This window comes from Eptesicus fuscus, chromosome 6 (genome assembly GCF_027574615.1).
Source record: "Eptesicus fuscus isolate TK198812 chromosome 6, DD_ASM_mEF_20220401, whole genome shotgun sequence".
In the NCBI taxonomy this organism is placed as follows: domain Eukaryota; kingdom Metazoa; phylum Chordata; class Mammalia; order Chiroptera; family Vespertilionidae; genus Eptesicus; species Eptesicus fuscus.
The window spans coordinates 82,045,087-82,333,444 of record NC_072478.1 but is presented as its reverse complement, the minus strand read 5'-3'; the positions used below and the strand labels follow the sequence as shown (position 1 = coordinate 82,333,444).

The 288,358-nt window shown below is 41.2% G+C and overlaps 2 protein-coding genes, 2 long non-coding RNA genes and 1 pseudogene across 8 annotated transcripts in view; 3 read left to right on the top strand and 2 right to left on the bottom strand.

Moving 5' to 3' along the window:
* The window catches only part of LOC129149346 (uncharacterized), a 34,084-nt gene extending 438 nt beyond the window's left edge, over positions 1–33,646 (bottom strand). The window contains exons 1-2 of the long non-coding RNA XR_008556263.1: positions 33,594–33,646; positions 6,944–7,038 (exon numbers count right to left, since the gene is read on the bottom strand). This is a non-coding gene — a long non-coding RNA (uncharacterized LOC129149346). The remainder of the gene's footprint in view (positions 1–6,943; positions 7,039–33,593) is intronic.
* Positions 33,647–34,316: 670 nt separating this feature from the next.
* LOC114231388 (serine/threonine-protein kinase MARK2-like) lies at positions 34,317–36,159 on the top strand. 2 transcript variants are annotated; one of them, XM_054717020.1, is made up of 2 exons: positions 34,317–35,782; positions 35,883–36,159. In XM_054717020.1, the coding sequence occupies exon 1, from the start codon at positions 34,529–34,531 to the stop codon at positions 35,663–35,665; it is 1,137 nt and encodes a 378-aa protein (XP_054572995.1). In that variant the 5' UTR covers positions 34,317–34,528; the 3' UTR covers positions 35,666–35,782; positions 35,883–36,159. The 2 variants fall into 2 exon arrangements, with proteins under 2 accessions (XP_054572995.1, XP_054572996.1); XM_054717021.1 differs by having other exon boundaries at positions 35,868–36,159.
* Positions 36,160–39,066: 2,907 nt separating this feature from the next.
* Positions 39,067–99,179, top strand: LOC129149345 (uncharacterized). The gene is made up of 3 exons (XR_008556262.1): positions 39,067–39,164; positions 73,192–73,384; positions 99,025–99,179. It is a non-coding gene; the product is annotated as an uncharacterized LOC129149345 (long non-coding RNA).
* LOC129149344 (nuclear prelamin A recognition factor-like) lies at positions 44,884–46,189 on the bottom strand (annotated as a pseudogene).
* A 64,391-nt stretch (positions 99,180–163,570) lies between the features above and the next one.
* NR3C1 (nuclear receptor subfamily 3 group C member 1) lies at positions 163,571–287,956 on the top strand. 4 transcript variants are annotated; one of them, XM_054718000.1, is made up of 9 exons: positions 163,571–163,681; positions 171,820–173,019; positions 245,391–245,554; positions 254,009–254,125; positions 257,717–257,995; positions 259,433–259,577; positions 263,563–263,693; positions 272,526–272,683; positions 273,259–274,577. In XM_054718000.1, the coding sequence occupies exons 2-9, from the start codon at positions 171,833–171,835 to the stop codon at positions 273,409–273,411; spliced, it is 2,334 nt and encodes a 777-aa protein (XP_054573975.1). In that variant the 5' UTR covers positions 163,571–163,681; positions 171,820–171,832; the 3' UTR covers positions 273,412–274,577. The 4 variants fall into 4 exon arrangements, with proteins under 4 accessions (XP_054573975.1, XP_054573977.1, XP_054573978.1 ...); XM_054718002.1 differs by lacking the exon at positions 163,571–163,681 and adding an exon at positions 167,508–167,574; XM_054718003.1 differs by lacking the exons at positions 163,571–163,681; positions 273,259–274,577 and adding exons at positions 169,003–169,505; positions 287,475–287,956.
* Positions 287,957–288,358: the final 402 nt, after the last annotated feature.

Below are 288,358 nucleotides of genomic sequence, written 5' to 3'. Positions count from 1 at the left end.
CTTATGGAACGAGGAGGAGACAAGGAGTTCATCTCCAAGTACAGGGTCCTCTCAGGGCTCAACTGAACCTGGAATGCGTGTGCTGGCCCTGTCCCAGGTTTGCTGCGAGCAGCAGCTCAGAGCTCTGATTGGTGCAGTAGCCTCTGCTGAACCAAAGGGTCTGGCTGAGGCAGCAGTTCTCCCCTCATCAGGCATTCATCCTGATTTTCAGGCTCTGCTCCCCTCTTTCTTCTCTTTCTAATAAGAGTAAGAGGGCTGACTATTGAATGAATTCAAATCCTTCATGTTTTGAAGGATGTGTGTGTTCAGCAGTCTGCAAAGTTGAAATAAACATACACAACTCACTGCTGACTTCGTTGATGAAACTTTTCTCACCCACAGCTCCACATTTGTCAATTTAGTTAGTGCCTGTCACCCTGTGGAGAACTCTAGCTCCTTCCTTATTGTGGGGATGGCGGGATAGCCCCTATTAATTGGAATATCTTATTTTGAAATAAAACCCACATAGCTTCAGAGGTATGTTTCTATCCCTATAAAAAATACAAAGGTAAAAGGATTGAACACTTTATTATTAACTTGGCTTCTTCTTTAACTATTTTACTCTTATCGACCTATTTCTATTTTCCCTTTTTATTTCTTTTTCTGTGTTTTTTTTTTTTGTTTGTTTGTATTATAGTCTCATTTTACATCATCTCTATTAGGGTTCCTTGGTTATGTTTCACTTCACTTTTTTTATAACCTGCTTAGGTTTATATGATCTGTTTTCTTAAACAGAGTTAGCACGCATGCTAATATGTTTCCTGGCATGCTGCCTCTGCCCTGTCACCCAGCTCTCTGGATTTAAGGCTTGTTTTTCAGGAATGTGCAGAACTGCTCCAAATAAAAATAAAGAATTCAAAACACTTCTTTTAAGAAAGGCATGCAGACTAATTTTTCATACCCCTACTGTAAAGAAATTGAGTAAAGCATTTCCTTTGAGCAGTAAGACTATTAAAATGAAATAATACTCAGCCAGATTTCTCTACCCCACCCTGGAGTATGGGTCAGTGGGACTTCCACTGTGTGTCAACCCATAGACTTTTCCTCCACAAAGCCTTTGTTTTATGGGTCTGGGAACTGAACCAAGTAAAAAGACACCTAGATTTCTCCCGTATTGTGAAAGATCTCTAGGTCATCTCTACAAGCTACATGGTCAAAACACACTCAGTCTCAGTGTTTACTCAGAAAACGTCATGCATTTCCATTTATATGCCTTCCAAAGTACAAGGTTCTGGCAGAAAAGAAACAGAATTCCACTCATAGGTTTCATAAAGAGATTTTAATAAAGGAATTATTTATAGAGTAAACGGAGCCAACAAAGGATGTTATGGCTTCAGGGACCAGCAATAGTAAGACTTTTCCACCCCTAGAGCTAAAAAGAAAGAGGAGGAAAGGGTATTGTGGGAACCCAGTGGATGTAAGAGCTGGGGGGACAGGGCACCCATTCACATATGCATATATACATATATGTGTGTGTATGAACATGAAGCTCAGGGGGGTAAGACTTGAGGTATAAGTAAAGTCATGAGAAAAGGAGGTTATCTATAGAGTGAGTGTATCTATTTAAAAAACAACAACACTGAGCCCTAGAACACACTAATAATATTTATTAAATCATTATGCTAATGCTTATTCAGCACTAAGTATGTGTTAAGCATGGTGCCAGCAACTCACATACATTATTTTATTTAATTCTCATAATCCTGTGAGAAATTCACTGGTATCCCCATTTTACAGATAACAAAACTGAGGCTCTGAGCAATTAACCATGCTGCCACAGCCACACAGCCAGCATGCGGCACTGGAAGTCAAACCCAGACAGTCTGACTCCGGATGAAGCAGCCAGCCCAAGCTTCCTAGCATTTGTGGCAGAAAATGTCTGATAAGCTTCTCTCCATGCTCTGCTGCTCTGATGATTAAGTTCTTTCACTTTCACGTGGAATTACTCAGAGTGCAGAATCACACCTGAACAGACCAGCATCCAGACACCAAGCACACACCCATGCCCAGCCCCCGTTTATACATTTGATCTCCTCTCTTCCTCCGAAGTTATGAGGTGCTCAACTGTAGAGGCCAAGGTTCTGAATCACGCATCTTTTGTGTGTGTGTCTGTGCTCAGCATAGGACCTTGCCCACAGAGCTGCTGTGTGTTTATGCCGACTGACTCCAAGTTCACTGTTACTCCACTAGCCTGTCTCAATGGTGAGACAGAGTGAGAAGGGAATTGTTGTCCTCCTGGCTGAGGTTGTAAATAAGGGCCAGGAAGAAACCCACTTTGGGGAAGGCACATGTGACAGAGGACTCCCTAGTTACTGTGATACAATGACTTGTCTAGAATTCATTATGACTGAGGACATAAACTGGAAGGTGGTCAGCCTCCCAATCGACCTGGGGCGTGGCTGTGCCTGTCCCTGTCAGGGCTTCCCTCAGAGAATGGTGTTTTGCAGTGTTTTGCACCCAAGCAGGCAGCACAGATAGCATCACTTTGGCTTTCCACCACTAGGTTTCAGGGGTGTGGTGGAACCGGAATTGATCTTTCTAACAGCTTTTTGGATAAACAGACTGTCAGTTCTCAGTGATACATAAACTGCTATCAGCCATCTGAAAAAGACAAAATGACAGCAATGTACCAAAATACAAAGGGACGCACACCTCAAAACTCCAAGCTATTCAAAACTTGCTGTGGAATCCGTAACTTCTACTAACTCCATTTCCCAAATTGATCAGGATCGTGGTATAAGGAAAATAGTCCAGGCTTTGGAGCCTGGCAGGTCTGGGTCTAAATCTAGCTCTGATGTTCTCCAGTGGTGACCTAGGGCTAGGCTTTTAATTTCTTAGTGCCTCGTCATCCTCATTCATAAAGTGGGGAGAGAGGGGGAATATTTCCTAGTCCATAGGGTTGCTGTGAGAATATAAACAGACTAGATATGCAAAGCACCAATATGCTATTTGGTAAATGATAGTGCTAGGAAAGATGACGCTGATGGTGGTAGTTGTGGTGATAATGATGATGGTGATGGTTATGATGGTGAAGGCAATGATATTGATGGTGATAATGGTGGTGGTGATGATGATGTTCATGGTAGCAGTTAAGGTGTTGACGATGGTGATGATGATGACATTATCATGTTGATGACAACAATGGCATTTGAGGACCTGGTTTGGACCCAGACTCTGCAAGTTTATACACAGGAAGTCTGAAAGAGAATTGCTGCTTTAAAAAGGAATGTTTAGTGAGATTAGACTAAAATGCGTGAAAAACTAACTATGCAACTGTTTTATTATTAACAATGAGGATATTTAATTAACATTTATTCAGTGTTCACTCTATGAACATTGATGCCAGGCATGATATCAAGTAGCTTATGTGAATTTCAGTTAATCCTCACAATACCCATTTGAAAAACAAAGTAGAATTAGCTCCATGTCAGATTAGAAACCCCAGGCTCTGAAAGGTTAAATGTCTTATCTGAGGTCACCCAGTAGGAAAGAGCTAAAGCAGGAATTTAAGCCCACAACTGTCGGGGATTCCAGAGCCCAAGCTCATGACCCCCACACCATATTGCCTGCATCCTGATAGTAGCTGTTCTAAGGGAAGAGGCCAGGGTGCTCTGAGATAGTAAGGGTTACGAAGGGCTCGTGTTGATGGTTCATAGGAGAAAATTCTCACAAATAGATAAGTGTATTTGAGACATATAGGAGATTGCAAACTAGCAAATCAGAGAGATACCTTGTTGACCCCAAATAGCATTTCTACATTTAAGATCAGATTTCACTTTTAAAATCCAGATTTCTTGCTTTTAACCCTTTGCACTCGCTTGCTTTTTTCTCGATTCCTTTATTCTAATGCTAACCGTGTCGAATCACACTCGACATCCGAGTGCAAAAGGTTAAAAAGTTAGATGTTCTAGAAAAACTAGACTGTATTCTAGAATGGTTTCATTTAACTGGAGCAGCTGCTACCTTTACCTTAGGTGTATGTTCTTGAGTTCACTCAGTGTCCAGAACTCCCTGTTTTCTTTTCCTGCAAATTTCACTTGTTTGTACAACTAGCCTGACACTATAGATATTTGAAGAGTGCCCCACTATTGAGACTCGCACATGGACCAGGGCACAGGTCAGGTTGCAGTTAATGTTACAGAATAGGAAGAGTTCGTGCACCTGGCACTGGCAGAAACAACCCGAAGACACCAATAATTGCAGTGGAGAAGTATTGGCTATTTTACTGATGAATGGAGCCACCCAGGAGAATGGGAAGCTAATGTTCAAAAGCCTAAACTCGCCCTAGCTGGTTTGGCTCAGTGGACAGAGCGTCAGCCTGTAGACTGAAGAGTCTCAGGTTCAACTCTAGTCAAGGGCACATGCCCGGGTTGCAGGCTCGATCCCCAGCAGGGGGTCATGCAGGAGGCAGCTGATCAATGATTCTCTTATCACTGATGTTTCTATCTCTCTCTTTCTCCCTTCCTCTTTGAAATCATGATACACACACACACACACACACACACACACACACACACACACATATATACACACACACCTATATATACGCACACATACACACACACACTAGGTGTAACAGTTAATCAGATTTTTTTCAATAGATGGAGTTACACATATGTTGATATATATGTGATTTGATATGTATGCTATTTTGTTGTATTGACAACAAGCTTCAAAACCTCATATGTTAAATTTGCTGAAGGTTTTAACATCATAGATATTTTAAGCTTAAAAATGTCATATTTCGTGCCAAAAAAAAAAGAGCATTTGCAGGAAGTTTTAATTCACTATTTTATTTTGAAGAAAAGTGCTGCTAAATACTTTGGGAAGCTTATGATGCACATGCTCCATCTCAAGATACTTATGAACACTGGTTTAAATGCTTTAAAAGTGATGATTTTGATGTGAAAAACAAAGAATGTCCAGGTCAACTGAAAAAGTTTGAAGACAAACAATTACAAGCATTATTAGATGAAGATGCGTGTCAAACTAAAAAAAAAAAACTTTCAGAAAGATTAAATGTTGCTCAGCAAACAATTTCTGATCCTTTACAAGCAATGGGAAAGATTTTAAAGGAAGGAAAATGGGTGCCACATCAACTGAATGAAAGACAAATGGAAAACAGAAAAGTCATTCATAAAATATTGCTTCAATGGCATGAAAGAAAGCCTTTTTTTGCATCGAATTGTAATTGGTGATATAAAGTGGATTTATTTTGAGAATCCCAAATGCACAAAATCATGGGTTGATCCAGGTCAACCATCAACATTGACTGCAAGGCCAATTGCTTCAGAAAGAAGACAATGATCTGCGTTTGGTGGGATCAGGAAGGTGTGGTGTATTATGAGCTTCTAAAACTAGTTGAAACCATTAATACTAATCGCCACTGACAACAAATAATCAATTTGAACCATGCTTTGATCATGAAACAACCAGAATGTTCCAGAAGACACGGCAAAGTAATTTTGCTTCATGATGACACACCATCACACACTTCAAAACCAGTTAAAGACATATTAAAAGATCTTGCCTGGAAAGTGTTAACCCACCCGCTGTATTCACCAGACCTTGCTCCTTCAGATTACTACTTGTTCTGATGGATGACACATGCACTTTCTGAGCAGCACTTCAAAATGTACAAAGAAGTGGAAAATTGGGTCTCTGAATGGTTTGCCTCAAAACAAGAAAAGTTCTATTGGGACAATATCCACAAATTACCTGAAAGATGGGGAAATGTGTAGCTAGTGATGGACATTACTTTGAATAAAGCATTTTTGATGTTTCTCTTGAAATTATCGTGTTTTCTTTGATTACAAACTCCACTATTATTCACAGGTACACCTAGTATACTAGAGGCTTGATGCATGAAATTTGTGCAAGGGGCTCGGCCCTTGCAGCCCCAGCTTCATCCGGGAGGATGTCCAGAAGGACATCTGGAAGGATGTCCAGAAGGACTTCTGGAAGGCCATTCGACTGTCTGGTCAAAGTAGCATATTACGCTTTTAATATTGTGTATATATATAGATGATAATAAAAGCGTAATATGCTACTTAGACCAGACTTCATTCCAGAAGCCCTTCCTTCTGGACAAAACCATGGCGGGCAGGGGCCAAGGCAGAGGCCAACAGCCGCCATGGCAATGAGGGGCCGAGCCCCTTCCATGAATTTTGTGCATTAGGCCTCTAGTGTGTGAGTGTGTGTGTGTGTGTGTGTGTGTGTGTGTGTGTGTGTGTATACTAATAATAGACAAATATGTAAATTGACCATACCTCTGTGACACCCACAGCCAGTCAGGAGTGAGTATGCAAATTAACCTAAGATGGTGGGCCTGTGGACAGTGCGCACACGTGCAGTCGCCAAGCAGCCCCAGGGGCAGGGCTGGGCGGGATGCTGGTGTCATCGCCCAGGCAACGAGGTCCGATGGTTTGCCCGCTGTATCTGCCTCCCAGGGGCATGCCTGCACCGGCAGCTTCTATGTGCGGTTCCAACCACTGAGGAGCAGTCAGACCCCAGGGCCACTGTTTCTGCCGAGAACCAGGAGGCCACTTCCCCAAGGCCCAGGTGAAAGCATGGCTCTGCCACCTGCTTTTCAGACCCTCTAGGACACAGGAGCAGAGCCTGACCTCTCTGGAAGCAGCCTCCCAGGGCAGGTGAGTGGGCTGGAGATCATGCCTCGGGCTACACATCTTCCGGCAGGTGGGGAAGAGGCAGCTCGGCTCCTCTTCCTCCCTAATCCCCTTCCTTTCTATCCAGGGGCCTCACTGGGAACTTAACTTTCTTTGTTAAACAAGGGAATTCTGGACAATAATTGTCCAACATCTGCAAACCCAGCAGGAGAACATGTCCAGGGCTGGGGTGCCCCCGCTGGCCCAGGACCGGGCAGTGACTGTGCCCAAGCACACACCTTTCTTCCTGCGGAAGATGGATGGCTGCTCAGAGAACTCTGTGGAACAGCAGGGATCCGCTGAGCCGTTCCCGGGCATCTGGTGACCAGTCCGCCTGCGAAGAGGTTACAGGAGAAGAGTGTCTCTCTGTCGCAGGCGCTCCCAACCAACCCCTCTGACACTCCCAACAGCGAGGTTTCCCACAGAAACCGCAATGCAGAGCCAGACCTGCATTTCCTCACCACCGAGCTCTCTGAGACACTAAGAAAGAGGCTTCCAAAGCTGTGACTGTGAGCACTTCATGCAAACCCACACGACCGCCTCCCCAGCCAGCACCTGGCACCTGCTATCACCCACGGGTCTTCCATTTTCCATTCACCCAAACCTATGACAGCACATCTCCATCACTGTGAGCTTAGGGGACCGTGATGGAAGAAGGCACCATGACTGCTCCGGGGACGCAACAGTGGGGAGACTCAGGGTGCAGAGAACTGGCCGCATTCCCAATGCCCGGATCTGGTTACTGCGCAGGATCAAGGCTTCGACTCCCCAGGCCGTCCCTTCCCCGTAAGCTACACACAGCCTCGACGGGCACCACACTGCTGAGCAGCACAGAGCAGATGCATGAAACCCCCCAGCCCAGGAACGAGCCAGTCTCAGGCAGCTGGTCATGAACTGGCCACTGCAGAGATGGCCCTGCCGGCCGTCCCCGCACTCAATTGCCTGCCGAGGTCCTGACACTATGGTTTGGTTCACTCCTCTTCCTCCCCAGCCCCCTTTGGAGACTCGAACTTGTATTTATATAATCATCTGAAGAAAGAATGATTCAAAAATTTCCAAATTTAGTAAAATATAGTAGAAAATATAAACCCACAGATCAAAGAAGCTCAGTAAATAGCAAGCACAGGACATAAAGAAAACTACATCAAGACACATAAAAATCACATTGCTCAACACCAATGATGAAAAGAAAAATCTTTTAAGTAGTCAGAAGAAAAGAGACACACTATACACAGGAATAAACATAAGGATTACAAAAGATTTCTCATCAGAAATAGTGTAAGAAAGATTGTAAAGCAAAATCATTAAAGTACTCACAAGGGGGGGTGAAAATCCTCTCAATTTATAATTCTAGACTGAGTGAAAATATTCTTTTAAATAGTTAAAATATATTTTTCATATATAAAAGATTGAATTTTTTATCGCCAGCAGATTTGTAGTGTAAGAAATGTTAAAAGAAGTCCTGCAAGCAGAAATAAAATTTTGCCAGATACAAATAATGATCTATGCCAAGAAATGGAAAACACTAAAGACAGTAAATGCATAGGAAAAAATATAATAGACGTTTCTTATTATTTAAATATATTTAAAGATAATTAACTATTTAAACAAATAATAATGTAATGTCAGTTTTATAACATCTGTGAAAGTAAAATACATGACAACAATAGCACAAAGATTGCCCTGGAAAAATGAAATTTTGTTACAGTGAAGTTTCTATACAAGATGTGAAGTGGTATAATACCCACTTGAAGATAGACTTTGACAAGTTAAAATCCTATATAATAAAGAGCTAATATGCAAATAGTCATCACGCCCTCATGCCATCACGCTGTAACAGCTCACACACTCAACACTGGGGAGAGAGGAATGGGGACCAGCGAGGCTGCGGCCTGAGAGAGGGACAAGCCACCCACTACAGGGTCCTGGGTGCCAGCAGCTTCACCTGTGCCTCTGGCCCAGGAGAGGGACAAGCTGCCTACCCTGCTGTCCTTGGGCATCAGCAGCTGGGGCTGCAGCCCAGGAGAGGGACAAGCTGCCCAGCCTGCAGTCCTGGGGGCCAGCAGCTGTGCTGCACCTGCGGCCCAGGTGAGGGACAAGCCGCACGCCCTGTGTTCCCGGGTGCCTGCAGCTGCAGCCTAGGAAAAGCTGCCCACCCACGGTCCCTTGTGGCTATGGCCAGCCTGGGTGAAGCTGGTCCAGGTCCTGGGTGCCTGTGGCTGGCCAAAAGGAGGGAAGCCTGGGTCCCAGGTGCGGGGCGAGGAAGAGGCAGCTAGGGGCAATCAGGCCAGCAGGGAAGAAGTTACAGGCAATCAGGCCAGTAGGGGAGCAGTTAGGGGCGATCAGGCAGGCAGGCAGAGGCAGTTAGGAGTGATTAGGCAGGCAGGCTGGTGAGCAGTTAGGAGCCAGTGGTCCCAGATTGCGAGAGGGATGTCATGTAGGGATTGGGCCTAAACCAGCAGTTGGACATCCCTGAAGGGGTCCCTGATTGTAGAGGGTGCAGGCTGGGCTGAGGGAACCCCACATCCGTATACGAATTTCGTGCACCAGGCCACTAGCATCCTATCTAATAAAGCGGGAAATGCTACTTGACTGCCCCATCCTCAAAGATGGCAGTGCCCACAGCCAATAAGGAAGGAATATGCTAATTGACTGCCATGCCCTCAAAGATGGCAGCACCCACAGCCACAAGATGGCAGTGGCCAGTCCCCTCAGCTCCACCAGGGCGCCTGCCTCTGGATCCCCCAGTCCCCTCAACTCCCCAGCTGCCCAGGGCTGGCCCGAGGCACAGGCAAGCTTCAGATGGCAGCTGCCCAGCCTCCCAGGGCCTCCCAAGGCTGAGGTAACCAGGATCAGCCGAGGTTTAAGCCGCTGGCAGTGGCAGCAATAGAGGTGTGATGGGGCATCATCTTCCCCTGATCGCCCAGTCGCCTCTCTCCCCTGAGGACTCCCAGACTGTGAGAGGGACCAGGCTGGGCTGAGGGACCCCCCTCCAGTGCATGAATTTTTCATGCACTGAGCCTCTAGTATATATGTATGTATGTGTGTGTGTGTGTGTGTGTGTGTGTGTGTATGTATAAATATATATATATATTTTTTTCTTTTTAAATGAACTCCCCTGGGTAGAAGTTAGTTACAGATTGTATAGGGCAAATCACAAAACACCGTGGATTAGGGGGCTTGGGATTGTACTGGGAGCTGATTGGTTGGAGGTGAGGAGATGAATAATTTCTTCAGGTCTTGCAGACAATTCTGAGGTCTGCTCAGTGTCCCTCCAGTGTGGTTTCATGGGAAAGTAGCCAGGACCATTCCACCATAGGGCTCAGGTACTGAAACATAATTTAGGTCAAGATTCAATATGTTATCTTTAGTTGACCAGAGGTCCCAATTGCATGATCATTATCTAGGCTACTGTCTTCTGCTGCCTCAGGGGTTGCTGATTATGCAGGGGAAAGGCTAGGTTTCTGAGGGGTGGAGGGAGGGAGAGAGAGAGCTGATTTCTAGAGCTAGGATGCAAAGCTAAATTTAATCAAGGTCATAAGAACTCTTGGTCTCATTAGCAGAGCAGACAGATAACTTAAGAAAGTGAGGAGGACCTAGACATCTGTGTACCAGGCCACCTCCACCCAGGAAAGATCAATCTGTTGCTCTTGCATGGGAATTCTCTGTGATCAGTTCTACCATCAACCAAGGCCTACTAATTACCCATTGCCTGCTCTTCCTCGCTCCTTGCTGGCTGCTGAACATCAGCTTCTTTTTCTCCTCACAGCAATATTTTTGTTCACCTTTCTTGCTACTCATTTTGTTCACCTTTCTTACTGTGGCTTCCTCCTAAAGGTGTTTAGAATGTTTTTTGTTTTTTTTTTCTCATTTGAAATACCTTGTTTTAATTTTCCACCATTAGTTCCCCAAGTTCATGAAAAAGCAGGCCCTTAGGAAGCCAACAAAATAATATAATGCCTCCTTCTATACCTTTTGAGAGAAAGAGGTGGGTGTAAATAAAAAACAGACATAAGAAAACATCTTGTTTATATCACACGTCACAATTTTCAAGGAATAGTCACATCTACTTTGTTTGATCCTAAAACAACCCAGTGAGGTGAACAGAGTGGGAGTAAAGTGTTCATTTTCCAACATTACAGCTCAGAAGTGAATCACTATCAAAGGTTCAGTGGTCAGTAGGTAAGAAGATGTGGATTAGTGCCCAGGCCTGGACTGGAATGAATCAACCCAGACAACTCAGCTCTTGCCTCACCGTAGTTGGTTTACTACTTTATCATGGACCTTTGCTCAGAGAGAACTGAAAATGAAACCTGAAGACTAAGGATCTGTTCAGGGAAGACTGCCTGTCTTCCCTTCTTCCCTTCTTCCCACAAATGTGCTAGGCATGGTGCTAACCACGGCCACACAAAGGATTCCGTGTGCATAATGCCAAGAGAAGATGGCTCAAATACTACAGGAATGCCACCATGTAGTTGTATGGCTTTTTATGATTTTCAAAGCCATTTTGCAGGAACCCTATGTGCTGAGTATGTACCCATTTTACAGATGGAATTCAGGCTCTGAAAAAACTACGCGACATATAGCTAGTAAGCTGTAAAGCTGAAATTCAATCCCAGGTCTTCATACTTTGGGCTCAATGCTCTTTTCACTACTGATAATGCTTGAACCTAATAGTGCCTGGCATACAATAGGTGCTTCAGAAATTATTGCAAAGCATAAGTTAACATCACATTGCCTCTCAAAATAACTAAAAACAGCTAGCATGAACATTTCTCTTTCAAGGCCAAGAAAACAAGGCCTCTCAAGAATCTTGCAAATCTATAGCTCAATAAAAGCCAACAGTGCCTGAAATTATCATATTACTTTCACCTAAAACAACATATAAAGCAAGAGAGATAGAAAAACAAACACCTTGGCTGAGGCAGTAACTGCAGATGTTTGTTGACATTCTTCTTTGCCCAAGGACAGTCAGCTAAGAAGAAAATAAGTTTCCCTATCTATTTCAAACCACATTTCAAACTCAAAATCCAACATTGGATAGTAAGTAGTAGAGCAAATTGTTTACCCTTCTCAGGGGCTTTTTCCTGAGGTGAGTTTCCAAGTCTACCATAGAGAGGGCCCCAAGGGCCTCCTCCTTGGTTTTTGGTTTCTGTGTGTTGTTTTTTGTTTGTTTTGTTTTGTTTTTGTAATTTGCTGGGAGATGCATGGGGAGTAGCTGGATAGGAAAACGTTGGCTTGGCTCACAGATCAGTACAGAAATATGGGTAAGTGATTCAAGAACCAAATCTGTGGTCTGCCCTTCCCTGTTGGAGGTCTGGCTGTGCAGACCCCTCACCTTGGAATGGCCCAAGAGGCTCTGTTGACACTCCTTTCTAATCTGGTTCAGCTCTCCCTGAAGAAGGCCAGGCCACAGTTAGTTCTCCCTCTGGAAAGGATGCTGGTGGGTGACTGAGTTGCTGTATAATTTACCAAGTTCACAGCCTCCTGTCCCCTCTCTGCTGGTGACCCTCCTTGCCCTTATGCTTGCTATTCAAGCACCTCTCTCTGCCCTCCCAGAATTAATAGGCACATTGGTCTGGTGGTAGAAGTAATAGACAGCAAGAGTGTGGACCATGAAAAACAAAGGCTATGGAGCTGTAAGGGAATAAAACTTTTATATTTAATCCTCATGCCCAGTGTCTTTTCCATTCTTATTTCCTTGTCTCACTGTTTAAATCAGCCAGTGCTTTCCAAAGTGTAACCACTGGACCAGCAGCATCAATACCACCTGTGAATTTGTCAGAAACACGGATTTTCAGGTCCGGGCCCAGGCCCAGTGAGTCTTCCCAGCTGGGCCCAGCAATTTGTGTTTTAGCCAGCCCTCCAGGTGACTCTGATGCACACTCAAGTCTGAGAACTACTGGTCCCAGTAATTTATTCCTCCCACTGGGTATCATTCCCCTGCTCCCCTCACAGCTTTCTAGCTTCTAATATTTATATAAATAGACAAAGATTTTATTATCACACTAAATGATAGTCTTCAAACCATAAACTTTGAGACAAGGTTAGAATAAATCTCAACTTCTGAACAGTCAGCTGAAAGATGTCAGTAAGGTGTGGTGCAGAGAGCATGGACTCTTAAAGCAGACCGCTCTGGGTGCAAGTCAACCACTTCCTGGCTGTGGGGTTTTAGGCTAGTTATTCACACCTTCTGTACATTGTCCATGAAATGTGGATATAAGACCCAACTTATGGGGTTATTACGAAGGAGATGGCACATGTGAAGTGACCATTACCCACATCAGTCACCCAGGACACATTTCTTTCTTCCTCTTCACCTCCATCTCCAATAAAATCACAATAAAGACACATACCCCTGACCTTGCCATTCCTCCTTGCCTCTCCCAAGGCTTTATCAAGGAGCTCAAGCTATCTCCTGAGGTCAGTCAAAAGACCAAAGTATCTCTCAGTCCATTGTCTAATCAAGATGCCCAGCCTCTATTCTCAGGGTTGGAATGTGACCAATATAAATAGGTTATAATGTAGTCCTTTCATGGTCTAATAATAAGACCATGGTCTAATATTTTGGTGACTGTCATTGGAAGTGGGTAGAAGTGAGCATGAAATGGAGATTCAGTGTGAGAATTTGTCAGTATTTATTTGTCCAAAACTATCCAACAGAGAGAAAGTGACAGGTACTTCATCAGAGGAACCCTAATGATTTTGGCCCTAAAGAGGAGGAGGAGGGACAATTCAAATTTTTCCATAGTTTGGGCAGAACAGTCTTTAAAAATATTCTATTCCCTTTGTGCTGAGTCTGTACCCATAATTCCTCATTTATTGACTTCTCACGATGTGCCTGAAACTAAACTGTTACATGATGCATATGCATTAGTATGTTGAATCTGCAGAAATATATATTATTGCCCTCCCCTCCTCCAGCCCTCAATATGCAGATGAGAAAACAGAGATTTAGAAATGAAAGCTTCCTTGCCTGAGAGCACCAAGACCTGGATGTGAACCTGGGATTCCACTCCAGGACCACTAAATTTTGAATTCCTAATTCAGTTTTCCAGGTAGCTCAATACAAGGAAGAGAATCTCCTGAGTAGTAGAATCTAGTCCTCTAGCCACTGGAAAGTTTAATGCTCTCTCTACTAATCAGGCAGTTGGCATTCTGATTTCTAAATCCATCTCCAGTTAGTTTCCTTATGAGTCAATCCTGGGAGTTTGATAAACTCAGGGACAGGTGAATGTATAGTTTCTAAAGCTACAAAGGTGAGGATTAGGTCTTATCTGAGGTTCCCTCAACAAGAAATTGCCTACCTGAGCAGGCCTGCTGGAGGCAGCTAGCCAGTCAGCAAATTATCTTCGTTCATACCACTTTAAATGTAGTACAATTCAACCACTGCTATACCATACTAGACAATTCAGAGGAAAATTTAAGACAATTAAGTTGGAAGAAGCAAACCTCTAGGAGCTTTAAGGATATAGTGGAGTTAAGTGCTGCCAGAAATTTTAAGCTAAAGATGGCAAATAGAAATCATTTTAAGTGACACATTCAATCAACTGGTGGTGAGATTTGTCTGGGACTCTGCATTAAGAAAGCTTATGAGGCCACTTCTCAACTAAATAATAGAGAATGTCACAATTGATCAGATATGTCTCCCTTGATCATAGGAGGTGGGTATGGGGGCCATGTGTCATATTTATCATTCCTTCTCTAAGTGCTAGAATCTCAGTTGATATTGACAATAATATTGAATGTACTGTCCAATTACATTTAGGTAGAAAATAACATATTTTGAAAATATTTACCAATAATTACTTGTATGAAGTCAGATGGGAGGGTACTTGCTGGTATATGTGCAAACTTGAATTTACTTTTCAGCACCTTTGTCCCCAGAGATTAGTTTCTAACTTAGCATGGTAAAATGTAAAAGGAAAACATTCTTTCAGTGTAAGAAATTTGGGGGTTCATTTGGGTGCTAAATTTTCTTATGAATAGGCATAGATGTTGCTTTGGAAACATGGGTCTGTCTATCCGACATAATCACAAAATTATAAGTTAAATATTTTAAAGAGCTAAAAGCAGTTTGCTTTTTATTTTAAATGTTGTGAGAAGAGATGTACCAATTCTATAATTTGACAATGTAAGCCCCCCAAACTACATTTTAACTGTAATGATTTGCAGATGACATGATTGTGTACACAGACTTTTTAAAAAATTTACAGCTGGACTATTGAATTAATACTTGAATTTAGCAAGCTTGGTGGATACAATGTTAGTGTACAAAAAATCAAGTGTATTCCTGTATGCCAACAACAATTAGAAAATGACATTTTAAAAATATAACATACATGGTGGGACAAAAATAAGTTTACAGTTGTTCATATGGGAAACAATATAATAATTAATAAATAATAATACAAGAATAAGCTCTGTGTTTCACAAAAGCACAACTATAAATCTACTTTTACCACACCCTGTATAATAGCATCAAACAAACATGAAGTAAGCAAGACCAATCTAATGAAAGATGTATAAGACCTCTATACTGAAAAATATAAAACAGGAATTAAAGAAGACCTAAATAAATGAAGGGGTCTACCATGTTCATTTATTAAAAGACTCCATGTTTTTTCCCCCAAATTGGTCTATAGGTTAAATGCAATATGAATCAAAATCATAGCAGGTTTCTCTCTCTCTCTCTCTCTCTCTCTCTCTCTCTCTCTCTCTCTCTCTCTCTGTCTCTCTGTGTGTGTGTGTGTGCGATTTCTAAATCCACCTCTAGTTAGTTTCCTTATGAGTCAATTTTTTTTTCATTCATGCACATGAAAAAAAAATTGGCATGTTGTTAGTGAAGATAAGCTTTAAGAAGAAACCTGGAGACTTTCATTACCAGATCTTAAAATTTACTATAAAGCTACAGTAATTAAGAAATGCAGTGATGGCATAAGAACAGACAAATAAACCAATGAAATAAAACCCAGAGATGATTCCTTCATATATGGTCACCACATTTCTGACAATAGTGTCATCACTGTGCAACAAGGAAAAGATGGCCTTTACAGCAAGTAATGCTGAGTCAGTTGGATTTCCATTTAGGGAGAATAAGTAAATCATGACCCCTACCTCACATCACTAACAAAATATGTATCTATAATATACATATTTTTAAAACTCTCATAAACCAGCAAGAAAAAGGCAGCTAGTGCAGTAGAAAATGGGCAAAAGAACTTGAGTAGGCACTTCACAAAAAAAAGGATATGAAGCCCCACAAGAGTGGCTCAATGGTTGAGCATTGACTTATGAACCAGAAGGTCATGTTTCAATTCCCAGTCAGGGCACATGCCGGGTTGCAGGCTTCATCCCCAGTATGGAGTGTGCAGAGGGCAGCCGATCAATGATTCTCTCTCATCATTGATGTTTCTATCTCTTTCTCCCTCTCTGTTCCTCTCTAAAATCAATAAAAATATTTTTTAATTTAAATTTTATTGGGGTGACATTAGTCAACATGAACATATAGGTTTAATGTGTGGGTTACTAAGTTATAAAATCTGTATATTGGGCCATGTGCCTACCATGCAAAGTCAAATCTTCTCCTGTCACTTCATATTAGGACCCCCTTCTCCCTCTAACCCCCTCCCTTTGGCAACCACCACACTGCTGTTTGTGTTCAAATGTTTCAGTTTTATATTCCACATATGAGTGAAATCATATAGTTCTTAGCTTTTTGTGTCTGACTTATATTTATTTTAAAAAAGAGAATATGAAAATGGCCAATATGAGGGCTCAGCATCTTAAACACCAGGGAAATACAAATTAAAACCACAGTGAGATACCCAACAGAATAGCTAAATTTTTAAAAAAGGAACTTCAAGTTGTAAGTGATGGTGAGACTGTAGAGCAACTGGAACTCTCATGTACTCCTGGCAAGTAAATTGGTACAGCATTGAAAATTGGCCGAAACCGGTTTGGCTCAGTGGATAGAGCGTCGGCCTGCGGACTGAAGGGTCCCGGGTTCGATTCCGGTCAAGGGCATGTACCTTGGTTGCGAGCACATCTGTGCAGGAGGCAGCTGATCGATGTTTCTCTCACATCGATGTTTCTGACTCTCTATCTCTCTTCCTTCCTCTCTGTAAAAAATCAATAAAATATATTTTAAAAAAAAGAAAATTGTTTGGCATTGTCTACTATGGTAAACACATAAATACTCTCTGATATAGCCAATGTCACTCAAATATATAAGAAACAGAAATATATATATTTCTGTAGAAGAGTTCATAGCAGCATTATTTGTAATAGCAAAAAACTCAAAACAACACAAATATTCATCAGCAATAAAATGGAAAATATATTGTGGACTATTCATAGAATGCAGCACTATGCAGCAGTGGGAAGAAATGAATGCCTCTGCTCCACACAACAACATGGATGAATCTCACAAGCAGGCATATGGTTGAGTAAAAGAAGCCAGTCCTAAAAGAGCACATACTGTGTGACCTAAGTCCATGCATACAAATTCACAACCAAAACTTATTGTAAGAGACGTCAAAAGAGCAGTTCTGTTTGGGTGGAGTAGGGATCCATCCGGGTTGATGAAAGTGTTCTGTATTTTTACTTAGGTGGTGGTGAGGACAATGATTTCACTTTAAAAAACGAATCCATAGCAATGGAAGTCAGAGTAGTGAGGATGCACTTGAAGGGGCACAAGGAAGCTCCTGGGAGTGGTAGGTGCTACCTCTCTTGATCTAGGTGGTGGTTACAATGCTTACTTTGTAAACATTCATCAGCAGAGGTTTCTGCCCCTTTTTGTGTGAAATTTTTACCTCAATAAAACTTTACTTTGAGCCCGGCTGGTGTGGCTCATGGTTGAGCATTGACCCATGAACCAGGAGGCCACAGTTTGATTCCTGGTCAGGGCACATGCTCAAGCTTTGGGCTCAATCCCCCCAGGGTGGGGGAGAGTTGGGGGGTGCAGGAGGCAGCCGATCAATGACTCTCTCATCATTGATGTTTCTATCTTTCTCTCTCCCTCTCTGAAATCAATAAAAAAAATTTTTTTAAACTTTACTTTGAAAAACAAAGTTGAGTATTTGAGGAAGAGAGGGCAATAAAAGCCAAAATAATATGGACTGCCCATCCTCATTGCCAACAACTATAATAGAAAACATTTATTGAGTGTGTAATACAAGGCAGGTACTAGGCTAAGGACTATATGTGAACACTCTCATTTAATTCTCACATTCTCCATGAGGATCAATCCTCTTATTATCCCCATTTTACAGATGAAGAATCTGAAGCTCGGCAAGCTTGTGGGACTTGCTGAAGACCTATGGTTAGTGAGCAGCAGAGCTGGGATTTCAGCCCTGGTAGTCTGTCATATGGAAAGATGGAATTAAAATAATGTTTCTCATATATATATATATGTGTGTGTGTGTGTGTGTATGTATGTTTTTTGTTTGTTTTTTAAATATTTTTATTGATTTTTTAGAAAGAGAGGGAGAGGGAGAAAGAGAGCAACATCAATGTGACAGCAAAACATCCATTGGCTGCCTTCTGCACACCCCCTACAGGGGATGGAGCCCACTGGACATGTGCCCTGATTGGGAATTAAACCCGTGACCTACTAGCCAACTAAGCCACACCAGCCAGGGCAAATGTTTCTTTTTAAAGGAAGAAAAAAAAGGAGTGTGTGTCCCTGACGTTAGGCCATGGATGAACTCAGAATGCTGCCCTGTGTCCACCTGCCCAGTGGATTCACCCCCAGTTTCTCCACCCAGCAGAAGGAGGCTGGGAACTGGCTTTTCCTTCATGGTCCTCAGCCTCCAGGACCGAGGAGCAGCGGTATGTTTGCGTTGGATCTCAGGGAATTGCTGTGGCTGAGGCTGGCACTCTGGATTTCCTGTAACTGGAAGAGTGATGTCATGGTATTCGACTAGGGTGGAAAACAGGCCTCCCCATGAGCGGGTGTGAAACTGCCCTCTGTGGTGCCAGGCCTCACACAGGCCTCCGCCGTGCATCCCTGGCACACATTCCCTCACACCTCCTCTCCGAGCCCCTGAGACCGCTCTCTTCGAAGAACCCCATGACTGCAAATACTGATATTTGGGTCATTTCCAAGCACCAAGCACTGCCTCTCACTGAGAACTGAGAATTGCTCATCTGCGGGAAATGTTTCCCTGGTCTGAGTTGGAAGGGAAGATGGGGCATTTTGCTGGGAGAAATTCTGCAGAGGTTTTTCAGAGACCTCATGGTGAGCGGCCAGTTTCTGTTATGTCTTCAAGACTGTTAATAACCCTAGTAGCAGTGGCCATGAGACTCCAGGAGTCAGGGGAACATACTAGCATTTACAGATCAGGAGCCTCTTTGGTGGTGTGGAGAAGCATAAGACAGACTCCACAATGGAAACCTTCGGCTTTCCTCAGAAATATGAGCATGGTGTTTGAGCAGCTTGGGGAGACACCGTCTCCACCTTTAGTTACTGACCTGGCTGCTACAGTTCCCTTCCTCCCAGCGTTCCAGAGGGATTCCATGAGATTCTGCTCTTCCCAAGTGTCCTCAAGTACTTAGAATAGGTTTTACCAATAATTCTAGAAAAACCACCAGCACCCAAAGATTTGCCTGCCAGTAATTTTCCATTGGGTTGCCCTGCATTTATACTACAGTAACCCAGTCTCATAATTTATCCACTTGTGTTTTTTTATTAATTAATTCAGTGGCTTACTTTCTTACTCATTTAACAAAGGTTTATTGACTACCTACCATGTGCTTTAAGGAATCAGCTGTGAATCAGAGACACTCTTCTCTTCTTTCTCAAGTCACACAATTAAGTGTTTCTAATTAAATATTTAGATATAATTGTATATCCAGATAGAATTTATTGAGCAGCTACTATATGCTAGGCACTGTTCTCTTTTACATGTACTGATCTCAATTAACCCTCACAGTACTCCAGGAGAAATTTCTATTTTATATATGATGACACTGAGACAAAGAAGCTAAAAATAATTTTTGTTAGCCTTCCTTGCTAAGGCACACAGCTGGGATTTAAACCAGGCAATGTTATTCCACAGCCCATGCTCCTACCTACTTACTATGTCTATCCGGAGGAATAGAAAAATATCTGGAGGGCTATAATCAAATGGCAATCAAAGTTGTATTGTTATTTGAAGGTAGGGAGAGGGTGGAATGACTAGTGATCTATATTTTATTCTTGCTGTATATTCTGCGCTCTCTCTCTCTCTCTCTCTCTCTCTCTCTCTCTCTCTCAGCGCGGAGGTGGCTGGTGGGCAGGACTTGCATTCAGGCTGAGTTCTGACAGATGCACACACCTTTCCCTCAGCGGGTACTATAGGAGGAGTTGTGTATCCACCTCAGGATTCCTTCAGTTCCTCTGCCCAACCTGTAAGCCCCTGTGGTGACATTGCCTGGTATTTGAAACTAGGAAGCTTCTAAAGTAGGATTTTTAGTGGCCATGCCATCCACATGAGAACAATGTGTGCTCAGGGAACAAACAGGTTGCATAATCACCAGCCCAGAGAAGGTTAAATGCACAAAAATACCTACTCTGGAGTAAGGCTTGGTGTCAGCTCAGTCACTCTGACAAGTGATTGGTGACCTGGATTGCAGAAGCCTCCTTGCCCCAATGGTTATCCTGCAGTGGAGTGACCAATTATGTTATTTTTGTTTCAGTGCCATTCTCTTATTCTGATGTCAGTACATTTATTTACAACCATAAAATGCAGTGCTGTTTCATTTGCTCAAAGAGAAGAGCCCATAATTGCACATTCATATTGTGGCAGGCATTTTGCCCTTTAGGTTATTGAATCTTCATTGCAAATGTATAAAGTAAAATATGAACATCCCCATTTTACAGACGAGGAAACTGAGGCTGGGAGGGTTTAAATAACTCATCATCTAGTAGTTTTACAAGAGATGAGCTAATAATCAAAAGGAAAATAATCTTTTAAAAAATAGAATAAACTTAGAGAAAATGTTGCTACCAAACAAAATTCATCCTCAGATCACCTGTGTGGATGTTGAAAATGAAGGGGTTTGGGGAGATACCTATTCTTTTTGTTGTTAATCCTCATCTGAGGATATTTTTCCATTGATTTTTAGAGAGAGTAGAAGGGAGGGAGAAAGAGAAATACATTGACTGGTTGCCTCACACATGGACCCCAACCAGGACCAGGGATCACAACTGTAGTATGTACCCTTGATGAGAATTGAACCCAGAACCCTCCAGTCTGCAGGCCGGCACTCTATCCACTGAGCAAAACAGGCTAGGATGAGACACCCATTATTTTGAGAATTCATTTGCTTTTCGTAAAGTTGACCTGAAAGCCTGTTTGGTCACCCAATAGATATATTCAGACCAAAGTTCTATCTTCTGTACTCAACGTAACTTGAGGTTACATTGGGAAGTTGTATTTAAGTCTGAGAGCAATAGGAAGTCACTGAAATGTTTTTGCCAGAGGACTGGCTAGATCTGATTTGTGGTTAAAGCTCATGCTGGGTGCTGAGATGATAGTGGATTGACAGTTAGCTGGACACTAAGCCCTGTTCTTATTTACTACTTAGTCACTTATCCCTGTCTTTGTCCATTCAAAGGTCAACATGGAATAGGGACCTTGTCTATTTTCCCATGACTGTATCACTCATGGCTGGAACAGTGTTTGGTCTAAATAGGCTTCTGATAAATATTTGTTGAATGAATGAATGAGTGAGTGAGTGAGTGAGTGAATTAATAGAAGAACAAGCAAATGAAGTATCACGCAGATGAACATAAAGTGTGGGAGTGCTGGGAAAGAAAAGCATAGAGGGCCAGGAAAGCATACAGGAGAAGAATTTGACTAGGAGGGGGAGGGCAGTAATGGTTGTAGCTTCGAGGCAGAAATAAAGAGAACTAATTTAAGCCTGGCTGGTGTGGGTCAGTGGTTCAGCATCAACCTGTGAACCAGGAGGTCATGGTTCAATTCCTGGTCAGAGCACATGCCCAGGTTGCAGGCTCAATCTCCATTGGAGTTGTGCAGAAGGCAGCCAATCAATGATTCTCTCTCATCATTAACATTTCTATGTCTCTCTCCCTCTCCCTTCTTCTCTAAAATCAATAAAAAAATTTTTGTTTTAAAAAAGAAAAGTAATTCAAGACATATTTATGACATAAAAGTAATCGGACTTGCTGATATATTTGATGTGGGATATAGAGGCTAGGGGATGGCACTAGATATGAAGGTATGCTTCCTTTCCTCAGCCCTCCAAACTGGATATTTCATTCAATTCAACTTAAGATGAGTGTGTGACTGCTTTCCAAGTTGTTTATCAGCAATTTGCACAGAAAACCTGCAGAACAGTGAGTATGATTTTCTAAGTAATGCGATTCTCTCACTGAAAATAGGAGAGTAAGGGTGATTATTTTTATAGTGTCTATAGGAATCAGTTGGTAGCAGTCTCTCCTTCAACACTCCCTCCCCTAATCTCCTGATATTTCTATAAGGTTTCCATGGCTAGGTTTCCATGACACCACAACAGTCAGTTTCATCCATTCCGTCAAAACAAATGGTCAGAAAAAAAGTGTTTTTCTCTTTTCCTGCATCTGAATGAATGTACCTACTTTTCACCACCACCACCCCAAGATGTGTGCGCGCGCGCGCGCGCGCGCGCGCGCGCGCGCGCACACACACACACACACACACACACACACACACAGCTCCTAGCACGCACATATTTACAACCACCATCAATTGGCTTGCCTACTTGGGGGCAAATAGCGTCCATATCTTATAGACTTCTGTGGGCCATCTGATGAATATTTATAAAGAGTAAGTAATTTCCAAGTTAAGTGTTCTTCTACTCTAGATTCTGAAAGTGATTCTCTTGAGGTTAGTGGCTGAAGGCAGACACTATTGTTTTACAAATTACAAATAAAATTCCTCTCATGTTTTTGTCCTTGAAGACCTGATGTTGTTTTATTATCTTGATTTCAAAAGCTAGTAGCCAAGGAGATTATTTTCATATATATGTATGTAGCATAGTTTCCTTTTCCCTTCAGCCTCCCTGTTCAGAATTCGTTGGCTAGACCTGAGCCCTCCAGAGCTTGTCCTGTGATGGATTTTATTTGCATTTTTTTGCATCTTTGACATGAATGTTTTGGTTGAGCTCACGGGGGCGTTCAGTCACAAGTTTCAGGAGGTCTTCACTCTCCAGACCCAAGTTGTGCTTTCCTGCCTCACAGTGGACTATTGACTCCCTGTTGGATGCATTTCCCTGTTAATGTTTCCAAGTCATAAAGCTAGGATGACTAAATAAACAGCATGTGACTCCATCACTTCAGGCTTCCTCTTTTGACTGCAGCATGTTGACTTGGGTGGATGCACCTGTCTGTACATGGTGGACATTTTTTATGAAAACAACTGAGTGGCTGTGGTATCTTCTTAGGCCACATGCTTCTGCAAGGAAGTAGCCGCATAAAACACATCTTAATCATCAAAACTCTTTGGGATTCAAATAACAGGGTGAGCGTATGGTGGGCTCTCTGACACCAAAGATGTTGTCCAGGGGTCTCAGAAATGCCCACACTCATTGATCTAACTCAGGTTGCAGCAGATCCAGTTTCTATTGATTTTCCAATTTGTCTCCATAAGTGTGAGGCTCCACTAGCTCTATAAACACAATAAAAGCCCAAACTACACCCTGAGCTACAGTCTTATGGCTCCAGCTGGGAATTTTGTACCTTCTTGATGCCTGCAGAGTAGTCATATAATTTTTTTCTTTTTTATTAATTTGAGAGGGGTGGAAGGAGGGAAAGAGGAAGGAAGAGACACACACACACACACACAGAGAGAGAGAGAGAGAGAGAGAGAGAGAGAGAATATCATAAATTTGTTGTTCCACTTATTTATGCATTCATTGGTTGATTCTTGTATGTGCCCTGACCAGGGACTGAATCCACACCTTTGGTGTATCAGGACACTGCTCTAGCCAACTGACCTACCAGGCCAGGACCAAGTGGTCATATACATTTATGTGTCTCAGTTTCATAAAGGGTTCCATAAAGGAGTTCTTTGGTGCACAGTTCACAAAATTAAAGGAATGTTTCATATATTTTTTAATTTTTTGTTAATACTTTACCTGAGGATATTTTCCCATTGATTTTTAGAGAGAGTGGAAGGGATGGGGAGAGACACAGAGAGAGAAACATCGATGTGAGAGAGACACATTGATTGGTTGCCTCCTGCAAGCATCACGACCAGGGCGAGGATTGAGCCTGCAACAGAGGTATGTGCCCTTGACGGGAATCAAACCCTGGACCCTTCAGTCCTTGGGGCAACACTCTATCCACTGAGCCAAACTGGCTAGGGTGGGAATGTTTCATTTTTTTATAAAACCTCTTGGGGAATTTTTCTGCCATGCTTGTGCACAGAACCTTAGATAAGAATATGATACAATTTTAATAGACAAGTATCTAAAATATAACATAGTGCCCCATTGGCTTTGGGACATGTGTTTCCTTTTTGTTTACCATGTGTATAATGTGTGTGGGGTTGGGGGAAGAAGAGCATTGTTCATCATGCTTCAAACTCTTCAAAGTTTTGCCATCTCATCTATTTCTTGCCATAGCTGACAGTGCTCTGAATGTTCTAGGCCCTGTTTATCCTCATTTCATGCTCAGTCACTTGACCTTGCTTCTCTGTGGTCCAGCCACCTGTTATTTTTTCAATTCATTGACACCTCATCTTCCTTCCCACCCAGAGCCTTCATATATGTAATTTTCACTGCTGGAAAACTTATACCACATACACATGCCCACACACACTCACTCACCCACCACACACTCATCAATCACAAACTGTCTTCTACCCAGTTAACTCCCAGTCATCTTCCTATCTTAATTTAAACACCACTTCTGCAGGAAAGCCTACCCTGACCCTCCCAGGTTAGATTAAGTTCTTATCTTATACATCTTTATAGAACCTATTCTTTTCCTTCAGAGCACTCGACTGAGTTGGCAAATATACAGCCACTCCTTATCAATGACAGTTTCTACTCAAGGTTTTTGTAAACCCTGTGAGAACTGAGAGAGGCTGGGTCTCATTTTTTACTGACCTCAGTAAACAGAACTCAGCCTCACACACAGAACCTGGCAACTAGTTGGCTTACAATAAACATTGCATGGATGGATGGATGGATGGATGGATATGCATGGGAGAATATATGCTTCTGTCAGGGAATGGAAATATTGTCAATTTAACTTCCAGAGTGCATTTTTGTTTTTCTTTAAGTCAGACTGTTCTGATAAATGGCAAGTAGAATTAACAATCCTATATAATAAAGAGCTAATCTGAAAATTGACCATTACTCCAACACACAAGATGGCACCCCCATGTGGTCAAAGTTGGCCGCCCCCACTTGGACACAAGATGGCTGCCAAAAGATGACTGACAGGGGAGTGTAGTTGTGGGAGATCAGGCCAGCAGGGGAGGGCAGTTGTGGGCAATCAGGCCAGTAGGGGAGGGCAGTTGGGAGGGACCCAGGCCTGCAGGAGAGGGCAGTTGGGGGGGGGGGAACAGGCCTTCAGGTGAGGGCAGTTGGGGGGACCAGGCCTGCAGGGGAGGGCAGTTGGGGGCGACCAGGTCAGCAGGGGAGGGCAATTGGGGTGGGACCAAGCCTACAGGGGAGGGCAGTTAGGTAGGACAAGGCCTGCAGGGGAGGGCAGTTAGGGGGGACCAGGCCTGCAGGGGAGAGCAGTTTGGAGGACCAGGCTTGCAGGGGAGGGCAGTTCAGGGCAACCAGGCCAGCAGGGGAGGACAGTTAGGGGTGACCATGCCTGCAGGGGAGGACAGTTAGGGGTGACCATGACAGCAGGGGAGGGCAGTTAGGTGCAATCGGGCTGGCAGGGGAGCAGTTAGGCATTGATCAGGCTGACAGAGGAGTGGTTAGGGGGTGATCAGGCTGGCAGGCAGAAGCAGTTAGTGGCAATCAGGCAGGCAGGTAGGCGAGCGGTTGGGAGCCAGCAGTCCTGGATTGTGAGAGGGATGTCTGACTGCCCAGTGGGATCGGGCCTAAATGGGCAGTCAGACATCCCTCGAGGGGTCCCAGATTGGAGAGGGTGCAGGCTGGGCTGGGGGACACCCCCTCCCCGTGCATGAATTTTGTGCACCAGGCTCTAGTATTCTTCATATGAGTAAACCTCTTTGCTAATTCTGCATACAGAATCAGCATTCATTCAGTCACATAAACATCATAAATGAATCATGCGCCTCTGGTTAGCATTCAAAGAAGAAAAATCTATTTATTCGACTTATGAGTGTCATATAAATACCATGTCTCGTTAACTGTTCGTCTGTGTTCATTTCAACTTAATCACAGAAACAGCAATTACTCCTCTCTAGCATCATTAACAACCTCATAATGTGCCAGAGATAAATTACAATAAACGAATGTTTAAATACATTAGCAGGGACTAATTGAGTGTTATGTTACACACTCTGGACAGTCAGCAGCAGTCACCTTCCCTTCCTTTTCCCTTCCCTCTCCACCTCCCCACAGTGGAGCAGCCTGTGGAATTTGGGATAGCTCCAAATAGATAGGATGGAGAGTACAAATATTCTCAGACGCTTATAGAGAAACGATACAGGAAGGCCCTGTCAGCCACTACTGACTGGTACAATACAGCTGGGAATGCATTTTTGATCATGTACCAGATAATTCAAATAGTTGCAGGATGGAGAAAGGTTGATAAAAGCACATGAGGAATCAGGGAGCTTAAAATAGTCAAGATTGCATACCAAGGCCAGGTTTGAATTCTAGCTACCAGTGATTCGTGCTCATCCAAAAGCTGGCTTGGGGAGAAATGGTCATAGTGTATACTCTGCTAGTAAAATTATGTTTGAACACAGAAACCAAGGCCTTTCAGAATTACCTTATACTTTTGTTTCCAAGATTGCAGTCTTGTCTTGCCTAACGGGTCTAACAATCCATGGAATCATGGAAAATGAGTTTTGTGGTTCATTAACAAATCCTCTTCTGGATTTACTCTATGAGGACTATAGTGGTGAGAGTTCAATTGCAATAGAAACCAAATGCCCATATACAGTCCTGAATTTAGCTTCTATTTTCTTTTAAAATTTGTCAAACAGAATAACTAATTTTTCAAAGCTTTAATTAATTTGCATGAGTTTACCATCATAGAAACCACCCTCCTAAATGTACTGTTTGGGGTGTTTTGAAAAATAAAAGCAATACATATTCACTGAAATAGGTATCTAAATCTATAGTATATAGATATATAGACATCTATATAGATATATAAATATAGATATCTACATAAAGTAGTACTTATATTTATAAATTAAGAAGTAAAAGCCCTTAATTTGCTCCTTCTTCTGCTGCAAATCATATCCTGTTTACCAGAAATATTTACTATATTTACTTTTATTTTTACACAAATAGGATGCTACCATATATAACATTCTGTAATCTTTTTTTCTTTAGGATGTATTTTAAGTGTCCTATGGGGAAAGCTGGATAAAGGGTACATGGGACTTATTTTTTAGCTTCTTAGGAGTCCATAAATATTTCAGAATAACATGTTTTTTAAAAAGCAATAACACTTTTACTTTAAAAAATGTGTCAGTTATCGTGCCACTTCGTTACATTACAACTACCTCATTCTGTTGAATGGGGTAAGATATTCTATTGTTAAGATTGCAGACCAAAGCCAGAGCCTTCATATATATAGAATTACATGAAAAAAATTTAACTAGTCTCCTATTGACAGGCATGTAGGTCATTTCCCAGTGTTTCAATATTATATGACATCATGGACAACCGTGTACTGTTACCTCTAGTTGTGATACAGTTTGACAAGCTAAGCACCTCACCTCTTTCCATTGTTCTTCTGTAGGAGACATGAATCTAAACATCACAATTTCAGGTAATTGTGTCAGGAAAGTTTTTGTATTAGCCGATTTGCATTTCTGTAAGAAACATCTAGCCAGAGCAGATGCAAGCATATTACTGGAAGTTTGTGTCTACTCCCAGCATGCGTCTGTTTTTCGGCTGTGGTTTCTCAGGGGCACATGTTCACCAGATCCTTCCTTTGTGTTTGCAGGGGACTTGAGGAGGCCTGCATGACTGAGCAGCCTTCAACCTTGACAATCAGACAAACAAAACCCAAGAGGAGAGAAAGAGCATCCCTAGTTGGTTGAAAACAAGAGGCTTCTAAAAAACAATTGCTTAAAACTGGGCAGTTGCCAGGCTTCCTAAATTTGGCACCTCTTCCTATTTGACAACCACTGACAGAAATTAATACCTCATCCCTAGGATAAAACCAATTCATTGGAATTCAATACCTCATCCTTAAGATGAAGTCAGACTAGTTTTTGATGTTAATATTTGTCATCCTAAGACATCCCCATTTTTATATTTATTTTTAATTTATTTTTTAGGGAGAGAGGAAGGGAGAGGATAGAGAGAGAGAAACATCAATGAGAGAGAAACATCATTGATTGTTGTATGCTCACTCCCTAGTCACCCCGTGCTGGGGATCAGGGATCGAGCCCATAACCCAGGCATGTGCTCTGACTGGAAATTGAACTGGTGACCTACTGGTTCCTAGGTTGATGCTCAACTACTGAGCTACACCAGGCAAGCTTTATATTTATTAATGTAACAAATGTAGGAGCCTCTACTCTGTGCAGGGTGCTATGACATATGTATTGAGATACAAAGATAAATAAGGCACCTCTGTATCCCCCAAAAGCGCTCTGTCTAAACCGGCAGTTCTTAGTCTCTTCTGCACCTGTTGATCCCTTTGAGAATATGATAACTGTGGAACTAGAAAAATGTGCACACACGCATACACCCAAAACCCAAGTGATCTTAACTAGTATCCTAACCTGGAAGTCACCATTAAGCTATGGGCTTAGATTAAGATCCCTTTATCTACTAGACATGCAAGATGGGCAACTGGGAAAACTAGAGGACATCTAGCTGAGAAGGTTCTCTAGTGACGACTGTAGTCATACCTTATAGTACTTCTCGTTTGCCGAGTGCTTTCTCTGTCAACATCCTCCTGTGGTAAGCCAACTCTATTTTTGTCAGATGAGGTAGTTTGCTCAGAGAGAAGTTTTGATTAGCCCAAGGCCACTCAGCTATCAGCCGAAGAACTCTGACCAGAATCCAGGTCTATGATGTGTAGTCTGTTTTGCCAAATGGAGTCGATGGCTAATGTGAAATGCCATGCGCAAGTTTTTAAAAAGAAATCCTAGTGTCCACATACTGAGATGAAATGTTCTGACTAATCATCAAGATTACCTTTGTATATGCATACTTACAAATTTTAGACAGTATTTCTCTCTCTTTCCCTCCTCCCCCTTCCCTCTCTCCTTCTATCCTCTTTCTTTCTCACTTAGTGAGTATTTGTTTCAAGAATCAGTTCCCTACTAAATTACATATTCCTTAAGGACAAGGACTATGATTGGTTCATTTCCATTTCCTTGTTCCCTAACAAAGTACCTGGCATAGTCAGCAGTAGTCTGTTAGTGAATGAAAGTTTATTATACCAAAGAAAGAAATTAGCAAGATTAGCTGCTAGTAACTGTATTCTTCAATTCATGTTCTGCTTTCAAAGATTATCTCTTAGGACATGAAAAGTGTCATCAGTTCATTGGCATAGTACTCATTGTTTTTCCTACATTTTTAGTTTTCCCTTGTCCCGCTAAGATAAATAAGTTTATAAATCCTAAAATAATTTCAAACAACCATTTCTCTCTCTTTATCCCATGGAGTAATCAGCAACGGTTTAGACATATTTTCTTGTCAGTCTTTTGGGAGTCAGCTTATCATGATGCAATGTTTGGCCCATCCCCACCCCAAGCTGAAAGAGCTACAAAAGACCTAGATTGCCTGAGCTGTTTAGATCATCTGTAAACATATTTTCCCCTTGACTATATGTGCATCCATTTAATTCATAGACCTATACTCAAGTGTTTCCATTTCATCAACATTTATTCTTCTATGCGTCAAATGTATGCAGGATATTTTTAGGTGCAACAGGACACAGTGCTGCATCTAGGAATGCTAAAATGAGTAGGATCATGACACAGTGGTCAATGAGGCTGGGAGAAATGCTGTATAAAGACAGTGTCCTACATACACTGGACCTTCAATAAGTACCTGTACACTGTAGTGCCTGGCTTCCAAAACTAGCAAGTAAGTAGATAGGTATCATGGTTTGATCATAGGCATTTATCATGTTATTCAAGTTAATCATTAGAAAAATATATACTGAACCCTTTAAATATACCCTAAAAGTGCATATACAAAAGATTCTAACAAGTCTCATGCTCAAGGACCTTTCATTCAGCTGGGAAGACAATATCTAGTATGGTTAAATGTAGAACCAATATGTAGTGTGATTAGGACAGTAAACAACACAAGAGATAATATAGTTGCCATGAAACTGAAATGAACTTTAACTGCAACATGCACAATCATAGGAGAAAGAGGTCACAATTGTTAGGTCTTTGTGACCTTCATTCACTGACTGACACACTTAAATTCAAGTGGTGGGGGTGAAAGGGATAGGAAAATTATTCATGTTTCTTGAATATTTATTCCTTTTATGCTTTCTATAAATATACTTTTTAAATATAATTTTATTGATTTCAGAGAGGAAGGGAGAGGGAAAGAGACATAGAAACATCAATGATGAGAGAGAATCATTGATTGGGTGCCCCCTGCACCCCCACTCCCCTACTAGGGGTTGAGCCCACAACCCTGGCATGTGCCCTGACTGGAATCGAACAGTGACCTCCTGGTTCATAGGTCACGCTCAACTGCTGAGCCAAACCAGCTGAGCACAGATATATATTTTTTACACTTGATCTCATTTCCCTGCACAACTATATGAATTCAATGATATGATATGTATTTTAGAGATAAGGAAATGGAATCAAGATTTAGTCATTTACCTGCAAAGAGAGGATTGTAAGTAAGTGATGAAACTGGACTCAAACCCAAGTCTATCTGTCTCAAACCCTGCTCTTAACCAGACCACACTCCTCCTTGAAAACTTTTGGTGAGAATAGAAGAAGATACTAAGCATATCATGAGAATAATCAACAGGTTAGCAGATTAGACATGAACATAGATGCTGCCTGATCAGTATCACAGCAAACAAATGGTACATCTTATTTCTTTTCTACAGAACCTGCAGGATTTTGATGCCATTTTTATATGTAGGGGACTCTGAGACAATTGACAGAACCGGTAGCTGGATGCAAAGATGTGCCCATTTGTAGACCTTGTAATGAGCACCCTTTTACATCCCACACCTGTCTATTTGCTTTGTGCTTATAGAACTGACTGAAAATAAATGAGTATTTCCATTTGTTTGGATTCATCATTTAAAGTGTGCCTTCCCTTGAAGAGAAAGATGTGTTTTTTTAGCATGTATAGTGTAACATGCTTTGCACTTAGTGGTTGTTCAATAAACATTGGATGTTGGCTGAGTAGGTAAAGGTTGCCTTCTTTCAAGTCAAAACCATTGGATTCTTTCCAATCAAACAGAACACAAAGGTGTCCTGTCACCAAAAGCCACTTAATGTGAAATTCCAAGCAGTTTTTTGGTAGCACCTTAGTCTCTGTTTAGGATGCCTTGCCCAGAGTCATTTAGTGGTTCAACTGTTTTCTGTCATGTTATAATGTTCAACACTATATTGTCAAAGTGATGAATCAGAGGGGCAGTTTACAAGTCAGTCCCTAAGGCCTTTGAATTCCATCTTTCCAGCCAGCATAGAGTGATAGGCATGTGTTAACTAGTTCAAAAGCTGAGAAAACTTTGGCACAAAAAGAGGAAATATGAGCTAGGACACTCAGTGGCCAATGAGTAGAATGGCCCCACAGCATTCACACAGTTCATGTACGAGGAGACAAGAAGAAATCCTAATTCCTAAGGGTGGATGTGGGCAACCTCTCCTATGGCTCCATGTGTGGTGTTCATCTAACCAGAACCTTAGCTGAGGTCTAGGAAACACCCAGTAATGAGCTGGTGTGCGCTCATGGACACATGCAGGACTGGACCTGGGAAGAATGCAACCTTGTATGGCCTCTGAGCAGCAAGAAGGGGACATGCTACCTCCTGAGGAAGAAAAGATTTTGGAGGTGAAGCAGGTAAAGAAAATCCCAGGAGATATGATGAACAGAAAAGAGCATCAAGGTCTGAAGGAGCAGTTCCTAGGACTTGTCTGGACCCATTGAAAGGGTCAAGGAGCTCAGTCCTCATTCAGGAAGAGCCAGGCACAGTAAGGCAAAAATCCTTCTTACTCCTGAGCACAAGTAGTAAAATTACTTATTGCCCACCTCCCTCCCAAACTAAGCAAATTACAAGGTCAAGAAAAACATACAAAAGCTATATGCTCACTTGGGCACAATCACAAGCATATAATTGATAGAGTACTAGTAGATGATTGCCTGTTTCTTTTTTGAGCTTGGTTTTTCCCTTGACAGTTTTACATCAAATGTATTTTTAATGTGTTTTTATTGATTTCAGAGAGGAAGGGAGAGGGAGATAAAAACATTAATGAGGAGCGAGAATCATTGATTGGCTATCTCTAGCATGCCCCCAAAACCCAGACATGTGCCCTGACCTGGAATTGAACTGTGACCTCCTGGTTCATAGGTTGACGCTCAACCACTGAGCCACGCTGGTTGGGCACATTAAAAGTCTTATCTTTGAGTCTGTATTTACCATGCTGAAAGAGATTATTATGCTAAGAAAATATTCTATTGCTATTATTTCTTAAGTAACTATTAATGCCATTCTTATAAGTGGATATAACTAACTCATAGGCTGGCAGCTTCTTTTGAAATTTTCCCTGACCTCCTTTCTGAGCTTATTCTAATCTCTGACTGGAACTTGTGAACAGCTGTCTAGAATTGATGAGATGTCCCCATTTGGGTCCCCATCAGCTCAGCATCAGAGACAGTCATGCTTAGGAGCTGAGTGTCACTGATGTGGATAAAAATAACAATCTAAAAGCTCACAGGCTCCCTCTAAAGATTCCCTATACACAGAGCTGAGACTTTAGGAGGGAAATGTTAAATGAAAGTTACTACTAGAATAATAAGTTATACATGTGGTTAAAACACTCGATGTACTGAAAGTAGTTAGTTTGAAACATAATATGCCAGAGGCTTCCCCTAAATGTCCTCAAGCCTGCCTGGTCCCTCTCTGCCTCCATAAAGGGTAGAATTTGCCCCAAGAGATACAAGATATATTTTGTACCTAAGCAGAAATTCTTTCATCCAGATATTGCAGTGTGTTTATAAATGCAAATGAATAAGCCTCAGCATCACCTCTGTCCACAGAGATGGTTCATTTAAGTGACACAGAAATTTATGGAAATGGCCTACTCAGGGTCACCTGAGAAGTCCTTTGTGTCAACTGGAAATGGATATTCAAGATGTAAAAATACCTGTAGCTGGATCCAAATTTATTGCATCCATAGCAAGTACCATTGGAGGGACACATCATTTTCTTTAATCTTTACAGCAAGGCTCCAACAGTGGCCTTTCCTCAGTCTCACTGAGTACACACATAACCTCGAAACCCAAACTTCAGCCCTCCTCTGTCCTATCTTATCTGCCGCAAAAGCTGAGTTTTTAAAGATCGTTTCATGAATCACTTTGATTAAATAAGTAGTTGGCCCTATTTTCTTTTGTTCTCCCAAACTCTTCTGTTAATCCAGTGAGAAAATATTAAATATTTTGTTGCCACTCACTGTGCTAGACACAGGGGACATGCGTCTGTAGTCATGCTCCTCCCTTCATGGGAAGGACTGTCAGTAAACAAGAATCAGCCACACTGTGGTCAGTGCTATGAAGACGACAGACCTGATGAGCTGGGTGAGGCAGGTAGGAATGGATGGATCAGGGACATCCTCTCTAAGCAGGTGATATCTGAACTGAGGCCTGGAGCATAAGAATCAGTCAGACTTTTCCTTTGCATGTGTTTGTACGCTTGCATCTTACAGATTCTCATTTCTAATAAAGTAAATATCAATATTTAATATCCCACATAAACAAAAAGCTCTTTGGGGGGGTTGCGTTTTAGTTTTTCCCAGAGTATAAGGGTCATGAGACGAAAAACTTAGAAAACCACTGTGGTTTATCCCCAGCCATGATTGGTCCATTTCTTGCTCTGATTCATAAGGTGCTATTGTGATGGAACTGCAAACCACACCCCAGCTGTGATTGGTCCATTTTTTGCTCTGACCTCACAAGGCACCATTGTGATGAAATTGCAAACCACACCCCAGTTGTGATTGGTCCATTCCTTGATCTGACCTCATAAGGTGCCACTGTGATGCAATTGCAAACCACTCCTATATAAGACCCTGACCAGGCAGAGGTTTTTCTCCATTATAGCCCAGGAAGCTGATTTGTGGTGACCTGTGGACTTGGACTCCTTAGCTTGTTTTGACGGCGTTGTTTTTTCATTTTGTTATTTTTCATTTTTATTTATTTTTTTTGTTACTTTTTTGTGTTATTTTAAAGGTGCCATGTTTAATGCTTTTGCAGCCCGCTTTGCCTACAGGGAGCACTCTATTGGTGAGTATCTCCTCCTGAAGACCATTGGAAAGGGATGCTCTTCCGAGGTGTGGTTGGCTCGGCATTTGCTGACCGGGGCACAGGTGGTTGTAAAAGCCTTTAGACGGCAGGGCATCTCTAGATATTTTCAAGAAATCTATTGTTTTAAGAAATTAAATCACCCAAATATCACAAAGTTATTTGAGGTGATTGCCACCAAGGACAAGTTTTTTCTCGTTATGGAGCATGTGAGCGGAGGGGACTTACTTGAGTACTTGGAGAACTATGGCCAAATGAATGAGGGAGAAGCCCGCACCGTGTTCCGGCAGGTAGTATCCGCGGTCCAGTACTGCCACCAGAGGGGCATCGTCCACAGGGACTTGAAGCCAGGCAACATTCTCATAGACAGTGATATGACAATTAAATTAGCAGACTTTGGCTTCAGTAGGGAAGTGAGCGACGATAAACAGAGGACCTTCTGTGGCACCATCTGCTATTCGGCCCCAGAGATCTTGCAGCGTCATACCTATGATGGCCGAAAAACGGATGTATGGAGCCTGGGGGTGGTCTTGTACAGGATGCTGACAGGGGTGGTGCCGTTTGAGGGGGACAGCATTGTGAACGTGAAGAGGCAGATACTAAGTGGACATTTCCCTGTACCATGCTTTATGTCAAGGGAGGTTCAAAAACTTTTAAGAAAATTACTCACTGTCGACCCTAGCCAAAGACCGACCCTGGAAGATGTAATGAAGGACCCCTGGCTCAACAAGGGCCAGGAGGAGACGCTGAGGCCATACAGCGAGCTGCCCTGGGGTGACTTGGACCCCCAGGTAACAGAAATGATGCAGAGCCTCGGCTTTAAGCAGGATGACATCCAGGAGTCAGTAGCACAAAGAAAATTTGACAGTGCTATGGGCACATACCTGATCCTCAGAATGATGAAAACCAAGATGCCAGGCCGCACCATCAGGGTAAGGCCCTATCCCTCCCCTGACACCAGTAGCATGTCCTCAAGCCAAGAGGTTGGTCAGCCATTTGATGAGAAGACCAAAGAACCTTCTGTTCCCCCAAACTGCCTGAGGTTGAGGGTAACCACTCTCCCACCCAACCTGGAAACCATGACCACCACTCCCCCAGAGCACAGTACAGACGCCCCCAGCGCAGACCTCCAGCTTGGCTCTGCGGGCTCCCCCTCCACCCAGAGCAGCAGCAGCACCAGCAGCGGCGGTGGAGACCCAGAGGGAGCCATCTATGAAAGCTGCCTGGCTTGGCAGGAGATGGCTAGGAGGGCCTACGAGTTTTTCTTAAGATTCACATGCTGCGGGCTATCCACCAAGAAGGAACATCTTAAAAGAACAGAAGTCAAACCGGTGTGATTTTTAAAGTTGTGAACGGTTAAGGCAGGGCCACAGTCAACTTGAAGGTGCGGAGCTCCAGGAAGGCCGGCCAGTGGTATGGGCGATGAACCAGAGATTGGAGGCAAACAGCTGGAGGTGAGAGCGGGGCCGGAAGTACACAGTGTGTGTGCAGGGTGAGAGGAGTTGGTCCAGTGGACAATGGAGGTGTGTAAACTGCCAGGCTTTCTCTTCACAGGATCCACATCAGGAGGGTATCCAGCAGCGCCTTGGTCTTCAGAAGATTCTTAACCACGATGCCTGCGGGGCTTGTAGGACTGCCTGGAGCCCCCAGAGGTCAAGAGGAGAGGCTGCCCTCACTGTGGGTCCATCCCTCAGCCCCCACCTGACTGAGACCAGAGACTCGACTTTTTCCTGGGTCCCTTCCCTCCCCTGCTCTTGTGCTCCCATGTTTGTGAGTTGTGTATTAAACTATTTGGTTCTCTCAAGTTTTATAATAAACGATGTTCCAGAAAGATGTATTGCGTACTTTGTTTTTCTTCCTCTGCACAGAACTGGGGCTGTGTGTCCTGCAGTTGGGGAAGCATGTAGTGATGTAGTACTTGGACTTTATAAGGGGAACTCCAACAGGAACAGGTGTGGTTCCGGAAAAGGCCAGCGCTCAGCATGCAGGGCGGGTTCCAGGCACCGAGACGTCAGTGGGCGAAGCAGGCAGAGGTCTCCATTCTCATGCAGCTGATGGCCTGGGTGTCTATGACCTCAGCAGGAGTCACCTCTCCTGGCCTCTTGGCTTTGCTCACTTCCCTCTGTGCTGGAGTCATTCTCAGGTGGGCTTTCCCTGTATATACATGTCAGACTTTTACATTACTGGGGGAACCGTGCTCCAGGCAGAGGGGACAGCAAAGCTCAAGAAAAGAGCTCAAGTGGGAAAGAACTTGAAATTTTTCAAGGTGGCCAAAGCGTAGTGAGCTGGTGTGAGAACAGCAGGAGTTGTGGCTGCAGACGAAGGGCAGAGCATGGGCCATGGGAGGAGTGTGCAGTTTATCCTGAAAACAGTGATCAACCCATGAAGGGTTTTAAGCAAGGAAGTAGTATGATCCGATTTAAAACCAGCCAATTGTGAATATTTTTATCTGTCTCTACATATTTCAACATTCACCAGGTAGGGCATCTTTTGCTATAACCACTGAAGAAAGAAGAGCCAGAAACTGTATGTGTTTTCCCCACTTTAATCCTTACCACACCAGTTCCCTGCACACCTAGAAACGCAAATGAATCCATTGTTGTAAAAGGGAAAGACGTACCTGCCTCTCTGGAGCTGATTGTTGTCTGGCATCACTGGTGAGCTGATCTGCTTGCCCCTTTCCCTGAGGAACCTGGTATTCCTCTGATTCATCCGCCCTCCTTCCCTGTGATCCCAGCAGCACATGGCATAGACCTCTGTGGGACTCTCATCACTTTGTTGTCATTAAGTGGTTCCCTTCCCCTCCTTGCCCTGACCTTCCATTCCTGAGTCCTCGGGGGCTGGGAACTACCTCACTCACCTTTGTATTTCCAGTCATCACAGAGCCAGGTCCAGAGTTGGATACTCAGAAAATGGTGGACAAGTGAACAATCCACCTGGTCATTACAGAGTGAATTGTCCCAAACCAGGACACATTGGAATGTAAAAGGGAATGTGATTCATGATGATGCATGGACAATAGTGTAAAGTTGGGCTGGGATTTTACTGGGATGCATGGTCACCTGGGTGATCGTTATAAAGAATTATGACAAAAACTGTGAACTGCTATGATTTACTATGCCAATTCTAGTAGCTAGTATCTTGGGAGACACTATTTACTCCAGCCAGTTTAGATCAATGGTCCCCAAAGCATGGGTGACATAAGACATGTTTGTAAGTAGCAAGGGCATCAAGATTAAGTAATCTTTCACCGTGTAATTCCCTTTTCAATTCTACATTAACATGTCTGTTACAAAGAGGAGTTCTCAGTTGGTGCTAGATTATCTTTAACCCCCTCTTACTCCCACTAATCTTCCTTTTTAAATGAAAAAGGACCTCAGGATCAGGACCTTTGAATAACAAGTGGTATTTGGTGACATTTTTTAATATTATTATGGTAATTATATTTATTTAATGCTTTCCTTCATGGCAAATTATGATCATGTCCAGGTAGGATTGAGATAGAGAATTTCATTTTCAATTAATCTTTTGAAGTAAAAATGGTAAGATTTTAAGTATCTATACTAATAAAAGAGTAATATGCTAATTAGACTGGGTCAACCGGACATCTTCCAGACATCCGACTTCTTTCCAGACAAAGCTGTGGTGGCAGGGGCTGAGGCAGAGGCAGTTAGGGGTGAGATCAGGCTGGCAGGGGAGCAAGCATTTAGGGGTGAGATCAGGCTGGCAGGGGAGGGCAGTTAGGGGGCAATCAGGCCGGCAGGGGAGGGCAGTTGGGGCAATCAGGCCAGCAGGGGAGGGCAGTTGGGACAATCAGGCCAGCAGGGGAGGGCAGTTGGGGGTAATCAGGATGCAGGCAGAAGCAGTAAGGGGCAATCAGGCAGACAGACAGAGGCAGTTAGGGGTGATCAGGCAGCAGGCAGGTGAGCAGTTAGGAGCCAGTGGTCCCAGATTGTGAAAGGGATGTCCCAGATTAGAGAGGTTGCAGGCCGGGCTGAGGGACAACCCACCCCCACTCCACCCCCACAAGAATGTCGTGCACCAGACCTCTAGTATATGATAAAGGTCATACACAGATTATTGGCAAAAAGACATGAAGTTGATGTACAAATGACTAAAGTTTGGGAAACTAGATGAGATGATTCCCAGCCTATTTCTAAGCCTTAAAGGTCCACAATTTTTTACAAAATATTCAAATGAAATTAATTTAAGATAATTTAGGAAAATAAATATGTTGTGCATATACATTACTTTTATTTATTTTTTAATTCCTTTACTAATTATAAAGATATATGCACGCTAATTTTTGGAATATGATCCTGGAAAATTCATAATGGCAAAAAGATATTTTAAAAGTAAAAAAAAAAAAAAAACACATAGATTAACACAATTCAGGGAAAAACATTCAATATCTGAGTTTTTTAATTTAGTAATTTTTAATTTCACAATGTTAATACATATGTAAATCTGAATTTACATAAAAGAAAAAAGTGATATGGTTTTATTTATTAAAAACAATTAACACTAAAGTGACTTTAAATATCAAACCTCCCCTTGTGTACTTAAAAGCTTAATTGACTCTTAATTTATATACATGTAATATTTAGCCCATACTTTTTCAATAATTTAAGGCACATCATTACTAAATAAAATTTCATGCTATTTCAGTTACAATGAGGGAAGCTTCCTTTTGGAAATTGTGTATTTAGACTCCTGCTTTTCTTATTTGCCAGGGACACACACTTTTCAGTTGTTTGCACACCTACCTCTCTGCTATGGAAGAATAAAAACATAAGAGGAAATAGCTTTGACTCTACTGCCCTATCAAGCCAACAGGTATAGGGAGGTAATTATTTACTGTAAAAAAAAATGGTACAAGTGTTGAAAATATCTATTTACTTTTTTTTTCAAAGCAGAATGTCAGCATGGTATAACATTATCATCTTAATCACAAGCAGGCAAGATGGTTAGAAAACAACTACAGCAACAATAACAACCAGTCCACACCAAAATAGTAACCTGTTTTCCACCCACAGCTGCATGTTCCTCTCCAGCCTAAGGATTTCTCTATTCAGGAGAAAAATCACTTTATTTTGAGGTTACAAAGTGAGAGAGATTGGGATTACATGGTCATATTAGAGCACTTTGTCAGGAAATGTAATAATGAAGGCGCAGGGATAGCTCATGATTTTGAAACAAAACTCTTATTCATTCCTGCCAGCTCCTCTCAACCTGACTACCAATTTAAAGGACTGTAGTCTCCAGGAAGACTAGGGTTCCATGAAGTTGGCTGTATTCTCTGTGCCTTACACAGTGCTTGGTTCTTAGAAGACTCTTTAACATTGTTGAATAATGAGCTCCATCATAATAGCTGCTATTGCTAAATACCCAGGATATACTTGGTGCTATGATTTACTATGCCAATTCTAGTAGTTAGTATTATCTGTATTGTCCCATGGAGAAAACAGCTCAGAAATGTTAAGTAATGTGTCAGGTTCACAAAGTGATAGGACTAAGATTCAAACCTAGATATGTCTGAGGTCAATGCTTCAGTTTTTCTCTCCTACAAAATGCAAAAGAGTTATATGACTTCATAAAGGACTTCATATATGAAAAGGAAAACTCCAATAGTACAGATTCAAATTCTTTTTTAAAGAATAAATGTCTTTATTTTTTTAATCCTCACCTAAAGATATCTTTTCCATTGACTTTTAGAGAGTGTGGAATGGAGGGGGAGAGATGGAGAGAGAGAAGCATGGATGTGAAAAAGACACATCAATTGGTTGCCTCCAGCACACAATCCAACCAGGTCCAGGGATCAGCCTGCAACAGAGGTACATGCCCTTGACGAGAATTGAACCGTGACCTTTCAGTTCACAGACAAAACTGCCTAGGGCTCTTTATTTTTTATTACAGTTTACATTCAAAATTATTTTGTATTAGTGTCAGGTGTCCAGCACATTGGTCAGACTAGCATGCACCTCACACACTTCACATAGTGTCTTCCCATCTCTGATATTTCCCCTATACCTGTCACCATACATAGTTATTACAATATTATTGACTATATTCCCTATATACTTTACATCCCCATAACTACTTTGTAACTACCAGTTTGTACTTCTTAATCACTTCACCTTTTTCAGTCAGTCCCTCAAACCCCCTCTCCTCTGGCAACCATGAGTCTATTCTCTGTATCTATAAATTTGTTTCAATTTTGTTTATTTTTTTCTTTAGATTCCACATATAAATGACATCATATGGTATTTGTCTTTCTCTGACATTTCACTGAGTATAATACCCTCTAGGTCCAACCTGAGGTGATTGGAAGGATTAAATGGATCAAGGGTGTAAATTAATTAGCGTAGTCCTACCCCACAATGACTGGTCTATAAAGTATAGCCATTATTATTATGATAGATGAAAAGATACAAAAATGTCATTAGCTATAATCTCTGGACATAGATTTAAGAATGATTTTTATGTACCTACTAGAGGCCTGGTGTACAAAATTTGTGCATGGGGCAGGTGTGTGGGATGGGAGGGGGGGTGTCCCTCAGCCCAGCCTGCACCCTCTCTAATCTGGGACCCCTCAAGGGATATCCGACTGCCCGTTTAGGCCAGATCCCACTGGGCAGTCGGACATCCCTCTCACAATCCAGGACTGCTGACTCCCAACTGCTCACCTCTCTGCCTGCCTGATTGCCCCTAACCACTTCTGCCTGCCAGCCTGATCACTCCCTAACCATTCCCCTGCCAGCCTGATCGATGCCTAACTGCTCCCCTGCTGGCCCGATTGCCCCTAACTGCCCTCCCTTGCAGGCCTGCCCCCCCCAACTGCCCTCCCCTACAGGCCTGTTCACCCCCAACTGTCTTCCCCTGCAGGTCTGGTCCCCCCCAAATGCCCTCCCCTGCAGGCCTGGTCACACCCCATACAGCCCTCCCCTGCAGGTCTGGTCACCCCTAACTGCCCTCCCTTGCAGGCCTGGTCCCTCCCAACTGCTCTCCCCTGTAGGCCTGGTCCCTCCCAACTGCTCTCCCCTGCTGACCTGATTTCTCACCACTGCCCTCCCCTGATGGCCATTTTGTGTCCACATGGGGGCGGCCATCTTTGACCACATGGGGATGACCATCTTGTGTGTTGGAGTGATGGTCAATTTGCATATTACCTCTTTATTAGATAGGACTTATTTCCCATCCCCACCTTAGACAACCATTCTAATGTGTTATCATGTGCTTTTTTATATATGTATATTGCAGAATAGGTATTGTTTTGTATTTTTAATTATATGAGACTATAATTATATGAGTGTTTAATTATATGAGTGTTTTTAATTATATGAGACTATCATACTATCTATCTCATTGGTATTTTTCACTAGTACTGTTTTTAAGATCCCCCCATGCTGATGTGTGTACATCTAATTCAGTCCTTCTAACTGCTAGCACTCCAAAGTGTGTGTCCTCAACATCTTATCTAACAGTCCTCTCAGAGACAGGATTCCTAGGTTGCATTCAACTCTCCACCGATACAAATAACAATGCATCTCCTCATGAACATCCTCTTGAGGATTCATGTGAGATTTTCTTTGAAATAAATACCTAGGGGTAGAACTGCTGGGTTTGGAGTATGTATATTCTTAATTTGACTAAGTAGTGCCAAATGCTCTCCAGAAAGGCAGCTGTAGCACATTGGTAATGAGGAGGTTCCTCTCTCCCCACATCTGTACCAACACTTGGCCTTATCCATATTTCTAACTTTTATCAGTCTAATAAATATAAAGAGATAACTCATTGTGGTTTTAATTTACATTTCTTAGATTATTAACTAGAGGCCCAGTGCACAAAATTTGTGCACAGGGGGTGGGTCCCTCAGCCCAACCTGCACCCTCTCCAATCTGGGAGCCCTCAGGGAAGCTCTCTCCAATCCAGGAGCCGTGACAACTTAGGCCCACTCCTCTTGGTTCTCTGCTCTCTGCGGGGCCTGGCCACTCCATGCATGCTGCCCAGAGGCTCTCTGCGGCCCAGAGGCCCTCCACGGCTGGGACAGGATGCTTGCCTCATTGCCATGACAATGATGCAAGCAATCCACCCTGGCTGCTCCACATGCATGCACACGCTGCCCAGAGGCTCTCCGTGGCCAAGTCAGAACACTTGCCTCTTCGCCATGGCAACAAAGCAAGCATTCCGCCAGGCCGCTCATGCTGCCCGCTCTTAGTGGCCGCCCCCCAAGGACTGGGGGACTCCGGCGGGGCTGAGCGGACTGGGAACTGGGCTCTGCCATCTTGTGGCTATGGGTGCCGCCATCTTTGTGATGGAGTGATGGTTAATTTGCATATTACCCTTTTATTAGATAGGATGATTTGAAGCATAAATTATCTTCTGTAAATTGCCTGTTGGTATCCTTTGCTATTTTTCTATTGGGTTTGCTGCCTTTCTCTTATTGACTTACGGAAGTTACCTGCATTACTAATTTAGCTCTTGGGGGTTTTAGACATTTCTGATATTTTTCCCATATTGCCATCTGTGTAATAAATTTGTCCATGGTGTCCTCTTTGAACAGAAAGCCTTAATGCTGATGGATTCAAAGTTATCAGTACCTTGCCTTATGATTCGTGTTTTAGAAATTTTGTTTGAAAAGCTTTTCCCTGCCCTTAGGTCACCAAGATACTCTTTTACATTAAGTTTATAGTTGTACATTTTCTTCTTTGGTCTTTAATCTCCGTGGAGTCCACATTTGTATGTTATGTGAGGCAATTACCCAGTTTTATTTCTCTCTCTATAATGTGAGTCAGTTTTTCCATTATAAGCTGCTAGGTACTGACTTGTGATATTCTTTTCAGAATGTTTAAGTTTCCACATATACATATAGGTCAGTGTCTGAGCTCTCTGTTCTATTTTATTGGCCTATTTGTGTCGGGTTTTTTCACCAATGCACCACTGTTTTTGTTATTGCAGCTTGTCCTGTGTTTTAATAGCTAGTAGGATAAACTCCCTTTCTAGTCATGGTTTTTAAGCTTGACTTGGCTATTCATAAACTTTCATTCCTCCAAATAAATTTTAAGGTAAGTTGTTAACATGTTCTTCAAAAAATCCTAAGTGGAATTTTTATTGTAATGTATTAAAGTTACAGATTAAATGGGAGAATTGAGGTCTTTAGAGTATAATATTAAGTTGTCTCATTCAAAAGCATAGAATGTTTATTTTTTCAGGTTATCTTAATTAACATCTTAAAATTTTTTGCTTCCCCTGTAGATAACTCTATTATTTTATTAATATAATTAATAAACTCCTAGATATTTAATAGAGTTCTTGGTTGTGGGAATGTTATATTATTGGTTGTGGGAGTGTTATATTATTACTAGAGGCCTGGTGCACGAAATTCGTGCACTGGAGTGGGGGTCCCTCAGCCCGGCCTGTACCTTTTCGCAGTCCAGGACCCTCAGGGGATCTCCATCTGCCGGCTTAGGCCCGTTCCCCATGGGAACGGGCCTAAGCCGGCAGTTAGAAATCCCTCTCACAGTCTGGGACCCCTCGTTCCTTACCGCCTGCCTGCTCACTGCTCCTTATCACTCAGCTCACTTGCTCCTTAATGCTGCCATGGAGGCAGGAGAGGCTCTCGCCACTGCCACTGCACTCACCAGCCATGAGCCCTATCTTTCTGTGTAGTTGTCTGTGGGCCAACTGCTCTCTTCCTTCTCACTTAGGGCGAGCAGCATGTGAGGGCAGAGTGCATTGTGTGGAATGCAGAGGGCTGCCCAGAGCTGAGGGGAGTGGCCGGGCCCATAGGGTGAGAGGTGGACACAGAGGATGCTATCTCACCCAATTGTGGGCTTGGCTGGCCAGCCTTCATCTGCCTGACCCCACCCAGGGAGGGACAGAGCAGGGTGTCTGCCTCTCTATTCTCCATTCTTCCATCTGTGACACCTGTCACCCTTACCAGGCCTCCCCCAAAGTGAGTTCAGCTCAATCCCTGAATGTAAAAGGGTATGGGGGGGGGCCCTCCACTCCAGTGCCCCCTGATTTCCAGTGACAGGACCTGATCTCAGGATGGTGGCCACAGCTGCAGAACATAGATCTGTTTCAAGAAAAGTTGGGAATGCAGACTTTCGTATGAGCCCCTATTCCAAAAGGTGGCAGTTTATTCACATTGTGGCAAAGACACCTTCAAGAGTAACATAAGTGGGTAAAGTCAGGGCCAAACTGAGCCATTTCCTCATCCAATCTCTCTGAGGCTTGTGGGCAGAACCAAGGACAGTAGTCTGTCTCCATTCTTGTTTTTTGAGATTTTTTTTCATCATCGGATAAAAGGATATATACATTGCGGCAATCCTCTCAAGATACAATATTCCAGTTGCATCCATGTGACGACGACAGTGCCCCTCAGAAGGAGGAAGCCGACAGATGGGGAACAGGGAATTTTAAAAACCAAAGCAATGACAGAGATGCTAAGCCTTTCTTTCACGTGTCTGACACCTTATTTCAGGCGGCCGTCAGGCCGGGCATCTGCTGGACCTTTACCACTTGATGTCCTGGCAGGCTTCCCTTGGCCCTGCTAGGCAGTGTGCAGGGCCGCCTGGGCCTGGGGGGAGTCACAACCCCCCACCCCACCCCAGCCACTCCTGGCACAGCTCCTACACATGGGCGCTGGTCTCCGAGGGCCACACCAGGATGGCAGTGTAGATGCCTTCCATCTGCCGCAGCCCTGTCTGCATGCCTGTTCTCTGCCTGGGCCTGGCCCCTGATGCTTAGGCATCCCTGGCCGAAGCCAGGACCTCCACGAAGTGGCAGGGGAACTTGCCACTCTACAGCTTTAGGACCACTTCTGGATGTCCCAAAAGCTGTAAGCAGCCTCAAAGCATAGCAGAACCTCTCCATCCCTTTCAAGGGTGACCTCCTGGAAGTCTTTGTTCCTCAGGGTGCGGTAGGTGAGCACTCCCATGTCCCCGTTGAACAGCTCCTTGGCCATGTGCCTGAAGATGTGCTCCAGGTACCCGTCGGAGCTGGCACCCTCGCGGAGCCTCACCTCCTTCTCCTTCACGTCTCCAAACAGTGTCCACAGCGGCATCATTTGAGGCGAAGTCACTTTGCTCCATTATCTGGACAATTTCACCTGAGGTTAACACGTAGTCAGCACCCCTGGGAACTATGCAAAGCTGTGGGAACATCTTCTCAAAGGGCCTCCAGTTTCTTATCATAACACGGGGCCACAATGATGTGGAAAATCTTGTCTGGGTACAGGTTCTGCCATCTGGTGAAGTAATCCTTCACCATGATCTGCTGGGGAGATTTGGCCTGAAGAGGTGGGGGTGATTGGGTGACCCAGCACACGCTCTGCATATCAGTCCCATCTGGGGCAGGCAGAGGTCAGCATGGGTAACTGGGGCTCTTCCTCACGGTGCTGGCGGTACCGACACACAAATTCCTTCTGACTCTCCAGGATGCTGAAGTCCGCAGCTATCTTCATGTCAAAGACTGTGCGCCCCAAGGCTTTTGAGAAAGCCGCAGAGTCTTCTGGATGCATCAGTGACACTGAGGCAGAATTTAGCAGCAAAATAAGGCAGAGACTGAGGACACTGCCAGCCCCTTTGCTGTGAGGTATTGTATTTCTTATTAAGGTTCAGAACACCAAAGAAGTCCTTGGTGTTCTGTTGAGAAACTTGGACTCCTTCTTCTGTGATCACACAACTGTCACACACCAGGCAGTCACTCAGAAATATCTTGGCATTGGCCAGCTTATGGAATTCTCCCTTCTCTCCGTTCTCCTGAGCCAAACTCTGGACACTGACTACGGCATTCTCTTGATCACCGGTTTGGGTTTTTTTACTACATTCCTTCCGTGTGCAGTGATCACACTTCATCTGGAGCGGGGCAGTGGGGGGCTGGCTTGAGTGACCTGGCGGAAGCACAGGGAGAGCAGTCAGTCACCACTGGTGACCCCTGGCACTGCTGGCACTATCCTTTCTTCCTTGTGGAGTGTCTAGGGAGGGGAAGCAGCTGCAGTGCCCAAGGCAGAGTTCCAGAAAGCCAGCAGCGCTGTCAGGATCGTGCTGGCAGCACTGGTCCATTGGTGCCTGGCCTGTCCTCTGGAGATTGTACCTGCAGGACGACTAAGGAAGCCAGTCCCCAGTTCCACCCCGCCTCTGCCACCAATTGATTGGAGTCTGAGGGCCGAGAGGAGGGACCAAGAGGCCTGTCTTCCAGCTGCTCGCCAGTCCCCACCACGCCACTCACTCCGGTTCCCTGTGAGCCATCCCCTGATCAATGGAGCCTGAGGGCCAGGGGATGGACCGGTCGTCCGTTCAGTCATTACAGACCCTGGGTTTTTATATATTAAGATTTATTATGTTTTCTAGTTGATGGTGCTAAAAAAGGGGGATTGATCTTATGTGCAACAATCTACTCAGTTCTTGTACTGGTTCTAATAAGTGTCTTTTGATCCTATTGTTCTTTCTTGATAAATTATCATATCATGTGCAAATGAAGACAATTTTATCTCTTACCTTCTATATTAATCAGCTCTCATTAAGCTAATGCTATGATAACAACCAACACCCAAATCTCAGTGATTTACAACAACAAAAATGTATTTCTCACTCATGTAACATGTTGAATACCTTTTGGCTACAGCTCTGCTCTGTATGTTTTCTTATTCTGGGATCCAAACTGAAGAAGCAGCACTAATTAGGAACATGCCATTCTTGTAGCAGAGGGAAAGCATGAGGAAGCCAGCAAATCCACACAAATGGCTATTAAAGCTTCTACTCAGAACTGGCACACTCAAATCCTTTCATATTCATTGGCCAACGCATCATAAGGTAAAATCTGATGACAATAGGGCAGAAAGTTTCCACCCTTCCAGAGGAAAGCTTTGTAAATCACATGGCAAAAAACAGGCAAATGTAACCTTCTTGCAAGAGGCAGGGCAAGGAGAGTAGTGAATAACTGAGAACAAGAAGGTGAAGAGATTAGCCAAAGAACATATATGCATAACCCATAGATATAGACATTAGTGTGGTGATGGCCAAAGAGAAGGAGGGGTGGGCTGGTGGAGGTGGGCAAAGGGGGAACAGGGGATGGCGACATTGGGAATAGTGTCAACAATAAAAATAAAGTTTGGGGAAAAAGCACCCTGGCCAGTGGCTCAGGTGGTTGGAGCATCGTCCTGTGCACCAAAAAGTTGGGGGTTCAGTTACAGGTCAGGAACATACCTGGGTTGTGGATTTGATCCCAGGTCATGATGGGTGTGGAAGGAAAATGATTGATGTTTCTCTCTCCCCCTTCTTCTCTCTATCCTTACTAATAAAAGCCTAAGTGGTCGTCATGCCGTGATGCCCTCACGCTGTCACAAGATGGTTACGTGCACAGCAGATGCACACAGGTGGGTGGGGCTGGACTTGATGCTGCATGTGTGGCGGAAGAGAATCTGCCTGGGAGTCCCACCACCTCCAAGCTCCATGCGTGGAGCCGGGAGGAGACGGGAACCCCAGGTCAGTGTGGCGAGGCCAGCCTGGGGGTCCCCCGGCTCTGCATGGCGAGGCCTGCCTGAGGGTCCTGCCTCTTCCCGACTCCATGCAGCAAGACCTGCCTAGGGGTCCTGGAGGTCCCACCTCCCAGCTCCACACGGCGCGGAGGCAGGACTCCTGGCTCCAGCCTACCTCTTTGGGGCAATCCATCGAGGAGCCCTGGATGGGTGGGTGGCACCTACCTCTTTGGGGTGATTAATCACAGGGGCCCCCACAAGTGCATGAATTTCATGCACCAGGCCTCTAGTATATAAATGAAAACATATCCTCAGATGAGGATTAAAACATATATATATATGAAAGCCTTCTAACCCTCACTTTTATTCTTTATCTACACCTTCTAACCCTCACTTTTATTCTTTATCTTTTCTTTAGTCTGAGCCAAGACCTCTACTAGTAATAGCATCCTTGTGTTATTTTTATCTTAAAGACAATTGAATCTTAAACTTCGCCAATAATCATAATACTTATGATAGATTCTTTTTTTTTCAATTTTTTTATTAAGGTATTATATGTGTACATATCTTACCATTGCCCCCCCACCCCACTTCCATATATGCCCTCACCCCCCAGAGTTTTGCGTCCATTGGTTATGTTTATATGCCTGCATACCAGTCCTTTGGTTGATCTCTTATCTTCCCCACCTCTCCCTAACCTTCCTGCTGTAATTTGACAGACTGTTTGATGCTTTACTGCCTCTGTATCTATCTTTTTGTTCAAGCTTATAATGTTCTTTATTATCCATAAATGAGTGAGATCATGTGGTATTTTTCTTTCATTGACTGGCTTATTTCACTCAGCATAATGTTCTCCAATTCCATCCAGGTTGCTGCAAATGGTAAGAATTCCTTTTTTTTAATGGCAGCATAGTATTCCATTGTGTAGATATACCATAGTTTTCTGATCCAGTCATCTGCTGATGGGAACCTAGGCTGTTTCCAGATCTTAGCTATTGTAAATTGTGCTGCTATGAACATAGGGGTGCATATATCCTTTCCTATTGGTGTTCCCAGTTTCTTAGGATATATTCCTAGGAGTGGGATTACTGGGTCAAATGTGAGTTCCATTTTCAGTTTTTTGAGGAAACTCCATACTGTTCTCCACAGTGGCTGCACCAGTCTGCATTCCCACCAGCAGTGCACGAGGGTTCCTTTTTCTCCGCATCCTCGCCAACACTTGTCATTTTTTGATTTGTTGATGATAGCCATTCTGACCGATACTGCCCCTAGGGCAATGGAAGCTAAAGAGAAAATAAACAAATGGGACTACATCAAAATAAGAAGCTTTTTTACAGCAAAAGAAACTATCAACAAAACAACAAGAAAGCCCACTGCATGGGAGAACATATTTGCAAATGGTATCACTGATATAGGTTTAATCTCCAACATCTACAGGCAGCTTATACAACTTAATAAAAGGAAGATAAATGATCCAATAAAAAAATGGGCAACGGACCTAAATAGAATCTTTTCAAAAGAAGACAGAAGGAAGGCCAAGAGACACATGAAAACATGCTCAACGTCACTAATTATCCGAGAGATGCAAATCAAAACAACAATGTGGTACCATCTCATACTTATGATAGATTCTTAATATAAATAACCTTTATAAGTTAAGGACATGTTCTGCTATTCCTAGTGCTAAGATTTTTTTATCATAAATTTGTGTTGAATCTTATCAAAGCTATTATTTAATCTTGATTGATATCATCATACAGGTTTTTTCTCCATTAGCCTGTTAATACACTAATATATATAAACTAGAGGCCCGCTGCATGAAGATTCATGCAAGAATGGGCCTTCCTTCCCCTGGCTGCCAGCATGGCTTTTGCTCTGGCCCAGAGCCAACTTTCCGCCTTCCCACGCTGCCCAGAGGCCCGGAGTGGCTGGGGTGGTGCAGGACACCTGTATCATCACCATGGCAACAACGCAAGCATCCCGCCCCCAGCCGCTCAGAGCCTGTGTATGCAAATTAACCCACCATCTTTGTTGGGTTAATTTGCATACTCACTCCTGATTGACTGGTGGGTATCGTGAAGGTATAGTCAATTTGCATCATTCTCTTTTATTAGTGTAGATGAATTTTCTGTTGAACAGTCCTATATGCCTGAGGTAAATTCTACTTGATCTTGTTGTATTATTTTTAAGTCTACAGTTAAGTTAGTTAATATTTTATTTAGAATTTTTGAATCACTGTTAAGTAAAATCAGTCTATTACCTGCATTTCTGTGTTGTCATCTAATTTTGGAATAAGGCTATGCTAGCCTTATAAAATGATGTGTGCAAACTCTGTCCTTTTTCTATTTCCCAAACATTTGAGCTAAAAGTTAATATTCACTAAAGATTTGGTACAACATTCTGATAAAACCATCTGATATCAATAAAACAATCTGAGCCTGAAGTTTTAGGAGAAGGATGGGTCTTTATCACTTCAAATTATTTAATACATGTTGACATGTTCAAATTCTATAGTATTTCTTCTCTATACCAGTTTTGACTTTTCATCTGTTTTTAGGCATTTATCCATTTTAGCTAGGTCTTCAAACTTATTAAGCTATACCTAATCATAAAACTTATTATTGTGGACAGAAATATGCCAAATATTAGAAATTATTCTCAATATTAAGATTAAGGATAATTTCTATGTTTTAATATGGCCTATGTTCTTTCCAACATAGTCTGAATATTTTACATGGATAAGCTATTGCTTTTATATAATCAGAAAAAAAATAGGCTATTTCTATTTTGCAGTGAAATTAATCCATAAAACCTACCTGATTTTTTAAGATATTTTCAAACACTGGTGCCCCACTGGGTGTTGATATTTGGTGAATCCTCAGGCAAACTTGCTTTCTCAGGCACTGAATTCCTGTGTAAATAAGAAGAGCCCTTCCACGGGGAAATGATCACTTGTACATGGCCCTGTGCACTTGCAATACTTTAAAATAATAATAATTAACAGGCACTCTTGGGTTTATACCAATGTATCCTACCTAATAAAAGCATAATATGCAAATTGACCGCACCTTCGCTATGCCCAAGCCACGCCCACCAGCCAATCAGGGCGAGCATGCAAATTAACCCAACCAAGATGGCAGTTAATTTTCATACATAGGCGCCCTGAGCGGACCCCCTGCGACGGATCGCAGGGAGCTGGGTGTCCACTCTGGCCCCAGGCTGAAAGCCTCCGGCAGAGGCTTTGGGCCTGATGCCGGAGCAGACCCCCTGCAATCGATCGCAGGGAGCTGGGGGTTTCTTCAGCCTGGTGCAGGAGTAGACCCCCTGCCATCCATCACAGGGAGCTGGGTGTCTGCTCTGGCACCAGGCCAAAAACCTCCAGCGAGGCTTTTGGCCTGGGGCTGGAGCAGACCCCCTGCCATTGATCATAGGGAGCTGGGGGTTGCTTCAGCCTGGTGCAAGAGCGGACCCCCCTGTGATCCATCGCCTGGGCAGGGAGCTGGGAGTCTGCTTTTGGCCTGGGCAGGAGTGGACCCCCTACGATTGATCGCAGGGAGCTGGGGTTCCGTTCCTGCCCAAGAGGCTTTCAGTCTGGGAAGGCCTGGGCAGGGGCTGAGCTGGTGATCAGAGGGAGCTGGAGGGCCCTTCCCAGGCCTAAACCTTCGGCCAGAGGCTTTAGGCCTGGGCAGGGCCCAGCCCTCAATTGGAGTGAACTATAGAGAAACACCTTTTATGATTGCACATTGGTCAAGCTTCCTGTATGCCACTGGTAATATTCTTAGTAACTTGGTAATAAGAATCCAAAAAGGTGATCTAGGGTTTTTCCACCACACTTCTGGAGAAAAAAATGAAGATCCGCTCTTGGAGGGCTAAGAAATGTCATATCCTGCCCTAGCCGGTTTGACTCAGTGGATAATGCCTCGGCCTGCAGACAGCAGGGTCTGGGTTCAATTCTGATCAAGGGCATGTACCTAGGTTGCAGGCTCGTCCCTGGCCAGGGCCCAGATCAGGGCTCATGCAGGAGGCAACCAATCAAAGTGTTCCTCTCGCTTTGATGTTTCTCTCTGTCTTTCACTTTCTCTTCCACATTCTCTAAAAGTCAATGGAAACATATCCTCAGGTGAGGATAAAAAATAAATTAAAAAATGCATATTCTATGAAAGACACATCTTGAAAATGCCTAAAGAAAGTTGTCATTTTTTCTTGGTGAAGAAACTGAAGTCCATGTTGATGAAAACACCTTGGTGGCTGCGGTGATTGGCAGTGGCTACGCAGCAGGGTAATGGGGCTGGTGCCTTCCCCTGATCAGCCCGGTTGCCTCCCACAAAGGGAGGCCAGACTGCAGCTTAGGCCTGCTCCCCGTGGGGCGTGGGCCTAAGCTGCCAGTAGGACATCCCCTGAGGGCTCCCAGTATGTGAGAGGGGGCAGGTTGGGCTAAGGGACCCCCAACCCCCAGTGCACAAATTTCGTGCACCGGGTCCCTAGTTTCATATAAAAGGACATTTTAACATAACTAGCGATGGGTACATTTATTTTCTTTGCAATTGAACTCTTGGAACATCAGTTATTTGTTCTGCTTGTCTTTTTACTGCCTTTACACTCAAATAGGGGCTTTATTAAGCAGTGTGTATTTCATTTAAGGTTTCAAAAACGTACCTTTGGAGTAAAAGACTTTTTTCAGTGTTTTGTGGTAAATGGTGCCTTACTTCTGTTTGGCTTTTAATGTGTGTTGTGTGTGGTTCCTGGGAATTCAATGAGGCTTTTTTCTTAAGTTGCCAGACAACACAAATTAAACTCAGTGATTGAAGAGACACAGCAAAATGGGTTTGGCTAGTTCACATACATTTTAAAGCAAATGAGAGACGGAGTGTGTGTGTGTGTGTGTGTGTGTGTGTGTGTGTGTGTGTGAGAGAGAGAGAGAGAGTGTGAGAGAGAGAGAGAGGAGAGATTTTACAATCCTCCTCTTCAATGAAATGTCTTCAGTTCTCTAGGGAAATGTATAAAGGGAGTGTGTGTGTGCGTGTGTGTGTGTGTGTGTGTGTGTACATAGAAGCATCTTCATCCCAGAGAGGTACCTTCTTCACCCCCTTTGTCTTGCAGTTATACTGAGCCAATTCTAGGTGTATTCGTACTTCTTGATATCAACAAAGGTGACCACAGGATCCTGGAGTGAATTAATTTGGGAAGGACTAGCAACCACACACACACACAAAAGAAATTTCCTTCACAGAACTCTCTACCCTTATCTTCCCAAAGAGCACATGGTTTGGGAAGGTGGCACATGGCAGATGGATTTACAATGAAGAAGCATGACCCACTAGTTGGCACAGCCCAAGTAGAAGCCCCTCAGAGCCCCAAGGATGACCAGCTGGCATCTGAGATGCTGAACCAGAGCCCCCGAGACACCGTCATCCCATAGCCATGCTGTTGCCTAGGTTCCTGGGGTGGGAATGAAGGCAGGATCCACAGAAACATGCCGGGAAGCCATTCTGACTGTGATTAGGGAACAAAGAACACCCAGGCCATTGGTTTGTGGATGTACCCCAGATGTTCTCATGCACCCCCTCCAGAAAAACTATGGCAGGGACACCAGCCACAGCGTTAGCCTGCTTTAGGAATTAGCCACTAATGGCGAAACCTTGCATTGGCGGAGTGACTCACGTCCTCAGGAGATTCTCTTGGCTCTGTGTGTCGTTATGGGTTTTACTGCTGGGTTAAGAGACCCCTTTGGCTCAGATCAACTGAGCTGTGACTTAGCTGCGCAGTGGAGGTTTGCTGAAATACTGGGTCCAGCCACCTGGGAACCAGGTGTTTTGTGTTGAAAGACAGTTTAAAATGCTCCCTTACAGTTCCTATGAGCTCATCCTTTACCCACTAGATATGGGAACCGACAGCAATGGAATGTGTACGTGCCTGGTGCTGTTCAAATGTTATCTGGCCTTTAATGCTCCCTGAAACCCAGGAATTGCTCTCCCCATTTTTCAGATAAGGCCACTTCAGATGAGGCACAGGGAGGTGAAGCAAATTGCCCCAGGTCACTTACCTGGTCATGAATAGAGCTGGGATTCAAGCCCGAGTCCATGTGAATAAGAACATGTGTTCTCTCCACCACACACGCAGCTAAATCTCTAACCTTAAAAACAAACACACAGAACTATTTCTGAAACAAAAAAAGGAAAAAGCCACTTTTCCATAGCTGACTAGGATGTGTTTGTGGATCAAATCTATTTAACAGTTCTAACAAACCAGGAGCCACATGGTTCTGATGCTCCTGTCTAAGCAGTTAGTTGGTTGTAAATACCAGGATGCAAGGAGGAGGATGGTGGTGGTGGTGGTGGCAGTAAACTTTCCTATATTGAGCACTCACTCTGTGCCAAGCACTGTGCTTAGCACTTTGTATTCTCACCCTGATCCTTTTTCACAGCAAGCCAGGGGTTTTGTGTTGTAGGGCATGTGCGTGCACGCGCGCATATACACACACACACACACACACACACACACACACACACACACACACCTAGGACACAGCAGGCCCCTAGCTCCAGAGCCTGTGCTGGGAACCACATGCCTGCATTTCGTCTAACATAGGAAACCGACATTGGAAATACTCCAGGGGCTTCCACTGTGCTGATGGCCATTCTTATAGAGTTTTATTCTGCAAGGTCCAGGCGTGCTTAAACACTAAGTTAATCATTACCTGTCACAATTTATCTGGGCTGTTCATTGTCAGAAAGTACATGCAGACTTCAGGGCCCACTCACCCTCTGCTTTCCATTACTCTTTTATTACCCAGCCATATTAATAGGTGAGTTCTATTGCTAGCAGTATGCCATTTTCGTGGAGTTGATAATATAGGTGCTCAGCCTAAGTTAACTGGATAATTGCTTCAGTCTTATCAGTAATTTGTCATCATGGGCTCTCACACACCAGACACCAGTAATGACTAAGATGTCCTCCAAGAAATTGAAAAACAGCAGAACTGAATTCTGCACAAGGTCCACAAACTTCCTGAACCTGAATTTTACATCTCTGCCCAAGAATTGCCTATCCTTATGAGAGCTGAGCTGCCCACTTGGTTACCTGACTCCTCACCTCCCTATCAAGGGTCATAGTGATGTGTGGCTACTGTGTGCTTGCCAAGTTGGCATGGCATTTCTGCTTGACTTGACAGTGGGCTTTTACACCAGCAATTTTCAAACCATGTGGTGTAAGAATTTTTAAAACATGCAGTACCTAACTATTTAATCAAGGGCACTGACCTCTTTTAGATTGTCAAATTAAAAAATGACAGCAGCCAACACAACAGCCATTGGTGTAAATGCCCTATCTTGAACCATAAATATATAGGTCACATAATAAGATTGCATCTGATTGGTTAATTCTTGGTACCAGATATCCTTATACAAGATCCTGATTTTTTTTTAAAGTCACTTGGAGCCAAAGGGTAGATAATGACTATTACTTTTTTGTAAATCAATCAAAATTATACCTATTTTTGTCATATCAGCAAAAATATATATATATATATATATACATTTGGTGTGCTGCAGAATTTTACTAATTAGTTTATATGTTCCATGAAATGAAAAAAGTCAAAAATTGTTGTTTTATATAAGTGAGGTCTTATGAACTAAAGCTACACACAGTCTCAAATCTTTTCTTGCTAGTATCAGTGTGAGAGCCAGCTAACAAGCCTAGTAAGAATCACATTTAGTTGTCAGTTTGGGAACTTCATCTTCACTGAGGTGAGGTAGCTCTTCCTAATTCTGCCTTTTACCAATCTGTGTTCTGAAGTCACTCCCTGCTGCAGGGGTCAGCCAGGAGGGAGGAGATAAAAGTCACGTACATGTGGAAACACACATAAATGTTGGTCCCCTCTCAGAGAGTCATGGTGGGATTAGCTATTAAAAGCTCTCAAGAGCCCTACAGTATAGACATATGTTAACTTTGTTTTACCCAGTGTTTCCAGGCTTAGTTGAGTACCCAGCTCTTCTTGAGGAAGGGAGTCCTACATGGCTATAAAGCCACACTCTCCCAAGTAGGCTTGACCCATGGATTCTAAAGGAATGAAAATTAAGAAAACAGCATGTAGCCCTAGTCAGTGGATACAGCATTGGCCCACAGACTGAAGGGTCCCAGGTTCAATTCCCGTCAAGGGCATATACCTCGGTTGCAGGCTCTATCCCCGGCCCAGGTCTGGGTGCATGCAGGAGGCAATTAATTGGTGTATCTCTCTCACATCCATGTTTCTCTCTCTCTCTCTCTCTCTCTCTCTCTCTATATATATATATATATATATATATATATATATATATCCCTACTCTTTTGTCCCTCCCTTTCACTCTCTCTAAAAATCAATGGAAATATATATATGCAGGTGAGGATTTAAAAAAGAAAGAAAACAGCCCAAACCGGTTTGGCTCAGTGGATAGAGCGTCGGCCTGCGGACTCAAGGGTCCCAGGTTCGATTCCAGTCAAGGGCATGTACCTTGGTTGCAGGCACATCCCCAGTAGGGGGTGTGCAAGAGGCAGCTGATCGATGTTTCTCTCTCATCGATGTTTCTAACTCTCTATCCCTCTCTCTTCCTCTCTGTAAAAAATCAATAAAATATATTTTTTTTTAAAAGAAAGAAAAGAAAGAAAACAGCATGCAGAGGCCAGCAGAATCCTAAGGGACTCCATTGACTTTATGGCACCCCACTCCCTTCTTAAAAGTCCCAAAACAACTGACCCAGAAACTTTTTCACAGAGCTCCCAAACCAAAACAACTGCCCCAAACCTCTCCCAACTATTTCAAACTACTCCTAGCATACACCATGTCTCCCTACCAGGGGTCCTCAAACTGCGGCCCTCCGAGGACATTTATCCGGCCTGCTGGGTGTTTTTGCCTCCGCTGCCTGTCCTGCTTAGCAGCCGATTCCTCCCGGCCCGCAGTGCGCATGTGTGGAATGTGCGCCTCACTCTCCGACTCCCCTCCTTCTCTCTGAGGGACAGTGAACTGGGCCCCTGTTTAAAAAGTTTGAGGACCCCTGCCACAATCATGAATTTGGGGAGAGGGAAGAGGAGCTTATCGAGCAAGGCAACAGCCTTTGTCCTATCAGGTCTCCTCTCACCTTTTAATGTGGCACTGAGGTTACGGCAAGACTCCTGTGAACCTTTACTAGATTTCAAAATCCTGAACTTACATATAAGTGGCAGGATACATTCTTCACCTTTCTCCCTCTTACATTCAGAGACTCACAACTAAGTCCTAAAGTCTAAAGACATATTTACTTAACAAAAATATTCGTTTTTAATAATTTAAAACATTTTTAAATTTCAGTTGACATACAATATTATATTGGTTTCAGATGTACAACATAGCGATATAGACCTTCTGAAGTGATCATCCCAGTAAGACTAGTACCCATCTGACACCATATATAGTTATTACACTATTATTAACTATATTTCCTATGCTGTAGTTTACATCCCTGTGACTGTTTTTGTATCTGGCACTTTGTACATCTTAATCCATTCCCTCTTTTCACCCCATTCCCTAACCTCCTCTCCCATCTGGAAACCATCAATTTGTTTTCTTTATCTATGAGTTTGTTTTTAACAGAAATATTCTAATGCAACTAAAAGACAGGAAAGCTGCTGGAATCATTTAAGAATTCTGGCTGGGATTAAAGATGGAAGGAAGGTTTGAGAGTTTTCTGCTCCCTCTGAGTTCACTGCCAATTCTATTTCAATTTCTGACTTCTGTAGAATTAATAACGTGAGAACTCAACAAATACCCATTGACACCTGACAGAGCAGTGGTGTTCCACAGAACCCAGTTTGGGAAACATTATCACCTTATCCAGGGCTTCTATAAAGGCAGAATGCTAAGAAATCTTTAAGTATTTTAAACATTCTTAGTTCTATAAGTAATAGACATGACTCAATTTTATTTTTAAAAAATTAGAACATTGCAACTAAAGCTAAGATCCCCTTTGACTAATATCCTCAATCTCAGTCCCTTCCCTCTCCTCCCAGAGGTACTGAGAGTGTTTAACCCCCTGCATGTATATACACACAACACACATACATATGTGCACTCACACATTCATAATTCATGTATAATACATAGTATGGTTTTGGATTATTTTTACATTAATAGTATCATACCATTTTGCAACTTGCTTTTTTCAGTGTAAAATGTGTTCAGGAAATCTATCATATTGATATACATCTATATCATTCATTTCCAAGTGCTGTGTAGCATCCCCTCTTATGATTTTATCATAATGTATTTATCTGTTTCTATTCTGTTGGACCTGGAGCTCATTGCCATTTGGGGTTTATTGTAAGCCATGCAGCACTGAACATCCCTGCCCGTGGCCCCCGAGTGCATGCACAGGAATCACTAGGGTGCTTCTGCTGGGTCACAGTGTACATTTTCACTGTCAAATGATGCTGCCAAGCTGTGAGCAAAGAACTCTCATTGTCAAGTGAGCCAAGGGAAGGAATGCTCACAATGGTTCAAGGAAGTCAGAAAGGAAATGAAGGAGGTGGTTGCACCAGCTGCTTTTGAAAAACCTCTGAGATTCATTTTCATGCCACCAGTTCCCAAAACCCATTCACTGTCAAGACTATAGCCATGGCTCCTTTTTCTCAGCCCAAAGGCAGCCTTCTGCCTTTCTGAGCAAACTCGTAGTATGTGAATGAAACGTTTAAAAAGTTTTAATCTAATTGCTTTGGGGAATTGTTCATGAAATAAGTCTAGTTTAGCCAGCTACCTGGGCTGTTTCTTCCTGAGACAGTGAGTTTGGGGGCATTTAACAATGTCTGTTTCCTTCCTTGAACAAGCACATTTATATGCTTGTTTTCAAAATTAAAACCACTCTTGCTATTTTATAAAATGTTAGAGCCAATTTAACAGTCCCATTGGCCTTAGAGAATGGTCTAGAATCTCAGAAAGGCGCGAAGAACTAGATATTATAAGGGGTGCTGGGATAAATATGTATTTTTCATGATATCCTTGGGGAAATGAACACCTAACAGCCATGAACTTGTAACTTGTGCCTATTATAACTTACAGCATACAGTGATGATTTCTTGTCACTAAAAAAATGTTCAAAGTTCCTTGGCTAGAAAAAGCATCGGAGATGAGCCATGGCCTGTTTGAAGCTAACTATTCCTCTGGAATAATAATACAGCACATAACAAATAATGCTTTCCAGAGGATACTAAGATTTAAATGAGAGGTGCTAAAACCTATTCTCTTCTCTGCACTCAAACACTTAACTATTACTCCAAGGCCCTTCATCATGTACCCACTAAAATAACCAAGTTGGTATTATTTAGCACCATTTGTACTTTTCCTTCTGATTTGGCACCTATTCTGTGACTTTTATCATAAATCTAAATTTAGTTAAAATGCTCCATGGCTCTCTCTGCAAATATGGGTTGAGAATTGTGAATTCAAAGACTATAAAGTAAAATGGTTTACCCCTCTCAATCATCACCTATTGAACCAGAAGACAGCTAGAGCACTGATCTGAACACCAGGCTCTGGGCATCAGTAGATCAAGTCTTATTAAGGCCAAAATTGTGGATTCAAGTCTTCATGTGGGTTTATTTTACTTACATATTATGCAGGATTCCAGAGACTATTCCTCTAGTAATTTTTTATGTCCTTGATGGAAAGGCAATGAGATTGAGAATATAAAAATTAGTCAAAAAAATAGCAAATGTCACTTCACAGCCATTGGACATTTGTGCTCCAACCTGCATTTACTATCTTATGTTAGGTCAAGGTCCCCATCACCTCTTGTAAATTAGATATCAAACAGATGACACCTGGCCCTAACTGGTTTGGCTCAGTGGATAAAGCATCAGCCTGCGGACTGAAGGGTCCTGGGTTCGATTCTGGTCAAGTGTATGTACCTTGATTGCAGGCACATCCCCAGTGGGGGGGTGTAGGAGGCAGCTGATGGATGTTTCTCTCTCATTGATGTTTCTAACTCTCTATCCCTCTTTCTTCCTCTCTGTAAAAAACCAATAAACTATATTTTTTAAAAAACAAACAACAACAACAAAAACAGATGACACCTGGATGGGAGTTACCAAACCAACTATTGACTTCCCAACCCTGGAACTTCCCTTCTTTCAAGAAGGCTAAGATAATTAGATGCTTTTTGCTTAAAAAGTCTAGTGATTTTCTTCCTTCAAAATTAATGTCCTTATGTGCGCTAATGCTTTTAGCCCAACCCTCAATATTTTCTAACTTTTGCTTTCAATTCTTATGCTTGCTCTATTTTTGCAGCATAATTATTAGGAAAAAGTTTGCTCCAGGAACAATCAGAAAATAACCCAAATCCAAGCAGTTGAATAATCACAGTCATCGTCATCGTCGTCATCATCATCATCATCATCATTATCCTTATAAAAAGGTGCCAAAGGTCAACCTGGCTTTAACAGATTCCAGCAAGCTTAAAATTCTTGAGTGTTCCCTCTGTGTTAAATTAAAACTGAAAAATCCACATTCTCTTTATTCCTTTTATTAAACTCTATATCATAGTTCAAGAAAATAAGCTTTTAGGAACTTTTTGGAACACTTAAATGGCAAGTTGAAAAATCAAATGGTTCTGACACAATAGTGATTTTAATGAGTTAATTGCCAATGAATATATCACATGGATGAAATTCTTCCCAAAGTGCATGTGGGTGTGTTTAAGGGTAGAGCACTTGGGGCCAAACACATTTTAAGCTTTTCAAAAACGTGTATATGTGAACAATCATTTGATGTATTTTTAAAAAGTTTTTACTGATTTCAAAACTAGCCTATTTCAAAGACAAAGAATTCTTGGTATTTTCTAGGCATTTTCCCTCTTTTTTCTATATGAGCATACTCCTTCTTATTCTCAGAGGAAAGAAATGTCAAATTTTAGAAACCCAGAGCTTATCCACACATTCAAGTCTACAAGCAAAACAGCAAGTTGGAAGGAAGAGACTCAAAAATTCAGTTCCAGTGCTGTTGACCTATCCTATTCAACTCTAGCAGCCCATCATTGCCCTAGGATATTTTGTAGCCACACTATTTTATTGATTCATATGGAGTTTAAGGTAAAGTCTTTTATCATGAACTGCTAGCAAGCCAAGCTTCCCCAATCCCAAAATGTAATCAACCCATAATTGAATTTTGATTTTTAAATGCAAGAATTGATAGCTGTTCTCATTAGCCTTCATCTTGTTAGTTTTGATTCACTGTTTTAGCATATTAAGATTATTTTGAAACTGAATTCAGTCGAACATTCAGATTTATATTATCCAAGGGGATTTGGATCTAAGGTAGTCTGTTATCAGTGGTCTTCTAGATAAGGCTCAGAATCCTTCACAGTGTTCTGACTCCTGTGATCAGTCTGAGTTGGCATTTGAAATTAAATCTATTCACAGTGCCTGCTTTTAGATGTTCCCTTTTCTCTTCATTAGAATTATTCATAGGTTGGCAGTCAGAATAACTATCTTTAATACCTACATGTCTCTTAAGTTAAATCTATTTTAAAATTTCTGCCCATAACAAGTCATTTGAAAGCTATCTTCTCCAAACCTGAGATACATATGAGTGCCTAGAATCATCTACCTTTAATGGCAGGGTCATCTTCTGCCAGGTTCTCCTCCTCTCCACATCACCAGTGAGAGGCTGTTGCTCATAGGAAAAGCAATGGTGACCTGTTGTGGTTTTGCACATATTCTGACTGATAAAATCAAAGCAAATAAAAATGTATCAAGTTATACAGAAGAAAAGAGAAAGCAATAGAACATTAACCATGGTTGTTATTGATACCAGGCTAGATGGAAAATGCTTTCCTTGGAACAGATTATGGCAAGAGAACACTGCTTCCCCTAATTTATATCCCAGCCAAGAGTTTCATCCAAACATGTGTTAACAATACCTGTGAGATAGTTCTTGCTTTCTCATATTCCAACTTCCTCATATTCCAACTTTTTTCATCACATCTGAGTATTTGTATACACATTATAAACTTAGAGAAGGCAAAGGTTTTGACTTATTCATCTCTATAACGCGAGTGCTAAGCATGGTGCCTAGTATATATTAGATACTTAATAACTATTTAATAAATGAATGAATGAATGAATGAATGTGAGATTTCAACAATTCTCTATTGTCTCCTCCTGAGAAATATTTTCTTATTCTACCATAGTTTTTACATAAAGGCAATTTGAATAAAAATGAACAGTTGTTATATTTATAAAACTTGTTAAGTAGGAATAACTGATTTCCAACATCTCACCCATCTCTCCATCCTCTGTTAATATTAAAACAAACACAACACACACACACAAAGGACTAGTGGAGGCAGTTTAGAGCTATAGTTGAGTATTTTGTTCAATAACAAAAATGGATTTGCACACAGAGCTATCCATACTGTCCCTTCAATCTCCTATTCAAGAATAATTTTTTTGCTAAATGGCTGGATTAGAGTTAGGTTAACCAGTCAGCTCTGGAATAAAAAAGGAACAAAGTGGCTCCCATAAAATAAAATCATCAGATTATCTTGCTGGCTGGGTACCGTCCAGCTAACCATTCATTGACAGTCGCATAATCGTCTGCATTCATCCAGAACAAACAAAACAGCTCCTGATTCCAATAGGAATAAAAGGAGAAAAAGAAACATTTCTGTCCCATTTATCTTTTAAATAAGAGACAAAATGTAAGCTAGGATGTAATATCAAAAGCATGGGTTTAGTAAGATCACAGTGGCTAAGTCACTTTGGGTACAAAGTGTATATTTTTTAGTGTGCCTGGTGCTTTCAAATCAGGACATTATAATTGAAAATTACAGGGCACTGATGGAGTCTCATGATTAAGAGCACAGTCTTTGAAGTTATGCAGACCTGAGTTTTGTCACTTTCTCCTGTGTCCCTTGAACAAATTATTTAATCCCTGTGTGCCTCCATTTCCTCAGCTGTAAAAGGGGTGCTAACGGCTTCTATTTCGCGTGGTTGTTGTAAAAATTAAATGAGATAACCCATTTGCCTGGCACAGGGAAACACTTGATAAATATTTACTATTATAACCACGATTCTCACATCAATCTGAGAGAAACTAACTTGGCAGGAAGGTTGATGGATTGAATGGGAATAGCACTATGTCTTATCACTAAGAACATAGCCTTTCTGAGAAATTAGCCAACCACCAAGCCCAATAGCTCATTACAATTCACTTGGAATGAAATGGAGACAAATGTGTCATTGTAAGAACCAAGATAGAAAATTGCTAATGAGGATTGAGGCAGTGGTTTGAGGGGGGGCATTGAGGAAGGCAAGTCAGTACACTGTGCTGTGGACAGAACCTCTGGCTGTTGGCTCCAGATAAGAACATTCTCTGAAAATCTTCATCTGAAAACTGCAGCAGAGTCTTGAAAAGCTGAGTCAGTCCTGTTGCATGCCTGCCCTTTGGTAGCCAACAAAATGGTACTTGGGGAGGTAGACACCCTACTTGGGAACTGACAAAGACCCTTTCTAAGACTTTCTGTGAGGAAGACACATGAGGGATGCTACACTGGGGGTCTCTAAAGTCCTTGAAATTGGGTGTCCAAAATAGAGGTCCTTCCAGTAGAAGCTCACACTCCAAGCAGGTCCATGTTCCATTAATTTCTTTCCCTTGAGTCCCACAGACACCAAGGTGGACAAGTCCTGGCCTCATGGAGCTCACAGCTCATGAGAAGGTGACTGATTGGTGTGACAGGTCAGGATGACTGACAGGGATATGTTCAGGGTGTTTGTGGAGCTCAAGAAAGAAACACAGAACCAGTCTTGAGGGTGAAGAGTCTTCTTGAAGAAAATATAATAGATGGGACAGGAAGCATGAATAGAGTTAGAAAGGCAGGAAGGGTGAGACTAGGAGAGGATGAAAGAGGAAAGAGCATGGGCCTAGGTCTAGAGGAGGAACTAGAGCATGGCATATTGGAGGGATTAAAACATGGTCTATGCGACTGTAGCAGGGAGCAAGGAGCACATTCATTTTCATGATGGATAACAGACATTAATTTGCACTAACTCTGGGCCAGGCCCTGTGACAAGTAGACCCATTATCAGTATTAACTCATTAAATCTGCACAGCGATCCTAGAAGCTGGGGCTATTTTACTAATGGGGAAATTGTGAATTGGAGAGGTTAGGATTCGAGATATTAAGACCTGAGTTGAATATCTCATGTCCTCTTAGAGAACTGGGATTTCTACTTAGGCAGTCTGGCTTGAGCGCTCACACTCTTAGCCACCACCTACCCAAAGGTATGGGACCTGCCACCACAGGGCAGCTCATGCCAAGGGGTCTAAGCACCGGGGATTAGAAAGTGCTTTTGTGTTGACATTGCTTTCTATGTTTTGCCTAAAGTTAAATTGAAATGATCTGTCAAGAAAAATTATCCAAATATGTTTCTGAGTGATAGGAAGTCTGACCACAGGTTTTTGTTGTTGTTTTTTAATATATTTTTATTGACTTCAGAGAGGAAGGGAGAGGGAGAGAGAGATAGAAACATCAATGATGAAAGAGAATAATTGATTGGCTATCTCCTGCATGCCCTCCACTGGGGATAGAGCCCACAACCAGGCACGGGCCCTGACCAGAAATTGAACTGTGACCTCCTGGTTCATAGGTCGATGCTCAACCGCTGAGCCACTCTGGCTGGGCTGACCACAGGTTTTTACTTCTACACAATTTTTACACGGGTTTTTACCTCTAACAGACTCCCACTTCTTGCAAAGTCTTAACTGAGACTATTTTGAAATCCTTAGGGTGGAAAAACAGCAGCATCTGAGAGGGGCTGTTCCATCTGGGACTCAGGTACAATTCCTGTGTGTGCCTGAGGTGGAATTCTATCCAAATACCAAGGAAGGAAGATTTTTGCCCAAGCTCTGAGCTTCCAGGTACCAATTTGAGAAAGAAGAAAACTCACTATGTATTTATAACAATTTTACACACAATAACCCACCAAATTATAAGCCATGCCAAGGTCCCACAGAACCTAGCACAGTACCTTGCACATAGTAAGTGATGGAAGAAAAATTGGAAATGAATGAATAGATAAGAGCATGGATAAATAAAGGAAAGAACTTTGTATTGCTTATTTGTTTTTTGCCTTTCTCCTTAACATGGGGTATAACAATGTGAGGAGAAAGATATCTGACTGGGGCCAGAAGCTATAAGAACAGATACAGCCTGGCCAGCATAGCTCAGTGGTTGAGCATCAACCTATGAACCAATCAGGGCATATGCCTGGGTTTGCAGCCTTGATCCCTGTGTAGGGCGTGCAGGAGGCCGCCAGTTGATGATTCTCTCTCATCACTGATGTTTCTGTCTCTCCCTCTCCCTTCCTCTCTGAAATCAGTAACAGTATATTTTAAAAGAACAGATACAACTTTTATGACCACTGAGTCATACCATCTTGAAGAGATTTTTGCACACCCTTGTTGACAGCAGCAAAATCACAATAGTCAAAAGGTGGAAGCAACCCAAGTGTCCATCAAGGGGTGAATAGGTAAACAAAATGTGGTTATTTATACAAAGGAATATTATTTAGCCTTAGAACAAAATTCTCATACGTGCTACAACATGGATGAATCTTGAGGACATTATACTAAGTGAAATGAGCCAGTCACAAAAAGGCTGATTCCACTTATATGAGGTACCTAGAGTAGGCACATTCATAGAGAAGAAAGCAGGATGGTGCTACTATTATTTTCTGCTATTTTACAGATCAGGAAAGTGAGGTACCCAAATGTGGAATAACTCTCCAAAGGCACACGGCTAATAAATGCAGCTGTGATTACCCAAAGGAATAGCTGAAGGGTGGTAGCTGCATTGATGCCTTATGACTAGTTGAGGGTGTTTGGTGCACCTGACCAGTAATTTGGAGTAGCCAGGCCAGAGGCCCCAGAAGTTTACGACCTCACACCAAAGTTCTCCAACTACAGCTGATCAATAATAATAGTAATATAAATGGGGCCCCTAGCGGCCTGGTACCAGAGTGTGGAGTTTGGATGCATCATGTCCAACCACCCAACAACTATAAGAGGTATGGGCCACTACTATCCCATTCAACAGATGAGGAAACTGTGGCACAGAGAGGTTAAGAAGCTTGCCCAAGGCTGTACAACTAGGAAGTGGTAGAGCCAGGATGTAACCCAGGAGGACATCTAACACTGAATTTTGTGCACTGACCACAATGCCAGAGTTTCTCAAAGTGTGGTCCAAGATTTAACTGCTTGGAATTTTTTACAATAATTATAATGAGTTAATATTTATTAAGCACTCACCATATACTGGGCTAAATGCTTCCAATGTGTTACCTCCTGGATGCCCCAAAAGGACCCTCTGAGGGAGGTATTGTCATTGGCCTCATTTTACGGGAGGAGAGAATGGACCAGGGCCTCCCCACCACAAGAAGGGCAAGGATTCAAATGCAGGAGGTCTTCAGAGTGTGTGAATGAGAATAGATCTGCCTCTTAACAAGCTCTCAGTGATTCATGTGCACATTGAAGTCTGAGAGGTGCTGGACTGCATTTCAATCCCTTCCTCGAAGGCAGGCCACAAGGGCATAGCAGTAAACCACGTAGACAAGGTCCTGCCTTCCGACAGGTGCCACACTGGTGGAGGGAGGCGAGACAGACCACAGATAAGGAAAGGATTACAAAAGTGCTTTTCAAGATGCAGTTTCCTTGTCTCCTCCCCAGACTTACTGCATCTGAGTCTCTGGGGGCGGACCTTGGAAGTCTGTATTTAACAAGGTTATTCAAATGCTCTCTCAAGTTTAAGAGGTTCTCCCTGGTTCTGCTCGGGGAGGAATCAGAGAGGGAAACACCAGCATCTTTCCTACTTTGCTCATTGTCTCAGTCCATAGGGCCAGAGGGATGGACTGCAAGAAACCTCTCCAAATGGCCAGCCAACTGACAATCAGAAGAGTATGAATTGGATTTGGCGCCTCTCTGTGCACTCATTTAGAATATTGGAGCTCAGAGATCCATGTGGTCCTACTTAATATAGTGAATAAGGCTGCAGTCACTCACAATTGACCCTGGGGGTGTGACCGGTCCCTATGGAAAACCATTCTTGCTTCTGAGCCTGCCTTTGCCAGTCTGTTGCAAAGAGAAGGCCATCACCCCCGCCCAGCACCCTTGGGGCAGGCCTAACATGACAGCAGCTGCCAGGCCCTAAGCAGACACTAACCAATGCCATGAGCACATACATCTCAGCCAGGAACCAATTCTCATCTGAAATGCTGGCTTGATGCCTGGCTCCTAAGGAGACTCATACACAAATAATTTATTAGCAACTCGGACGCTCTCCTCTCACTGACAGCAGCTAACCAGTCTCCACAGAAAGAACTAGGGGAAGACAGGCAAGTTGTTCCCAAGACTTTGAAGCAAAAGATCAAAGAACCAAGAGGAAAGGACTAAAACTGATAACTTGCCTTTTTCCAAATAGTAAGAATCATAACTAACATGCAGAAGTAGTCACTGCATGCTAGGTACTGCACCAAGGAATCAACATGTCTCATTTAATTCTCCCAACAGCCCTGTAAAGTCCATGTTATTTTAATTATCTCTACTTGACATAGACATGGAATGCTGTCACTTTATAAGAAAAGAGAAAGGGGGAAGGAAAAGGAGGAGGAGGGGGGAGGGAGAAGAAACAGGGAAAAGGAAGGGGGAGAAATGGACAGGCATCTCAGCTTTCTTCTGGGATAGAAGGGAAAATGACTGAAAAACATAAAGCAAAAAAAAAATTTCTCTGAGGATAATGAATAATATGAATGGAAACTGACTTGTTACCTAAATTTGGAACAATGGAAATACTCAAGAGATGGACTTGTTTCGTGTTCTGTAAACTCAGACAAAAGCCAATGGCTGAATTTTAATCATCCCCAATTAATACACACACACACACACACACACACACACACACACACACACACACACGGTGTTTGTTTTCCTAATTAAAAACTTCTTAGGAATTAATGGAAAATTTGGCAATTCTATTAACTGTAGTTAAAATACAATAAAATACCACTAACTGGGTGTCTTAGATGCCTTTGTTTCTTATTCTGCTTGGAAGATTATCAAGAGTTTAATGAAACTAATATTTTGGGATTTAGATCTTTCATAATCAGAAACCAGAGCATCTCCCATACTAACAACTGGAATTAACTTCAATTCGTTGAGCCACTGAGTACTGGGTGCATTGTCCCACCAAGTCCCCTCACAACCCTACAAAAAACATAGGGTTAATGATTCCATTTTACAGTTGAGGTAACTGAGGCTCAATGAAGTTGTGTAACTTGCCTAAGTGGTAAGTGAAGCAGCTGGAATGGGGACCCAGACCATTGGACTCCACAGCCTCCCTGCTTAAGCAGTATGTTAAACAATATCCTAATATATAAAAACCCTGGGTCATAACAACCAGTAACCACCAGAGGCTGACCAACTGGAAGTCAGTGCTGGCCCCGCCCCCAAGCAAGTGGTAAGGGGCAATCAGGCAGGCAGGCAGAGGGGCTAGGGGTGATCAGGTAAGCAGACCAGCGGTTAGGGGTGATCAGGTAGGTAGGCGAGTGGTTAGGGGCAATCAGGTAGGCAGACGGCCCCTCAGAGGGCTGGCCCCACCCTCCAGCAAAGAAAGAGGGAGGCCCAGGACAGCCAAGCCATTGCACCCCAGCCTGTCGCCTACAGAGGGAGGCCACTGGTGGCAGGGGAGGGGGGGCAGTGCTGCACAGATGGCAAGCAGTGGCAGTGGTGGGGGGTGGGGCCAGCTGCCTGCAGCCAGGGGAAGGAAAGCCCCGATAAGCCCTGATCTCAGGCCAGGCCTAGGGACCCAACCCGAGGGGTCCCAGATTGTGAGAGGGTGCAGGCCAGGCTGAGGTGACCCCCCACCCCCCAAGTGCACGAATTTTCGTGCACCAGGCCTCTAGTCTATAATAATGAAAGCATAATATGCTAATTTGACCGGACATCCTTCTAGATGAAGCTGGGACTGCAAGGGAAGCCTGGGTCCTGGGTGCTAGAGGGAAGCCGGTGCCGGCAGCTGGGGGAAGGAAGGCCTACTCTTGCACAAATTTTGTGCATCGGGCCTCTAGTGTTATAATAACATTGTCACAAAAATGCTTTACTTAAGTTGGCCAAATAGGTTGCTTGGTATTCTGTGGCAGCACAAAAATGTAGTTTGCCTAATTGTTCTTAGTGGTTTTGTAGACAATGCCTCCTAGAGACATCATCCCACCAGGACACTGAGGGAATGGATGCCCAGGGTTCCAGAATGTTGTGAAGAAGTCCCTACACCACCTAGTCATTCAAACTTCTCTCCTGGGAGCCGCACGTTCCCCACAGGGGTCCATTGGGCATGGCAGATTGCCTCGTGGGGCTGACTTTAACCAACTGACTACCATGTGCCAAACACCGTGCTGGGCACTTCACACACTATTATTCTTTAATCCTCAAAAAAGCCTGGTGAGGTGGATGCCGTTATTATCTTCATTTTATAAATGGGGAAATAGAAATTCGTAGTGTTAACTATAGCTGCATTCTCACCAGGTCTGCTGTCGGTTCACTCTGGAGCACTATGAACAGTGAACATCAAAAGGCAGACATGAGGCCCTGGCCACATAGCTTAGCTGGTCCAGATATGTCAAGGTTTGAACCCTGGTCAGGGCACATACAAAAATAAGCCAATGAATGTATAAATAAGTAGAACAACAGATCTCTCTCTCTCTCTCTCTCTCTCTCTCTCTCTCTCTCTCTCTCTCTCTCTCTCTCTCTCTTCCATCTCCTCTCTCTAAAATCAGTAAAATAAAACAAAAAATACAGACATGATACCCACCCAGGAGAAGCTGTCACACCAATAAAGGAGAAGTAGATTCACTGTTATGGAAAGTACTACATGGTTGAAGTAGAAAGCCCTATCATGTATTAAACTGACCTAGGAGGTCAGAAAATCTTCCCTTAGAAAGTGATAATTCAGTTGAGAACTATAATGTGGGTAGGAGTTAACTAGGCAAGGAGGAAAGGGAAAAGCATTTCTGATAGACAGGAACAGAATATTTGAAGACGCAGCTGTATTAAGAAATATTGGCATGTTAGAGGGGAAAGGTGAGTTGAAGATGCAAGAATCTGTTGAAACAACCTTCCACTGTCCTCATCCCTTCTTGTGTACCTTCTTGTGTCTTTCCCTCTACCTAGGGAGGAACTAGCCTCAGGTTAAATCCACCCACTATCAAACTCCTCACTGTGTGCCCAGTGTTGCCTAACAGACAGTCAACATGTCATTGATAAATGAATAAAACAAGTGGACAAGTGCATGAAAACTGTTTGGTCAAATGTGCTAGGGAGGGGGAAATCTATAAAATCAATTTTTCTTATCACACAGATACGTTTTAAGCTGATTTTGTAATATTTACCTGTGATTTTAAAATTATGTAAACTAATGAGAAAAAAACGTCTTTTCAACAAAGCTAGAAAAAGTAGATATGCACGTGCAAAAGAAGGAAGTTAGACCCCATCCTTTACATTATATGCAAAACTAACTCAAAATGGATCATAGACTTAAATGTGAGCATTAAAACTGTAATACTCTTAGACGAAAACATAAGTGTAAATCTTTGTGGCATTAGAATAGGCAAGTTTCTTACATAATGCACCTAAAGCACAAGAAATTTTAAAAATGAGCACCATTAAAATTAAAAATATGTATGCCTCAAAAGATACTGAAAAAACCCTCAGAATGGAAGAGAATATTTATTTTCAAGTCACATATATCTAGCAAGGGATTCGTATCCAGAATATATAAACAACTTTACACCTCAATGATTGAAAACACACACAGTTAGCCTAATTTTAAAATGGGCAAAGGATTTAGACATTTATCCAAAGAAGATATTCAAATGGCCAATAAACACATGGAAAGATGTTCAACATCATCAGTCACAAGAAAATCAAAACCCCAGTGAAATACCACTGCACACTCATTAGGATGGCTATAATAAAAAAGACAGATAATAACAAATGTCAGGCAAGGCTGTGGAGGTTAGAACATACGTTGCTGGTGGAAATGTAAAATGGTGCAGCCACGCTGAAAAACAGTTGGGAGGTTCCTCAAAATGGTAAACACACAGCTACCATGTGACCCAGCAATTCAACTCCAGGTTATCTACCTAAAAGAAATGAAAATATATGTCCATCAATGTTCATAGAAGCATTATTCATAATAGCCAAAAAAGTGGAAACGAACTAAATGTCTGTCGACTGATAAATGGGTAAACAAAAAAATATCATATCCATATAAAGACATACTATCCATCAATAAAGGAAATGAAGTACTGGCACATCCTACAATGTTGATGAAACTTGAAAACATTATACAAACTGAAAGAGGCAAATCACCGAAGACCACATTTAATGTGGTTCTAGTTACGTGAACTGTCCAGAATAGGCAAACCCATGGAGACAGAACATAGATTAGTGGTTTCCTGAGGTTGGGAGAGGGATGTGGAAAAAGGGGTGGGGAGTGGTTGCTAATGGGTATGGAGTTTCTTTTTGGGGTGATGAAAATGTTCTGAAATTGATTATGGCAATGGTTGCACAACTCTGTGAACATACTAAAAACCATTGAATGATACACTTTAAATGGCTGGATTTTTATGTAAATCATATTTCAATTAAGGTGTTAAAAAACCATGAATCAGAACTAGTGTCACAACCCTCACATTTACTACAACTGAATTTTCTTTCTTTTTTCCTGTGCTGCTGCTGTTGTTGTTTTACCCTCAGCTCCTGAGGAAAGGCTTTGCTGTAGATGGTCTTTTTGCCCCTCCCCCAGCCTTATATATTTCTATATGAAAATAAAAGGCACTGTTCCCAGGATAGACGCAATGGGAATGAAGATTGCTCAGGTCTTCTCAATGTTCCACATCTACAGCCCTATCTAGTCATAGCCATCTTCCTCCTAAGAAGCCCTGAAGCTTTGTAGAGTCCTGAAGTATGCAAAGATTAAAATATTTCCCTCTACTGTATTTCCAAGCCTTCCCCTCACCTCCCAAAAAGACTGTGAACAGAAAACTTGAAGTATTTCTTTTTCTTAGTCCAAGCTAAGCAGAACAGCAGAAAAAAACAACAATAAGACCAACCCAGGCCCCAAGAATTCTAGTTATGTGGGTTTTTTGTCTACAGTTGTAGCAGCATCTTTGAGGCAGACTTTGGCTACAGTGTGAGGAATTCAGTGTATACAAAAGTTATTTTCTTAGAAAATTGCTGAACAATGGGCTATTGAGCAAACATGTAAGTCTCGCATCTACTGACATCTTTTTAAAAAGAAAAATTTTAATAGACTTTTATCTGTGAACTTCAGATTACAGGACGTTTAAGTCTCCCATACAGTAAGAGAGTGGTCGCAATTCCTTATAATCCCCCTTTGTTCCTATTACCTATAATATTTAATGGTTTCCCTTCAACTCTACCACTGTTTGCGACCCCTCCTCTGTTTTACTGTTGTTCATTTTCAGCTTAATAACCACCTCATTCTATGCACCATCTCTCTGAAAATTTCAGGGAAGAGCCATGTAGGAGAAATGCGCTCTTTGAATTTAGAGCAGTACATGATGTGTATACTTTTATATTACGTTCCATTTGTGCTGCTCCCACAGCATCGGCCGAGCTCAGCAGCAAACTGAAATGACTGTGATGTCTTCCATTTAGAAAGGATGGCTTATTTAGCAGATACATAATAGCATTCATTTTCTTTACCATTAAACATAGTTCGGTGTCCTTGCCTCCCAAACCAGTTCTAGGCATCAGCCTACCAAGTTCGAGCTATTTGTCCTGGCCAAGATTATAACCTCAGTGCTTTTATTTATTCTTTTAAAGCCCTGAAGAACAGATAAACTTATCAGAAAAGCTCTGACTTTTAAGTTTTACAGGACTACGGCACTATTTTTAGCACCAGTTACAGTCTCTAGCAGACAGTAAAAACAACAGTCACTATTTATTGAACTTTGACAATGGCCCAGCCACTTTTAAAGAGCTAGATATTGATGTAGAGGTGGATGTGGACATGGGCATGGATACAGATATGGACAATTAATGTACGTAACCCCAACAACAACCCTGTAAGCCAGGTGCTGTTATTATCCCTGATTTACAGGTGAAGAAATTGACAGACAGAGATATAGAATAACTTGCCCAGGATCGCACAGCTGGTAAGGGGCAGCATTTAGATTTAGAGCAGGAGTCTAGCTCCCAAGGCACCATGCTGTATTGGCCTGGTGGCAGGAGCTTACAGTGGAAGCTACAGAGCAACTGTGAGAGCAAAATTCCACCTACTCATCTACACCCATCCTTTCCAGGCATCTGCCCTCCGGGAAGGCTCCCCAGGCTCCGGGCACAGAAAGGACATTGTTCTGTTCTTCCTCCTTCCTGCCCTTCCACCTCCTTCCTGGCGCAGAGACCTTTCCAGGGGAAGTGTTTATGAAAAGCAACGTGAGCTCACAGAGCAAGCCAGATCCCAGGAGCCCAGATGGCAGTGCGCAAATCCACCAGGTACATGTGCCCTTTGACTCATTCTGACCACAAGCATAAACCAGGAGGCTTCTGGCAAGGCAGAGACGGATGGCAAGCGTTCTGCAGGCACCCAGAGCTCTGCCACCGGGCTCTAACCTTAGCAGTCGCAGGAGACCAAGATGGCTTGATGAACATTGGATGTTAGTAACACATTTGAAACCCTCTCTCTGGTTTCTTACTTATTAATCAGACAAATTAGGCTGCTCTTTCTCAGTTTCCAAATCAGAAGTCAATATTTCAGGTCAAAAGCGTTTGGCACATCTAGAAGCTTGCAGTGGTGGCAGCAGTCTTTGTTGACTTAACACGTAGGAGCCGCCTCCGTCGTTTATTCAGAAGTGTCAGGAGACACATGACAGCTGATAGAATGGCTACACCAACACTTTTTTTTTTTTTTTTTAATGTGAAAAGGAGTTGAACTGAGGTCACTGAGACCACGTGAGAGGAACAAAAGCCCAGCGACCTTGACTCACCTGTTGGGAGATTTCAATGAGGCCTGGTTCTGAGGCACATCCAGAAGGGGCTGCTGAGTTTGCTGCTTTACACACATTAGCTCAGTTAATCCTCCCAACAGCCCTATGAGATTCTTTTATTATCCTCATTAAAAACCAGGAAAGTAGAGACAAGGTTTAAATCCAGGTCTTTTGAGCTCTAAAACCCATACTGTGACCATTACCAGTTATCCTACCTCAACATACATCTGAGCATAGAGACACAAACTTCAAAATAAATACCTTTCTGGAACCAAGTGGAATCATTTCAGCAATTTCGTCAGCAGGATTTTAAAGGCAGTGGAATCTCAGGGATCAAATATATTTCTCCCAAGAGCCAGATTGTCCCCCAGTCTGTCCTTTGCCAGGAAGGCATTATTTCTATAACACCCCAGTTAAATGTAGATAGGAGATAATAAGTTGTAGGTGATAAGAAACTTAAAAATAGGAGGCAGTAAATTACTTAATATTCTAATCATATTGTTTTATTACAACTCTCTGGCCATTTACACTTGGGAATATAATTTGGTTGGTGTCCCAATGTTGCATAATACACCAGGTTTCAACATCTTTTTTTTTAGAAGGATGTTCTTTCTAATAAATATATTTTTATTGATTTCAGAGCATGAGGGAGAGGCAGAGAGATAGAAACGTCAGTGATGACAGAGAATCATCAATAGACTGCCTCCTGCAGGCCTCCTACTAGGGAAGGAACCCGAAATCTGGTCATGAGCCCTGACTGGGAATTGAACTGTGACCTCCTGATTCATAGGTCAACACTCAACCACGGAGCCACACCTGAAGGCAGGTTTCAACATCTTTTTAGCAACACTTTTTCATTTGATCAGTGTAACAACCTTTCGAGGTAGATAGATAAGAGACTATTATTCAAATTTGCAGAATGAAAAGTGAGACTTTATATTCCCAGTGTGGCATAATTGCTATGCAGTTGAGTCAGTACTGCAATTCACATGTGTTTAACTCCCAGGTCAATGTTCTTGTCACTATTCCACACTGCTTCTCAAAAATCCATTGATGCTGCCTGGCAGGTATAGTTCAGTGGTTGAGTCTTGACCTATGAACCAGGTAGTCTCAGTTTGATTCCTGGTCAGGGCACATGCCCAGGTTTCGGGCTCAATCCCCAGTGGGGGGTGTGCATAAAGCAGCTAATCAATGATTCTCTCTCATCATTGATGTTTCTCTCTCTCTCCCTCTCCCTGAAATCAATAAAAACATATTTTTAAAAATCCATGCCCTAACTAGTTTGGCTCAGTGGATAGAGCGTTGGCCTGCAGACTGAAGGGTCCCAGGTTCGATTCCGGACAAGGGCATGTACCTTGGTTGTGGGCGCATCCCCAGTAGAGGGTGTGCAGTAGGCATCTGATCAATGGTTCGCTCTCATCGATGTTTCTAACTCTCTATCCCTCTCCCTTCCTCTCTGTAAAAAAATCAATAAAATATATTTAATAAAAAATAAAATAAAAATCCACTGATGCTCATTTTCACACATGTTAAAAGATGCCAGTTATAGACAGATACACACATCTATAATAATAAAAGCATTATATGCTAATTAGACCAGACAGCCGAACGACCTTCCAGATGTCATTCCGGACATCATTCCTGACGAAGCTGTGGTGGCAGGGGCCCAGGCAGAGGTGGTTAGGGGGTGATCAGGCAGGCAGGCAAGCAGTTAGGGGCAATCAGGCAGGCAAGCAGAGCAGTTAGGGGTGATCAGGCAGGCAGGCAAGCAGTTAGGAGCCAGCAGTCCCAGATTGAGAGAGGGAAATCCGACTGCCAGTTTAGGCCCAATCCACAGGGATCCCTGCAGGACTGGGGCTAAACTGGCAGTCGGACATCCCCCAAGGGGTCCTGGATTGCTAGAGGCTGCAGGCCTGGCTGAAGGACCCCTCACCCCTGCATGAATTTTGTGCACCGGGCTCTAGTAAACTATAAAGGCAAGCAAAATAATACTGTAAGTTTGAATATGTGTGTAGTAAAAGTATTAAAAATTTATGGAAGTAGTTATAACCAAATTCAGACTACTAGTTGCTTCTAGAAAGCAGAATGTGATCAGGGAGTGGTAAGCAGGGACTTCAACTTGTATCTGTAGTCCATACCTGGTGGTTGCATTATTTTTCTTTACACATTTATGTACATCTTGAATATAATACCTTTTCCAAAAAGAAAATAAAGAAGGTATCCATTCATTCTGCAAACACTGACGAAGACCAGGAGGCATGCCAGGCATTGTGCTGGGTGTTGTAACAGTGGTGACAAGAGAGACCCTATCCCTGCCCACACAGACCCTCTGCTCTTGCAGAGAAGACAGAAGCAGCAGCATTTGTGCCAAGAAGCACAGAGAGCTATGGAAGCTTGTGACAAGGAGACCCAATATAGTTCTGATGACCAAGGAGAGCTTCCAAGAGAAAATGAAGCTTAAGCTGAGACTGAAGAATGTAAGTTTTGATGATTAGGAAAGGGAAGAACAGCTCAGATTAATTGTATTCAAAATGTTTCATGTCCAAAATTAAACATTGGAGCAAGCAAGGGAGAGGGAGGCATGAGATAAGGCTGGACAATGAGGTTGGAGCCAGATCGTGCAAGAGGACCTCACGTCCACTCCTGGCCAATATTTTAAATTGATGGAGCTCCATGGATGAGCCTGGGATGGGCTGCAGGCTGGCAAGTGGAAGTGGAGGTGGGGAAGGAAAGAGAGGGAAGCAAAGTATTCTAAAATGTTGTAGTGACAGCTTCACCCTCTTGCTAGATCCAGAACTGGCCCCAAATCCTATTCTAATGCAGACGGAATTTCAGCAATTGCGGGCAGGGGGCAAGAGACAGGGGAGCAGAATGTGCCTGTGAGCCGGCTAGGGCTTTCCTCCACCTTCCTACAAAGGAATCACTCTGGCAGATTTCCACATTGTTGGTATTTTACCATTTGTCATAGGCAAGTTACATAACTCAGTTAGTGATTAAATTACCAACAGAGCTGCTATTTGAGTTGGGAAGGTTCAAGGTTGTTTCTTGCTTCTGCACATTGGTTGAAAGGGAATTGAATTAATTCTTTCTTAATCTCCTGGGTTAGAAGAAAACATAAAAGTCATGCCCGGTCTCCAGTAGACAGTGTAAAAAGCAACATTCAAGCTCATTCATCAACAGCCAGAGTCCCTCTGTCTAACCTTGGTCCCATGTTTAGATTTATAAAGTGTGAGATCATTGTCAGTTTTATTTATCTCTGTTATTAAATTTACTGGTCCTCCTGCAAATGACATTATATCTTCTTATCTAATTCAAATAAATGCCTTACTCATGGCTAGAATGTAGATGATGAAATCTCATTGTTAACTCAATAATTGAGATAATCTCATTGTTTTGCTTTCCTAATGGAATCTTTAATTCATTGCTCATGCCTGGAATTCTACTCAATTTCACCAAACTTTTCTTAAAAATACTGCTTTGAGCAGTCTCTGTGTCTCAGTGTACCTACCAGAATGAAACATTCTTGCCCTATTCTTTAACCAGCATTTATCTTGGTCTGTTTATCTTATACAAAATAATCACTCAATTTGACATTTGCATTTATTTTCACTAATTATGATTTAACATACTTGTGGCACAGTGTGTAAAGGCACAGGGTTTAGAATAAATTTTAATTTTAAATTCTAGCTCTGTGACCCAATGGTGACCCAATATAGTTCCCACATCTATAAAATGGGGGATAATGAAAGCTATCTCATAAGGGTGTTGTGGAAATCAAACAAGATTATTTTCAGTGCATTGCCTGGGCTGAGTAGCTCATAACGACCATTCAGATACTAGCCAAATAGAATAAGATACTGTACTCTGTCATTAGCTTGAGTAGAAATATGGTTTATCTTTTAAACCTCAAGAAGCACACTCGTGAGTTGTAAGAATTTTTAAAACATGCAATACCTGACTATTTAGTCAAGGGCACTGACCTCTTTTCCCTTAGATTGTCAAATTTAAAAAATGACAACATCCAGCACAACAATAACCGTCCAGTGTGAATGAATCAAAATTATACCTATTTTTTGTCAGATCGGCAAAATATATATATATATATATATATTGTATGTGTGCCATAAAATTTTAGTAATTACTAGTAGTTTTTGTATACCATGAGATGAAAAAAAGTTGAAAATCACTGATTTAAAGGTTTGAACCAACCCTCTGAGTTGTGAGGGATTCTCTTTCTGCATTTGAATCTGAATCACTTGTATTTCCTATGTCATGTATATAAACCAGAATCTTAGTTCATTTGTTTGATCTGGTTCCATCCTTTTGGTGACTTTCTTTAGCTGCCAGAGGTGGATCCCTAAATCTGGAAGAGAAAGTAGACGGCCTTTCCTCACCTGCTCAGGTGACTATCCCAAAACAGAGAGTTAGAGGTTCCCAGATCCAACAGCCAGTGCTGCCTGGTAACCAAGAACAACAGCCTGTGGGGCTGGAGGCAGCCAAGATAATGGAATGGGATTATCACCCACAATCAGCCCTGAAACAACCACCCCACACCCTACTCACTTTGTTAAATATGGGGCTTTATACAGAACTGTAATCTCTTCCTAAAACAACCTTCCCTACACTTCTTGTTCAGACTAATTCCTACTCATTTATCGAGTCTCAGCTTGTATATCACCTTCTCCAATAAACCTTCTCTGACTCCACAGTCTGGATGGGAATCTGTTTTGTATCCCCCATGACATTTTCTAGTTAGCCCTCTTCTGCGTCTCATTTTGCATAGTTCTGGTATGTGTAAGCCCCAATTGCAATGACTTTAGTTACATAACATCAGTCCTCCAACACAGCAGTTCACACTTTACTTCGAACTTCACAATGATGCACTGTGGAGTGAGTAATTACATAAATAAAGTTCACTGCTTGCTTTTTCAGCCCACAAATCACTTCATCAAAAAGGTTCACATCATGATCAGTGACACATTATATCACTTCTTCCAAAGTCTACTGGTGACTGGTCGCTGCACACTTGTTATCCAGTTTCCACATGGACAGCAACCCCACGTGATGTTCTACAAATATGGAAAATCAAACAAGGGAATTAGCCAGAAAAGATGAGAGTGCAGCAAAGAAACAAACAAACAAACAAAAAATGATTACCCTGGAAGTCAAATTCAAGTTGAATGGAAGTGGAATTAGAGAAGAAATGGAATGTTGACACCGTCCCATTGGATACACTCTAGATATACAGCCAGAAGAGTTTAGCGAAAGGTAGTTGTATTGACATAAATGCACAAAGTGGTCATGGCAAAAGGGATGATGATGCCCCAGAAAAAGTGATGCTAGCAAACCATTTCACATTAAAAAACAAACAAACAAAAAAATTCTCACATTGACATAGGAAGAGCAAACATTTAAAGGCTAGAAGCTGATCTGGGTTTTGGAAGGAATATGATAATTTGCCAACGCATGCAAACCATGTTTGCTCCACGTTGTTATGTGATGAGAAGGCAATCCCTGTACAAACAACTCCTGATAAGATGTTTACACTCATTCTCAATGTGTCCAATGTTTTAAATTACAGTGTACTAAATAAATCATAACTTTACTATTTTTTCCATTTCCATATAATACATTTATAACCAACAGCAAGAGAGTTTTTAAGTCATGGAACCATCCTAATTTTTCCCATCGGTTTGGATGAGCACTTGGCACAGTTTTCAGCTTGCACGGTAAGCTTTACAGTCTGGAACTACTGTGCAAAGTGAGAACTGCTACACTGGACTTAGTTACTACACACACTCACAGAGATATAATTTTGAGCTTGGATGAATGACGAGTGAGTGAATGAATGAATGAACTCGATAAGTGGGCTTTACCTTTATAAAACACTAGGAATGAAAGAGGATATTCTCTTCTTCCCTCACTAGTATAATTTGTCAAAGTTCTTCCCCATCTCAATGCTCAGCCCCAATTCCAAAAAGTAGATCTGTTTTTGTGTTCAAAATACTAGTAATTTTTATAGCCCTAATAAAAGCCCTGCAAGCAGGGTCAGCTCCCCAGCCAGCAGGTCAGTGCAGCCACTATGATTGACTCCACCAGGTCTAGGCTCAGCCCCTGTCAGTCAGTCACTGTCTCAATGCAGAGGAGGATTTATGATTCACATACTCCCAGCCTTAGACTGTGGTCATGAGGCATGGAGATATCTTAAATAAATGAATGTATTGTCCTATCTAATAAAGAGGGAATATGCTAATTGACCCTCACACCATCACAAAAATGGCAGCACCCACCGCCAATAAGGAGGGAATATGCTAATTGACAGCCCACCCTCAAAGATGGTGGTGCCCACAGCCACAAGATGGCGGCGCCCAGTCCCCTCAGCCCCACTGGGGTAGCAGGTGTGCGGCAAGCCTCGGATGGCGGATGCCCAGCTGCCCAGGGCCGCCCAAGGCTCAGGTAACCAGGGCTGGCCAAGGCTTGCACTGCCAGCTGTGGCAGCAGCAGAGGTGTAATGGGGGCATTGCCTTCCCCTGATTGCCGGATCGCCTCCCACCCCTGAGGGCTCCTGGACTATGAGAGGGGGCAGGCTGGGCTGAGGGACCCCCGCCTCCAGTACATGAATTTTCATGCACTGGGCCTCTAGTTATAATATAAACCTTAGGCTGGCCAATGCCTTTCACATCCTCTCTTCCCACATCCTTACTAGAACTGTAATAAATATCCAGATTTCATACTCAGCTTTTCATGAGGGGTTGTAGTAAAGTGGCCAAGATGTCAACATTTGCCTATGGCCCTCTGAAATTCATGCAATCCCAGGATAACTGAAACACCTAACTCTCCTGGCATTTTCTCTCTACTTTTATCATTATGATCCCATTGGCAATGCAACTGGGAAGAGACAGACGATAAAAGGGGCAACATTACCATAGTCTCAAGATGCCAATTAAGAGGTTTCCAGGAAATACCACAAACCAATTATTTCTGTTTCTTTTTCCCCTGGGATGCTCCTCTGAGGATATTTTAAAAATTAACCTCTTTCCAAAGGCCCTTAATAATTCCTTACTCCACTGATACATTGACATTCCCTTCCAACATGTCGCCCAGGGAGTAACTGGGAGTTTCATTCCTTTATTTATTTGGCAAACGTTTATTGAACACCTACTCTGTCCCCAGCTCCATGGTTGGCCCTGGGATCAATGCCGAAGAGCCGGACGCGCCCTCCTGGGTTGTACAGACTGATGGCAGAAGCAGAAAATACCCAGATGGGCAAATGGGAACACTTGGCGTTAAACTCCCTCCATGTGCTATGAAGGAACCGGAGTGAAGGGAGGACACCGGGAAAGACCTTCCTAGAGAAGATGGTCAGGGAAGAACTCCAGGAAGTGAGACCTGAAATATCAGGGGCAGAGGGAAGACATTCCTCACAGAGGAAATACATGCCAGTGGTCTGAGACAGGAAGCATGTGGAGAGCTCAAGGACAGGCAAGAGGAAGCTGGAAATTATGTGTATAGTTGTACCATATGGAAGCCCATTTAAAGCCAGAGTAACTGGTGCGACTCTCTGGCGCTGGCCTCTTGCCACCCCGGAGAGCCCAGCGCCCTTTCCCCAGCCTGGTCCTCTCAGGCGGAAGGAGGGTCTGTGAGGAAGATTTCCACAGACCCCGCTTCCCCCACCTGCTTCCTATTTGCTGCAGGCCTGCTCTGACCTAAGGCTCATGCCCAAGGCTCCATCCAAGCCCACTTCTCTGAAATTGACTGACCTTGACTTGGGAACTTTACTAAGGGTCTCAGTTCCGGGCTAATCTTTCTCCCAAGTGCTTTCTCTTGTAACAACATAAAAGATAGCGGCCTTCTTCATCAGCTCCCACTGCCCATGAATAGGAGGCTGAGCACTGTCCGGCAGGTGCTCACAACCTGGAGGACACAGGGACCCTCCCGAGAGAGTTTTCCCACAGGTGTGAGAGGGAATGCTCTCTGGACCTGGGCCAATCCTGCACCCCAGGGTGCCTTGCCAATCCGCACCCCCAGAGAGCTTTGCTTCGTAGGGACACAGAGTCATCCAACCTATTTTCCTGTCCTTTTGGCTTCAGGATTTCAAAAGAAGCAAGCCTACATTTTTAAAGTTAAAGTATGCTTGACAGATTACATTCGTTTCAGGTGGACAACATAGTGATTCGGCATTTATATGCCTTCTGATGTGATCACCACAGTAAGTCTAATTACCACCTGTCACTGTGCCAAGTTATTACAATATTATTGACCATATTCCCTGTGCTGTACAGCACCTCCCCATTACTTATTTATAACTGGAGGTTTGCACATCTTCTTCCCCATCACCTTCCACCCCATCCCCTTCCCTCTGGCAACCAGTTTGTCCTCTGTGTCTAGGAAAGCTCATTACAGCACATAGTTGATTTGAACCAAGCCAGGAAACTACTTCCCACATGTCATCGAGTCATACAATAAAAGCTATAACAATATGTAGAATAATTTTTAAGTAATCCGTTTTAGAACTCTTTTTAGCTATTTAGTTCAACTATTCACAGGGACTTTACAGTGTTTATATGTGTTATTAACAAGGTGTCAAGGAAAGGGGATAACAGAGAACCTGATATATCCAGCAAGTCACTTCTGTCTGAGAGCCTCAGTTTCTTTATTAACTAAAAGGCAATAAATACCACTACCGACCTCACAGGACTGTGGAGGGGACTAAATAGGCTGATGTGTCAGGTGTGTGGACCAGGCCAGGTCATAGCTAGGACAGATCCGCAGTCACTGTTATTGCATTGTGATGAAACGATTTCTCTTTCAACAAAGATTTCTTTGTAACAGACTTTTTTTTTTTTTTTTTACCACTCAGACAAACTCTTCCAGCAGTGAGGGCCAAGCAAGAGTTTATTGTGTTTGCTAGGCTGGTTGTTTTTGTGATTTGCCCTCGACTTACCAGTTTTGTTAACAATTTAATAGTTGGATGTTCACTCCATGCATGGCAAGGTTCAGTTCCACCGAGAGCAATTTTGAAGCCACACATCGAATCCAGCAAGTTGATAGTAAAACTAATCAATCTGTAATAGTAGTCTTGGCTTCATTAGAACTAATGACATACAGTCTATGATATACTTACTTATTCCACTTCTGGACAAGAGACACTTTGATATTCATGACACTAAAAAATAGATAAAACTGAGTTATAAACGGCAAATTTTAACCATTGTGATTTTTAACACCAGTTTTTAAAAAAAAAAAAATCGTATTTTTTGGTTCTTAATGCGTTTCTTGAAAGTGCCCGCCACTGTGCTCAATGTTCTGTATGGATTGCCTTGTCTACTCCTCTGTTTATAAGTTAGATACCATTCTGACACTCATTGTATAGATGAGAACACAGTGGTTTGGAGCTAAGAGATGTTGCCCAAGGTTAGCCACCCAGTGGCAGACATGGGACGCAAACCCCTCTCTGCCATCTTGACTGCACTCTGTTTGGGAGAAACTTGTGCCTCCTCTTCAGGATCTGATGGATAAGAGCACAAACTCCTGAGCAAGTCACATCACCTCTCTGTGCCTTGGTTTCCTCATTGGTCTACAGGGATGATAATCCTACTTACCTCTGACAGCTGTTATGAGGACAAAATCAGATGATGCATGTTAAGCAATTTAACCAGGAACAACCGTCCTGACCCTTTAGGAGCCCTGCCTCTCCCCTCTCGAATAGCACATTTTACTGGACCAGAAGGAATTTTCCCCGATGGTCTGGCCTGACAATCCCTTGAGCCTAGTGAGGTCATGTTTTGGAACTAGCTCCACCCCCTGTTTTGGTTTTCTTGGATGGAAGTTTAATTTTTCAGAGTTATTACAGCTTCCTTAATCAGTCCCATTTGATTCCCAGTTCTAAGAAATATACATATTCCCATGATTCTTTTGATTCCTGGGCTAACAGATTTAACAGGTCTCCAGAGTCACATGCTTCTCTGTTCCCAGCTTTCCTCTTCATAGACATCTTAAGGAAATCCGTTAGGCCAGGTTGTCTGTTCGTAAAGGATGTGCATTGCAGAAGGAAGGAATGGCCTCATATTTTAGCTATAGCCAGGGCACATGCATTCATTGAGGGCCACAAACCATGCTAAATTCTTTGTCCCTCTCCCTCTCCATCTATTTCTACCTGTCTTCTCATTATTACTCATTATCATATGCAAGTCCCCTGTGAGGAAGTGTTTAAAAGATGAGCTCTATATACACCAATAGCAAACTATCAGAAAGGGAAATTAAGAAAACAAACCCATTTGCCTTGGACAGGTAGTTCAGTTGGTTAGAGCATCGTCCCAATATTCCAAGGTTGTGGGTTCAATCCCACAGGGCATATAAGAAACCAACAATGAATGCATAAATAAGTGGAAAAACAAATCAATGTTTCTCTTCCTCTCTCTTTCTCTTCCCCCCACTCTCTAAAATCATTTTTTTAAAAAAAAGAAAACAATCCCATTTATAATTGTATCAAAAAATAAAATAAAATACCTAGGAATAAATTTAACCAAGGATGTGAAAGACCTGTAATCAAAAAATTATAAGATACTGAAGAAAGAAATGGAAGAAGATACAAACAAATAAGTGGAAGCATATACTGTGTTCATGGTTAGGAAGAATTAACATCATTAAAATGTCCATACCACCCAAAGCAATCTATAGGTTCAACACAATTCCTACCAAGATTCCAGGGGTGAATTTCACAGAACTCGAATAAATATTCCAAAAATGTATATGGAACCACAAAAGACCTCTAATAGCCACAGCAATCTTGAGAAAGAAGAACAAAGTTGGAGAAATCACACTATCTGATATCAAACTATACTACAAGGACATAATAAAAGAACTGCATGGTACTGGCATAAGAACAGACATATAGGTCAATGGAACAGAATAGAGAGCCCAGAAATAAACCCACCCCTTTATGGTCAATTAATATTTGACAAGGGAGGCAAGAATATACAATGGGGTAAAGACAGTCTATTCAATAAATAGTGTTGGGAAAATTGGACATATACATGCAAAAAAATGAAACTAGACCACCTTCTTACACCATACTCAGAATAAACTCAAAATGGACTTAAATGTTAGGCTCATAAAAATCCTAGAAGAAAACATAGGCAGTAAAATTTAAGACATTTCTCATAACAATATTTTTTCTGATATATCTCCTCAGGCAAGGGGAACAAAAGAAAAAATAAATAAATGGGGCTACATCAAATTAAAAAATTTTTGCAAAGCAAAGGAAACCAAAAAAATGAAAAGACAACTCATGAATGAGAGGACATATTTGCCAGTGATTCACCTGATTAGGGGTTAATATCCAAAATTGATAAAGAACTCATATAACTCAACACCATAAAAAAAGTAAAAGATGGCAAAGAACCTAAATAGACACTTCTCCAAAGAAGACATATGAAAAGCTGCTCAGCATCACTAATTGGAGAAATGCAAATGGAAATCATAGTAAGATGTCACCTCACACCTATCAGAATGGCTATCATTAATAATTCAACAAACAAGTATTAGTGGGATGTAGAGAAAAGGGAACCCTCATGCACTGTTGGTGGGAATGCAGATGGTGCAGCCATGTGGAAAATAGTATGGAGTTTCCTCAGAAAATTAAAAAATGGAACTGCCACTTCTGAAAATATATCTGAAGAAAACCTGAAACGCTAATTCAAAAGAATATATGCACCCCTATGTTCACTGCAGTACTATTTACTAGTTTTGGAAGCAGCCCAAGTGCCCATCAGTAGATGAGCAGATATGAAAGCTGTGGTACATTTGCACAATGAAATACTACTTGGCCATAAAAAAGGAAGGAAATCTTACCTTTTGGGATAGCATGGATGGACCTGGAGAGCATTATGCTCAGTGAAATAAGCCAGAGAAAGACAAGTATCATATGATCTCACTTATATGTGGAAGCTAATGAACAAAATAAACTAAAACCAAAGTGGAGACAGATTCGGGGATAAAGAGAATAGACTGACAGCTGTCAGAGGGGAGGAGGTTGGGGGCTGGGTGAGAAGGGTTAAGGGATTAAGCAAAGAAAAAGAAAAGAAAGTCTCATGGACACAGACAACAGTATGGTGATTGCACCTGCCATGTGTTCACTGCTCAACTGAGCATGGCTGGATACTGTGGGATACTGAAGAGACAAAAACAGTTTCACTTCCAAGAACTTGACCCAAACTGGAACATGTATAAAGGCATAGGTGTAGGGATGCTGATTGCGACATTATTTGTGATGGCATAAGACCAGGGTACTTTTTAGTTAAAAAGACTAGGATAACAAAAACCTATTAAAATTAATACAAACTAAGCAAGTTAATATTTCTCTACAGATCTTTTGAGCACAGTTTTCATGGAAAGTATCAGACTTTCTATAGATATTGTGGAGTAACAGGCTGTGGGAACTATGCACGGACTAGAGGAAAAAACTGGGCCTTGTGTATCTCCAGCTCTTACTCTCACTCCTGTTCTCTCTCATTCTCTTCCTCTCTCTTGAGAGCTGTCCAACTCCAATTACACAATGGCACTCACCTCAGGGTCTGCTAGACCTGGGCACTCAACTCTGTCTCCAAAACAAAAAGCAGTTTCTCTCTCCTAGTTTCACACTGAGAAGTCCCAGGGATGGTCTCTGGCCAGGCCTGGGACAGGCAGGGTGATAAAGGTGAGGCTGGGTAGCACACACATGATGACAGAAGCAATTGCTACACTTCAGTCTCTCACCCCCATTTGGATCTACCACATGTTAAAAAAAAAAAAAAAATACCTGGAGAGTCAGGCGAAGGATTAGGCTTTTTCTTTAAATTACAAAAAAATGTTGTGTGGCTTAAATTAACCCAGCGCACTGTGCATTTCCCTTTGCATGTGTAGACACAACCCTTTTAAAATCTGTATTAAAAAATAGAATTGGCAGTGGCTTTTGCTCCCACTTGAGCTTGCCAAAAAGGATGGAAACGAGCATGCTTCTTCCTGCCTCTCTTGGCTGTGGTCCCTATTCGAAGTTGGGGGAGAGAGAACCTTTCTCTTCCTCAACTTCCCCTGCATCAGTAAGTGGACTGAGGGGTGGGGTCCAGGAGAAGGGCCCCCCGCCTTTGACAATCAGGCAGGTGGTGATGTATAAATATCAGGTACTGGCAGCAAAATTTTGGAGCTTCTTGATCAAGTTCCCATGCTGCTGTTTAATCCTTAATCATCCCTCTTGGCATGTTTCCCATTGCTACTGCTTGCATAAAACTGGAAGGGACTAATTGCCTCAATCTGTATTTTCCATAAAGTTATACTTAAGGCAAACCCCACAGGGACTCCTTTTATGATCATTTTGACCTAATAGGCTGTTTTATTTGCCTCCAAGAAGTCTCTTCTATCTTTCCCTTACATTCTACAATTTTCTTAGTCTCAAGGGACAGTTAGCAACATGGGAGATAAACATTTCCTGCAGAGACAAAAAAGTTAGTTGAATTCCATACCCACCTCTCTGAATGGGATAAATTATCAATGGGGGTTTCTGCTATGAAATGTCTATTTAGGTCCTAAGCCCTCTTTGACTTGCTCTGTTTAGCCAGTCTTAACTATTTTGTTTTCCTATAGACTATTCTGGGGACAGAGAACAATCATTATTTTTCAAAGCTTCTACACACACACACACACACACACACACACACACACACAGTCAGATTTTCTCAGCTAATTAAAATTTAAATTTGAGATCTGGAGCATGTCACTCAACTGTAGGCTTTCTCAGAAGAAAATAAGTTCACTGTACACTTCAGGAATGAACATATAAGATCCACCCAAGTTCTTGCATAAACAAAAAATGCTCAAGGCTAATCGATGCAAATGCAGAGTCCCTACGTGCAGTCCCTTTGCAGCCAGAGAGAACCATACCCTAAAATATCTATCCCTATAATGCCCTTTGTAAAAACTGCCTTAAAACCCTCAAAAACCATAGGAGGAAAAATATAATCAATCCTTAATAGCTTGTAGTCTATTTGTTTGTTGCTTATGTATTATTCGTTAAGACTGTGTCTCATGCCAAAGAGAGGCTGGGAAGGTATTGACAGAAAGTGGGTGGCAAGGAAAAATGAGTTCTATAATTGTTATATTTCACCACTCTGCCACAGTTACCATTATTTTATTTTCCTTTTTTTTTTGGAAAAAAAAATTCTGTCTGATTAGACCCCTGATCCAATTAGCTATGGCTAAGGTACAAACATGGCAAAGGGTCCATTACTCTTTTTTTCCCCCACACTTTGAATTATTTTTTATTTACATTTTTATTTGATTCCATTGACTAAGGAAAGTCAAGCATTATTATCTTTTCTTTTTAAAAATCTTTATTGTTGAAAGTATTACATATGTCCCCTTTTTTCCCCCATTGACCCCTTCTAGCCCATTCCTGCCCCCTGCCCCAGGCCTTCACCACCCTATTGTAGGTGTCCATGGGTTATGCATATGTGTATGCAAGTTCTTTGGTTAATCACTTCCCACCCACCCACCCTCACCTTCAAAAGGTTCATTACTCTTAAAAAAATATTATAATGTAAACACATGCAAAACACACCCAGCTAAAAAAAAATAAAACATCACAAATCCAATTGAAGTGTCCTGTCTACTTGTTCTCAGTTGCATTTCCTTACCCTGGCCTCATAACCAAATACTATCCTGAATTTGTACCTACTATTCCCACACGTATTTTCACTCTGAATGGTTATTTTCATAATATTGCTTAGGCTGTTTTAAATTTTGTGCAAACACTGTAACTTGGCCCTCTTTGACTTGCTCTGTTTAGCTAATTATGATTTTTGAGAATTATTCATGTTTATACATGTGACCTAGTTCACTCAATTTCACTGCTGCATGATCAGTATTGCTTTGGTGAATATAGCACAATTTGTTTATCCATCCTTTCATTGGTGGACGTGTAGATTAGTTACAGTTCTTTGCTACTGCATTGCTGCAATGAACTTCTTGTAGGTGCTCCTTTCTGCATACACAAAATTACTTTCTGAGGCATACACCCAGAGATAAAATTGCTAGGTCAAGGTTTTGTGCTTTTAATTTTTTTGTTATTGTTTTTTAAATTTATTTTTATTTCTCTGATTTCAGAGAGAAGTGAGAGGGAGAGATGAGAAACATAGATCATCTGCCTCCTGCACGCCCCCTACTGGGGATTGAGCCCGTGAACCTCCCCTCTTCTCCACTGTCCCCCCACCCCCCATCACAACCATTACAGGTTTAAAAGCAGGAAGAAATGTTAAAATTCTTTACATTTACCCAAACCAGGCATCTGGTATTAGGCAACACTAAGGAATTGAAGAGCAGTACTCTCTCACCTTCTGAATATCTATCTATGTGCCCTGACCCAGAACCAACCAGGACCATAGAATGATGCTTAATCAGCTGAGCCACACCTGCCAAGCTGCACTTTTAATTTTATGTAATATTCCCAAACAGCTCTCCAAATTGGTTTATCAATTATCCATTCAATTAAGTATTCTAATTGCTCCATATTCTCATTAACTCTTCATATTGTCAAACTGTTGCGCTTTCTCCAAACTCATGAGTGTGAAATGGTATATTGTCATTTAAATTTGCATTTCCCTGATTACTAGTGAAAGTGAGCATTATGTCAGATGTTTATTGGCCATTTGGCTTCCATCTTCCATTAATTTTCTATTGACATCATTGGCCCATTTTCTCATTGATTTGTTGTTTTGTCCTTATTATTCATGCCTTTCTGTGTCTGACTTCCCCAACCAGATTGTGAGCATCTCTGATTAAGAGTCCTGGTTTCCGCCATTCATTCAGTTAATAGCCACTGAATGCCTAATGTGTGCCAGACACTGTGGAAGCGTTGGAGAGACGGGTCCGTGCCCTGGAGATACTATTATGTCTTTACAATTCTAGGAGTGTGTCTGACACACAAAGAGAGATTCATTGAATGAATGAACAGCAAATAAACACAATTCTAAAGAATCTGACAAGTCCTCAAACTTACTTTGTGTAGCTCTAAAGGGAAGAGTGAGTATAAACAGGTAAAAGCCATTTGGAAAGACTTGGACTCAACCATAATAAAAACTTTCTAATAATCAGATGTGTGCAAAGATAGAGTGGTGAACACCCCATCACTGGAGGTACAGCCTGAGTCTACCTAGCAAACCTGTTCTGTAAGGAAGAGAGCATTAGATAAGGAGTTGGACTAGGTAGGTTCTCTATGCCCTGAAATTTTATGAAACGCAATGTATCTTTTCAATTAACTCAAGATCTCACTTTTTAAAAAAAAATCCCTCATGAATATAGTCATTAATACTGTAATAACTATACTAGTATATGGTGCTAGGTGGGTACTAGACTTATCAAGGGATCGCTTAGTTAGTTATATAAAAAGTCTAACCACTATGTTATACACCTGAAACTAATATAATAAATGTCAACTGTAATGGAAAACTTTTTAAAAAGTTAATTTGCAGGAACTCCAAAATTCAGGATTCTGTTTTAAATCATTGAAATTAAATAATACCCCCCAAAAAACACAAAAACCTCTCATAATTAGGTTTAAAATTCATATCGGTCAATCTGATGTTTTCATATTAAAATGCCTGTAACTGCTCACCAAATGCCATAAATCTGACACTTTCTTATGTCTGTGGTTGGTTTCATAAGTCACTTCTGTTGTAGCCCTTTCACCTTACATAACCCTTCACTTTATAACAGAAAGGACTCAACCTTTTATTTCATGTAGATGACCTAATGGGTTGCAACATTTTGCTTGAAAAAAGAATGAAAAGGTATTTGCTTCCTATTCCAACATTACTCTGTAAGGAACAAAATGACTATTCTGAATCCAGCCCTTCCCTTACCACACATGCATCTGAATACGTAGAAGCATTAGGCTTGGAATTAGGCTCTCCATTGGTCAACACACACATATTCTCCTAGAATTACAGGTTTAAAGGCAGGAAGAAACGTTAAAATTCTTTACATTTACCCAAACCAGGCATCTGGTATTAGGCAACACTAAGGAATTGAAGAGCAGTCCTCTCTCACCTTCTGAACATCTATCTTGTTTGTACATTATGGATTGCAATATGGCTGCTTAAGCAGTCAGTAAACATTTATTGAGTACCTGCTGGGAATGTGATGGTATGCTACAATTAAGACCTGGCATGATGTGTAAGAGACAGAATCTCTACCCTCTAGGATCTTGTAATCTTGGTGAAGAGGTCAAATGCATAGAGAACAAAGACAATATACAAAATGAATGAAAACCAGAGTCTGGCCCACAGTAGACATCAATAAGTATGCCTGTAACAAGAAAGCCCAGGACGATTCCCAGAGTTCTGACTTGCTCACTTGGATGGATGTTTAATGTCATTCACTGAGAGAAGGAACTCTAGAAGGGGCAAGATTGAATGCAGGGAAAGTGGGGAGTAGGGGAAAGGTCATAAATTTGTCTTGGGCATACTGAGGGTGAGATACTATTGAGAGTTGGATCTAAGAGTTTACAATACAGAGGAAATATCTAGAATGGAGATACAAATGTGTAGGTCATTTGCACATAGGTTAAAAACGAGAGGAGAGGGAGAGCCTAGGGCCATCCTTGGAGAATGCCACCTTTAGTGGCTGGGTAGAAAAGTATGTATCCACAAAGGAGGAGGAGGAGGACAGGTGGATGTCACAGAAACAAAAGGGACAAGAGAAGTCAACAACAGCGTTGAATGCTGCTGAGAGTCCATGTGAATGAGATCACAGGGTGGGGGGGTCAGGGGGAATGCTAGCTTTGGTTTGAGGTTGCTGAAAAGGAGTTACGGGAGAAGCCAAGGCTTGTGCTGATCCCAGAAAAATGGGGTGGGTGGTGCTCAGACATGGAGGAGAAGACAACAGGCATTCTGGGCTGGGGAAGGGGGGACAGCACTATCTAAAAGGCAAGCAACAAGGTAGCAGTTGCGGGGGGGCGGGGGAGGGAGCTTTGTGTATCAGGGTGGAACTTCCCTGTGTAGTCACCTTCCGGAAGAGGACATTGGAGAGGAAGCCTGGGCCGGAAGGGACTTGGATGTCAGGCAAAGAACTTGGATTTTTCTCTAACAAAAAGGAGTCATTGGTGGTTTCTGAGCCTGGAAGTGACTATGCAAAGCCATGGCAAGTGCTGAGTAGTTATGGGAGATATGATCCTTCTGAGAGACTGGGTGGAGACACACTTCAGACACACAAATTCAAAGTGATATTCAGCAGCAAAGGACAAAATACGCACTGGAGTGGGCCACTTCGTTTCACTGTCCTGTGAGCTCATGGATGGGAAACTCTTCACCCTCCAAGGGAAGCACTATTTAGAGGTGTTATCATAATAATGAACCTCACCTCTCCAGAGGAAAAGTAGAAAACCAGAGCTCCCGACAGGAAGAGGGAAAATAAGTAACTACTTTGCTCCTGTAATTTCTGACTTGATGAATTAGAAAAGGTGGGTGGGCGGTGGAGGGGGGTGGGGCTGTACTAGGTCCATGAAGTTGAGTTGATCTGATTCCCACAGCAGAACTTTTATCTCTTCTGCCTCCATGACCTTGATTACTTTTACAAGCAAGTCTCCGCTTGCTCTGGTAGACTCAGGGCTTTCTGAGAATTTGGGGGAGGAGTTTATATGTGTGTTTTAGAAACAAAACACTATGGTCCTGACTCCTCTTCCTCCTGCCTCCAGTCTCTAGCAGGGAAATAGAGGAGAAGGGAGGAAACATAAAGGGGTTTGGAATCCTTTCTGGGGGCTTATAGGGGGAGTGTTCTGGAGAAATCAAGAGTTGAGGGCAGAAGAAGAAAGGGACAGCAATGAAGTTGAGTCTTCTCCATGTGCCTCCCTCCTCTTCCCCACCCAAATGACAATAATAGCAATATATTCCTTCAGTGATTTGTTGAGAACTTACTACATGCTCAGCAATGACCTAGGCACTAAAAATTCCCTAATGACCAGCACAGACACCATTCCTGCCCTCATGGAATTTGCCATCTAAGAGGAAAGATAGAGATTCAAGCAAGCAATCACCTAGGTTGATATGCATTTGCAAATATGATGAGTGCAGTGAAGGGCAGCTGCAAGGAACAAAACACAGGGGACCCCTTTTGGTCCTAAGGGAGACTTCCCTGAAGAAGGGTAGATGGAGCTAGAAGGATGATTAGGACTTTAAATAGTCAAACAGCATTAAGAAAAGCATCAGCAGAGGCTGAGGAAAGGCCCTAAGGCCTGAAAGAGACTAATAATACTAGGAATGAGGAAGAAAGGCCAGGCCACCAGAGTGCCAGGGAGGTCTCCAGGGACCAAACTACCCAGGGCTTCCAGTTGATAGTGATTTAGGCGATTATCCTAAAAGCAATGGGCAGCCAAGGAGCGTTTTTAAGGGGGTGGATGATATCAGACAACAATAATTTGAATGATTGTGCTACTAGCATTACATACATGTTTGAAGTTAGGTACTTCTCCATCTCCCGTCCATAGGATTTATCCCTGACCTGGCTCTGTAATTTTTCTGGGATCGGTGCATTGATTGACTGCTAAAGAAGATGGAGAAAGAGGCAGCCAGCAGATGTTCCCCAGGAATAGTGGCCAACAGAAAACTGCTTTAGGCAGCTGGCACACACTTAGAAATGTGGGAGTCAGATAAGGGCATCTTGGAACAGTTTGGAGGTTAATCTAGCCTGCTTAAGAATGCTATGCATGAGGGAAATACCCAAGATACCCTGTGCAGTGGAAAAAGCCATGGACAAAGCAACAGGGGCAGGATCCAGTGCCCTGGATATCTCTATACATTTATAGGTATGCATGAATGTATTACATGGAAAAGAAGCCTAGAAGTCAATACACAAATACTGTTACCAGTAAGTAGCTCTGTATAATGGGACTATGGCAATATTTTTATTCTTCTTTATGCCTCACTAGGTTTCCTAAATGTTTCTCTAGTAAACCTGTGGCAGTCAATGAGTGGGCAAGAAGATAGCTTCCGCTGTCTTCCTTGAGATCTTGGCTGGTGTTGGTCCTGCCCCTCCTGGTTCTCAGATTTCCAAACACTCTTGCTCAGCATCCATCTGCCCATGGTAACCTGAATGAGAAAACTCAGCTGCTACTGACCTATTTTCTTTCAGGACAACTGCTCTCCACCTTAAGACCTCAAACTACAGTACAGGGGGACCAAGGACAGAGCTCAGTCAATCCTTCAATCAACCAGTAATCATTGAGTGTCTCCCTCAGTACCAGGAGCAGTGATTTAGATAAGAAGAGAAAAGCAGGTCACTACCCACAGAAAGAGACCAAGCCATTGAAGTCCCCTACGCCTTACCTTTGTATGTTTTACCACACATCCCACCTGCCAAGGAAGCCAGTAATTTCACAAGGCTTATATTTTAATAAGTTTACGTTACTATGATCATTTGGATCTAGAGGTAAGGACTGGCTTTCAGGATTGGCCAAAGTAGAAAACAGTCATCCATTAGATATAAGTCCCAAATATCCTGGTACCCACCCATACAATAGCTCTTGGAATCTCCATGTAGAGCCCATCCCAAAACAATGCCTTTGACATAGGAAGAATTCAGAAATGTTTCATGGTGTATTTATTAGGAACTTTTCAATAGCTACAAATGGTCTTAAGCCAAATATGGGATTCACATAACTAAAAAAATCCATGCTACAACCGAGTCTCGTTGGCCTGGCCCGGGTCATATGTCATCACTGAGCCAGTCACATTATAAGATATATTGGTTAGCTAGAACGGGGTCAGATACCAACTCCTGGAGCCTCGGGTAGTGGTCAGCCTCCCTTGACAGCTCAGATTGAATGTGGGATAGTCATTGTTCCACAAGAAGGAATTTGAAATGTTGTTACCATCAGATAAAGGAATGGGTGTCCATCAGGCAAAATAGATGCCTACAAGCCAAGGGACTCACTTAGGGCCTTCTCAAGGCACTTGATTGCAGCTGAGTCCATGGAGGCCACATAGTGTGGGAGGTGAAACACAGGGCACAGAAGGAAGAAACCAGGATCCTGGACTCCCTGGTTCTCCTACTCCCTGGTCTATCTTCAGATCCATTTTGTACGGTTCCCATGATGATTCAGCTAACATGCAAATCTAACCATGTCTCAGCTTGGAATTTTTCATTGTCACACCCACTCCACCTGTCTCCCCCACCTCAACCTCATTATCTGCAGGATCAAGTCCAAGGCCCCTGAGTGACATGCAAGGCCCTCTGCCTACTTTTCAACCTCACTATCATCCCAGCGACCCAAGTTCCCTGTAGTTAACACTCATGCACAAACGCCTATCATTGGAGCAACCCAACTTCCCTGTAGTTCATGCTCATGCACAAACACCAACCTGAGCCTATTCATGTCTTTGCTCAGGCCTTTCTCTGAAGTGTCCCTTTGCCTTTCCTCACCCAGCATTTACCTTGCCAATTCCATGTCATCCTTTATAACTTGGCCTAGACATCATCTCTGAGAAGCCGTCCCTTCTGTCCTTTCCACGAGTACCATAACAGCCTAACCATGTCTCTGTGTACTTGAAGTATTCTAATTACCTATTTGCAATTCCATTGTGACAATAATCACGGCAGGAATCTTGTCTTACCTGTATGTGCAAGCCTCAGGTGCTGGCACCCTCACTAGCCCCAAAACGACGCTTACTAAATGTTGACTGAACTGAACATTTCAGGATTCTGTTCCCTGCCGTGTATAAAATAAGAATGTTGAATTGTATGAGCTATGAGATCTCTTCTAGCTCTGGAAGGTCATGGATTCGACTAGCTCTTGTCACTTGGGAGCAAAATCAGAAGGGAATGAGACACAGAGAGAATAAGTTTTGATTCAGGAGGCAGAAATTAAGAATAAGTCCTAACCAAGAGGAGATACCCTGCCCAAATCAGGCAACCATGTATCTTTTATGCCTAAGAGGGAATAAGGTTTAATATGTGTCAAAAAAATAGAGCTATTTTATCTCCAGGTGGCAAGCTTACCACCTAGAGCACGTGAGCATTCACAGACACGATATCTAGTATGCACTTGTCACAGAGTAAGCACTCAACAACGTTGTCGAATTGAATGCCAAAACCCAGCTTTATCTGATTCTCCACCCAGAAGATGAAATGGCATTTACCTGGTAAGGGGCGAGAGTCAAGACAACATCTATCTGTATCCTACACACAGCCATAGACTTTCCTCCCTGATTCTCACATTGCCAGCAACTTAGCCGGGAAAACCTCCAAAAGGGCTTCTGCTAACCAAGAAGGAAGGACAAAAACATGAAAAATAAGAATTAAAGTCCCTTAATAGGCCGAAAGCTTAATAGCAATGGCATAGTCCCTCCAGACTGTGACCCATTTGAATGTTTGCAGAGAAGACTCATATTAGTGTTATCACCTACTTCTTCAGATTTCTTTGCTGTTCTTTTGAAGTCTGGTAAAGATTGAGTTAGAGACAGGTTGGATTTATGGTTCATAGAAAAGTAGGACCAAAAAGGCACATGTCATCATTGTTGGGTAGAATGACTTTCCCAAGAGCTTCTTCATTTTTCAAAAATCGTATGTCAGTTACTTGAAGATGGGGAATATAAGTTAAATGTTTATGAAAAATCACATGTTCGCCCTGGCCAGTTTTGCCCAGTGGATAGAGCATCGGCATGTGGCCTGAAGGGTCCCCGGTTCGATTCCCAATCAGGGCACATGCTCGAGTTGCATGCTCGATTCCCAGTGGGGGGCATGCAGGAGGCAGCCAACCGATGATTCTCTCTCATCATTGATGTTTCTATCTCTCTCCCTTTCCCTTCCTCTCTGAAATCAATAAAAATGTCTAAAAAAAAAGAAAGAAAGAAAAAAAGAAAATCACACATTCTATAGTGAAGTCTCATTAAAAGCATTCAGGCTACGTTTGCATTAAAATAAAATAATTTTGTTTGATTTCTCTAGCACTGATTTTTTTTTTTTAAATTTCTTTATTGATTAAGGTGTCACATATTTGTCCTCATCCCCCCATTCCCATCCCACCCCTCTCCCCACGCATGCCCCAATCCCCTGTTGAACTTAACCGTTGGATAGGCTTATATGCATGCATACAGGTCCTTTGGTTGAACTCTCCCCCTCCCCCCACCCTCCCCCTACCCTCCCCTATCCTCTCTCTGAGGCCCAATAGTCCGATCGATGCCTCCTTGCTTCTGGTTCTGTTCTTGTTCCTCAGTCTATGTTGTTCATCATTTCCCCTAGATGAGCGAGATCATATGTCACTAGATATATACTAATAAGAACTGAATGTGAGACGAGCAATAATAGTTATGCTGACAGGCAAATGAATCAATCTGTAGCGAGCTTCCCCCTGGACCAACAGTTCTTTTGAGACCCAATTTTAATGTCCAGTAGTTCCTTATGTGTACATGTCAGCACTGACCCCTCAGCTCTGGATGGTGGACAAATGGTGGTAATGGAGGTCCGACTCCCTCTGGTTTGGTCTCGGCCGAACCCAGGGGCACGGCGTCACCCGGACTAAGGGGCACGTGGCCTCACCCATACCCAAGGGGCGCGTGGTCTCACCCGGGCCTGGGACCCAGCCTCACCCGGATGGATCAAGGTGCGCACGGCCTCACCCGGACCCAGGATCTGGCTTCACCCTTACCCAGGGACGCTTGGCCTCTCCCAGACCCAGGGGCACGTGGCCTCACCCGGGCCTAGGTGCACAAGGCCTCATCCAGATCCAGGGACACATGGTTGCACCCGGACCCAGGGACGCTTGGCCTCTCCCAGACCCAGGGCCACTTGGGCTCACCCGGGCCTAGGTGCACGAGGCCTCACCCGGATCCAGGGACACATGGTCTCACCCGGACCCAGGGACGCTTGGCCTCTCCCAAACCCAGGGCCACTTGGGCTCACCCGGGCCTAGGTGCACGAGGCCTCACCCGGATCCTGGGACACATGGTCTCACCCGGACCCAGGGACGCTTGGCCTCTCCCAGACCCAGGGCCACTTGGGCTCACCCGGGCCTAGGTGCACGAGGCCTCACCCGGATCCTGGGACACATGGTCTCACCCGGACCCAGGGACGCTTGGCCTCTCCCAGACCCAGGGCCACTTGGGCTCACCCGGGCCTAGGTGCACGAGGCCTCACCCGGATCCAGGGACACATGGTCTTACCCGGACCCAGGGACGCTTGGCCTCTCCCAGACCCAGGGCCACTTGGGCTCACCCGGGCCTAGGTGCACGATGCCTCATCCGGATCCAGGGACACATGGTCGCACCCGGACCCAGTGACGCTTGGCCTCTCCCAGACCCAGGGCCACTTGGGCTCACCCGGGCCTAGGTGCACGCGGCCTCACCCGGATCCAGGGACACATGGTCTCACCCGGACCCAGGGATGCTTGGCCTCTCCCAGACCCAGGGCCACTTGGGCTCACCCGGGCCTAGGTGCACGAGGCCTCACCCGGATCCAGGGACACATGGTCTCACCCGGACCGAGGGATGCTTGGCCTCTCCCAGACCCAGGGCCACTTGGGCTCACCCGGGCCTAGGTAGCACTGATTTTTTTAACATTCAAGGGAGAGTTTATTTTCAGGGGCATTGCCTCATCATTGCTTGGTTTGTTTTTATAAACCCCTTTGAGTTTGGCCAAAAGATGTGTTTTGTCTCATGACCAGAGTTTTGGTAACATAAATGCACTTTGCTTCATTTAATTTATTCATTTAATTTTTATGTGGGTGATAGTCATCTGTCTTTTCTCCTCTTCTAACTCAGACTTCCTGACAATTTTATGTAGAAAATTAAAGTAATATTTTTTCAGAACCTGAATTGATTTTTCCCAGGTCTTGTTTCAGAAATAATAGCAAAGAGAAATAATAGACTCAAAGACCTTGAGTTTCACAGATTCCTTCTTTGCAGTCTGGCTTGAAGTCATAATATGAAGTCTGTGTGTGTGTGTGTGTGTGTGTGTGTGTGTGTGTGTGTGTATTTCTTTCTTTCTCTTTCCTCTTCATCTCCCACATTTAAAGAGTAATAACTTGACTATGTCACTGGTTTGTTTGACTTCGTTGTTTCTACAAAAATAAAACAGTTCAAGGGCTGGTGATTAAATCATCTGCTTATCTATTTTTTCCCTTTACAGATCACTCAGAACCAGGAAGCTCTCCCCCACCAGCTCTGCAAGGCGATGCCAAACGATCTTACTCTCTTAGGCTCTTGAGGTTGAAGGGAACCCTCGTGGCGGTGAAGTCCAACCAAATGGAGACGGGTAGGAGGGGCAACCATCTGGCTCTACATTCCAGCCCCAGTCTTCAGGTGACAGTTTTATTTGGCCTTATTTATACAAATATTTAAAAAATTATAGTGGCTTACCTTTTATCTTTTGAGATGCGTCTTGTTTATGGATGGCCTGCAGCATATGCATCTTAAGAAAAACCAGAAGACCCTTCTAGCTACCCCCTGTGGTCCCTGGCTATGGCCAGAGGGAGAGGCTGGGGTCTCACCATCAGGCTAAGCATCTTAGAGGCACCTTAGGAAAGGGGTGATGTGAATAAGGTGGAACTATTCTTCTTACCAATGTGTCTGTACTTGGATTTTTCCCCCTCAGTGGTGTGCTGGAACTTTACCGCTGGACTCCTGGGCTCCCACATAGGTACTCTCATTCCATGGGGGTTGTCAAAATCAAAGGTCTGTGTGAGAATGGCAGCTGAAAACTCCTATTCCACCATCTTGTTGGTGTCACTCTTTGGTGAAAATTTGAGAAACTTTAGATATTTTGTATGTAGGATGCTTCCCCTACTTCCCAGAGAATAAACCTTTTTCTATCATCATCATCATCATCATGTCAATGTGTATAGTCCCAACACCTGTATGAGTCACTGGGGATGCTACAATGCAAGGTCAAAAGCTTGGTCAGTTGTGCTACATTGTCAAGCCAAGTCTCCCATTTATTCGCAGTTTGACTTCAGGTAGATTATTTAACCTCTCTGAGAATGGGAATAATAATGATATCTGCCTACCTCATGGGGTCCATATGACAGTTGGGTAGAATAATGCATGTAAAGTGACTGGGATGTGGTAGGCACTCAGAGTCATGGACTTTTTATTGTTGTCATTGTTATCATCACAAAAGTCAGTATAATATGTGGTCATTTGGGGGGACTAAAATGTTTACCTTTCCTGACATGAAAAAAAAAATCATCCCATTAAACAAAATAATTAAATCTATATAATAAAAGCCTAAGCAACCATTATGGCAGAACGACCGGTCGCTATGATGCGCACTGACTACCAGGGGCAGACACTCAATGCAGGAGCTGCCCCCTGGTGGTCAGTGCACTCCCACAGGGGGAGCGCAGCTCAGCCAGAAGCCAGGCTCATGGCTGGCGAGTGAGCAGCAGTGGTGGGAGCCTCTCGACTGCCAGCTTAGGTAAGGAGCGAGGGGTGCCAGACTGTGAGAGGGATGTGCAACTGCTGGCCCGGGGAGCGGGCCTAAGCCGGCAGGCCAACATCCCCCAAGGGTCCCAGACTGCGAGAGGGCACAGGCCAGGCTGAGCCCGCCCCCCCCCCTCCGCCACCCCCGCTCCAGTGCACGAATTTCATGCCCTGGGCCTCTAGTATGTTTATAACTTGTGAGAAGAGTATTCTTCTATAATAAAAAATATTTTAAGACATCAGCAACACTAATTTTTGTAAAAAAAAAAACACCATTAACCAGAAACTATGCATTCAAACTAATTACTAGTTTGCTCTTCTCTGATCCTTAACTTTGGAAAACCTCATCGCACCAACATTTCTGTCATTATGTTTTCAGCTTCATTTGTGTCACTGAGTATAGTTGAAAGCTATAAGCTACAATTCTTTTTAATATATTCTAAGATTAAGGTTTTACTTTATTCAGTCAATGCACATAGTTCAAACAAATAAGTTTTGTGAATGTAGAAAGAGGGAAAGGGGGAAGGGGAGGGGTAGGGAGGGGTAGGGAAGGGAAGGGAGAAAAGAATGAAGGAAAGTCATTCATACATTTAGCTGAAAAAAGGACATTTGCTAGAAGACAGGTTTACTGTAAAAACAGTCTGCTTGTGGAAGATGAGCAAGGCTTAATTGCTAAGCAACTTTGGAAAAGCTGTAATGACTGACAGGTTATACCCAGTTAACTAGTCCTTTGTTCTCTGTATATTGCACAAAAGGAGGGAGCTTCAAAGAAATCAAGAACGTTGAGACTAGATGGACTGCCTGGTTATCAAACTCCAAACTGTCACTTTTAAACTTGGTTTCACACAGTTTAACCTTGTAAAGGGAATTTTAAGTTTATAATACCAGAAAGTCTCCCAGAGGTTTATCTGGAATCAATCTCTCTCCTCACTTAATTTTATATGATGTGGTTACCCAGCATATCCATTATGCAAGAAGATATCTAAGTTCTAGTAGCATTTTTAAACAGTTCAAATATTATAGATTGCATTGGCCAGGTTGTATTTCACAGAAGTTCCAAAATTAGTCATTGCAGACAGCCTGCTTTGGCTTTGCCAGCCTTCTTTCTTCTGGGAGAGGATGTTAAATACAGACTGCCATTCCCCATTCCAGACTCTGAAATCAAATTTCTGGATTGGAGGTTAGGGGAAGGACTCTACTAGTACATACCGACAAGCTCCCACGCGATTCCAATGTGCAGTCATGTTTAGGAACACCTGCTACAGGACTACAACCAAGACAGCCTTGCCGAGGTGACCTTCAAGGACTACAACCTATGGCCCTGACTACTACACATGAGGCCATAAATCCTAACCAAAACGAAGAACTCTAAATGAGAAACGAGGAGGGCAGAGGCAAGAAGATTTCAGACACCTTATAAGACATCCTCTTTATATCTCTGCTCATTCTTTGTGTTCCAGTTCAGACATTATCTGTGTGTGTGTGTAAAAACAGCTCTGTCAGTATTTATGAGCACCGCCTGGTTGTGCTAGATGAGCAACATTGGGCAGAGAATGGGCATACGTTAACTCACTCTAGCATATGCTGTGATGAGTGCTTCTTGGTGGTATTAGCAAAGCGCAGTGGGAGCATGGGGAAGAAACATTGACTCTGATGGGGAAGAGGTGAGGGCATTTCAGAGGAGGGAACTCACAAGGTGGACCACAGAAGTTACGTCACTACGCAGAGATACTCAAAGGCAATGAGGCCGTATGAAGTTTTCAGTGTCTTCAATAAATGATGAAAGTCTCTTGGAACCTCACGTTCTCCAACATAACATAGGGATAAGCAGCTATTTCAGCTAAAATGACCCAGGAGTGATGGCATCCCCGTGGCAGTGAGCATACCCAGTGCCCAGATCTTGGCTTCTAATACCATTCTCCAATAAAAGGAACCAGGGCTGCGTGGAGAAATGACCGATCCCAGAACTGGGGCAGGGAATATCTGCGATGAGCCTGTCAAAGGCACACACTACCCCAATGAAAGAGCTCTCTGCAGCCAAAGCCACAACAATGTGAGGAATAAATAAAGTAGTATTGAATTTGAACCCAAAGTATAAGATACTCATAAGTCCACACTGATATAAATAATGATGGAATGAATAAATACATGGGGGGGGGGGGTGGGAATCAAATCTCCCATGCAAGGAATTCCAAATAATTTATGTAGATGTTCTCAAGAAGGAGGAGTATAACTCCCCACTCCTTAAGTGTGGGCTATGTACAGTGACTTCCTTCCAAAGAGTACAGTGAGGAGAGAAAGGGAAAACAATATAGTGGATAAACCTGACAAACTACCTGGGCCAGGCGATCAAAGTTAGTGTCAACAGTGACAGGCCGTCCCGAGCGTATGCACCCTTACTTGGTATGAAATGCAGAGAAAGGCAATTCTTCTCTATGGTCTTCCACCTAGAAATGTGTGACCATGAGAAAAATCTCATATGAGGGACATTCTACAAAATCCCTGACCAGTACTCCTCAAAATTGTGAAGGTCATAAAAAAAAAGGAAAAGCTGAAAACTCATCACAGCCAAGGGAAACCTAACAAGGCATCACTCAATGCCACATGCCTTCCTGGCTGGGATCCTGACACAGAGTACAGCGGGGAAAAACTAAGAAAATCTGGATAGAGTATGGACTTCAGCTAATACCATGGTCTCAATTCTATGTCCAAAGTGCCACACGAAAGCAAAATATAACTAATAGGGGAAAACTGGGCGTGGGGCTCTGGGAACTCTTTGTACTGTCTTTAAACTTTTCTTTAAATCTCACTCTAAAATTAAAAGTTTGTTTCAAAAAGTATTTCACACCTCTTGCCAGCCTGGTATGGGTGACATGCATATTAATTGACGTGAACTTTCTAAACTGATGCACACCACAAGTGTAAAAGGGGGTTAAGTATTATTTTATTTAAGTAAAATTTTAGAATTTAAAAAATTCTTTTTAACTTAAATTACTTTAAAATGTTTAAAATTAGTCTCGGTATGAAGTTGGGTGGAGACTGATTATGCGGGCTGTGACCACACTATGAAAGCCCCAGAAGCTGTGTCAAACATTTTGGATTTGATTCTGGAGATAATGAACCATTCAAGATTTCTTCGTAGAAGAGGAGTGTGATTATATCTGAATTTCAGGTCTGGCAATGGAAGAGGGAGACTAGAATTGCGAAAACCATAGAAATCTGGGCAGAGATGCTCAGGTAGGGGTGGAAATGGTACAGGAGAAATCAAGGGGCAGGACCTGATCCCCTCTGACTGAGGTGATTTCCCTCTCTAGACCCCAAACCAGTAAAACCATCCAACCCAGATTTTCAAGGACAGTGTTAATCTGATATTATTTTAATATTTTTAGTAAAAGTGACTCATTATTGAATAATTATATATGAATTTATATACCTTGCTAAAACTCTTACAAAAACATAAATCACACAGACATCTTTTGTCATCCCACGCTTCTGATTTGGGTTTGAGGAAGTTTTATCATTCTCATGGCAGCCTAGCACATATCAGTGGTCAATTACTCAGCTTCACCTTCCTTCTCTATAACATGGGTATCATGATAGTACCTACCTCATAGGTTGTTGTGAGGAATAAACAAGAGAACCAATGTGCAAGCATGTGGCTCATTGCCTGGCACATAGCAAGCACATGGCAAATGGTAGCTATTATTAATGGTGGTGGTAGAAGTAACAGGCCTACTTGACATTGCTCATGAGAATTATGATGTACTAGATGCCCGTTGCACGAAGAGATTTATGCAATAGGCCTTCCTTCCCCTGGCTGCTGGCACTGGTTTTCCTCTGGGATCCGGGACACAGGCCTTCGCTCTGAGTTGCCTTCCGTCTTAGCTCTGGGCAGAGCGCCGCTCCTGTAGCTCCCTCCACCCCCCCACCCTTCCCCTCATAGCAGGCTTCCCACCCCAGCTGGCCACTCTATGCCTGCATTCATGCTGCCCAGAGGCCCAGTGCGGCTGGGGGGCAGGGCTGCTGCCATCTTAATTTGCATACTCACTCCTGATTGGCTGGTGGGCATAGTGAAGTGATGGTCAATTTGCATGTTTCTCTTTTATTAGTGTAGATAGTAAGACAGATAAATTCCTGCTGCTACTCATCTTGGAGCACTCCACATATTTGTTCTGATTAGATGCAAATAGATATTGCTAATAAGTATCAAAAGTGGGGACATCATTTACATTGAGGCTCATGTGTAAAACTACTGTTTTTGTCCTCTGTCTACTTTATCTTAATGCATAGTAAGCATTCCACAAACATCTGTGTGTTTTTTTAAGCCTCACCTGAGGATATGTTTTTTGTTGATTTTTGGAGAAAGAGGAAGGGAGAGAGAGAAAGATCGATGTGAGAACAAAGCATCCATCAGTTGCCTCCCACGTGCTCCCCAACCAGAGCGCAAACTAGGTATGTGCCCTGACCAGGAACCGAACCCACAACCTCTTGGTGCATGAGACGATGTTCCAACCAACTGAGCAACCCGACCATGTTAAACATCTATTCTTAATAGTGTTATCATGCCATGCTTCTCCCAACTGGCAGTCCTACAGACTTGTTCTATTTAGTTTCAGGTGCAATGAAGGGCAATTGCCCATCTATTTGAAATGTACACACACACACACAAAGTTAATTTTTGTGTACTCCACAGAGCCTATTTTTATGTCAGATTATCCCAAACATACCGTTCAGATTGCATAAAAGCCTACCCAGCTGTTTCCTGTAATGTGATGACAGGCAAGCTGACAGAAACTTAATTTTATGAGCGTAAATTGTGAAGGTTTTTTCTGTGACCTGCTGTTAATCTGTTACTAAGCTGTCAGCAGATGGAGGGCAGGACCTGTCCCACCCAGGCTTGGCCTGCAGCTGGTCCTCACTGGAAGGTGCTCATCATTGCCCAGAGAAACCTCCAGGAAGCCATGTCTCTTCCTAGGAGTCCTGGGCAGAGAGGCACAGCACCACCAAAGCAAACTTCCTGAAACCACAGTTTTACTGAGGTTCACTCTCCTCATGAAACTTGAATGCATTAGTCACTTCTAACAGTTCCATTTATTTTTTTTTTTAAAGAAATGGGGCTATTTCCTTCCCTACTCTACCATTACAGGAATCTCTCTGCAGATTTTTTTAAGGCAAGAACTATCTAATAATGAGTAATTTCACTGTCTATATTTAGCAAAAAGAAAGATTTATTTTTAGGTCATTACAGGGAAATTTTCAGAAACAGTGCAAGTTGGAAAGAGCCAACAGAAGGCAAATAAGTGTCAGAGATTTGTTTCCCATCTAAAGTAGAGGAATTTTTCACCAGGAATCAGGTCTCAGAGAATAGACAATAGGAACTCAGTTTCCTCATCAACAAAATGGGCATTGGATATTTACCTTATAGGGATTTGGTGGGGAATAAACAAGATAGCACATTTAAAAGCACTTAGCTTCGTTCTCAGCATTGTTGGTCCACCTCTCAGCCACCACCCTCATTCCCTCTCCTCTGGGGGACAGCCTCATGGCTAGTTCCCTACTTTTAGGCTCCTCCCTCTAATCTCCCAGTTTGCTCTTGGCCTTCCTAAAACTCAGCTCAGAGGTGTCTTTCCCCACCTTGTAATCTTTTTGGACTTCCTTCAGCCCTGGTCTAGCATTCTTGGCCCCTATTACTATACTACATCCCACACTTCCAGAGTTTGTACCCACTATTTGCCTGTGCAATGACAAAAGTTTCCCATATGTACCCTCCCATAGAGAAATAATACATAAATTAAATGAGATGACTTGTATAAAGTCGTTAAATGAGTACCTGGAACATTTAGTATTATATTGATAGCTATTTTGTTACTTTGAAATATTTTAAGCAAACAGAAAAGTTTAGTGTATAAAGTAACAAATAGTCATGCCCGTCACTCGATTTTATCACGTTATAATATTACTAGTGGCCTGATGCATGAAATTTGTGCATGGGGGGGGGGGAGGGTCCCTCAGCCCGGCCTGCACCCTCTCCAATCTGGGACCCCTCGAGGGATGTCCAACTGCTGGTTTAGACATCCAGCAGTCAGACATCCCCCTCGCAATCCGGGACTGCTGGCTCTTAACCGCTCACCTGCCTGCCTGCCTGATCTCCCCTAACCACTCTGCCTGCCAGCCTGCTCACCCCCAACTTCCACCCCCCACCAGCCTGACCACCCCCAACTGCCCCCCACTGCTGGCCTGCTTGCCCCCAACGGCCCCCCCTGCTGGCCTGATCACCCCCAACTGCCCTCCCCTCCTGGCCTGATTGCCCCTAACCGCCTCTGCTTCCACCCTGCCACCATGGCTTTGTCTGGAAGGACGTCCGAAAGGTCTCCCAGAAGGTCTCCCGGTCTAATTAGCATATTACCTTTTATTAGTATAGATCGAGGCCTGGTGCATGGGTGGGGGCTGGCTGGTCTGCCCTGAATGGGGTCCCAGATCAGGGTGGGGGTCCCCACTGGGGGCGGTGCTGGCCTGGGCGAGGGGCTGGGGCAGTTTGCAGGCCAGCCATGCCCTCATCAGGGTGGGGGTCCCTGCTGGGGGGTGTGACCAGCCTGGGCGAGGGCTGAGGGCCTTTTGGGGACAGTTTGCAGGCCGGCCAAGCCCCCGGCTTTGTCCAGAAGGACGTTCAGAAGGTGTCCAGAAGGTCTCCTGGTCTAATTAACATATTACCCTTTTATTAGTATAGATATCATTTTTAAGCAGCAAAACACTACAGATATTAAAACGTCAAAGCCCCCTCTGTATTCTTCCCACCTTCTATTCTTATCCCTCCATCCATTGCACAGTCCCAAATTTAGGCTTAATCACGCTCTTATATTTTTATCTTGTATTCTAAAATTTTATTTAAGTGGTATAATACTATATCTAGTCTTTTTCAAATTGCACTTTCAGCCAACATTATGTTTTTTATATTTATCCATGTTGAAATATGTAACTTTAATTCAAAAATTAATTTTAAAATATTCATTTTTGTTAATGTGTTGTATTTCATTATATGAATATTCTTTGATTTATTCATTTCACTTTTGAGATACATTTATATTGCTTCCAACCTTAGAGATAGAAGAAATCTCAGAAATCATTGTGCAGATGTGAAAATGCAGCTACAGAAGGAAGTGATTTGGCTAAAGTCATACAGAAGATAGTGGAGTCAGGACTTTGAAGGAGATTATAGGCCCTGACTGGGCAGTCAGTCTGTTAAAGTGTGGTCCCATGCACCAAAGTTGCCTCTTTGATTCCAGGTTGGGGCATATACAAGAGGCAACACATGAATTCATGGATAAGTGGAGTGGCAAATCGATGTTTCTCTCTTCCTCTTCCTCTTCCTCTCTCTTTCTCTTTCTTTCTCTTTCTCTTTCTCTCTCTTTCTCTTTTTTTCTCTCTCTCTCCCTCCTTCTCTTCCTTCCTCTTTCTAAAATTTTTGTTTTAAAATAAGAGAAAGAGAGATTATAATATCCTCGAATAGTCCATTTCTGTCTGCCCAACATACTTTCCCTTTTTTTTTTTTTCAGATTCCTTTGAGGAACTCATTCCTCATTCCATGAGAGCCTATAGGGAATATCAGTTATCCCCTGACCAACTAGCAAGAAAGCCTATGACTTAGTCTTTGTCAATCACAGTACTACATTTCTTATTGGTTGGAATATGCCATGGTTAGTTCAGGCAAGATAATGTGCTTTAAGCTGAGCCAATCAGAACCTTGTAACTTTGCTGAGCTGAAGTAAACTAGAGACCAGACCTAGGGTTTTCAAAAAATATCTGTCCTGTCCTATGAAGAGAATCTATATCCAGCAGAGAGAATAAAGCCAACACACAAAGAGAAGCAGATACAAACAGAGGTGAGAGAGAAGATAAAGATATAAAGAGGCTTGATAACATTGTTTGAGCCCCTGGATGCAGCATTCTTAAACTTCTCATTTTTGAAAGCTGATAAATACTTGTCCTTTTCCTTTGTTTTTAGCTAAACTAGTTTGACTTGGGTTTCTGGAACTTGCAACAAAGAGTCCTGACTCTAATTTTATTCTTCTTTCTGCTCTGTCACAACTGCACCCCCACCAGCCTGATCACCCCCAATTTTCAATAAGTAGAAAATTGAGAATGATGATCTCTACACCAAAGTTGGGCTTAAAAAGCACCACGACTGTGGTTGAAGTTATAATGTGACATTTCCTTCTCGTAGCTCTCTCACCCTGACCTGACATACATGCATTCAATGTGTATTTACCATGTTCCTACTGTGTGCCAGATGGGAACTATATGATGAGATAGCACAAAGGACACAGAGATAATGGAATACTTTTCTAAGTGCTTTATATGAAGTGGTACAGTATTAATTCTAAATAGACTGTCATTAGTAATCAATGCATATTTTAATCCCTAGAGAAATGACTGAAAAACTAATAAAGGAATTAAATGTAATATTAAAAAAGACTTGATTAGCCTAACAGGAAATAAAAGAGAATAAATAGAGAATGAAGAAAGACAAATAGAAAACAAATAGCAAGACTTTAGACTTAAACCCAAACTTATCAATAATTGCATTAAAAATAAATAGACTTGCCCAGCTGGCATGATTCCGTGGTTGAGCATCAACCTATGAACTAGGAGGTCATGGTCTGATTCCTGGTCAGGGCACATGCCCGGGTTGTGGGCTTGAACCCCAGTAAGTGTGCAAGAGGCAGCTGATCAATGATTCTCTCTCATCATTCATGTTTTTATCTCTCTCTCTCCCTCTCCCTTCTTCTCTGAAATAAATAAAAAAAATTGTTTTAAATAAACTAAACCTGCAATTAAGAGGCAGTGATTTTTATACTGGATGCAAAAGCAAGGCATAACTATTTGCTATCTATAACACATACACCTTAAATGTAAAGTTAGGTTGAAAGCAGAGGACGGGAAAAATATACCTTGCAAACTGAGCCTAAGAAAGCTAATGTGGCTCTAAAATACCAAACAAAGATTTCTTAATACAGAATAATAGCAGAAATAAAGACAAACATTTTATAATAATAAAAAGATAATTTCATTAGGAAGATATAGCAATTATAAATACGTATTAACTTAGAAACAGAGGTTTAAAATACATGAAGCAAAAACTAATAGAGCTAAGTGGAGAATTAGGCAAATTTGAAATTATGATTGGAGGTCTTTACCTTCCTTTTAACTTACTAATTGATAAAACAAGTAGACAAGTAGACAGTAATTGATAGAGCAAGGTGGTGTATATAGAATATCCAAACACTGTCAGTCACCTTGATCTCAATGATATTTACAGACCACATGAAATCATTGCAGAATATACATTATATTCAAGTGCACATGAAACATTTACCAGGATACATCATATCCTGAACTATGAAAGAACTCAAAAAAATTTAAAAGACTGAAATAAAAGTATATTCTCCAACCACAATGAAATTAAGTTTGAACTTAATAGCAATAGGATATCTAGAAAATATTCAAATATTTTTAAGTAACACATGGACCAAAGAAGAGATTAAAAGGGAAATTATATTTCAAAATAAATGCTAAAGAAAATACACCATGTCTAAATGTGTGGGATATGGCTAGAGCTATAGTTAGTGGAAAGTCTATGAATTTAAATGCTTATATTAGAAAGAAAAAAAGGGCAAAATTCAGTGATCTATGTTTCTGCCTTAAGAAACTAGAAAGAAAAGTGCAAATTAATTCCCAAGTAAATAGAAAGAAATATAAAAACAAAATCCAATGACATAAAATAAGAAAACAAATAATAGGAAAATTTAACAAAACAAGAACCTATTCTTTGAAAACATCGATAAAATTAAACTCCTAGCAAGACTGAAAAAGAAAGAACAAGAACACCGATTATGAATATGAGGAATGAAAGAGGACATGTGATTACAGATCCTATAGACATTAAAAGGGTAATAGGAAATATTACAAACTACTTTATGCCCATAAAGTTTAACAACTTAAGATTAATTGGGCAAATTCCTTGACAGACACTTCTCTTTCCTTGAAAGACATTCCAAGCATTCCCAATAAAATTCAAGTAGGTTTTTTAACTTTATTGTTGACACTATTACAAATATCCCAATTCCACCCCGCCTCTTTTCCCACCTGCACCCAGGCCCAGCTCCCCCTTCCCCCCAGCCATCACCACACTGTTGTCTGTGTCCATAGGCTATGCATATATGTTCTTTGGCTAATCCCTTCACCTTCTTTCATCCAGTCCCTTCTTTCCCCTCCCCTCTGACAGCCCTCAGCCTGTTCCACGTACTAGTATCCATTCCTCTGTTTCTATTTTGTTCATCAGATTATTTTGTTCATTAGAGTTCACATAAGTGAGATTGAGGAAAGTGATGATGATTCTAAAATGTAGATAGAACTGCAAAGAACCAAGAACTGCCAAAATAATTTTGAGCTAGAAGAATGAATTTGGAGGACTCACTACCTAATTTCAAGACTTACTGTGAAACTGCAGTATTCAAGACTCAGTGACACTGGCATAAGTATTAACAAATAGATCAATGAATCAGAATATAGACCTGCACATATTCTTCGATTGATTTTCAACAAAATAAACTAAGGCAATTTATTGGAGCAAATAAAATATTTTCAATGATTTGTTCTGGAAAAATGGGGGCAGGGGATTGGACAATAAAAATACAGGCCTTTGCAATATTTGCAAATCACATGTCTAATGAAAGACCTGTATCAGAATTTATAAAGAATTCTCAGAACTTAGCAATTAGTAAGCAACAACCCAATAAAAATAAATAAATATTTGAGCACTCACTTCACAAAAGATCTATGGCAAATAAGACATGAAAAATTGCTAAATATTATTAGTCATTAGAAAAATACAAATTAAAACCACAATGGGATCTTAATAGAGTCCTATTAGAAAGTCTAAAATAAAAAAATCTGGCCATGCCAAATATTGACAAAGATGTGGATCAACTAGAATTCTCATAAATTGATGGTGGGAATGCAATATGACACAGTCACTTAGTGAAACACTCATTCTATTAAATATACACTTGCCACATGACCCACCAATATTACTCCTAGATGGTTACTCATGTAAATGAAAACCTATGTCTACACAAAAACCTATTATTGAACATGTACAGCAGCTTTATTTGTTTTGTTTTTTTGTTTTGTTTTTTAAAACCTCATCTGAAGATATTGTTCCATTGATTTTTAGAGAGTAGAAGAGAGAGGGGAAGACAGAGAGAAATATCAGTGTGAGAGAAACACATCCATTGGTTGCCTCCTGCACTCACCCCAACCAGGGCCCGGGCCAGGGAGGAGACTGCAACCAAGGTATCTGCCCTTGACTGGAATCAAACCCGGGACCCTTCGGTCCACAGGCTGATGCTCTATCCACTGAGCTAAACCGGAGAGGGCCAGCAGCTTTATTTGTAATTGCTAAAACTGGAAGCAACCAAATGCCCTCAACTGGGGAAGAGATAAACAAACTGATATTTCCACATAGTAGAATATTACTTAGCAATTAAAAGTACACCCACACACCTGTCAGAATGGCTACCATCAATAAATCAACAAACAACAAGTGTTGATGAAGATGTGGAGAAAAAGGAATCCTTGTGCACTATTGGTGGGGATGCAGACTGGTGCAGGCACTGTGGAACACAGTATGGAGTTTCCTCAAAAATTTAAAAATGGAACTGCCTTTTGATCCAGCAATCCTACTTCTAGGAATATATCCTAAGAACTCTGAAACACCAACCAGAAAGTCTATATGCACTTCTATGTTCATAGCAGCATTATTTCAATAGCCAAAATCAGTAGATGAGTGGATAAAAAAGCTGTGGTACATTTACACAATGGAATAATATGTGGCTGTAAAAAAGAAAGATCTCTTCCTTTTTGTGACAGCATGGATGGACCTGGAGATTATTATGCTAAGTGAAATAAGCCAGATAGAGAAAGACAAGTACCATATGATCTCACTTATATGTGGAATCTAATGAACAAAATATACTGACAAACAAAATAGAACCAGAGTATTGGATCCATGGAACATACTGACAGAGGTCAGAGGGGAGAGGGTGGAGGTGACTGGATGAAGAAGGTGAAGAGATTAGCCAAAGAACATATATGTATAACCCATAGACAGACAATGTATAACCCATAGACAGACTACAGTGTGGTGGTGGCTAGAGGCTTGGCGGGGGGGGGGGAGCATGGGCCTGGGTAGAGGTAGATAAAGGGGGGGAAATAAGGAACATCTGTAATAGTGTCAACAATTTTTAAAAAAGTAATGAACTACTGATACATGCAACAACATGGGCAGATTTCAAAGGTATTATGCTAAATGAATCATGACAGACACCAAAAGCATTTTATTTTTTTTTTAACTAACACTGTATCTTGAACCTCTTTGTTAATCCCTCCCTAGAAATCAACCATAAAATGTCCCATTGATTAATGTGCTATAAGTTTCCAATCTTTTGCTGTTACAAACAATGCTATAATGAATAACTTTTTGCATAGGCCCGTCACACATGTACTGTAGGATAAATTCTTACCAGTGGAATTTCTGGGATAAAGGATATGTGCATTGCTAATTGATATTGTCAAATTGTCCTCCCTGGGAGTTTATCAGTTTACATGTCCACGAGCAATGAATGACAGGGCTTATTTCCCAGCAGCCTCACCATGAATAAGGAACAGGTCAGCCACTTGGATTTGTGTCAAAACCATAAGTAGAAAATAGTGTCTGATGTATTCTCTCTTAAAGTGAAACCGGGGATCTTGTTATAAGTTTAGATGCCATTTTTTTGCATTTTTTGTGAATTCTCTTTACCTATTTCTTGCCCATTTTTCTATATACTTGTTTGTTGGTCTTTTTCTTATTAGTTCCAAGTCACTCTTTATATATGAGACATAAATACTGTGTAATACAAATTGCAACTAGTTTTTCCAGTGTCATTTGCATGTTGTTTCTGCATAGGGGTTTCTGCCATGCAAAATTGTTTTAATTTTTACATACTTTAATTTAATTAATCTTTTATTTTATGGCTTTGAGATTTGAGTCACAATTAGAAAGGACTTCACTTTTTTTTTAAGTTGGCTATTTTATTATACACTAGATCACAGTAAAAAAAAAAAGAGAGAGAGAGAGAGAGATTGACAATATCAGTGTAAAAATGGAAGCCTTGAGAGTATTAAAAGAAAAGACAGATGCTTCTTGACTTGTATCCGCTCTTATTTGAATTGACACATTTTGCACGTTTGGGGACACACACAAGTCTACATTGGACACAGAGAAGGAACTTTGCTCATCTCTCCTAAAGTCATTCTACTTTGTCTATTGCACTGGCCGGAACATTCACCCATCAGCCTCACCAAGAACTCCTGTTTCTCACTCTGGATGTGGGCTAAACATTTTTTCTCTTTAAGTTGGTGCTTTTGTTTCTTTTCTGGTTTTGGTTTTGCTTTCCAAGTGAGTAGGAAAAGCAAGCTGTTGTCAACCACAATGACGCAGAGACCCTTATCATTGCCTCTATCTGCCTAAGGAGCAAGTCATGGGAATTAAATGGTTTATTCGTGCACTCATCCAACAAATAAATGTATTCAGTATCTATATATATAATCTATATGTATATATTATGGAGAAATATGCAAATTAGGTCAGGATGCCATAATGGTCACGACCAGCTCAGGAGGAGGGGCCGGGCTCAGCTCTAAGCCTGAGAGAACAACACACAGGGGCACCTGTGCGCACACACACGTAGTGCCTGATCCGAGCCTCTGCAGCACAGCTGAGGGCAGGCCCCGCGCGGACACGGACACACACACACGCACACAAACACACACACAGGGCGCCTGCTCCAAGCCTCCATGGCGCGCTGGGGGGCAGGCCCCCAGCTGACACACACACACACACACACACACACACACACACACACACACACAGCACCTGCTCTGAAGCCTCCACGGCACAGTCTGACATGCCCTCATCCTTCTCCCTATCTCATATCCTGGAATTATTGTTCTTTATTTTGACAGTCACTTGAGTGAACCAAGTAGCACCATCACCTCCCAGTTAAAAGATCATCAATTACAATGAAACTATACTTTCACTTCATCTCAGCCACTATTTCCAAGGCTGTACTCTGAGCCTTATCACCACCTGCAACTGCTCACATCAGAAATCATAGCATGGCCCTGGCCAGCGTTGCTCAGTGGTTAGAGCATCCACCTGCCCACTGAAGGATCTCAAATTCAAGGGCACAAACCTGGGTTGCAGGTTCGATCCTCAGCCCTGTTCAGGGCAGATGCAGGAGACAACCAATTTATGTATCTCTCTCACATCTCTCTCTCTCTCTCTCTCTCTCTCTCTCTCTCTCAAAATCAATGGAAAAATATTCTCTAGGGAGGATTAACAAACAAAAAAATAAATCATAGTATGTTGTCCCTTATGTCCTATTATATGATTTCTTCTTTTTTTTTTTTTTTTGTCGGGCCTATCAATGATCTCCTCCTCCTCCTCCTCCCCGTTCATAGTATTCTTTGCATAGGCTGGGCTGTGGGTTCACCTGCATCAGTGGAGAAATAGAGCCCCCACTAGGTATTTCAAACTGATAGAATTTAATATTGGGAATTGGTTACCAAAGGGTTGGAAAGTAAAGGCTGGAAGAGAAAAAAAAAGTGAAGTTAGAGATTAATAGTTACATGAAGCCATTCTCACTCTCATGGATGGAGGAGCCAGACCATGAACTGCTGAGGCTGCTGAGAACTTGCTGCTGCCATTGGAACGGTGCTGCCAAGGAGGACAGCAGCCTGCGGACTGCACTGCCCCTGCCCCTGCCCCTGCCCCTGCCCCTGCCCCTGCCCCCGCCCTGGCCCAGCTGAGCCCAGTGAGGAGCAGAGAGCAGAGCTTCCCCACTGTGTCCATGCTCCGCAGTGAGAAGGTAGCTCCAGGGGCATCTAGGAAACGCAGTTTCCCCTGAACTACAGGAAAGCACAGAAGGGCATAGATGGAGCTCTGAGCCAACAGACAAAACCTACCCTTTTCCTGTTCAGCATTTATTCTCACCCTTTACCCTATATTAAACTTCCAGGAACAATAGCAGGGTCACACAAATACCCCTTAAATAATTGAAGATGCTGTCACTTTCCCAAAAGAGAGTCACAAGGCCTCATCAGTCATTATTTTCATCTCTAGGTGAGCTGCTGCCATTTGAATTTTCTTAGAATAAAGGTAATCATCAGTAATATTTCTTATCTATAATAATAAAAGCGTAATATGCTAATTAGACTGGACAGCCGAACGACCTTCCAGACATCATTCCGGACATCCTTCTGGACTAAGCTGTGGCAGTGGGGGGCGAAGCGGAGGCAGTTAGGGGTGATCAGGCATGCAGGCAGAGTGGTTAGGGGTGGTCAGGCAGGCAGGCAGAGGGGGTTAGGAGAGATGAAGCAGGCAGGCAGAATGGTTAGGGGCGATCAGGCAGGCAAGCGAGTAATTAGGGGTGATCAGGCAGGCAGAGGGGTTAGGGGTGATCAGGCAGGCAGGCAGAGAGGGTTAGGAGAGATGAGGCAGGCAGGCAGAATGGTAAGGGATGATCAGGCAGGCAGGCGAGTAATTAGGGGTGATCAGGCAGGCAGAGGAGTTAGGGGTGATTAGGGAGGTAGGCAGAGTGGTTAGGGGCGATCAGGCAGGCAGGCGAGTGGCTAGGAGCCAGCGATCCCGGATTGCGAGAGGGTGCAGGCCAGGCTGAGGGACCGCCCCCTCCCCTGCACAAATTTCATGCAGCAGGCCTCTAGTTATTAAATAAAAGGCAGCCTGCTTATGCTAAGCAGGCATGGTGAAAAAAAAGCAAACAAAATTGCTACCCTCCTGAAGCTTATATTCTAGCAAAAAGGATAGATCTTAAACATGTGATAAAAGGTAAGTGCCAGGAAAATGTCTAGGGTGTTGTGAGAGTTTATAACAGGGAACCTGCCAACAGGTAGGATGGACTCCCTGAAGAATTCTCTTTTGAACTGAGCTCTGAAGGATGAGCAGGAACTAAGCAGGCAAGGTGCAGTGTAGGAACTGAAAGAAATGTGAGGTGACTGTTGGAGGAGGACAATGGCACACAGTCACATGCGTGCTGTGGTCAGTTGGGTTCCTTGTTCTTGGGATGACCAGCCAGGGAGGGGAGAGGAGAAGTGGGAGTGGATGAGGGAGAAGATGGGCTGTGGTGCCATCCTAAAGAGACGTCAGTCAGCCCTGCAGAGAGCTCTGAACTAAGAGGGCCCCTCAATGTGGGGACAAAGGGGACTGGCCTTCATGTGCCCATTATGAGCAGCCAGGGCTGACAGGGGAGGGCTGTCAGGCAGCCAAACTCCAAGAGCTGGAAGGATAAGTCCTTCTGTCCTGGAAGGTAATCTGGGACGCAAAGCACAGGACCTACAATAGGAGTCAAATCCTCTGGGCATGGCTCAGTGGTTGAGTGACAACCTGTGAACCAGGAGGTCATGATTCTATTCCTACTCAGAGCACATGTCCAGGTTGTGGGCTCAATTCTCTGTGGGGTGTGCAGGAGGCGGCTGATCAATGATTCTCTTACTCCCTCTCCCTTCCTCTCTGAAATCAATAAAAATATATATATATATTTCTTTTAAATCCTCTGGGCTGGGAGAAGGGGGAGAAAGGAGAAGGAAATGGGAGATATCTGTAATACTATCAACAATAAAAAATATATTTACAACCAATCCTCTGGGCCTTTTAGGTCATGGTAAGGAATTTGAATTTCATTCCAAGTTCTGGCTGCTTTATGTACGTAATTTAAGTGGAGTGTGTGGAAAAAGAGGAAGCACTGAAGAGGCCTTGGCAATGGTGGCATGAACTTAAGTGGTAGCAGAGGAGAGAAGCAGGAGGTGGGAAGCAATTTGACTGGGTTTGGCCATCATGTGGACAAGATTTACTGATGGGTTGAATGTGGGTTTGTGGAGAAAAAGAGAGGAATCATAGATGATACCGAGGTTTTGGACTGAGCATTTCATCGATGGTGGTGCCATTTGATGAGATGAGGAAGACTGGGGAAGGAGCGCTGCTCCAGGCCGTCTCATCACATATCCCAGGAAATCCACTTTGAAATATAGTCGTCTGCTATTTGCTGCTATTTCCTAAACTCACAAGGACACGTTGCGTATTCCTGGGGCCATGGTTTTCCCTTACAGCACGAGTCAGTGTCCAGCCTTCAGTGTCCAGGTCCAGTGCCGCCTCCTCGGTAAAGCCTTCCTTGGTCACTAAACATTGGTGTGTGCATGTATCCTGCTAGTTCATAATGGAGGAAACTAGAGACTAGGGAAAGTAACTGACTTTCCCAAAACTGTACTCGTTACAAAAGAGCTATAACTAGACATCAAACCTCCTGATTCAGTGGCTTAAAACTGCATTAAATCAAAGAAGAATAGTTAGTCAACAAAGGTGGACAGGGTGAATGCCAGGTCAAGTCCAGGCAAGTGATGATGGTGGCTCGGCCTGGAGTGGGAGTGGAGAGAAAGACTGAACATATCTAAGACGTTTCCAGGAAGTAGAATGCCAGGATGTGGTGTTGGTTTTGGATGGTGGGAGGGAGGCAGAGGAAGGTGTCTAGACTAACTCCTTCGATGACCTGATGTCATTCACTAAGCTGGGAAGCCCTGGGAGGAGACACAGTTTGGGGGAGAAGATCATGAGTTTGGTTTTCATTTCAGTTCAAACCCCCAATGGTGACTGCGTTGCCTGAACTCCTATCTCTGGGATTAGGGGTTTGGCACTGGGACTTCTCGGCGGGATCACCAGGTGGCTGGTACTTGAACCTGGGATGGGACACTCCAGGGCTGGTGCTCATACTCTAAGGGAAGTGTGTCACTGATACTTGGAACGATGGGCTGGAAGGGCACGCTGCACCCTCTCCCTGCCTCCTGCCTTCCTATTTCCCCCACTGCCTCCCATTGGCAGACCTAACATGGAAGCTCAAGTGTCTGGGAAATGCAGCATCACAGAGCAGAACATGGGGCAGTGGGCTTAGGGCTGAAAGATATTAAATAATACCCGGCACAACAGCTTTAGGGAATGAGCCCTGGCTTAGGAAGCAGAAAACTTGGGTTTTATTCCAGCCCTGCCATAACCAGGCGTATGACCTTAAACATGTCACTTCCCATCTCTGGGTCTCTTTATTCTTCTTTCAGATGTGTAAATATCTCTTTGATGTTGCACATACTTAGGTGTCTGTCTTTTAAAAAGTTTTCTCTGACCCCCACCCCTTAGTAGGATTTGGTGCCTCTCCTGTTGCTCATATAAACTCCTCTCTACCTCTTTTTTTGAATTTGAATTTTTAATTGAGAAATAACTAACATACAATTAAAATCACAGATCTTAAATGTTTGGTTTGACAAGTTTTGACAATAGTATTCACCCTTGTAATCTGCAACTCATACATCTTATAAAATACTTTCCCCTACCCCTTTCCAATTAAAAAAAAAAAATCCCACAATCCTGGACACAGACAATAGTGTGGTGAAGGCCTGGGGAGGAAGTGTGAGGGGGGTACAGGGGGTCAATGAGGGGGAAAGGGGGACATCTGTAATGCTTTCAACAACAAAGATAATTTTGTTTTAAATCCCATAATCCCAGGCACAGACACTCTGATTTCCAGGACTATAGATTAGTTTGTCTATCATTTGAACTGCATATACATTTAATGTGAAATATTAAACTTTAATTCTTTTATTTTGTAAAATATATATACATAAAACTTGCCGTTGTAACCATTACTAAGTATATAATTCGGTGGCATTAATTACATTCTCAATGTATGCAATTATCACCACTCTCTGTCTCTTTGTATCACATTGCATCTTACTTGCCTAGTGATGAGTCTGAAGCCCCTGAGAGGGATTCAACCCTCAAGAGCTAGGATCATGTCTTATCCCAGTGACTGACATTAAGTAAATACCAGTATTTGCTTGGTAGTTGAGGGAAGAAGCAAGGAAGGAAGAGAGGGAGGGAGGGACCAAAGTCTCACTGAATGGGTTTTTCTATCTAGTAATGATAATAGAGTCATCAACTTATCCTTTATTCCTCCATTTCTCAACTGTTTGTTAAATATCCACAGGTGTCTGTGCTAGGCGCTAGAAATTAAAAGAGCCTAGACAAAATTTTTTTCCTACAATACCACAGCCAGGTTATGGATTCAGACAAGTAAATAACATTTAATAAAACAATCAGTCCTCATTAGAAGCATGAATAGAGTGGGAGTTATCGATGTAAAATGAGATTGTGCCTTATCCTGCCGTGGGACATCAAGGAGGGGCTCATAGAGAAGCAAAAGCAGGTTTAGTGCTGTTGGGTGGAGGGGTGGGAGTGCACAGAGTAGGAAAACTGCAAGGAAATCCTTAGGTTCTTTTTCCTTCTGGACTCCCATTTTCTGCCTCAATACCTGAGACTATGCTTGGCAAATAAGAAATATAGCTACACTAATTATTTTTCAGCTTGATGGGTTTGCTTGTGCCTTTCCTACTCTACTTCCTCTTTATTAAGGTTCTTCCTTATTTCTAAAGTGCTTCCCTATTTCTCAATGTTTCCCTTGAGTTACCTTCTCTCTTTGTGCATGCTCTCTTTACTTAAGTGGCCTTTATTATTTGTGGCTTCTCATAAAATGTCTTTGTTCAAGACCTTGGGGTTTCCCCAGGAGAAGCCCTATAAATCTCTAAAATAGTTCTACATATTTATTATACTCTTATTTTAAAAGTAGCTGTTGAATAAATCTGTACCTCCTAGCTACTATGTGTACTCAAATTCACACACACACACACACACACACACACACACACACACACACTTTAACCTATCCCCCACTCTACTCCATTTTCCGTCTTGTATGTAGCTTAATAACTCAAACCATGAGGTAGTTGTCTTTGGTCAAAATGGTGCTACTAGACTTTAAATAACTTGGGGACCAAGACTCTCTTATATAGAGGGCTGGATGTTTAGATGGATGGATGGACAGATGGATGGATGGATGCATGCATGCATGCATGGATGGATGCATGGACAGATGGACAGACAGATAGATGACTGAAACAATCAAACTTCTAAAAGCTTGCCAAGGCTACCCTTTATAACAACCCTCATTAAGACAACTCAAAATGAGTGTTGGCACCGAGGATGACAATGATAGTAATATTGATGATGGTGGAATGTGATAAGTGCTACAACAGAAGAATGAAAAACGTCCTGGGAGAGGATGGCAGTGAGATGCCCAAGAGCTAGGCAGGGCTAAGACTTCATGCTTTCACTCCCTTGCTCATTAAAGAACATTTATTGAGTTGTCTTCTCAGGCATCACCTTTATTCAGCCCCTGTTGTGCATTTGGTGAATACAAAAGAAATATCAGATGGCATTCCTCCGCATTCTAGAGTAATTCATGACCTAAAGTAAGAGATTCCCTCCTCTTGTTAAACCCAAACTAAGTAATTATTTATGTTAAAAGACTTGGATGAAAGATTCTGAACTCTAGAAGACAGAAATCACTCAAAAGTGTTTTTCAATAAAGTCTTTTTTATTTTCTACTAAACAAAATATTAAGCAATAATTAGATAGTGTTCATACTGTTGTTCCTCCCGTTCTGCTTATAAAGCTTCTTTCTTGAATTGTTTGAGATGCCCAAACAAGACCATACCCTATTTTAGGAAGCACAGATAGAGCAGTCCAGTGGAGATAGGAGTTGGGGGTGGGACATGCCTCTGTCTTTTGTATCCAAAGTGGTTTACATAGAGAAAGATATAAAGATGTTGAAGAGTAGCTCATGCTTTACTTTCCACCTCTCATTGTAATTAGAGTAAATTACACAAAGCAGTGGAATTGCCCAATTGTTGCATTACCACACAGCCCAAACCTCACCTTTGTATGAAGGAGGGATTGTCACGTGCCGGTGACCAGGAAGACTTCCAGAACATGCATAGCAAGGTTGTCTGAAGACACGGGCTTCTGCCCAAAAAGAAATCTGACTCCAGTTGCAGAAACAGAAGTAACTAGGAAGTCATGCCAGCCAATGGTGAGGAGATGGACTGTCTCTTCTCTTCCCCCAACTCATGAATGTGAAGGCAGACGTATTAGAGAATAAGACCATGAGCAGAAGTAGCAGGAGCTAAAAAGGCATGAAGACCGATATGCAAGATAAATTTACATTTGAGCCGGAAGTCTAGACAAGCAGAAGCTATGAGATAGCTCATTGGGCCTGGAACACATTTCCCCAGGCCACTCATTAATCCTGTGGATCTCAGATTAAACATCAGGTTCTTGAAGAAAAGCCCCCAATCAACCTTTTCCTCACACTACCCCACTCCACTCAGACCCCCAGAATTAGACGCTTGGTTTTCTTCACTGACTGTATTAAACTTAGCTGTATCCTTCTGTTTTGTTCTAGCTTATTTAGATAGAAAATAGACCCCAATTGATAATTTACTAACTGTATGATAATATTTTCAAAATACTGGATTTTTAAAAATATATATTTTTATTGATTTTTAGAGAGAAAGAGATAGAAACATTGATGAGAGAGAAACATCAATTGCTGCCTTCTGCACAATCCCCACTGGGGATCGAGCCTGCAACCCAGGCATGTGCCTTAACTGGGAATTGAACCGGCGACCTCTTGGTGATGGATCGATGCTCAACCAATGAGTCATAGGCCAGGCCAAAATACTGGAATTTTTAAAATGTTGATACTGTACATGTCCTTCCTCTTTGGGCGTGAGAGAAACATATTGAACATTATGTTCAAATAAATAAGTAAAAGATCTTTCTTCTCTTCAATGGTGCTGCACATCATATTTTGCATGATTAATTTAGATTCCCTGCCTATTGAACTGTCTGGTTTCTCTGTACTTTTTGAAAGAATAAGGATTTTTCCTTAAGGAAGAAGCAGAACATTGCTTTGAAGCGGGGTGCTTTGGACCAAATAATTCTCTGTTGTTGCTGGCTGTCCTGTGCACTGTAGGGTATTTAGCAGCATCTTTGGCCTGTACCCACTAAATGCCAGAAGCGCCCACCCAGCCCCAGGTATAACAATAAGAAAGGTTTCCAAGCGTTGTCAAATGTCCCTGTGGGGGCAAAGCCACCCCTGCTGAGGACCACTGGCTTAGAGGGTTACAGAGGCTACCAGGCAGAGACTGTTTCCTTACCCTTCAAGAAAGCAGACCTAGATGAAGCAAGACCATCGGTGCCCTTTTGGGTTAAATATTTTTCCAATTGGTTCTCCTTAAACCACTTTAGACAAGGTGCAAAAAATGCTTCATGGACTCCCATCCTTTGGTAAAAACTGGAACAAAAAATGTTTTGCTAGAAATCCTAGAGGCTTCTCTCTCCATATAGTAGAGAGAATGCTGGATGGTGACCCAGTTAGACTAGCAGTTTGCCTCTTATTACCTATGGGGTATACAGTTGTATAGTAGGGATACAAAAGTCACCCCCATATCAGTAAATGGTTGAAAGAACCCAAATCAAAAGAAACCCCATTTTGTTTTCCATAAGTGACAAAGGCAGACCAAGAAATGCCTGTTAGTTTTTTCCCCTTTTCTGACAAAATTATTCTCTCCTTAGGAAGGAGTGGGAGGCAGAACAAGGAATGGTTATGGGTCCAGTCTTTGAAATCTGACAAGCCAGGGCGGAAAACACTCCCTCCAGCTAACAGCTGTGTAGGTGGAATTCCAACCAGGACATATAATTTATCTGAGCCTCTCTTCACTCATCAATAAAATGATCATAACAATGGTCCCTGGGCCATTGTGCATATATTGTAAGATATATGCAAGGCACTTTGTACGACAAGTGTCCAACATAGAATAAGCACCCATAAATTATGTTTGCCATTGATGTTATCATTGTTAATAAATGCAGAAAATACCATGTGCTGTCTGACTAATGGGAACAACATTTGGGAGCAGAGTTTCCTTGGGATCCTTAAACCAGACCTTCAATTGGAATTTCCATTTAAATAGTTTTGTTTAAAGCCAGCAGCACTGAGAGACATGTCAGAAAAAGTAGTTCTTTATCAGGCTTTAACAGCAATAACTGTGTCTTAAAGCACCGAACACAATGCATGGCCAAAGTGGACACATTCACTTCTATGCTTGATAGGTTAATTTTTTTTTTGCAGCATCTAGGTGCCAGAAATAGTTCTAGGAGCTGAGAGACGGAACAATGATGAGCAAAAAGAGATGCAGTCACGGCCTTCATGGACATTACAGTCCTATTGCAAAGACTGCAAATCAAAACTCACCGGGAACAGGCAGAAATCAGGAAAGCAATTGCTCTCTAATTTTTTTTTTTCCATTTGTGATAGACATTTAGTTATCGAGAAACAGTTCTCCACTTTAAGAACACCACCATTGCGAGAATGATAGTAATGACAGATTTACTGCCTTCCGATTAATTCTGAGTAGAGCCGGGCAGTGTAGCATGCCATGGTCTCAATTTTAGAGAGATATTAGGGAGAGGTGGGAAGAGCAATGAGCTACAGAGGAGAATGTCACCAGTGAACAATGCATCTGGCACATTCTCCAATAGTTTTGATATTTCTGACTGTCTGAGGAGAACTAGTTTTTGACAGTGGAGTGCGTCTATGGACAGAAGATGGTGGGTAGATACAAGGGATATGGGCAAGGTACAGCATGATTCCAAGGAGACTGGGTTACAGGAGCGAGATTCCCTGAGTCCTTGAGCCCACAAGTCTCAGCCAGGTACCTGACAATGTAGGTGATGTCACACAACAGGGAGATGGATCATGACCGACCTAGCTCTTTATAAAGATTTTTTTTTTTTAATATTCACCCATATTCTAGAGTTTGGGTTTCGAGGAGGGGTACTTTTTCATTCAATCAACTTAAGTAGACTTTCAGAAAATTTCCCTCTTGGTGATTTCAGGCATCTTGTTCCTACAGGAAGAAGCCAATGGGATTAAGCATCGCTCTGCCTAGATCAAACCCTAGTCCTTTTAGAATGGTGCATTGTCTATAGGACTTGTTAACTGGCTGGGGGTGGTCTGGCTATGACTATTAGCGTCTTGACAGGGTCACACCAGATGCTCCAAGAAAGATTAGGACCAGGCTGTGCCCACCTTTTCTTTTTTATTTTGCTGTTTTACACTGAAGAGTATAAACTCTGGAAAAGGAACAAAATAAATATTAGATTATAGGGAAAGGCAAAAGGAGATTTCAAAAGAATTTGGGGATGTTATAGTCTTAAAATAATTGCAAAACCAAATTCCCAAATGTATACTACTTATTTCTATAATAGCTGGGATATTTTAAAGAAAATATCTGTAACGTTTTTACACATAGGAAAATGTAGAGTTTTGTGGTCTTTATCACACAAGTCTTAGAGTTGTCTGTTTTTCTCTTGGCACAGTTATAAAAGCAAGTAAACACTGAATGCAAGTTTAATAACCCTTATGGTACAGTATTATATATCAGATACAGTTCATTGTTTCCTGCCCTATATTTATTTCTCACAGCATAGCACTGCTTTTACATTAGACCGTCTACACTGTAGGGAGAAAAATGGGTCTAAAATATAAAGCTAGCCCTTTCTTTTTGCAGACATCTGTAATTAGCTCGAGTTTTCATCTCTTCCCAGCAAGATCCTGATGCACAAAACAGAAACATTTTCTTCATTTTCAACATGTTTTTGCCAGATGTTTCCACACACAAATTTCTTTTTAATTGTAAAGGCAAAAATGTAAGGGAATGATGATGTGTTGAAATATGGTAAATTTGCATCAGTATTAGTAGTCAGATACAATTTTGAGAGTATTTTCAGCTTTGCTAGAGAATATTTTTGTTTTAAAAAAATATTTTCCTTCCTGCCTGGTCAGTGTGGCTCAGTGATTGAGTGGTGACCTCTGAACCAGGAGGTTGCAGTTCAAGTCCCCATCAGGGCACATGCCTGGTTTGCAGGCTCAGTCCTCAATGGGAGGCATGCAGGAGGCAGCCAATTAATGATTCTCTCTCATCATTGATGTTTCTATCTCTCTCTCCCTCTCCGTTCCTCTCTCTGAAATCAATTAAATTTTTTTTTCTTCCTTATGATCTCACCTATCTCTACCATCCACACAGAATTTTGTAAGGTCCATACTAGAGGTGGCCCTAGGGGATCTGATTCGTCCCCTTATCTGATCGTTGGCAAAACGGAGAGGAAGGGAGTTGCCCTAGTCACATATCTGATTAGTAAAGACTTTTTGACCCTCATTCTATATCCTACATCTGCTAATAATGAAAGACATGAATTTTCATGTGGAAACCCAAAATAAGACACCAACAAAATCCTATCACCTTTTATCAATGCCATAAGCTTCAAATCACTGACGATGCCTATATGTACTTCCTACTAGTCGCAGATCAGTATTGTTTGCTCCAACTACCTCATGGGTTGGGCTGATCTATGTATGCACATGGGTTGGCCACACTCTTGTTTAACAAATTTGGGATACAAAATGAGTGTGAGCACCTACAAGAATGGGTAGCATATAGTTAAGACTTTTAGAGGAGGGAAAGGTTTGTACAGGAGTCCCCCTGCCCCCTTATTCACATGTCATACGATCCAAGACCCTTAGGGGATGCCTGAAATCACAGACAGTACCAAACCTTACATATATACTAGAGGCCCAGTGCATGAAAATTCATGCACTGGAGGGGGGGTCCCTCAGCCCGACCTGCCTCCTCTCACAGTCTGGGAGCCCTCAGGGGCAGGAGGCGACCCAGCGATCAGGGTAAGGCAACGCCCCATCACACCTCTGCTGCTACCACTGCCGGCAGCACAAGCCTCGGCCGGCCCTGGTTACCTGAGCCTCGGGCAGCTCTGGGCGTCTGGGCAGCCGCCATCCGAGGCTTGCCTATGCCTCGGGCCAGCCCTGGGCAGCAGGGAGGCTGAGGGGACTGGAGGACTCCAGAGGCAGGCACACGGAGTGGCTGAGCCCGCGGGCCCATGGGCCTGGCCTTGCTGTGCGCCTGCCACCCTGGAAGGGCTGAGGGGACTGGGTGCCACCATCTTGTGGCTGTGGGCGCTGCCATCTTTGAGGGTGGGGCAGTCAATTAGCATAGTCCCTCCTTATTGGCTGTGGGTGCTGCCATCTTTGCAATGGTGTGAGAGTCAATTAGCATATTCCCTCTCTATTAGCTAGGAGATATATATATATATTGCTTTTTCCTAAACATGCATACCTATGATAAAGTTTAATTTAGAAATTAAGCACAGTAAGAGATTAAAAACAATGACTAATAAAATAGAAAAATTATAACAATATACTATAATAAAAGTTATGGGACTGTGGTCTCACTCCAATAACTAAGCTGATAACCAAGATGGCTACTAAGGGACTAACTGGTGAACAGTGTATCCAGAGTAGGTGCTCTAGAGTAAGGGGTGATTCCCGTCCCAGGCCGGACAGAGCAAGATTTCTCTTGCTACTCAGAGTGGCACACAATTGAACACTTGTGAATTGTTTATTTCTAGGATCTTCCATTTATTATTTTCAGACCATGGTTAACCACAGCAAGCAACACCATAGATGAGGGGAGACTACTGTAGTTAGACATGAACCCAAATCTTAACTTTACCTCTTATAAACAATGACCTGAGCGAGTTATTGAATTTCTCTAAGCCTCAGTTTGCTCATTTAAAAACTGTATTAGTAATAGGAGTTTTGCATAGGTTATTGTGGGGAACGAATAAATGAATTGATGAGCATTAGCATGCATGTACAATACCTCACCCATAGCAGGCACCTGGCCTATTAACACTTTTGCTGCATGTGGTTAAAATCCCAAAGTTCAGTGACTGCTTGGATCAGGTGAGAAGAAAGGAACAGAAAGTGGTGTCACAGATGAGGTTTAAGTTTCAAGCTCAGGTTACCATTCCTAGTACTCACCAATACCCATCACCATACTGTCCTAAACACGAGAAACACTACATTTATTAGCCCCTTTTAGTTAGGTAGGGCCTGGGCCAGAACTAAAGTGAGACCAGTAAGGTGTCTAAGGTAAAAAATATAAAGGGCCACTGGCTCTGAGTCGCACAAGTGCCAATCCTATGCTTGCTTGGCCCTAAAAGCCGGTGAGGGGCTCCTTAAATTTTTGCACTAGATGCTTCCCTGCTCCCACCCTAGTCCGCACCCTGGGCAAGGCCACTTGATGAAGTCTGGCCAGCGAGGTGCAGCTGGAAGTGACTCTTAGGAGCCAGCTCTCAGTGATTCTCCATGCTCTCTTTCTCCACCTCAGCAGCCAAGGAGGTTGCCCACTGTAGATGGTTGAGCTCAGGGCCTATGTGGAGCAGGGTCCCCTGCCTACCGATGTGGACATGTAGCATGATCAAGAAATGAAATTTTGTTGTGATGGACCACTGATATTTGGAGAGTGTTTGTTACTACAGCAAAACCTAGCTTCTTCTTACTCTTCCTCTTAGCATGATCCCAATCAAAACACATCACTCCATTTTTGTTACTCTCAGGTTGAGTACTGAACCCAGGCTTGAGTGCACTTTAAACCTGACCCTTTCTAGTTGTATTTTTTCTAATAAGCCATAGCTTGCAGGGTTATTGTGGGGGGTAAGTTGCATCCTAGTTGGTTGTAAATGGAAGTGTCCTTCCTTAGAAGCTTCTTGTGGGCAGGGGATATCCCTATATCACTGAGGCTTAGCATATTACAAATGTTTAATAGATATTTATTGATTAAATTAAAGGAAGATTTGGATTACGAGTTGCGGAGAATTTTTTCCTGCAAAGTGAAAGCTATGAGCCATTACTGAACCGAGAAAATGGCCCAGATTGTCTCCTGTGTCTCTCTGTGAATCTCTGATTCTTTCAGTGCCTGCATCAGCTGGGTTGTCAAGGTTACTTCTCATCATCTTTGGAATATTATTAGATGTTGACCCATATTGTGTCAAAATTATACATAGACCTGGATGTATGCTTGCCTTCCCTGCTGTTCTGACTATTTTCACTGTCTTTTCTGATCTATTTCCCTCATTCTACAGTATTTAAATATGTGAAAGATTTTACAGCTTGGCTATTCACCAAAATGAGATATTATTCTGTATTATACTGACTCAGTGGGATTTCAAGGGACTTAGATTCAAACCATGAATAAGTTGCACATTATTTTCTTAGCATTTAGGTAAGATTCTACCTCTTCTTTCTAAAACTATAGATGCTCTGTGGAGTTCTCCTTAAAGTAATGACCAGTTCTACTCCCTTCTTAAGCTTTCATCATCACCATCACCATCACCATCACCATTACCATCATTATCTCAGCAGTTTGTTTATTTGGTCCTGTGTTAGGTACTCTGCTAAGTGCTTGACATGCATTATGTCACTTCAGCCTCACCACAACCTTATGAAAGAGGTGCTGGTATTAGTCCTGTTTACAGATGAGAAAACTGAGGCTCAAGAGAATAACTAACTTACCCAAGGATACAATGTCCTAAATATCAGAGCTAAGATCAAACCCAGGTTTGGTTTGACTCCAGATCCTGTGATTTTAGCTTTCCATTGTACTGACTAAGTAAGAGATAAAAGTGAAGGGGATCTCATGGGTGACCCAATTTTTCCAGTTTCGTGAAGTTTTAAAACATAAATTTGAAAAATGGCAATGATGCCTAATATTCTGAGTATTTCAGTAGGGCTGGGAAATAAGAATAATTTTGTGACTCAGTCTGAAAAATTGGGCTTAAATAAAACATTACTCAAAAAATACCCTCCAATTTCTTTATAATCTAGACTTTTAAGAGAACAAAAATGGGATACTATTTAGCAAATTTATTTACTGGGAGAAAGTATTTTTAAAGTCACTTTTAAAGGCGTGCATGGTAAAATGAAAAGTTAAGGAAGAGAAAATATACACTAATATTATTTTTCAAGCCAGTATAAAGCATTATTCTTTGGTAAAAATAATAAATTTTCTTCCCCAAAAATGACCTTTACAAAATGAATTTCTTTCATTATTGAGTTGAACATCTTATGTTTGTTGGTCATTTTTATTTCCCTCTGTGTGAATTATCTATTTATAAAATTTGCCATTTTCTATTGAAATATATATGTGTATATATACATAATTTGCATGAACATCTATTATAATAAAAGGGAAATATGCTAATTAGATCAGAAGTCATTCTGGACATCCTTCCTGATGAAGCCGGGGCCGAAGGGAAGCCAGCCTGAGTCCTGGGTGCCTGTGGGCAGCCCAAAGGAAGTCGGCCTGGGTTCTGCTTGCCTTTGGGCAGCCGGAAGAGAGAAGCAGCCTGGGTCCCAGGTGCCTGTGGGCGACCCAAGGGAAGCCAGCCCAGTCATGGGTGCCTGAGGGCGGCTGGAGGAGGGAAGCAACCTGGGTCCCCGTGCTGGAAGGAAACTGGTGCCAGCAGCCAGGGGAAGGAAGGCGTACTACTCTTGCACGATTTTTCATGCATCGGGCCTCTAGTTTTATATATTATGGAAACTGGTCCTTTTGATTGTCATGTTATAAATATTTCCTGAGTTTGTTATGTATATTTTCTTTGTGGCATTTTCTGTTTACTTATTTCGAGTTAATAATAAAATAGTTTAGAAAAAATAATTGAAACTAATGAGTGAATTTCTAAGGGTTGAAATTATGTAGATAAATGTGGAAGTTAACAATGTATTAACAACATATTCCTAATAATTCAGGCATGTGATGTCTTTCAGTGAATACAATTGAAATTTAATATATTTTGGTTTATTATATGATTATGGTTATTACTATATTTAGTTTTTTTGCATTTTCTCAGTCCCTTTTCTGTTATGTTGCTTCAGTACTAAATAATTCTTACTTTGTTGTTATATCTTTTATTTTTACTATTGTTGTATGTAACATTCAGATTACCTTTTGGTTGCAATGATTATACATTTATCTTTAAAATATATGAAAATGTAGTTAGATAACTGTCCTTATGATTAGCTAAGACTTTTCTTAAGATGGGTGACATGAATGAGACATTATTGGCTATAGGCTTATGCTACTTTGGTATCTCTTCATTTCACTCTAAGTTAAAATCATGCACCACACTCTTTTACTCTATGATTTCTTAATTTTTTTTTAAATGTATTTTTAGCCCTAGCTGATTTGGCTCAGTGGATAGAGCATCGGCCTGTGGACTGAAGGGTCCCAGGTTTGATTCAGTCAAAGACACATGCCCGGGTTGCAGGCTCAGTCCCCACTGGGGGGCGTGCAGGAGGCAGCTGATCAATGATCTTCTCTCATCATTGATGTTTCTCTCTCTCTCTCAATAGAAACATCAATGATGAGAGAGGATCATTGATCAGCTTCTTCCTACACGCCCCACACTGGGTATCGAGCCCACAACCCGGGCATGTGCCCTGACCTGGAATCGAACTGCAACCTATGAAATTCAGGCTATATTTTTAAAATTTTAATTATCAATAAATAGAAGGTCTGCTTCATATTACTTTTCTTTCAATAAATCAGCATGGATGGAATCATTTCTTGCTCAGCTACATTTATTTTTTATTTTTATGTTTAAAAAGGCAAGTGTTTGTTTTTAATATCTGGTATTTTATAAGATGGTGACTAGATAATGGCAATATTTAACTTACTTTAACTTCAGGAGAATAATGTTGCAACTTCTTTATCCATCTTCTACAGAATGCTTTTATTTTCTTTTTTAAAATTATTTTCTTTATTGATTAAGGTATTGCATATGTGTCCTTATCCCCCCATTGTTCCCCCCACCCTACCCCCACTCATGCCCTCACCCCCCTGGTGTCTGTGTCCATTGGTTAGGCTTATATGCATGCATAAAAGTTCTTTGGTTGATCTCTCCCCCTTACCCCCCACCCTCTTTATTGATGCTTCCTATGATAGGGAAAGAATTTGGATGCCAAACCTAGTTTCACAAATCTATTTCATGCCAATAATGAGAAGGCAGGGAGCCGCTGTGTAATTTGTGAGGCAATTTGCAGAAGGCTTCCTGTTAGTTTCTGGGCTTCATTAAGTAATAGCCAGGTGCTGATTTGGCTACTTTCCATGTGCAGCCTTAAAGCCACTCTATCAGCACTCACATCAGATTGCAATGCCTGGCTGGTCCTAATGGGTGTTAACACCAGCCCATAAAACTGCTGCTGCTTTATGGATTTGTTGAAATGTTAAGAGATTTGCTGCTGAGAGAAAGAATGAAAGAAAGCTGGGAAGGAGGGAGGAAAAAAAAAAAAACAAAGAGAAACGAAAAGGAAAGATTAAAAGAAAGGGAAATTAAAAGAAAAGGAAAGGAATGGGGCAAGTATAAAGATAAAGAAAAAAGTAGGAAAAAATTATTGAAAGAAAAATGAAAGGTAAGAATAAAGGAGAAAGAATAGAAGGAAAAAGAAGTAGAAAGTCAAATATAAGTAAAGATGGATGGATGGATGGATGGATGGATGGATGGATGGATGGATGGATGGAAAGAAGGGAAGAAAATGAAGGAAGGAGGAAGGAAAGAGAAAATAAAAGTAAAAAACTTTTAAGGCCGAATCCATTTCAACTATCCAAAGAATCATAAATCCTAGGGATGACTTCCGGTCTAACCTACCTTCTCTCACACTTTTTGTTTCACTGGAAACTTGCTGATGGTTTGAACTGACTTCAAAACAATATCCCACATAAATAACATTATGGCCAAAAATGGGCTTTCTGCTAGACCAGAAAATTGTACCCTATACGATTCTTTTAAGGTACAGTACATTGCCTTAACAGAATTTGACCCAGAATATGTAAAATTTAAAGAGACAAATGAGCTAGCAGTCCCTTCGTTATTTAACATTTTAAAAAGAAAAGATGTTTGTATTTTAATACAAAAAATGTACTTCAAAGGAAATTACAGGAACTCGGGAAGAGGCTCACGTCCTCAGCACTGTTCGGTAGAATTCTGGTTTTTTGCCGTAGGTACCTGAGGAACGTTGTCTTTTTTGTGTGTTGCTGTTTGAGGCCAGAGAGTCAAAGAGAAAAAAAAGCAGAAAGTGGCCGCCACTGCAGTTGGTGCTCCGTCTCAGTGAGTGTGATTTAAGTTACAGATGTGACTTTCCTAGAAAGGAAAGCGGGTGGCACGTTGTTGAACATCAAAAGGAATAATTACGAAATGGAAAACCAAAGCATTTCTCCAAATGCCCTGAAATACAAAAAAGACCCTCTTTCCCATGATTTACATGTGCTCTCTTGTTCTTACATTCAGGAGGCAGGATTTCAGTCCCATGATTCTATATGATTCTTATAACAATAAAAAAAAAATCCCTTGGACCGAATTAACTGGTTATTGCTTTAATTTTCTATTTCACTTTGGCAATGGGGACCTTGCTTCATTCTGTTAATTTATTTTGGATGGCACTCTACTCTACTAGCTTAGCTGTTTAGAATGTGTGCCAATTAGCCACTTTCATCCATTTGTTCAATGAATATTTATTGAACTACCTGCCCACCCAGCAAAGTTTTAAACGTTGGGCATAAGCATAAACAATACAGATTTAAAAACAAAAACAAAACCCCTTCCATCGCAGAATTTGCACTCTAGTGGGAGGGGACGGAAATCAACAATGAATCAATGGGTACGATAATATATGGTATGTTATAGGTAGTATGTGCTATGGAGAAAAGTAAAACTAGGGGCTAGAGAGGGCAGGTAGTAGAGGTGCCTTAATTTCAGGTAGAACCACAAGGACTTCCAGTAAGATGGTCTCTCTGAGAAAACACTTGAGCAAAGACCTGAAAGAGTTAGGGAGTGAGACATGGGCATACCTGAGGGACCTCTGCAGGCAGAGGGGTCATGCCTGAGGACAGACATTTGGGATGCATGGACGAAGCAGCATGAGTGAGGGGGAGAGCTCAGAGAGTCAGGGGCCAGATCTTGGCTCTGACTGTGAGTGAGATGAAAAGAAAAGCAGCCGCTGAGGACTTGAGCAGAGGGACTTGATCCGCATTTGACATGATCCCATTGGCTGCTCAGTGGAGAAGAGCATGTTCAAGGGCAAGGGCGGGGCATAGCGAGCACTGAGAGGCTCTGCCAATCCACACAAGAGATGATGACGTGCACCGCGACAGCAGTAGTGCAGGAAGTATAATACAGGTTCCGGAATGACAGAATTTGTTCATGGATTGGATGAAAGGGAGGAGTCAGGATGATTCCAACATGGGTCTGGTTATCTTCATCTGACTCTATATTCAAATAAATCTCCAATGCCCACTGCAACCCTCTTCTTTTCTATTTCCTCTCACCCCAGGTCTGGTCGTGTCTATAGCTAATATGTTAATACAAGTTGTCTGCCACTAGGACTTACAGAATCTATTGTGATTTTCCCCTTTACATGAGTTGAGAGGAAACCCAGACTGAGTTTAGGACTGTAACACTAAGCAGATTTTTGTTGCACTTGTTTCTTTCTCCTGTTCTTTGGTTTCTAGGATTTTGCTTGTGTTTTACTGGCCTGATTATGTATTAGCCTTTGTTGTTCCTTTTGAACTGCTGGGGAAGCATATATGGAAGGGAGGAAGAGAGAGAGGAAGGGAAGGAGGACTGGATGGATGAATAGAGTCAGAGTAGGGAAACACACACACATACACAGAAAGAGAGAAGGAGAGATAGAGAGGGAGAGGGGGGGAGGGAGGAGGAGAGAGAGAGAGAGAGAGAGAGAGAGAGAGAGAGAGAGAGAGAGAGAGAGAATGAAATGGCCAAGTAATAAATAGATAACTTGCTTAGAAAGTAAAAAAATAAATGCAAGGACACAGACACTGGGCACATGGAGTGAGTGTGATAGATCAGAATAGATTCTTCACCCCTCCCAGAACTATCGAAAAAAATAAATATACTCATCGACATTTCAGAAGTAGTGTGTCCCCAAGTTGATGACTAATAAAACCTAAGGTCATAGCTCACATTAATTTATTTTATAGCACAGGACAAAAACGGGGGAAGTAGGGGAGAATACAATTTAAAAGACTAAGAAGAAAACCTAAGTTCAGTGTGTGCTGATTCAGAAAAGAATTAAACTGTTTTCTAACTTCCAGAAGGAAGACAACATTCTAAATGTATTGTTTTAAAAAGATAGTGAAACAGGATAAATAGTAACACCAGTATGATAATTTAGGATATGTTAAGTTCATCACCTTAAGGCCAGATTTATTTATATATTCATGCTCCATCTCCTTGCATGACAGCTTTTAAGAATGTATATAATAGCTTGACTGGTGTGGATCCATGGTTGAGTGTTGACCCATAACCAGGAGGTCACAGTTCAATTACTGGTCAGGCACATGCCCAGGTTGTGGGCTTGATCCTCAGTGGGGATGCATGTAAGAAGCAGCCAACCAATGATTCTCTCTCATCATTGATGTTTCTATTTTTCTCTCTCCCTTCCTCTCTCTGAAATTAATAAAAACATATTTTTTAAAAAGAATGTATATAATAGAAAAGGAGAAAAGGAAGAATAGAAAAGATGAGAGTGAAAAGAAAATATGCATAAGAAAATAAAGCCAAGGATAAAATTAATGCACCCCACTGAACGCCCCCAAATAAGAATGAAAAATAAATGCAAACATAAAATTCTGTTGAGTCACCAGAGATAGTCTTCAAACTTAATTTTTGAGCTTGCTACCAACCAAAACAAAGAGGAAATTAAGATCATGAATAAAAACCTAGTTTCTATAAGATCAAAACAAACCAGCAGTATTATGGGAGCTAAGACCAAAATCTAAAGAAAATGTATTATGTGGAGCCATATCACATGAGTAAAGACCTTAGCACTGTTCATTCAACAAAGCCAATAATACAGACAGTTTCTTCCTTTTTTCTAATGCATTACTCATCTTTTCTCCTTCTTAAGCAAAACATCACTATTAATTCCGGTAACTTTTATTTCATCGTAATTTTTTTTATAACAATTACAAATGTACAGTAAAATGGTCCTTGCCTCCATGGCAACAGTTTAACCTGGCTGTTACTCCTCACAGGCCAGCTAATGGGGTAAAAACGTAACAACAGTTTCTAGGCGTAATTTCCACAGACAGTTAATGTAAAACAATGACATTTTTGCAACTTCTGCCATCTGACCTCTGTCAAGCAAGTTTTCTGGGAACGAATCCATCTGAAAGATTCTGCTATGATTAGGACCAAATGCACTGGATGAAAACCTTCTGATTGGGGCCAAAGCCAAGATGATGGGTTCTGCTGTGGGTGTTCTTGAAATGGGACACCATCCTCAGTATCAATATGGCCACCTAATTCATCTCTCACTTGCTCGACCCTTACAACTGTGCTGAACCCCGAGCTCATTTGCAATCTAAATGCAGGTGTAGGATGGTAATCAGGGCACTGTGCTAATTTAGGTATTGTGTTTTAGGGGAAACAAAAGCCATGTTAATATTTATTCACCTTCAAATTAACTACAAATTGTGCCTCCTTATATGGCTCCTCCTCAGGCAAGGGAGGAAGTAAGTCCCAGTTATTAAAATTAATGTATACAAATTAAAAGGAAGAATTTGTTTCTGGCACCTGCTTCATGGCAAAGAATTATAATCAATGGCAAAATTGCCTTGGAACGCAAGTTTTCATTTCCTTCCCCTGGGTGGTATGTGAGGTTTGCTCTCAGCCCCTCAAAAGTCCCCTCTTCCTCTTCTCTTGCTCCTGGCCCTGTCATTCTTGTGCCTGTGCAGACATGTCAGTAGACCTGATCACTTTCACTTCTGCTGGGGAAATTACAACACGCTTCTTTAAATGGTAGAGAAAAGGGGGAAATTAGATCTTCTGATACCAAATCATTGGACTTTGGAGGGTCAGTAATCTGTCAAGCCCAGCAGGGCCATTGAATGCATGAATGAAGCAGAAAGAGGGGGAAAAAAAGAGTCAGAAAGGAAACAGGGGAAGAAAGAAGAGAAAGAGGTAAGGACAGAAACAAATTGTTGAGTGTGAATATTCCTCCATTCATCCATTTTACAAATCCTTGTTGAGCATCAGAAAATACCTGGCACCAGACTTTATTTCACATATTAATGTCCACTAAGGTCTGACTCTGAGAATATCTGCTGATTCAGTAGCTCTGAGCTGAACCAGAAAATTCACCAAAATTAGGAGAGTCCAGTATTCATGAGAGTCGGTCTGAAAAAAAGTCTAAAATCCTCTGATCTGGTTTTTTCTCCTCTTCAGACATTGCCTGATTCATATTCAAAGTAAAGAGCACGGGAGCGGCAGCTATTTCTTCGTTAAGCATCATGCAGTTGGCTTCTTCTGGAAAAAGCAGTCCGTGTCACTTCCAAGTGAGATTTCACTCTCCTGTTGCTCTTGGAGCGGTAGCCCAGACAGGGGGCCAGCTTCGGGAGGACTGCTGCAGAAGATGCAGAAATTAACTTAGAAAAGGACTTAACAAATGCCTACTGGGAGGGAAAGAGGGAGAGAGAGAGAGAGAGAGAGAGAGAGAGAGAGCAGCTCCTGCCCTCCTGTGGCTTCAACGTGGGCTCTAACTGTAACTTCACAATGAGAATTTTCATCTGTGTGGCTCCTTCCCCGAGGAAACAAAGAAGACTTCTCAGAAGTTGTTTCATGAAAATGTCAGGGTGGGTGGTATTTTTATTACCATTCTACAGCTGGGTAAAGTGAGTTCTAAGGAAGTCGAGTTACTTGCTAAAGGTCACCCAGAGGTGAGAGCATCAGGAAAAAAAAAAAAATGATCACAGGACTGATGTCATGCCCTGGGTAGTTGAAACTGAGCAGGAAGAAAACATTTGTGTGTGGGGGTTTATCTAAAAAGAAAGGTGTTGCTCTGAGTTTCTCAAGTTCATTTATTCAGCAAGTAAGTGCCAGGCACCCTCTGGGTAGTGAGGATACAGCTAGCAGTGAACAAAACAACACTCACAGGGTGCTTACCTCTCGGTAAGAGAGCCAGACAATGCTCTTTAAAATGTACATGTAACCTGTTAGGAGAAAAGTGCTATGAAGAAGATGAAAATAAAGTGAGGAGATAGGGAGCAATGGGGGGGGGGGGGGCTGTTTTAGATGGAGTGGGTGGAGTGGGAGCTTCTCTGAGGAGCTGACGTTTTGAGCAGAGATCTGAATAAAGTGAAGGGCAAGGTCTGTGGCTATCAGGCAGGGGAGCAGCAGGAAGAAAGGCCTTGATGTAGGAAGCCGCTTGGCAAGTTTGAGGAACAGCAAGAAGACCCGTGTGGCTGGAGCAAGGAGAGACTTGACAGCCACAGGGAGAGGCCGGCCAGCAAGGCAGCCGGGGACCAGGGTGTGGACTTTGGCTTTGACTCTGAGTCAGATGGGAAGCTATGGAGGGTTTTAAGCCAGGGACTGCCAAGACCTGGCTCAGTTTTAACAAGATCCCTCTGGCTGGTGTGTGAAGAATAGACTGTATAGGGCAAGTCAGGAAGCTGCTGCAATTGTGCAAACGAGAGACGGTGAAAACTCGGGTAGGGTGCAGTGGTGGCCATGGTGAAAAGGGGTCATATTCCGCATGTATCTGAATGTGAAGTCAGGGTTTGCTGAAGGATTGGATATGGGGTGTGAGAGAAAGAGAGAGGCTTACAGATCAGATAATTTAGCTGAGCTGTAAGCCCCTTACAACTTGACATTCTAACATACCCATGAGGGCCAAGGAAAACACCCTTGTCGTGGACACTTGGCCTTTTGGCCTACACGAGATGTTGTCTGTTTAGTCCTGGGTCCACCCATTACCAGCTGAGAGATGTGGCCCTCTCTACTCTTCAGCATCTTTGCTCTGAATTCTGAGTGATCAGTTTTGCTCTACCTACCTCAAAAGGATGTGTTGAATACAACTCTGAAGTTCAGCCAGTGCACGCATAGGGGTTATTAGTTACATCATCGGCACCGTCGGAGTTAACTTTCTGAGTCAGTTGAGTTGTCTTTGGGGGATCATTCATAGATTCCAGGAAGCTCCCCTGCCCAAAAGGCTCCCTCCAACGGCCTGTCATGATGAAAGAATTTCACAATTAGCCCGATTCCTTTCTGTTAAGGCATTGCAGACCCCACACATCCTCCTTTAAAATAGAAACGAACTCCAGCCACTGTGGATCATTGGTCATTTTAGGTGACTTTCTATATCGGATCGCTTCTCTGTCATTCTAGCTGGCTTAAGTTTGGGAGACAGAAAGAATCAATATGGGCAGAGAATGCAACAGTTGGGGAGAGGTTGCTGAGTATGCTGTGGACAGATTGAGAATATCCCTTGGGGAGGAGTCTCCAAAAATAAACTCGGTCTATGATGCAGTATTGTCCAAATTTGCTTCATGTCATCATGTTTCCCTCATCGAGTAAAAATGAAGTCCTAGAAGGGCACCTCCTTAAAGTAGTTATAACAAGTAGTTGCAGAAGACAAATCGCTGTGGAAAAAAAAACATTGAATCTGTAAATTGGATGCTTTAATAGCCCCTTTGACTTATTTTGTTTAAACAAACTGGTCCTCAAGCATCTCACACTTCTCCAGTTCTGGGTGCCTCTGTTTTATCTCAAGCATTTAAAGAGTCCCTTTCCCCTAAATATTTCTGGAAATGCCAAGGAGTGTTGACGTCACTCAAGGGTTCAGAAATAATTCTGCCGGGTGTCCCCACTGTGGTGGGAATCCACAGACCGGAGCTCTGATGCTGCCACAAAGAGGCCCCTGGGGACTAGGAGTCTGTCCTCCTCCCGGTGGCTGTTACAGTGACCCCGTGACCACCACCTGAAATCCTGCAGGCCCAATGCTGGTGAATTGGGAATAACCCAGTTGCCTAAGCTGGAAGCCCTTTTCCCCACTCAGCAAAGGGAGAGGAGAATGCTTGGGGTTAAGAGTCCCACAGCAAATCTGCTCAACCTCAGGCGTTAGTGGCTCAGGGTAGGGCTTTTGCACTGGAGGGTGGTGAGCCAAGCAGTGAAGTAGTCACAGCAGACCCTGACCGCTTTACAGATGTATTGTGTCTGCAAAGTTTAAACTCGGCTGCTGTCATCTTTGCAGCTAACCATCACCACCTCTGACATAGTCATCTCCATGCGCCATGTAATATAACTGTGATGCAAAGCCAGGGGATTTAATTGCTACAGTACACTGCGCCAGAGGCCCCGCTGCAACGTTACTACTTTTATAGGATTATCATTCTTCAAAATCCCACCCACTGTCCCTTGCTCCGAGGCTGCAAATGTGCCCCAGGGTACCTGAGTCAGGACAAGTTCTGGTATGAGCAGAGAGACTACCCCACTCTCCGCTAACTTCAGCCTTTATTACAGGAAGTACAGTGCCATTTCCCTTCCCTCCAGGCACCCTCTCCTGTATAGTCTGTCCTGCTTTTGGAGCCTCCTCGTTTCCCAGATACAGGTTTGCCGGACATTGGTGGGCTGAGTTTCATATACATGCTCAACACTCCCAAACAGGGTGGGGCCTCGCTGAGGAGCCAAGCTATAAAATATAGGCTAGTGAGAGGGGAGCACTTGGGGTTAAGAGTCCCACCACAAATTTGCTCGACCTCAGGCGTTAGTGGCTCATGGTAGGGCTTTGCAGCCAAGCATCTTTCCTTAAGATGACATGCATTGTGAAACTTTTCTCCTCATAAAAGGAATGCATCTTCATTAGAGAAAGTAGAAAAGTACAGAAAAGTATGTTAAAGAAAATAACTATCATCCACTTCCCAGAGATAGTCATGGTTAATATTTCCATGCATTTCCTGTGATATAATTTAGCATAAATTAATATATTTTAGAAAACATACTCCAGCATAACAGCGTGAAATACATAAAGATATATTCTTAAAAGATAGTATTATTATGTATCATTTCTATACACATAAAATTTATGCATACATAGGTATATATATAAATAAGTATATAGTACTAATAAGTATCTATAATCATAAAAGGGTAATACGCTAATTAGACCAGACATCATTCCAGACGTCCTTCCGGACAAAGCCGGGGCCGGAGGGAAGCCAGCCCAGGTCCTGGGTGCCAGAGGGAAGCCAGTGCCGGCAGCTGGGGGAAGGAAGGACTACTCTTGCACGAATTTCGTGCATCGGGCCTCTAGTAATATAATAAATATAAAGTATAAATAATAATATGTATACACTTATTCTTTTATTGTGAGCATTTCCACTAGTAATTAGAAAACCGTGATTTTTGATGTCAGCATTCCATCTTATGGATGCAACCAAATTTAATTAACCATTCTTCTATTGGTTGATATTAAGGTGTTTTCTGATTTTTTATTATCACGCACTGCCTCTCTTATGGTTAATGGGGTAGAGCATATTCTTAGGAGCAGAATTTCTTTCTTGAGGGATAGATATCTGGCACTTTGGGATCTCTACAGCCCAAATGCCATTCAGACAGCTGGTTCTGGTTTAGTGCCCGCCGGGTTCTAAGCATGGACAGTGATGCAGAGCAGGCGATTGCAGTTACGTACAGTTTAACTTTAGCCTTTGTTTCTAATTTGCTTTCTGTGGTTTCAGTCACCTTTGGTCAATTGCAGTCTGAAAATATTAAATGGAAAGTTCCAGAAATAAACAATTCATTAGCTTTAAACTGTGCACTGTTCTGAGTACCTCACTTCACCTCATCACATAGGCTTTGTATCACCTCACATCATCACAGGAAGATTGGTGGTACAGCACAATAAGGTATTTTGAAAGAGAGAGAGATCGCATTCACATAACTTTTTTTATAGTATATTGTTATAATTGTTCTGTTAGTCACCGTTGTTAATCTCTCATTGTGCCCAATTTATAAATTGAATTTTGTCATAGGTATGTATATATAGGAAAAAAAATCATATATATGGTTTGGTACTATCGGTGGTTTTAGGCATCCCCTGGGGGTCTTGGAATATATCCCCTGAGGTTAAGGGGGGACTCCTGCATTAACTCTGCCTTAAAATGGATACATTACCTTGTCAAATCACTTAAACTTTTCCTGCCTCAGTTTATATATCTGTTGTAAACTATAAATTAGTATACAGGAATGAGATATTAGTTTAACCATATAATATACTTAGCAAGCTAAATGAATTAATTTGTTTGCTGGCATCAGACTGCTGGTTTTGATTTCTAGATCCATCATTCATTACTTATTGTTATGTAACTGGGGCAAGTTACTTCTCTTTTCCTCATTTATAAAATGGATAACAAAAGCCCTTACCTCATAGGTGAGGATTAGATATACCATACATTTAAAGTATGTGGCACATGTCAGTTGCCATCATTATAATTGTTAGCTATATTAAGCAGTACATTTAGACTCAAGGTGAAGCTATTTAGAAGTCATTGGCTTCCTGTTGACTGTTCTTAAAACCCTGGTGGTGTGAGTGTGTCTATATCATGCAGTTACAAAATTAATCAAAACACCAAATAACTAATTTAAAATGCCAAATCAGATTTGTAAAGTCAGTGTTTTTCTGGAACGTGTGCCCTGAAGTTACAAGTTCCACAGTGTGCCTGGGACCTTTGGTGGGGAATGGGGTGGTGATCACAATGGTAAGGGCAGTGGCGGTTTCAAGACCCCCCCAAGCACCTAGCAACAATTGCTAGCTGATGAACAAGCCCATTTCATCTTCTTGGAGCCACAATCAGACCTCATTTCCCAGGCCCCATGCCATTCGGTGTTCCCGAGTGACCCTGTGGGCCATAGTCTCTGCCTCAACCACCCAACTCGGCCACTGCTGCATGAAAGCTGACACAGGCAACACAAAAAAATGTATGTGCTGCATTCCATCAACACCTTACAGAACGTGGCTGTAGTTTGTCAACTCCTGGACTAGAGCATGGTGAGCAAGGGAGAGCTGTGCTATGTGATTGGAAAGGCGGAAATTGACAGAGAGGAAGGGCCTTGTGGACTCTGGTGTGAAGTTTGCTTTTTATCCCAAGAGCAGGAGGGAAGCAGGCGTGTGACCTGATATACACAAGCCCAGGCCTCCGTGGATTGGCATTTCAGCTTTCAGTCACCATGTAAACCACTGGTCCCATTATAGTACCTCCTCTGAACTCTCCTCTGAGACAATCCAAAGCACGCTCCTAACTGAGATGGTATCTTTAGAGAAAGACCAGCAGGCAGACCCCCGGGGCTTCCTGAGGGGGCTTTGATAGCCTTGGTGAATTTGTCAAGGCTTTAACAGGACCCCACAGGCAGGATCAGAACCTGAATCTGCAGTGCACCATCCTCTCTTCCTGTCAGACTGACACCAAGTTCAGGTGACAGCTCAGTAACTGTCAATGCAAACATAACTGCCACATCCGAGCCGCCTAGTCTGTCCCCCACAGATGTTCCCACATTGGAATAACAATGGCAATAATCACAATGGTTACTACTTATTAGCCGTAACTTTGTGCCAAGCATAGTATAAAGCACTTTACATGATTACCTGCTTAAATCCTCACCAGCCTTTCAGGTAGGACCGGGGTGAAGCCCCTTTTACAGTGAAAGTCAGGGGCCATGTGCCTTGTAAGGTGACAAAGCTAGTGAGCGGTACGGCCGGGGAACTGAACCCACCTGGTGTGAGCAGAGTCTGGCACTGAGCCGCTCCAACATGCTGCCCCATAGAAGGCAGGCACGTCCAAAAGGCTGCTGCTGGACATTGAACCCGGGGAGGAAAGCAAGGGCGGGGAATCCGATTTTCAGGACATGAGGCTAACATGGCCTGATGCATCCAGCTCAAGGAAGAACTATGTTGCCAGTAGGTTCTCAGCTTGCAGAGTTCTGTGTTTCAACACTCCATCCACCTCCACACTGGCCAGAGCCTTCCCACAGGCACAGGAACGCCCCAATCCTGTGATCTCCCGGATGGAGCTGGAGGGAGCGTGCTGAGGTTTCTTTTGCCAACTCTTTTTTTCTCTCTGCAGCTTGCCTTTCTGCCTTTCTGCCCCTTTATGATAACTTTGCATCCATGTTGTGTGAATTTCATAGTTAAACTCTGAGGGTAATTCCCTCCGCCCCACCCCACCATAAGGGCAGTCCCAACGTGACTAATCGTGCTCACCTAGTAAGAAGCAAAGTGCTTCAGATCTTTATTTATACCTTCACTTAAAAAAGAAAAATAAAAGCGCCATATCTGGAATGAAATGGTACGAACACAGTTTGTCACACTCAGTAATGAAAATCCTAACCTCTCGTGGTGTAGACCATGGGTCCTCTTTGAGGAACAGAATTGTTACACTTGCCCAGGTGTGCTCAGGAGTTCACTGAGGATAGGCCCAGCTCCTGAACTCCTTTAAAAGAGAGCATAACTGAAGGAAAAGATAAGCAAGACAAAGTCCATATAATTACTAGGAATTATATTCTCACGAGCAAATCAAAGCCTGCAGCCACTGACACAGATGCTCCCCCCCCCCCCCCACCCCACACCCCCACCCCGAGTAAACTAGGCCAAAGCACATTTACCGAGAAGAGAGCAGACCCTGTTGGTGGAGCCTTCCCCACTCGCGATGCGGGGGAGGAGGCCATCACGCAGCAGAGCCCAGAGCCAGGGACTTAGCCCCCGATTTCCAGCTGTTCAGTGTCCTGCAAGAGCTCAGACGTCTCTCAAGATGACTAACTTGTGCCTGTGAGACAGGACTTGACCCACTAATTAGTGTGCCGTAAGCTTTAATAAGAACTTTTTTTTTTTTTTCAAATTGCCGCTTTGATGAGCTGATGAATTATCATGCGAGGTTTAAAAATTAGTCAAAGGAGTTTTGAGAACCAAGTTCTTTAAACTTGGCCTTCCCTTGGCCTCTAACTATTCTTGATCCTAGTCTGCATGAACTTTTATTTCTCACTTAGAATGGAACATGTGTCTTTTTATAAAAGAAGTATTAATGGCATAACTCCTGTGCTCTATTATTTTAGCTGATTTGTATCAATGTATCAACATGCCAAAGAAAATAGAAAGCATATGTTGGTTTTTAATAACTTTTGTCTTTTTTTATTATTACCATTGACATATAATTCACATGACATAAACTTCTCCATTTTAAAAAGTACAATTCAGTGGGCTTTAGTATATTCTTAATTTTGTACAGTCATCCCCACGATCTAATCCCAGAGTATTTCTATCGCCCCCCAAATAAACCCTGTCCTTCTTTGCAGTCACTCCCATTTCCCTTCTTCCCAAACCCCCTGGCAGCCACTAATCAACTTTTGGTTTATGGATTTGCCTGTTCTGGACATTTCATATAAATGGAATTATACACTATGTGGCTTTTTGTGTCTGTCTTCTTTCACTTAGCATAATGTGTTAAAAGATCATCTGTATGGTAGTATGTATCAATCAGTACTTCAGTCCCTTTCATAGCGGTACGATATTATTCTATTGTATGCATATACCACATTGTGTTTATCTATCAGTTTATGGATATTTAGGTGGTTTCTACTTTTTGGCTATTATGAATAATGGTATCGTAAACATTCATGTGTAAGTATTTGTGTGGGCAGATTTCTTTATTTCTCCTGGGTAGATACCCAGGAGTGGAATTGCTGGGTCATATGGCAACTCTATGTGTAACTTTTTGAGGAAGTGCCAGTGGCTGCACCATTTTACAACTATCAGCAATATATGAGTTATCATTTCTCCACATCCTTAACAACACTGTTATTTTCTTTTCTTTTTTTATTACAGCCATCCTTGTGGGTATGAAGTGACACTTCACATGTTTTTGCATTTCCCTAATGAGTAACGCTGTTGAGCACCTTTTCGTGTGCTTATTGGCCATTTGTGTGTCTTTAGAGAACTTTCTATTCACGTCATTTGCCCATCTTGTTTTGAAAACATAAGGTTGGCTTTTAGTATCAAGTTGGGAAAGTTCTTTGTTTGTTCTGGATCAATACCCTTATCAGATGTATAATTTGCAAATATTTCATTCTTTGGGGGCTGTCTTTTCATTTTCTTCCTAATGTTCTTTGAAATAGAAAAGTCTTCATTTTGATACAATCCAGGTTATCAGTTTTTTCCTTGCTTGCTTGTGCTTTTGGTAGCTGCCTAATCCACGGTTATAAAGATATGCACTTATGTGTTCTTCTGGTTTTGTATAGTTTTACCTCTTATATTTAACTCTTTGATCCATTTTGAGTAATTTTTTGTATATGATGTGAAGCAAGAATCCAACTTCATTCTTTTGCATATGACTATCCCATTGTCCCAGAACCATTTTGGGGGAAGATTATTTGTACTTGAAACAAATTCCCAAATTATTTGATGGGCAGCTCAGTTGGAAACAAACCAGTAAGGGGTGGCCAAATAAAACACTATGGAGGGTCAAAGCAGGGAAGACTGTGGTGAAATTCATACTTGGGAGGAAAAGCTAGGAAAAGGAAGAGAAAGCTGGGTACTAGTAAAGATGAGGGGAAAGGAAAAACAATCTGTTGGTTGGCTAATGAAAAAGGAGAACTGAACAAGCAATGAACGCCACTCCAGCCACTCCCACCTTGCACCACAGCCGGTCTTGGCTGTGACTGTGTTGCATACCCTGCAATGACAACGTACCTTCTACCACGTCCACATCACACCTGACATCTATTTCAGAATATCCTATGAGCAAATGAAGGAACCATAAGAGCAAATAAGAATAAAGAGTGAGAGAAACAACTAATATTTATTTATTGCTTACACATGCCAGGCTGTGTTCTAAGTGCTTTATATATAAGAACTCAATCTTTACAACAATCCTATGAGGCAGGTACTGTTGTCTGTTCTCATTTAACATGTAAGGAATCTGAGGCCCAGCTTATCAAAGTCACACAGGCAACAAGAGTCAGAGCCAGATTCAAACCCTGGCAGGTTTGCCCCAGAGCTTCACCCCTCTGCTGCTTCTAGAAGAAGGAAGGAATAAAGGACGAGGCCCATCAACATTGCCATTTAGAAAAGCTACTTGGAGCAAGTCTCATTTGAAAAAAAAAAAAAAATGAACACACAAATCCTTCTGAGCCCCTGCTGTTGGCCCAGCTCCCACGGGCCTGTTAGGAAGACAGTGAGGACTCAAAGGGCACCCAGCCTCCCAGCGGCTGCAGCGGCCAACGTTGGGTGGCTAGCCATTCAGAGCCCAGTGGCCGTGGAGATAAGCCAGGACGGTTGCCAGTTTCCGTACTCCCGAAAAAGAGGCTCTCATCAAGTCTCTTTTTGGTGAATTTCATTAAAAATCACTATCTAAAAAAGAAGGTGTTTATCCTGAGTTATCCATGAGGGGAAATGATTTTTTTTTTTTAACTCGACTATTTCAGTAGCAAGAAAAGTGTGAATGATACCACCAGGGGCTCCAAAGAACTTTTGTTTCCAGAGAGGTTAAAATGTGTGAAGTACCCGAAGCATACACTTTTGCAGCTGAACTTAGGATATTGAGGAACATTGCGTCACCGTGTTTCCTGATGATCAATGAAAGTAAGCAGCAGTACGTGGGTTACATCGAGGGCAGGGATTGTCAGCTTCGGCACTGCTGACATTTTGGGCTGTGTAATTCATGGTTGTGGGGGGCTGCCCTGTGCATTGTGGGATATTTAGCACCATTACTGGCCTCTGCCCTCCAGAGGCCAAAGAGACTACCCTCTTCCATCTGCAACAACCCAAAATGTCTCCAGGCAGTCGAAAGTATTTATAAACAGACTATATTTAATAGCAAAATATGAATGTGCTCATCTCCTTGTCAGAGGGAGAGGGGACAAAGGAACAGCTATAACAATATTGCCCTGGCTGGTTTGGCTCAGTAGATAGAGCATCTGCCTGCGGACTGAAGGGTCCCAGGTTCGATTCTGGTCAAGGGCACCTGCCTGGGTTTCAGGCTTGATCCCCAGTAGGGGATGTGCAGGAGGCAGCCAATCAACGATTCTCTCTCATCATTGATGTTTCTATCTCCCTCTCCCTTACTCTCTGAAAATCAATAAAAATATATTTTTAAAAAACCAATATATTGCTGGTGATAGTAAATTGGTAATACTGTTCTTATTATTACTAGTAGCTGCTACTACTGTTATTAGTGTCAAGGACAGTGCTAAGATTAGCATTCATAATCTCATTGAATCCTCACAACAGCCCTCAGGGGGAAACCAATCATGACGCCTATTTAATAGACAGGGAAACTGAGTAACGAGGTCCAGATCACACAGCTGGAAGCATCAGAGCCTACGTTCTTTCTCGTTCTGCCCTAGTCGGAGCCAGTTCTGTTAACACTATTCTTCCTCTCCGCATGGTGATCATCACTCGAGCCTCAGGCTATATCGATCAATCTGCCCACCACCAACTCTTGCTCATCCTTGAAGTTTTGACCTGCTTCCTCCAGAACCTCCCAGATTCCTACCTTCACCCTCTGACCTCCTGTGACAACCTGTTCATCCTTTCTTTTAATTGCATTTTCTGTATAACATCATCTGTTTGTCTCCTTTTCAGTGGGAGAGCCTTGAGGACAGGAGCCTACCTTATCTCTATCTCCAGTGCCTTGCTTATAGGCATACAGTAGGAGCCCAATAATATGGGCTTTCTAGTAAAAGCTCTGCAGTGAGAGAGATTGAGGAACGTAATTACTTCTGTGTGTGTTCAAAGAGATAGGGAGGAGAAACCAAGATGGCGCCATAGGTTAAACACCTAACCTGCAGCCGGGCACAACAATTTCAAAAATACAACTAGAGGTCAGAACGGTCATCGTCCAGAACCACAGGAAAGCTGGCGGACTGAAATGCCCACAGCTGGGGAGAAGGAGAAGGCCACGGGGACAGTCGGGGGAGCCGCAAAAGCCTGAGGTATGGAGAAACGGACGGAGACACGAGCACGCGCGCCTGCGGGGAGGATGGAGCCGGAGAGGAAGGGGCGGCTGACGGCCTGGCCGGCGTTCACTGGCAGGAAGGAGATAAAGGCTCCGGATTGCGTTGAGCGCCGGCTCCGACTGCACTGAACCCCGTTCCGGGCGAAACCCTGGGAAGCCAGGCGCAGGCTGGGGGAATGAATCTGGGCTGTGGGGCGCAGGCACAGAGGAGCGGGGGAAGGCAGAGCTCCAGAGGCGCGCGCAGGAAGGGGCGCAAAGGACGGACTGTTGCCTGCGCCACTGAACTGCCCTAGCGGGAAGGAGACAAGGGCTCCGGACCGTGCTGAACCCCAGTTCCGACTGCACTGAACCCCAGTTCCGGGCGAAACCCTGGGAAGCCAGGCACATGCTGGGGGAATGAATTTGGCCTGTGGGGCAGAGGCACAGAGGAGCGGCGGCTCCAGAGGCGCACACGGGAGGGCGCGCAGAGGAGGGACTGTTGCCTGCGCCACTGAATGGCCCTGCTGGGAAGGAGACAAAGGCGCCAGACTGCGCTGAGACCCAGTTCCAACTACATTGAAACCCAGTTCCAGGCAGCGGGCGAAACTCCAGGGCGCGTTTCTCTCAGAGGTGTTTGCAAGGAATACAGAGGGACACAGACACAGGAGCCTCATGTCTCCTGCACAGCAACTCTTCCTATATAGACAAAGAGGGTCCTCATGGACAATTGGCCTGGAGGACAATTCCTCCTAGTGACACCAACAACAATCAAGACTTAACTGTAGATACTCACTCAGTTTCGCAACTGCGCCGCCCCCGCAGGCCGCCCGGCCCGGGACACTGGGGACGCCGCGGCGGCAGCGGCGCCCGGAGCCCGGCGGCCGCCCAGCGCCCATCCCCGCCGCGAGGCCCCCGCGCGCCTGGTTCCGCGGGCCGCGCGCCCCGCACACCGGACGGAGGCCCGGGCGCCCTCTCCGTGCACCTCCGGGCGCCACTAGACCTCAGTAGAGTTGACTGAATTCAAGGGATTAAGAAGAACAAATTGGGGAATTCGAAAAAGATGATGGCGGAGGTGAAGGCTGATGTGTTGCCTCACATGGCAGTTTCGGAAATACAACTGGAACATGGACTAGTGAGGGTGGCGACTGCTGCTCGCGTCTCCCCAGACCGGGCGGCTGCTCCTCTCAGTCAGCACCGCAGCCGGGGCCATGGGCTCGTGGGCGCTGCAGCAGCTGCTGTGGCGGCGGCCGCGGACTCGGCGCAGCGGCTCTCTGTGAAGGAAGAGACCATCTTTCTGCAGGAGGGGCGCATCCGCGCCACCGACCTGGCCGAACTGCGCAGTGAGATCCTCGAGGCCCCGGAGGCCGCCAACACCGATTTGGAGGATTCTTAGGAGTTCTCATCTTACATTCAAGCCCTTTAAGCCATTTTGACAGAGGAGAATCAAGAAGGCGGCTAAGTTAAACAAAGGAACTGCGAACTCCACCGCGCACAGCAATTTCAGGGGCACGAATGGAGGACAGAGCCTCTGCCATCCAGAACTACAGGAGAGATGGCTGAATGGTAGATTTATAGCTAAGAGGGAAGAGGAAACCAGCGAAATCGGAGGGGATGAGGTGTGGAGGCGCGTGGGTCTGGTTGGTGGCGGGGGAAAGGGGCTTTTGTTCCAAACCTAGGGGAGATTAGCTCTCCATCACACTGAAATCCAGCTTCTGGGGACCCATGGGAGACCCAGATGCCTGCGGGGAGAGGCGGGACTCTTGCGGAGGTGCCAAGCGCCCCTGGGTCTGGGGGAGGCCGCGCTCCCCTGGGTCCGAGTGAGGCCAGGGGTCCATAGATCCAGGTGAGGCCTCGCGCATCTAGGCCCGGGTGAGCCCAAGTGGCCCTGGGTCTGGGAGAGGCCAAACATCCCTGGGTCCAGGTGAGACCATGTGTCCCTGGATCGGGTGAGGCCTCGTGAACCTAGGCCCGGGTGAGCCCAAGTGGCCCTGGGTCTGGGAGAGGCCAAGCGTCCCTGGGTCCGGGTGAGACCATGTGTCCCTGGATCCGGGTGAGGCCTCGTGCACCTAGGCCCGGGTGAGCCCAAGTGGCCCTGGGTCTGGGAGAGGCCAATCGTCCCTGGGTCCGGGTGAGACCATGTGTCCCTGGATCCAGATGAGGCCTCGTGCACCTAGGCCCGGGTGAGCCCAAGTGGCCCTGGGTCTGGGAGAGGCCAAGCGTCCCTGGGTCCGGGTGAGACCATGTGTCCCTGGATCCGGGTGAGGCCGCGTGCACCTAGGCCCGGGTGAGCCCAAGTGGCCCTGGGTCTGGGAGAGGCCAAGCGTCCCTGGGTCCGGGTGAGACCATGTGTCCCTGGATCCGGTTGAGGCCTCGTGCACCTAGGCCCGGGTGAGCCCAAGTGGCCCTGGGTCTGGGAGAGGCCAAGCGTCCCTGGGTCCGGGTGAGACCATGTGTCCCTGGATCCAGATGAGGCCTCGTGCACCTAGGCCCGGGTGAGCCCAAGTGGCCCTGGGTCTGGGAGAGGCCAAGCGTCCCTGGGTCCGGGTGCGACCATGTGTCCCTGGATCCGGATGAGGCCTCGTGCACCTAGGTCCAGGTGAGCCCAAGTGGCCCTGGGTCTGGGAGAGGCCAAGCGTCCCTGGGTCCGGGTGCGACCATGTGTCCCTGGATCCAGATGAGGCCTCGTGCACCTAGGTCCGGGTGAGCCCAAGTGGCCCTGGGTCTGGGAGAGGCCAAGCGTCCCTGTGTCCGGGTGAGACCATGTGTCCCTGGATCCGGGTGAGGCCTCGTGCACCTAGGCCCGGGTGAGCCCAAGTGGCCCTGGGTCTGGGAGAAGCCAAGCGTCCCTGGGTCCGGGTGCGACCATGTGTCCCTGGATCCAGATGAGGCCTCGTGCACCTAGGTCCGGGTGAGCCCAAGTGGCCCTGGGTCTGGGAGAGGCCAAGCGTCCCTGGGTCCGGGTGCGACCATGTGTCCCTGGATCCAGATGAGGCCTCGTGCACCTAGGTCCGGGTGAGCCCAAGTGGCCCTGGGTCTGGGAGAGGCCAAGCGTCCCTGGGTCCGGGTGAGACCATGTGTTCCTGGATCCAGATGAGGCCTCGTGCACCTAGGCCCGGGTGAGCCCAAGTGGCCCTGGGTCTGGGAGAGGCCAAGCGTCCCTGGGTCCGGGTGCGACCATGTGTCCCTGGATCCGGATGAGGCCTCGTGCACCTAGGCCCGGGTGAGCCCAAGTGGCCCTGGGTCTGGGAGAGGCCAAGCGTCCCTGGGTCCGGGTGAGACCATGTGTCCCTGGATCCGGGTGAGGCCTCGTGCACCTAGGCCCGGGTGAGCCCAAGTGGCCCTGGGTCTGGGAGAGGCCAAGCGTCCCTGGGTCCGGGTGCGACCATGTGTCCCTGGATCCAGATGAGGCCTCGTGCACCTAGGTCCGGGTGAGCCCAAGTGGCCCTGGGTCTGGGAGAGGCCAAGCGTCCCTGGGTCCGGGTGCGACCATGTGTCCCTGGATCCAGATGAGGCCTCGTGCACCTAGGCCCGGGTGAGCCCAAGTGGCCCTGGGTCTGGGAGAGGCCAAGTGTCCCTGGGTCCGGGTGAAGCCAGAGCCTGGGTCCGGGTGAGGCCGTGTGCCCCTGGATCCATCCGGGTGAGGCTGGGTCCCAGGCCCGGGTGAGACCACGCGCCCCTTGGGTATGGGTGAGGCCACGTGCCCCTTAGTCCGGGTGACGCCGTGCCCCTGGGTTCGGCCGAGACCAAACCAGAGGGAGTCGGACCTCCGTTACCGCCATTTGTCCACCATCCAGAGCTGGGGGGTCAGTGCTGACATGTACACATAAGGAACTACTGGACATTGAAATTGAGTCTCAAAAGAACTGTTGGTCCAGGGGGAAGCTCGCTACAGACTGATTCATTTGCCTGTCAGCATAACTATTATTGCTCGTCTCACATTCAGTGCTTATTAGTATATATCTAGTGACATATGATCTCGCTCATCTAGGGGAAATGATGAACAACATAGACTGAGGAACAAGAACAGAACCAGAAGCAAGGAGGCATCGATCGGACTATCGGGCCTCAGAGGGAGGATAGGGGAGGGTAGGGGGAGGGTGGGGGGAGGGGGAGAGTTCAACCAAAGGACCTGTATGCATGCATATAAGCCTATCCAACGGTTAAGTTCAACAGGGGATTGGGGCATGCGTGGGGAGAGGGGTGGGATGGGAATGGGGGGATGAGGACAAATATGTGACACCTTAATCAATAAAGAAATTAAAAAAAAAAAAAAAAAAAAAAGCAAATATCCTAGGATTATCCAATGTTAACAAAAGACAAATTAAAGGGTAAAATAATTAAAAAAAAAAAAAAAAAGAGATAGGGAGTGAAAGTCTAGAGACCTGAGGGAGTCAACAAGAGGAAAAGAAACTTACCCAGATGGTGCAGTTGGAGGGTAGGGTAGGGCAGGGAAGGGTCCTAAATCCAAAACCAAAGCCCATCTCCCTCACTCAATGCTTTGTCCACTCTGTTAAACAAACTTGGATGGTGAAGTGAAAGGGATTTTTGGTGGCATTTATATAAGTAAACAAATGAATTTGTGGATTGACACATGGCCAACAATAAATTCATAAAAGGTAAATATTGATGTTTGAAGATTATATATCACTATGTTCAGTGTGTTAGGCAAGCTTACATGTTCCTTTTGGTTCCTTGGCAAATCAGTGAGGCTTCAGACAAATCATTCCATTTCTCTGGGCTTTTATTTCCTTGAACTGTAGAGATTTGCTGGTTCAAGAGCATGTGATCAACTTCTATGCGTTTAAATGTCCTTTTGAGCATGCTCAGCCAGTGTGGAAAATCTGTGGTTCTCTTGGGCTTCATAAGGATCAAATGCCACAGCGAAGTGTAACTTGTGTGGTTTATAGAATTGTAGTACCCCCACCCCCTCACACACACACACACCCAAGCTATGAGGAGCCTGATCAATCATATAGTGAAAATTTCCAGCTAGTGGCTTAATTTCTTTTATAGAATCCCAGCAGGTGCTCAATGAGCCTCGCTTTACAATCCTATATAATAATAGACAAATATGCAAATTGACCATACCTCCAACACACCCACAAGCCACGCCCACCATCCAATCAGAGCGAGTATGCAAATTAACCCAAACCAAGATGGCTACAGCCACAGAGAGCAAGGTTTCCTAGGTAACAGAGGAAGCCAACCTTTCTGCCAGCCCGTTGCAGGCCTAAGCCTCCACTCAAGCTATAAAGTTTCAAGTATAGAAGGTAAACAAATTCAAACAAATGATGGCAGAATGGAGCTTGAGAGAGCAGGCCAGGGTTGCCGCCGGCAACAGGGAAGCAAAGCTTTCCGCACACCCTGGCGGGGCCCACCCGCTTAAGGCTACAAAGTTTCAATTATAACCCCAACACAAATGGCTGCGGGCCTCGGAGGGAGCCCCAGGCTTGGCTCCGCTCCAGGCTACAAAGTTTCAATTGTAGAAGGAAAACAAATTCCAGATACCAGGGCCTCCGCTTGCGTTGCCAGGGGGTGTGGCCCACCTGCAAACCACCATAGGCCCCTCGCTCAGGCCGCCCCATGTCCCAAGGGAACCCCACCCTGATCTGGGACGCCCTTCAGGGCAAACCAGCTGGCCCCCACCCGTGTACCAGGCCTCTATCCTATCTAATAAAAGAGTAATATGCAGATTGATCATCACTGCAACACATAATATAGCTGCCCCCATGTGGTCAAAGATCCTGCCCCCATGTGGACACAAGATGGCCACCACAAGATGGCCAGCAGGAGAGGGCAGTTGGGAGGCACCCGGCCTGCAAGGGAGGGCAGTTGAGAGGGACCAGGCCTGCAAGGGAGGGCAGTTGGAGGTGATCAACCCTGCAGGAGAGGGCAGTTAGGGGTGACCAGGCCGGCAGAGGAGGGAAGTTGGGGGCAAACAGGCTGGCAGCAGAGTGGTTAAGGGGTGATCAGGCTGGCAGGCAGAAGTGGTTAGGGGCAATCAGGAAGGCAGGCAGGCAAGCAGTTGGGAGCCAGCAGTACTGGATTGTGAGAGGGATGTCCGACTGCCCGTTTAGGCCCGCCTAAACGGGCAGTCGGACATCCCTAGAGGGGTCCCAGATTGGAGAGGGTATACAGGCTGGGCTGAGGGACAACACCCCTCCGTGCACGAATTTCGTGCACCGGGCCTCTAGTCCATGATAAAAGAGGGAAAGTGGTTTAGTCTGAAGAAAGCTGGTGTGTGGTATGGTGTGGTGTGGTGTGGTGTGTGTGGAGTGGTGTGGTGTGGTGTGGAGTGGTATGGTATGTGTGGAGTAGTGTGGTGTAGTGTGGAGTGGTGTGGTGTGGAGTGGTGTGGTGTGTGTGGAGTGGTGTGGTGTGGAGTGGTGTGGTGTGTGTGGAGTGGTGTGGTGTGTGTGGAGTGGTGTGGTGTAGTGTGGTGTGGTGTGGTGTGGTGTGGTATGGTGTGGTGTGTGGAATGGTGTGTGGAGTGGAGTGGTGTGTGGAGTTGTGTGGTGTGGTGTGGAGTTGTGTGGTGTGGTGTGTGGTGTGGTGTGGTGTGGAGTGGTATGGTGTGGTATGGTATGATGTGGTGTGTGTGGAGTGGTATGTGGAGTATAGTGGTGTGTGGTGTGGTGTGGTGTGGTATGGTGTGGTGTGGAGTCGTGTGGTGTGGTGTGGTGTGGTGTGTGGAATGGTGTGTGGAGTGAAGTGGTGTGGTGTGTGTGGTGTGGTGTGGTGTGGTGTGGTGTGTGGAGTGGTGTGGTGTGGTGTGGTGTGGTGTGGAGTGGTGTGGTGTGGAGTGGAGTGGTGTGGTGTGTGTGGTGTGGTGTGGTGTGGTGTGGAGTGGTGTGGTGTGGTGTGGAGTGTGGTGTGGTGTGGTGTGGAGTGGTGTGGTGTGGTGTGGTGTGGTGTGGTGTGGTGTGGTGTGGTGTGGTGTGGTGTGGTGTGGTGTGTGGAGTGGTGTGGTGTGGTGTGGTGTGGTGTGGTGTGTGGAATGGTGTGTGGAGTGGAGTGGTGTGTGGAGTGGTGTGGTGTGGAGTGGAGTGGTGTGGAGTGGTGTGGTGTGGTGTGGAGTGGTGTGGTGTGGTGTGGAGTTGTGTGGTGTGGTGTGCTGTGGTGGGGTATGTGTGTGTGAGAGAGAGAGCGAGTCCTTTCTGATTGGGTTATGCCCACATGTCCATCTCACTTTCTGCAGGGATGATAATGAATTGTTGGTTTCTTTACATTGCCAGTCCCTTACACAGAGCTTAGCGACAATAATCATGTAACATAACAGCACTCACAAATTGTCAGACACTGTGCTAAATAGCTTATTTAATCTGTGTGAGAACCTTATTTAATCTGTGTGAGAACCTTATGAGACAAATACAGTCATTACCTTTATTTTTCTAATAAGGAAACCAAAGACATATGTCTACCAGGAGGTAGAGTCTCAAGTCTATTTCAGACTGAGCTGGAGCTATTAATAACTAAATAAATGTTTACTGAATCCAACTAATGATATCCCTATCTACCACCACGCCTATCTCTGCTACAGAGGAAGGGAAGTATAAAGTATCCATATGTAAAACAGTAGCAATATTTATTTAAAAATTGTGAATTTAATTCAACTAAGGGATTGACTTTTTATAGTAGTGTTTTTCTTTCAGCTATCAGGTTTGGGTTTCAAAAACACCAATAATAATAAGATATTAAACTATTTTAACGTATACTTCACTAGACCATATTTACAGGTACTATATTTAAGTTAATATATTATCAAATCTACTATAAACAAAGCAATAAAATATAAGGCTGACTGGATATGGAAAGCAGAGTAATAGTTTAGGCTGCCCTAAAGAGAAGAAACCAGATAAGACATTTCTTTGGGAGGATTACCGGGTTTTTGTTTTGTTTTCTTTTAAATCACAGCCTAAAATAGAGATGTAATTTCTATATTAATTGAAATGAAAATCTGAGCCAGATGTACATAGAATGACTGAATTAACTAAAAGCTGATATTCTCATTTATGTTAGTGTATTTTAAATAAAGGAGTTTGACCATCTCACCTAGTTAATCATTCATAGGAAACGCTAGCCAAACTCGTAAAGCAGGTAAAGTTTATTTTTAGGCATTCAGCTGGCGTCTGCCTCTGGCTTCTCCTTCTCTTTGGCGGTCACCTAGATGGCTGCTAACCTCAGCCTGCCTCTCCCTTCCAGAAGGAAGGAGCAGCACACCATGTTGTAGGCCTTTACTTCTTAAGTCGGGAGCCTTTCAGATTCGAGTGTCAAAGAGCTAACTCTAACTGGCTGAAACAAACAAAACAAATTTATTTCTCAGAATAGGTAATAGTCAGGTATAAGGATAGCCCTAGCCTCAGGATTTAGACATTCAAATTATATAATTGGGAATCTTTCTATTTCCAGATCTCTTTGCTTTTTCTTCTTATTATTATTACTATGTGTGTGTGTTTTTGGCAGCCTCATTTGATGGAGGTTCTAAGTGGTAGAATACAGTTGCTCCAAACTCATATCTTATCAGCTTACCTATTACTGTTGAAAAAAGGCAAGTTTCTGAATAGTCCCAGAAGGCCTACAATGAAGTATCATGCACCTATCTCTGAACAAAGACTCTAATAGTCCAGGCCTGGGCCATCCATAGATTTTGGGATGGGGTTAATCCCACCACAAACACATGGACTGAAGTTCAGGAAAGGACAGTTTTCCAAAAGGAAAATTCAGGTTCTAGTATCATATGGGGAGAGTGGACGGGTGTGTGGCAGGTAAAAAACAGTATCTACCCACCATATGGTCATGATCAAGGACATCATAGGAGGAAGGTTGTTCATCAAAAGCATTGTGGTGTCCCTAAATAATCCCTTGCAGGTGACGTTTCCCAGTTCATATGGAAACCAATCCTCTTGAATTTATAATACAGTTAACATAAGGATGAATTCAGCAAAGACAATTAGTCAGACACAGGGATCTTCAGGTAGTAGCCTGTTCTGCATGGCCATCCATGACCCCTGCTCTAATTGAATTTTTCTAAAATGCCTAAAGGAAGATGAAAGTAGAAAATGAGCTGGCAATGGACAAGCATTTTTAAAAAATAAGCCCATTAATGTGGCACATTTGGGTGCTTCATGATTGTTATGAATTATATTTGCCTGAAGATTTCTATACTAAAGAGATACTTTCACAATGGCACAAAGATATATATGCAAGGATATTCATTGCAGCATGGCTTACAATAGTGAAAAATGGGAAACAAATATTTATCTACAAAAAGAAGGTTAAGTACATTATAATATAGCCAAACAATAGAAAACTTGTGCTATTACCTAAAAATGTTGACATAAAAAGATGCCCCAGATCATGTAATGAATAAAGTTGAAAAATATGCATACTGACATCACATTTTTTTAATACTGTATGTATGTTTATACATGCATGCACTCACACATGCATTGACAAAAATGGTCTGGAAGTATGCATACCAGCTCTTAAAAATAGTTACATCTGCAAAATGGGTTTCTGTGGGGGAGAGAGTTTTTACTTTTTACTTTATGTATTTCTGCCCTTTTATATTTGGATTTTAAAAAGTAAGGATGTATTTTTAAGGCAGGTATTACTTTTTAAAAAACTTTTTTTAAGGACAGAAGTACTAACTAAATTTATATTTTATTCTTCCAAGGCCACCCACACAGACAACAGTTTTTCTTGGGAGACTCCAATCTTCCTTCTGTAGAATATTTCCCCACTTGTCATATTCAGAACTCATACCTTCACTCCTTAATGCTCTCCATTTGCTCTATAGAGTGACACAGTCAGGACTCACAGCCTTATTAAGCATTATTTCTAATTTCAGAAAAAAAAAAGACTAACTTGTAAAGCATGTGTGAAATGTGCTAACAGAATAGCCACTCAATAACCAATTTATTTTTTCATAATCTATCCCCCCACTATATCCAGACAGGACTTGAACTATTCATAATAAAAATAATTAAATAGCTCTAGCCAGTTTGGCTCAATGGATACAGCGTGGGTCTGCAGACTGAAGGGTCCCAGGTTTGATTCCAGTCAAGGGCACATACCTCAGTTGCAGGTTCCTCCCTGGCCTGGGCCCTGGTCAGGGCTCCTGCAGGAGGCAACCAATCCATGTGTTTCTCTCACATCAATAATTCTCTCTGTCTTTCCCTCTCTCTTCCACTCTCTCTAAAAATCAATGGAAAAATATCCTCAGGTGCAGATGGATAAACAAACAAACAAACAAACAAACAAACAAAGATAGGTATCTCATAGGTGGAATAAAATTGAGCAATTAGAAACTGATCAAGGAGATTGTTGGTCTGATGAACAGAAACACATGATGAAATCACTGAGAAGTAAAATAGAAAATGAAAATCAGGAGCAAGGAAAGAGAAAAATATGCTGGACATCATTTAATAAGTATTTGCTGATGGTAATTATAGGGATGGAAAACCCATTAGACCTATGGAGCTAAAATTAATCAGCAAGTATTCATGGAGTGCCTCCTGCTTCTATTACTGGTTCTGGCTTCCTGCCTGCGCAGTGCCCAGGCTGGAGACATTTGCATGACATTCAGCTTGTCAAGACAGAAGGAGCAAAATAAGCAGGCAGAGGCTCACAGCAGCCTTCTCTACCCATCATGCTTGTTGGAATCACAATCAAGGGAGACAAATTCCTTCTGTGAAAGACTATAAAACCAGCTTAAACATTGTAAACATCACTACATCACCTGAAAAGAGCCCAATTAAGTAGAAGTACTATTTCTGAAAAGCAACAGTCAATTCATTTGTGTACTATTTGAAAATTTTAAAGTGCAAATCCACATTCTTTTTCTACTAAAATCAGGAACAGAAATTAGTAGGACTTTTAACAACGATACTTAATTTTCAGGGTTCATTCCCTTGTGGAAAAACATTTTAGGTAATGACCAATTTCCTTAAAATGTAAAATATGATGTTTATGTCACTATTAATATTTTGATAAGTAGCTATTGTAATGGACATCTGTTATTTTGTGCATGCCCAGCATCCCCTTTCTCCTACTTTACTTTAAAAGTCCAGTTATCTCTCTCCCATCCGTTCCCTCCCTCTCTCTCTCTGATTATTATCCCACTCTTAGATGTCAGTGGTAGACACTTGACCTAGGTTTTGCCTATCAGGGTACACATTGCTTACATCCCATGGTTCAGGGGTGAGCATGTGACCCAACTAGGCCAATGAAACCCCTCCCAGGGACATCCACTACTGTTATTGGACAAAAAGGACTCTCTTCCACTGAAGTTACTAAGCTGGTAGGATGGTTTAAATCCAGGTGCTGCAGACCACCCGGTGGAGGTAGCCTTCCCCGGAATAAAGCCAAAATAGAGGAAAGGAAAGCTAAGCGATAGTCTAAGCCCTTTTGACATTGTCTGAGCCCCTGGATCCATCCTGCCTAACACTAAAATTCCTCTGGAATTTTAAGTAAATCAATAATTTTCTCTTTGCTTTACCAGTTTGGTTTCTTTTAAATGCTCAAAAGAAATGTTCTGATAGAATACTAATGATAAGCTTTCTTTATAAGTGTTATTTCCATGAGCAATAACCAAATAACCTGTAGGAAACCCTTTATAATTCAAATCAGAAACCCTCCCTGACCACCATCTCCATACCCACACCTACTTCCTTTTTAAACACCCAATGACTTCTTAATGTATATTTCTGGATTGGTAATGACTTATTACTAAATCTGTCTGCATTTCCTCCAGCGTAGAGATTATATCTTAACCATTTTATATTCCCACAGCCTTCCCATGGGGCCTAACAGGTAATAATTGCTATTTTGTTGAAGGAATTATATGTTGCTGAAGGAATAAATGAATGGGTGAGACAGTTGGGAAAGTCTCTACTATTAATAAAGATTCCATAATTAATTAAAATCATCAATAAAATAGCTAATTATCAGAAGGCCAAAGTGAACCAAATTGATATATCCAAACAGAATCCTGAAAGTGTCAGTCATTGATAGCACTGTAGTTGATAATTTGTCCTTTCTCTGGCCATTGGAGTTGAAAGGGTGGGTAAATGGCAAGTGGTTATTCTTTTTAAAAATATTTACTGTTTTTAAAATTCCATAACATTTAATAATTTCTCTTGCAAAATGTTAAAACCAAAGCATACTAGTACAACCTGCAGTGTGGAGTATAGATTGTAGGTTGTAAGGGAGGAGGCGGGGTAGCCAGAAGCTTTCTGAGAACTAGCAGGCAACACAGTAGGGTGGCTTGTGATAGGGTCCTTCTTTATGACGAAGCAAGGAAAAACTGCGAACAAGGCCATGAGAAGTGTAAAAAGAGAAAGCACTATCTGCGCAGCACAAGGTGATTGAGTGAGGGAGAGTTTCAAAATTAAAATGGGCAAATGCTAGAAAAAAATAATCTACGTAGATTGGGTTAGGATCGAGGCATTGGGATGAAGAAACAATCCCTTGATGTAGGCAAAAATCTCAATCAAATTTCTAGAGGAGTAAGAAAACTGACAATGTGAGTTCCAGTTATGACATGTTACTGGTACTGGAGTTCCCCTCCCTCCCCCATTCCCACTGCAAGGCAATGACACCCAGCTTTCTCCAGGTGTTTCCAAGATATTTACTTAAACTCTAACACTACCGATGTTTCCTTACCTCCTTCCAAGGGCTGCTCTTACTCTGTTCCTCAGGTACAGCTTTCTGTGCACTCAATTCCTTCAACCATTGAGCCTTCTTAGTATTCGCCAGGCGGTCTTCCTTTAGCATAGGCATTCCTCAAAGTCCGTCTCTTCCATAGAGCGGCAGATGACTGGTTTGCCTTCCTTTAGTCTCCAAAATGCTTCCCCTGTCCCGCCATAGCTTCCCACTTCCACTGCCACCACCTCGGTACAATTCCCATCTTTCCCAGAACCAACGCCCCTGCCTCCTCACTGCTCTCTCTGCTTCTTTTCCTCGCTCCTACAACACAGGCTCCATTGTAGGTGGAATGATCTTTTTGAATGGTTAACTAGATTGTGTCCACCCCTGTGCTGATAAATGTTTAACAGCTGCTGGGAGGGGGGCAGTATGTATGTATTTTCAAGGGAGATGAGAGTGAAATAACAAAGATATATGATGGATTACATGCATTTTTCAATGATGTGAGAGACTTCTTTGCTGATCAGATAAAAGTTTTCAAGTACTGAAAAGACATTTCCTCAATTTTTGTGTGTTATTCATAAATTAACACAATTTTAAGTTTAATTATCATTATTAAAATTTCTCCCCTCACTATCTTAAATTGAGACAATCAACAAACTAAATCAAACCTAATTTGTAGTGTTTTCCAATTTTTACAGTGTAAATACTCTGCCATGGTTGATTTCAAACTCCCAAAATAACATTTCTGAATGCAGAATTGAGAAGAGACATGCTGTATCACACCATATATAATAGATCCAGTATGCAGAACGGAAGAAAATAACTTTATAAAGCAGAGATACTAGGAAAATTTAAAATAATTAAGAAGTGACATATGCAGCATTTATTACCTTTGTTTTAAAAAAATATTTTACTTAATTTTTAAGTTCGTAAATAATTTAATTTTTAATATTGGCCAGGATTAACAACTAACTTACACAATTCCTGAGAATTTGACAGTCAGCTAGCTCCAGCACACTACTGAGTCATCGCTCCTCTGCCTGGACCTTTAGGTCTCCCATTTGTATGGGTTATCTGGGGAATGAGTGAAGAGAGGCAATGATGATCTGTATATATATGATAAAGAAATATGCTAATTAACCGGAACGCCATCACGGGTTGACCTGACAGGAAGAGGTTGCATGCGCAGTGTCTGGGGCAGGTGGCAGGGGCCTCTGTGTGCCTGTGCCGGGGGAGGGCATGATCAGCAGCAGTCGCAGCTGCTGCAGGGCCCGGAGAGGGAGGCAGGGCCGGACCAGTGACTTGAGGGTGGGTGGCGCCGTGCAATTTTGAATCGTGCACTGGGCTCCTAGTTTTTAATAAAATTAGTGGTCTCTTTTGTTGTGGTGAAATGATGATGCAAATATTCTACAAGTCCCTCCTTGTTTTCCCAGCCAGGCTTGGTATTTAAAAACTCCTTTGGAGCCTCACTTAGGTCCTATGAGACAGGTGGAGTAGATACCATTATCCTCCTTTTACAGATAGAAAAAACACGGCTGAGAAGAAGTAAATGACTGCCCCAGCTCCTTCAGTTAAGTCAATGGCAGAACAGGATTTCAAACTCAATCTTATATTGAAAACTTAAGAAGAGGCTAGAGAAAATTTAATTAATACTGATATCAAATTTTTAAAATTGTAAATGTCCTTTATAACTCTTCAGTCTGATATAAAGCACATTCATATCTTGTTCTAGGATCCCTATACCAAGGATGTTTTGATCTTTTGAACTCCACTATTAAATAGGTTGTAAGCACAAAAATGAAAATGCAGGTTTTCAAAAATGAGCTGAGAGGTCCCACCTAGAAATTGAGCAGATTGAAACAATCTCCACCAGAGAACATGGGACAGAAAAGGAGATTAAATCAGTAGAGGAAGAAAGCTAGTGGCATTATGGCCAGCCACAATGGCCACAAATGAAAAACAAAGTGCACAATACTAGCTACAGTTATTCAGTGTGCTTGCTCTAATGTCTCCAAACACTAAAAACATTTGGTTTCTGCTTATTTCAAAACTTATCTTTTTTATCTGCTGATATTTACCTCATCCTTGAAGCAGGCATTGCTTAAACTACGTTCTGCCAGCATAAAGGATAAATACTTCATGCATATGAGCACAATTGTGATATTTTAGATTTTGTGATGGAGTCATTGAAAGAATCATGAGAAGCAGCACAACACCAGGGATGCTGGTAATAATTTAGCAGTTCTCAGTGCATGTGGTAGTGCTAATTCCAATTACAAAGAGAAGTACTAAAGTGGAATTCATTATGATTAAGAACTTGCTATACTACATGTGAGTTGTTTATAAGAGGCATATCTGGTATAAAATGGAAATATTGAAGCAGAAAAAGATGGGATATTCAAAGGTCAGCTGGGTTCCCTTAAACCTCTTACCTTACAAAGTTAAACAAGAATAGAAGTGTTTCCTAAAGTCAAGGTATTGTTTTTAAAAAGCATCTAATAGCTATGATAGCTGCAGGAACAATTTTTTAAAGTAAGTTTTGACAACCCACAGGATCTGCTCATGTTGGTTTAATATACAACTAATATATTCAATGAATTACCATAACTCAAAATGATTTATACAAACATGATAATGTATTCCAATTTACATTTAACATCATAGATTTAAAGTATGTGTGTGGGGAGACAGAAAGATATAATAAATAAAACTAGAACCATGACAAGAAATTATAAGCTATAAGGAAATAAGTCACACAGAGGTGTCCTTATGTAAAAGGAAACATGTGATAAACAACAGTGGAGGTGGGAATGAATGTGGTATAAGCTGTGATCTTTCTTCAACAGGATCTCTCTTTACCAACACTACTCAACGCATTCATCTCAACTCATCCAAGTTTTCCCTTCTTCCTGGAAAACATACTGATTGATGCCCAGGATGTGCTGAACACTGGATCCAAGGCTAGTTCTCATACTCTATACATTTATTCTCCCATCTGTTAAGCTGTATGCTTACCAATAGTCCCATGTGTTTTTTCCCCTCAAAACATGTTTATTTCCCTCAAAACATGTTTATTTCATTTGTGCTTGTTATTGTAATTACTTAAGTAAATATTAAGTAAAATAATGAAATGAGTAAAAAAAGAAATAGTTGTTCTATACGATCTAAATGTAAAACTGCTATGTAAACAGTTGCTATTACATGAGGTGGGTATAAAACAACTTTAAACGATTAGGATGAGAGCAAGGGGATGAAATCTACACGCTCATGAGTTAGTACTATTCTCATCCTCCTTTCACAAATGATGGAAACTAAGGCACAGATCGTTAGGTTACCCAACATTACTTCCTCATAGAGGTGGAGGGACCCAGCCAGTCTGGCTCTTCATTGCAATGCTGTACTGTAGTTCAGACATCAACGAAGGCATTGAACTCCAGTCGGTGGGCTCACAAAAGCTTTAGACCTTCAGCAAAGGGTTAGGAAACAAATGTTTAATTCTAGGTTTTAGGTTTCAAAGCCTGTATAATTTTTTTATGATTCCCTTGCTTTAACTGACTTTTTAATTTAATCAAATACCAGTCCAATTGCATCAGCTAGAAGATTTTGCCTGACCTAGAAGGAGCAGGTAAAAGACAGTCTTAAATACCCGAATGGAAGTTGGGGGTCTGTATACACTGGAATGGGGAATCATTGTAGTTACTTTTTCTAAAATAAAAACTTTAAATTATATTAAATTATAATTCTATAACCTACAGGCCTAAGATTCCCTAATCTTTTCAATGCCTCATTTTTATTAGATATATGGAAATATAATGTATTGAAGGATTACTAAATATCAAACCCAAACATCACCTCATGTGCTTCTAACCATCCAGGCACATAGAAGAAGTTAAATGATTTGTTCAGGGTCATACAGCTAGAATTTAAAATCTGCTATTTACATCCCAGAAATGACGTCAAAGCCCAATCTTAACTACAAAACTACTTCCCCTCTCCCCCATTTAGCATAGCTTCAGCATTTTCCACACCATTAACAGTAATAATGTACTGGCAATCTTGACCACTTATTGCATATATACACCATGATTAGTTACTTGAGTAGGAACATGACATGATTTCATGATGTGTTAGAGGAGTAATATGGCAGTGAGGCATGGATTATTTTAATGGAAACGGAAATAATAATACATGTGAACAGAATGGGAGAACTCACTTGGATAATATATCAACTGCTGTATAAATTTAAAAGGTGGTTTGGTTACTATTTAGATGTAAGGTTTACTGGCCTTAGGTTATAGTCTTAGACCCTTTCCATCCATCCATTCATTAATTCATTAAGTAATTCATTTATTCAACAAACATCCACTGAGCATCTACTATGCAGTAGTGATACAGTGATAAAAAAGACACACAGGCTCGGCCTTCACAGAGCTTATGTTCTAAGCGGGGGACAGAAATTTAATAAATGAGGCCACAAATAATGAACTACCCTTGTAATGTGCTACCAAAGTACAGGAAACTATGAAAACACATAATAATGGGTCCTAGTTGTTTTTTGTTTTGTTTTGATTTTTGTTTCTGTATAATGAGAGCACTCTGGTATTTAACCATGAGATAATAAAAATTAGTATCTGAGCAATACTGGTGCACTTTTCATTAGCTCACTTGGCCTCCACAACAACCTAGCAAAAGTGATATTATGTCTCCTTGACTCTGCTTTATTATAACTCCGTAAAATATTTGCTGAGCACTTACTATGCACTGGGCTCTGTTTGGGAGTGGGGCATGCAGCAATGAACAAGACAGATCAGGCCCTTGCCTTGATGGGGTTTGGATAGCTCACCTTCATTCCCACCTCTACTACTGAGACAATCAATTATATTCCCCCTCACATGGGGATTCATCCTATTTATTATAACTTCTGAGGGTTACTCGTTAGTAATTGTCATAGGTAAAGACTTAAGATGGTATGTATAAAAACACTGTCAATAGTGCCCAGCAGACAGAAGCTCAGTAAATTATTAGTAAGTTTGCTAACTATTGTTAGAAACCCTGATATTATTACAATATTTAATCTCACATTCTTTCTGGTACATTGGATTTCAGTTCTTGAACTAAATTCCATACACATTTTTTTTTGCAAGCCTATCATGGGATTTACATACTCTTTCATGGGAATTATGAGATCAACAAAGAAAAACCTCCTTTAGTATTGTCTAATTCTACCTTCCTTCCGCAGCCAAGATAAGCATGTGACCTTGGATAGGCATCATCCTCTGTAAGCTTCAGTTTCCTCTAATTTTCATGAAAACTGATAATAAGACCTACCTATTCAGCTGTTGTTTGAATTTAAAATGAGTGGGGGGAAAAGTTGATTGGGAATGCTTGGATATTATTTTAAAAAGCAGAGTATCTCCCACCTAGAATGTGAACAAGTAAAAAAAAAAAATGAGGCATATTCTTAGAGCAGAGATTCAATTAGAAATTGGTTTATGTTTTGGGGAGAAGTTAGGTAACTTACGGGATATATATATATATATATATGTGTGTGTGTGTGTGTGTGTGTGTGTGTGTGTGTGTATGTGTATATATGTATATATATAGTATTTATCCTATATAATAAAAGGCTATTATGCAAATTGTCCCATTGGGAGTTCAACCAACTGGGAGTTCGACCACTTGCTATGATGTGCGCTGACCACCAGGGGGCGGTGCAGAAGGAAGGCCCCAGCCAGCAGCCACTAGGGACCCTACCCATGCACAAATTTCGTGCACTGGGCCTCTAGTGTAATAAAATGAAAACAAAAGGAAAATTGGGCTACAAGACATTGAAAGGCACCCCAGGGAAGGAAGGCCCCTATAGGCTCTGGTCTCCGGCCAGGCCTCAGGACCCCTACCTGTGCATGTATTTCGTGCACTGGGCCTCTAGTGTATAGGTAATTCCTACTATAACATGTAAGCGTATTTAGAAGGGTAATCACATTGGCATGAGCTATTTAACTGCCTTTTAAAGCATGCATAACATTATTGTAAGCTTGGGTCTTGATTTTCTCCCTCCTGGTACTGCTGGTGGTTTGGGAGCCCCACCCGGTGCAGACCTCTGGTTCTAGGCCTGGAGAGGTGGAAGGTGGGGTGCCGCCAAGCCTGCCCTGTAGCTTTCGGAGTAGCTTTCCATTTGTCGCCCACGGTGCGCCCCAAGTCTAGGGCTTTCCTCGAGCAGGCTGGCACCAAGTGGAAGGAAGAGAGAAGTCCTCCCTTCTGCATTCAGAAGAAGGTTAACACCTGGGTTGCTCAGCACCCTTCATAGAACTCCACCCCGGCCAAGATTTGGGTGCCCTCTCCTTTCCGGGGCTGCGAGCGTCTCTCCCTTTGCCAAGATGGCGGCCCTGAAGGAAGCGCGCCTAGGGCGCCTCAGAAGGAGCATGCAGGCTGAAAGCTTCTTCCTCTCCTGTCACACCCGACCACCCCCGAGGCGCGACCCCCCTCGGAAGCGAGGAAGGACGACTCCCCGAGGCCCCGAGCCAGACTCTTTGCCAAGATGGTGGCCGCGCGGCCGGGCGGCGTCAGCGCCCTTTACCAAGATGGCGGCGGCGGCTTCCGGCACGCGCCTCCCACTCCGCTGGAAGATGTCAGAGCAGAGGCGGCCGCGTCCGAGTCCGCGCGGCCTGTGCGGAGAGTGGCTGCGCCGCGCGCTCCGGGCAGGGACGAGGTGGAGCCGCGGCAGCCTCCGCCCCCGGCAGGAGCTGGCAAGCGCTGTCACCTGTGGGGGCGCACAAGTTACCTCCCGAAACCCTAAAGCCACACAGCACCACCTTTTCCCGAGTCGCAAAAACCATAGTATGGGCCGCACCAGGTAGGAGGCTCGGTCCCCGCGTCGCCCCAGCCCCCCGGTCGCGAGCGAGTGGGGCAGGGGGCTGGGCGGGCGCCTCCCGCGGGGACGCCCCCGGCCCCGGCCCCTCTCCGAGGGGGTTGGCCATGTGTTTCCCTGGGACCGAAGGGGAGGCGCGTAGCGGGAACAGCTGGAGGGAGTCGAGCGCTGATATTTTCAAGCGGCGTGCGTTTCGTTTTATCAGGACGGGCTGGGGTCCCGTCGACGCGGAAGGGTGGGCGGTGCATGGAGTCGCGTGCAGCCAAAGTCAAGATTCGCGGAGGGGCCTCCCCGGGACGCTTGGAAGCGGGTCCCGGGCGGGGTGGCAGGAGAGGTCAGGAGTTTGGGGGTGAGGGCGTACTTTACCAGCAACTTACTGTTTCTCCTGCAACTTGCTTTTAGGCCTGCCACCCACCCCCCTGCTTTCCTTAAAAATAATGGGGGGGGGGGGGAGGGTAGTGCAAAGAAATGCAGCTCGCCGGAGGTTTTGCTTCTGGCGTGCAACTTCCTTCAAGTGTGAGCGCGCTGGGAGGGAGGGTGGGGGTTGAACTTGGCAGGCAGAGCCTCCTTCTGCCGCCGCCGCCGCCGCCGCCGCCCGGGAGACTCGGGGAAGAGGGTGGGGGCCGGCCGGACGCGGGGGAGGGTGGGTTCTGCTTGCAACTTCTCTCCGGTGCGAGAGCGCGGCGGCGGCGGGTGCCGACCCGGTCGCCCAGACGGTGCGGGGGTGGGGGACCTGCCGGCACGCAACTGCCCCCGCGCCCCGAGTACGTCTGCGCCGACCCCCTCCTCTGCCCTGCTCTCCCCGAGGCCTCCCCAGAGGGCGTGTCGGGCTGACCGGCCCCGAGCGCGGCGGAGACGCAGCGGCACCGTTTCCGTGCAACCCCGCAGCCCCGTGCCCAGTGACACACTTCGCGCAACTCGGCCCGGGGGCGGCGGCGCGGACCACCCCCGCGGCTCCTGCGGGCCGCGCCCAGGCCCCCCCAGCCAGCCCGCTGTCAGCCGCAGGGGCGCCGGTGGCGATTGCCGCCGAGGGACAGGGCGAGCTCCCGAGTGGGTCGGGAGTCGCGGCGCTGGGCGGAGGCGGGAAGGAGGCAGAAGAGAAACTAGAGAAACTCGGTTTCCCCCCGGAGCGCTCCCTGAGAGACTAGGTCTGCCCCCGCCGCCTCTCCTTTTTCCTGGGGGGCGGGTGGGTGGGCGAGGACAATCCCCGCGCGGCCCGGGGGCGGCGGCGGGCTGCCTGGGCGGGGGCCACGCCGGGGCCGCGGGCGTGCGGGCGCTGTCGGGGCCGGGGCGGAGGGCGTGGGGGCAGGGGCTGCGGACACCCGTGCAGTTGCCGAGCGTCGCCAACAGGTTGCACCGTTCCCCGCCGCCGCCGCCGCGCGGCCCCTTGGGCGGGGAGCGCCCGGGGGTGGAGTGGGAGCGCGTGTGAGCGAGAGTGTGCGCGCCGTGGCACCGCCTCCGCCCGCCCCCACCCCCTCCATCCCGCTCGCTCGCCGCGGCGGGGCGGCCCTTTCGCGTGTCCGCACTCCCTCCCCTCTCCTCTCCTCCTCCTCCATTTTGCGATCTCGAGTCGGTGACGGGAGCCCGAGTCGCCGCCCGTCCGTCGGGGACGGATTCTCGTGGGTAGAAGGAGACGCCGCCGCCCCAGCGGCCGGAGCGAGCGGCCAGGCGCCGGGACGGAGGACGCGCGCCCGAGACCCAGCCCGCTGAGACGGGCTCGGGGCGGGGGCTGGCTTGTCAGCCGAGAAATGCGAGACTTTTCTTAGATAGGGGCTCCCCCCCACCCATGGAGAAGGGGGCGGTTATTTACTTCCCTTTTTTAGGAAAAAAACCTCCCTCTTCCACACGCTAAGTTGTTTATCTGGACTGCCCTGGAAGCTGCGGACGGCGGTGGGTGAGCGGTGCCTCCAGCAGAGGTAAGAGCGGGCAGCAGGGCCCGCGCGGGCGCTCGCTCCCCGGAGGTGCGTTCGGGGGCCGCCGCGGGAGCCTGCAAACTTTTATTCTCCTCGGGGAGTGGGGGTGGGGGCTGGCGAGGGCCGAGTGACGGTGACGAAAGGGCAGCGCGCGGGTGCCAGCGCCGGGTTCTTCCTCTCCCTGGGCCGCCGTCCCCCGGTCGGGCCGAGGGGGAGGAAACTGGGCTCTGACTGCGAGTGGAGCCTGGTCTGGCTGCCTCGGGTTTCCAGCCTCTCTTTTTGTTGTTGTTGTTTTCCAAGTCCCCTTCTTTTGCCTTCCCGGGGAAGGGGGGAGGAGGGTGCCCAGATACCCATTTTTATGGTGAATACCAAGCCGCTTCTGAATTATGTTCGCCCGAGTATTTCCACTCCACCCTGGTGCGCCGAGCGCGTCAGGGTTTCTGTCGAGGCTCCAGCGCGTCCCACTCTGGCGGGCTCGCGGGTGTGAGTGCGGGGGAGCGCACACACGCAGGGGCTGACCGCCTGCGACTTGGAGACTTTGGCCGGGGCTGGCGACCTCGGGTAGGAGGGGGCGTGTCGGGAAAGAACGCAACAGGTCTAGGCACATTTCTCTTTAACCTCGCACCCCCACCCCCCACCCCCAAGCTGAGGTTTGGCGCTTGGCAGTATCTCTCACCTGACTTTTATAAGGGACCCTTTCCCAAAAAGACCCTCCCTAGTCGTCACCGTTTTCTGGTGCGATTTTTGACAAGTCGCGCGTTTGACGTTTGGGTTGCAGGCTGGATCGGGGCAGCCTTGTACAGCCCCTGAGGACCCCCATGGCATGGTTCGTTGAGGTGTCAGTTATTTGCAACGTAAACGGGGGGCTAAAGCCCTTGGAGGAAGGGATCGTTTTCGTTTTATGAGGCATTGTTTTGGTTTAGAGTTGGAAGGCAGCTGTCAAAACGGCGTGGAAATTCAATCGGTTCCACTGGATGCCTAGTGTTTAAAGATCGTTATCAGATAAAAGGGCGGGGAGGGGGCGATAAGCAATTTACCACCAAGATTTGTAGCGACACATTTCACCCTTCTACCTTCATCGCACTCCATTTTCAGTGAGGGCCAGTGAAGTTGATGTTTTTTTAAAGTCTCTGTACAGGACAAGTTTCCTTTCATTTGGGTGAGATTTGACTATCATGTCGCAAATATGCTTATCAAAGTCTTTGCCCGTTTTTTAAAAAACATCCTGATTATTAATAGACTAGCAACCTAACCGTCTTGAGAATAGGCTCAGAGTTGTCATAGGTGAAGGTTTAGAATGCAGAGAAAATTATCAGCATTTTTACAGGATTTTTTCCCGCGTGGATTTATACGGATATGATTTTAGAGTTTTGGGTTTCTCTTGTTCAGTAGTTAAAAAATTGGAAAGGAAACGTCTTTATTTAGAAATATATTGTTTTATACTGAGGATCTTAAGCAGTTTTAAAGAAATGTAGCGTCATCTATATTTTATTGTGTTGTACGGATTGAGAGGCACTGCATTTATTATATTTAAATAAGCTAAAGTTGTAGTAAAAAGAGCTATATTCTCTTCTGCTTTTAAAAATCTAAATTTTAGTTGGCCTTTATACAATGTATTTCATTTGGTATGTCAAATTTGAAGGCAGGCACTATTCAACAGTACATTCAATAAGAAATATGAGTTAAAAATAAGAGCCTTTTCCTAGCCTATTGGAAGATAAGCAGAATCATCGTTTATTTTTCAGATAAAATGTGCATGATTTACTAGGAGGTTGTACTAAAAGGTTTGAATGTATGACTAGCCAGCTAGTAGGAGGGGAATTGGGCAATAATCAGATAAAGAATTCTATCATAATTCTTATCAAATTTTATGTGTATTGATTCTCAGAAAAGCCTTGATTGAAAAGAGGCAGGAATTTTAATCATCATTGTTCTTTTTTTTTTTAATTAAGTACTTTGGCATAAACTCTAACCTTTAGAATAATCAGATGTAATGAATGATAATGTCTATAATTAACAAAGTTACAGTTCTGTGAGTGTCAGGATGAATAGCCAAGCTTAGTTTGATACAATTTTGTTCTTAGCCATGCAAATGGACCGTATTGTACTTGTAAGTGTGGCACACTGAATGGGAGCAGGGGACATGACATGCATGGTTTTTATTATTCTGGATGACAGAAACTACTCTTCTGATAACGAGGAATTAGATTCAGGGTTAACTAAAAGGTTTATTTAACAAGCTCTTACTAATCGGATCACAGAGATAATGTGACTTTATAGCTTATTTTGTCCCCCCCTCTTTTTTTTTTTTTTGTAGCTGATATTCATTGATGGACTCGAAGGAACCATTAGGCTCCCCCAGTAGAGAAGAAATCCCCAGCAGTGTGCTTGTTGGGGAGAGAGGAAAAGTGATGGACTTCTATAAAACCCTAAGGGGAGGAGCTACTGTGAAGGTTTCTGCATCTTCATCCTCACTGGCTGCTGCTTCTCTGTCAGACTCCAAGCAGCAACGACTTTTGGTTGATTTTCCAAAAGGCTCAGGAAGCAATGCGCAGCAGCCAGATCTGTCCCAGGCAGTTTCACTCTCAATGGGACTGTATATGGGAGAGACAGAAACAAAAGGGATGGGAAATGAGCTGGGATTCCCACAACCGGGCCAAATCAGCCTTTCCTCTGGGGAAACAGACTTTCGGCTTCTGGAAGAAAGCATTGCAAACCTCAATAAGTCGACCATTGTTCCAGAGAATCCCAAGAGTTCAGATTCTGCTACTGTTTCTGTTGCCCCCACAGAGGAGTTTCCAAAAACACAGTCTGATGCATCTTCAGAGCAGCAGAATTTGAAGAGCCAGACTGGCACCAACGGTGGCAATGTGAAGTTGTATACCACAGACCAAAGAACCTTCGACATTTTGCAGGATTTGGAGTTTCCTTCTGGGTCCCCAGGTAAAGAGATGAATGAGAGCCCTTGGAGACCAGACCTCTTGATAGATGAAAACTGTTTGCTTTCTCCTTTGGGAGGAGAGGATGATCCATTCCTTTTGGAAGGAAACTCAAATGAGGACTGTAAGCCTCTCGTTTTAACAGATACTAAACCTAAAATTAAGGATAATGGAGATCTGATCTTGCCAAGCCCCAGCAGCGTGACACTGCCCCAAGTGAAAACAGAAAAAGAAGATGATTTCATCGAACTCTGCACCCCTGGAGTAATTAAGCAGGAGAGACTGGGCCCAGTTTACTGTCAGGAAAGTTTTTCTGGGGCAAATATAATTGGTAATAAAATGTCTGCCATTTCTGTTCACGGTGTGAGTACCTCTGGGGGACAGATGTATCACTATGACATGAATACAGCATCCCTTTCTCAACAGCAGGATCAGAAACCTGTTTTTAATGTCATTCCACCAATCCCTGTTGGTTCAGAAAATTGGAATAGGTGCCAAGGATCTGGAGATGACAACTTGACTTCCTTGGGAACTTTGAACTTCCCGGGGCGATCGGTTTTTTCTAATGGCTATTCAAGGTAAGATTGGTTTTCTATTTCTTAAGTCTGAGACAGATTGGTAGATTTAAATATTCATTTATTTGTATGTTTTCTCCAGCAATTAATGTGCTTCATGTGAATAAGTTTAAGGAGTTTTTTAAAGTAGACATGGTAGACAGCCTAAGGGATATTTTTATACATAACCATTTCAAGTTTTTGTCTGAATATTGGCGTTCAGTATCCCATTGGCCAATGGTTGAAAATTTTATTTAAAAAAATACTGCTCATTAACAGGTATCTTAATTAAAAATTGTATAAGTTCAAGAGGTTTTAATGTTTGCAGATACAGCATGTTCATTGTGCATATTCATTTAAGCTGTTTTAGAATACGCTTACATTACAATGAAAAGAACCCTTTATACTTTACATAACCAAGAGTTGTGCTGCTGTATTTGCACACTTGTGAAATGTAACGAGATTAAAGGGTTAAAAATTAGAAGTACTAACAATAAGTCAGAGTAATGCAGTGAACAATGTATGGGACCATACTATTAGGCAAAGGACTTGCTTATGAGGTTCCTGACGTAAAGTAGCCAAGTCTTGTTTGCTGATCAGTCTCTTTAAAAAAGGAATTGGTGGCAACATGATGCAAAACAAAATTTTACTTTCAAATGATCCCCCAACTTGTTAAGTAGAAACTGATGGCAAATATTAAGTTTCAATTCTCATCGTCATTTGATGCTTTTCTTTGTTTCTTTTTTCTCAGTCATTTATAAGTGTACTGACATTTCTGTTTGACATCAAAAGGATCTATTAAAATGGAATTACTGGGAAAAAGTTCTAAATTTAGATGTACCTGTTGGTAGTTCTGTACCTGCACCTCATCCCCAATTCAGATAAATACCGGGTTGTATACCACATTTTGTGTGTGAAGGAAAATATTTTAAAATGTGATTGTAGAGACAATCAGTGGTGGTTGTTTTTTTAAAGGTATAGTAGACACAGTGATTTATTTGTACATAAGCATTTCAAGTTTTTTCTTAAAGGTTAGTGATAGTCATTGTTCCCATTAACTAATCACTGGAGATTTTATTTAAAACTTCCTTTAAAATACTTTTTCTGTTAAAGGGATGTCCTAACAGAGGTGTCTCTTCTTCCCTTCCTTAAATAGGAAGCTTTTCTTGTTCGGGAAGAATTTTACACTTAGATTTAGGCTATGTTTTATTCCTTTAAAAGGCTTAGTTGTTTCTCATCAGAAAAATAACACCTTGGTTTTTGTGTGTCTAAATGTAAGCAACCTACTACTAGTCTATTATTTAAATAATAATTATCTTCCTATAAAAGAACACTACTCCAGCTTTGAATTGCTGTCATTCTGAATTGAGGTTGAAAATGTTTTCAGTAAAGAGATTTGAGATGTTTCTTACCACATAAACTATTCTGTTTCAATGTTAGAAGACATGCCGTGTTTTAAATTTTTTAATCTCAAATTTTTGGCAGTGGAATGCCTGGTTGAATGTGCTTGGTTGATTTGACTAAGCTATCTGTAGGAAGTTATCTGTAAGAAGTTATTATATTGATTTATATAAAACATGTAATTGTGCAAAGTAAAATAATATATTTTAGGAAACGCTTAGGGATTATTAATGCATTTTGGTCTGATAATTACCAAGGTATCGTTACCATTTTCCTTACTATAAAAAATGCATGGAACAAGGTTATTTTCCATTTACAATGAACTTTCGTTAAGCCCCATGGGATCTGGAGCATAAGTCAGGTGAACATAGTTGCTCATAGATCATTATAATTACTTTATAGTAATTTATGACATGTAAAGAAAGTACCTTCATATTTTTAATTTGAGCCTCATAGCAACCTTATGATGATGTGGCTCTTTCGAGATTCTTTAATATCTAATGCAATAATTATTTTTATGCTGATGTGTGATTTGAATTATAAACCCGTAGTGTGTGTCCTAGTGATAAGGTATAATAATTTGTAGAGACTTATTTGGTAATGTTTGAAAATTTTATACCTTTTGGCATTAACATTGGGAATTATGATTACCCAGAACAAAGCTTCTTCCAAATAAATTGAAACAATGTTTCTTTTCTAACCATCATTGAATTACTCTATTGTTTCCAAACAACAACCCTGACATAAACTAAAATTGGTTGCTTTCTCCTCTCTATATTCTATTCGGTTCTAGTCAAACATTAGGTATGACCGTGACCCTGATGATTAGCAGATAAATCAATATGTTGAGACCACAACTGTATTGAGTACAGACTTTCTGACTTTTGATATAAAAATATTAAGTGCTAATAAGTTCACCTGCATTCCTTTTACATAAAAAGAAATAATAATTTGACTTTTTAAGATGACACCTAAACTTTTTTCTCAGAAAGCTTAAAAAAAATTCACACTGTTTTGAGGGGAAGGTAGTTCATTTTTTAACTCTTTTTTTTTTAAAGAATATGTTTTTATTGACTTTAGAGAGAGAGAGAGAGAGAGAGAGAGAGAGAAAATAAACTAGCTGCCTCCTGCATGCCCCCTACTGGGGATGGAGCCCCCAACCCCTGCAGGAATGGGAATCCGAGGATGACCTCTTGATACATGGGATGACACTCAACCACTAAGCTATACCGTCTAGTGCGGAAGGTAGTTCCTTCTGATGTGTAAACATAGCACAGTTTCCAATTACCACATTAAATTGTAAAATTATGAATGTTGTGATTGAACATAGTCAAGTTACGAGTTCATTCATTGATAGTAAAACAGGAGAAATCTTATTGATATTCATATACATTCGTTAAGTAAAATGAACTAGCCATTATAACTTAATATGCTTTTTAAATACTGAAATTCAATGAATTTAGCATAAAGTTGTAACATCGATGAAGGCACATTTCTGCATAATTTGATTTTCAACATTGTTTCACGTTAGCACTGAGGGCGAAACTGCTGAGAAGGGGCAGGGAAGTAAATGGTTTCAGGTGGAGTTAGAGCTTTTACTGGGATTATGCTGAAACTTTGGTGTTAAAGGTTTCTGAGGCATAAGATCATTGGAGAGAAAGAAGGATGCAAGATGAATTTGTAAACTCAGTCTTGGGGTTTAGGGCTCTGATGATTAGCACCTAATGAAGCTACAAAAATTTGTCTATTTTAACCTTTCTCATTAATTGCATGTGTGTCTAATTTTATTAAGATAATGAAAATGAAGACCTATACATACACGGGATAAGTAGAGCAAATTCTGTCCCTTGCTCATTTTTATTATTAACATTGAATAGAATGTTTCCTCGGAAGTAGAGGAGGCATAAGGAAAATATTTTGTTTTGAATTTATTTATCCCCTTTTTATTGGATACTTTTTTACATTCTTCCTGTCCCCCTCCCCTACCCTCCCATAGGTTCTAGCAATGACTCTTTCAATGTCTTTTTTTAATCTTAATATTCCTGATATTCACTCATATAAAATGATTGCTAAATGTTAAAGGAGATTTGCTTTTGCTTATTTATTTTCAGCTTTATGGTAAGAATCTTTTTTTAAACCCTGTACTTTGCTATGGCTGTATTAGTAAAAGATTTAAAAAGGTAACTCACACTGTGTATTTCGGTGTATGAATTTAGTGTGGAATGATTACAGAAATGTGTGACTAACGTGTGGTCAGATTTTATTGAAATTATTTCTGGTGATGTTTCTTTGGCTAACCCATGATATTTTTGTAATTGATAACGTGATTTTTATTATAATGATGTGTTTTTTTTTGTCTGTTGGTGTTGCAGATATTTTAGTTAGTCTGACCACTTTCAGTATAATATTGAGTGTCTATAAATTTTATGACTTTGCATAAATGTAGGTTAAATGCATATTGTATTAATAGTGGAATTCATATGTGGGTAGAGATCACTGTAGGGGCCTTTTGAGATTTTAGAGATTGGATGAAAAGGATTTATTTTAGTATGAGTGCCTGATGTGAAAGAGCATCTGTATTAATTGGTTGGTTACATAAGGCTTATCCACTCTGGACTGTAGGTGATTAAAATAGCCTAGTTGTTAGAAAATCTTAATTTACATTGGGTTTAAAATAAGTCTGGGGCATATTTCTTAAAACACATTTTTTCCTTCTTTAAAGATCACACCAAATTTTAATTAGCAGTGAGTTCTCATTGTATACTACTATTTAAGTGAACAAATTAAATAGGAAAAACAGGTTTGTGCTTTTATTCTTCTAAGGACATCCTGATAATTGTGTAATGCAGTATTTATAGGTATTTGCCAAATTAAAGGGCACTTGCTTCCATATTTCTGAGTCATGGAAAAAAATATATATAGTTATATATATATATATATATATATATTTGTGAATTGTGTTGCAAAAGAATTTTTAAGAAATTTGTTGAATTAAGCTATATCTGAAAAATATCAATTCCTTATTAACCTTTACAGAGGGTTTAAAAGCCCACACTCCTTATTTTTGTAGTTTCACAGAGCCAACTGTTCTCTCTCTCTTTTTTTTCTAATTTATTTTACGTAGATTTTGTATTTTTCAACTAAATAAAAATATTCCTGTGGAGGACTTTCATTAAAGAAAAGATTCATTAGTGTCCCCCCCTTCTTAAAATATATTTTTGTTAATTTCAGAGAGGAAGGGAGAGGGAGAGGGAGAGAGATAGAAACATCTATGATGATAGAGAAACATTGATCAGCTGCCTCCTACTGGAGATCGAGCCCACAACTGGGCATGTGCCCCTTGACAAGACTCGAACCTGGGACCCTTCAGTCTGCAGGCCAATGTTCTACCCACTGAGCCAAACCAGCTAGGGCTCCTTTCCCTTTGAATTGTGTGTGATTGTTTCTATGCTAAACTGGATTAGAGTTTGACTTTTAATGGTGATTTTTAAAATTCATTTTACACATTAAGGTATAATTTAGAAAATGTTCAATTTTATTGCAGTTCAAATTCAAAATTCATTGTAGACAGTGATTTCAATCCCCAAACAAGTAATTTTTGTCAGGTTGCCTCCTTTTTTCCTCACTACCATCACAAATGCCCTTTAAATACAGGATTTCCAATGGAGTTTTTGAATTAATGAGTGTTATGGGGAAGGCAGGGTGGCGGGGTTTGGGATAGGAAGGAGCATAAGTGTGGAATGGTAGGAGACAAGTTTAGAAATATCAAGAACAATTCCAGAAACCAACAATTTGGCCAACTGTCATTAATTCAGAGAACTAAAAAGAGAAAAATTTGGAGCTCTGTTTATGTATAAATGATTGTATCAGCCAGGATTACACTTTAGTGTCTTTAATTTGAGAAAGAAATCGAAAGCTAATTGTGGCAGTATAGCCCTGTTTATCTGGTTATGTCGTTGGCTTTTGCTAGACTTTATTACCCAAAAAAAGGATGGAATGAACATTTTAATTCTTTTTAGATTACTTCAGCTAAGATCAAGTTCATATTTGTCTAGTTTTTATTTAAGCTGCTATTTAATCAATGAAAATCTAATTACTGGAATGTAGTTGAAACAATGATGGTATCTTATTGTTATAACCACTTCATATTTTATAGCATGCTTTTATATTCATTGTCATCTGACTATGGAATCAACCCTTTCCTTTAGTAATATATTTCCATGGGTTGTGTACTTTTTGCTAGGTTATTAAATTTTCATTTAATGCTGGGTTATATGTAGAATAAATTATAGGGTTCTGCAATTGCTAGACAATCTTTTAAACTATATTGCACTATGGTCCTTAAAACCAATTATTTTGAATGGAAGTGTGTCATCCCCTAATTTATCTCTTAGCCAGTTTAAATATTAATGGCTGATTATCTTGGTAGAGCTGCATGCTTAAACATACTTTTACAGAGTAGCTCAAATACTAATTTTGAGTGCTTTAAAATATTTTTTCTTTTCAACAAGTTTCAACAAGATTAATAGTGTCTACAGTGCAGCAAATTTAATAAACATACCTTTTACTTTAGAACGAGAGGCCCGATATATGAAATTCATGCAAGGGGCTCGGCCCTTGAGGCCCCAGTTGCCTTGTGGCCCTGCAGCCCCGCCCACTGGTCCTTCCGGATGGTTGTTCTGGAAGGCTGTTCCACCGTCAGGTCTAAATAGCATATTAGCTCTTTATTATATAGGATTTATTTCATTTACCCTGCAGTACACCAAATATGTATAGATGGGGAAAGAAAGGTTTAATAATATGATTAGTTGTAAATGTGTATCACAGTATCTTACATAGAATTTTTATTTTTGTAACTAACAATTTGAGAGTTCAACCTAAGTATGCAATGTTTAGGACATACAGTTACAATATATGATTACTTTTATTTCTTTTTAAAATAAAATTAGCCTTTATTCTAGTTTATTTCATAATTTTTCCATAATATTTAACTGTATCTATTATGAAAGTTTATTTGATAGCCAATTTTTAAAAGCTATTGTGAAATGAACAAATAATTTAGTTCATGATTTATTATTCATATTTGGGGCAATGCAATGACTTATGACCTTATGATGGTCACATATGGAACATTAAAGCTCTACCAGTTTGTTATGAACACTGTTTTACTTTGTTGATGTTGTAATGTTTTGTTGTTTTGTTTTGTAATTACTGGGAATAAGGGCTTTCTTAATTTCAAGATGATTTAAATTGCAAATTTGGTGCTTAAAAAAAAAACAACCCTCTAATCCCTTCCAAACATTTGATTTAGTTATTAAATAATAGAAATAGTAGAAAATAACTAGACTAAAAATAAGACTTGAGTTCAAAGGCTGAGCTGAGCCAGTCTATGACCTTGAGTAATTAGGTGTTTTGGAGTCAAAATACTTTTACAATTATCTAGTAATTATTTTCAAGATGTGTGTGTATGTGTTTCTGTTTAAAATTCTACAATCCTCTTAACATCACTTTAGTGACGGAGGCAATTGTGGTAGGGAATGGTACACAAAGTTGGTTCTTGGGCATTTTTTTTTTCGGTGTATTATAAAGATAAGAGGAAAAAATGAACCTAGATTTGGTATTTTTATGAGATAAAAATTTAAAATAATGTAGTTGGTGGTACATAGACATATGTAAACACTGTTGTTAGCAGTGCCAGAGAGGTGAGGGTCCCGTGGATTCTCAGAACTGGATTTATGTGTTAGATAACAATGATTTTAGATGAGAGGTTAAAGGAACTTACAAGTTCATTGACTCCCCATATTCTTATGTTTTCATCCATAGAGAGTGTCTAGAGAAAGATCACAGAATTAGTTAGTGGTGTTGCTGGGTTGAACATCCTAATCCTCAGTATCTAAGCTCCCCAGGGGGCTTCTTTTTAACACCTGGTCTCTAGTTCTAGAGACCTGAAACGTGATACAGATTAGGTAGGGGTTTATGAAACAACTAGTTTAGATTTTTAAAAATATACAGTATTCACATTCTTTTTAGTATATCTTTACCCTCTTTTTCTAATATTGAACATAATAATTATGTGGCAGCAGAGGACTTTGTATACATTCATCTCATTTAAACCTCTTAATAGCCCTATAAAGGTTTTTAATTCTACTTCCTATATTAAGTTAGTGATTCTGTCAATATCTATGTATTACAGAGTCAGCTGTTATTTACCTTATTTTTACAGGTGAGACATTTAAAGAAAAAAAAAGAAAAGTCAGGGAAAGTTAATACTGTTTTGTAGGGAAATATAATTTTTTTTAAAATATATTTTATTGATTTTTTACAGAGAGGAAGGGAGAGGGATAGAGAGTTAGAAACATCGATGAGAGAGACACCGATTCAGCTGCCTCCTGCACACCTCCTACTGGGGATGTGCCCGCAACCAAGGTACATGCCCTTGACCGGAATCGAACCCGGGACTTTTCAGTCTGCAGGCTGACGCTCTATCCACTGAGCCAAACCGGTTAGGGCGGGAAATATAATTTAATATTGTGATAGAAATTCCTCCTAGACCTTTAAAATTTTTGTCATAATTGAATCTTTAAATATTTAAAGGAGAAATGGGATCAAACCTCTGCTCTCCTGCTTATATTTGTGTAATAATTTATTGCTTTCTGTCAAGTTTCAGCTTCTGTAAAATAGTAAAAACACCCAGCATTTCTGCCTTATAGCATGGGTGTTTACTTTGAAAATTAAAATGTACTATAAAAATTCAAGGTGGAATTTTTAAAGCTCTGCCAAATCTATTGAGTACAAACCAGCATGACCCCCATTGGCTGAATACATTAGGGCATCTGCATGTGTAGGTATTTTCTATTCATCAAGTATTTAGACTTTTTCAGTGCATATTATGTGTGATACTTGAAGGCACATGGATCCTAATTTCATATGGACTACTATCTTTAAAGCTCTCTGCTGCCAAGATCATCATATTTACATTGATTTTTTTATTGCTAGCTTTTCCATGGATTTTGTCAAATATTGGTTAAGCCTCTAAATTTAATAGCCATATTGATAACTTCACCCACAGTGTGATCTTTTTATTAATAAGTGCTCTAGCTAGAATATCCCTTTTCTGTTTTATTGTCAGGTAATCTTTTAAAAACAAATATATAAAGATTCTTATTCATTTCCTGAAAATGGGAATGAAGTTATCAGCTTTAAATTCTTTTTATGTTTATTATATTTAGCAAAGATGTGTGAAACGGAGCTTCTGACTGTGATGAATATCAAAATTTATCCTAAGTGCATAAATTTTGAGAATTATGAAACTTATTTGTAAACTACACTTACTAACATTTTCTTTAATAACAAGTGGTTGAAAAAAACTTAAGACAAAACTCTTTTTTTATATGACAAAGAGCCAAGTACAGAAATGGTATTTTAAATTGGTAAACATACCAATATAAACTGTAACTTTGTTTGTAGGCAGCTTTCTTAAAGAGAAACTTCAAAAAATTTAATTAGAACGCTACATGAAATTTGTCAACAGGAATCTAGCTGAGTTTATTAAGGACAAAGTGTGACTATAAAATAGATTAATTTTGTTTAAAACAGAAAACCCAAAATAAAAGTTGTATTTCTAAGCCTCCACCATAGGAGGCTATATGTATTATTCCTTTTCTGAAATTGCCTTCAGAACCACCTTGTAAGCCATAAAAGAAAACTGGACTCATTCATTACACTGTATTTAGTAATACCTAAATATTCTTGCTTAATCAGAAAATGTATTGAGCCTGGCCGGCATGGCTCAGTGGTTGAGCGTTGACCTATGGACCAGGAGGTCATGGTTCAATTTCCGGTCATGGCACATGCCTGGGTTGCGGGCTTGATCCCCGGTGTGGGGCATGCCAGAGGCAGCCAATCAATGATTCTCTCTCATCATTGATGTTTCTATCTCTCCTTTCCTCTCTGAAATCAATAAAAAAATATATATTTTTAAAAGAAAATGTACCGAATATATTACTTATTAGTAGCTTGATCATTTATGTGATTCTAAATTTTTTGAGTTCTTCCGGAAATACAGAATTTTAATTCTCTCCAAAATTACAACATTTGATTTCATTGAGGTTATTAAAAAAAGAAAAAGACCCATGTAGGTATTTCTATAGAAGATGTTTAAAACTGTGTTGAATAACCCTGAAATAAGCACTTAGCTTCCCAAGGTGACTAATCTGAAGTGGATGGTGCTTAAGTGGTTAAATTCTGGTTTGTTCCCTTTAAGCTATCAAGGACCTTTATGTTACCTTATATATTCCCTTTTCCTGACATAGTTCACAAAAAATAAAGATTACCTCTACACCTGATTTTTTTTTTACGACTAGTTTTTGTCTAGTAAGTAAGATGGGCCTGTCTTTGCCTTAGCCTGTGATGATATAAATAAATGTAAATTTCTGCAACAATCTCCAAAATAGTTTAATTTCCCATTCCTGTTCTCCATGTATCAGGGAATTAAATGTCTGACAATCATTATGACAAGAACAACTCAAGTCTACTAAAATTATTTATACCCTTAAAATAGTTTAAGAATTATGTAAACTTCACATATTTCCTATTTTATTCCTCATAACCTGAAAAGAAACTTTCTGCTATCTTAGTGAAAGTACTTTTAAAAACTAAGTGGCCCTAGCCTGTGTGTCTCAGTTGGTTGAGCATTGCCCCATGCATGAGAAGTAGCAGGTTCCATGCCAGTCAGGGCCCATGCTCGGATTGCGGGCTAGATCCCCAATAGGGGGCATGCAAGAAGCAGACAATCAATGTTTCTCCCTCTCTTCCGCTCTCTCAAATTAATATAAACTTTTTTAAAGGCATAAAAAAATAAAAACTGAAATTTGGTTGTTATTACTGTGTGTGTTTTTTAATTTAGTCATGTTTATTCGTAAAATGCTAGACTTGGAATGGATCCCACCAACCTTTGAAATCATAAAGATACACGCAGTGGGACTAAAAATAGGATATATCTTTTGTACCCATGCTGTTAGTGCTGAAATTCTTTGTGGCTTAAGAACTTTGTTTCCTGTGTTTGTACAGACAACAACCTTTTTTCTCAAATATTCTTTCTCCCTCAAAAATGACTTACAAGTTTTCACTGGCTAAGGAGAGGGGCTACAGAGCCATTATAGCATGGCAGAATTGCTTTATTGCTAATTTTGGTTTTATATTTTTACTCTTTAAATCTCCCAATTCTGTTAACATGAAGGTTGATGGAGTTTTCATTTAGGTAGAAAATGTTTCTTATAACTAAACACGTACAATGGGCTTGTGTTGGTATAGTTTGTGGGTACCAAATTTAAGAAATGATTTTAAAGGAAAGGCAAGGAAAATAGGTGAAATCTCTAATTCAGTATATCAGAAATGCGTGACCCTTTTAACCAATAATGTCATTTAATAGGACTGCACAGTGCTTTGGGGGTGCCACAGACATATTTAAAAGAGAAAAGTGAAGGCAAAGGGAAAAGTTAGAACTAAGAGACTCCTGGAAAAAGAAAATGAAAGCTCTAAATTCTAATTCCAGTGTCTGGTTAAATTAGATTTTTCTATGCTTGTGGTTCTGTGTGAACACTGGAAAGTATATAAGCAGCCTGTCACCTTGTGTTGGTAACAGGTGAGAGATACACAAATGCTTGTTCTTAGAAAGGGATTGTTGAGATGGGTGGAATGGGAGGTTACCCTTATGATTGCAAAGTTCCTTCCAGCTCCATTATCAGCAGCAAACATGGAGCTAGACATTGGAATCTATAATAATAAAAGCATAATATGCTAATTAGACCAGACGTCCTTCTGGACGACCTTCCTGACAAAGCTGGGGCTGCAAGGGAAGCCCGGGTTCTGGGTGCCAGAGGGAAGCCGGTGCCGGCAGCTGGGGGAAGGAAGGCCTACTCTTGCACGAATTTTTTGCATCGGGCTTCTAGTACAGAGATAAAGAAGATTAAAAAAAAAAAAAAAAGTCCCCAACATCACAGAGAGCTCTTTGGTGATCTTCTAGTGCAGTGATTTTCAACCAGCGTGCCGTGCTGTAAGAGGCACTCTAGTGTGCTGAGAGAATTTTAAAAACATGCAATACCTGACTATTGAGACAGGGGCACTGACCTCTTTTCCCTTAGATCGTGTTGGCTGTTGTTATTTTTAGCCAATACTGTTGTCAACAATAACCATTGGTGTGAATAGACCAAAATTACACCTATATTTCTTGTCTGGTTGTCAAAAAATATTTTTAGTGTGTCACCAAATTTCAGTACTTAGTTTAAGTGTTCCATGAGATGAAAAAGATTGAAAATCGCTGTTCTGGTGATCTTCATACCTGTTCCACCTCCCGCCCAATTTGCTTTTTAAAATGTGCACTTGAAGGATGTTAAACTTGTCCCAAGGAAGGCATAATTGAAACTTCATAGAGGTAAGTGTGGGGATGAATGAAAAACAGAGGAATTGACTCAGCGATTTGGAATGAAAAAGGAGGTAACAAGGAGTCTGAGACAGAAGAAGAAAAAGATGGAAAGTATGAGCTGATCAGATGAGATTGCGTAGTTGTGATTGAGCTAGCAGGAAACCTCAGTCTCCTGTGAAGGAAACTAATATGTACAAACTGTCATCCTATACATTTGTGATGCAAGACAAGGAGAAAGCAATATTTTCACCCTTAATGCATAACCTCAGGTTATGCACCGTTGGTGTAAGACTTCTTTTTTCTTCTAGTCACTTAAGAATATCTTCTTTTTCTCTAGGAGATATTTCTGGGTCCCTGATGCATGAGCCCAAACCTGAGGAATTTTTGCCTGTAATGTTCCTCCCCCAGATATCCACATGGCTCATTCCCTCACTTTACTTTAGGTCTCCACTTAAAAATGCCAGCTCCATAGCTGAGGCCTTCTGACTGCTCCCTCTGAAATAATGGCCTCTTTCACACATTGTTCCCTCCATTCTGCACCATGTATCTAATTGTTTCTGTCTTGTCTGTTACGCTGCTAGAATGTAAGCTTCGTGAGATCGGTGATCTAGTCTGTCTTGCTTACTCCTATTCCCAGCAAGTAGAAGAGTGTCTAGCACATAGTAACACCTGAATATATACATGTTGAATATATACTTATAAACAAACTTGACATGTAAACCAAGAAGATATGTAGGGATGGATTGCACTCTGTCTTCCAAGAGAAGGGAAATGTCAGCAGGTTTGATAAGAGGGATGATAGCCCAGGGTATCTTTTCCAGATAGGATGTCAATTTTACGATGGACAGGTACTTATGTATACAGAGAGAAAATATATATAAAGAAAGTGTATTTTTAATTGTTGTCAGTCTTTAAGTTTGCTCTAGGACTTTGAAATGGATTGCTTTTTGCAGATTCTTAAAGCAACTCTGGAACTTTCACCGTTGAACAAATTAGGGTAACCAAAGCTTGGAAGTGTAGAGTTTGAGGTTTGGCTTTGTTTGGTTTTGTCTTGCTCAGGACAGTAACCTTTTGTAGCAGAAATTTTCATCTTTACATTTTTCACTTGTTTACAAATTGAGATTATTCTAGTAGCTGTCTATGCATTTATATAGATTTATCTAGAAATTCGGGCAAGAAATCATTTTTCGGATAAGTGTGTGTGTAATCTCTGAATACTCCAAGGAAGGAGAGGTATCTGATTTTTGCCTGAATTTCTAAATTATCTTTCTTCAGCTTACTTATATTTTGGATTTGACTTATTCTATCTCTTTTTTTTTTTTTTACTTATTCTATCTATATTATATATAACAACAATTAAGAAGGTAGTAAAGTAAGTTCTCTTCTAAGAGTGGTGGGGAAGTTCAACCTAACATGGTAAAGACAGTACAGCAGAGAGAAAATGCAAGGCAAGTTAGTTTTAATGAAGCAAGAAAATCAGATGAGGTCTTGTAAAAATTAACTGCTTTAGTGTTCAGGAAAAAGGAGGGGAGGACCAAGGACAGGGCTCTGGAAGGCACCCAAGGGGCGCAGCCACAAAAGATACTGAATGAAGAGCTGAAGAATTAGGAGACAATAATATTAAATTGGGGCGGGGAGAGAGGAGTTTGTGCTGTCAAGTCAACTAGGGTAGAGGCAGAGAACAGAATATCATAATTATGAGAGATCATTGTTGAAGCCATTCCTCAAAAATATGTAAACATTCTTAAGTCAAAGCCAGAGAAATCAGTAAAACCCCTAAATAAAACAACATAACTAGTGATTAGCTTATAATTTTTTAGAAGAAGAAACCCTAAGTTTGAGAGCCTAACCAGTCTTTGAAATCTAGATTAAAATATTAAAATGGATAATAAGGAACACACAGCTGAGACCACAAAGACCCTAAGACTTGGTGCGGGGGGGGGGGGGGGGGTGTCAGAGACAAGGGCTGGCGAACAGGAGGGCGTTAAGTTTCTGTTCTCTGAGAAGATAGCACGACAGAAACAAACGGGCCATACCCTAGTTCAAACTCTTAATACTTCAGTAGTCTTCCAAGTGTATTCTTACTTTTCCCTTCTCCCTTCTCAATCCATTCTGCACTCGATGGCTGCCAGATTAGTCATTTTACAACACTGCTTTCCACCTTATTCCCCTAATCAAAAAATGTCTGCAGTTATGTTGCTCACAACATAGTGGTTCTCTGTCTTTCCATCACCACCCATATGCCAAATGGCACATAGCAAAGAGCCACATGAATACCCCAGAACCCCAGAAGGGTTTGGGTTATGCACAATTTCATGCAACTCCATCTCATCTATCTTTTATGCAAGGAAGTATATCTGAGTATAAGCGAGATTATAGGAATAGTCTGTCAATTGGCTCTTTTTGTACTTGTTTTTATCCATTATTATTTTTGCAAATGCCTTTTCAAAATTTACAAAAATAACGTGTGTTCATTCCCTTTAGGAAAATGATACCAAGAAAAGTTCATAAACTTATTTATATCACCTCTCCTTTCCTTTTTCTCTCCTTCCTGCCTGTGCCCTCCCCATCCTCACCCCCATATAAGGCATCCTGGGTTTTCTGATTTTAAATAAGAATAGGAGCATTATATGCCACATGCCAGTTTCTCTCAGCATGTTTTTTCTCACCTAACAGTACACCTGACATCCTTTCAGATCAACAGATGTGGATCCCATTCTTTCTAATAGTTGTACAATATTCCATTCAGGTTGTTTAATGATTTTTGCCACTACAAACAAGGCCCCAATAAACAACCTTTTCTGTGTATCCTTTCATATAACAGCTTGAGTTTCTAAGCATAGATTCCCTAAAGTTGCTGAGTCAAGGGTATGTATATTTAAAATTTTAAATGTTTTGTTTTATTGATTTCAGAGAGGAAGGGAGAGGGAGAAAGTGATAGAAACATCAATTATGAGACTCGTTGGCTGCTTCCTGCATGCCCCCTACTGGGGTTCGAACCCACAACTTGGGCATGTACCCTGAACAGGACTCAAACCGTGACCTCCTGATTCATAGGTTGACACTCAGCCACTGAGCACACTGGCTGGTGTGTATGTTTAAATTTTTAACAGATATTTCCGGATTACTTTTACAAGGATCACAGCAAGTCACAGTGTAACCTGGCAGTGTTTATATTTTTCTTTCCATTGAAAATACATGCTTTTAAACTTCCTTGCTGCAAATGCTAAAATTGGTCACAACATACCAGTGTGTGATATAGCTGAGGACTTCTGAAACTCGGGCTCCTCTCTGCTTTTAACATTGTGTAACCTTCTAGATCAGTTTAATGCCCACTGCTTCGTACACTTTCCTTCATGTAGCTCACTCATAGCACCCTTTCCTGTATTGGGAGGTGTCCTATGGCAACTGCTAGGCATAGTTCTTTACACCTAACTCAGTGATAGCACATAGTAGGTGCCTAGTAAATACTTGTTGTGTTAATACTGTTTTCTTTATATATTTCTGGTATATATATTTCTTCAACTAGATTCATTCTTAAGGACGAGGAATGTTTTTTATTACAGTACCTAGCACTTACAATATTCAGTTTAGGTTGGCTATTTGAACAAAAGACCATGGAGAAGAGGAAACTAATAGCATGACCTTGCCTTTAATCATATATTTTACCCCTTTTAGGGGTAAATCCAGTAACCGCAATAAGAACAGCACTTGTGCTGAGCAGTTAGTATATGCAAACAGTTCAAGTTGCAAAGGATACAGTAGTGAGCAAGTCTGATGTTGTCTCGGTACTTGTGGAGCTTATGGTCTATGGATGTTACATTCAGAAGATTTGTGGAGAACATTAAAACAGTGGTATCCAATTTCAGGCTCTTTCCAGCAGAGGCTGTGGGATATTTATCCATTCCGTCAACATTTACTCTGGCAAGCACTGAAGAGAAAGCCCAGGGCAGCCAGACCTTTGCTGGGAGGTGGCGAACTGATCAGGGTGGTGCATGCTTATGGATAGTAGACTTGTTTCCCCAACTAGCTTCACTACTGTGCATATGTGTACATAGAAGCGAAGGACTAGATAGAGTGGTTAATGTTAGCATATACTCCAAGGACGTTCCTTTTTAGGGAAAGGTGCCAATCCCTATCACTACCAAAAACACAAACCACTAAGGAATATGCTTCTGTCATTGTCATAGAACCACAGAATTCCAACTGGACCCAGTCTTGATATCCACTCCTCACTTTTCATGTGAGGAAACTAAGGCTAGTACAATTAGTATAGTTTGTGGGTAAGAATGAGGACTCTGCAGTCAGATTCTGTGGGTTTGAATCAGTTTACCAGTTTTATGACCTTGAGCAAGTTCATAACCCTACCAATCCTCAGTTCTTTAAAATGGGCACAATGAAATAATGCCTGTAAACAACATAGCACAGTGTCTGGCAGTTATAAAGCACTCATGAAGTATCAGCTATAACTTTTAGTGAGATGGCTAAGATTAGACAGCTTATTAATGCCAAAGGTTCCTTCTTAAGAACTCTGTTCATTAAGCTATTTCAACCTATTCATAAATCCTTTTCATTAATTGATAGTTCTTAAACTGGCTCCATTATGCTCTTAACTTCCAAACTAAGTGCAGGCACACCTCATTTTATTGTGCTTCTCAGATGTTACATTCTTTACAAATTGAAGGAAAAACCCTCCACCAGCAAAAAAAAAAAAAAAAATTACAACTTGCTTTATTGTGGTGGTTGAGAACCAGACCAGCAATCTCTTCGAGGTAGGCCTGCAATTCTGGTTATGTAATGGAGACTTTAACCTTTAGTACCATTATCACCTTTTTTTTTTTTTTGGCATATGTTTGAAGAGGAACTGAAAATTGCATATGTGATGGGTGTTTTGTTAGAATGGGTGCTGAGTGCTTCCCATCTGGTCCTCTCCCCCTCTCCCAGCACCAAGTTCCTCTACTCAGAGACACTCTTCCACTATTTGAAACTCATGGGAACTTGATTAAGGTAAATTAGAATAAGTCTGAAGGAGAGCAATCCTCTCATGTCTTCACAAATTGGTAGGGCTTTATAAATAATTTCATTGCTTCTATTATCTGATCTCTTTATATATCTTTGGCTTCTTAAAGAGAATATTAATTCCCTGCAAGTCCTATTATAATACAAAGGTTCTATCTCTTCAAAGGAGGACTTTTAAAAATAGTGTTTTATGCTTCAGTATGAATTAAATCCGACAATTAAAAGGATTTTACTTTCTGGGTTTATATTTTCAAATGCATAACAGTTCATGTTCAAATCTAAACTTACTATATACTCTGAAGCACCTTGCACATTCTTGAATGGATCAAGTCACATGTTTCAGTACTATTTTGCAAATTTAAGTGAAATAACTAAGGATTTGTTGAACATGTCTTTTATTTTAATACCAACAAGGTTTTCCATGTCAGGGCCCATTTTTTTTAGAAGGAACCTTGTTTCACTTTCTTTGCTTGCTCGAATTGGGATTTGTTGGGTATTGTGTCAGATAGTATTTGCTCTATAACAAACCACCACACAATTTAGTAGCTTTAAAATAACAATTGTTTCTTATTCCTCATGAGTGAACAGGTCAGCTGGGCAGTTCTGATCTGGACAGGCTCCACTGCTTTCGTGATTTCTCTGGGCTCACTCAGTGTGCCTGTGGCAGCTGGCCTGGTGACTGTGTTAATGACGGGGGCCAGCCCCGTCTAGTTATTCCGCAGGCTCTCCGGAGCTAGTTCACAGAGTAGCAGGGCTTGGAAAGAACTGGGCAAAGCTTCTTAAGGCCTGGGCTTGGGACAACTCTTTTTCCCACCACATTCTCTTGGTAAAAGCAAGTTACAAGGCCAGTCTAGATTTGGGAGGAGGAGGAGCTGCAAAGCTATACTGCAAAGGGCATGATCATAGTGAAGAGGGTTCTCTCTCTCTCTCTCCCTCCCTCCCGTCCCCCCCCCCTCCCCGGCCTGTCAGTAGTTATAGGAATTGGGTACATTTGAAATTCTGGTCTTCAGTAGGTGATAATTCTAACTGCTTATGAAACTTCTCCAAACTGGAAAGAGAGAGTCGTCAAAATCAAAAGGATAAAAGCTTGGAGTTTAGAGATTGAGGTTCAAATTCTAGCTCTGTCGCTTGTTTCTGCACTCCTTCACAAGTTATATAACTTTCCTGGTAGGTACTCAGAATGGTTGATTAACCTGAACTTCAGATCTTTTTATGTGTAATTTATTATAAAGAAATGGTGAGGTACTTGCTCAGTACTTAAATAATTTCTTTTAATAACATTAAAAATTATTTTTATTCTTGTCTCCCACACTTCAATAAAGGTGCAAGACCCAGTCACTTCCTTGGAATAAAAAGGAAGGAAGAGAAAGTGTGTTAGGAAAGGGAAATCTTTGACTAATTTTGGCCTCAAATGAAGTGACTGCACACTGGAGTATTTTCCTCTAAGAAAAGAATGACTGAGATCAAAATAGTTAAGAGATAAAAATCTATAGGTCTCCTGGGGTAGGATTCACTGTTATTCATGGGGTGAGAGTTGTAACATTCAACACAATCTAAATCTAGATTTAAAATAAGTGAATTCTGGCCCCTCTTAAACAAAATAGGTACCTTTACACTAGATTTGGGAGTTGCCACACTTAGAAATCGGTTATTGCATGAGATTGGGGGCGGGGGTGGGGAACAGTATTATCTCACATGAACAGTTAGTTGTATGTTGACTGCTTTTAAAAAATGAAGAGGAGCCACCTAGAAGCATGTCTTTTCCTGAAAACAGCTGTCATGTTGGGTAGAAACTAAATGCTTAAATCTCTGCATTCTACCAGTAGGAAATAGAAAAGAGCGTGCACACACACCTCACACAGTAACATTGGATTAGCTTAAATCACACAAAAAGCCAGATATTTCAGAATCCACTCAATCAAAAATGTTAACGAGCCCTGACCCATGTGGCTCAGTTGGTTGAGCAAAGTCCCATTCACAGAGGGGGTAGCTTGTGTGATTCCTGGTCAGGGCACATGCCTGAGTTTCAGGCTCGATCCCCAGTAGGGGGCGTGCAGGAGGCAGTGATCAGTGCTTCTCTCTCAGAAATTCTCTCCTTTTCTCCCTTCTTTTCTTAAAAAAAAAAAAAAAAATCAATAGAAAAAGAAATAAAAAGAAAAAAAAGAAAAAAAAAAGAAATGTTAATGAGTTTTTATTGCCTCTCTTAGGAGACGTACCAGTAAGTGTTCTCAAAGTGGCAGCTGAGATTGAACCATCTCTGGCATTAGCTAGTCATAGAAATACAAGCAAGTCAGTTGATCTGTCTGCACCTTTCATATTTAATAATTGCATGTTATTCTAAGAAAGGGAAGTTTGGCTATAGTTTTTTATTTATAATAAAATATTTTAGGGTGGACAATGAAAGTGCTTGACTTTGAAGCCCTTCATCTTTTTTTTTTTTTTAACTAAATTGGTCTTTATATATTTCAATCTTTGCTTTTTTTAAATCAACATTTCTCAGTTTCATTCTTTACAAAGACCATTTTCAACCAGAAACCAAGGGAAACTTGAGCTTCCCCAAACATATTTGGGACTCAGGGATATTTTCCCAAAATATTCAGTGCTAATTTTATGTCAATTGATGTTTGCAGAACCAACAAAAATAAGACTGTGCTGAGGAAAGAATTTTAGTTGGAAGGACAGTTAGTTGGAAAGAAGAAACTTTTAACAGGCAAGTAAAGTTCAGTGTTCAGAAGTGGAGGGTCATAAAGAGATGGCCGGTGAAGAGTGTTGCTCCCCACTATTCCCTGCTAATCAGGTGGGTCAGTAAATGTATTATTGAGGACCTATTATCTGTTCAGTGCTGCAGTTTGTATTCAGGAGGAAAGAGAAATCATATTCCTTCTGATCGCAAAGGTTCTTGTATCAGGCTGGGGAGATGATGCATATACATGAAATAATTAAGAAACAATGAACTAGAGCCGGTGCTGAAGAGTATTCCAGGAGATCAGTGTGGGAGGAAGGACAGTCCAGTGCTGTAGATTGACATTTCCTGTGGGTCAGGTCTGTGCTGGGCTCACAACAATTCAATAGGTACTGTCCTAAGGCTGGCTTGAGGCAAGTTTCAAATCCCACCATATTGAGTCATGACCTTTTTGGGAGGGACCCCTGTCCTTCCCTTCCAGAACAGGAATAGGGTCCCCTTCTTGAGCGTGCTTTGTTTTCGTGGGGAGAAAAAGAAGCTGCATCAGAGAGAGAAACTGTTGAGTACTGAGGGGCATTTGTATTTTAACAAGTGACACAACTTTAAGGAAGGAAGGAAATTATAATGGTGGAATTTAGGCATTTTACTTTTTTTTTGGTAAAGTTAGTAAGCTAATTGGAGGCAGGAGAGCCTTTCAGGTGTACCTTAGTCACATCACCTACCTCACCTACACAGGAAGCCAGTGCCACCCGCCTTTCTCATGGAGCAGGGTCTGCCTTCTTTTTCTCCCTCCCCTATCATTCTTCATCCCTAGTCCCCCACTGCAACTTTTCTAAACCCTGATATCCTTCAAGAACTAGTGGTACCAAGCTCTTGCTGGGATATTTTTAAGAAAAATATGGATTTCCCCATATTGCTTCTTTCCTATGCTCAGCCCTTTTTAAGAGTTCTAGGGACAGAGCCCAAGAATCTGAATATTTTTTAAAACTCTCTAGAAAATAACCCATGTTTGGAACCACTGCTCTATGAAGGCCACCAAGGATGCCAATAAACTCTGTTGCCAAGGAAATGGTCATGGGACTTGGACCCTGCTAACATGAAGAGAAACCCACCATAGCCAAATAGTCCATGTGCCCAGGTACCATAAGGCAGAAGCAGCTGGGCAGGTGGGCTCTGGCTTCGTGCCCACTATATCTGGCCTGACTTTCTCCTGAGGGAGGGAGAGGTCATGAGCCTAGGAGGAACGTGGGCAGTAAAGTGGTAGCTCTGGATGGACAAGGGCAGGAGGTGTGACAGAAAGAATCCTGTGCAAGAAGTAAAGAGGCTGCCTTAAGTCCTAGCTCTTTGGGGGCCTATATGCCCATATGAGAACTTATCTAAGGTTCTTTCCCATTCTTAACAATCTAGTTCCTACTGCATTTGTGAGATGGAGAAAGGCTGTGCTCTAACCCCCTTCAATTATTTATTTAATATATCAATGATGAGAGAGAATCATTGATCAGCTGCCTCCTGCATGCCCCCTACTAGGGAGATTGAGCCTGCAACCTGGGCATGTGCCCTTGATGGGAATCAAACCCAGGACCCTTCAGTCCGCAGACCAACTTTCTATCCACTGAGCCAAACCAGCTAAGGCCAATTTTTTATTTACTGATTGTCTCTTCCCCCTTCCTCTCTCTCTAAAATCAGTCAGGGACAGACATCAGCCTACTGTTCCACTTTTTTATGCATTCATTGGTTAACTTTTTTTGTGCCTTGACTGAGGATCAAACCTGCAACCTTGATATATTGGGACGATGCTCTAACCAACTGAGCTACCCAGCCAGAGCCCCTGATTTAATTTTTTAATTTTTCAATTTATTTCTCCCACTGCCTTTGTGTGTCAAAGATAACTTTTTCAGCTTTTTGTAATCCTCCCAAGTTTACTCTGACATTTTTCTCTCCACACCTCTCAACTTTATGACAGATAATAATTTCTTCTAGTTTGCCTTAGAAAAATTTTAATTAGCACAGACCTAATTTTATGGAGCCTCCCTTAAAAGCTAACTAACATTGAGGTTTTATGAAAATATGGTAAAGCACTGTGCTACTTTAAAAGGGGAGAAATAGCAAAAAGTTGCAAAATACCAAACCCGGCCCTATGTTTTGCTTTCTCTCAAGTATTTATCCAAAGACTATTAAGAAATTAACACACTATTTTGAAATAAGGATTTTTTTCTCTTGGTTTTCAAAAAAAGCACTTTACACTTTAACTTTTTTGTTCCTCTTTCACAAATCAATTTAACAAATAATGAAGTTTATGTGGTCAGTTCGCAGAGAAGTAGTCTTGACAGTCATAAGTGGCAGAATGTTATTTTGACAGGTATTACTCTTTTGATTACTTTTGATGTTTTTAATACTTTTCTGGAAGTTGACAATTTACTGTTGACCCTTGAACAATGTGGGGTTTGGGGCACCAAACTCCAGTGCTGTTGAAAATCTGCATATAACTTTTGACTCCCCAAGACTTAACTCTGAGTAACCTACTATTTTCCAGAAGCCTTACCGATAACATAAACAGTTCACTAACACATATCTTGTATGTTATGTGTATTATATACTGTATTCTCACAATAAAGTGAGCAGAGAGAAGAAAATGTTAAGAAAATCTTAAGGAAGAGAATACATTTATAGTACTGTACATATTTGTTGAAAAAAGTATGCGTTTAAGTGGATCCATGAGTTGAAACCCATGCTCAAGAGTCAACTGTACTTTTATATAAAAGTGCATAATATTTCTTTAAAATTTTTAAATTTTGAGTATTTTGTAAAATCACTGTGTGTGTAAATTATGTCTCTTAGAAATGTATCATGGACTTCATTCTAATAGCTAAATTGATATACTGTAGTGTATTTAACCAGACTTCCATTGATGGGAATTTAGCTTAACTTTTTTATACTACTTTATTTAGGGAGGTTCCATTTTCACTCCTCAATAAGTTTTACATATTTCTCATGCTTCTTCACTCATTAATTCATCTAGTTCTGAAGGGTTACTTGGTGTCATTTTGGTCTGCCAACTATCTTCATAACAAGATTTGTTGATAAGTCCTGGAAGATTAATTTTTTTGCTATTATAATGTACACCTCTCTGTGTGTATATACATATATTTTCCCCTCTTATTCTTTCAAGTATTTCTGTAGGTCTAAGTACCATGAGAAGCATCAAATAGCTTTCTTTTAAAATTACATATTACCAGTATGACTAACTTTGAGTAATTTGTTCTGCATAAAATTCCTGACATCTTCAGTTAAGAACAGGTGGATGACTAGACTTTCTTCATTGAAAGAGTACGGGCTGTGAGGGATTTTGGAGAAGCCTGTTCGAATATAGCTGCTGACCTAATGTCAGCTGGAGTCTGGCCAGGTGATGTGTTGAATCCAGTGTCTGCCTGCATTTTGACATCCCATTACTGAAACTTGTGTTTTTCATTACTTCATGGTAACCATCCCAAGTTATAAGATGGGAAAATAGGTAGAATGTGAAGGCCCAAGGAGCTTGTGGAAAGAAACATAGTCTCAATAAAACATGACCTGAGAATCAAGTCTCAGGCCCTAAATTCAGCTCCCATCTTCTTCCTTTTTGATTCACTCTTCATTTTTAAACCTTTGGTGTCATTTACACTCTCCACACTAATATGAGGCTGAGGCAAGTTATTAATGATTTGGAATATGGGAAAGTTAGTATAAATATTGAATAGTCAACATCCTATAAGGGCAATAAAGGCAATAGCATATTTTATATATTAATAGAGTGGCCAAATAAGACTAGAAGCTGAAAGACAGGAAAGAGAAACTGAATTTATGAACTATCTTAAAAACATTTTCTGTATTACCATAGGAATCACACTTTTGTGAATTATTTCATACATATAGAAAAAATATATACAACTTTGTATGATCTACAGAATAATAAAGCAAGCACTTCTTTGTACTCACCATCTAACATATAGAAGAGATCATGACTATTGGAGCTCACTGAATGCACACCTTCCCAGGCATATATTCCTCCCTCCTGACCCATGGTAACTATAATACTGAATTTTGTGGTTTTGCATTCTTTTGCTTTAAGATTCTACTACCAATTTATACATGTCTAAATATTACATTACAGACATACCTTGGAGATACTATGGATCCAATTCCAGACCACCAGAGTAGAGCAAATATTGCAATACTAGAGGCCCGGTGCACAAAATTCGTGCACTGTGGGGTGGGGGGGGGGGGTCCCCTCAGCCTGGCCTGCGCCCTCTTGCAGTCCAGGAGCCCTCAGGGGATGTCCAACTGATGGCTTAGGCTCCCGCCACCGCCGCTGCGCTTGCCAGCTGTGAGCCCAGCTTCTGGCTGAGTGGCACTCTCCCTGTGGGAGCACACTGACCACCAGGGGGCAGCTCCTGCATTGAGCGTCTGCCCCCTGGTGGTCAGTGCACGTCATAGCAACCGGTCGTTCCACCGTTCGGTTGATTTGCATATTAGCCTTTTATTATATAGGATAGCAAGCAAGTCACATGAAGTTTTTGGTTTCCTAATGCATGTAAACGTTATGTTGATGGTATACTGTACCCCAGTAGTCTATTAAGTGTGCAATAGCATCATGTCTAAGAAAACAATGTACACATCTTAATTAAAACATTAACAAGTAACAAATGTTGATGGACATTTGCATTTTGAACAATGCTGCTGTAAAAATGTCTCTTGGTTCATACTCTAAAACCATTCTCTTAGGGATTCATACCTAGAAGTGGAATAACTAGGTCATAAGGTATACACCTACAACTTCTAGGTAACGCCAAATTGTTTCCAAGTAGTGTGATAAGTATTCTTTATGTCCCACATCCTCACCAACATGTGGGAGTGCTAGTCTTTTACTTCCGTGCCAGTATGGTGGGTGTGAAATGTTTCCATGATGGTTTTTCATGGTACCATTTAAGTAGATTTAAAAAATAATTAGAAATCAAGGCCGTTTTTGTGTATTGTTTTAATGAAGAAATTGAGATTAGGCCTTGGCATATACATCGATTACAAAAGTGGCTAAAAGGAACACTATTTTGGTATTCTGCCTCATTGAATAAAACTAGTGTGTTAAATGATGCATGTGTGGTTCTGAAGGCAGAGCTGTAATTGTGCTTGTTGAGCAGAATGATAGTAAGCTGTTTCTGAATAAGGCACTCTTTCCCTCTCCCTCTCTCACTGTCTCTAAAATGCTTTCTGCTTCATAGAATTATACACAAGAATGTTTACTTTCTCAGATTTTTTAGAAGTGCATGTATTTTTTAAATTAGAGAGAGAGAGAGAGAGAGAGAGAGAGAGAGAGAGAGAGAGAAACAATGATTTGCTCTTCCACTTATTTATGCATTCATTGGTTGATTCTTGTATGTGCCCAGACCAGGATCAAACCTGCAACCCTGGTTTGATCACTCTTAAACAACTGACCTACCCGGCCAGGGCTCTTGAATTCTTTGAGTTGAGAGAAAACTTCCAAGTGGGAATCTATGGGCTTCTGCATTTGTCATGAAGCTGAGTTGGGGTAGAGCCTGGAATAGCCTGACACCAGACCAATAAACCTCAGCTAAATGCCAGTCATTGCCAAAGCCTGGAAGGAGTAGCATGCTCTAATAGATCGGTAACCAGTGTCCTTAATATATTGGCTACATATCTTAAGACTCCTTTTCCTAAAAATGCAGCTTAAGAAATTCAAGTTGTCATTCTGCTCCAGAAGAGAGATTATCCTCAAAATGAATTTATCCCTTCATTTTAAATAAAGGTGGACACGTTTATAATTAGTGAATTTTGAGAAGGATGATAATGTATATTACTCCACAGAATTAACATTTTACAGGCCTTTAAAAAACAAAAAGTCAAGGGAAGACTGATATAAAACAAGAAGAAATAAAAATGGTTTCTAACGAAATGCTAGACTATAGTAAGAATCTGCTGGAGACTGCAAGCGGTACCATCTTGTCATTGGTTCCTGGCTATCAGTGCAGAGGACATAGAGAGAGTAAGCTTCATAAGTTCATAACATCTTCAGTGTGTTCCAGACCTCTTTGGGCATCTTACTTTCAAATAGATACCAGAAACCATCTATGGGAGTGGAGGTTGGGGGAGGAAGAGAGAGTGGAGAGACTATTACTATGAGGATCCATTGAGCTGCATTAGTGTTGTAATATCTTAAACCAGAGAGCCAGTTTCCATTTTAATCTCCTCTTGCATGAATTTTTAACTTTGTTAATTAAAAAAAACAACAACAAAAAACCTCCATTGGATGCGTCTTAATTAGGCAAGGGATTATTTATCATAACATCTTTTACAAATTGTATTATTGTTTGATCCTCATAACATGGTAAAATACTTAGAACAAGTTTAAATTATCTCCCCCCGCCTTTTTTTTTTTTTTTTTGAATGAGGAAACAGAGATTAAGTGACTTCGATGTTACTTCAACAGAGTCATATTTGAAACTAGGTCATGACTTCTGATTCCATGCCTTTTCCACTAAAGTGCTTTCTGCTTCATAGAATTATACACATGAATGTTTACTTTCTCAGATTTTTTAGAAGTGCATGTATTTTTTAAATTAAGGCATTTCAATGGAGGTTTCCAGTTCATGGTTTTCAAACACCTTCATTCATGCTCCCTTTGTGAGCTTTTGTGAACACCTTTTATCTCACCTTACAAAGAAGAATCAAAAGACTAGAGAGTGGTCAGGTTCCAGTTCCAAGGAAAAGGTTAGAAAATTGCACAGGTACCAATGTGCTCGCTGCTCTGATATGGTTACACACATGATTGTGTAGAGCCTCTGCACAGGATGGCATATGACCTTATATCACCACGCCAATTTTGAAGTCCTGGATCTCGAGCTCAAAGCCAAAATCTAGGTAGGCAATGTCCACAAAAGAAACGTCCGTTAGAAAAGTTGTAAAAACACTGTGATGGCATTCAGATTTCCTGAAATCATTATATCTAATATGGTTGAACTCCTTTCAGAAAAAAGATATATGAATTGCAAGATCTTAAAGATGTCTTAAAATTGGTGACTTTTAAAGTGCACTCTAAATTGAGACTGATACTTAAACATCCCTTTGCCTATCTGATTTGATATTGTCAAAAACGAATGAAGTATTAGAGCTCCAGTAAGTTTGGAGTACAACATCCCAAAATGCTACTTTGGTTATTTTTTTTTCCTATTTAATAGATTAAATTTAGAACAGGCTTTTTCTCCCTCAGCACTACTGACATTTTGAACTGGGTTATTCTTTGTTGTTGGGACATGTTCTGTTCACCGTAGGATGTTTAGCAACATCTTGACAATCATTAACTTTTCTTTTTGTCTCTGTGGATTTGCCCATGCTGGCCATCCTATATAATAAAAGGCTAATGCAAATTGACTGGATAGCGGAACGACCGGTCACTATGATGAACACTGACCACCAGGGGGCAGACGTTCAACACAGGAGCTGCCCAGTGGTGGTCAGTGCACTCCCACAGAGGGAGCGCCACTTAGCCAGAAGCCAGGCTCACAGCTGGCGAGCACAGCAGTGGTGGCGGGAGCCTCTCCCGCCTTCGCAGCAGCAGCAGCAGCAGCAGCAGCAGCAGCAGCAGCAGCGGTAAGAATGACTGACTGATGGCTTAGCCATCAGTCAGACATCCCCCGAGGGCTCCTGGACTGTGAGAGGGCGCAGTCCAGGCTGAAGGGACCCCCCGCCCCCCGAGTGCACAAATTTGTGCACTGGGCCTCTAGTTTCATATAAATGGTATATAGAGTGTTCTTTTGTGTCTGGATTATTTGAATTAGCATGTTTCCAAGGTTCCTCAATGTTATCTCATTTAACGGTACTTCATTCCTTTTTACGTTTTAAGACCAAGTAATATTCCATTATATGAATATGTGTCACATTTTGTTTATCTGCTCATTAGCTGATGCACATTTAGGTTGTTTCCACTCTCTGGCAATTATGAATAATGCTGTTATGAATACTCATGTACAGTAGTTCACCCTTATCCATGCGGAATACATTCCACTACCCCCAGTATTGCCTGAAACCCTGGATAGAAACGAACCCTGTACATGTGTTTTTTCCTATACATACATACCTATAATAAAGTGTAATTTATAAATTAGAGTAAAAGATTAACAACAATAGCTAATAATAAAATATGCTGTAATAAAAGTTACATGAATGTGATGTCTCCCAAAATATCTTATTGTACTGTACTCACCTTTTCACTTAAAGGAAGCACTTTATGGCGTCTTTGGCATATCTGAATTGCCAGTGTCACTACTTTGGTCCTTTCAGGCCATTTTAAGACAAAATAAGGATTATTTGAATGTATGCATTGTGATACCACGACAGTCAATCTGATGATACTTGAGAATGCGGTGAAGTGACTAATGGGCGAGTAGCGTATACAGCATGGATACACTGGACAAAGGGATGATTCATGTCCTGGGTGGAGCGGAACATGACCGTGAGAGATTTCATCACACTACCCAGAAAGGTGTGCAATTTAAAACTTACGAAATGTTTATTTTGGGGATTTTTCATTTAATATTTTTGTTCTGTGGTTGAGCACAGGTAACCAAAGCCATGGAAAGCAGAACCAGATAAGAAGGACTATAGTACAAGTTCTTGTGGTGACTGGTTTTTAATTTCTATTTCATACACACCTAGGAGGGAATTACTGGTTCATGCGGTAATCCTTCTGAGGAACTGCCAAACTATTTTGTGCAGAGGCTGTAGCATTTACCAGCCCGCCAGTAATATATGAGAATTCCAGTTTCTCAACACCATTGCCTAAACTGTTATTATCTGCCTTTTTTATAATAGCCATCTGAGTGGGTGTATCTCATTTTGATTTTGGTTTGCATTTCCCAAATGATTAGTGATATTTAGCATCTTTATACAGGATGGGGCAAAAGTAGGTTTACAGTTGTTCATATGGAAAATGATACAATAACTAATAAATAATACAAGAATCAACTTTCATGTACTCACAACTGTAAACCTACTTTTGCTCTACATTGTATGTGCTTCTTGGCCATTTCTATAACTTTGTAGATATGTATTCTAATCCTCTGCCCATTTTTTATTTGAGTTGTCTTTTTATTATTGTTTGTAAAAGTTCTTCATATATTCTGGATACTAGACCCTCAATCAGATACCAGTGTATGATTTGAAGATATTTTCTCCCACTCTGAGGGTTCTTTTCATTTTCTTGATAGTGTCAATTGACTTATAAAAGATTTTTATTTTAATGAACTCCCAATTTATCTGTTTCCTTCCACTGATGGTGCTTTTGGTGTCCTATCTTTTTTTAAAAAGTTGCCTAATCCAGGGTCACAGATTTTCACCTATGTTTTTGTCTAAGAATTTTATAGTTTTAGCTCTTATATTTAAGTCTTTGATTGCTTTTTAGTTAATTTTTGTGTGTGGTGTGAGGTAGGGGTCAAACTTTATTCTTTTGTATGTGGATATGTAGTTGTCCCAGCACCATTTGTTGAAAAAAACCACAGCTGACCTTTGAACAGCATAGGGGTTAGGAGTGCTGATCCCTGCAGAGTCAAAAGTGTGTGTATAACTTATGACTCCCCCAGAACTTAATTTATAATAGCCTACTGTTAACCAGAAGCCTTACCAAGAACATAGTCAATTAACAATTATTTGTGTTATATGGATTATACTGTATTCTTACAATAAAGTAAGGTAGAGAAAAGAAAGATCCATAAGGAAGATAAAAATACACTTACCAGATTGTATGTATTTATTGGAAAAAAATATGCACTTAATTGGACCCTTGCAGTTCAAACCTATGTTGTTCAAGGTTCAACTGTATTCACTCCATTGAACGATTTTGATACCCTTGTTGAAATAAACTGACCATAAACCTATGGGTTTATTTTTGGATTCTCAATTCTATTCCGTTGGTCTGAGTGTCTTATCTGATGCTAGTACCACCCTGCTTTGATGACTATATATTTGTATTAAATTCTGAAAATGGAAAATGTAAGTCCTCCAACTTTGTTCTTTTTTCAAGATTATCTTGGCTATTCCGTTTTTCTTGCAAATCCATATTAATTTTAGGATCAACATGTCCATATCTGAAAGACAGCAGTTAGAATTTTGATAGGGATTGTGTTGAACCTGTAGATAAGGGAGTATTGCTATCTTAACACTATTAAGTCTTCCTATTCATGAACAGTGGATGTCTTTCCATTTGTGTATATCTTTCATTTCTTTCAACAATGTTTTGCAGTTTTCTGTATACAACTCTTGTACTTCTTTGGTTAAATTTAGCCATAAGTATTTAAATCTTTTTGAAGCTATTGCAAATTTGTTTTCTTAATTTTATTTTCATATTGTTTATTGCTACTGGGTAGTAATTTAACTGATTTTTATGTATTGATTTTGTATTCTGCAGCTGCTGAACTTATTCATTAGTTCTAGTAGATTTTTTGGTAAATTCTTTGTGATTTTTTATGTATAAAATGTTGTCATCTGTAAAAATAGTTTTCTTCCTTTCTAATTTGGATGCTTTTTTATTCTATTTCCTGCCTAATTTCCCTAGCTAGCACATTCGGTATAATGCTGAATAGCTGTGGTGTGAGAGGCCGCTTGAACTGGTCCTGATCTTAGGGGGAGAATTTTTGGTGTTAAGTGTATTTCAGCTGTGGGGTTTTCATAGATGCCCTCTATCAGAATGCACAAACTTCCCTTTTTTCCTTGTTTGTTGAGTTTCATTATCATTAAAGGATGTTGGGTTTTTGTCAAATGCTTTACCTTCATCTGTTCAGATGATCATGTGCATTTTGCCTTTCATTTTTTTATATAGTTTATTACATTAATTGATTTCATATGTTGAACAGCCTTGTGTTCCTGGGATTACTCTCACTTGGTCATGGTTTGTAATTGTTTCTGAATGCTTCTAGATTTAGTTTGCCAGTATTTTTGTTGAGTATTTTTACATTTTTCTTCATAAGGGATAGTGATCTGTTGTTATATTGTGAATATCTTTGTCTGGCTTTGATAGCAGAGTAATACTGGCCCCAGACTGAGTTTCCCTTCTCTCCTATTTTTTGGAAGAGTTTAGAAAGGAGTATTGTTAATTTGTCTTTTAAACATTTGGTAGAATTCACCAGCTAAGCCATCTGGACTTTATTGGAGATGTCTGATTACTGAATATCCAGTAGACTCTGCAGTTGCTGAAGGAAAATGCTACATCCAGTTGTCCTACAGCATGATGTGCCTCATCCCCATTCCTTCTTCTGTGGGATATTTTATTTAAAGTTACATTCAGTATGATGGTGTAGCTTTTGTGTGTTTTATTTGTTTCTATTTTTCACTAGATAGACTATTAAAGAAACTTTCTAGGTCCCCTACAGCAGTAGTTGTCAGTTTATAGTGGCAACAACCTTTAGAGCTTCCACGTATCTAACTGGGAAGTCACTCTGCTTCTTACTTATCAGTTGCTTTACAGGAGTCCCTTCATGAGATGACAGAAACCATAGAAACATCCGTAGGTGGAACACTGTCATTAATGTTTCATGAAACTTCATAGGTAAGACAATGCCTGGTGCCAGTTTTGGCATCTATGTGATTAAGCACTGTATTTCTTTATTTTCATGTTGACATTGCTGCTTTAATGTGGCAGAAGAAAATTTTAAGCCAGGCTTAAATTAGTCAGCAAAGATAAAAGTCTGAGAGGATCCTGAATATTTTGTGTTTCTAAATAATCTAACAGTGATCTAGTAAGCCACTCCCACAGTTGATAAGCTTGAAAACATCATTCTCTTCTAAGGAACCATCTTGAATTTTACATCTTTTTAAGCTGACTCAAGTTCTTTCTGAAGCAGGGCAGGCATCTTTTATGAATTTTAAAAAAGGTTAATAGTACAAAAAGTTGCAGAGAAAGAACTTACACGTCTTTCAAAACAATCATATACAAGGCACTGGGAGTAGTTTTACTAAGTTTACAAATAGTGGTAGATATTAGAACTCATACATTGAGTGTATTTCAAATTTTTGATCAAATATTTTGTTATGAAAAACACTGGATAATTATTCTTTAATCATATGTGTGAAAAATGTGGCTTTTCTTTTGCAACCTCAGTATAATAAAACTTTTCTGTGTGCCAAATTGTGGCTTTTAAGTTTTTTAATTACTCAACAGGGTAAGCTGAAGCCACAAACACCACTTAGGGCAAACTGCATGCATTCATATAAGCTTTTTCTATAAAATACTCAAATCTTCATTTTTAAGATTCAGGTGTGGGTTTTATTTTCTTCACTAGAAATAAAAGCCTTGTTTTTAAAAATCCAAGCTGAAGAAACAATTGTGTGCATTTCTCTGTTAGCAGTCTTAACTGTATGCCATGTGGCCAGCCCATTGCTTAAAAAAGGCCGTCACTTCAGGATCCGTGAGTGGCAGAAGTCATTGGGTAATTTGGGAAGTAAGAGGAGAAAGCTTTTGCTGAGGAAGATTCTAAGGCGATAATGGGCAGAATAAGCAAAAATCTAGAGACTCATTAAAGGCACTCAAAACATTTTTTTAAATGAATAAATGAGTGAACTTGGCTTATTGAGGGACAATGAGAAAACATACTGACTGGAATGGTAGAGAGTTCCTGCAGGAGACCGGTGAGGGAGAGGGGTGAGTTCAGGTTTTGGTGGGCCTCGTTAAAGTTTGGGCTTTACTAGTATTTTTACAAGGAGAAGATTTGATTGAGGCTTGGAAATGAGGTTGGGGCTGATAGTGGAGACAAAGTGAAGTTTTAGGACAGCAGTTTCCAAGCTCTGTTTAAATACAAAGTTGGAAGGTAAGCCTGACATTCCAATTTCAGTTTTACTGGTTTTGTCAAATAGTCTCACTCATCTCCATGACTGCTTCCTGTGCAGATTAATGTTAAAAATTTAAATGGATAAAATGTGCTTTCTCAGTATAATAACACTTTTACCTGTTTTATGTATTGGGGGTTCTGCATAAAGTTTAATTTTTTAAGAGAAAGAATTTTTGCTGCTGGGGTCTTGAAACTTGTGTTAGGAAAAATGGATGAAAGCAGGTTGAAACTACAGGCAAAGAGAACAGTTAGGAGGTTCTTGTGTTCACAGATTCTTTGCAAACATTTACAATAGAATTCCTGCCATGAATATTTAATGGCACCAGATATTAAATGGTCATAATGGCTGAAGTGTTCCAAGGATGCTATCATATTCATGACTCATGGTCAGAATGGCATTACGGCTACCTCTCTTCAGAATGAAATCACTTACTTGTGTGGAATACTTGCTGTTAATGCCGATGGCCAGGGCCTTTCTCCCTTTCTCATGTCTTCTCGTGGCCTTTCCACTGCTGAGCTAACATCTTTGGTGGGGAGTCCTCTCCATCATAAATGTTAAATAATAATGTCTTTGGGCAGCAAAACATTAGAAAGGATGAATAAAAATACAAAACTTGCAGTTAATCAAATGTTTTGTTTATTGGAGTGGGGAATAAGAAGAGCTCCTGATTTAAAAAAAAAAAGGGTGTGAAGAGAAGCGATATCTACCTTCATTTCCTTGTAGCCCCATTTAGCCTAATCTAACATACTTTACTGAAAATAAGTTTCCTGTTCAGTAGCTCGCAATGACCTAAAAGATTAAGATATCTTAACTGGCTATTTTCAAGTGAAAAAACTGTTCATTTTGCTTGAGTATATATTTGTTCAAGAAAATACTGCTTTTTTCTTGTTTACCTCAGGCTTTTCGGTCAGCTATTAAATCAGAATTTCAGATGTAGTTTAGATCTGGCAGTCTAACAACTATATAAGGCAGGGGTGGGGAACCTTTTTTCTGCCAAAGGCCATTTGGATATTAATAACATCATTTGAGGGCCATACAAAATTTCCAGCTTAAAAAATTAGCCTGCTATATTTGGTGAAGCATTTAATTAACTCACCCCTAATGCACTGGCAGGACAGACCAAATGATTTTGAGGGCCTTATGTGGCCCACAGGCCAGACCTTCCCTACCCCTGAATCAGGGAAGGTAAGGAGTGGGGAAAGATGGGAAGATATATGAGAAACAGACCTTAAAATAGGAGATAAGTAAATTAGAATAAAATAATGAAGGCATGTTTGTTTAACTGAGGACAAGTAATATATTACTATAGTAATTGCTTTTTTAGTGAGTGTTAGAGATGTTATTTAGGTACTATCCTGAAAACCTTCCTAAAAAGTAATGGGGGAGGTGAAGAAGATTAAAAAGGGATCATGCCATTCCCCAATTTGTAGTGAATGCTTTTAGCCTAAACTACCCTTCCTTAATTCAGCTAGAAGCTGAAGATTTCAGAATTATTTTTAAATGTCTTCATTAAAAAATAATTTATCACTTAATAGGTACAGTGTGCATCTTTTGATTTTCTTCCATTTCTTGTTTTCTCATGCTATAATGCTCAATTTTGTATAGAAATTGTGGGGTTTTTTCTGTTTTTTTTTTTTTTAATTGGTTAAATTTAAAGAGAAAGTGAATGTTAGAAATTTATCTGGAAATGGAACTATTCCTATAATATATTTATCAACCTATTAAATTTGAATTTTCTTTGTCAAGAATCTCTATAATCTTAGCATCAAGCTATTGATCATTGTGTTGACAAACCAACTTGCTTTCCTGTAGCGAATCTACTGGAATACAGTACATATATAGAATAAAACTTTAAACCTATTTAATGAATAGTTGATGCTTTTTAGCCCTTTGGATTTAGAAATGACAGAAGTGAGGAAGTACCACTGCCTCTGCATTATTTTGAAATCCTGTTTATAAGCTATGTAATTTCTCAGGCCATGACTCTGGCACCTTTCCAGATATTGACTAAACACAAAGACATAATTTTATTTATTTATTTTTTATTTATTTACCTATTGATTGAAACCAAATTTAAACCTCACACCCTAGTGAGATCTTAGAAATAACATATGCACACTGATCTATAGCTAGTCCCAGTACTCTCTGGGTATATTCTTGTTTGGGCTCCTAAAAAAGAAAATTGACCTAGGTATGCTGATCATTAACACTAACCACTCTCCCCTCCCCCAAAATAAAAGAAAATTTAGAAAGTTGTATAAGACCGTGGTCGGCAAACTGTGGCTCATGAGCCACATGTGGCTCTTTAGCCCCTTACTCTTCCACAAAATACCACGGCCTGAGCGAGTCTATTTTGAAGAAGTGGCGTTAGCAGAAGTTTAAGTTTAAAAAATTTGGCTCTCAAAAGAAATTTCAATCGTTGTAATATTGATATTTGGCTCTGTTGACTAATGAGTTTGCCAACCACTGGTATAGGATAACTTAGTGAGCTACTTAATAGAACTTGCACGTATTTTTTGAAGAAAAGGGAATTATGAGAAACACAAGTAAAAAGATATAGTAGAAGAAATATTATTATAGGATCAAAGGTTGCAGGAACTAAAACTGCAAGAAAATTTTGGGCATAATGGACTTAAAACACTGGGGTGGGTTGACAAACCCAGACTAGCTCTGAGGGTCTAAAAAAAATCCTATATTGTTAATAAAATAATTTGCTCTGCCATTTGCCCTTGGCAATTATGTCAGATTGCTAAAATACTAGAAAAATGGTTGTCATGAAATGAATTATTTCGGGGACTGTAATAGTGAAAAAATGTAGGTCTCTAGACCCACTGAAAAATTGGCTCAATAGCACATATAAGGAAGAAACCTGAGAAGCTAAGTACCACACAATAGCGCTTTCTGCCTGTTGGAGATGTTTGAAAACAACCAGCTTTGGATGTTTTCTGTGGTGTTATGAGATTCATCTTTCCACAGAGAATGTTGAAGGTATCTGTCATTTCTGTGGTTGTCATCTCTTGGCCACAGATGTGTGGCTTATAAAGTTCTTTTGGTTCCTATGGCCTTTTGAGCTGGGGGTTTTCCCAAATGCTTGTTGAGCTGGCTCTCTGATCAAGCTGAGAGGTAGCCCGAGACATTCCCTTTTTATTTCTGTCACTCATGTTCACATTCATTGAACACACTGAGTGGGAGACACATTCTGAACTTTTCAGTGGTACCTGATGCCAGTGATGGCATGTAACCTTGGGAAGACACTTAGGGAACAGCTATCGTAGACAAGTTTGGTCTAAGAGAAAAGGTTTATTACCCAGTTATCCCTGAACTGGCCAGTGTGGGTGGGAGGAGGCTCTCCAATGGCCACACAGCAAACCTAATTTTTGAGGGCAGACCAGGAATCACTTATTTGAATCATTGTGTTTTTCTTACCCACTTCTCATGATAATCAGAGTTTGTTTTTCCTGTTTTTTATTCCTTCTCTGGACATTCTAGTTCTCCTGTTACTCTCAGTCTTTATGCTAAATATTGCTTATTTAAAAGTTTTAGTCTAATTGATTAAGTTAAAATCCATTTTAGATAGATATTGTGGCCTTTAAAAGTTGTATTAAAAGGGCACTTAAAATGATTAGAGGACCCACCCGTTCCACTAATAAGCTGTTATTTTGATTCTCTACTGAGAGGTGATTATTTGAGTTAAAAATGCTGAGATTATGGGAACTGGATTGGAATATTTTGCAGCAGTATTAAAAATAATACCTCTGAGAATTTAATCAAGCTCATAAACCCCTCTTTCCCTGTTGCTCTATCTTGAAAAGACAGTCTGAGTATGACTGTAGGCATTCCTTCTCTGTGGCGTGATTGGTAGACAGGGAGTAAACAACTTACTGTAAATGGGCATCATGCCAGCTGGCTTCAGGCAGCAGCAAGCTTGTGATTTGCAGTCAGGGTTAGGAAAATGCCTTTTAACTTGTTCATTTCCGCTTCTTTGGGAAAAAGGCACAATCATACTAATTTAAGTACTTTATGAGATCGTTTAGGGCTTGCAAGATCTTCTAGGAATCCCCCAGAAATTATTAGTCCTGTTTCACTGGATCTGAATACCTCTCACAAAATGACAAATTTTTAAAAGGAAATTTTCATCATTAAAATGAATTTCTTCAAATTGGTTTGCCCTTACCCTGTCTGATTTATTTGGGATTATATTTTGGAGTTTCTCTGACCTACTTTCAATGTATTTGATTTACTGTCCAACACTATTTTAAGATAAAAAAAAAAACAAAAACTTAGAAAATAGGAAAAGACCTTCCCTTTTTCTCTAAAAATATATTATGCCCAAAGCATTTGTTGGGAACTGGTGAATCATTTAAGCACTTCAGGCAGCTAAGTGTCATCCATGCATGAAAAGAGGAGGCTGCTGAATTCTGAGCAATTTTTTATTGAAAAATTAGTCAAGACCTAATGGTATTACTGAATACTAGCAGTCCAGCGTGCACAATCGCACAGCCCTGCCCACCTCTCCACTCTCACCTGCCTGCCAGCTACCAGCCTTGCTGCGATTGGAGCCTGTAGGCGTGAGACAAAATTGTGCGAACCCCCGATCTGCCTCGCAAGGTGGGACCCCGGACCAGCGACGCTGGCGAGACCCATCAATGCACCTCCTGGTGACCAGTTGTTTTGTCGTTACGGCATTACGGCCAGAGGCTTTTTACATATATAGATTCTATTATACTGTATATTGAATTATTGAACTCAAAAAATGCTTGTGCTTTTTTTTAAAATGAAGATTAGAAGAGTTTTATGGAATCAAATTACTAATTGGAAGGTTTCTAAAATATTTTTTCATATTTTTATTTACTTGTAAATAGTATGAAGGAAATGTTCAAATTAAAATTTACTTTGAAACATTAAAATCTAAGAAGAAAGTTTTAAGTATATAATAAGGTTTTATTGTTAAAAACAATCTCGTAAGAATACAGTAATATAGTAGTTTATATCATTCAGATTTAAATAATTTAAAATCTTTTCCATATCTGAAAAGCTTTCAGGGTAGAGTTTTAACTGCATGATGTAAAATTTGATTATTAAAACAAATTAGTACGTTTTCTTTGGCAGAAAAAGATATTTATTGAGTTAGCATATGTTTCTCTTTACAAGATCTCTTAATTGCCTGTCCTTTCAGTGAATTTTAAAACTGATAAAACTGCAAGCTGGCAACGGGACATTTGATTTTAGATAGCCCACCCATCCTTTAGTGTTAAAATATGAAAATATTTTTTAAGAATTTACAGTGCATTTTAGTGAACCTTTCAATTCTCCCTGAATCAATATTTTTAAGCTCTCTGATGAAAGTAGTTGACTTCTCCCTAAGAAAAATGATCCATCAAACACATATACTTACAACTTTAATATTATGATTGAGGAACGTCTTGGACCTAGTCAAAGCTTATTCATGAAACTCAAGTTCAAATCCTGTGGTTCTGTCTACATTGCAAACAGAATAAAACCTCAAAAGTTTAGGTTTGAACATCTCTATTGTCACCACTGTTTAAGAACTCAAGTAAAGTAAAACTCCTTACTTCTTGAAAACTAGAAAAGCAAGTCAAAACTGGAATTAGCATTTGCTATTTCATACAATAGTGCTTTATTTTAAATTATAGCAATAAGCTAAAAATTATAATACTATAGTTGATGATGCAAATAATACTAAGAAATGGGCTGTTAGCTCTAAAGAATATCCATGGCAGTTTACAAAAAAAAATAGTCAGGACACTCCTTGATTTGAATTAAACTAAACAATTAAAAATGACAGTGGCACCAAATAGAAATTGTTTTGATTTTGTGCCTCATGTGTATCTAACAAATTATATGTTGTCACCTCTAATTGCTACAAAAAGACTAGGATAAGTAAAAACTGAATTCTGTAGTTAATCACCAAATCACAATCACCTGGAAAATTCTTGGGCTGCACACCAGGTTTCCCAAGTCAGAATTTTGGGGTTTAAGATGGGTAATCTATAATTTGAGAAGGCCCTTCAAATGCTTCTGATATTTCTTCCGGGAACCATTGGTAATATAATAGCTGTGTCCATTAGAGTACTCTATCATATTTAAATATTAATAATATTTTGTAGCTTTAAAACGCAGCATGTAAAAAAGATAAGAAATGTGTATTATAGAAGATGTTGAATTTTTAGCAATATTAGTGAAAACGGTTTTTCTCTAACTGAGAACATGCTAAATTATTAACCCTTTGCACTCGCTTGCTTTTTTCTCGATCCTTTATTCTACTCGGGATTTAATTTTTTAAATACCCCAGATTTTACAAAGCGCGGCAGTAGAATAAAAAACTGGAGTTTCTTTTCATACATACTTATTTATTTGGATTTTTTTATATTTCAAATTATTGATACATTCAATAACCATCACACTCGACATCCGAGTGCAAAAGGTTAAAGAAGGGTAACACACTTCATGGCATTCCTCTGTAAACCATGATGTCTAGGATAATCAATTCATTCTATTAATCAAAATTTTAAGGTCACAATGATAAATTTTCACTGTACCATTCTAAGGAAATTTTTAATAAATATTATTTGTTTGGGATATAGGATTTATAAAGAGCACAGTAATCTTCTGATGATTGATCCTGGGATCATTTCATTTATATTATCATTTATGTATCTTTATATATGAACACATATATTTATATACCATTTATTTCACTCACCATCCTATTTAATAAAAGAGCAATATGCAAATTAACCATCACCCTGCTGCACCCACAAGCCACACCCACCGGCCAATCAGGAGTGAGTATGCAAATTAACCCAACCAAGATGGCCACAGAGTGAGCAGGAGGCTTGGGTTTCCCCGGTAATGGAGGAAGCCAGGCTTTCAGCACACCCTGGTCGACTTAGGCCTCCACTCAAGGCTACAAAGTTTCAATTATAGAAGATAAATAAATCCCAACAAAAATGGCGGCAGCCACAGAGCTGGAGAGAGCAGGAGGCTTGAGTTGCCCGGCGATGGAGGAAGCCAAGCTTCCTCCACTCAAGGCTACAAAGTTTCAATTATAGAAGATAAATAAATCCCAACAGAAATGGCTGCAGCCATGGAGCGAGCAAGAGGCTTGGCTCTGCTCAAGGCTACAAAGTTTCAATTATAGAAGATAAATAAATTCCAGATACCAGGGCCTCTGCTTGTGTCGCCGGGGGGCATGGCCGGCCTGCAAACCACCACTGGCCCCTCACCCAGGCAGCCCCACACCCCAAGGGAACCCCCACCCTGATCCGGGACACCCTTCAGGGCAAACCAGCTGGCCCCCACCCATGCACCAGGCCTCTATCCTATCTAATAAAAGAGTAATATGCAAATTAACCATCACTCCAACACACAAGATGGCTTCCCCCATGTGGTCAAAGATAGCTGCTCCCATGTGGACACAAGATGGCCAGCAGGGGAGGGCAGTTGGGAGGGACCAGGCCTGCAAGGGAGGGCAGTTGTGGGCGATCAAGCCTGCAGGGGAGGGCAGTTAGGGGTAACCAGGCCGGCAGGGGAGGGCAGTTGGGGGCGACCGGGCCTGCAGGGAAGGGCACTTGGGGGGGGGACCCAGGCCTGCAGGGGAGAGCAGTTGGGGGGGGGCGGACCAGGCCTGCAGGGGAGGGCAGTTAGGATGACCAGGCTGGCAGGGGAGCAGTTAGGCATCAATCAAGCTGGCAGGGGAGTGGTTAGGGGGTGATGAGGCTGGCAGGCAGAAGCGGTTAGGGGCAATCAGGAAGGCAGGCAGGCGAGCAGTTGGGAGCCAGCAGTCCTGGATTGTGAGAGGGATGTCCTACTGCCCATTTAGGCCCTATCCTACCGGGGTCGGGCCTAAACCGGCAGTCAGACATCCCTCAAGGGGTCCCAGATTGGAGAGGGTGCAGGCTGGGCTGAGGGACACCACCCCCCCTCCCCCGTGCATGAATTTTGTGCACCAGGCCTCTAGTGTATTATAATGTAGTGCCATGGCAAGCAGAGTAAGTTGTAAATGGGGAACATCTTTGCTAAGTATAGTTTATTATCACTGCACAGTATTAAGTACGTGTGTTGTCCACATGTTTGTCTATGTGTGTGATTGTACAAAATCTTAAAAGCTATAAAGAAAAACTGAGTTTTGAGAGGATGAGAATGTTTTGAGGGATTCAGCTATGCCTAAAAGTACATAACAAAACCTGCTTAATTTCTTAGGTCATCTTTAACACTTTCTTAGATGTGTCACAGGCCTCTGATTGTTTGGGTTAAAATGGTCTGTAAGTCTTACATGGCTTTTGACCCACATAATTGTTTCCTAATAAGCATGTGGTATAAACAGAAAGCTATAACTCTTGCTGGTTTAGTGCAGTATGTACAAACTACCATCTTCCAATTGGAAACCATCAGGCACCTTCTGCAAGATTGGTTGGAGGGAACCTTTAAAAAGAAAGCCATTATCTCTTCTTTCTTTTGTCATTTTAGTTAGCTGAGGATGTTTAGAATGAGTGAGCTGATAATAGGGTGGAAATGTTTTCTGATTTAACATATTAGTATTTATAAAATGCATTACAATGTTACAAACACATTTCCCCCTTCTTTAAGTCATGTGTCTCATGCCAGAGCACCACAGGGAGTGTCTATGTTATAGGACAGTTCTGCTCTGTCAGATCTTGTTTGTTCATTGTGCTGGGGTAAATAAAGAGAGCCCTGGACCCATGCCTTAAAAAAAAAAATAATAAAAGAAGAAGAAATCATTTTCACCTACATGCCCATAATGAAAATCTTGACTTTTTAAATGTTTTTAAAAATTTTTAAGGTCAGCCTTTTTTACAGTCAGATGTGTGGAGGTGTTTGGAATATGGGCAGAATGGCTGGATACATAGATTGGAACCACATAATGGAACTCATTGAATGTCATGCTAAGGAGTTCAGATTTTTATTCTGAGAGCAGTCAAGAACCATTATGCGATTGAGCCAGGATTGATTTGGAAACTGGATTTTAGAAAAATTACTCTGGCAGTTATGATACGAGCCAGTCCCAAAGATCAGGCAAGTAAAAGCATGAACGGCAGTGAGTGGTGGAGTGGAGAGGACATGCAGAGATAGACATTGAGAGGCTTCTGAAAGTTATGATGAGGCCACTGGTTTTGGGAATCACTGACATCTTTCCAAAGCTACCAATTACTTCTTGTTGTTAAATTCAGTGGATACTTTTCAGTGGCCTGCTGTGCACCACCCTGTGCTACACCAGGATCCGGTTCTTAAGGGTTTGTTCCTATCGTTTTTGTAATAATAGTTCCTAGTTATCCTCCTTCTACCTCATTGGCCTCTTCTCTGCAAGTTCCCATTCCTTTTACAGGTTCTCAGAATCTGCTCCAGGCCCTCTTCTCACTTTCTCCCTCTCTTTGCGTAATCTTATCTCTTCCGTTGCTTCAGTTCCCATCTCTCCATATGCTTTGGACACCCATCTTTTCTGTATCTCCAGCTCAGACACATTCTCTTGAGATTTGGCCCTTACAGTAGTCCCCTCTTATCTGCAGTTTCACTGTCCATACTCAACCCCTGTCTGAAAATGTGAAACGGAAAATTCCAGAAGTAAATGCATAAGCTGTTACTTGCAGGTCATTGTGAGTAACATGATGAAATCTTGTGCCATCCACTTGGGATATGAATCATCCCTTTGTCCATCATAGCCATGTTTTATATGCTCCCCGCCCATAGCCGTCTCAGTTATCAAATCAACTTGGACTGTCATGGTATCACGGTGTGTGTGTTGAAGGAACCCTTATTTTACTTCATACTAACCCCAGAGCTCATGAGTAGTGGTGTTGGCAGTTTGGATATGCCCAACAGAAGCCATAAAATGCTCCCTTTAGGAGAAAAAGTCTGAATAGGAAAAAACATAGTATATATAGGGTTTAGTACTTACTATCCATGGTTTCAGGCATCTGCTGGGAGTCTTGGAACATATCCAAGGGGGGACTACTGTATTTCCAACTACCTATTGAGTATCTTCTCTTTGGTGGGTCAGAGGCCTCTCAAATTCAGCATGTCCAAAATAATTCATCAATTTATGGCAAGCCATCCTTCCTCTTTGCTCCAGTATTCCCTGTCTCAGCAGATGCACAGTATTTTGTCAATCCCATTCCCCAATGTAGAAGTCTGGACATAATCTTCAATCACTCCTCCCTCCCCCTACATTTCAGTCATCAAGTCTCATAGATTTGACTTACGGAATACTTCACAAACCCACCTACTTACTATCTTTTCTCTAGCCTTAAGTGTAGGCTGCCATAACCCTGTAGCATCATCATCTTGACTGGCTCTCTTTCCCTCTTCAGTCTATACTCTATATGCAGCTAGAGCTTTCAAACATACAGATAATGTCCAGTCCCTGCTTATAGCACCTTAGGGTCCTCACTGTCCCAGGACAGTGTGACGGTTTACTATGGCTTATAAGGGCTTTTGTCAGCTGGTAAGCTTTTAGTATGATGTAACCTTTACAAACTGCTTTTACTTCCCTATTTCCTGCCCTATTTCTTATACAATGCTCTTCCCTATTCTTCACCCCACCTCTAACCCCCATATCCTTTCTACTTGTGTAGCCACCTCCTTCTGGGTAGCCAAACCCCAGCTAAAACATCACATCCTCAAGCAAGCCCTATCTCTGGTCCCCACATCTAAATTAGATGTCCCTCCTCAGAACCGTCACAGCACCAGGCATTTCCCTACCAGCATCTGTCGCGCTGTGTTGTGGCTATTTGTTTACTTGACTCCGTCTCCCCCTGGTCTAAACGTTCTGTGAGAGAAGAAGACCATGTCTACATTTTTCACCAGGATATCCCCTAGTGCCTGGTACATGAGAGGCGCTCAATAAATATGTGTTAGATGTATAAATAAATGAAAATGTAAGCAGGAAAACGGAGGAGGTTTGAAGGCAAGGAAGCAAGGCTATGAAAGATGTAGAAAGGGGGCAGGTTTGGAGATGGAAGAAATGTTGAGTTTGCCTTAGGAAATTCTGTGTTTTAGATCCCAATAACTGATGCAAAAAACGGAGGCTCGGGTGTGTGTGGAATCATCAAGCACTGGATAGTGGCGGGTGATGGATGGAGAGGAAGATAGCCAGGTTCCAAAGTAGACCTTGAAGAAGGAGTGCAGTCCTCTGAAGTGATAAGTGGTAGCGAAGATTAGGGGGTGGAAAGAGGAGCTTACCCCACCTAACATCTCAAACAGGTAAGGGATGATGGCACCAAGGGGAGGAGAGTGACAGCAGTGGCAGAGTGAAGGGGAGGCGGCTGCCCTGAGTCAAAGATGAAATGCAGCAGTTAGAGAAGGAGCAGCCATCCTCTGACAGTGTTGAAAGGAAAATGGTGCCTGGTGGTTTTGGTATCACAAAGCAGCTAAGGAAGAGTGTGCTCCCATTTTTAACCACCACCACTGAAGATGGCCTGATGATCTTGGACTCGCCCCGTCCTTTCTCTGGGCACTGGAAGGATAAGAAGAGGAAAATGTGTGTAAAAGGAGGCTCCTTCCTCCGCCCACCCTTCAGTTTTGCCACATGTTACTCAGCGATAATTTGTATAAAATTTCACTAAGATGGCATGCATGGAGAGAAAAGTAATTACTTGTCAATAATCCAGAGGAGCATTGGTGGAAAAATATTTACAAATATAGTCAGACTCATTATTTTTCTATATGTATATAAAATTTTAAAATTGAGCCCTTAGATTCTTTTTTGAAAAAATGGCAATTAATATTCTGACAAAAAGTCAGAATATTACATATATATAATATTACATATATATTATATATATAATCTACTTTCTGTCAGAATATTAATATATATATATCTAATTAAGAGGGAATATGCTAATTGACCATCATGCCCTCACAAAGATGGCGGCGCCCGCAGCCAATAAGGAGGGAATATGGGAATATGCTAATCAACTACCATGCCCTCAAAGATGGTGGCACCCATAGCCACAAGAAGGCAGCGCCCAGTCCTTTCAGCCCCGCCGGGGTGTCAGGCACGCGGTACAGCCGCCTGCCCCCAGGGGGGTCTGGCTGCTCTTCGTACCTGCCTCTGGAGTCCCCCAGTCCCCTCAGCCCCCCAGCTGCCCAGGGCTGGCCTGAGGTGCAGGCAAACCTCAGATGGTGGCTGCCCAGCCACCCAGGGCCGGCCCGAGGCGCAGGCAAGCCTCAGATGGCGGCTGCCCAGCTGCCCAGCTGCCCAGGGCTGCCCGAGGCTCAAGTAACCAGGGCCGGCCGAGGCTTGCGCTTCTGGCAGTGGCAGCAGCAGAGGTGTGATGGGGGCATCACCTTCCCCTGATCGCCGGTTTGCTTCCCACACCTGTGGGCTCCTGGACTATGAGAGGGGGCAGGCTGGCTGAGGGACCCCCACACCAGTGCATGAATTGTCATGCACCAGGCCTCTAGTGTGTGTGTGTGTATGTGTATATGTATATCATATATGTATATGTATGTATATATGTGTGTGTGTGTGTGTGTGTATATATATGACATATGTATATGAGATATAGATATATATATAGATAGATAGATAGATAGATAGATAGATAGATAATAATCTGTTGAATGAAGGAATGACTAGTGGAGGGATGCATGACTATATCGATGGGTAGATGGATGGGTATGCGTGAGGAATATGGGTAATGGGTGGATGTGGATACTGCTTCTAGATCTACATGGGGGGTCAAGCTACAGTCCACAAGCCAAACCTGGCCCTTGAAAGCCATGAATTAAGAATGGTTTTTACCTTTTTAAAGAGTAAAAACAAACAAGTAAGCAAAAGAGAATATATGACACATCTAACTCTTTGCAGCAAAAATTTGCTGATCCTTGATTTACATCATCCTGTTTAATGGAGGTATAATATTCATCCTATGGATATGTAGTCGATTCTCATTATTCACTCTAGTTATGTTCTAAAATAGTCTCAGTGAACACTGAATTAGCAAATATTGAGCCATTGCTCCTTGAGGAAATGGGGTTAGGTTCCTACATGCCTCTGGTCATACTATTTTTGCCAGCCTATCAGTGTGGAGCCTTGTTTTATGTGTGTTTCTGTTTAAAGACACCTTATTTAATAAATGTAGTTGGTTCATTAACATTGAACTCACAGACAATGTTAATGAACCAACTACATTTATTAAATGTAGTACATGGTGCCTAGTCAAGGCTTATCTGATACACATCCTTCCTCCTTAATGGACATCACAGCCTTCTTGTGCTTGGGAATACTAAGCACTTTAGCGCTGCGCTTGGGGGCTATTTTAAACAGGGAAATCACCAATAAAGAGCACAAAAATATGGTACTAAATATCCCATGAAAAGGACACATTTCCAGTCTGAGCTGAAAGAGGAAGGCAGGGTCACTGCGATTGACTTTAGCTGGGAAGGTGCACATCGAGCAGCTTAGGTTTGTGGCCACTGTGTGCCTATCCACAAATGGCCAGGAAAGCAGCGCAAGGATTGATGGTGGCGTTATGAATAACTTTTAGCAAGTAGGTGAACTTGCAGATATGTAATCTGCAAACAATAAGGATCAATTAAGCTGTGTCAGTTTATTTGATCATTAAGTCAGCTTTTCAAAATAGTATTACAGTACCTTCTAACGTTATTGCCCTGATTTTGAGTCACTCATTGAATGTTGTAGTTTAGTCTCAGTGGGCATTTTTCAGCAGTTTTATTAGAAGTCACATTTCCCATTTATAATTGAAGCTCCAAAGTATGCTACCAGAAAGGTGAGTTGATGCTGTGAGGCAAAATCAACACATAATTCATCATCAGAGCTATGGGCTGGGAAAAGTTTTACACCGTCACAGGGGCCCTGAGATTTGGGTTAAATACTGAAGAACTGTGTGCAGCGTAACTTGGTCAGGCTACCTGTGTTTTGAGGGCCTTAGACCAAAACGACAAGTAGATAGGAATTCAGCGAAGCTGGTGGGAGGACAGAGGTTGAACGCTGACACTGAGTGGGTGCTTACAGGAGGAAGTGCTCAATCTGGAGAGGCAGATGGGGCCTAGCCTGGAGAACTGTATTTCCTAACCGAGGAAATGTGGACTTTATCCTCCAAACAGAGCTATTGGTTTTTGAGGGGTTGCATGAAAACTTAGTTAGTAGCATAGATTTGATAGCGCTATTACGATATTCCTGTGTGTTTAGTTTGGCCTAAGTTTCTACAATGGGAATGTGATTGCATGTTCTTGATTAGTGGGAAGAGGTGGACTTTTTAGGCTGAAATTCTAAGGTAGTAAAAGTTCATACCTAATTAAGCTCTTGGCAATCTCCAGTTTTATGTATAGTAAAATAGATTTTGCAAAAAAGCCATGTCTAATGTCATAACAGATAGTAGAAATTCATGTAATTTAAGTGGGATTTACAAGTGAAAAAGAAGGCCTTTAATTCTTTAACAATGTAATAACCCTGTAAAAATAACTAACATCAGACTTGGGCCCTAGAGATAGTGGCACTGGCTTAAGGTATATATTTTCAGGTGCACTTTTTTTTTTTTTTTTTAACAGAAGTAAAGGGGGAAATGCCAGTACTAGTTCCAGTTTTAATTCTTATAAAGGGTAATTATTGCAATTTATTAAATCAAATTTTTGAACTTTAGTCTTTGTTTTCTTAATACTGTAGTAAAAGATGATTAGACTAAATTGCAGTAAAGATAATTGCAAAATGTTTTTGTTTATTTATGAATATGTGGATATTTGGCATTTTCTGTATCAAATATACATTTTATATACTATTACATTTAAACATCAGAAAAAGAGAGGGAGGTAACTCCTCATTAAGAAAAGCTTCTTCTCTAAAAAAAAAAAAAAAAAAGACTGTCTTTACAGTTCTACTTATTAAAGCCTGTCTGGTAAGTCATAAAACACTGAGCACACATAAGGTCACCCTCCCATTGTAGCTTTGGAAACATCAGAAATCAGTCTTCAATAATAACCTTGTAGCATTTACTGTTTCTGTCAAGCAATCTCTGATTATAGAAGAATCTTACTTGATTTTCTGATTCTCCTAATTGTTTTCTGCCTAAATTGTTTTTGCTACATAATTAGTTTTTTTGAAGTATAGTTAAGTTTTGAAGTTTCTAGTCATTTCAATTTTGCTGCTATCCCTTATTAACATCTTTTAAGAATGTTCTATTTGAGCCACTCCTGGGATCTGAAAACTATTTCAGTGGCTGTCTTTTCCTTTAATCCAAAGATTTTGAAATTTGGGAAATTTTAATTTCTTAGATTTAATCCAGTTTCCTATATATTGTTCAAGGCCCTAGACCTTTTGTTAAATTATTTTATTTTAAAATACTGATGCCAGGATAGGTAGGAAATCATAAACTGAATTAAAGCTAAAATGCGGCTGAATAAAGGCCTATTTGCCTCTTCTGTTATGTCTCATCTTTTCTTCTGGAGATCGCTCTGGATTGAAGGTTTGAGGTCTGTAGGACCAAGGTGGGAAGTGGCAGATGCCATGGAATTCTAAGCTTGTTGTAAGGGGGGAAAGGAATGAGTGGAATAGTGACCCTAACATACCCCTAATGGACCACAGCTGCTGTCTCATTTAACCATGTGGTTATAAGCTCATTTGCTTGCTGATTATCTCTAGCTTTTCAGTAACTTACTTTTTAACCTAGATTTAGGATTCTGACAGCATGCAATGTATGCCTCCTTAATAATCTACCCTTTATCGTATGCGTAGCATAGTGGTTAAGAGTTTGGCACCAAGTGGTCTACTTCATTTGGGATCCAGATGCAGCTGTTTTCCAGTTGGGTGACTTGCTTTGGGAAAATAACCTAACCTTTCTTCATCCATAAAAAGAGGCTATTAACACATGTGAGAAATGAGAAAGCTGACTTTACTAAATGCTAGTTATGTGGCCTTGGGCAGGTAATTTTTCTGAATTGGCATTTTCCTTGTCTGCTTGGGCATAATAATAGATCTGCATATGGTTATGGTAGGGATTGAATAAGGTAAGTTTTTGTAAGGATTATACTGAGCTAATATTTATGAAGTACTTAGTACTTAGACCAGTGATGGCGAACCTATGACACGCGTGTCAGCACTGACACGCGTAGCCATTTCTGACATGCGGCCGCATGCCGAGGATAAAACATTTGCTGCTCCTGAGGATGAAACATTTGCGACTAGAGTCTTTGAGTTAGTTTTTTCCTCAAAGTGACACACTACCCGAGTTATGCTCAGTTTTTTGGCGAAGTTTGACACACCAAGCTCAAAAGGTTGCCCATCACTGACTTAGACTGATGTCTAGCACATAGTAAGTACTCAGTATTAATTGTTTTTATTGCTATTATTTTGATGTGGTTCTTGTTTGTTTGGTTCACTTGAAATAAAGATTAATAAATAAAGATTAACTGACTTCATGTTAGAGAAATCAAACTTTTGTACAATAATGGGTATAGAAGACTGTTGGGGAATCTACAGTATTTTTCTCTTTCATGTCTAATTTATCTTAGTCCTTTTAAAGTCTGGATTCCCTAAACTAGACATAGCAAAATATAATATTTAAATGCTAAGCACTATATCACAGCACAGTAACTTAAAGGTTGCTCCCTGTTATACTTTATAGGAACATAATAAAATATAATTTAGAGAAATTGCTAGCCTAAAAGAGTTGATTTATAAAGATAAATAAAATATTTTATTAATCATCCTTTTCTAAATAACCACACAAAGTTAAGTGAAAACATTTGCACTTCAGCTCTTTCTCATGTTGGTTTTCTGAATCTGTGTAATTTGCTGTATTTGGAGGAGCACAGAAAGGGAGGTCCCAAAACTTGGATTCTAGCCCCAGTGCATCACCGAATCCCTGCAGGACCTCGCAAGAGCTTCAGTTACCTCATCTCTAAATGGGGATAACAATACTTGTTTTGTCTACCTTCCAAGAATATTAGGAAGATAAGATAAATTGCTAATGTGAAAATACTTTGAAAAAAAGCTAAGTATTATCAATGTGTGCAGGCTAACAGTACTGGGACTATTGCTGCTAACAGCGTATAAAAGAGAGGCAGGAACTCAGTGGCTGGAATGCCTAGAAGAAAAACCTGACTCCACTAATGCTAGTTATGTGACCTTGGGAGGTAACTTCTCTAAGTTTGCATTTTCCCTGTCTGTTTTAGGATGATAATAAAAATTGCCTCATGTGGTTGTGGGGAAGATAGAGTAAAGTAAGGAATGTCAAGTGCTAGCACATTGCTTGGTCCTTAAACACAGAATTAGCTACTAGTACTGGTTCTAATTAAGATAGTGATATTGTTGTGCATCTCTGGTTGTTTGCCTTTGTATATCTGGGTTAGAGAATCATGGGTTTAGAACTGAAAGAATCCTGAGAAAATGATCAGTTTTAGCATCCTACAATCTAAGTGGCTTTATCTGTGAGTCTCACATGAAGGAGCTTGAAGTCCAGGGAAGCTGACTGCATTGTTGATGGTCAGCCAGTGAGTTGGTGATAGGATATCTGGGATCTCTGTGGTTGCCCGTTTCTGGTGGGCGGAATGCTTTGCACTAGAATGCTGTGTCAGTCTAAATATGAAAATGCAGTAAGACACTTGGTGTTAAGATTTCTCTCTTACCACCTTTCTTAGATGCTGTCTTATCCTTGCACTTGATGAAATTTAGCCTATGGTTTCCAGATCACTGTGGAACCTTGGTTCGACAGTATTTTATTTTATTTTAAAAATATATATTTTTTATTGATTTCAGAGAGGAAGGGAGAGGGAGAGAGATAGCAAGAAACACCAGTGATGAGAGAGAATCGTTGATCAGCTGCCTCCTGCATGCCCTCTGACTGGGAATCAAACCATGACCTCTGGGTTCATAGGTCAACACCCAGTCTCTGAGCCACACTGGTGGGCAGGCGGACAGTATTTTCAAATATTCTTGGTATTTTGTTGGTTCTGTTCTGTTGCCTTTACTTTGAGTTTCCCAAATGAGTGTGCTCTGTGTATTAAGAGGCCTCTGCTCATTATCTTCTCTCCTCACCTTCCCTCTCCAACTTAACCTTTCTAGCTCTTAGCAATGATGCCACGTCCTCCAGGAGGAAGCTCCAACACCCTCTCTAAGCGAAGGCCCTTCCATATCCTCCATTGCAGCAGGAATCACAGTGTATAATAATAGCTCATTTCCTTGTCAATGCCTCACAGTGGGCTGTGGAAGCTTCATGAAAACAGAGACTGTGTCTACCCTAAAGTTGATTATTCAAATGTATATCCATGGTAAATTTACGGATATGTCATCAAAATGGGCAGCAGCAATAGAACGCAGTGAAGAAACTCTTCAGCAGGAAGTCTGAGAACCCAGATTCCAGGTCTCAGCGCTACCACCTCAGTGGCCCTGAACAGTTGACCCCTGAACCTGTTTTCTTGTCCTGAACGTGGGGGTGTTAATAAAGTCCATTCTCAAAGGCATCGCCAAAATGAAAATAACCAAGATAATTTCTGAACAGCCTTTGACACAGTGCCTGACACATACTAAGTAAAAGTTAGCAACAATTAAGTGTACGTTAAATTAGGGAAATTAACAGATTAAATGAGGTAACCAAAAGGAAAGAAATTCTGTTTTCTTGAAACATAATATGTCTCAGAACTTCTTTTTCCTGAAACACCTGCATGGCACTTTGTTGTTCACTCTGTTTTGACTGTGGCTGTGCTGATTCCTGCTGAAGGTCTGAGAGGCCGATTTGTCATTGGGAACATGGCATCAGTGGAACAGCTTATGACTCAACAATCGCATCATCCTGGACAAGCATCAGATGGGTGTGAGCCAGGACCTGATGTGATGAAAGACACTCATTTCTTCTTCAGTGTTTTTTCTGCCACAAAACTATCCACATCAAGCTCGTAGTAGTAACATTTAGGTTGAATTCATAAGAGGAATGGAGGGCATTCACCTATATTATCTGTTGTAAATTGAATAATTATATATTCAGTCACAATTTGAAAAGGTTTTTTCCTTACCAATGAGTCTACTTATTAATGAAAGTAATAATTCTCTAACAACGTTTAATAACAGGTTTATATTAAGTATTTAATATCATTTCACTTGCAACTTTTTCTGGTTGTAAAACAAAATATGGTAATACTAAAGGATATAATTCCATGTTCTGTTAAAAGAGTGTTAGCAATTAGAAGACTTGTCTTCTTGCGTTGGGAAGGCATGCTCTTTAGGGCATTTGTGAGCAGTGTGTGCAGATGCCCCTAAAAAGACCCAACGGTGGATGTAGTAGTTCTTTCTACTTTTGTCGTTTTTATTAGCGTTCTGGTTGCTGAGGGAAAGACTTCTGCTTTCAGCTCTTCTCAAATATACTGTTTTCTAGTGACTTTGCTTAAGTAGAGCATCTCCTTTTGCTATAAGCCATCAGAGCCTTTACCTTTAATTTTTAAAAGTACTGAAATGAGAACCTCATAAAGTAAAGTACACCTATAATTCTGAGTTAACACATCCGACCAAGCCTTTGGCAAAATAAAGTTTCCTTTAAGTTGGCTTCTTTTTTCTCTAACATTCCATTATCTTTATGGCTGATTCTTTGGAGCCGTGACTTAGTTAATATATTTCAGGCTTTTGCCTAAACCAAATAATATATGTTACTACTATTTTGAAACCACAACAGCTTATAAAACATCTAAGAGAAGAGTTTTGTATATGCCACAGACTTAAGAATTGTTTTGACTAGAATGGATGAGTTGCCTTCGTTGTATATATTTAATTCCAGGTACTCAAAAATATTTGGCAAGTGAATGGAGATATTTAGCCCTCTCCCAGAAAGCCAAGCAAAGATATAGGATCTTCTAAGTCTTTGCATTTCCATGTTAATTGTGGAGTCGAGTTGTCAATTTCTACACACACACACACACACACACACACACACACACACACACACACTACTGGGATTATGATTGGTGCTGCATTGAATTTATAGATCAATTTAGGGAGAACAGACATAGCTAACACTGTATAGCCCTAATGTTTTCTAGTTTTCCCTTAGAGCTCTTGCACACCAGTTCCCCAATTTATTACTATTTTCTGGGTGTATGTTCTGCTGCAATTATAAATGACATTAATTTTAAATTTTCATTTGTAAATTGTTTGTTGCAATATATAGAAAGAGAGTTGATTTTTGTAAATTGTGCTCTGTGACCATGCTAAATTCATTGGTTCTAATATCTTTATACCCTTTAGTTCTTTGAATATATTTTGCTCTCTTCTCACTGTCTTCTTATCCTGGGACTTCATTTAGGCCATTTGATATTGCCTCTCAGGCCACCAAGGCGCTGTTGATTTTACTTAAGGTTTTTTCCCCCCTCTCTTTGTTCTTTAGACTATATGAAGTCCATTGATATTGGGTGTGTAACAGCTCACTTAATCATCAAGCCACCCTCAACTGGGTCTGGAACCCTTCAGTTCAGAGCCCTTTCCTGTTTTGCTCTTTATAGAGAAAGCCTCCAATCTTCTGGATAGCGTGAAAGGAAGGATAGCTTCTACTTTCAAAAACAGAGATTAAAACAAACAACAGGATGAAAACAAACAGAGAGAAGGAACTTACAAAAACCTATCATTTATATGCTCAGCAATAAGAAAAATACTGCATTCATCAAATAAGAGTAAGGGAAGCACTCAGAATAAAACCCAACTCTTAGAAGTTAAAAAGATGAAAGTGTAAATGAAAAGCTCAGTAGACGACCTGGGAGATAAAGATAAAAAAATAACCCAGAAATAAGAGCAAAAAGACAAAAAGATAGAAAATAAGGAGCAGTCTAGGAGATTCAGAATGCAGACAGCAAAAGGAAAGATGTCGAGTAGGGGAGGTAATAGAAGGATTAAATTATCTGTTTCTTTTCCTACTTGCTTATTTTATTTAGAATTTAAAGTTTTTACTATGAAACAAAGCATACATAAGAATGAAAATTCCATCTTATACACTTTAATGAATACTTGAAGCCTCTGGTGTGACCTTCCAAGATTATAGTCCCATTTTTCTTCCCCTCCCCAGAATTGACCACTATATTTTTTTATATATAAATCTTTATTGTTCAGATTATTACAGGTGTTCCTCATTCCCCCCCCCCCATAGCTCCCCTCCACCTGATTCCCCACCCCACCCCATACCCTTACCCCCCCGCCACTGTCTTCATCCATAGGTGTAAGATTTTTGTCCAATCTCTTCCTGCACCCCTCAGACCCCCTTCCCCCTGAGAATTGTCTGTCGCCTCCCTTTCTATGTCCCTGATTCTATTATATTCACCAGTTCATTCTGTTCTTCAGATTTTTTTATTCACTTGATTTTTAGATTCACTTGTTGGTAGGTATGTATTTGATGTCTTTTTGTTGTTCATAATTTTTACCTTTACCTTTTTTTTCTTCTTTCTCTTCTTAAAGAATACCCTTCAGCATTTCATGTAATCCTGGTTTGGTGGTGGTGAACTCCTTTAGCTTTTTCTTGTCTGTGAAGCTCTTCGTCTGACCTTCAATTCTGAATGATAGCTTTGCTGGGTAGAGTAATCTTGGTTGTAGGTTCTTGCTGTTCATCACTTTGAATATTTCTTGCCACTCCCGTCTGGCCTGCATAGTTTCTGTTGAGAAATCAGCTGACAGTCATATGGGTGCTCCCTTGTAGGTAACTAACTGTTTTTCTCTTGCTGCTTTTAATATTCTTTGTCTTTTGCCCTTGGCATTTTAATTATGATGTGTCTTGGTGTGATCCTCTTTGGATTCCTCTTGTTTGGGGTTCTGTGCGCTTCCTGGACTTGTAAGTCTATTTCTTTCACCAGGTAAGGGAAGTTTTCTGTCATTATTTCTTCAAATAGGTTTTCAGTATCTTGCTCTCTCTCTTCTTCTGGCACCCCAAAAATTCGGATGTTGGTACGTTTAAAGCCATCCCAGAGGCTCCTTATGCTATCCTCACACTTTTTGGATTCTTCTTACTTTCCGCCTCTCTGGTTGGGTGTTTTTTGCTTCCTCATGTTCCAGATCTTTGGTTTGACTCTTGGGGTATGGTGATCTACAGTTGAGTTTCTGTATATTCTTTATTTCAGACAGTGTATGCATAATTTCTGACTGGTCCTTTTCCATTTTTTGGTATTCTCATTAAGGTCCTTGAAGGTCTCTTCAAGTTTATCAGCGGTTTTTAGAAGATTCTTGAGTAACCTTATAAATGTGGTTCTGAACACTGTGTCGTCCATTAGTTTACTTTCCTCCATCTCTTCTATTCGTGACCTGCTTCAGTGTCTCCACATTTTGGCTGCCTCCCTGTGTTGATGGAGTGGCTTTGTGTGGTCAGTGACCTACAGGGGCCGGTAGCTCAGCTTCCCCAATCTCCATAGGTGGTCGCTCTTGGTACCCCCCTTTGTGGGCTGAGTGCAAAGTCTTGGTGTTGTTAAGCCTTGATTGCTGTTGGTACACTGGGAGGATTTGACCTCCAGGCCAATTGGCTGTGAGGATCAGCTGTATCTATGGCAGGAGACAGCCTTATTCAACTAGACTTGCAAAATTGTAAAAGCCTCTGTGCTCAGCTTGGATGGGGCGGAGTTTCAGGGTGGAGCCTACAGCCTTGGCTTCCTGTCAGCCCCGCCCTATGAGGTTCCTGGGTCTCAGTGTCCCTCAGTGTCCCTCTGTACTCCCTGCAAGCACCTCTGAGAGAAAGGCGCCCTGGAGTTTCGCCCACTGCCAAACAGTCTAGTCTCTCCCCCAATGAATCTGGATTCCCAGATTCTCACCCGGAACTGGGTTTCAGTGCAGTCGGAACTGGGGCTCAGCGCAGTCCGGAGCTTTTGTCTCCTTCCCGCTAAGGCAATTCAGCGGCACAGTCAACAGTCCGTCCTCTGCACGCATTCACGTGCGCGCCTACGGAGCTCTGCCGTTCGCCGCTCCCCTGAGTTTCCGCCTTACAGCCCAGATTCCCCCAGTATGAGCCTGGCTTCCCAGGGTCTCGCCCAGACCTGGGGTTCAGCGCAATCTGGAGCTTTTATCTCCTTCCTGCTAGAGAACGCCGGCCAGGCACTCAGCCGCCCCGTCCTCTCCGGCTCCGTCATCCCCGCACGCGCGCCCGTGTCTCCGCCCGTGTCTCCGTACCTCAGGCTTTTACAGCTCCTCTGATTTTCCTTGTGGTTTTCTCTTTCCTTCTAGTTGTGGGCGTTTCAGTCAGCCAGCTTTCCTGTGGTTCTGGATGATGTCCGTTTTGACTTTTAGTTGTATTTTTGAAATTGTGTGAGGCTGCAGTTTAGGTGTTTACCTATGCTGCCATCTTGGTTTCCTTGACCACTATCTTGATGCTTATGATAATTTTTTATTTTTATTTTTTTGCTGTTCTTATTATATAAACAAGAGAGCTTCCTTTGCATGTTTGTGAACTTAAGTGAGGTAGAATATTCGGTTTCATTTTACCCTACATTGCATAGCTCATCCATGTTATTACATAAAACTGTAGTTCATTGCTGTATAGACTTGTATCACTACCTTTACATCCATTCCATTCTTGTGAACATTTGAGTAGTTTCTGTTTTTGGTTTACTACAAAAAAGTGCTGCTGTCAGCCCTAGCCAGTTTGCTCAGTGGTTAAAGAATCAGCCCTTGGACTGAAGAGTTGTGGGTTTGATTCCAGTCAAGGGCACATACCTTGGTTGCACACTTGATTCTGGCCCTTGTTGGGTACATGTGGGAAGCAACCAATCCATGTGTCTCTCTCACATTGGTTTTTCTCTCTCTCTCTCTGTCTCTCCCCCTCTCTTCTACTCTCTCTAAAAATAAATGGGGAAAAAATATCCTCTGTGAGGATTAACAACAAAAAATGCTGCTGTCAGCATTCTTACACATTTTATTGTATAGACACATTAATTTCTTTGAGTATATATCCAGTGGTGGAGTTACTGAATCATACATATTCTTGTTTTCAACTATACTGGGTAATACCAAACTGTCTTCCAAAGCGTTGTGCCATTTAAACTCAGATCCTTATTATGAAATGTTTAATTTTTGCCAGTCTGGTGGGTGTATAATGGTATTTCATGGTGGTCTGAATTTGAATTTCCCTGGTTACTAATGAGGCTGAATAACTTTTCATTTATTGGTCATTTGGAGTCCTCCTTGGTGAACTATTTGTACATTTTTTTGTCTGTTTTTCTAGTGGGTTTTATTTCATTTTATTTGAAACCCAAATTTGTCTGAATTTGTACATATTTTCACAATACAAGTGACTGGGGTGCTTTCCTTTAAATTTTTAACCTAAGTCCTTAATCATTTTGTCAGCTCACTAGTGTTTTTAAGGAGATTTTTCAAAATATTTTTTATGCAACATTTTGGTTTTCCATAGGCAAGTTGGCCCCCATAACCTTAACTGTCATTTCTATAAAGAGAAACCTGTAAATATTCTTTTTTTTCTATTGATTCACTTTATTAAATTACAGTAGGTCCTTGAGTTACGTCAGAGATCCATTCCTACGCTGCGACGTAACACAATTTTTGCCGTAAGTCGGAACCCACCTACATAAGCACCTACGTCACTCACCTGGAGCACATACACAGCAGTAATGCAGTGAAACAGTAAAAAAAAAAAAAAATTAAAAGAAAGATAACAATTCCTGACCTTTACTTGTGGTAAATAAATAATAAAGTACATATGTACATATGTCGAAATGACAGAACTTTTTTTTTTTGTTATAAATAAATGGGAGATGGCGACGTAACCACGAAAGGACGTACGTCGAGTCCAACTTAACCTGAGGACTGCCTGTATACAATTTACCATAGCTAAGATTTGGAAACAACCTAAGTGCCCATCAGCACATGAGTGGATTAAGAAACTGTGGTACATCTACACAATGGAATACTATGCTGTGGTAAAAAAGAACTCTTACCATTCACAACAGCATGGATGGACCTGGAGAGCATTATGCTAAGCAAAATAAGCCAGTCAGGGAAAGATAAATTTCACATGATCTCACTCATTTATGGAATATAATGAACATCATAAACTGATGAACAAAAACAGATCCAGAGACAGAGAAGTGTCAAATTTCAGTGGGAAGACAGGGGAAGACTGTCGGGGGAGGGGGTAAGAGATCAACCAAAGGACTTGTATGCATGCATATAAGCATAACCAATGGACACAGACACTTAGACACTAGGCGGGTGAGGGCATGTGCCGGGAGGTGGGGGTGGCCGGCGGGAGGTCAATGGGGGGAAAAGGAGACATATGTAATACATATATAATACTTTAAACAATAAAAAGGCCATTTTAATTAAGTTTTTTTTTAATTTAAATTCTTTGTTCAAAGTATTACATGAGTCTCCTTTCCCCTCCCCCCATTGACCTCTCCCCAGCAGCTCCCACTCCCTGTACATATTCTTAAACAGACGTTGAACTGATTTTGACCTCTTTCTTTATCCCCATTTCTGAGCCTCTTGGAAGTCCTGTCATAGTAAGGAGGTTGCTTCTTACTTTCCCCACTGGCGACTTAACAGACTCCAGAATGCCCAGTCCGTGTAAAATGCTGCTGGTATTAGCTCTTCTCTCCCTTCCCCACACCCCAAAGCGTTGTGCTATGATTGACAAAATATCTCTTCTCTTGTCTTTATTCTTAAAAATAAATGCCATTCCTTTTCATTTTACTGGGTTCCAGAGGGTGCTGAAATAAAATAATGTGCTAACAATATCATCTTTAACTAGAACTACATTTGGCCAGTCATTTTATTTTCAAGCTCACATACACTTCAAACTATAATATGGCTAAAAGTATTCTCACGTGAGCATATAGTAAAGGCTGTGAACATCACAGGCCTGTATACTATCAGAAATGAAATACTTTAAAATATGACTTAAAATTAGGGCTTTCTAGATATGTCCTCAATAGATTGTGTTGAAATACTTAGTATGTAAAACATTATTACTAATTGAGAAGACAAACACCCCAATAGAGAAATAAGCAATTTTCATCAATTATTAACCAGATTTGTTTTCTGTTAGGAGTGAATTAGAGGGAATGCACAAGCCTGCTTTCTAGTGAGAAAGGGTGGGTAGGCAGTTTAACAACATGTGTAAAAGACGCTGAAATGTCCATCGGCTTTCTTGTTCTTCTAGGAATTTAATATGCAATCAAAGATGTTTGTGAAGGTTTCTGCAGGGGTATTTATGATAGTGAGAAAACGAAAACAGAGAATAACCAATAGGGAGTGAATGGCTAAGTTAGAACTGAATACTTTGCAAACATCGAAGAATGTTGTAATAAAAGATTATCTATTGACATAGGAATTTTTCTCAAAAATGTTGTGATGAACAACAAATGAACAGAGCTTCACATGTAAAAAGCCGCATACAAGGCAGTCACCTCTGGTGTTATTCCCAAATTAAATACATACAAAAAATTTTTAAAGATTAAGGATATGTGTAAAATGTTTATTATTCTCTAGCCCTAACCGGTTTGGCTCAGAGGATAGATTCGGCCTGTGGACTAAAGGGTCCCAGGTTGGATTCCGGTCAAGGGCATGTACCTTTGTTGCAGGCACATCCCCAGTAGGGGGCGTGCAGGAGGCAGCTGTTTGATGTTTCTCTCTCATGGATGTTCCTAACTCTCTATCCCTCTCCCTTCCTCTCTGTAAAAAAATCAATAAATATATATATATTTTTTAAAGTATGATAGCTTTATTTTCTAATTTAAATATTTTTGGTGTTTTTCAAATTGTCTAAGTATAACTTTTATAATTTAAAAAGTATCTTCCAACTTTTTATTTGTTCTAGTTGTATATTTCCAAATGAATAAAAAGCAGTAATCTTGGAGTAGGTTATGAACTAGATATAAAGAGATGAACTACGAAAAAAATAGTTTGGGCTTTATGGACACAGTAATGAGTTTTCCTCAGTGTGGGGATCTTGCTTATATTGAGTTTAGTTAGTTTACCTTTCCCACATGAGTAAAAAATGGAGCAAGGCAACACCTAGAACTGCGTAGCATGTTAACACTTTGCTGTCTTGATGTTTGTGTATTGATGCTAGCAGGGAGGGAGCAAATTGCTTCCTATTCCAAATGTGACCTCAGGCCCACCAACATAATCAACCAGTCGTTTCCACTATCCACTGAAGGGGCATAAAATGTGAGCCCTTCCTGTTCTCTATTTCCCTTGGTCACTGTTTCTCATTCTGCTCAGGTTTAGGGTTTATGCTACATTTCAGAAATAACACACACACACACACACACACACACACACACATTTCCTTTATATTAGTTTACTCTTTTGGGCACTGTGAAAAAAATTTAAATTTCCAACAGGAATGTTCTCAGATACTATATATCCTTTTGCTACCCTTTTTGGGGAGGGGACAAATTTCCTCCTCAAGCTATATAAGTAGGCAAAGCTTTGCTAACTGCCTCCATTGTAATTGTGAAAGATTCTCTTCTTCCTCTTGCTTGGTATTCTCAATTCTTACGGTTGGGATGTTAAGATCTAGCCTGGCTTTTATAGAAAGTGATGGATAAGTAAAAAAACAAATAAACCCTTGGGGTGTCCAACAGACTTAAAATAAGCCCAGAATAGCGAAACTCATGCAACTAATAGTCCATATCGTGATGGGTTGTTTTCCTGTTCTAAAACTTACCAGCTTTCAGTATTAATGTGGGAGAATCATTTGTCAACAATGAAACATTTTGTCCAGAGTTGTCAGACATTTATGCTACAAATTAATAATTTGTCCTTAAGTTTGTGATTATATTTTGGCAGATGGTAGATTCTTATGTTCTATTTTAAACAATGGATGAAAGTTTTGTCAACGTCATTGTTTTATTGGTCCCTTTTCTCCCCTGGCCCTCTCAAAACCCTATAGTTCTGTTGCTCTTCTTAACTGTGTTGAATTGTTAAGTTTTTGGAAGTGATAATTTTGTTGAAAGTAACAAGTTTTTAAAAAAAACTTGGTATTTTAAATTGAGGACTTTATTTTCAGAAGTTTCATTTCTCTTGGACTTTGGAGCGAGGGTTTGCTGGGAATGTCGGCTCTGCACTGGTATTCGGCATGCTGCTTCCTGCACACAAACTGCTTACATAAGAACTCAGCTGACTACTCACATTCTTATTCTTTTAAGGAGGGATTTGGTTTAAAGTAATTTTATAATGCTTTTGCAAAGATACAAACTTTGACCGAACTTCTCAGACAACTTTGAGAGAATTACAATATTGGTTTTATTTTGAAACCTGCAAATTATTTTAGGAATAGAATTACTATTGATCATAAATGCTTATCAATTTCAAAGCTTTCCAATGGGAAATTTTCCACTGCAACAATAGTTACTATTTATTTTCAAAAAAAGTGCTACCTGTGCCCTTGAAATTTTTATATACTGAAGAATATCCCCAAAACTTTAAAACAAAAATCACAACATCAGTTGCTTTCAGAGTTTCTCTTCCATTCCCGTATGGTTTCTAAAATGTTAGGGGATACCATTTTAGAAGAAACAGAAGTTACTTTTCTGTTGAAAATTTTAGAATATTTAAAATGAACTGCAGTAATCAATACTTATGTGGGCTGTGAAAAACAAACCAAAGTTTTTTTGTGTGTGTGCTAAATTTAGCAAAAGTGAAACTACATGATATCTCTATGTTGCTTATCACTGTTATTTATGAAATTTTATTGAGAAAAGGGGTATGTGGACAAATACATTTAAGTGAGAGTACATATTATATACAGTGCCACAATACATTGTTTTCAATATGTTTTGACTGATATTTAATTATATAATATTACAATGGCTCTTACCAAAGTAAGGCAATTACTGAATTTTAGCACAATTTACATGTAGTTTTTAAAAATGTTGCCAGCCTTTTTTAAATATCTGGAGCATGCAGGGTGAATAGATAATAAATGAGTATTGGTAAAAAGTATTAATTCTAGATCCATGATAACTGTTCCTGTGGGCATCCATTCACCTCATAGGTTTGTGGAGAACATTAAAGGGGATAATGTATATAACAAAAGAACTTGCATAGTTAGGTGATACCTGTATTGTGGGTATAATCTCATAAATATCTACCATGTTAGCTGCCTCAAATTCTTTTACAGAACATATGAAGATATAACAATAAATAGATTAAATAAAATAACATACACTGGACAAGATGCTGGGCTCTACCTGAAAGGAATCTGTATTAATAAAAGGGTAATATGCTAATTAGACCAGGAGACCTTCTGGGAGTTCTTCCAGACATCCTTCCGAACATAGCCATGGTGGCAGGGCCGAGGCAGAGGCGGTTAGGGGCAATCAGGCCAGGAGGGGAGGGCAGTTGGGGGCAAGCAGGCCGGCAGTAGGGGCCAGTTGGGGGTGATCAGGCTGGCGGGGATGGGAGCAGTTGGGGGCAAGAAGGCCGGCAGGCAGAGTGGTTAGGGGCAATCAGGCAGGCAGGCAGGTGAGCCAGCGGTCCCGGATTGCGAGAGGGATGTCAGACTCCTGGTTTAGACTGCAGGGATCAGGCCTAAACTGGCAGTCGGACATCCCCCAAGGGGTCCCAGATTGGAGAGAGTGCAGGCCAGGCTGAGGGACAAACCCCCCCCCCCCCCGTGCACGAATTTCATGCACCAGGCCACTAGTTATTGATAAAAACATACCAGTACATTGGAATGTTTTATAGGATCACCTGTATAAAGTGATACATGGCAATGTTTAAGGGAACCTAGAGGTTGTCATGGATCAGAAAGGCATGGTAGACACTCCAGTCACTTCACAAATATCTGTAGAATACACAAACCCTACCTAAGGTGATAAAGAAACCAAATGGTTGCTATAGAGGAGTTTGATGTCATATGATTGGAGAAAGAAGAACCAGGTTGGGACCATCTTGCGCTTGTACTATATCTAATGGAGGAGGAGGAGCCCAGAGGCACTTAATCATGATGGGCAAAAAGAGTTTAGCAGTGAGGTGGATGGAATGGAAGGATAGGCAGCCAGAGCCAGGAGACTGCTTAGAATAAACGATTTCAGTGGTTAAGGCAGGGGGTGAGAGAAGGCATGCATTAAGGTGGCAGTGGGAGTGGGCAGCAAGAAAAAGGTACATGGTGTAGTGATACAGGTAGTAATAGAATGTGGGAAAGAGATTGAAATTGGGAAAATCTCTGCATTTAAGCTTGGGTTACTAAGTATAGTGAGGGGAACTCAAGTCCCTCTCAAAATAAGATATTTACAAATGTGACTGTTGTAGTTAAGGTGGACATGAATGCTGTTTTGGATTTTTGTCACCTTTATTCAGGTATTTCACAGCAGTTATATTACAGATGGCAGTAAATGTTCAGAATTCCAGAATTCAATAAGTATATATCCAGGGTTGAAACCGGTGGCCGTGGAGCTGTAAGCTTGAATGTCACCTGTGATTAACTTTACATCCTTTCATGACTTGATTTCCCTCACATACCAATGTACTTGTAGTTTCACCAGATTTCATTTTTAGGGAGTGGAGAAATAATGTTATCTTCCCTTTTTTATTTTACTTTATTGTTTAAAGTACTAGAAATAGTAGTACATATGTCTCCTTTTCCCCCCATTGACCTTCCCCCGGCATCCCCTACCCCATGGCACATGCCCTTACCCCACCCCCTCCAGTGTCTTGTGTCCATTGGTTATGCTTATATGCATGCATACAAGTCCTTCGGTTGATCTCTTACCCCCCACCCCAACACTCCCCAGCCTTCTCGCTATAATTTGACAGCCTGTTTGATGCTTCTCTGCCTCTGTATCTATCTTTTTGTTCATCAGTTATAATGTTTTTTATTATCCATAAATGAGTGAGATCATGTGGTATTTTTCTTTCACTGCCTGGCTTACTTCACTTAGCATAATGCTCTCCAGTTCCATCTATGCTGCTGCAAATGGTAAGAATTCCTTCTTTTTTATAGCAGCGTAGTATTCCATTGTGTAGATGTACCATAGTTTTTAATCCACTCATCTGCTTATGGGCATTTAGGCTGTTTCCAAATCTTAGCTATTATAAATTGTGCTGATTTGAACATAGGGGTGCATATATCCTTTCTGATTGGTGTTTCAGTTTTCTTGGGATATAGTCCTAGAAGTGGCATTACTGGGTCAAATGGCAGTTCCATTTTAAATTTTTGAGGAAACGCCATACTGTTCTCCACAATGGCTGCACCAGTCTGCATTCCCACCAGCAGTGCACAAGAGTTCATTTGTCTCCACATTGTCGCCAACACTTGTCATTTATTGATGATAGCCATTCTGACAGGTGTGAGGTGGTACCTCACTGTTGATTTGATTTGTATCTCTCGGATGATTAGTGACTTCGAGCATGTTTTCAGATGTCTCTAGCCTTCTGTATGCCCCCTTTCCAAAAGTATCTATTTAGGTCCCTTGCCCATTTTTTGATTGGATTGTTTATCTTCCTTTTGTTAAGTTGTATGAGTTCCCTGTAAATGTTGGAGATTAAACCCTTATCGGAGATAACATTGGCAAATATGTTCTCCCATGCAGTGGGCTTTCTTATTGTTTTGTCGATGGTTTCTTTTGCTTTGCAGAAGCTTTATATTTTGATGTAGTCCCATTTGTTTATTTTCTCCTTAGTCTCTCTTGCCCTAGGATCTGTGTCTGTAAATATATTGCTACGACATATGTCTGCAATTTTGCTTCCTATGGAGTCTTGTAGGATTTTTATGGTTTCCCGTCTTACATTCAAGTCCTTTAGCCATTTTGAGTTTGTTTTGTGTAAGTTGGAGATCTAGTTTCATTTTTTTTGCATGTATCTGTCCAGATTTCCCAGCACCATTTATTAAAGAGGCTGTTTTGACTCCATTGTATGTTCTTGCCTCCTTTGTCAAATATTAATTGAGCATAGTGGCTTGGGTCAATTTCTGGGTCCTCTATTCTGTTCCATTGGTCTATATGTCTGTTCTTGTGCCAGTACCAGGCAGTTTTGAGAACCATGGCTTGGTAATATAGCTTGATGTCTGGTATTGTGATCCCTCCAACTTTGTTCTTCTTTCTCGGGACAGCTGTGGCTATTTGGGGTCTTTTTTTTATTCCAGATGAATTTTTGGAGAGTTTGTTCTAGATCTTTGAAATATGCCATTGGTATTTTAATAGGTATTGCATTGAATCAATAGATAGCTTTAGGTAGTATGAACATTTTAATGATGTTGATTCTACCAATCCATGAACATGGTATGTTCTTCCATTTGTTTATGTCTTCCTCTATCTCTTTTTTCAGTGTTCTGTAGTTTTCCAAATACAGGTCTTTTACATCCTTGGTTAAGTTTATTCCTAGGTATCTTAATTTTTTTGGTGCAATGGTAAATGGGATTGTTTTTTTCATTTCTCTTTCTGTGAGTTCATTATTGGTGTATAAAAAGGCCATAGATTTCTGGGGGTTAATTTTGTATCCTGCTACATTGCCAAATTCATTTATTAGGTCTAGTAGTTTTTGATGGAGTCTTTGGGGTTTTATTTGTACACTATCATGTCATCTACAAATAAGGACAGTTTTACTTCTTTTCCAATTTGGATGCCTTTTATTTCTTCTTCTTGTCTGATCACTATGGCTAGTACTTCTAGTACTATATCAAACAGGAGTGGTGAAAGTGGGCATCCTTATCTTCCCTTTTTTTAATGTTGGTTCAGCTGCGGTGCTATTCCGTAGGTATCTGCATACATAGTGAGATATATGTAAGAAGACAGTAAGTGTGCCATTGTATCAAACCTGTTCTTGCCTTCTTGAAGAGGCCACATGCATAATTAGTACCACCAAATCAGTGATCCTTCAGCTAATTCAGGCATAAATGGGCATTCAGAAATATCACTGCCTTGTGTGTATAGCTGAGCATTTACCTTTCTCCTAATGAGAAAAGTTAAGAAAAGTGCAGCTGACTTTAATGTGTAAAAACCACCATTTAGGGCTAGCACTAGAGGGAAAAATAAAGTTAAATTATTGACTTAAGTTAATCACTATGGCTGTATAGTTCCTTGCCTCAGCTCTGTTTTGAATCTCTTTTTTGGATTTGTCTTGAGTCAAATAATATTTAGAGTTGCCTCAGGGCAGTTGCTCAATTTTCAAAGATAGTTCAGAAGGTTCCTTGTTAAATTTTTTTCCTCTGCTTCTTATTGCTTATAGCTTTATGGCAAGTGTTTCTTAACCCCTCAGCACTACTCACGTTTGCAGCTGAGTGATTCTTTGCTGGTGGTGGGGGGGTGTCCTGTGCAGTGTGGGATGTTTAGCAGCACCCTAGCCTCTTCACCAGATGCAGTAGCATTTCCCCAGTTTTCACAACCAATAACATTTCCAGCCAATGCTAAACGTCCCCTGGAGACCAAAACTGCTCCCAGTCAAGAACTACTGCTCTATGGTATTGGGACAAAACTGATAAACCAATGAGAACATACCTAATTCCGTTCGTAGTTGGTTAAAAAATTAACCCAGTTATAGCAGCTTTATTTCCAGATTTCCCCCCATGTTAATTAATACTTGTTCTCTGAGGTGATAATATGGTTTTGCTTTTTTCCCCAAATGGATTTATTGCATTTCATTGAAAAGCTGTTGATTAAATTTACTTAAATTGAAGGGTAAGCCAGCCTTACCAATATGGTTTGTAATAGTATAGCATCTCTGTTCCTTTCTCTCTGGGGAAAGCCTCTAACTTAGTGAGCAATATGTATCATTCTGCCAGGTACACTACAGTCCCCATTTAGAAATAGGGCGATTGAGATTTAGAGAGATTAAAAGGTCACCAAGCTCCTACATTGCAGTTAGGTAATGAATTCTAGCTTGTCTGACGGCGTCCTCACTATTCTCTATGATAGCAATTCTCAGTATGTGGTCCATGGATCCCAGGGAGACCCCAAGGTCTTTTCACAACGATTTTCATGATAATCCATAGTTTTCATTTGCCATTTTCATTTTGTTGATATTTGCAAGGATAGTACAACAATAATGATGAGTAAAACTACTGGCATCTTAGGGTACAGTAGTCACTGTATTCACTGCCATGCATTCATGTTTGTTTTTCAAAGAAAGCCAGTTCCTATTAAGAATATCCTTGAGGAAGCAAAATACTAATTCCATTAAATATTTAAAAGGTGTCTTTTAAAAAGCCTTCTGTGTGAAAAATGGGCAGGTGCAGAACGCACTGTGCTGCGTATAGCATCTGATGGCTGTCTCAGAGGACAGCATGTGTAAGATGAAGTTGTGAGCTGAACAAGCCCCTTGTTCATGGTACACCATGGACCAGCTACGATTTTCAGCCTTGTTTACTTGGCACGTTTTCTCAAAAATGACTGAAGTGAGCTTATCACTTCAAGGAACACAATTGACAGTATTTGTTACCAGTTGATAAAAATTAGAACTTCTAAACAAAATTTATAACTTTGGAAGACACAACTGCCACTGTGAGCTTAACAAATGTGACTCCTTTATACTGTGTAATGAACTGTGACAACACTTGGAAGGTCTGCATAACTCAGGGAACCAATGTTTTCCAAATGACTAATGCGTGACAGGACATAATCACGCATGGGTGAAAGATCCTTTCAAAGTGCAAGACAGACCAATGGATTTTAATGTAACAGACTTACAAGAAGTTTGCTGATATGGTTTCAGATTCCAGATTGAAATTACTTTACAAAACGACATTGTTGAATTTTAGTGTAATATAAAAACTATATATCTACAATTACCTGAACTTAAACTTTTAAAGGGACCATTAACCTAGGGTGCTTCAAGAAGGGAAGGAGGGATTGGGTGAAAGAAAAAAGAAGTTAATGGGGAAAGGGGCTGTTGAAGAGAGAGGATTATTTAATGATCATCAAGTATATGCCCAATATTTTATGAGTGTGGATATATCATCCACACAAAAATTCCTAAAATGGTAGTAATAAGGAAACAGACTCAGGAGTTTGTCAGCTAGCCACTGTTGCACAGGAGCTAGGATTTGAAACAAGATTTGTCTGTACATGTAGCTGATTATCTTCCTAGCAGTATATGACACAAGAGGCAGTTAAAACATATTCTGCTGCTCCTACCTAGATCTGTTTCAAGGTTTCTTACCATTTCAGGATTGCATTTCATGCATGACATGGCTTCCTTATAAGATATGGCCACTGTATCCTCACAGGGCTTGGCACTCAGGTGCCAAGAAGTATGTGCTTAATGAAAGGGTTTAATTTGCCTGAACATTTTATATGCTTCTCAAGGTGTATGATTAATTTTTATAATCTATCCATGACTGTCCATCAGTGATCCTCCTTCCATCAGTTGCTTTTCTTGCAAAAGAATTAAATAGAAAAACCCAGTTTTGTACATGTTTTTTTCCTCTCATAACCTTAGTAGCCTCAGGAATAACATAGTGTCCATTCTGAATGGGAAACTGCCTTCAAGTGTTCACCTGAAATAAAGCATTTTGCTCACATGTTTCTTCACTTAAAAGAAAGGACCCTGGACATAGTCAGTTACTAACAGAATCTCAGCATCTCCAGAATGTTTGGCATCACTGTAAACACACATTGAGCAAAGACCAAGACATTCTAGCTTTTTCATGTAAAGAGAGTGAAATATGCACTCATATCCTGGGGTGCTTTTTATCTCTTTCTGCCATGTATCATTTAAAAATGACGATTCCATATGGCTTTCCTTTGAGTTCTAACCATTTTGTTGTACCCTAGCCCCTTTAGCAATATCACAGGGACACATTTGCAATTGAATACCATTGCAAAGTTATCCATTCTCCCAATGGTGTTCTTTATAGGCCATCATAGTCCTCATATTTGTGACAAAAACTGATTTTGTTCCACTGATGTCTGTGGTATACTTGGCAGTTTTCCACATAGTCAGTTCTTATCTGATGTTGCCCAGAATGACCGCCTGAAGGGATGCCAAGAGCTTAAGTTCCAGATTTTTAGCTGCAGTTCTAATCCATTTTTCTTTTAGTTTTAACTTTTCCTTGTGTCATCTGTAGCTCACAGTGCAGTGGCCTGAACGCTCTTGCAGATGCTCTAATGGATAAGTGAGAATTTGGGAATGCTGTGCTAGGTTTTAGACTTAAAACTACTTTCCACTTATATAATCCTATATAATAAAGAGGTAATATGCAAATTGACCATCACACCCTCACACAAGATGGCCACCTCATGATGGCTGGCAGGGGAGGGCAGTTGTGAGCAATCAGGCCAGCTGGGGAGAGCAGTTGGGGGTAACCAGGCCAGCATGGGAGGGCAGTTGGGGGTGACCGGGCCGGCAAAGGGAGGGCAGTTGGGGGTGACCGGGCCGGCAAAGGGAGGGCAGTTGGGGGCAATTGGGCCAGCAGGGGAGCAGTTAGGCATCAATCAGGCTGGCATGGAGTGGTTAGGGGGTTATCAGGCTGGCAGGCAGAAGCAGTTAGGGGCAATCAGGCAGGTAAGCAGGCGAGCAGTTGGGAGCCAACAGTCCCGGATTGTGAGAGGGATGTCCCAGATTAGAGAGGGTGCAGGCTGGGCTGATGGACCCTCCCCCCCTTCCTCCCTCCGGTGCATGAATTTCGTGCACCGGGCCTCTAATACTTATATAATGCTTTTTATAAAACCTCCAGTTTTGCTTACGAGAAAAGAATGAACATTTATAGAGTGCTAACTAGATGCTGGGACTATGTGCTTGACTTTCTACATATTTTCTTTTCACAACACACACACACACACAATGTCCTTCCCAGTTTACTCATGAGGAAACTGAGGCTCAACCCTTTTAAGTGGGAGAGCTGGGATTGAGACATGGCAGTGTAATCCCAGAAGGCTCCCTCATTCAACCTCCTGCTTTGGCATGACCTCATCAGAGGCTATGGCAGGTGTCCTCAAACTACAGCCCGCAGGCCACATGCGGGTGTTTTTGCCATTTTGTTTTTTTACTTCAAAATAAGATGTGTGCAGTGTGCATAGGAATTTGTTCATAGTTTTTTTTTAAACTATAGTCCGGAATTCCAACGGTCTGAGGGACAGTGAACTGGCCCCGTTTAAAAAGTTTGAGGACCCCTGGGCTATGGCATCCTTTTCACCAGGTTGTTGAGAGGAGAGGTGAGATTCTATTCAGAAAGTGTTTTAAAACTATAAAGTACTACAAATGTTTTTTTAAATTTTTAAATACATATATGTAAGTATTACATATCAGAATTAACATTTCAAATATTTAAATATCACACTTATTTTCCATAAACTAAATACGCAAACAACTGGTTGGTCCCTAAAAATAGATGTCAGATGACAGAGACTGGCTGGGCAGGAAGAGGGGCATCTTCAGAGCAGAAGCCAAGGACATTTTTGCTTCCCTGACACACTGCTCCAGTCACTCACTCTCAAGCCTTCCAACTTCTCTGTGAAACTCGGCTCAGAGCAGCTTCTCTACATTAGTCACGAGTTTCTATTAATCAAGGGTGGCTCCTGCCAGACCTACAGCAGAGTCCTTTTAGGTTATTTTCTTTCATTGTAGGCTTTCAATATGCCCTCAGTCCACTCCCAGCGCTAGCAGAGAATCAATGCCTTGTGATAGGGAAGCATCCAGAAATTATTCACAGTAGTCAGAGAACATGTGAAACACCGGGGCGTATTCTCAGAACTGGTGTGACGGGAATGCTGTCCTGTTGACCAAGCCCCTTAGACAAACAAGGGTTAGCAAGGTGCAGTGAGCTTCATGTGAGGACAGATTTTCAGGGGAGCTTTGGGTTTAGAGTCCGTTACTTAAGGTGACGTTTATAAAACAATTGTCATTCTATAATTATCTTGTAATTTTTATTCCTAAAACAGAACAAAGATGTAATTTCATAAATATAATTTCTAACTTTGTTGATAAGCAAAACAATTTAGTTTGCTCTGTGAGTTTGAGCATATTTGTATTTGAGATTTAATACACTGAGTCCTTACTTAATGTCATCCGTAATTTCTGTGGCGTTAAGCAAAATAATGTAACAAAACAACATTGAATGGAACAATATTGTTTGAGGACATACTGTACTATTATTGGCTATAGTTATAAAAGATGACAATGGGACAGCTAACAGAATAAGCAAATTAAAAAAATTTTAGAAAGGAGTAATGGTATACTTATGAACTTTCTTATACAGTTGATAAATAACCCACTTTAATATCTATGGTTCCAAAGTCAACAGATTGCTGCCATTCATAGTTTTGAAAAACACATAACTAGAGAAGGAATGGGAAGTCTCCAGAAACTCTTTTTAGAGAAACTCTTTTTAGAGACTTTCAGTTACAGAAAGTTACATGCTTAGACACTCTTTTGAGTTATACCATGCAATACAATACAATAACTTTGGTTCTAAAGTTAGCAGGTATGATGAAAATTACTTAGGACAGGCATCCTCAAACTACGGCCCACAGGCCACATGCGGGTGTTTTTGCCGTTTTGTTTTTTTACTTCAAAATAAGATACATGCAGTGTGCATAGGAATTTGTTCATAGTTTTTTTTAAACTATAGTCCGGCCCTCCAACGGTCTGAGGGACAGTGAACTGGCCCCCTGTTTAAAAAGTTTGAGGACCCCTGACTTAGGAAGATGAAACATTGGAAAGCATTGTGTGATCTATTATGAAGTATTTCATAGTTAATTTTTTCTTCAGCATTAAAAGGATCGTTGTTTTGTTGGTGTGTGTGTGTGTGTGTGTATCTTTATAAGCAAACTAGAGGCCTGGTGCATGAAAATTCATGCACTGGAGGGGGTCCCTCAGCCCAGCCTGCCCCCCTCTCACAGTCTGGGAGCCCTTAGGGGTGGGAGACAACCCAGTGATCAGGGGAAGGTGATGCCCCATCATACCTCTGCTGCTGCCACTGCAGGCAGCACAAGCCTGGGCCGGTCCTGATTGCCTGAGCCTCAGGCGGCCCTGGGTGACTGGGGGGCTGAGGGGGCTGGGGGACTCCGGAGGCAGGCACCCAGCCTTGCCGCATGCCTGCCACCCCGGCGAGGCTGAGGGGACTGGGTGCCTCCCATCTTGTGGTTGTGGGCGCCACCATCTTTGAGGGCGTGGCAGTCAATTAGCATATTCCCTCCTCTTTGTGATGGTATGAGGGTCAATTAGCATAATCCCTCTTTATTAGATAGGATGTGGCAGAGTGTTAAGAATGGTGAGTACAGGTGAAAAGTTGTATATCCACTGTACAATTCTTTCATAGGAAAATAATGTTTACCTTTAAAAATTAAACCTGTGCCCACTGTGGTGAAAAGTCTGCAAAATGAAAATTGAGGCCCAGTACAAGAAGCAGATTCCCATTTTCACCTTCTTCTCCAGGGCATCTCTTCACTGAGGGGCGAGGGCAGAATAGTCCTTATTGTTGAAAGCCTAGTGCTTTTTCCTGTCGTGCACTGCAATCCAGACAAGAAAGTTATAGAAAGGAATGTTTCTGCATCAATCTAAGTCCTAAGAAACTATAAGAAGTTTTATAAAAAATTTTGACTCAAGTGGAGGATATGAGTAGGATTATAATGAGACATAGTTGAATGAACAGAGATGTCTGTCCAAGAAAATAATATTAGAAAAAAATTGATGTCCTAAGCAATTAAAGGGGTAGGAGGAATCTTTGGGGGAGTGATAGACACATACTATCTCTCGATCATAGTGTTAGCTATACAACTGTCTATTTAACAAAACTCATCAACTGTATACTTGTAAACGGTGAGAATTATTGTACATAAATGACACCTTAATAAAGATGATTATAAAAAAAATCCTAAGCAACTAAACATTATAATTTCTAAGTGAAACACAACTATTTAAGGGATACTTAAAAAGAAATGACCTCACTCTTAATTTTGTATTAAAGAACAAAATAATTATTTGAATATGTTTAAGTTGGTAAGATATTGTGATGTTTGCTAGTATGTGAAGCCACAATTCAGTATGAACATGCTTGCTGGGGAGGGAGAAGCTGAGAGAACTGTGTTTTGATGTGTGGATCTTTTTTACAGTCGTGACAACTAAATCCTAATGCTGCTTTCGTCTTTCTTTAGCCCTGGCATGAGACCAGATGTAAGCTCTCCGCCTGCATCCAGCTCAGCAGCATCAGGGCCACCTCCCAAACTCTGCCTTGTGTGCTCTGACGAAGCTTCAGGATGTCACTATGGGGTCTTGACCTGTGGGAGCTGCAAAGTCTTCTTCAAAAGAGCAGTGGAAGGTAGTGTGTGTTTTGAAGAGTTTTTATTTTTCCTCTACTTGGTTCTTATTTCTCAGAGTGGATTTTGAAATTTCTGTTATAGACAAAGCTCTTTAAGGCTTTGTAAAGAGGGGAGAGGTAATGGCTCCTAGGTTTCTAGGGGGAAAGAGACATTTTTAAAAACAACGTAAAACAGAACTAGAATAGAAAAGTATAAACTGAAGGGAGGGTGCTTGGTCAGAGAACAGAAAGTAACTTTAAGAAAGTGGTATCAGCCCTAGCTGGTTTGGCTCAGTGGATAGAGTGTCAGACTGCGGACTGTAGGGTCCCAGGTTCGATTCCAGTCAATGGCACCTTTCCAGGTTGCGGGTTTGATCCCCAGTTGGGGGTGTGCAGGAGGCAGCCAATCAGTGATTCTCTCTCATCATTGATGTTTCTATCTCTCTCTCACTTCTCTCTGAAAGCAGTAAAAATATATTTTAAAAAAGAAGTGGTATCATATGAAACGATGGGGTTGGATTTGGGCAGCAACAATACTCATTGTATTAGATCATGGGCTTTAATTCCGATCAATTAGCTGTTTTTAAAGTCACCAACTATTTCAGTCTGGCAAAAATAAGTGACAGTGAGAAATGGATGGGGGGAGGGGCGTGGGAGGGGGAGGTTGGAGGGAAAGGTATTTTGCTTTTGGGCCTGGGCACTGTGCTGAGTGGTATAAAATACAACATAAGACCTGACGCCTGCTGTCTGGGATGTCACAGTCTACTGGCAGTGAAAGGTGAGCAAACAAGGCACAGAGAATACAGTACACAGGAGCAAATGATAAAAGTGCCGAGAAGGTCAGAAAAGACCTTGATTTCACTGTACAAACATGACATTAACATAAACTTTACCTTGTGATAGACTCAACTTGCTGACAAGGACAATAGCATCAATTCTTTAAAGGAGGAGAAATTCCTTCTATAGCAAATTATTATTAGAAATCATTTTCTAATATTAACAGTTAATCCTCCTGTGAAATATGCAATTCAGTCATCTGTAACACAGTTTGAAGACTGTGTGGCCTGAGTAGATTACCTAAAGATTACTCTGGTTGTATTAATTTTATTTAAATTCTTTATTGTTTAAAGCCGTGGTTGGCAAACTCATTAGTCAACAGAGCCAAATATCAACAGTACAATGACTGAAATTTCTTTTGAGAGACAAATGTTTTAAAATTAAACTTCTTCTAACGCCACTTCTTCAAAATAGACTCGCCCAGGCCGTGGTATTTTGTGGAAGAGCCACACTCAAGGGACCAAAGAGCCGCATGTGGCTCGCAGTTTGCCGACCACGGGTTTAAAGTATTATATACATCTCCTTCCCATCCCCCCTCACTGATCTCTCCCCAGCCGCTCACACCCCAGCACATGCCCTCACGCCCCTACTATCTGTGTCCATTGGTTATGCTCATATGCATGCATACAAGTCTTTTGGTTGATCTCTTACCCACCCCCCCCCCCCCCACACACACACACACAACCTCCTCTGCTCCTCTCTGAGGTTTGACGGTCTGTTTGATGCTTCTCTGTCTCTGGCTCTATTTTTGTTCATCAGTTTATGTTTGTTCATTATATTCCACAAATGAGTGAGATCATGTGATATTTATCTTTCTATGACTGGCTTATTCCGCTTAACATAATGCTCTCCAGGTCCATCCAGGCTGTTGCAAATGGTGAGAGTTCTTTTTTACAGCAGCATAGTACTCCATTGTGTAGATGTATCACCGTTTTTTAATCCACTCATCTCTGATGGGCACTTAGGCTGTTTCCAGATTTCAGCTATTGTAAATTGTGCTGCTATGAACATAGGGGTGCATATATCATTTCTGATTGGTATTTCTGATTTCTTGGGATATATTCCTAGAAGTGGGATCACTGGGTCAAATGGGAGTTCCATTTTTAGTTTTTTTGAGGAAACGCCATACTGTTCTCCACAGTGGCTGCACCAGTCTGCATTCCCACAGCAGTGCACGAGGGTTCCTTTTTCTCCACATCCTCATCAGCACTTGTCATTTGTTGATTTGTTGATGATAGCCATTCTGACAAGTGTGAGATGGTACTTCATTGTTGATTTGATTTACATCTCTCAGATGATTAGTCACTTTGAGCATGTTTTCATATGTCTCTTGGCCTTCTGTATGTCCTCTTTCACAAAATGTCTATTTAGGTCCTTTGCCCATTTTTTGATTGGATTTGTTATCTTCCTTTTGTTAAGTTGTATAAGTTTCCTGTAAATTTTGGAGATTAAACCCTTATTGGAGATAACATTGGTAAATATGTTCTCCCATGCAGTGGGCTTTCTTGTTGCTATGTTGTGGTTCTATTAATTTTTAAAGAAATAATATTTTATTCATTCACAGTATGAGAAGGATTTGGCTAGAGTTGTGTTTGCATCCTTAGGAAATAGGTGAGTCAGTTTCTTTTCTTTGGACTACTTTTTAATTCATTAGCCAACTATAGAGTTGCTTGCTATCCCACTTAGAGCACACGGGTGCAGGTCTTCACCTGTTCAGTAATTCCCAGCTGTTGAGTATAGTTGTGAGTAAAGCCCACCCCTGCTTAGAGCAGTGCCTCTAACAAAGTAGATCTTATTTACAGCAAACCCAAGAGAAGGAAGCTTCTTCTTGTCCTCACTTTACTTTATTCATCACTTTCTTACCTGGTGAGTTATCCATGATATAAATGCAGTGATAACAGTAATACAGTATTGATGTGCATAAATAATATTGACCAGTTGATTTCTAAAAGTGAAATTTAGAATGAGACATTGGAGCCTTGAAAAAAAACATAGTATTTAAAAACTAGTTTTCATTCTCCATTTTAACTATTCTTTAAAACAGGGTTGCAAATTCAAATGCCTGCAGGGACCAAGTATGTCATTCTGGCAAAATATAATACAACTGGGGGAAGGTGGGCAGTTATTGCCATTAGAAAGTAGGGGCATGCCCTAGGTAAAAGCATTCAAGTGCAATTGAAAAAGAAAAGAAAGCTAAATATACTTCTCAAATAAAACATTACTCCAAGCTATTTGCTCTTTGGTCTTAATCCCTGCTTTAGAATTAAATTCTTATACTTGTTTTTAGGTAAAATTTAATATTAGCTCTACTGTTTCAAATATTTATCATTTAAATATTTCAGTTAAGTGTGATGTCTAGATTGCATGATTAACAGGAAAAAGCTTAAATGTGGACTGTTAAGTAAATCCATTCCTTGGATTTTAATGTTCTCCAAAGGCCCCTTTCGGCTCTACAATTCTGTAATCCTTAGACAACCTCTCTAGACATGATGAAAATGTTTTAAGGCCCAGATACATATTTTGGGGCACTTTTTTAAAAATATGAAGATATAGCTTATACAATTTGCATTATACTTAGTTCTTCATTTATAACACCTGCCACAATTGATGAGTTTTACCCTAAATTGGCATATTATAGTAACTGCCAAACATTTAACTGTTTTTAGGAAATTTGCAGAATTTGCCAAAGTTTTACTTACTCTACATAAAAACCAGATCAAGGATAGATATTTTGAACTTCTTTACTTGATATTTTGGAAGTCACTATTCTGCATACATGGGTAGCTCCATTTCTTTTTATGTATACTAGTTTAGTGATCTTTTTTTCCCCCCAAGCCCCATTTTTTTATGCTCCCTTTGCACAATAGTACATCTCATCTTTGTTGGTAGGTCATTATGAAGATAGGCGTCAGCTACCCCATTCATGAAGTCCTGTGTTTTATATATGTCATACCATTTAATTGACAGCTGTGAGCTTTTAGATGCTGTTATGATTCATAGTTGATGGACTAGGAAACTGATGCTCAGAGAGTTTAGCTTGCAGAACTAGGATTGTAACACAGCTGGCTCTTAACCTCAGTGTCGCACTGGCTCCCTGAAAGGTATATGGTAGAAACCTGTCACCTATCTGTTCATAATATACCTAGATTCTGAAAGTTATTGCAAGGGCATTGTTTCATAGCTATCATTTATTGAGCCCTTACAGTGTGCCAGGCACCATTAGAAGAATGTTGCAGAAGCCCAGCCAGATAGGTGCTAATTTTCCAGATTTACGGCTGAGGAAGCAGCTGCTCAGAAAAGTTAATAAACATTACTGAGATCACACAGCTAGAAAGTAGGGCTGCAATTCAGATCGGGGTTTCCTGGCACTTTAGCAGTACACTTTCCACTGTACCACACTGTTTTTGAGAGCAGGTACAGACAGAGGCTGAAGCTGACAGTTCACATTGAACACTTGGCTACTTCAAATAGAGTATACAAACTGCGGAAAACCTACGACATACCCTTTGCTGTGGTACCTGTGTCCCATAGCACTTCCATGGTCTTGTTCATGTCTGTGCATCACGGTCCTACTTATTAACATTGTTCTTAGATTACTCTGTTTTAAAACTTAAATTATTTTTTTTAAAAAGAACATACAACTTCACTATCCCTCCTGTATTATCTATTGAACAACAAATTACCTCCACTATGAATAGAAGGCATTTAATGTATCCTGCCCTTTCCGAGAGTCAGGGATTTGGGAGCAGCTCTAAGCCAGGTGGTTCTGGGCCAGTTGTGAGGCTACATCACACTGATGATGGGGCTGCTGTCCTCTGAAGGCTCCTGCCACCCATTAGCATTGCTTTTGGCAGAAGCTTCAGTTCCCCACTGTGTGGGCTCCTCCAGCCTGCTGTCAGCTGGCATCCCCCAAATCAAATGATCCACAAGAGAGAGTGACCAACATGGAACCAATGTCTTTACAGCTGTCACTTTTGCCATGTTTTTATTGGTTACACAGACCAATCCTGGCAGAGTATGGGAAGGGACTGCACAGAGACCATTGGGAGCCATCTTGGAGGCTGGCTACCACACCTGCCACAAATAGAAACTAGAATCACTTGCCAAAAATAGGTTTTAACCACAAAAATAAATACGATGCAAACAAAACAATGTTAAGAAATTCCAGCTGGCTTGACGGCTTTTCTCCTGATGTCTACTTTCTATTGTATTTATTAGTTAGAATGGGAATTTACCAAGTGGTACAAGACAGGGACTCCAAACTAAGACATCCCTTTGTCTTATCAAAGGGATTGGCAAGGACTGACTTTAGTGGTTCATGTCCAAGTCTTATAAGTGACCACTCCTCATTTTATAAATTCAACACAAACTTGCCCAATTTCATACTACTAACCAGATAAGACTAATTTTAACTTAAATATACAATGCCCACTGATCCTCTAGCTCAGATTCTTACATGTGCTTAAGACACACCTGGGATAAAGAAATAATTATTAGCACCATATGCACATTCTGATATTTTGGTTGGATACAAATAAAGCCTTAGAATTTTTTCTGTTTTTAGCAATAATTTTTTCAACTGCCTTTTCCAGTAACTGCAGGAGAGTGATTTTGCAATATTCTTATGGAGCCGAAATTCTTTATATTATAACTGCTTCAACAATGGATACATCTCTTATTCCTACTTTTGCTTTAATAGAGGATAGAATTGCTGGTTAGAATTATTGGCTTGACGCACTTTTTGTTCAAGTAAAGCAGCTAGGAAACGTCCACAGCATAGACAGGACTGAAGCAGCTGGCAGACATTTGGCCTTGGAGAGCAGTTCTGGAGCAGGGCCGTTAGTCAGCTCTGTGGCCTATGCCTCACAAATATTTGAACTGGATACAGTTAACCATCTACCCAAAACTTATGCTTAAAGAGCACTGTGACTTACCCTATTAGGAAGAAGTAAACACAGTTTATTTTTAGGCAAGTCTTAGGTTGTCCTATGCGTAAAGGATCTTTCCTTAAAAATCAGAACTAGGTATAGTCAATCTAGTGAATTGAATTTGTCTCTTCTAAGTATGAGTTATTTTGAGAAGAGAAATGGCTTGCAGTCTTGTGAAGACCACCCCCTCTAGTGTAAGGTACATGGACTCTTAGTTGTCTAGTGTATTTATTTATATACTAGAGGCCCAGTGCACGAATTTGTGCACAGGTGGGGTCCCTTGGTCTGGCTGGCGATTGGGGCTGTCTTGCCCAGTCCCTATCGGGGCTGGGGACCGTGGGAGGTTGGCTGTGGGGGTTCACTGACCACCAGGGGGCAGCTTCTGCATGGAACGTCTGCCTCCTGGTGGTCAGTGCACATCATAGCGACCGGTTGACCAGTCATTCAGGTGTAACAGTTGATTAAGTTTTATATATATAGACTAGAGGCCCAGTGCATGAAGATTCATGCAATAGGCCTGCCTTCCCCTGGCTGCCAGCACCAGTTTTTCTCCGGCACCCGGGACACAGGCCTTTGCTCCAGCCACAGGGGAGAAGCCAAGCTTCTTCAGTCTTCAGTTTTTGCTCGGGCTGGAGCCTTCAGTCTTTGCTCTGCGTCTGCATATGCAAATTAACCTGCAATCTTTGTTGGGTTAATTTGCATACTCCTGATTGGCTGGTGGTCGTAGCGGAGGTATGGTCAATTTGCATATTTATCTTTAGTGTAGAGACCCAGTGCACGAAATTCATGCATGGGGGTGTGTATCCCTCAGCCCAGCCTGCACCCTCTCCAATCTGGGACCCCTCAAGGAATGTCCGACTGCCTGTTTAGGCCCGATCCTAAACGGGCAGTAGGACATCCCTCTGACAATCCTGGACTGCTGGCTCCCAACTGCTCACCTGCCTGCCTTCCTGATTTCCCCTAAACGCTTCTGCCTGCCAGCCTGATCACCACCTAACCACTTCCCTGACAGCCTGATTGATGCCTAAATGCTCCCCTGCAGGCCTGGTCCCCCCCAACTGCTCTCCCCTGCAGGCCTGGGTCCCCCACCCCCAACTGCCCTCCTCTGCCGGCCTGGTAGCCCCTAACTTCCCTTCCCTGCAGGCTTGATCGCTCCCAACTGCCCTCCCCTGCTGGCCGGATCGCCACAACTGCCCTCCCTTGCAGGCCTGGTCCCTCCCAACTGCCCTCCCCTGCTGGCCATCTTGTGTGTTAGAGTGATGGTCAATATGCATAATACTCTTTCATTAGATAGGATAGAGGCCTGGTGCACGGGTGGGGGCCGGCAGGTTTGCCCTGAAGGGTGTGCCAGATCAGGGTGGGGGTTCCTTTGAGGCATGGGGCAGCCTGGGTGAGGGGCCTGTGGTGGTTTTCAGGCTGGCCATGCCCCCCAGTGACCCAAGCAGAGGCACTGGTATCTGGGATTTATTTATCTTCTATAATTGAAACTTTGTAGCCTTGAGCGGAGCCAAATCTCCTGCTTGCTCTGTGGCCACAGCCATTTCTGTTGTTATTTATTTATCTTCTATAATGAAACTTTGTAGCCTTGCGTGGTGGCCTGGGCCCGCCAGGGTGTGCAGAAAGCTTGGCTTCCTCCATTGCTAGGGAAACCCAAGCCTCCTGCTCTCTGTGGCCGCAGCCATCTTGGTTGGGTTGATTTGCATACTCGCTCCTGATTGGCCGGTGGGTGTGGCTTATGAGTGTAGCAGAGGTATGGTCAATTTGCATATTACTCTTTTATTAGATAGTATGCTCGTCTTGTGGAGGAGGATCCTTGGTTCTTGCCAGGCCAGCAGATCCTCAGATAGTTTTCTTCACCAACCAGGTTCAAAGAAAATTACAAGATTATATATATGGGGAGGAGGGAGGGAGACTTTCTGTCTTTTCCTTTGAAATTTCCTTCTGTCTCTAACACACTATTTAATAACTGGGCACCACAAGATTTTAGACAGTAGTGGTCTTTAATATTTGGGGGGGTTAATGGTGAATTCAAACATTCTTATATTCTAAAAGCATGTGAAATAATTAACAAGTCTCTGTAGGATCTACAGAAATTTCATTTGTCAAGTCTGTGTTCACCTAAGTAGTTGATGGCAACCTTAACCTTTAAGATTAACTATTTACCTATAGCTTTCTTTAAAATTGGGAGGGGGAGCACATTTTATTTGCATGTGGTAGAATAATGTTACATGAAAGTCATGTCCCTTTGGACTCTCAGTATTTTAAAACCAGTTTCCTTTTTCTTTAATCCTCCTCAGCATTAGGTCAGAAGTCATAATAAAATAGTGACTACAGACATCTCCTGTAACTTTTAAAACAAGAAACTGTTTAAAGTACAATTTATCAAGAAAGCGGTTGCCCTTGGTAGGCATTTGTGGGGTATTGCTCTGCTTCTTGATCTGAGAGCTGATCACATGGAGATGTTCCGTTTATAAAATATTCACTTTTCTATCTGTATGCTGCCATAAAGTGTTTAATACACTATTCTGAATTTGTTGAATAGAATAAGAAAGAGACATTTTAGTTGACCTTTGCAGCAGCAATGGAGGCAGGTCCACTGTCCCTTCCTCAGTCAGTGCCTCTGCCCAAAACGGAAACAGACAGAGTCACTCCAGAAAACATCTCCTTTGAGACCAGTGAAATTTTAACAGTGCTTTTATTTTCCATATAGGACAGCACAATTATCTTTGTGCTGGAAGAAATGATTGTATCATTGATAAAATTCGAAGAAAAAACTGCCCTGCATGCCGCTATCGGAAATGTCTTCAAGCTGGAATGAACCTGGAAGGTAAGGTCAGACCTGAAAGGAACTGTCTCTGTATCTTATGAAAACTTATTTTATTTTTAAAATGTAAGTAAAAAGTTGTAATAATTTAGTTATGGTGGTATATATGTGCTTGACTGGCACAATTTTATATTATTCAATAAAAGCAGAAAATTTTAAATGAATATTTCATTATTGCTTAAGTTTATTCACCAGCTCTTATTACTGAAGTCAGTATAGCCAGACTATGTACTAAAAAAGGAAATTATATAATAATGGTAATTACAAAACTTGAAACATTACTTTTGTAGATCTGCAGGGGGAAAAAAACTTCTCAAAGTGGCCTTGGATGGGTTTTGTTTGTTGTTTTGCAAGTAAAGAAGAAAGCTGAAACTAGGTATAAGTTTGATTTTCTGATTCCTGTTTATGTAACAAGTTATATAATTAACATTGATGTCATCGTTTAAAAATGTTCCTCTGGAAAGATAGGAATTCTGCTTTGACTGAAATTGCAAGTTCTGTGATGGTGATGATGGTGATCTAATAGCCCATGTGCTTACTATTGTTGTGATAGCAGCATTTCATTCAGCAGTGCTCACCAAGAAGGCAGGCACAAGACAATGAATCAGTGCCTGTATTCTAGGAATTACCTGTCTAGTTAGGTTCCAGAGTCAAATCACAAAACAGGGTGGCACACTGCAAAAAGAATAGTGTCACCTAATTCTGTCCTGGAAGAAGCAGCATTGAATTTTAGGTCTAAAAAAGCTGAGTAGGAATTAGGTGAAAATAATGGCAGAGGACATGATCAAATTTGTATTTTAGAAAAACAAATCTTATAAAGAGCGATCAATTAAACAAGATGGTGATATTAGAGGGAGAATGGAAGCCATGTGGGGTGATATTAGAGGGAGAATGGAAGCCATGTGGTTCTTTTGATAGGAGACTGTTAGAGCTTTCTGGCACATACTATGTACGTGTTTTTAGAGATGTGACTACATAGTTCCAGTTTGTCATTTAATAATATAAATGTTAGCACATATCGTGCAGTTGATAATTTGTAGAAAAATCGAAAGGCTTTTAAATATCTAAGTTCACAGAGTTTTTGCATATGTGTGGTTTTAGTAAAAAAGCTTCATTTTTGTGTTCAATTATTCCAGTGTATATAAAACCTTTATTTGGAGTAAATGCCAGAAGTGTCTAGCAGACCATAATACTAAAGAACAATACAATCTTTATTTTCTTTTGCTCACTGGAGTGTTTCCCCTAAGCCAGGCAGTTTCATGATAGCCCTAGAGTAGCTTCGCAGAAGCCACTGGCTCACTCAGAGCCCAATTCTCTGCATAAAAGTAACTTAGTACTTATGCCCCTACCAAAGAATTCTCAAGGAATTATTTTAAGGCAGCCTTCTTCCTTGCCTGAAGTGTCTAGCATTTGAAAACAGATAAAGGTTTTTAATGGTGATCCCAAATGTTTTATACTTCATTTTAAGATGTATTGTAATCATTCCAAAATACAGCTTTATTTTTAGTGTCGAGAGTCAAGTAGAATTTAAAGGCAAGGAGGCTTATGAAATTATTAGATTTCATACCTAATATTTTAAAGCTAACTTTTAAACTAAGATGTCTCTACTTTTATTAACAAAGAAGTGGAGCTATCTGGGACTCCAGAGTTTCTGTAGAGATCACATATTGAACATTAATCTACCATATGCTACAAGGAGTCAGAAACTTCATATACAGTAAAAATCTTATTAACTAAATTGCTTTAAAAATAGTAATTTCTTAATGTATTCAATTAAAAACTCCTTGCTAAGTTCTGTGGAAACATCCTAGTGCCCTTTCTTGCTCTGGTCAGTACCCCACCATTGGATGTGCTCTTTGAGCTTTATTCAGAGGCATCAGTCCTCTCATTTAGGACTGTAGGTGAATAGTAAGAATTTAAACTAATTATGTGCTGAGTCACAGAAGGTTTTTAAAACTTAAATTCCCAGCTCGTCATATCCTTTCCTCTTTGTTCTGATGCAGAGTGTAGGAACACACAGCCTCGGCAATTTAAAGTTAGTTAAAATCGAGGGTTGTACAGTCCAATTTCAGTCGGTTGATTTGGGCCATGCATGTTCTTTCACTTTGTCAACCAAGTACATGCCATGGTTTTGAGATCTGGGCTTCATTACTTATGTCCTTTTTAAAACTTTATCACTCCTCTGTAGACTTGCTCTGTCTGAATTCAAAATATTCTAAGGCCAGATGAGGTACTGACAGTTCTTATACTAGCATGTAATGTGTGCCAGGAACTGTTCTAAGCATTTTACATATGTTACCAGACTTAATTCTCAACCACCCTACAGGGTAGGTGTTAATATGTTCTTCATTTTACAGAAGAGGAAACTAAGGCCCAGAAAATAATTTGCACCAATACCTGAAATTCAACCATGGTGGTTTCAGATTTGTGCTCTTTACCGCTATACCATACTGTGTCTCCAGTATAGTGTGGCAAAATAAAGTTGGCATGATCCTGTTTTGAAATGTTGACTAAAAATTCTTAAATTTCTCAGTGCCACACTCAGCACAGAGCAAGTAAGAAGTGGGACTATTCTACTCAATGGAAATGATGGGATATTTTCCCTAACACCAGACATTGGGGTAATAGTTCCTGCCACAAAATCTATCTTCAACAAACTGTCTTTTATTTTTAAAGGTGATTAGCACTTTTCCCTTAGCAAAATGTGTTTGCATCTCTCATAACTGAGACAGGTACATTTCCCTATTCATATAAATGTCAGTCCTTACCCTTCCCTGGAGTTCTGCGTACTTTCTCTTCAAGAATACTATAATTCTGTGCTCACTTCAGCAGCACACATGCTAAAAAATAATAATGTAATTCTTATTTGTCACTAAACAGAGTAAGACTTCATTTACTCAGAAGTTTACAGAATCCATGCTGTAATTTGATTACACTATTCCAAACTAAGTCAAAATTAAAAGATAGCTTTAGTTACTTTATATATAATATGAAGATAGATTCTTTGGGTTTATAGTCATCAATAGAAATCTCTTACAAAAGGAAAATTACCTAACTGGTAATTTATGTGAAGAAATGTAAAGTTTTTCTCTTCATCTTCCTCATATTTTTAGTCCTAAATAGTATCCATTATTACAGGTTTTTTAAAAAAAATAAAAAAGTGGATTTTTCTGCTCTTAGAACTACTACTGTCTTCAGTAGATTCTTTCTTTTAATTGATAATAAAAAATTTGCCTTTAACCAATGAAAATTTTGACTTTAAAGTGGAAGTGAGGCAGAAATTAACTTATGAAAGAATCTATATGAAGGTGATTTATTTAGGCTGCTTTAATATAGTATTATAAGACATTTAATTTTGTATAAAATATAACTATAATAAAGAAGTAACTTATTTTTAGCAGAAATTAATATACAAATGGATTTCTCTTGGTCTTTTCTTTTTCCATGTCACTATCATAATTGCTAAAAAAAACCACTTACCACTTACTACTCTTTCATATCTAAATAGTTTGAGACATTAAAATACCTCTTCAATAAACTTTGCCACCTCCCATCACAACTTATTTCTGTGGTTTTTTTTTTTAATACACATAGCTCGAAAAACAAAGAAAAAGATAAAAGGAATTCAGCAGGCCACTACAGGGGTCTCACAGGAAACTTCTGAAAATTCTGCTAACAAGACAATAGTTCCTGCAACATTACCACAACTCACCCCTACCCTGGTGTCACTGCTGGAGGTCATTGAGCCAGAAGTGCTGTATGCAGGATATGACTGCTCTTCCCCAGACTCCACTTGGCGGATCATGACCACACTCAACATGTTAGGTGGGCGACAGGTGATCGCAGCAGTGAAATGGGCAAAGGCAATACCAGGTAAGGTGCAAACGGGGACACAGCTAAGACATATGTTTTGTATTTTCCTTTTTCAAAAAATTATAGTTGCTATTATACAATACTAGAGGCAGGTGCACGAGTAGGCCTTCCTTTCCCCGGCTGCCGGCACAGGCTTCCCTCGCAGCCCCGGCTTCATCCTGAAGGACGTCCGGTCTAATTAGCATATTATGCTTTTATTATTATAGATTGTATGAGTTTCAGGTGTACAACATATAGTGATTCTACATTTTTATACTTGATGATATAGTCACTATGATATGTCTAGTAACCGTACAAAGTTGTTAAGATATTATTGACTCTTCCCTGTGCTGTACATTACATCCTCATGACTTATTTTGTAACTGGAAGTTTGTACCTCTTATTCACCTTTTTCATCCATTCCCCTCCTTTCCTATGGCAACTACCGATTTGTTCTCTGTGAGTCTGTTTCTTAAACAAAAACATTCTGGATCCTTAATCATCATGGTCCCATGGTGTTGTCTTGTTCCTCATCCTAGTTATAGGAGAGTCTATAGTTAAGTTTTACACTGCTTCCTGCTTTTCAGATAGGATGATGTAACATCACAGAATTAACAGGACTTACTCAAAATTCCTTTTACACTTAAGTAGGAGAAAAAATATATAAACTATTTCTTAGATTTCAGTTCGTTTTCCTTCATTGTATCATTTTAAAAATACGGTTATTTGTAAAATTGGTAAAAACCAGACATGGTGACACTGTCAAAATGGACTAAAGTAGAATATTTTAAGCTCCCTGACTTTACAGCTAGAGGGGAATTGACAAGCTCTGTTCACACAACCAGAGACAGAGAAGACTAAAGAGACTGACCTTTTCTCATCCCTAGACTGTCAGAGGAAAGAGGTAGAGAAAGCGGGAGAGTTTTTCATTTAAATTCATTGAGTAATGTCCGCAGCCAGGACTCTTGGCTTTCTCTTTCACTATCCTATATAATAAAAGGGTAATATGCAAATCGACCGAACAGCGGAACAACAGGTCACTATGACGTGCACTGACCACCAGGGAGCAAACACTCAATGCAGGAGCTTCCCCCTGGTGGTCAGTGTGCTCCCACAGGGGGAGCAGGCTTAAACCATCAGTTGGACATTCTTAGTGCTGCCGTGGAGGTGGAAGAGGCTCCCACCCCCGAGTGCACAAATTTCATGCACCGGGCCTCTAGTTGAGTTTATATTTACTTAAGTAGGCAAAAAGTGACAAAAACTGGCTGCTCTGAAGGTTTTGAACATTGAATGCTATTACAGAGCACTGAGGGCTTTGATCTTCACATGTCACCAAGGGAGACTGAGCAGCTGGGTGCTACATGTCCCTGTCTGTCAGAGGTCCCCCAACAAGGCTAGTTCATATCTGGTCTTTGGCAACTACAGCTTTTCCTCACACCTTTATTTCTCTTAACTTAGGATTCAGGAATTTACACCTGGATGACCAAATGACCCTACTGCAATATTCATGGATGTTCCTCATGGCATTTGCCCTGGGCTGGAGATCATACAGACAATCAAATGCAAACATGCTGTGTTTTGCTCCTGATTTGGTTATTAACGAGTAAGTCACTTGTGAGTCATTTTCCCTGTGTTCATAGGATATTATCACCAGCTGATGTTTTCCTGATGGACTGTTATGTGGTGATCCTTCAGGAATGAATCAATTCTACCAGGTATCATGGAACTGGGAAAACCTGAAGAGTTGTTTATCAATGCTAAGGCAAGGCAGGTATAACAGAGCGAATGTACAGGTGGCATTGTTACCGTCCCAGGATATTATTTAAACAGTGAGCATCTCTGGGTTGTAAAGTCTATAGCAAATAAAAAGGAATCCTGAGTGCATTGTTTAACCAGCTAACTGCCACGCGTCCAAAACGGAAACCATCCCCACATGCCATGATATTTTGAATTTAACTAAAAAAATCAATTTGCAATGAATATTATAAAAATAAATATGTTACTCACAATTTGGGTGTTCTTGAATATTTTCAGCTGAAAATTCTCACGAAAAATTATTTTAAAGTTGGTCAGGGCTGCCACTTAGGGAAAACATTTTTATAGATGCACATGGTGTGTGGGGAAGGTCTGCCGCTTGCATCTACAGATGTTTATGGCGTACAATGGGTTAATGACATAACCCTATTCCAGTAAGAAAAAGCACAATACAGTTCATGTTGCTCCCGCCTTCCGCAGGAACAGGTGAGGCATCCCAGCTGAGGGGTGGAAAGCACAGATCCAGGAGAATATTTAGCTCCTCGCATGGCAAAGCTCACCAAGTTTATTACTTAAAAAGAACATGGGAACAAAAGTTTGTTTTTTAATTGGGAGAGATAAAGATTTTATAAATCAGCTATTCTCTGGCCTCCTATGCCTGTGCTGCTCTCTGTGAAGTGTTTCAGACATCCGTTTCCCCTTAATTCATTGCAGGTGTTTCCTACCTAGTTTTCTGCCTCCCATCTGTCCACCATCACATTGACTAATTTGCTCTTCCTTAAGGACAGTGTGCTCACATCTCGTATATCCGCAATGCACAGATGCTGTCAGTGTCTCCTCACCTGCCACCCAGTACACTCAGTGTGATTTCTGTCTTTCCAGACCTGGCCTCTCTCCTTCTCCTTCACATACTCATCATTCCCACTCAAGATGATACATTTTACAAACACACCAGCTTATCTCCTTTATTCAAACACACACCTATGGTCTGAGTGGAGTAAATGAAGGGGGGTTATATGAAAAAAAGCTGGATATTTCTTTGTGAGTTCTGAGAACTCAGTATTGACAAGGGTTAAAAAAATACTGAATTCTTAAACCACATCATTAGAATAATAGTGCCATTGCTTGTGAGTCGAGCATCATCAGGAGTTTGTGTTCAGAACTGGAGGCCATATTAAAAATAACAGTGACAACTTTAAACATGTCCAGAGTGGCAAGGAGTTTGAAAATTAACATTAGTTGATAAACAGGAGACTTGAAAGCAATGAGGATAGCCTGAAGAGATATTCTGTGAAGATAATGCAAACACATTGTTTTTATCTCTTGGGTGTGCCAGGCACAAAAATAATGGGTAGAAGTTATAGAAAAGCATCTTTGAACTGAGTGTTAAATGGCTTATGATGTAGTAAGCTCACATTAATCTAAGTTTTAGTGGAGACTGGATGATACCAGCTCCAGATATTGTAAAGGAAATTCTGGGCCTTGTACAAGAAGCTGCAGGTAGGGTGGTTCTAGATTCAGGACACATGAGATCATTGCAAGACCATGTATCTGGCATGGTAAATAGGAACTACCTAAGCAGAGAGTTCAAGTTTTCCCTTTGTTAGGCCAGCTGCATACAGTTTGTCTAAAAAACCTTGTTGAGCTATTGAATTAAATGTGGTGCTGTTTCTCTATTGGTGACACTTACTTTCTAGCACAGTATTCACTCTGTGTTATACAACAGATGATGCCCCTGCTAACATTCTGATGGGGAAACCACATGACCCAACTTATCTTGGAGAGCCATGGTATAACATGTGACGGAGGGGAGGAGGGGGAGTACGGGCCACATTAGCACGGAGGACCTCACTAAATAGCTGAGCAGGAAACAGAACCAACTTTTTAAAAGGGAGGGCATTCCAGGTAGAAGAAATGATTGCAAAGGATGGACACAACTTTGGTGTATGTGAGGAATTGAGAGAAAGTCACTGAGGATAGATACTGTGTGAGTTTAGGGAAGTGGGTGGGGACCACATGGAGAATTTTGTAGGCCATTAAATAGAGTTTAGATTTTATTCTAGGAGCAAGAAACCTGGGGAATGTTTCAAAAGGAGGATAAATAACATGATGGAGAGACTGATTAAAGGAGAACAACAAATACTCATCACATCCCATATGTGTTCCCTGGTGCTAGAGCAGAGAACACGACTAACAAGGCTCCTCACCTTAACTGCGTGCACTGTAGTTGGGGAGACACAGATAACCTCCAAATAAAATTTCAGATTATGGTAGAGTTTTTATTAAAGAGATGTCTATTTCAGATAGGGTGGCTCATGGCTTTGGGAGGTGTCATCTGAATTAAGACCAGAAAGAAAAGGACCAAGCCTCACAGTGAGAAACAAGAGGCATGTGAAACATATATGCTCACTCTGTATTCCAAGGAAGGGCCATATCCCTGTCCTCCACTGACAGGCACTGCCATGTGCTTGGCCAGACCAGTTCTCCATACAGACACACTCTCAGGGTGCCTGTGTCAGAGAGGAAGTCACCTTCACCGTTGCCAAAAAGAGGACAATTCAAACCACTGCATAACCTGATTGTGCCACTTACATTCCTCACACAAAGTAGGTATCACAGAAATGTTTTATCAGTGTCCAGCTCTGTTGGAGGGTAAATGGCTTATACGAACAATAGCTTTGAAGAAGCCAGTCTGACTTCACATCCTCTTTTTGTTACGAGGTGGGAAGGCCTCCTCCCCTCTTCTCTTAGCTCACTGTGTTTCCCCACTCCTCTGGTCTCTGGGATAGGCAGATTTGGGGGTCAGAAAGTATACATTCACGTTCGGACCATCTGTGTAGCTTGTAAATGTTTCTCATCATTGTCCTTAGGTCAGAGAGTTGTAGAAAATACTTTTTTGAAACAGCCAACTAGAATTATTTTTTTACTCTACTACACTGTAACTGTCAATTACAACATATTAGAAGCTAAAAGAGAAAAAGATGCCTCACAGAAAAGGAATGCTTAATTCCTATTGGAGCATTAGGAAGGTGCCTCTTACTAAAAGCAGATTTTATATTTGAAGAGTCATAGAGCTCCTGTCATCACTTTGGCAGTATACCATTCATGTCTGATTTATTTTATCATATTAAATAACTTTTTTATCTGTTAAGTCCAAGATCACTTTCTGTCAAAACTTTGAAAAAAATACACACAGATCTTGAAGTATTTTTAAATCTGTGAACTGGACACAGATTCAGGCTCTTGGTTTCACTTAAGAAATTAGGAAACTTTAGGGATCTGTTTGAAAATCGTAGATGTGATCATGGTTGTTGAGAATTAATTTGGTACCTTTTGTTAGGAGAACATTCAGTCACATAATTCTGTCAGAGGCAGATATGGGGTCTAAGAAAGCCTAGATTCGAATTCCAACCCTCTGCATAACTATATACAGTATCACTCATAGTGGTCTTTAGAATGGAATGCTATGAGAAAAAAATGCCTTTTGATTTTTAAATGGGTAGGATCTAAAGCTATGTTGTCTAGTTGGCAATATTCAGATGCTACCATAAAACCTTGATTTAAATGAGCAAGTGTTAATAAGTCCTGTAGGAGTAATAAGTTCTAAAAACTTAAGTAAATAAAATAATACATGGAGTGCATGATGGAAAAATAACTTCTTCAATGTAAAATTACATTGTTCAGTAGTCTCTTTATATGCTTTAGATCCAGGAACAAGTTTAAGGAAACTTCTGATCTGTAGGGAATTAGCATTAATCGTAATAGTTAGGTTTTCCTTCATGGAACAAGCACTATTTAGTTCTAATTCAAACACTGACGTTTGTCTTTCACAGGCAAAGGATGTCTCTACCGTGCATGTATGACCAATGTAAACATATGCTATATGTTTCCTCTGAGTTACACAGGCTTCAGGTATCTTATGAAGAATATCTCTGTATGAAAACCTTACTGCTTCTCTCATCAGGTTTGTAAAACACTGTTTACTTCTATATGAAGCATGAAATATAGAAATAAAGGTTTATTTGTATATATAGCACTAATACTTATATCAAATATGTCCACTATTTCCTGCTAGTCAGATAGGTTTTCATAAATGTAAACTTTTAGAAAGGCACAGCCTATAACATACACCAAAATTAATAAGACACAGATGTCATGGAGAAATAGAGGTGTATGAGTTGCACAGGGGTATCTGTTGGTCTGTAATGTGTAGACTTCCTCTTTCCTGTGACCTTCGGATAACACCTCTGTAGGAGGCATGGAAAAAGAAAAACAACTGGAATGATTTTGGTTTTTCTACTACATTGTAACTTTGTCAAAAATTTTACTTATACAATGAGTACTACCATGTATAAGATATTATGGGAAAAAGATTCATCCTACACAAGGTGTGTGTGATTACTATTAGAGGACTGGTTAATGCAGCATCCAAGCGGGACTGTTGGGCAGAGGTATTCTATCTAGAAAATGACAACAAGAGTTTATAAAACCACCTTGAAAGTTTAGATAAAGTTACTATATATAAACTTTAGTGAGGCTAATTTCACCTAGCAAGTTAAAACTAGATAGCTTTTGAAAACTACAAAGTATTTTGTCTATATTAGTAAAATTGTGTCATTTTCAGTAAGTGTGTGAACCAGTTGTTATTGTAAACTTTAGACTATTCCAGTAAAAATTATATATCAAGTTAATGTTTATAAAATACTGAGATGATGGATGAATAACTTTTTCATATACAAATAAGTAAACTTGTAATCTTTTAAAAGTCTGTATTCTTTAGTAACTGTGGTTTCAAAGTTGTCAAATAACTTGAAGTTATGGATGTTGTACCTGACTAAGCTGTTGTAATTCTTTGCTCTACAAAAAAATTGTTTTATGTTCTTAGATTTAAGGAGTATTAATAATAATCAAGGCTAGAAAAATTTCCACAACCCCTTAAAAAACCTAAAGGTAAAGATCATCGCTAGGGACTCCTTTCAGGTTACCAATGGCAGTACACTTGTTAAAGGTGTGAACTGGGTGTTATTTGAGCAAACAGTGATTAAGGGAAGAGCTCTAAAACAATGCCTTGTAACTCAAAATTTTCATGTCATAATGAACATAAAAAGAGCATCTGTACAGCATAGCACACTGAGATAAATGAATGAGGCCACTTGCAACCAGCATAGCAAATCATTATCTTAACACATTGATAACCCCATTCACAGTATACCAGCTGAAAAAAGTTCTGGTTTAACATAATCATCAGAAATCCAAAATGAAAGGTGAAAGAGAAAAGGAATTATACGAAGAGAGATAATGGCTAAAAAGTTTCCAGAATTTTAAAAAGACACCAAACCCTATATCCAGGCAGTGCAATGAATTCCACATAGTATAGTATATTAATAAAATCCAGCTGTCTGAACAGCAAAGTTAACAAGAAAATCACTGAACAGGAGAGAAAAAAATATCTTCAAAGGATAAGGAATTTAACCAAACAATAGCAACTGAAGAAAATGGAATGATGTTTCTAAAATGCTAAATGAAGGGACTTCAGTTTTAGTTCTGACAAGCAAACAACTTCGAAGTTATCCTCACAATAAGGAAAAGCTGATCAAACTGAAAATCAGCAACTTTTCTTAGATCCATCAGAGAATTGATATTACAAGGCAAGCCACAACCTCAAAATCTGTAGAGAAGCACAGCCAGAATGAGCTTACTGGAAGAGAAGCTACTGGAGCCAATAACTGGTGGTAACACTTCAGTAATTTTGATAACTCAAGAGCTTTTGGGACCCAGTATTGGCAGGGGGCTTGTCTCCCCATACTTTCTTGGGGTTTACCTCCTAAAGCCACCCAGGTTCCCATGGTGAAGACCTGAGAAAAATCCCCTCATGTTTTTGCGTGCTAAGGGAAACTGCTGTAACAGCTTTATCTGACCTGGGGAAGTAGATAATTCCAGCCCCCTCTACCTTTCTATATCATGTAAGAGAAGGGGGAAAAGATCCAGAAACATTTCTGAGGGACACAGCCCAGGGACCAAGGCTACTAAAAAGATTTAATCATAAAAGTAGTAAACATACCACCTTACCACCATATGATCAGAGTTCCAGTGGGAAGAACTGAATTACAATGGAGAGAGCTGCAGAATACAGATATTTAAGAAAGACAATAGGGGGCGGAAGAAGGGGGAATAAAAACAAGGAAACTGGAACCTCTTGACACCCACACCAAACATTTAACACAGCCTAGTCCCTAGCCAGATTAACATAAAACCTCACATAATTTCTAGCTTTTCCACAGATAGGAATAGCCACCTGTAGAGTCAGAAATTATACATGGATTTTCAACTGCAAGGGGATCCGTACCCCTAATTCCCACATTGTTTAAGGATCAACTGTAGTTGTCAATGCAAACTCTAGGGCAACCACTAACAACAGTTTTATTTATTTTTCATCACCATTTATCCCCTCTATGAAAAAAAAACTTTGAGAAGAAGTAATAATTGAATACTGAAAGGAGAGAAAACATGTCATATGAAATGCTCAATGAAAACTAGAAATAGCAAAAAAAGAGGGGAAGACTAAAAAGGAAACGAACAAGTGCCAAGAGCAGATAATAGCTACAAACATGGCAGACAGGGACTCAGCTATATCAGACAACTGCTTTTCAATGTGAATGGTCTAAACATACCAATAGTCTATTTTTTAATTTTTTGTTAATGGAGGCTCAAACAAAGTTTGCCACTAAACTTTGTATATAATATTACAAAATGTACTTAGGCAAAAGGGAAGTAATGACATTTTTAAGAACGTTAAAAAAAGTGGTAAAAAAAGAAAAAGTGGTAGATATGTAAATAGATTTAAACTAAACTTTACTAAATAAAATAACAATAATAATGTCTTCGGGGGGGTTAAAAATAGAACTAAAGTACACATTAATTACATATAAGCAAAAATCAGAATTTGGTAAATTAAGACTGGGTGTTTAAATTTTAAGTATGACAACTAGAAATACAAAGTGTATATAACGTACCAAAACCAAAGCATTAGGGGAGAAAGGATAACATGGTAAGAAAAAAACAATCCAAAAGAATGAAAGAAATGAGAGGAGCAGGGAAAAGCATAAGAGGAAGTAACAGATGGCACAAATAAATTCAAATATATCTATAATTTCACAAGAGGTATATCTAAATAAAGATATTTAACAGCTTAAGTAAGAGGATATACTATGCATGGTATAACCCAGTAATGGCAAACTTTTTTGTAAAGGACCAGATGGTATATATAGTCTCTGCATATAGTCTCTGGTATAGCTACTCAACTCTGCCCCCTGTGGCAGGAACACAGGTCTGGCTGACTGCCAACAAAAGATTATTTACAAACACAGGCTGCAGGTGGGGATTGGGCTGTGAGCCATAATTTGCTGACCACTGCTTTAACCAAAAGAAAGGTGAAGCAGCTGCATTACTATCAAAATAGACTTTACAGCAAGAAAAAAAAAAGTTCTATATTTAAAGATACTCATTACATAAAGCATTCTATTCACCAGGAAAATATTTGTAAATATATGGCCTCTAACAACATAAAGCAAAAATTCTGGAAACTACAAGGTTAATTTGGGATGGATGAAATTCTTTTAAATGTAAATATAAAATAGGGATTTTCCCATAATTATTTTTAGAATTCAGGTAACCAGCAGGAAAGAAACATAAATAAGCAATCACTATTTTACAAATTAACAATAATTAGATTACCTGTAATAAAAGTAATGTATAAAATTAACATATCACTAAGGGTATGCTCTTGTCACTCCTGATTAAGTGGCCTTTATTTTTGCATTAATATGGACATCTTAGAAGTGCCAAGTATTGCTTTATGGAATCAAAACATTTTCATATGTGTTCTTTGGTCTAATCCTAATCAAAATCCTGTGAGAATAATACTCCACATTAACAAATAAAGGATAAAAATCATATGGTATTCTCAAAAGATGCAGAAAAAGCATTTGACAAAACTCAACATCTATTTGTGACTAAAAACTCTCAATAAAGTGGGAACAGAGAGAACATACTTCAACAATTAAAGGCCATATATGACAACTCCTCAGCTAGCATCATACTCAGTGGTAAGACACTGAGCTTTTCCTTTAAGATCAGGAACAAGGCAAGGATGACCACCCTTGCCACTTTTACTCAACATAGTATTCCAAGTTCTACCAGAACATTAAGACAAGCAAAGGAAATGACATCCAAATAGATAAAGAGGAAGTAAAACTCTATTTGCAGATGACATAACATTATATATAGAAAACCTTAAAGGCTCCACCAAAAAACTGTTGGAACTGAAAAAAATTCAGTAAAGTAGCAGGATACAAAATACAAAATAAAAAATGCAAAAATCTGGTGCATTTCTATATAGTAATAACTAACTAGTAGAAAGTGAAAATCAGAAAATAATTCTGTTTACAATTTCATCAAAAAGAATAAGATACCTAGGAATAATCTTAACCAACGAGGAAAGATACCTAAACACTGAAGACTGTAAGGCATTGATGAAACAAGTTGAAGATTGATGAAACAAGTTGAAGAGGAGGCAAGTGGAAGGATATTTTGTGCTCCTGCATTGAAAGAGTTAATATTCTTAAAATGGTAATTTATGACAAAGGAGCCAAGACTATACAATGGGGAAAGGACAGTCTCTTCAATAAATGGTGTTAGGAAAACTGAACAGCCACATACAAAAGAATGAAACTGGACCACTATATTACACTACACACAATTATTAACTTAAAATCAATCAAAGACTTGAATGTAAGACCTGAAATGATAAAACTCCTAAAAGACAACTTAGGTGGTAAGCTCCTTGACATCAATATTAGTGATGATTTTTTAGGTCTGACACCAAAAGCAAAAATAAACACGTAGAACTACATCAAACTAAACATCTTCTGCACAGCAAAGGAAACCATCCACCAAGAAAAAGGCAATGTGCCAAATGGGAGATATTTGCAAGTCATATATCTGGTAAGGGGTTAATATCTAAACTATATCAAGAACTCATACAACTCAACAGCCAAAAAACAAATGAAAAAATAGGCATTGGATCTGTATAGACATTTTTCCAAAGAAGACATACAGATGACCAAGTACATGTAAAGGTGCTCAATATAATTAATCATCAGGGAAATGCAAATCAAAACACCAATGAGATATCACCTTACACCTGTTAGAGTGGCTATCATAAAAAAGACAGTAACAAGTGTTGAAGAGGATGTGGAATAAAGGGAACCCTCCTGTACTGTTGGTGGGAATATAAATTGCTGCAGCCACTATGGAAAATAATATGGGAGTTCCTCAACAAATTAAAAATAAAGCTACCATATGATTCAACAATTCCACTTATGGTTCAACAATTCCACTTATGGGAATTTCTTTATCCAAAGAAAACAAACAAACAAAACTAACTTGAAAATATATATGCATCTCTATGTTCACTGCCAAATCATTTTACAATAGTCAAGATATGGAAGCAAGATAAGTGTCCATCAATGGATATATGGATAAAATGTGAGATATTTATATTCAGTGGAACATTATTCAGCCATAAAACGAATGAAATCTTGCCATTTGTGACAACATGAATGGACCATGGAGGCATTAGACTAAGAGAAATAAGTCAAAGAAAGACAAATATCAGATTATCTCACTTATATGTAGAATCTAAAAATGAATAAGAACAAGCTCATGTATAGAGAGCAGACTGGTGGATGCCGGAGACTTAGGTTGGAGAAAATGGGTGAAGTGGGTTAAAAAGTACAAATTTCCAGCTATAAAATATAAGGCATGGGGATATAATGTACATCCAGCATGGCCACTATCCTATCTAATAAAAGAGTAATATGCAAATTGACCATACCTCCGCTACACCCACAAGCCAAGCCCACCAGCCAATCAGGAGCAAATATGCAAATAAACCCAACCAAGATGTCTGCAGCCACAGAGAGCAGGAGGGAGGCTTGGGTTTCCCCAGCAATGGAGGAAGCCAAGCTTTCCACCTGCCCTTGCCGGCCCAGGCCTCCACTCAATGCTACCAAGTTTCAATGATAGAAGATAAATAAATCCCAACAAAAATGACAGCAGCCATGGAGCTGAAGAGAGCAGGAGGCTAGGGTTGCCCCCGGAGATGGAGGAAGCCAAGTTTCCACAGCCCTGGCCTGCCTTGGCCTCCTCCGCTCAAGGCTACAAAGTTTCAATTATAGAAGATAAATAAATCCCAACAGAAATGGCTGCCTCCACAGAGCAAGGAGAAGGCTTGGCTCTGCTCCAGGCTACAAAGTTTCAATTGTAGAAGATAAATAAATCCCAGATACCAGGGCCTCTGCTTGGGTTGCCTGGGGGCGTGGCTGGCCTGCAAACCACCACAGGCCCCTTGCCCAGGCCGCCCCACGCCCCAAGGGAACCCCCACCCTGATCCGGGACACCCTTCAGGGCAAACCAGCTGGCCCCCACCCATGCACCAGGCCTCTATCCTATCTAATAAAAGTGTAATATGCAGATTGACCATCACTCCAACACACAAGATGGCTGCCCCCATGTGGTCAAAGATCCTGCCCCCATGTGGACACAAGATGGCCAGCAGGGGAGGGCAATTGGGAGGGACCAGACCTGCAAGGGAGGGCAGTTGTAGGCAATCAGGCCAGCAGGGGAGGGCAGTTGGGAGGGACCAGGCCTGCAAGGGAGGGCAGTTGTAGGCGATCAAGCCAGCAGGGGAGGGCAGTTGAGGGGGACCAGGTCTGCAAGGGAGGGTAGTTGGGGGCGATCAAGCCTGCAGGGGAGGGCAGTTGAGGGGGACCAGGCAGGCAGAGGAGGGAAGTTGGGGGTGACCGGGCCTGCAGAGGAGGGAAGTTGGGGGTGACCGGGCCTGCAGGGAAGGGCAATTGGGGGAGACCCAGGCCTGCAGGGGAGAGCAGTTAGGGGTGACCAGGCCTGCAGGGGAGGGCAGTTAGGGGCAAACAGGCTGGCAGGGGAGCAGTTAGGCCTATCAATCAAGCTGGCAGGGGAGTGGTTAGGGGGTGATCAGGCTAGCAGGCAGAAACAGTTAGGGGCAATCAGGAAGACAGGCAGGCGAGCAGTTGGGAGACAGCAGTCCTGGATCGTGAGAGGGATGTCCGACTGCCCATTTAGATCGGGCCTATCAAAATGCATTGCAGTCGGACATCCCTCGAGGGGTTCCAGATTGGAGAGGGTGCAGACTGGGCTGAGAGACACCCACCCCCCTCGTGCACGAATTTCATGCACAGGGCCTCTAGTAAGTTAACAGTGTACTATATATTTGAAAGTTGCTAAGACAGTTAATCTTAAAAATTGTCATCACATGAAGAAAAGTTTTATAACAATGCATGGCGCTGGATGCTAACTAGACTTATGGGTCATTGTATAGTATGAACAATATGAATCGTGTTGTATACCTGACTTACATCATTAATAGCTAAATTTAAAAAGAAATTAATTTAGTGAGAAAGAGTAAGAAACAAGTCCACAGGGCAAGTAAGAATTAAGACTTCTTGCTCCTAAACCCATGGCTCTTCCTCTATGCCAGCATTTCCTAAGGTGAAGTGAAGTTTGGGAAACAGCTGTTTCTCCTCTCTGGAGACTGCGTAATTATCTCTCAGAAGTTTGAAACTCAGAAATCTGCCTCAAATTGGATTAAACATTTAGCTTTGCTTAAATTTGGACCATCAGATCCTCTTTTCCTTAGCCATTAACACAGAATCAAAGTTCCTAGGAATACACTTTGAGAAACTTCGCACTCTACAAAAGTCACAATTGCTGTAAGATTAAGTGAAACCATGGTTAACTGTCCACTAGTATCAGTTTTTGAAGAGTAATATTAAAAAATTTATTTCACACCAATTTTATGATCCACAATTCATGAGGTATTTTCTATATTTCTGAGCACATAAGGGAAAGCAAATATTTCCTTCCCAGGAGGGAGGGAAGGAGGTTGGTGTGTATACACACACACACACACACACACACACACACTGAGTGGCCAGATTATTATGATCTCTGAACACATAATAATTTGGCCACTCAGTGTACTTCTCTTCAGTACCTCATTTATTTGATCAAAGATACTATAAATCGTGCACCTGATCAGTTTTCCCCTTTGCACTGGCTGATAGAACGCTCAGGGCAAATAGGTGGTTGATCTCCAGCAAAAGTCTAGAATACTTTTGGTACCCATTTGAGATACAAATACACTGAGTGGCCAGATTATTATGTGTTCAGAGGTCATAATAATCTGGCCACTCAGAGTGTGTGTGTGTGTGTGTGTAGTACATAAAAATCAGATTTCTCTTTAGATTAGAATCATATCAATTCAGTGTTAATGCATTAATTGGCAAAATGCATTGCATGATTTTAAGGTTCTAAGTGACTGGTGATGTCACATATATTCCAGGATGTAACTGGTGGGATAAACACTGTTGTTGACGTTTTCATTGTCTAACTAAACTGAAGGGCAGGATGGCAGGCACTGTATTATTTATTTGGTCTTCAAGCCAGCTTTGTGAACTAGAGAGGAAGATATCAGCATGATTTACCTAAAGTTAAGGCCTCCAGTTTCCCATTAGCCCCTATTCTCTTGGCTTCGGTTTCACGATCCTTTGAAATGCTTATGTTTTAATCGAGTGCATTAAAAGCATATAGACAATGTTAAGTCATGAAGTATGCTATTGATAATAAATGCCCTACTTGCTTACATGAAAAGTTATCACAAGAAGGTTATTGAATTGACTACATCTTAATCTTTTAGTTCCTAAGGAAGGTTTGAAGAGCCAAGAGCTGTTTGATGAGATTAGAATGACCTACATCAAAGAGCTGGGGAAAGCCATTGTCAAGAGGGAAGGGAACTCCAGTCAGAACTGGCAGCGGTTCTACCAACTGACAAAACTCTTGGACTCCATGCATGAGGTAAGTGTCAATCACAAAGCCAAGTGTCAAAAACTGTCTGGGATATAAAGTTGTGTTCTAATTAGTCTATGTAATTATACACCGATTTATTTTCCATTTGTGGATACTGATGATGGTTTGAGTTCAGGCTGTGACTTCAGTTCGGCCCACAGTTTTCCTGAGGCCAATTATGGAATTTCATTTCACCTGGTCATGTGCCTGTAGTGTCCTGATGCCAGTACAGAATTCAACAGGTTTTTTTAAATATAGAATTCCCTGGCTTTGCTTGATTAATCCATTAAATTAGAATATGTCTTTCCTGTGTTATAGTACTGCAGTTCATCATGAAACACTTAATTCCATATAATTCTACATCCAGTTTAAGGGATTTAAGAGGTCTTTGGTACCTGAGTGCTAATTTATTTAACTAAACTTTTTTTTTTTTACTTGGGGAATTCCAGCAGAGATTGGGTATATTCTATCTAAGTCAGATATTTAAAAAAAACGAGAGAGAGAGAGTGAGAGAGGCCAACAAGCATGAGATGTTCCAATTGATAGGATTTTAAGGCTAATCATTACCATATCTTCTCTTGTAGGTAGTTGAAAATCTCCTTCACTATTGCTTCCAAACATTTTTGGATAAGACCATGAGTATTGAATTCCCAGAGATGTTAGCTGAAATCATCACCAATCAGTTACCAAAATATTCAAGTGGAAATATCAAAAAACTTCTGTTTCATCAAAAGTGACTGCCTTAATCAGAAAGGTTGCCTTAAAGAAAGTTGACTTTATAGCTTTTATTGTACAAACTATCATTTATCTTATAGCGGTTATGTTGTTTTATTTTTATTTTTTGTTTATGTCTGATGTTTTTGTCTTGTTTTAAACACGCACTACATGTGGTTTATAGAGGGCCAAGACTTGGCGACAGAAGCAGTTGAGCCCTCGCTTTTCAGTGATGGGAACAGTAGGAAGTGATAGTTGGTGGATCCCAGAAATGAGAAACAATGAGGTGGGGTCATCTCCTTGTTGGAGAAGGATGGCACTCTAACCACCAGTGCCCAAAGTCTGCTCAATGAACTTCCTGCTCATACTTATCACAGTTGGCTAGACAAAATCTTCTAGACTTTTTGTTGGTGTATTTGCCCTGTATATTTAGGATAAAATTTTTTGATTTATGCATGGAAACCTGAAAAAAAAGTTTACAAGTGTATATCAGAAAAGGGAAGCTGTGCCTTTTATAGCTATTGCTGTCTGGTTTTAACAATTTCCTTTATATTCAGTGAACTACGCTTGCTCATTTTTTCTTACATAATTTTTGTATTCGAGTTATTGTACAGCTGTTTAAGATGATGGGCAACTAGTTCATAGCTTTCCTAAATAAACTCTAAACATTAATCTTCTGTGTGAAAATGGGTTGGTGCTTCTAAACTGATGGCACTTAGCTATCAGAAGATCACAAAAATCGACTCAAATCTCCAGTATTCTTGTCAAAAAAAGCTCACATTCTGTATATATTTTCTTCAGTGGAGGATTATAGAGGTTGTGCAAATTAACCACCCTAACTGGTATCGAGCACCTACCTGGTCCAAACCTGCAGGGTAAACCGTAGATGATGGTTGCAAAAAGACTAATTTTTTTAAAAAACACAAAAAACTACCAAGAGGACCTGTCTGCACCTAATGCCCTATCCCTGCAATGGTTAAATGGCAAGAATGAGTTTCCCGTCATTCAGGACCTTTTGTTGTAGTTTGTATAACTTCTTAAAAGTTAAGATTCCAGATAACCAGCTGAAACAAAGCTGAGGGATTTTAATCAGACCAAGCGATTCCTCTCACTTTACCCAAAAAAACGAAATCTCTAATGTGGCAGAAGTGGCTAGACACCCATTTTCACATTCCCATCTGTCACAACTGGTCTCCTCTCCTGGTGGCTCAGGGAAGCTCGGCTGCTGCTCCCTGTGACTTAGGCTGCGAGTGAGGCTGTGTGTGTAAACCACACCCGCCCAACCCTGTGTGCCATGGAGTTTAACAAGTCTTGTGAATTTTTTTCCTCACTGTTGAGAATTAATCATTTTAAACGGAATAGAAGCTGTAGTAGCCCTTTCTGTGTGCACCTTACCACCTTTCTGTTAACTCAAAACTCCTACTTATTAAGCCACAAGAAATCCGATTTCTATTCAAGGTGGCCAAATTATTTGTGTAATAGAAAACTGAAAATCTAACATTAACAATATGAAACTTCTAATATATTTTTATATTTAGTTATAGTTTCAGATATATATCATATTGGTATTCACTAATCTGGGAAGGGAAGGGCTACTGCAGCTTTACATGCAATTTATTAAAATGATTGTAAAATAGCTTGTATAGTGTAAAATAAGAATGATTTTTAGATGAGATTGTTTTATCACGACGTTATATATTTTTTGTAGGGGTCAGAGAAATGTCGGTGGATAACCTATATGATTTATAGTGTGTGCAAACATTCATACAGGACAGGCAGCAGTGGTCTCAAACACCAAACGGGTTTGCTCCCAGGGAAGAGGGAGATGGAGACTGGCGCTGAGGCTCCCTCCCGCTCAGATCATAGATCACAGAGGGTGTAACCCTCTGCCTCCCAGCATGACCACCCTCATTCCAGCGGTGAGTCTGGCTGACTAAACCGGCCCTTGCGCTAAAGCGTATGAGCAGGAGCCAGCAAGGTGGTGCTCACACATGGACAGGCACCAAAAGCGGGGTTCCTTTCACAGACAGCCTCACCAACAGTGTAATAAAAACAGAGGCTTGAGGAGTTTGGCAATAATATGCACAGAGGTACCAGCAATATGTAAATAATGCAGAATCTCATAGGTTGCCAGTAATACACTAATTCCTTTCTATCCTACAAGAGTTCATTTCCAAACAAAAATGAGGATGTTTATGTTTTCTTTGAATGCTTTTTGAATGTTTTTGTTATTTTTTCAGTATTTTGGAGAAATTATTTAATAAAAAATGTAATAATTTGCTTTTTGAATGCTCTCTAAAAGGGAATGTTCCTTTTGTAATGGTTTAATTTGGTTCAAAGTATTTTAAGGTTGTTTGTAACCCAGCTGGATGTGAAATTTCGGGTGCCTAAGAAATACCACTTGATTATTATTATCAATGACAGTGTTAAGAATCAAAAAGAACTTCTGAAAGATAACTTATTCACTTATAGAATGTTATATGGTTAAAATCAGAAAGCACATCAGACATTAATTATATTTTAGTCCCAGCATCCTCAGCTCTTAAAAAATAGAGGTCAGTGAAAAAAAATGATATGCTCACTTTGTTGTTAAAAAGAAATCAACTGACATTCATAAAACTATAGGAGGCTGTACATTAGACAGAAAAATAAGCTGTGCCCTTTTTGAATATCTGGAAAGGAAGTTATCTTAATTATGTTGTTCCTCTGAGTGTAATTATGGATTTAAGTGAGGGAAAAAAGGAGGTGCTATTTGAAAGTAGCTTCATTTTTGGTGTATGTGGTATCTTGCCATCCGAAGCTATTTAAGTTGGTAATGTCAGTGAGAGTTGGTGACAGGCCTAGGTGACTCCCAACAACCCCTGAAAAGTATTTTTAATTACTGGGGGAGAAAAATTACCCTCTTGGTGTTTTTAGACCTTGCTGTGGGATGCAAGTGCTTTTGGGGTATATATACCCAATTGTCTAAGACTATGGGAGGGGAACCTAAAAGAGTATCTACCTTCTCCTGAAAAAGAAAATGCCATCCCCAAAGGAAAACTAACAGGGTCAGAGTCTATGGAGAGCTTGGTAATTAGCACAGGATTGATTCTGGACATGGAGATAAAGGAAAGCCAAAAGCCAACCTCACTTCAGAATTGGGGGTGGGGGGTGGGGGGGAGAGACAGTTCCAGTTTTACTTATATATACATCCTATTATCATTGAGTCTTATCATTTTAGTTCTCTGTTAAATACCCTAAACTGCATCTCCATGGAACGAACAGTATTATTGCACTTTGATCTGTCAGAAGTCTAGAACCATGGCAGCCCTCAGTGGCCTTCGAACTGGGTCGGTCATTCAGACAGTAGCTATAGATGAATGTGTGTTTATGTGCCTGGGTTGAGAGTTGAAAGGGAAAATAAATCAGAGTGTGAGGAGGACTCTTGAACCACTTGGAGTGGAAGTTTCATCATTTTCCTGACTATTACCAGTCAGCCTGGTCCAGCAGGATCAGTGACCAGGTCTTTTGGGAAAGGGCCAGCTCCTCACTAGGAAATGAGTGGAAGGAGTTTATTTTCTGATGGAAGGCTATATGAAAAGACCCTCCTCAAGTAACTTGCTTAACTACATATAGATTCAAGTGTGTCAATATTCTATTTTGTATATTAAACAAATGCTATATAATGGGGACAGATCTATATTATACTGTGTATGGCATAATTAAGAAGCTTTTTCATTATTTTTTATCACAGTAATTTTAAAATGTGTAAAAATTAAAACCAGTGACTCCTGTTTAAAAATAAAAGTTGTAGTTTTTTATTCATGCTGAATAATCTCTAGTAAAAAAAAAAAGTCTTTTTATCTACGCAGTGAAATGTCAGACTGTAAAATCTTGTGTGGAAATGTTTAACTTTTATTTTTCATTTAAATTTGCTGTTCTGGTATTACCAAACCACACATTTGTACTGAATTGGCAGTAAATGTTAGTTAGCCATTTACAGCAATACCAAATATGGAGAAACATCATAATAAAAAATCTGCTTTTTCATTATGTGACTCCAACATGCTTCTGTAGAACTCATGCAGTTCCAGTTTCCTCCTTTTGTCCTCCTTTTTCTACTGAAAGTAGTTATCACTTCAGATACCTTCAGATGCTAAAGTGGACCTTTGAGTGTCGGGGTAACAGTGCGTGCATGTTAGTTTGGCATACATTCAAAAAGAGCTTAACCCTGGTGCCACAGGCCCGACTGTCCCGTCCATGCCTCAGATGGTCACGTGCCAATTACTAGAAGGGGGCTGAGGGAAGGCTTCTCCAAATTCAGCAGTCTATCACAAAAATGGTATTTGTGTAAACAAATGTTATCTAGCCAAAATTCTTACCTTATTTTAAAATGAATTATCACAAAAAAGGCATAAATATTTAGTGAATGTCGTAGCAATGTTGCACAACTATTCTATACAAGCTATTCATTTTTCCCAAAAAAGATACTATCTTCGGGTCATATCCATGAATTAGGTAATCTAAAACTTTTCCTATAAATACTCGCTTCTCCACAAAGGAAAAAAGCATTATGGCTGAAAAAACAAATTTGACATACCTACTATCTGATAAAATATTGAAGACAGAATATGAGTAAGAAAAACCCCATCACTATCCTCCATCACTTACAGTATGTGGTTGGACATGTTGTGTACAAACCTCCTTCCCAGTGTCTTGGGTACATTACAGAAATACCAGATAGGGCCCAGTATGTATACACATTGTTACTTTACCATTCACTTCAAGGGTTACTCTTACATCTGTAGGACACCTTCATACATTATACCAGTTACTCCCCACCCAGTGGATGAATGAAATGAAAACAAGTGCTGAAGACACTAACTCCATTTTATAAAAATATTTTTCAAAAGGAAACAGGTTCAGTGTTTAAACAACTGGTTTCTAGCTGCTAACTCCCACCTAACTGAAGTCTGAATAGAAAGTCTAATGAGACCATTTACCATATGTCTCTGGTCTACAAGCTTCCCACGGAACTGGTGTTTTCTGTTTTTAAATTTCATTGTTTTACATTTACTGAGCAATTTGTGCCAGATATCAAGTTTTTAATATAGTATCTCATTTAAGCTTAGCATTCTCTAAAGTACAACTGTATTACTATTAGCATCATTGCATTTCTCTGAAGAAACTTTGGCCTAAAGAACTGAGTAACTTGCCTAGCGTGGAAATGGTAAAGTAGGACTTTTTCTTTTAACATGGCATCTGGCTCTCAAGTCCATGCTCTTAAGCACCACTGAGAAATTATTAATATGAGGCTCCAAACCAGGTTCAATGAACTCATACTAAGCACTGTGTGTCAGGCCTTTTGATCTGATTTAATCTAATCCCTTTTGCTACGTATTAGTTTTGATCTCGTCATTTAAACAATGATATTTCCTCCTCTTAAAATCCTGTGTCCTATCCTCTGGAGATATGGGTGGTGAAATATAGTAGCTATCCAGAAATAACAATACTCTTTGGTTTTATCAAATACACAATAAGAAACCTGTCTCACCACTACCCCCAGGAAAGTCAACACACTGATTTCTTCAAGCGAAGCAGAGCATATAGGCTACATTCAAAGGAAGGAAAAAAGATGTTTATAAATAAAAACTGATGCAGAATTTATTCTTAGTTTGACAGAATAAAAAAAGCCAGACTTTGGGTGTAGAAACGAGGTTGAGAATACAGAGGCATTTACACTAGCTGAATATTTTTTTAGACCTTCAACTAATCTTTCCGACTTGGTAATAAGTAGCTTTTAACAGCATTAATAACTTTATAGCAATTTCTTTGATGAAAATACCCAGCCTCTCTTGTTGTATCAGGCTTCTGTTTTCTAAAATGAAACCATACTTTGGTAGGGAAACATTTTAACTTTATTTGGGTACAGACATGTTAATCTCCAAACAAAAGAGTTCACCCAAAAACCTTCCCTCACTTTCTCCATTATTGTCTTTAATAAGAGAAAATATACAATCTACTCATCTATACCTCACCAGAACTAGTCAACAGAGTATGTGTACACAATGTAAGTCATTTACATTCTATGAGTGTCAATGTGGCACTTTATGAAATGCTGTCCGAGTATACCCGGGGCTCTGCTGGAAAGAATAGAGGCCATCCAAAAACATTAGGACTTTTGCTATGATTTCATGGATAAGAATAAAACTCTTTCCAAGTGTGTGGGGGGAGGAGGGAAGATGCTACATAAAAACCAAACAAGGGTTAATGGAACATGAGACTATGTCATAAATATTTCCTGACCAGTTTCTCTGCCCACACTGTGGCAGGCATGCCAGACGAGCAATCTGAAGAACACTAAGGCAATACTAAAACTTCAAAGGTCCCTGCCCACAAGATTCAAAGATGCTCATCAATTCTACTCTAGTGTATCTATGAAATATGTACACACAACAGCAAACACCCAAATGTTCACAACAGCCCGGGAGTGGAAATAACCCAATGTCCTTCCACTGATAAATACAGAAACAAATTGTGGCATGTTCATACAATAGAAAATAATAAAAAAAAGAGATAATGATGTATACTATAATAAGGGTGAACCTCAAAAACATCATGCTACGTAAAGGAAGTCAGACACAAAAGACTATATATTATTTGATTCCACTTACATTAGATGTCCAGAAAAAGCAAATCTATAGAGAAAGAAAGCAGGTCAGTGGTTGCCTATGGTTGGGGGTGACATTAGGGCTTAAGTGAAAATAGACTTGTGGGAACTTCATGGGAAGATGGAATGTTCTAAAGCTGGATTATAATGATGGCTGCACAATTCAGTACATTTAATAAAAACTTTAAACTGTACACTTAAAGTGACTAAATTTTATGGTATATAAATTATATCAACTACGTTTATTTTTAAATATCTATTTTAAAAATATCAGGCAGACAAGCAAACGTTTAATTGCCCTTCACCTGTATCAGGAGCTGACACAAAGTATGTTAAATACATACAGGCAGGTGCAGCTGTGTTTCAGGAAAGCCTCTGAGAAGACGTCTTCATTGTGTGGATGTGGAAGGGTGGGCTGAAGGTTAGCAGCTCGGACGGACAAAGGCTTACTCATTTCACAGTAACAGATTTCCCTGATAGTTAATGAGATAATGTACTCGCCCTGAGATAACAGCCATGTACAAAGAGATCGCCAACATGACAAGTAAACAAACTGCTAGCACATGACTGCCCATTTTAAATACACAAGAATGTGTGGCACACATACTGTGTTATTAGCTGTGAAGCCCTCAGTAGTTACAACTTTATGAGACAAATCTGAGTTCAAGTCTTGCTTCTGTCACTTACTAAGCCTGCAATCTTGGGAAAGTTCTACAGCCATACCAACATATTAAAGGAATGTGAGAATTTAATGAGATAAGCTATACGGAAGCTGCTTAGCTCAGTTCCTATTATACAGCAAGAGCTGCAGACATGTTAACTGTTTTTGAAATCCTCAGGGAAATTTAAGAGAAAAGGGACTTTTTTTTTCAGTGCTCTTCCCAGAAATGTATAGAAAAAGTCAACGTGAATAAGGAAGAGCGATATGAATACAGGGACTGTATACAAATTTCCAGTTTCACATACTCTGATTAATAAAGGTCATGCATAGGTCTGGGGCAGGCTGTTATGTTACCGGCCTACGTTTTCATTATCTCTTCTCATATTCCCAGCTGTCAGGCCTTGGCAGGGGTCACCCAGAGGCACTGCACATTCTTTCAGAAAGCATCTTACATTTCCATCTAGGATCTCAAAGCACAAGATGAGCAGCGCCAAGGCAGTGGAGATCAAAAGAGAAGAAGGAAAGTTACAGATTTAGTTGAACTAGTCTTTTATACAGAATTTTTTCTGGTCAATAAGAATTAACAACAAAGAAAAGGAACCATCCTGTTCATCTTTTACCCCACATGAAGTTTCCCCAGGCTATCGCTATAACTAATGCATATAAATATGAATTCAATTTCATTAATTAACATTAATGAGAGGAAGATGATCTGAGCTGAAGGCTAAAATTATATCTTTGTATATACTCAAAAGAATTGAAAACATGTCCACACAAAAACGTATACAAATATTCATAGCAGCATTATTCATAATACTTAAAAAATGGAAACATCAACTAAATGTTCATCAACTAATAAATGGATGAATAAAATGTGGTAAATCCACACAACAGTATTTGGCAATACAAAGGAATGCTACAAAATTTGCAAATATGCTAAATGAAAGAAGCCAGTCACAAGGGACCACATATTTTATAAGTCAATTTATACCGGGTAGGGCAAACAGGTTACAGTTGCTCATATGGAAAATAATACAATAATTAATAAATAACTCAAGAGTAAACACTTTAGCATACTCAGCTGTAAACCTACTTTTGCCCAATCCTGTATTAGGTGTCCAGAATAGGTAAACAAGGCAAATCTATAGAAAAAGTAAGATTTGTGGTTTCAAGGGACCGTAGGAGGAAATATTGAAAAGTGAGCATTTAATGGGTACTGGGTTTCTTTGGGGGTAATGGGAATGTTCTAAAATTAAACAGTTGACAGTTGCACAACTCTTGATTATATGAAAAGCCTTTGAATTGTATATTTAAAATGGATAAATTTTATGGTATCTGAGTTAGAGCTCAAAAAAAAAAAAAATAGGTCACTTAAATAACCCAATATCTATTAGTTAAACTGAATTTGTAGTTCAAAATCTTCCCAAAGAAAACTCCAGGCCGAGATGGTTTCACTGGTGAATTATAGCAAACATTTAAGGAAAAAATAATACTAATTCAACAAATTCTTTCCGGAAAAAAAACAAAACTGAAGAGGAGGAAATATTTCTCAATCCATTCCTTGAGGCCAGCATTACCCCGATACCAAAATTAGACAATTATAAGAAAATTACAAATTAATATCCCTCATGAACATGCATGCAAAAATTCTAAACAAAACTTTAGTAAATAGAATCTAATAATATATGAAAAGGATGACATATTATGACTGAGGGGTTATTCCAGGAATACAGGCTAGGATTCACATTTCAAAGTTAACCAATGTCATTCACAATAGAGGAAAACTAAAAAAACGACCAGACTTCAAACACTAAGACACCAAATTACTATATGACCCTGCAATTCCACTTCTAGGTATATACCCAAAAGAACTGAAAACAGGTACTCAAGCAAATAGCAGCAGCACTATCCACACTGGCCAAAAAGATGGAAACAGCAACAGACCACATGCCCATCAATGAATGAGTGGATAAGTTCATTGCTATATATATAGTACGTGTGTGTGTGTGTGTGTGTGTGTGTGTGTGTGTGTGTGTATATATATATATATATATATATATATATATATATATATATATATAAAATGAAATATTATTCAGCCATAAAAACTAAGTACTAATTCACACCACAACATATGGATGAAACTCCAACACATTATGGTAAGTGGAAGAAGCCAGACACAAAAGGTCACAAATCCCTAGCAAATCCCTAGAATAGATAAAACTATAGATACAGGAAATAAACTGGTGGTTGCTAAGGGAAGGGGATAATGGAGAGAAATTACTTCATGGGTAAAGGTTTTACTTTGAAATTATGGAAATGTTTTGAACTAGACAGAGATGGTGGTTGCATAACATTGTGAATAACCTAGATGCCACTAATTACTTGTTTTTAAATGGTTAATTTTGTTATAGTAATTTTATCTTAATAAATTACTATTTTTTAAAGCTACTAGAATCAGTGAGTTTAGCAAGGTTGCAGGATACATCAGCAAACTACTTATGGCCAAACCAACTTAGCACCTGTTTTTTTAAATCAAATGTTTTGAAATACAGACATTCATTCATTCATGTGTTGTCTAAGTTGCTTCCATACTGCGATGGTAGAGCTGAGTAGTTCTGACAGACATAGATGGCCCGCAAAGCCTAAACTATTTACTATCTGGCCTTTTACAGAGAAGGTCTGCTGATGTCTGGGATTCCATATCAATAGGCAAAAATTAATTTTTCTATGCACCAGCAAGAAATAATTAGAAATTGATATTTGAAAACAATATCATTTACAATGCTTTAAAAATGTGAGATACTTAGAGATAAATCTAACAAAATATGTGAAAACCCTGTACAGTGAAAACTACAAAATATTGCTGAGAAAAGTTAAAGATGATTTAAATACATGGAGAGATCTGTTCGTGTAATAAAAACTTAACATCATTAAATTTCAAGTCTCCTCAAATTGATTCATAGATTCAGTGTGATCACAATCAGAATTTTAGCAAAATTTGGTGGAAATTACAAGCACATTCTAAAATAAATACGTAAATGAATAGACCTAGAATAACCAAAACATCTATTAAATAAAACAACAAAGATCCATGGCTAACTCTACCTGACGTCAAAAATTATTACAAAATTACAGTAATTAAAATGACATGGTACTGAAATAAAAGTGTCCAAATTTCTGTAGACACTGATTGTCCACAGACAATGCAATGGAGAACGAGCCTTTTCAACCAGCGTGTGGGAACAACTGGTTATGCATGTTTTAAAAAATGAATCTGGATCCATACCTTGCACCATATACAAAAATTAACTCAAAATGGAGCACAGACATAAATGTAAAATCTAAAACTATATAATTTATAGACTAAAACATAGGGGAAAATCTGTAGCCTTGAAGTATATACATACAATGGAATATAATCTAGACCTAACAAAAAGGCAATTCTGCCATAAGCAACAACAGTGAACCTGGAGGACATTATGCTAAGGGAAATACGACAGCCATAGGATGACAAATCCTGCATGATGCCGTTTATATGAGATATCTAACACAGCCAAACTCCAAGAACCAGAGAGTACATTGGTGGTGCCAGAGGCTGGGAGGGGGAATGGTGAGTTGTAATCCGTGGGCATAAAGTCTCAGTTATGTAAGACCAATAGTTTCTAGAGATCTGCTGATACGCTATGTACATTTAACAATGTTAATATGTTAGAAAAAAATAGTTTTTCTGGCTCTTAGAGCCCTTCCTGAAGAAAGAGTTTAATGCACAGTGTCGATAAATAATTTGGAAACGCATTCAAAGTGGTGGCCAGGGTGACTTATAAAGCAAAGAAGAGAGTTTTGCTACTGCATATGTTTAGTAACACCTTAGAAAATCTGTGCTTAGCAGGTGTTACAAAACATTATTAAAAGTCTGGGGTAGGGGACTATACTCAAGGGACTGAAATAATAGTAAAACTGTATCTAAATAATGAGTTTTTTCAGATATAGCTAGAACTTTCAATAAAATCCACCTGACAGCTGGCAAAAACTCAAGCCATAATTAAGAATTTTCAAAGATTAACCTATCAATTTAAGTAAATAACACAATAGTATAATTATTCTAATTGCAAACTTCATGAAGTCAAAAATAAACCAAAGATTAAGATAAAAATGCTTATTCTGTATTGAAAGAATTACTTATTAAAATGTCCACACTACCCAAAGCAAGCTACAGATTCAACGCAACCACTATTAGAATACCAATGGCATATTTCACAGATCTAGAACAAATATTCCAAAATTTTATTTGGAACTATATAAAGCTTGAATAGCCTCAGCAATCTTGAGAAAGAGAAACAAAATTGGAGGGATCACAATACCGGATAGCAAACTATACTACAAAGCCACTGTAATAAAAACAGCCTGGATTAGACTATCTACTTACACCACACACAAAAACAAACTCAAAATGAGTAAAAAGCTTAAATTTAAGTTGAAAAACCATAGAAATCCTAAAGGAAAACAGAGGCAGTAAAATCTCAGACATCTCACGTAGCAGTATTTTTGCCAATACATCTCCTAGGGCAAGAGAAACAAAGAAAAAAATTAAAAATTGGGACTTCATCAAACTAAAAAGCTTCTGCCAGCAAAAGAAGCAATCAACAAAATGAGAAGGGAATCCAGTGTATAGGAGAACATATCCACCAATGATACATCTGAAAAGGGGTTAATTTCCAAAATATATAAAGAACTCTTACAACTCAACACTAGGAAGACAAACAATTCAATTAAAAAATGGGAAAAGGACCTGAATATGACACTTATCCAAAGAGGACATACAGATGGCTAAGAGACATATGGCTAAGAGACATACAGTGAATATGACAGATGGCTAAGAGACATACAGTGAATATGACACTTATCCAAAGAGGACATACAGATGGCTAAGAGACATATGGAACAATGCTTAGCATCACTAATCGTTAGAGAGATGCAAATTAAAACAACAATAGGTATCACTTACACTTGCCAGAATGGCTACCATCAACAAAGCAACAAACAAGTGCTGGTGAGGATGTGGAGAAAAGGGAACCCTAGTACAGTGTGGTGCAGCCATTGCAGAAAACAGTATGGAGTTTTCTCAAAAACTTAAAAATAGAACTGCCTTTTGACCTAGTGATCCCACTCCTGGGAATATATACTAAGAATCCCAAAACACCAATCAGAAAGAATATATGCACCCCTATGTTCATAGCAGCATTATTTACAATAGCCAAGATCTGGAAACAGCCCAAATGCCCATCAGTAGGTAAGTGGCTAAAAAAGCTGTGGTACATTTATTTACACAATGGAATACTATGCAGCTATAAAAAAGAAGGATCTCTTACCCTTTGATACAGACTGGAGGGACCTGGAGATTATTATGCTAAATGAAATAAAGACAGCCAAAGAAGGACAAATATCATGATATAACATTATATGTAAAATCTAATGAATAAAATAAATTTCCTGACAGAGTGAGGTGTTTTGTAAGAGGTTTTGTTCTATGTCTACAACATGGGAATAAGGCACTGCAATAAAGATGATCCTGAAAGGACTCAGTTTCTCCTGCCAGTATGGGGAGTTGGAAATAGATCTGACAGTAATAATATCACCAATAATGGTCATTGTCTGGAAAAGAGCCGACGGCCTCAGCAAGGAGGTAAAACCCTCAATACTGAAGGCAGGTAAAGGGCCAACTACCTACTAACATCCACTGAGTGTTCAGCATTCCATTTTTAAAGAAAAAAAAATGTGCCTCCCCTGTTTACACTTCAAATCCCAAAGTCTGTGATGTTAGCAGGGGCTCTTAAGGTCAACACGCTGAAGCCAAGCTCCGAGCACCATAGATTTACATGCACTTCAGAGCCAAGGCCTCCATTTGCGTTAATCACTGAGCCCCAGGGTTTAGCACAGAGATTAGCGTTTTATCAGTAATATTTTTAAAATTAATGCTTGATGAATACCACAACCTGTAATAATGACGCTGAGCTCTTCTGTTCTCCCACCGCCCCCTTAATGGGTCCAGCAGCCTAGGTGGTGGGAGGAGCAGTAGTGGCCTGGCCACCCAGCTTCTCCAAGGCTCTGGGCGAGCCGCTGCCCCAGATGCCCAAGAGGAAGGTCAGCCCCTGCCTAGGGGGCAGTGAAGGAGGAGTTCAAAGAGGTTGTCAGCTAAGCCCACTCCTGCCAAGGTGGAAATGATGCCAAAAATAGGCAGCAGAAAAGGATAAATCTGCAGAGCAAAAAGTGCAGACAAAAGAAAAAAAGAGCAGCAAAGGGAAAACAGACAGAAATGGCTGAGAAACTCAAGATTTACCTGCAGAAAACAGAGAAACAAAAAGCAAGGAGAGGTCAGCTTCTGATGAAGAGAAAGAAGCCAAGTCTGATTAATATCATACTCCAGGTCTTACTGCTCATATAATGCAGAGGAACATTTTTATCAACTATTTTGTAAACGCAAGTTTTTTTCATAACTCTAGAAACATTTTGAAGGAGGGAATCCCACTTCATCCCATTTTTAAGTGTAAATACTGTTTTTAAGGTGAAATCATTTGCTGGCTGTGTTTTGGTCCAACCAGAAAACAGTGGGGTATTGAATGTGGGAGCTTTGTCTTGGGTGTCAGCTTAACATCCCGCCGATGCAGGTAGTTTATATCCTATAATGCAAAGCATAGGAGGTGGCAATTTGGAGTCAGTTGTGCATTCAATGTGTCTTAAACAATTTTAAATTACTTCTATTCCCATGGTTTTAGCAGAATTGTTTCCTCAAGAAAACCACTCCTTGATCGTGGCTCTCCCAGTCAGAATTTCCTGCATCTGTAACATCTTTGGTGTGGTAGTCATTTGCCTAGTAACTCTGTTAACATGCTGTGAAAGATTGAAAATTTGATTGTAGACTATATGATATTAAATTGTGAATTAGTGGGACTTCGATGTAACAACATATCAACATTTGAAGATATTGGTACCTGATATTCCGTTAAGGAAAATTAGCCTCCGAATTTTAAACTGGAAAGTCACTGGGATAACTGCTCAGAAAAGAATCACCACTGCATGACTTTTTCGGTTTTTGGTACATGTGTTAAGAATTGTGTATAAATTGAAATGTGTGTGTACTTATGCTTGAAACAACTAATAAAATCTCTGTGGAAGAATAAAAAATTTAAAAAAGTGTTACCAATCTACTTTTGTATCTACTTATAAAAGTAGTAAAAGGAGAGAACTTTTTGAGATATTTTTCAAGCTCCATTCTTTTTTTTTTTAATCTTCACTTGAGGATATTTTTATTGAACTTACGAGAAACATCGATGTGAGAAACAGATCAGCTGCCTCCTGTCAGAGCCCAATGGGGGATCGAACCTTCAACCTAGGTGTGTGCCCTTTTTTGTTATTGTTAATCCTCACCGGAGGGTATTTTTTACATTGCTTTTTTAGAGAGTGAAAGGGGAGGGGTGGAAGGGAGGGGGTGAGAGAGAGAGAGACATGGATTGGTTGCCTCCCACACGCGCTCAGACCAGGGCCTGGATCGAACCTGCATCCCAGGTAGTTGCCCTTGACTAGGAATCAAACCCAAGACCCCTCGGTGAGCAGGCCAACACTCTAACTACTGAGCACACTGGCCAGGGCTCAAACTCCA

Excerpts from the sequence above, each read along its gene's own strand:
- NR3C1 (XM_054718000.1), top strand. The coding sequence starts at position 171,833 with ATGGACTCGAAGGAACCATTAGGCTCCCCCAGTAGAGAAGAAATCCCC. Across the intron at positions 254,126-257,716 it reads AGCTGGAATGAACCTGGAAG|CTCGAAAAACAAAGAAAAAG; the intron begins GTAAGGTCAGAC and ends TAATACACATAG. Across the intron at positions 257,996-259,432 it reads ATGGGCAAAGGCAATACCAG|GATTCAGGAATTTACACCTG; the intron begins GTAAGGTGCAAA and ends CTCTTAACTTAG.
- LOC114231388 (XM_054717020.1), top strand. The coding sequence starts at position 34,529 with ATGGAGCATGTGAGCGGAGGGGACTTACTTGAGTACTTGGAGAACTAT.